Here is a 288,358-nt window from a genome sequence, read left to right on the forward strand (position 1 = left end):
TTATTTGCTCTTGAACATACAAACTGAAAGGACTTCATTGTGTACAAAACTTACAATTTGTGTGACTTGTCTCCATGGAGTTGAGCACCCTTTCTCCTGGCATTGGTATGTTGCCTTATTTTAGAGCAGGCCGTAATAATCTCACTATTTACTACTAACCACATTCTACAGAGTTAAATTCCTTGAAAACCCTGCCCAGCCATGGCAGCGGCTCATGACACCTCTAAATTCCACAGATAGGTATAACCAAGTCAATATTTTTACAATAGCCATTCTCAAATATGCAGTTTACATGCTTGAGGAGTAATTTTAATGAGATATTAAGCCAAATCTTTCCAGTATAGCCCAGCCAAATTTTCTAATGCCTTTATCGTGTGCTTCACTTGCAAATACTTCACTATTCATTTGGTATCCTCTAACTATTTTGTATAATTAAAAGTTTTAAGGTGCAAAGGTATCTGTTCAGTATTCAAAGTCCGTCGCAACTAGAACTTTGTCCATTTTCAGCATATATGTTCTACTTGCTTGACAATTTTGCTCAAGTTACTAGCTCAAATTAAATAGTAAATAATAAATCACAACATTTTTATTTGGATTTGTTTGCCTATGATCTGCTCTTCTACTTGTTACACAGAAAGCACAATAGAAAACTGTGAATGCTTACATTAACAAATTAGAATTAGACATATGAATAATATTAAACCAACACAGAACAGTAAGTTTTAATTCCAAGAATGTCATACTTGAATCATCTGGAATGGCACCATAATGATTATAAAATATCCACTAGATACACATTCTAATCCCACTGTTTGTAACAAAACATGACAACATAACGTTCATATTAACATAACCCAAATTCAATTAAATACAACTTTTCCATCTCCAGTGCAATGTTTTAGAATTGACTTTAAAACACTGGTCTCAATTTACAAAGCAATTCAGAGAAGTTATCTGTCACTGTAGCTGTAAAATCATTAATTCTTCATGGCTTATCTGCACTCAGTGAGATATTTCCATATCACCATATAAATTATCTAATGGTGGTCAATATTTTAATGACGTCAGCCTTTGATAGATTTTCAAGATGTTAAACTTATCTGGAATGTATTCTTCCACACAAAGTAAAAGCATCAAGAATCCAAATTATCACCATCTGGCACATGCTAATCACTGGGTTAGCTTTCTCTGCCTAGGATAAGATTTATTAGAAAGAGTATTAATCTAAATTATTAACTTTGTTTCTCTCTCTACAGATATTATGAGGTCTGCTGAGCATTTCCTGCATTTACCATGTTTAGCTTTGATTTCCAACATACACAACTTTTTACTTTTGTAGTAGTTTTGTTCTTTCTGCTTGTATTTTCCCTGTTCTGTTCTCCTATTCTGTTTTCCTGAGCCTCTTCTTCAACCATTTTCACTTCATCTTTTCTTCAGTTGAATATTACTCATCTTTGGTACTTCTTGTCAAGAGCTATAGTGTATATTCATTAATCTTTCCTTTCAAATTTTTTTACAGGGATTAAGGCTGGTGCCACATTCATCAGCAAATGTCACAGATAGGAAGATTTGAATGCATATAGCTTTCCTCTTAATATCTTTCATTGAAACGGTAATACAAATGTAACTTTTCTTGGATCCACAGATTTCACAAACTAATTGATGATTCAATTAGGTTCTGAAAAGATTTGAAGTTCAGATAAGAATCTAAGTTTGAATTATCTTGCAGACAGATCATGGCAGACTAATTGCTTTAAATTAGGAAATAAAACCTAAGAGAATGTGCTCCCCAAAGAATCACCAAGATGTTCTGCTCCTTCTATTGCCATTCAGGTCTCATGCCATACTCTTCAACTGTAACTTTCAGTTCTGCTGTCAGGGCTTTGTTGCTTACAAAAAGATCAGGCACTAACTTTGTGTTGCCTGGTAGCATGTCTGCATAATGCTCTGCACTATTTCCACTCAGTGCTGACCTTGTTATGAAGATTAGAAAAGGAACAAAGCAACTTCAACTTCTGTAAAGTGTTTTGTGTTGCTGTGATGACTAGCCAAAGAGCTTATGAGTTTTCCATAAACCCTCGAAGTATTCATCATTTCATATGATTAGCTGATTATTGTTCTTGGTTTTCAGATCCCAGCCCCCTCTCTCAATGCTGCATTTTTTATGTTTATGGTTGATTCACTAATTGGAACAATATTTACGATTGGGTAATTTGAAATTTATACACAAGTAATTGCACACCTTCAAATACATCTCTAATCTTGCTTATTAACAGAAAGCCTGTGCCAAAAAGAGATGTTGTGAGTAAATGAAATATGACCTATCACTATAAACCATCTTAAAATGGCAACCACAGTCAGTAATCCTGTTTCACTTGCATACTCAGCAGTTGCTGTGGTCATTGTTTCTGTGAGCAGTAGGAACTAAACAAGAACTATGCATGCCTAATGCTACAAAATAAAAAGGCTGTTTTTTCAGAGTGAAGCCAACAACTCAAGTTCAATTCCTGTATCAGCTGAGGTTACTACGAAGGTCCCATCTTCTCCACCTCTCCTCCTACCTGAGGTGTGGTGACCCTCGGGTTATAAACCATCACCACTCATCTCTCGCTAATGGAAGAGCAGCCCAGTGTCCTTTGGGTCCATGGCGACCTTACTGAAATCTGGGATTGAGTGAGGTGGAAGTAGTTGGCACAGCTGTTTGCTCTAGTACCGGAGGGAGAAACATGGTAAGCTGCCCAAGTAAGTGAGTAAGCAAAGCAGAGTTAGTAGTGTGGGGCTTGCTTGAGTGAGAGCAAGAGAGGAAAGATGGTGCATGTAACATGGCTGACAATTAGTCTTGGTGGAAGTTGGGTGCAGTACAAATGATAATGCACGTGTGAGATGTAGCAGAAAGGAGATGATGGCACATCCTCTTGCAGAGTGGAGGAGGTCATTGACTTACTTCCTGCATGGCTGAGCATTTCTCCAGACCATGGAAACTGCAAAGATCCAGTTGGAAACTTCATCTCAGGATGGCAACCTTTTGGTGGTGGTGCAGCCACCTTTGCTAGTCCTAAGGGAAGGGTACGTCCTTCCTCTGCAACATTCCATCTGCAATGACCTCCAGGCCCCTACTTGCAAAACTAGTTTCAAATTTCCCTTTGTCCAATATGTCTGGGGCAATTGACAGGAGCTGTGTGCAGAGCAGCTCCACGTAGTTCTTGACCATGCGCATGGCTAGATTCTAATTGTGGCTCCAGCACCAATAACCCAGTAGGGCTTGGTAGTGGCAAATAGAAGGAAATGATGAGTAGGGCACCATAAGGGCATTGTGCATAGGTAAAAAGGCTAGTTTGGGAAGACAGTGTAAGAAATTACTATTCCTCAAGGACATAAACCACATCATTAAACAGGCCAGATTTGACATAGTTGATTTCTGGTGAAATTCAGTCTAAGGGGCCGAGAAAACTTGGAGTTACATGTGCATGGGAAGTTGAACACAGCCTTACAGAGCAACTAGCTATATTTTCCATTCGAGTTCAAGAGTTTGAGATGAGATTTTCACGAGGCAATGGAGAGATACCTGTTAAGAAGAGATAATTGCTTGCTGTTGGCCTCATTAACTTTATGTTTCACTTGCAGAAGTTTCAGAAAACTTAAATGCTTGTATCAAAGCAAAAATGAATAAATCTTAGAATTTGTTTCTAAATTAACATGAATACTCAGCTAACATGTATTCTTGTAATGTTGATGCTATGAATCATTTTTAATAAGGTCGGGCTTTTCTCAGTTTGGGAAAGTGCTGGTGAAAATTCTCAGAACAGGAATCTTAGTGTAGATGAACTGTGCTGTAAGATCGCCTCTAAAATGCAGTGTGCCTAATATTTTTGATGAAGCATACATATAATATGAACAAAAAGCTCGAGTAGGAGACAAAGATGTCACAGGATCCAAATTATTTTTGACCTATCAACTGTACTGATGTATTTAACAAGATAAATCATGTAAACCATGATAATGACCAACAACTTCCAAGGATAAAACAAACATAATCTCTAACGATATAAAGAACTCCTGAACATTCCAATATCAACTACAGCGGCTGATACCTGGACAGCATAGCACAGGTATGCAGAGAGACATAGATAAGCTGCAGAGCTGGGCTGAGAGGTGGCAAATGGAGTTTAATGCAGACAAGTGTGAGGTGATGCACTTTGGTAGGAGTAACCAGAAGGCAAAGTACAGGGCTAATGGTAAGATTCTTAGCAGTGTAGATGAGTAGAGAGATCTCTGTGTCCATGTACACAGATCCTTGAAAGTTGCCACCCAGGTTGACAGGGCTGTTAAGAAGGCATACAGTGTTTTTGCTTTTATTAATAGAGGGATCGAGTTCCGGAACCAAGAGGTTATGGTGAAGCTGTACAAAACTCTGGTGCGGCCACACTTGGAGTATTGTGTACAGTTCTGGTCACCGCATTATAAGAAGGATGTGGAAGCTTTGGAAAGTGTGCAGAGGAGATTTACTAGGATGTTGACTGGTATGGAGGGAAGGTCTTACGAGGAAAGGCTGAGGGACTTGAGGCTGTTTTCATTAGAGAGAAGAAGGTTGAGAGGTGACTTAATTGAAACATATAAAATAATCAGAGGGTTAGATAGGGTGGATAGGGAGACCCTTTTTCCTAGGATGGTGACGGCGAGCACGAGGGGGCATAGCTTGAAATTGAGGGGTGAAAGATATAGGACAGATGTCAGAGGTAGTTTCTTTACTCAGAGAGTAGTAAGGGAATGGAACGCTTTGCCTGCAACAGTCGTAGATTCGCCAACTTTAGGTACATTTAAGTCGTCTTCGGACAAGCATATGGACGTACATGGAATAGTGTAGGTTAGATGGGCTTCAGATCGGTATGGCAGGTCGGCACAACATCGAGTGCCGAAGGGCCTGTACTGTGATGTTATGTTCTATGTTCTATGTTCTATGTCCTAGGTGTGCTGTTTCTTCTGTGAAAACTTCTCAGATGTGTCAGCCAATGAATCAGAACACATTTCTCCTAATAAAGAATTATAATATCCTCTAAATATTGAAAAAATGAAAGGGAAAGTTAAAAGCTTTAACTAGTAGCTGTTTAAGGCAGAATGATAGTCTACAAAGGCCAATTTCTGAGAAACAATATAATTATATTGTTAATATGATGCATGTTCTTAATATTATATGTTGACTACTTTTCTCATCAAAAAACCATCGTTAGCAGATTGTGGCTCAAACTGAAGACACATTTTTGTTTGTTTCAATCTCCCAGGAATATACAAAACTGGTTTTGAAAATCAAGTATGGTTAGTTGTGTAGGGTTTGTGTGTGAGAGCAAGAGAGGAAAGATGTTGCATGTAATTGTGAGCATGGCTGATCATTAGGAATTGGGTGCAGTACAAACAGAAGTGTGAGTGTGGGATCAGCATATGCTCACGGTTGATATGCCAGTGCAATCATGCAGTGCTAATTCACATAAATTCGAACTGTTCTTAAACTGCAGTCTTAATTACATTATAATAATTCCTGTCATACATTGATAATATGATACGTAACTTAAGTAAATGTACGCATACTGTTACATTTAAATAGGATTAACAAAACTGTTCAGTAGGAGATAACAAAGTGTGAAGCTGGATGAACACAGCAGGCCAAGCAGCATCTCACGAGCACAAAAGCTGATGTTTCGGGCCTAGAAGGGTCTTGCTGCTTGGCCTGCTGTGTTCATCCAGCTTCACACTTTGTTATCTTGGATTCTCCAGCATCTGCAGTTCCCATTATCTCAGTTCAATAGGAGGTTGGCTTTTATTCAACTGTTTAGCAAGAGGATGGTTTAAGCTTGCACAAGATCGTAGTTCTCTCTCAATCACTTCATTCTACATTTAAATCCTTCGATAATAAAACATTTTTATCGATCGAAATGGTTAAATCAACCATTAATTGCAGTTTTTTATGAAACAAAGGGCATGCGATTAAACAGGTAAAGCTCAACATTTTGGTCTCAAAGGCATAGCATTGAGTGATTGAATTAATTAAGAACACTGATATGTGTTTATTTAGTTCATACACCTGTTTGCCAGTATTTCTATTGGTGCTCTCTGATGTGGATGACATTGTCCCTGGATAGAGAAATTTTTTTTTCATTTACATCATCGAGTACTGTAACCTCAGGCATGGTGCATGTCAACAGAACAGTAAAGTTACTTCGAAAGCTCAAAAGCATAAATCGATGTTGCCCCACACCACTCTATTCCAGTAGCTCCTACCTGCAGCCCCACTGCTGCACTGGAGGTGCATTTCCATGTTCCTTTAGCATATGCAATCTTCCTAAGATCCCTTGATAAAATTCAAAGGCTGCTACATATGGCTGAAATGTTTAAATTTAATGTCATTTTTAGACAGGGACAAGGCATTGGCCAAAGTGAAGTAAATAAAATATATGGAGTAGTTAACAGTGGCGTGGTGGGGTGCTCTCAGTGAAGTGCCCGCATACAGATCTGGAGATCCTACATAATAACTTAGATTCAGACATCAGTATGAACTGATCAAATTTTCAGGTGAAACTTTTTGGGACATATGACCTACATGCCATGCATCACACCAGCTTTGATATTCCTTTTCCTGCATTCATGCTCCTACATAGTTTTGCCCAAGAGACTGCAATATGTCTGGGGAAGACTGGTGACTTTCCATATGACCATAAGATCAATGGAAACTGGAACAGAATTAGACCATTTGGCCCATTGAGACTGCTCCTCCATTTGATCAAGTGCGATATGTTCCTCAATCCCATTCTTCTGCCTTCTCCCTGTAAACCTTGATCCCCTTACAAATCATGAGCCTATCTACCTCTGTCGTAAATACACTCAATGACTTGGTTCCACAGCCTTCTGCAGCAATGAGTTCCACAGATTAGGCACTCTCTGACTGAAGAAATTCCTCTTCATCTCAGTCTTAAAAGGTCATTTCTTCACTCTGACGCTGAGCCATCTAAAAGTGGAAACATCTTCCACATCCATCTTCCATCTATCCAGGCCTCTCGGTATTCTTGAAGTTTCAATGAGATCCCCCTCATCCTTCTAAACTCTATCAAGTAAAGACCCAGAGTCCTCCACTACTCCTCAAATGGCAAACCCTTCATTCCCAAAATCATTCTTGTGAACCTACTCCAGACTCCCTCCAAGGCTAACAATCCTTCCTTTGATACAGGGCCCAAAACTGCTTGCAATATTCCAAATGCAGTTTAGCAGATCCTTATACAGTCTCAACAGTACATCCTGCTCTTGTATTCTAACTCTGTCAAAATGAATGCTAATATTATGTTTGCCTTCTTAATTGAACCTACATGACAACCTTTTGAGAATCCTGAACTAGAACTCTTAATCAATTTGTGCTTCAGATTTCTGCAGCCATTCTCCATTTAGAAAATAATCTGTGCCTGTATGCTTCCTACCAAAGTGCATGACCTCGCACTTTCCAACGTTATATTCCATCTGCCATTTATTTGCCTACTCTCCTAGCCTGCTCAAGTCTTTCTGCAGCCTCTCTACTTTGTCAACACTACCTATCCTTCCACCTATCTTTGTGTCATCTGTAAACGTAGTGACAATACCCTCAGTCCCTTTGCACAGCTTGCTAATATATAACTTGAATTGTCATGCTCCCAAAACCAACCCCTATGAAATTCCACTTGTCACTGGCTGCCATCCCGTAAAAGGCCACTTTATCCATACTTTCTATCTTCTGCCAGTCAACCAATCCTCCATTCATGCCAGTACCTTACCCCTAACACTTTGGTCTGTTATCCTATATAGCAGCCTCTTGTGAGGCACCCTGTCAAAAGCCTTCTGGAAATCCAAATAGATCACATTCACTGGCTCACCTTTATCTAACTTACTCATTGTCTCCTCAAAGAATGCTAACAAATTTGTCAAGCACGGCCTCCCCTTGAACCATGCTGACTCAGCCCCATTTTACCATGTACGCCCAAGTATTCCGCAAACTCATCCTTCATGATGGACGCTAGAATTTTGCCAATGACTGAGGTCAGGCTAATGGGTCTATAATTTTATGTTTCTGCCTCTTTCCCTTCTTAAACAGGGTATTACTTTCATCATCTTCCAGTCCTCTGGGACCCTCCCTGACTCCAGTGATTCCTGAAAGACCACCATCAGTGCCTCCGCAATATGCTTAGCTAGTTTCTTCAAAACTCTAGACAGTAGATCATCTCGTCCAGGTGATTTATCCACCTTCAGACCTTTCAGCTTCCCTAGCCCTTCTCCTTAGTGATGGCCACTTGACTCACCTTTGCCCGAATTCGCTTCAAGTTCTGTTGTAATAATGATGTCTTCCACTATGAAGACTGCTGTAAAATACTTGTTCAGTTCCTCTACCATTTCATTCTTCTCTATGATTACTTCTTCAGCCTCATTTTGCAGCTGTCCATTGTCCACTGTTATCTCTTTCTTACCTTTCATATCTCAAAAAACCTCCAGCAATCAACTTTTATATTATTAGCTAGCTTACCCTCATATTGCTTTTGTAGTTATCCTCTGCTGGTTTTTAAAGGCTGCCTAATCCTCTGAGTTCTCACTAATCTTCACCACATTATATGCTTTTTCTTTTGCATTTACGCTGTCCCTGACTTCCCCTGTCAACCGTGGTTACCTCATCCTTGCCTTGGTATATTTCAAGCATCTTCCCTGCTAGATTCCCCTTCTAATGGCCAGCTTTTCCCTCATGTCTTCGTAGCTACCTTTACTCAAATGTAATACCATTACATCTGATTGCAGTTTCTTCCTCTCAAACTTTATACTGTGGTCATTGCCCCCTAAGGGTTCCTTCCATTTAAGCTTAACAATCAAGTCTGTCTCATTACACAGCTCCAAATCCAGAATTATCTGTTCCCTAGTGGATTCTATGACAAGCTGCTTCAAAAAAAACCATCTCATGGATACTTCAGAAATTCCGTTTCTTAGGATCTGCCACCAAGCTGATTTCCTAAGTCCACCTACATATTGAAGCTCCCCCATAATTATTGAATTACCTTTCAGACATGCATTTTTGATCTCCTGATTTATTTGCTGCCACATATCCTGACTACTGCTAGGAAACCTGTACATAACACCCATCAGGGTCTTTTTCCTTTGTATCTCCTGAGCTTTATCCACACACTTTCTCCGCCTCACAACTCTATATTGCTCTTTGCTATCAATTTAATTTAATTTTTTTTATGAGCAAAGCAACCCTGCTCCCTCTGTGCAACTGCCTGTCCTTTCTATAGGACTTCTATCATTAGATATTTAGCTCCTAGTCCTGAAACCTTGCAGCCACGTTTCTGTGATGCCCAGGGGATCCTACCTGCCAATTTCAACCTGTACTTCAGTCTCACTTCCCTTTGTATACTGAGTGTATTTAAATACAAGATCTCCCGTCTTCTCATTGTCCTCTTATCTGCAGTGCCTGAAGGTAGATTCCTGAGCCTTTCAGAGATGGAGACTGCCTTTGACCTTAGAGGATGACCTCAAGCAACTTTAGACCTTTATAAGCCCAGCCAGGACTCCACTGTCTCAGTGTGGACAGCAGCTGGCTGTCAGGAAGGATAGTGGCAGAATAGCAAGAGTGGGGAACTGATGATGTATTCCTGAGATGGGATGACAGATCACACTGTGGAACCACTGCCAATCCCGAGAATGGTGCTCAGAATGCTGAGGCACCATTCATGATCTGTTGGAAGTTGTTGACAATCAGTTGATTAGCAGTCCCCCTATGCCAGATTAATGATAAGACATTGTAATTAGCCTCAATTCATTTGCTGAATAGTGAATTCCTGTCCCCTAGACTGTTTTCTGATTACATCTGGAAAGTACATATAAATCATTTTCTACTCTAATGCAAGACACAATTACAAGATTGTTTACTTCCTCCTGGCATGATTTCCAGTGACTGATGCCCATCTTGTCACTGTGTGGTTTTTATACCCCTCTCAATATCATTACTTACAGCTCCAACCAGACTGTCACAGGGTATTTCCGTACTATCACAAGTTTGTAGTTCTCGCTTGCATCAAGCAGGCAACTAATACCATGTTTGCAAAATTAATTACTTACATCATATTCCCCATAGGCATTCTGAAGCAACAAGTTTGGACTTCATGCTGGCTCAGATTGCTTATTCTAAATCCAGACCCTCACTGACTGTTGCCACAACATCATGGGGACCCCTTATAATCACTTTTTGATGAATGAAAAAGCAGCCTAGAATAATATACATACAGCTCATGTGTGATCATGTACCAACACTGTATCGTGCAAGTCTGTGCCCACTTTTCTGGTACTTGCCACATCTCTCTTACCCTGTACAGTGACAAGAGATCAGTTAAATACAAAGTGATATGCTTAAATCTGAAATGCTACATAACTGGACTATTTTGTTTCAGATCAAAGGTTTGAGAAGAGCCCTGGTCCAACAGAATATTGACACCTTCAAGCAACTGTTCTGCTCCTTGTGCAGGTTTGGTAATTTTCTGCAGTACTGTACAACAATATGATTTCTCTTAATTTATCTTCATTCCATAATGTGCATTAGATATCCACATTTTTTTAATGATTTGACAACAATCTCCACCCATACTCTAATCAACTAAAAATAGAATCGGACCCCATATACAAACCTACATAAGTCAAAACCACAAATGATAGTACTCACTGTAATGGACTGCATAGTATAAATTCCAAGCGGAGTAGAATAACATCATTTCATCAGAGGCTCCACTGATGATGCCACCTAGCATGGTGACAAAACAAGCCAGCTCGGTGAGCAAGTCAACAACCTCATCCACAAGCTAAGTTACAGATCTTTGCCAAAACTTTAAACAATAATCTCCATTTTGATTTAACCCCAGATCTCTGTAACCTATTCATACTCCATTGCTAATGTTATATGCTACCTTACTTAATAAATGTCTCCTTTCCTCCAGTCATCCAGTCAGTCTACATTATTTCTCATGCTATCTTTGAAGGGTTTGTGTAAAGTGATTTCTAGTAGTTGAACAAAGCTGGTTGGTCCAGCAGAAATCATTGCAATATAATTGTTTTACAATGGATTTCAGTAATATTATCATTAACAGGGTGCAGTCTGGACATGTCCCAGATAAGAACACTTCTTTCTCCATATAAAGCTCCAAGTTGGAAACTTTAAAATTTCTTCATCCATATTTTCAAACCAGCTTCATCCATGCATTTGTTATGAATGTGGATGACTGCTCCTTTAAAGAATTCCTGTTTTGGGATGGTTTTCTTCTTGACTACCACCATGGGCTCAAGCTTTGTCTCATTGGACATACACAAGGGCACAACAGTAAGTCAATTATTTGCATGGCCAGTTGCGTCCACTAACATTGCTTTTTCTTCAACTTGGCTCACTGTTTGAGTGATTGGTGTGGGAATGTTATGATCTCTGCTAATGGAACCAAAGACTAAGTCTGCTGGATCACCCTCCTTTTTATTTTTGCAAACATGATGATCAATTACTGAAACATAGTCACATGAGACTGCAGACTTTAACAGTAAAACAAAGTTTGTTAAACAAAAGATGAAAACAAAAATAAAAGCTACTTAGATGTAGAAAAATCTTAAAACATGTATCTAAACAAAGATTGAATCTATTACTAGTAGGTACTAGTGATGTAAGAGATGTGGGGATGGAGGTGAGAGCGAGTGAGAAAAGATGTTGCATGCAACAATGAGATTAGAAGAGCATTAGCTTTGGTGGGAAATGGAAACAGTTGTGACAATAAAGTGAACAGGTTCTGACACTTCCCCTAGTGGAGCAGAGAAGGTCATTGATCATGTAGCACTGCTGGTCATTCCTCTCCACAGTGGAGATGGTACTGAGCCGAGTGATGCCCTCGGGCTAGGCTAGCAGACTCTGATGGAGCAACCTCTTCTGCCAGTCCACTAGGAAGATATCCTCTCTCTTCTGGACCATATCAGCCAGCAGGACCCTGTCAGAGAATTGTGGTGGCATTTCCTGCTTCTTCACCACATTCCCACACTGTCCTTGACAAAGCAGGGCAGATTCGAAATGTCAGTGTTCATCTTAGTACCCAGCAACCTTTTAAAAATACTGCAAGCAATGTTTGTCTTTTGGCAGAAATCTACTGAGCGTGAATTGTTGTGAGAATGGCAGATGGTAGGATGAGGTGTAAATAAGATGGGAAAGATGCCATGGAGGGGTGGTAGATAACATGTGGGCGAGTTTGCTAAGATACAGTGAGAAGGTTTATTGGGCCTTGCTGAGAAAAACCCTGCCAAAACACTAGCCACAACTCAGATGTAAAGTTCAGCCCAAAGAATTTGGATATTTTGGCCATGTCATGGTGACTTGTATGTGATGAATTTTAATTCTAGGTGTATCCCAATGTTGATTATGCTATTCATATTGACTGCCATAGGCAAAGGGAAGTTACTATAGAATAGTATATATATCTAGAGCTTGTTTGATCTTACTTCAAGTTTTCCTGAAAAAAAAGTTCTTTAAATTATACACACTTTCTTGCATTGAAAATGACAAGGAACTGACAAGTTCATCTCTAGTATGGTCTCCTCAGATTATTAATTTGCAGCATATTGTATTCCTGAAATTAGATCCAGTGATCAGGGAGTAATCTGATATGCAAAGTTTGTGGTGTGGATACAATCACAAATCAGGAAATGCTTTGCTGCCAGGTTATCCTTTGTTGATTGTATTGTTCCGCATCTGCTTTATGATGTATTTACAAGATACATAATCTCAAAGTCAGGCTTAATAGTACTAACCTCCCGCACTAACAATATTCAGGTAGTTCTAACAAGACCCGACAGGACAGACCCAGCAAATGAGGCAGCACTGTGACTTACAAACATGAAGGAGTTACCCTCGGAGCCTTCAACATTGACTCTGGATCCAATGAAGTCTCATGGCATCAGGTCAAACGTGGGCAAGGAAACCACCTGCTGATTATCACTTACTGATGTCCCCAACATCCTGTCCCTCAGCTGATGAGTCAACGTTCCTCCATGTTGAACATGGCTTTAAGAAAGCACTGACGGTATTCGGACGTAAAATGTAGTCTAGGTAGGAGACTTCAAAATTAATGGTGGCTTGGCATCACCACTGCTGACCAAGCTGTTCAAATTCGAAAGGACACAGCTGCTGAACTGGATCTGTAACAGATGGTTAAAGAGCCAACAAAAGGGAAAAATGTAATACATCTCCTCACCAATCTGCCTGCTGCAGATAATATGACACTGTTGGTATTAGTGACCACTGCACAGTCCTCACAAAGATGACGTCCAATCTTCACATTGAGGGGATCCTGCATCATTCGGTGGGGTGCTGCCACTGTACTTAGTGGGATAGATTTTGAATAGATTTAATAGCTCAAGACTGGGAATCTTACAAACTATGAGCCATCAGCAGCAATTAATTATTCTTAAATTAGGTGACAATGTATCACGTTGAATAATACAATGTCCTAAATCAGATGGCTCAATGTGTTGACAGTTTCATCAGAGAATAATTGAGAAGCTTAAGAGTCAAAATTGATTGAATTTCAGATAATTTTAATAAATGTTAATCAATAAGAAACCTGGAACAGTACAGTCGAGCACATCATGAAGGATTAGTCAAAATTTATTAAGTGTTACATGTTCAGTAAGATAAACACAGAGGATGGAATTTGATAGAGGGTGTGAGCAAGATGGGTTACAGTGAGATTCATTCTAGAATGGGATGACAAGTCCAGAAAAGCCTATCTCAGTGTCAGGAGCAAATTACATCATTCACACATTTGCCAAGTGACGAGGAGAGATTCTCAGTAGGCAGTGGAGAGTTGCTGATTAAGGAGGATTCTTGCTTGCCAAACGCCTTATTAACACCTCTGCTCCTATCATCAAAATTCATCTTTCTATCTTATCAAATATATTGAATAAGTGAGATGTCAAGACATTTTAAAATAGAAGAGCAGGTATCTGGCAATTTCAGCTGACGTAGAGAAGCCTCCATGGTTCTCAATCTCAAATTGCATCACAGAGCATGACCCATGTCCACCAGAAATATGCACTACTTCGCTGTGGGCATGGCATCCAACATTTGCCAGCCTCATTTGGCCATCACAGCAGCTCTTCAATCTACTTGCAGGCTGCTTAAGAAACACAATATCAAGGTATATCAAGGTGGACCAGAACAGCATTGCAAGGTCTCTACAATGATACTTTGCAGGTAGTAATGGGCACTCAATTGACAGACTGGATCAGCCTGCATTTCAGGGCTACTTGCTTGCTGTCTTAACACTCACTCATTCAGTGCTGATCTCCATGCTCTCAACATCCATGCTTTGCCTAGCCCTGCTTGCTGTGCTATGCCTGATAACTCATTGGTACTTAAGTCAAAAGCCATAGGCTGTCAGTACTACTATATCGATGTGCTCAAAGTTAACTCATGGACAAACTGCCTGTACGTTTGTCATTGGGAATCAGCCTTGCAGGTTCATTTTTATGAACGGCACACCATGAGATCAATCTAACAGCTACAGCATGTACCAGGTGCCAATGCAGCAAACACACTGTAAGTTTATTCAACCAAATGGTTATGTTAAAAACCAGTTGGGAGTAAGTCACCAATCCAGTCAAGGATAGTGCTTCTGTCTGCCAGGGGCTCCCAAGTCCATCAGTCACAGGCACAGTCTGGGGTTGACCATGGGAGTCAGAAGCATGTGCAGAGGTGGGGCAAGGACAGTGACAGGGAAACTCAAGTGTATTGAGAAGGAATGCTGAACAGGATCAGCGGCATGGTAGGCTACAGAATAGGGAAGTTATTGGCAGTGACCATGACTGTGGCCTCTGCAGAGGGAGCATGGACGAGCATGGTGACATCATTAGGGTGTAATGTCAGGGTTCAGGAGATAAGGAGGACAATTGGAGGTCATGTTCAATGAGAGGACTCTCCATATGGGGATGGTGGATGGAAATAGGCTTTTGGGTAAAGAAGATATGTAAAGTAAAAGTAAAAGAGGACATGGAGGGTCTTGGGTAGTGCCCAGTTCTCTTGCTATCACTGCCAGCAGTTTTCCTACCATCACATGCCATTCTCTAGATGCAAAATGCAACTGGAAATGGCTGGGAAAATGCCCAGTGTTGGCAGAGTTAGTGCCACTTCAATGAACAAAAACATAGGAACCACATCTACTGGACTCTAGGACATTGAAGAATCAAATACATGGAGCATGCATTAAAAACCTGCAGCTACATTTCATTTGTAGTCATTTCTTCATCATTTGCAATGAGGGCATATTCAATGTGCTCAGTCATCAAATGCTGGTTAAAGGCAGAATGCACCATGCCATTGGTGCTGCAAATCAAACATAATCATCTCAATGTGCAGATGTTATCAGCAATGACTTGAAAGGAGGTGAATACTGGCTAACAGCATCTGAACATGTGTGATACTGCCAAGGGTGATGAGAGATGAGAGAAACATCACTGCATCATTTGTTATGCAACTATGATGACGGGCTGCACTAAAATCCATGACTATTGTTATGGTTGATGTGGTCTGAGATGGGCAGGGGTGAACACAACTGGGACTCACTTTTTGATGTAATGTGTTGGTCACCAATCTGGCATTGCAACTGTTATCAAGTTGATGCGTACGCTGGGACCAGGGCCACGATGCAGTACACAACAAATTGCTAAAGATGCAGTGGCCCCACTGTGGGGTCATTCTAATACACTGTACTCTGCACAATTGGAGCAGGTAATAATGTGATGTGACAGATCCTGAGGAACTGGGAGCTGCCTTCTGAGGAGGAGGACTGGACAAAGGGGAGGAAGAAGCTCTTTTTCTACAAAACGGAGCTCAGCTGCATCGAAAATTACAAACCAGATAGGGCCTGATTGACACCCATTTCCAGCAGATGAGAGCTGGGTGCAGCAGAACATCATTGACTGTAGAATAGTCATTGGTCATAATGCCAGCACTTGGCTAACATTGTGGGGCAAACTGTAGTCTCTTTGCTGACTGTAAATAAAAGCTTCTGTCTGGAATTGTCCAACTGCCTGCATGCGATTCTCCCCAGTTGGACAATGACAAGATGAGGCAGATAGCGACAAGTAAACTGTGTGTCCTGGTGGTTTAAATAGTGACAAAGATGAGAGTTCATATCAATCATGATGGCTATGTGCCCTGAACAGTGTGGCTGCAGAACCATTACGTTGCCAGTGAGGGGCACTGCCAGATTGCCAATGCATGGACAATTGGACAATATTGAGTTAAAAATCATGCATTGAGAATTAAGATTATCAATTGGGCTCATCGTGTGATTGATTTGCATATGCAAGAAGCTACAGACACTCACTACAGCAGATGATTACATTGTGGTAGTGTAACTAGACTTGTAATTCAGAGGCTCAGGCTGGGAACAGTGACTTTTAAAGGTGTCATGGCAGCAAGGGATGCTGGAACAACATATGGTAACATGGGGATATAATCAGAGGGACATAATAAGGATGGTGTAGGTGATTAATGAGTTTGGAAAGATAGGGAGATCTTATTAGGCCTTGCAGTGATAAACCTTGATGCAACTTGCTATTATCCAAAAAAATGTAAGATTAAGCCACCGGTGTATAATAACTGGTCTGGATGGAAGGTTATGGCCTCAGTGAGAGATTATCTGTTTCTATAAGTTATGAGGTTACTTGCTGTACACAAATAATTGCTTGGCAGTAGAGAACTTGAAAATGACTACAAACAGACATGAAATGTAAACTTGTCACAGAGATAGTAGGAACTGCCGACGCTGGAGAATCTGAAATAACACAGTGTGAAGCTGGATGAACACAGCGGGCCAAGGAGCAGGAAAGCTTGACGTTTCGGGTCGGGACCCTTCTTGTTTTCTGCTCCTCTGATGCTGCTTGGCCGGCTGTGTTCATCCAGCTTCACACCGTGTTATCTGAAATGTAAACTTTTTGACTTGCTCTCATCAGGATTGAAATGCACGAAAAAGCTAATTTAGACAGGAAACGACCACATAAACTACATGAGAAGAGGATGATGATTCATTTTGCTATGGTTGGTATGGAGATGCAGCAGGAACTGTCAACCATCAATCCTCACTCATTGATTACGTTTAAACCAGACAAGTCAACTCTGATTGATCAAGGCATTACCATAGGGATGTAAGAGGGTTTGACTGTCTTTAATAACTGTTTACTCATTCAAAAAGTTACAACACATGAGCATATTCTTTTGCCCACAAAACTCAGGCCTTGTTTCTTTTTCTTTCATAGGACATGGACATTGTTGATAGGGCCAGCGTTTATTGTCAATCCCTAGGTATAATTTAGCTGCATGGCTTGTGAGACCATTTCAGAGGGCATTGAGAATCATCCATATTAATGTGAGTCTGGAGGCACATGTAGGTTGAACTAGATAAGGGGAACAAACTTGCTTCAGACAAGGACATTAGTGAACCAAGTGGGTTTTTATAACTTCAAGTTGTTTTGCTTGGAGGAGAAGAGGCTGATCAGGGTTAAGATTGAAATTTATAAAATTTCAACGGGTATACAAAGAGTAGACATGAAGGAACATTTCTCTTTGCTGGAGGCGGCATGGAATTAGTTAAGGGCCAAAAGGTTTAGAGGGGATATGAGGAATTTCTTTTCACTCAGAAGGTAGTGGGAGTCTGGAACTCACTGCGTGTGAACATGGTAGCGCTCTCATAACATTTAAGTGTTTAGATATACATTTGCAATGTCAAGGCATTCAAGGCTGTGGGCTAAGTGCTGGAAAATGGGATTGAATTGTTAGATTAGACCTGACCAGCCCCCTCCACTGACACCCTCAACCGCTTATCCGACCTCATCCTCACCCTCAATAACTTCTCCTTTAATTCCTCCCACTTCCTACAGACATAGGGGGTGGCCGTGGGTACCCGCATGGGCCCAAGCTATGCCTGCCTCTTTGTAGGGTATGTGGAACAATCCCTCTTCCAAAGCTACACTGGCCCTAAGCCACATCTCTTCCTCTGTTACATTGATGGCTGTTTTGGCGCCGCCTCGTGTTCCCACGAGGAGCTCGAACAGTTCATCCACTTCATTAACACCTTCCACCCCAACCTTAAGTTTACCTGGACCACCCCTGACACCTCTCTCTCCTTCCTGGACCTCTCTGTCTCCATCTCTGGCATCCACCTGGAAACCGATATCCATTTTAAACCTACCGACTCCCACAGCTACCTGGAATAGTCCTCCTCTCACCCACCTTCCTGTAAAGATGCCATCCCCTATTCCCAATTCCTTCACCTCCGCCGTATCTGCTCCTGAGATGAGGCATTCCACTCCCGAATATCCCAGCTGTCCTCTTTTTTCAAAAACCACAACTTCCCTCCACAGTGATCAAAAATGCCTTTGACCGTGTCTCCCGCATTTCCCACAACTCATCCCTCACACCCTATCCGCAACAATAATCAAAACAGAATTACCCTTGTCCTCATGTACCACCCGACCAAACTCCAAATCCAACGCATCATCCTCCGACATTTCCGCCATCTGCAATCTGACCCCACCATCAAAGACATTTTTCCCTCCCCACCCTAATGTGCTTTCTGGAGGGACCACTCTCTCCGCGACTCCTTTGTCCGCTCCACGCTCTCCTCCAACCCCACCACCCCCGGCAATTTTTCCTGCAACTGAAGCAAGTGCCACACCTGCACCTACACCTGCCCCTTCACCCCAATCCCAGGCCCAAGGAAGACTTTTCACATCAAACAGATGTTCACCTGCACATTTGTCAATGTTATATACTGCATCTGCTGTTCCCGTTGTGGCATCCTCTACATCAGGGAAACCAAATGGAGGCTTGGGGACCGCTTTGCAGAACACCTAAGCTCTGTTCGCAACAAACAACTACACCTCCCAGTCGCGAACCATTTCAATTTCCCCCCACCCCCCACTCCTCGGAAAACATGTCCATCCTGGGCATCCTGCATTGCCACAATGATGCCACCTGAAAGATGCAGAAACAGCATCTCATATTTGGCTTGGAAACTCTGCAGCCCAAGGATATCAATGTGGATTTCACAAGCTTCAAAATCTCCCCTCCCTCAACCACATGCCAAAACCAGCCTAGCTAGTCCCCGCTTCCATAGCCATTCCTCTCACCTCAAGCCCCACCCCTATCCCCTACCTACTAACCTCATCCCGCCCCCCTGACCTGCCCGTCCTCCCTGGACTGACCTATCCCCACCTAATTCCCCAACTACATTCACCTTCACTGGCTCTAACCCTGCCTCTTTGACCTGTTTGTCTCCTCTCACCGTATCTTCTCCTTTATCCATCTTCTATCCGCCTCCCCCGTCTCCCTATTTATTTCAGAATCCCCTTCCCTTCCCCCATTTCTGAAGAAGGGTCCCAACCCGAAACATCAAGCTTTCCTGCTCCTCTGATGCTGCCTGGCCCGCTGTGTTCATCCAGTTCACACCGTGTTATCTTGAATTGTTAGGTGGCTGTTTCTGACAAGCACAGACCCAATGGGCCAAAAGGCCTTGCTCTGAACTGTAGAGATCTATGACTTTATGACTAACAATGCTGTCCGTCATGGTTATTGTTACTGATACCAGCTTTACATTTTAGATTAGAGATAATGGGAACTGCAGATGCTGGAGAATCCAAGATAATAAAGTGTGAAGCTTGATGAGCACAGCAGGCCAAGCAGCATCTTAGGAGCATAAAAGCTGACGTTTCGGGCCATCAGAGAGGGTCATCTGATGAAGGGTCTAGGCCCGAAACGTCAGCTTTTGTGCTCCTGAGATGCTGCTTGGCCTGCTGTGTTCATCCAGCTTCACACTTTATTATCTTACATTTTAGATTACGTTGATTTGAAATTCTATTAGCTTCCATAATGAGATTTGAACTTCTGTTCCCAGATCAATTAGTCTGAGCTTCTGGATTACAAGTCTACTTATATTACCACAACGTAATCATCCGTAGCTTCTTGCACACGCAAATCAATCATATGATGAGCCCAATTGATAATCTTAATTCTTAATGTGTGATTATTTACTAAATATTGTCCAATAGCAAAATCGCATCTAATTTTGGACATAATCATTTGAATTTTTCAAGCACAGGCTAACTGAACCCACAAATTCAAGCAGAATTAGATGGTGATCTTTAGATTAATCAGGACCCATTAATTGTCCAGATATTCCAAAATAATTCAAACCATTGACGTACAATTAAAATAACTTCCAAACCTTTTTGTTTGTCGTATAATCACAATTTTTTTTATTGTAAGATTACATTATCAAAAGATGCAATTGGTTTATACAGATAGCATAGTATTACGAATTAAGCAAATATAAAGAATGAATATATTTTCAAAAGTTAAACATGATCAGTTGTGTTATTGAATAGGGTCATTGAATTCATCCTCCACTGCACTAAATTATTGGTGTTAAGTGGATGCTAACTCAGCTTTTACAAAAAATTACAGAGACAGAGAGAAAAGTCACAAAGTTGCAAGCCTACATTTCCAACAGGTTGTTGCAGAGCAACTTTAGCAGAGGTAGAAAATAAGTCATGAACATACTCTCGGTTGGAGATAATGGGAACTGCAGATGCTGGAGACTCCAAGATAATAAAATGTGAGGCTGGATGAACACAGCAGGCCAAGCAGCATCCCAGGAGCACAAAAGCTGACGTTTCGGGCCTAGACCCTTCATCAGAGAGGGGGATGGGGGGAGGGAACTGGAATAAATACAGGTTAGGGAAGGGGGAAACTTTTTTTAACTGCCATTCTCAATTAATCAAGAGTCTGTAGGAATATTTAAATAATTGGGAATGGAAAGAAAATAAAGCAAATAAATTACTAATTTTAAATTAACTCTCTACATAACATAGGCATGTGATTCCAAGTGGATAAAACTCATTCTGTAAAAGCTAAGCCTTTGGTGAGGCTGGTAGGTGGTATCAATTTATATTCAATTTCATTATGACACTAGAAATAAATTTTCCCTCAGATGTAGTATCACAATTTTCCCTTAAACTAAAACCTTAGCTTGGCAATTGTAATGAACATTTAAATGTGTTTATTTTATATATTTTCCCCACCATTTTAACACAGAATTTTCCATTTATTTAACAGCAAATTAAGTTTGTTATGAAATGAAAAATATGATCTTTTCAATCATTAGAGGTGGCAACAACATTTTTAAGCTTATTTGTGTTAAATAAGCAAAACATGAAACAAATAAAGCTACACAGGAATTATAAACATGTGGAACAAGTGAATCTGAGTTTATCCAATCCTCTGAAGCACATAGCATTGTATTTTACTTTAGCCATGTATGCAGCATATAAACCTCAGCTTCCATTTAGGATGTGATTATAAAATAGGGGACTTTAAACCCAGAATTTGTTTTTCACTGAGAATGGAATTTTTTCAATGAACAATAGCAAAATCTCCACCCACAATGACTTTTAATTTTTTTTTCTAGTCATATTTTGTACTCCACCAGTAAACAGTTTGTTCATGACATTGTTAGCCCTCTTCCTGAATTTTGCTGCTTCCCTTTTAGTTTCTGAATTTGTATGTGACAGTGTTTGGCGGTAAAATGCATGAGCAGAACACATTTGCACCTTCAGAATTTGGTCATGTATTAAATATAATCTGGAAAGTATCTTCAAGATATTATGCTTGTAAAACAAAATGACTTATTTATTTTCTCAAAAATGCAATATGGTTCAGGCCCTGCAGACTTTGATTTGCTCCTTCACGTTGTTTATACTATTGTAGATTTGCAAACAGAGAATTGATCAGGAGATAGACAAGAACAGACAAAAATACATTCTACAAATTCTGACATTAAAATAGAACCATCAGCATATTACATCTCTGATATACAAACTATAGCTTCTTTAAACGTTTGTTCAGTTTAATTCATACTCAAGCAATGAAAATAATGATAATATTACTTATAATTTATTATTTAAAATGTTAACTGTTATATATAAGCAACTTTATTAATTGAGTGTTACCGATGAACAAGCAGTGCTTATTCCTGAGGTGGTCAATGACTGTGAGGTTGGTGGTGCACTCTTGTCATTTGTATCAGTTTTGCCGCTAACTAATTCCTCTGTGTTCCTTTCCGGCTTCAATAAGATAATATAACATTTGGGAACAAAAAGACATGCAACCAAGCCAAAACTAGATGCCAAAATGGCAAACATTTCAACAGCAACCATATATTTTCCCCGAGTGCTTAAATAGGCTGGGATAAAAGAAATCCAAACAATAAAAAAGACAAGCAAGGCAAAAGTCATAAACTTAGCTTCATTAAAGTTATCAGGTAATTTCCGAGCAATGAATGCAAAAACAAAGCAAATAGCAGCCAATAATGCATCGTACCCTAACACACAACACAGAAATACTACAGACCCTTCATTGCATTCCATAATTATTTTGATATTTTGAGACTGTGTATTCTTGACAGGGTAAGGGGGGAGAATTATTAACCAAGCTGCACAGAGACAAGCATGGCATGAGACAAAGATCAATGCAATAATTCTTTGCTGCAAAGGGCTGAAAAGTTTTTTTGTTGTGCCTTCGGGTGACTTTGCTTTGGCTTCTCTGGCTTTCAGCATCAGATTAACAGCCTTTGATAACATGCATGAAAGGCAAGTAGCAAAACTAATAGCAAGAAGAACCTGTCGTGTCATACAGGACCATGCCACTGGTTCACCAACAAAGACAACTGAGCTGAGAAAACATATCACTAATGAAAGCAACAGCACAAAGCTTAGTCCACGATTGTTAGCTTTTACAAGGGCAGTATCCTTTCGAACCAAGTAAGCTACGGCAATAGCTGCAGCAACGCAAGCTCCAAATATTGATAGTGCTATCAATGCCATTCCCAACGCATCATTGTAACCAAGATATTCGACCACTTTATGCACACACTCATCTCTGTTTGCATTGGACCAGTAATCTTCAGGACACTGAATGCATTCTCTTGAATCTGTTAAACAGACATGAAAATTTTGTTATTTTGTTGACAGAGATATGTACTATTTAGGCCTGCAAATAAATATCAAATTACTGTATCTTATTTGAAAAGAATCTCATATCTCATTAATAGGACAGAATGTAATGCTCGCTCCTGTGGTGATGTGATGCAGAGGAGCATTTATTCTTGTGGTAAGGTAGGGGCCATATCACTTTTCTACCATTGTTCAGGGTAGGACGGTCTCATCCCTCCACCAATGGTAATCACCCAGCAGTGGGTGGGGGATTGTTACATTCAAAGACCAAAAAGCAAACTTTGTTGGGATCGCTTAAAGGCTTCCAGTGGGTATTGCTAACAAGACGTGCCTCTCTTCAAAGCATTCAGTATATGATCAAGGGACCCAGTCATGGCAAAGTAGTGGGGAAGGCTGCTGAAAGTAATCACCTGCCCTTGCTGCCATCCCTACCCCATCCAAGAATCTTCCCCCCACCCCCATCACTCATTCTGTCTAGAGATTCTGGGTATTAGGTGGGGATGGGCCCATTCTGACACCCGTCCGGTGACAATGCTGAGCAAAGTGCTGCCAGCCTTTGCTTCTGGGAAAACATGCCAAAGTCCATTTAGTAGGCTTTCATACAAAGAGATGATGCAGGCCTCTACTCTTGTGGCCTGCATTGAATAGAGCCGTTGGCATTTGTTCTCATTGGGAAAAGCGAGTGAATTGATCTCATCCAATCCCATGATGACTTTTGTATCACAACGAAGAATTGCATCTATACATCCATACCTTTCAGCCTCATGACTAGCCATTCCTAAATGGATTGTATGGACGTCGGCAAGTTTACAAATGCCTCCCTAAATAAGATGTATAGTTGTTTATGTTGTTTTGTTATTTTATCATTCAGAATACCATGGGGTGAATCTTGCATGCTCCCCCATCCCTAGCAACATATTAAAAAAATCAGTCAGCAGTTCGCCAACTTTATAGATGGCTGCCCACAGTGATACTTACTGGGGGAAAACTTCACGTATTGCAACAGAAAGTTCCATCCCTCGGCAAGGCCAGGCCAATTCTCAAAAGCTGCATGCCAATTTGATTGGCTAGCAGCTGAGGAGCTTCAGCAGTGTTTGAACACAGTAGGGATGGCTGCTGAGACTACAAGCAAATCCTGAGAGAAAGATCATGGATGTCAGCTGGAAAGCTGTGTCAGCAGCTTTTAGCCAGGGAGGGTTTGCAAACATTAGCAAGAGGAGGATGGAAGTTACATTTGAGTGACATGGGGCAGAGGCACAAAGGTGAGGTGCCATCTTCACAGAGGATGCCCGAAAGCAACTACTCCAACCCCATACTTCCCATCTTATTGGGAAAATAGCCGACTAGCCATTTTCCTTCCATCTTCCCCAGCCAACCATATTGCAGCATCAGACTGGAAATGAGGCCTTAAGTAGCTTTTCATGAGCTACGTAAGGGCTGTACTGGGCCTAACGTCATCTTACCTGCCAGCTGTAATATCAGAGACAGCTCAGTGTTGGGAATGAAGGTGGTGTACTAGCCATCTGTTTTATTTTACATGCAAATCCCACCTGCAAGTTCTCAAGAAAGAAAGCCATAAAAATATACATCCCCACTTCATTGGTGATGGCACAGTGGCTCAGTGGTTAGCACTGCTGCCTCACAGCACCAGGGACCTGGGTTTGATTCCACCCTCAGGCAACTGACTATGTGGAGTTTGCAAATTCTCCCATGTCCGCGTGGGTTTTCTCTGGGTGCTCTGGTTTCCTCCTACAGTCCAAAGATGTGCAGGCTAGATGGATTGGTCATACACAATTGCCCATAGTGCTCAGGAATTGGATGGGTCTGGGTAGGATGCTCTGAAGGTCGGTGTGCACTTGTTAGGCCGAAGGGCCTGTTTCCACGCTGTAGGGATTTTACCACAAGGGTTTTATTTCTTAATATAATTGGCACACCTTACCACTGGTTCTCTGTTTTTAAGCTGTTTACTTGCAATTTTATCTTCCAAATTCTAAACGCCTTTTCAAAATGTCTTATCAATCTTCTTTCCTTATTTACTGCCTAGAAATGCTATGCTAACATATTAAAGGGATGTGATAAGGATAATGATGAGAATATTGCAAGTGGTATGCTGGATATCTGACACTGTGCATCATGCAACAGTCACACTTAGGTGCACACCAGGAATTTCTTCCACTCCAATTCCCTGAAATAAGGTATGTGAAGTGGAGATCAAGGATCTTCTTCATCAAGGATAAAAAGTCTGGACCATGTACCACTATACTTATACAGCTTCCATCCAACTTGTACTAACTGATGACTATGTAGTACTAGTTGCTTATGAAGCAGGTTTTAGAAATTATCTGAGAGTCTTTTGTTTTTACCGCAACCTTAAACATACCACCTCGCGTCCCCTGAGAGAATCACTCAGTATAACGTGAACTAAGAGAAAGGAAACATTTGTAAAATTGAGAGAATAGAATTAACATAAGATACTAAATTTAAATATCTGTTACTACAGAACTGTGGATTACAGTCTAGATTTTCACCATAATGGAGAGCAGATGAGAATGGAACTTACAAGTCTCATCCCCAAATTCAGTACTTTCCAGTTTCACAGGACAGGAATGGGGTTGGATTAGAATTTATGCATGTGCAATTCATGGAAGCCTTTTAAATCATTAGCTGCCTCTCCAAGGGTGGGATTTTGGTAGCTTCAGAGTGTGAAACAAAAATATGCAGAGTAGACTCAGGTAAGGCAGATCTGAACCTTGTTATCACTTTAATGATAACAAGGATCCCTTTTGGAGAGGTAAGATATCCCTCCAGATACCCCAGGACACCTTAGATGGAGATAAAGTACCCTTTGTTGGATGTCAGATGCTCTTTGGAGGAAATCAGTTGCTCTCCAGAGAAGATCAGATGCACTTTGGAATTGTTTAAAGTAGACATAAATGTGCATTAAAAGTGCATAAGCTCCTTGTCATCAAGTTAAGTGGAACTGTCCACAGACTGTCAAAGGAGCCTGTCAAAAATATCAAGCGAACCTGAAAAAGGGATTGATAGAGCAGCTGTCAAATGAATCAAGAGAACCTATTAAAGGGACATACCAAAAGCATCAAGAGGATTCATCAGAGGATGCTGTCAAACTTTAAAGGCTTTTAAATGACATGCCTTTTTAGTATTTTGTTAAGCATACCTAGAGTGTTAAAAATGTATGCTCATTATTTCACTCAGTCTGGTGAGATAGGCCCGAGGGTTTCCATTACTGGATTATTGTAGTTTGACTAATTTTCTAACCAGTAATTATCGGAGTAGATTTCCTTTCACTTCACAGTTTGATTGAAGTTGTAGACTGTTTGATGTGTAACTTTGAATTCCAATGCCTGCTGTTATAAGTGATCTGCACTTGCATGAAATACTTGTTAAAATGTTTTATTTAATTGATGGGCTGTAGATATAATAAATGGATTTTTATGGGTGAGAGAGTGAACTTTTCAATATACTGAAATCAGCAATAAACACTTAAAAATGTATTGCATCTCAAGTCTGCTTTGATTCTGAATTCCACTTATGTTCAAAACTAAATGAGTTGGCATGGTATGTGTAAAGTCACAAGGTAATGACAGGATGGGCTTGGGTTGGCATGAGTTTGTGCTAAGTTGGAAGAAAGGCTCTAAAGGACCATAGAGGTGTAGAGGTCACACCAAGATATAGAGTCAATAAGATGTTATGGAGGATGGATAAAGGACACATCCTGGCATGGAGGCCATAGAAGCTGTTTAGAGGAACCACACACTGACATAGGGAGGGCACGAGAGGACATAGCGTTTGATTGAGAGTGCAAATAGTGGAACTGGGTGCATAAGGAATCATGGGGGCAGGTGAGAGACATGTAATGGCATGAATGGGAGGGATAGAGGGATGAGAGCTGAAGAGATGTTTCTTTAGTTTTAAACTTCAGCCGTGCTGGATCCGAGTCATGTCTTCAGTCCAGGTCTAGAGTCCAGGTCATCTTCACACCCAACAGCCTCCTCTATCTTTCTGGAGCTGACCACTCCAACTTCAAATATAGCCTGCCAGACTGAGGTGAGTTTAGGGTAATCACACAAGAAACCTCACTGGGCCTTGTGGATAGAAAATTTGCATGGAATTTGACAAAAATGATACTTAGCCAATTTCTGGTAAAATACAGCTCTATTTTTCTGTGCGCCACAGGTTTTCCAATATAGTTTCCCTCAAAGTTGCCACCCAGGTGGATAAGGTTGTTAAGAAAGCATATAGTGTTTTGGCTTTCATTAACAGGGGGATCGAGTTTAAGAGCCGCAAGGTTATGCTGCAGCTCTACAAAACCTTGTTGAGACCGCACTTGGAATATTGTGTCCAGTTCTGGTCGCTCTATTATAGGAAAGATGTGGAGGCTTTGGAGAGGGTGCAAAGGAGGTTTACCAGGATGCTGCCTGGACTGGAGGGCTTGTCTTACGAGGAGAGGTTGACTGAGCTCGGACTTTTCTCTCCGGAGAGAAGGAGGAAGAGAGGTGACCTGATCGAGGTGTACAAGGTAATGAGAGGCATGGATGGAGTCGATAGCCAGAGACTTTTCCCCAGGGCAGGATTGACTGCCGTGAGGGTTCATAGTTTTAAGGTGTTAGGAGGAAGGTATAGAGGAGACGTCAGAGGGAGGTTCTTCACCCAGGGAGTTGTGAGCGCATGGAATAGTTTGCCAGTCGTATTCGTGGAAGTGGGGTCATTAGTGACATTTAAGCGACTGCTGGACATGCACATGGGCAGCAGTGAATTGAGGGGAATATAGGTTAGGTTATTTTATTTTTGGATTAGGATTAATCCACGGCACAACATCGTGGGCCGAAGGGCCTGTACTGTGCCATACTTTTCTATGTTCTATGTTCTATGTTTGATGTAGATATGTCACTGCAAATTTATTTTACTAATTGTTTATATTAACATTGAATTGCCAGTTATTCAAGTAAATCAGTTATTAAGTTTGTGCTGATTACACACCGACACACCATTCTGGAGTTTTGTTTGCAGCTGCAGAAATGACTGTCTGGTCCCCTAACTAATTAATCCCTTCTCAATGTCACTTGTATTTTCCTCCTCCTCCCCTCCTGGAGAGTTAGACCACTTGTGGTGCCAGGAGCTTGGCTCTGTAGAATTGCCTTGAGCAACCAGCACCCTCTTCAGCTTCAAAATGGAAATCCAGTTTGTGAGTGGAACCCCAGGGGACTCCTACACTATCTGCCTGATTCTCTATGACTGTCTGGAGGCTGCCCATTCTTTTCTTTCCTCCAGTAGCGTGATCTGTGGCGTGATACATTCTACGGTATTTAAATGTTAATCTTTCGATCTTCTTCAAGAATAGTAACACATCTTAATCAAATTTGTAGTTGAACTGTATTATTTTAACACATGCATTAATAGGAAAACTATGTATTATTGTATGTGAAAGTATAGTGTAAACATTTGGGGTAATGTTACAAAATTAGCTTCATAACAGGCAGCATTATTTACACTAGGATTTTAGATTTGTAATCCCCAATAGTTTCCATCCATTAGTTATAAAATATGATTTCATTTTGTTTTTATTATTTCAATATTATATTTCATTTTAAATGATTTCACTAACCTGTCTCATTGGTTATCTCTCCATCAGCACATGGAATGCAGTCAAAGCAGCAAACCGGTTCTCCTTGGCGAATTCCCTTCCTGGTACCAGGCTGACAGCTCTCACTACATACAGAAAATGGAGGCTGCCCAAATGAAATAGTGATACAGATTAAGTAGGATTTTCTAAATTGTAGAACATAGAACAGTACAGCACAGTACAGGGCCTTCAGCCCACAATGTTGCGCCGAACTTTTACCCAAAATTTAAAGTCTATCTAATCTCCAACCTACCTTATACTATCATCCATGTGCCAGTCTAATATCCGCTTAAATGCCCCTAATGAGGCCGACTTCACTACCCTCTCCGGCAATGCATTCCACGCCCCTACCACTCTCTGAGTAAAGAAACTACCTCTGACGTCTCCACTATATCTACCTCTACTCACTTTAAAAGTATGCCCCCTTGTAATAGCTATCTCCACTCTAGGAAAAAGTCTCTGGCTCTCCACTCTGTCTATGCCTCTGACCATTTTGTACACTTCTATCAAGTCAGCTCTCATCCTTTGTCATTTTAAAGAGAAAAGCCCTAGCTCTCTCAGTATTTTCTCATAAAGCTTTCCCTCCGTTCCAGGCAACATCCTGGTAAATCTCCTCTGCATCTTTTCTAACGCTTCCACATCTTTACTATAATGAGGCGCCCAGAACTGGACACAATACTCCAACTGTAGCCGAACCAGGCTTTTGTATAGCTGGAGCATAATATCACAGCTCTTGAAACCAATTCCTCTATTAATGAAAGCTAACACACCATATGTAATTTACAAAAAAAAGCCACAAAATAATCTGATATTTTTCTCGTGTACCAGTAAATTACAAGTTAGGAAAGCTGCTTACTTATAACTAGCAGATAGTAAAACCTATTTATGTCAATAGTAGTATGCATTTTATGACATCTATGACCAGGCTAATGTCCTTTTGAATACATAAAATGATAACAACTCTTCAATGAACTGGTGAGACCACATCTAGAGTACTGTGTATGGTGCTGCTTACCATACTTACAGAAGCATGTGAATGCATTAAAAGCAGATCAGAGAAGATTTTCTCTAGTAATAGATTGCCTTATGAGGAGTGACGAGACAGAGAGCGCTCTAGAGTGTAGAAGAGGCAGAGGTGACATAACTGAACCATATAAAATTCTGAGGGGACTTTACTGGATAGATTCTTCATAACCAAGGGGTTGAAAAATTAACAGGGGTATGCAGGAGTGTAGAATTGGACATTAATCCAGGTGTCATGGAAGTCTACAGACAGCAAAAGGCCTAGCGAATCTGTACCAGTTGAAAACAGCCACCTAACTATTCTAATCCCATTTTCCAGCACTGGGTTCATAGCCTTGTATGCCTAAGCATCACAAGTGTACATCTAAATACTTCCTAATGGTATGGGGGGTTCTGGCTCTACCATCCTTACAAGCGGGGAGTTCCAAATTGACAGCACTCTCTGGATGTAAAGATTTCTCTTTATATTCCCTCTAAACATCCCGGCCCTTCCCTTATACCTATAGCCCTTGGTCATATTTCCCTCCACCAAGGGGAAAAGTTCCTTCCTGTCTACCCTACCTATGCCCCTCATAACATTATGCATTTCAATCATCTCCCACGTCAGTCTCTTCTACTCCAAGGAAAACAACCCCGTGACTAACAAATCTCACTTCATAAATAAAACTCTCAACTCCAAGCAACATCCAGGTAAATCTTTTCTGCATTCTCTCCAGTGCATTCACATTCCTCCTGGGGACTCTCAGTTTTGAAGCCATATTGACTGGAAAGAAATTAAGTTACTGGCAACATATGTGTGTGCAGTACCACTTTTGTGTAGAGGCTGATCTAAGAATTTGTAGTCCTGTATCAACTATATAAAGTGAAATGTGCCTTTTTTTATTTCAAGAATCATTTGTCTATTAGTTTAAGTGTAATTTGTATTGGTTCTGATTTGTGTTAAAGTAAAAGCTACGAATTGTGGAACGTTTTTGACATTTTCTTCATTTGGGGATCATGCAGTAAATTTGATTATTTTGGTTACAGTTCCCCCATGGGATCATAACAATTGAAATAACTCCTTCAAATGATAAATCAATGATGTATTAATACACAGGTTCAGGACCTACTATGCAAAACTATTGCATACCCAAGTGACAAATCTGAGAATGGTAATTTTTTTCAGGTTTAGCAGCCATCACCAATTTGAGAGAAAGAAGATGTTCCTTCTGCCCTTATCGCTTGAATAGAATCTCTACTAGGAAGCATCAGTGAAACTTACAGCTTCCCCCTGACTAATTTTCTAGTTTGCAATTACAGTCACACATTAAATGCAAATCTCTTTGTCTCTACTAGCACCACCATTCCATCCCCACAATTCTCCCTAATAACCGCTCCACACTCCCTCCACCAGTCTCACCCACCTTCCACCTCAATCAATACAAGCACACGTGCAAGTGAACATGTACAAACAAACACATTTCTAGAAGTTGTTATAGAGATAGTAGGAACTGCCGATGTTGGAGAATCTGAGATAACACAGTGTGAAGCTGGATGAACACAGCAGGCCAAGCAGCATCAGAGGAGCAGGAAGGAAAAGTCAGCTTTCCTGCTCCTCAAATGCTGCTTGGCCTGCTGTGTTCATCCAGCTCCACACCTTGTTATCTCACGTTTCTAGAAGTACTTTGGAATTTTTTTAAAAATTACATCCAAAACTAACAATCAAGTCAAATGTTGTCCAATAAAATGTAAATTAATGACAGTAGTGCTTGAAATTCATTCCAGGTTAATAGTTAATTTTTGACACAATTTAACACACTGAATTTTTGAAAAGGGCAAATTATTTACCACTTCACAAACTTAAAGTGCTATTACTTTGATTTCATGTCGAAAGGTAATTAACAGTTATATTAATCCATGTTTGACTTACCCTCCTTCACTAACAAACACACACAATAATTACACAAGCCATCTGTTTTAAGAGAAACATATGCGCCATTTCTTACATACCGTAACCTGGTCATCATTCCAAATTATAGAGTCATTTTGGATGATCATCTTTTGCCCTGAGGGTGCAGTCGCATTATAACTGCCAACTACCTTAAAAGAGATATACCCATCGGAGGTTCTCTGCCAGTTAATGATATCATATATTGCATCGATATCACCATTTTGATCAAAATATATTTCTTCCCCTAGAAGGCTCTTAAACCGAACATTTTTCAGGTAATACATGAGCTAAAAACAACAAAGAAAAAATTAACAGGACATGTGATTTGTGAACATAAAACAGCAATGCAAATGGATCTTCAACAAACTCTCAATCATACTTTCAATTGTCTACATACTCTTCAGTGTACATTGTCAGATTCATTGAGCAAACAATGATTTCTCCAGATGTTAAAAAAAGCTTATTTGTCCATAACTGCTGTTTAAAACATTTAAATCATAAATGCAGTCAATAATTCACAGGTGACACACTATTACTGAGCATAGCATGCTTACAAAATAAGTTTGATTTCTGTGAAAAGTAGGAAGACAATAATACACCTTTGAAACAGTCTGGTTCAATATTTCAAGGTTCCTGAAATTAAGAACAACTTTGAAAACTACTTGTGTTTCACTTGCCCTTTATTAAGTATTTGTTCACATTTCAGAAACATAAATATTGATGAGCATCACATTATTTTTAACAACTTTTTCAGCAATGAGACCTTTAATTAGATTCTAATCAGTTTTAGGGGCAATTGCTAAGAAAGCCAAAGCTGGTATAAGAAAGGTTAAAAGTTTGTAAAGTCTCGCGATCTGATTACTCTGCCTAAAAGGATGGTGAGAGCAAATTCAAAAGTAATTTTGAAAAGGGAACCAGATAAAATCCTGCAGTAGACTTGCACGACTCTGGAGAAAGAGCAAGAGAACATAGAACAGTACAGCACAGCACAGGCCCTTCAGCCTACAATGTTGTGCCGAACTTTTCCCCTAAACCTAAGATCTATCTAACCTCCACCCATACCTTATACTATCATCCATATGCCTATCTAATAGCCGCTTATATGCCTTTAATGAGGCCGACTCCACTACCCTCTCCGGCAATGCATTCCATGCGCCTACCACTCTCTGAGTAAAGAACCTACCTCTAATGACTCCCCGGTATCTACCTCCTTTCACTTTAAAACTATGTCCCCTCGTAAAAGCTACATCCACCCTAGGAAAAAACCTTCTGGCTGTCTACTCTATCTATACCTCTGATCATTTTGTATACCTCTCTCAAGTCAGCTCTCATCCTTCGTCGTTCTAAAGAGAAAAGTCTGAGCTGTCTCAACCTTTCCTTATAAGACCTTCCCTCCATTCCAGACAACATCCTGGTAAATCTCCTCTGCACCTTTTCTAACGTTTCCACATCTTTCCTGTAATGAGGTGACCAGAACTGGAGACAATGCTCCAGATGTGGCCAAACCAGGCTTTCGTATGGCTGGAGCAAAAGTACATGGCTCTCAAACTCGATCCCTCTATTAATGAAAGCTAACACACCATACATCTTCTTAACAACTCTATCCACCTGGGTAGCAGCTTTCAGGGAACTGTAAACATGAACCCCTAGGTCCGTCTGCTCCTTCACACTGCCAAGAATCTTTCCATTAACCCTGTATTCTGCTTTCAAGTTTGTCCTTCCAAAATGATTCACCTCACACTTTTGAGGGTTAAATACCATCTGCCAGTTCTCAGCCCAGCTCTGCATTCTATCAATGTCCCTTAGTAACCTAGAACAGCCCTCCGCACTGTCCACAATGCGACCAACCTTCATATCGTTCGTGAACTTGCTAATCCACCCTTCTTCTCCTTCATCCAAATCATTTACAAAAATCACAAGTTGAAGAGGACCCAGAACAGATCCTTGTGGTACACCACTTTTAACTGAGCACCACGCTGAATATTTTCCATAATAGAGAGTGGAAGTAAATAAGGTAGTACTTTTAAAGAGTTGTTTAAAGCACCAAAAAACAAATGACCTTTGTTGTACTGCATTATTCTAGATAAAACAGGGCAAGAGCTCAAGTTGCAAGAGTGTTGGATGGAACATTTAGAAAGAATTAGATTTCCTCTCTTTAATTTTCTTCTATGTGAAAGTATATTTTACTAGTATGTGTGGTTCACTGAAAAGCAGCACATTGTTACAAACTAGAAACTCAGTAAAATAAATCCTATAGTTCTATGAACCATTGAAACATACCTGCCAAGGCTGAAAATCTGAGATGTTTGCACATGTTCCATTAACAAATGGACCCTCCCCAGTCTTACATGTGTGCATATTGTGAAGGGCATTTGCCACAGTGTATACAGATTTGTACACACTGTATGTCAGTCTCAGCTGAGATACATCAGTATATGTGTTCTCGATTTCATTCAAATTCTCCTTTCCTGTGCAGAGCCGCTGAGAAAGTGGGGGAATAATGTGGATTCTGTTATTTACATCTGTTCCGTTATACTCAGTTGTTTTTAGGTCAAGTGTTCGACTGGTGTCCACCCCATGTTCAGGCCACATGCAATCAAAGGCTCGCTCCCAGAACTCAGTGATCAGCTTTTCTCCAGAATTTCTTGGATCTAATTGAATGAGGTGATCACGTAGGCCACTAATATCTGCTCGTTGAATTGCAAGTCCAATAGTTCCACCTAAAAGTGAGGAATAGTCTGGTTTGGAAATCAATGCAGAGTTAATCCAAGCCTCACTAGCTATCCATGTTCTTCCTGAAATATTGCGTTGCATTACTTCTTCTATTAAAGAGCTAAAATCAATATCAGCAGAAAAGACTGCAATGATTTTGGCAGTTGATTGCTCAATTGTATCTACAATTCGAACTATTTTCTCTCTTGCATAAACTTTGGGGATAGTTTCGGAGAAAGAGATGCATACGCCAACCTTTTCTAACTCCTCTTTAAAGTTTTTAATTCCATATTTCCCATAGTCATCATCTGATGCAATTGTCCCCACCCATGTCCATCCAAAGTGTATCACAAGCTTTGCCATTGCTCTGGATTGGAAAACATCACTTGGTATGGTCCGGATAAAGGATGGAAACTGAAATTTATCACTGAGAACTGAGCAAGATGCTGAGTAATCCACCTGCAAAACAGTAGTCAAACAAATTTAAGAATTCACCAAAAACAATTCAATATCATGTCAACAACATAAGCTAGTTACTGCTTTTCTCTGAAGTTGTTAGAAAGTTTTGTTGTCCACATGGACACTTACTGTTTGCCTTCACTTTGTTTTATAGTTTCTAAACTTCCATAACATCATAAGATGTAGGAGCAGAAGTAGACCATTTGGCCCATCAAGCCTCATTCAACATTCAATAAGATCATGGCTGATCCGATCATCCTTGACTTCACTTTTCTGCCTTGCTCCCATACCCTTTATTCCCTTACAAATTACAAATCTGTACATGATGAAACATTTTTTGGCCATTCAACCCACAGAGTTTCCCTTTAAATCACCATGGATTACACGCTAACTCTTAAAATGAATACTTTATGCACTTTTGTTAATTTTCTCCATACTTCTCTATAATTCCTCTTGATCTAATCACTTTGGCTTCTGAACTATTGAAACAGCCCTTTGACCCACCCTCTGATTTCACTAAGGTCAGCATTATTTACATAAACAAGATTTGGCTATGTACGTGTGTGGGATTATGGCCATGAGCCAAAATCCTCACATTCCACCACGTAATTTGTTGGCAAAACAATACACTGTACCATTTCAGCTGTTTTTTTCATTTTCTGCAAACAGAATATAGTTTCTGGCAATTAATGTTCTGGACACCAGACAGCCAATACTTATTTCACCAAAGTTTTAACAAGCAAAATTTGACAGTTGACCAAAGATACGTAGTAATGAGGCTTAAAGGCGGAAGGCAAGTTAGAGAAACAGAGATTTACTGTTCAGTAAGGAAGACAATGCCAAATGTAATGCAGTTTCTATTACAAAACAAGGCAAAGTAAAATCAAGGATTAATCAGAAACATTTTATTTTAATAAAAAAATGTCTGTGTTCCTCATCTTTGCATTTTAGTTTGGAAAAGTTAAATAAAAGACAAGATATAAATACAACAAATTAAGATCAAATTAATTGTCTTGTACAACTAAAATGAACATTTTGCATTAACTTGTATTTTTTTCATATTCCAGGTTCAGATTTCCATTTTCTTTTAGGTAGCCTGAACATTCAACATCATTTCACATTTTGCTTTGCAAGTGATGTAAACCCCAGAGCTGAGTCAGCAATTTCAAAAGTTTCTGTAGGAAGAATAATGGCTTTCTATCCAAATGTACACAAACTTTAATGTCTTAATGACAATTATCTTCAGCTGAAAAGCACAACTAAGGATCAATCTGTTTTTACTGTCTGAGTTTGAAATAACTTTAGTACCATTCATTCTTGAAGCACAACTTCTGTTTGTAAGGTAATCTTAAGTAAGATATTTCAATTTCAATTGCAATTTCAAACAATTGCCCAACAAGTCATTTCACTTAATTTTACCATTTGGTATCTTAAAAATCTACATTCTGAAATACTTAATTAAAGTAAATACACTAGTTGGGTAATTTGTCAAATTAATGCAATACTCCCCAAACTGATGTTCATCTTCTTATGGCATTATAAGAAAACAAAGATTTTATCATTACAGCATTTCAATTCTGTTACCTGAGGAAAATAATACAGTCCCAGGATTCTGGCAGTTGCAATAGAGAGAGCTGACCCACCAGCTCCTATCAGCACTGCCAAAGGAGCTCCATTGCCACACCGGTAGTTGGGTACAGCTTCATCCTGTCCGGTCAGATAAGTCAATGTTCCTTCAACAGCTTTGGAAATAGTAAAACAAGAGTCATAGATTGTGTACCCAAGCTGTACATCTGGTAAAATTGAATCATTCTGGTTGACTTCATTAATCGCATGGATCATTGTTCTGGCCCAGCGGAAAGCTCTGAAATTGAATCTGTTAAACAATTGAAACAAAGGTTAGGAGAAAAGTCCATCTTACACTCACAAAACCACACATTGAGCGGAGAAAATATAGTTATCAAAGATATCGAAAACGAAATCTTTCTGGAATCTTTATAGGAATTTAACAGGTAATGCAATATTAACCTGTACTTGTGTAAAATATGTTCACCATCATGAAACTTCCCAAGGTGATTCACCAGAGTTTTAACAAGCAAAATTTGACAGTTGACCAAAGGTACATAGTAATGAGGCTTAAAGGCGGAAGGCAAGTTAGAGAAGCAGAGATAACGTAGGAGGGAATACCAGAACTTCAGCCTCAGGCAGCTGAATGGATATTAATGATGGTGAAGTTAAATTCAAGGGAAGGCACAAAGCCAAAATGGAAGAAGTGAGACACCTTGAGGGATTGTAGTTGTGGAGGGGATTGTAGTTGTGGAGGAGATTACAGAGGGAGGGTAGCCATGAAAGCATTTGAAAATAAGTTTTGTTTTTAAAAAAATTAAGCCATTGCTTAATCAAGAGCCAATGTCGGTCAATGTGCAGAAGGAGAATGCATTTTGTAGCAAGGTAGGATATGCAAAGCAGAGTTTTGGATGACCATATGTTCATGGAGGGTAGAAGATGAGAAATCATCTGGGAACATATTAAAATAATCGATTCTAGAGGTAACAAAGCCACTTTTGGAGAGTTTCAGCAGCTAATGAGCTGAGGAATCACTTACTCGTGCAGCAAGGTCACATTTATTTAGACTAGCATGGCTGCAGTTATTATCCTTATCTGCTTGTCTGAAGCATGTCCTTTTTGCTTAAAGTATTACTTTCACAAGGACTTGCGGTGTATATAATAGCTGCAGTACTGAATAGCAGCCTTATTTTACTTAATGATTTTCCTGCCACAGTGCCATAATTTATTCAAATATTTTCACATTGGCCTAGTAAATTCTTTTGTATGAGCAAGAACTTTCTTTTCCCTTTTTTGTTCTCACTATATAATCATTGCTTATTTATTAGCCATTGCCTTACTATTCCACCTCATAACGCAGTAAGAGAAAGCCAGACTGCAGTTAAGTATCGGCCACACCAAGTGGTTTCTTGTCATGATGCACATTACTGGACTTTCTGAAGTAGCATTCATTGCCATTTTCTTGAACGAGTCACAAAGGCCCGATTTATTGAATTAAAGTTGACAATTTTTCATGTAGGAGATCTGAACTCCCAACCTATAGACTTGTGGTTCTGGTCCAGAACCATTAACTACTATACCTTGTCAATGGCAAGAAGCCCCAAATGACAATCTAAAACCATATTTCAGAGTAGAACATTTCTCCAAGATATTTTACTGAAATGGGAAGAAACAGATATATAGCTGTGGGAGGAGGGGAGTGCCGAGTCGGTGTGAAATTTAAAGGCATAGCTGAAAAAATTGTGAAATGGATGAGTTTTGATTTCTAAGAATGAAGAAAGACAAGAGAGGAGAGAGGGAGATGTTGCAGAGAGTAGAACTTAAAGCATTTACAGGACTTAAGAAAATTGAAAAAATGAAAACTGTAAATTACAAACCTTAAATGAAGCTCATAAGTACACAACAGTGGTCAGAAAATACTTTATGATTGAAATGCTACTGGATAAATAGACAAGATGGTGTTGGAGCTATGCTGCCGCAATCTATGTTTACAGACACTGTCCAGCAAATAATTAGTGACAAATTGTTTTGCGAGCGTCAGATTATCATATATCCAATGTATAACTCCAACCTAGGGCCTCATGATCCAAACATGATCATAAAGCTTTGATTGACTCCCATTCAAGAAGTGCAGTACTCAGATTCCCAGGCTGGTGTGTCTCACACAGACGAACTGAAGTGCATCAAAGCAGGTCAAAAACAAGTCTAGATAGCCACCCCTTTCTCACCTCGAACAGTCACATGATCCATTTAGACACTTTGATCACTAAATAAAGATGTTTTATATGGCTTTTTCAAGACAATAATATACATTGCATTAAAATTTTAAAACGTTTTCTTTCAGACATTATTTACTAAAAATCTAATAAAGTGCTAAAAGCACTCCCTTTCTATCCTTACCAAGTAAATACAAGTTTTATTGAAATGTATATATTAAATGCTTTACTTTTACTTTACTTGTAAACAAAATGAATTCAGTTCAAAGAATTTGCCCAGGTATATTTCCCCAATTATTTGAGGGAGGTCGTTAAAAATGAAGAGAACCCAAGAAAATAGATGTCAAAAGAGAAAAATAAAGCAGTAGTAAAATGACGACCAAAGGTTGACAGTTATTTCACTGTCATGAAGGAAGGACTTATACTCAAGAGAACCAGCGAGGCCTAAAGCAAACACAAGCATCCACTTCTCCCACTAGAACACATGGCACAGTATGAAAGTGACTACTGCACCTGAGAATGTCACAGGGCCTGAAATCCCTGCCAAAGAAAATAGGTACACAAAGTCCAATGATCTCTGGAGTATATTGATTAAGAATGATATTTCATTCTGGACACAGAAAGGTCCTCAGTGTGTCAACATGGAATAGCAAATTTGTGAAAATGAAGTGAATCATTCAAAAATCAAATTATATTTTGTTTCATCAATGAAAATTAATGATTAAAAAAAGTACAGTCAGGATTAAGCAGTATTGTCTCCAACAGCTGGTTGTGTTCACTGTTTTGTCTATGCACTCTTCTCAATACTGGTGGCAACACTGACCAATGATGACTGGTGAAGCCCTGTTAGAGTTCAAAATCATGTACTTTCTGAGATTCTAGAAAAGCTTTGCTTACTTATTTGATGAGGCAATTCAAGTTAACCTTGGAGAAAATCAAAATCAAATCAAATAACCTTGGATTCAAACCTACAGGAACAGATGAAAAAGGAGCAAATATATTGGACACATGTACTCGAACATGTTATTACAATTACATGGACATTGGAAGAATGTTTACTAGCTTTAAGAGAATAACAGGACCTTTCTTGTCTTGAAAGGACTTTGCTAAACTTTGATCCATTTCTTGCCAATCATATAAAAATTGAGGAAGCCATTGGCGTAGGACAAATATCAAGTGTACCAATGTTACTAATGGCCTCAGACCTTGTATCTGTCTCCCTACCGAGTAAAGCGATCCTTTTCCTGACTCAAGTACAGCAGCCCTGGTCCTGACACCAGCACTGAAGCCTTACCAGTAATCCAAGAACAAGCAGGGACCCCAAACAGACCAAGGCCCTGATAATGGGCCCCAAAGTACAAGACCCTGAAAGTTTTGGCTCAGGGTTTACGTTACAGTTGATTGTTGCTTAGTTACTGTAATTTTATTTACTGTTATGAAACAGACAGACAATTTTTCTCCATTTCTACAAAACACTGGGCAGTATTCAAATCAGTTTTCAATCCCAGTTCACTGAACTAAAATATCTTTCTGACACTAGGTGGGAAGCACATGCATAGGCAACACTGGCCGTAGCTATGTATAATGGTTTAATTATTGACGCACTTACTCATCTTCACACAGATGACAGTGAAAAAGGAGACAAGCTGGCATTCTGCAGTTAAAAATATAGGAAGGACAGTTTGTTGTGCTAATCGCTAAGTCACCATGCCATGTCAGAAGATATCCTTAAATAATAATCACCATATTCATCACTTTCAGTGCACATAATGTTTAAGGCAAGCAGCTTTTCTTGCAGTATTGTTGACTGCAATTCATTTTTTTATATTTTCCAAACTTGAAACTGACCTTCGTCCTGAACCGATTGTTGCCAATAGACTCAAAATAAAGCCTCGGTGTTGCCTTCATGTTCAAGTTGTAGAATTGTTTGTCAGATCAGTTCCGCCGAATAACAAGACTCAATAGGATGAATAGACGGTCCTTCGTGCATGTTCAAAGCTTAACATGTCACTCCTACAGTTCTTGACATGACCCCAAGAAAGTTTTGACAGAATTGCCACCTAAGCAAAAGAAAACCTGCTTAATGTAGAATCCAAGTGTATGAATAAAGGAAAAGAATGGGGGGGAAATGTGTCCAAGAATCGACTTTACAGTGACTCAGTCTCTTCCTTTGATAGGTGTACTTGAAACCAACTTGAAGCAAAGAGCACTCATTCTTGAAAATGTTGTAAAAAACGTTTCATTTTTGGTTGATTCAGATGCATCAGATATTTGCCATGTGAAGATATAAAAGTTCTGTAGAAAGATTATCTTGACAATGTGACTGTGACTCATTGGAGAAATAAGGTACTTACAAGCTTATAACAAAGAAAGTTATACGGATAAAGGACACTTATGCCACCTGGACCTCTACTGAGTCATCATCCAAGTTCAAAATCAATTATTTTTCATAGAACATAGAAAATAGGAGCAGGAATGAGTCCAAGAATTATATCTAACTCTTTCTTGAAAACCTTTGATGTTTTGGTCTCAACCACTTCCTATGGCTATTTCCCTTACATGAAGGCAATACCAAGGCTTTATTTTGAGCCCATTGGCAATAATCAGCTCAGAGAAAGGTCAGTTTCAAGTCTGGAAACTATAAAAAAAATGAATTGCAGTTAACAATACTGCAAGAAAAGCTGTCTGCATTAAGCATTATGTGCACAGAAAGTGATAAATGTGGTGATTATCATTTAAGGGTATCATTTTGCATGGCATGGTGACTCAGTGACGAGCACTGTCACCTCACAGCGCCAGGGACATCAGTTCAATTCCACCCTGAGGTGAGTGTCTGTGTGGAGTTTGTACATTCTCCCTGTGTCTGTGTGGGTTTCTTCTGGGTGTTCCGGTTTCCTCCCACAGTCTGAAGATGGATTAGGTGGCCATGTTAAATTGCTCGCAGTGTCCTGGGATGCACAGTCTAGATGGATTAAGCCATGGGAAAAGCAGGGTTACAGGCAGAGGGTGAGCCTGGGTGGGATGCTCTTCAGAGAGTTGATGTGGACTTTATGGGCCAAACGGCCTGTTTCCATGCTGTAAGAATTCTATGATCAGTGAGTTTAATGTCCAAAAGTCAAGAAAGAGAACATTTTACATTTGATACAGGTTGTCTTGCTGCTTCCGTTTAGTAAATTCTGTTCTGTCTAATTGTTGTTGTGCTGTGGTAGATTGAAAGATTTCATAGATGTTCATCAAGAAATCATAAAATCATAGAATTATAGAGTTAGGCAGCATGGAAACAGACCCTTCGGTCCAACTGACCCATGCCGATGGGATATCCTAAACTGATTGAGTCCCATTTGCCAGCATTTGGCCCATATCCCTCGAAACCCTTCCTATTCATATACCCATCCAGTCACCTTTTCAATGTTATAATAGTTCCTGCCTCCACCACTTCCTCTGGCAGCTCATTCCATACATGTACAACCCTCTGATGAAAAGGTCACCCCACACATCCCTTTGAAATCTTTTCCCTCTCACCTTAAGCCTATGCCCTCTAGTTCTGAACTCCCCCACCCTGGGAAAAAGACCTTGGCTGTTCACCTTATCTATGCCCCACACAATTTTATAAACCTCTATAAATCTCAGCACCTGATGCTCCAGTAAAAAAAAGCCACAGCCTATTCAGTCTCTCTCTCAAACCCACCAGTCACGGCAACATCCCTGTAACTTTAGTGTGGAGCTGGAGGAACACAGCGGGTCGGGCATCAGAGGAGCAGGAAACATGACGTTTCAGGCCAGGACCCTTCTTCAGAAATGTGGTAGAGGCAAGGGAGCTCTGAAATAAATAGAGAGGAGGGGTGGGACTGGGGAAGGTAGGTGGGATGGTGATAGGTGAGTGCAGGTAGGCATTGGTGGGGATTGGTCACTGCGGTGAGAGGAGTGGATAGGTGGGACAGAAGTTAGACAGGTTGTGTCAGTTCAAGGAGGAAGGGATTAGAGGGAGAGTCGGTCATGGGATGAGGCTGGGGGTGGGGAGATTTTGAAACTAGTAAAGCCCACATTGAGACCATTGAGTTGTAGGCTCCCAAGGTAGAAATATGACGTGCTGCTCCTCCAGTTTCCAGGTGGTGTCATTGTGACACTGGAGGAGGCCCAGGATGGATATGTCACCCAGGGAGTTGGAGGCGGATGTGTAGTGGCATGCAACTGGGAGGTGTTGTCGTTTGTCGTGAACTGAGCACAGGTGCTCTACAAAGTGATCTCCGAGCCTCCGCTTGGTATTGGCGATGTAGAGAAAGCCACATCAGGAGCAGCGGATGCAATGGAACACATTAGCAGATGTGCAGATGAACATCTGTCTGACGTGGAAGGTTTTTTTGGGTCCTTGAGTGGAGGTGAGGTAGGAGGTGTAGGGGCAGGTGTAGCACATCCTGCAATTGTGGGGAAAGGTGCTGGGGGTGGTGGGGCTGGTGAGGAGGGTGGAGTGGATGAGGGAATCGTGGTGAGAGCTAACAAGTTGCCATTTTCTACCTTCCTTTTTAAACAATGGTGTTACTTTTGGAACATTCCAATCTGCAGGTACGTTGCAGAATTAATAGGATGACCAATTTACTGTAATGCCACTTAGATCACTCTCAAAACGAAAGGGACCTGGGTTTGATTCCACCCTCGAGAGACTGCCTGTGTGGAGTTTGCACATTCTCCCCATGTCTGCATGGGTTTCCTTGGGGTGCTCCGGTTTCCACCTGCAATCCAAAAATGTGTAGGTTAGGTGGATTGGCCATGCTAAATTGCCCACCATGTTCAGGGATGTGTAGATTAGAGGGATGGTTCTGGGTGGGATGCTCTGAGTGTGGGTGTGGACTTGTTGGGCCAAACGGCCTGTTTCCACACTGTAGGGATTCTATGAAAAAATGCTACAGATACATTTAAAAAGAAAATATATAAATACATGTGGGAAAGGAGTAAAATTTTGGAAGGGTTAATAGTGAGATAAAGAGTTTACAGGAAACATTAATAACATATGGACTGCAGGATTGCAAAAAGGCAAGTTACCATTGCCTGCTTTCGGTAAAGTGGGAATGGTTATTAAATGCTGACTTGGCAATGATGCTTACATGATATGAATGTACATAAAAAAGCCTCTATAAAAATTATTTTAATTGACAGCAAATTGATGCATTTTACTTCCTGGTTTACAACCTATGAGCTCATAATGGGTTATTGTCTTTGCTTGATGGCATCACAGATAACTGGCAACAGGAGATTCCTTTAATATGGAATGGAGAAATCCAGAAGCCACTAGTTCTTTTTTGTCTGGTTTTTTGAAGTCACTTTGCTACCAACTGTAAAATGTATATTGTTATTATATTTTCCTCATCCTTTGAACAGCTGCAGTCTTGTTTGAAGACTTGGGATCAACATAACATTTCCTCCACCGACTACCAGAAGTACAATAACACGCAGAGCTCCTGACTGTGTTGTACACAGATGATGCAGTTGGAACCTTTACTTGGAGACACAATTGCTCCATCCACTGAAACATATTAACATTGGTGCGGGTGCAGGCAATTCAGCCCATCAAGACTGCTCTGCCATCCTCGATCCTGGCTGATCATCCAGCTCAACAACATTTCCCTGTGCTATCCCCATATCATTTGATGTAATTAGTAATTGGAAATTCATCAGTCTCTCTCTTGCATTTACTTAAAGATTGAACAACCACTGTCCTATGGGGTAGAGAATTCCAAAGATTCACCACCGTCTGATTAAAGAACTGTTCTCCCATCTCAATGGCTTGAGATTGTGTCCAGGTTTCTAGACCATAAGTCCAGGGAAAACATGGTTCCTTTTTTCTAAATCTATTCTATCAGTTTAAGCACTTTGTAGGTAATGAGATAGTGTCTCAGCTCCTAAATGCCACATAATTCAGGACTAGTCACCTCAATCTCTTCTCATTGGATGGTCTGGCCATCTCAGGTTATGCTCCCTCTCCTTTCAGCAAAGAGACCGCAGTACTCTAGGTTTCACCGTTGTTGTATGTAATTGAAGTTAGACTTCTTTGTTCATATATACAAATCCTCTCATGATAAAAGCTATTATACCCATTTGACTTTTAAATATCTTGATGCACCTGCATGCTAAGTTTGTCTGTTCGGACATCAACACTTTCCAATCTCTCGCCTCTTAAGAAATACGCTCTACCTTCATTCCTTCTATCATTATGGATAACCTCACACTTATCCACATTGTATTCCATCTTCCGTGCTCTTGTTCATTCACTCAGTTTGTCTAAATCACCCTGAAGCATCTTTACATCCTCATCACAATTCACTTTGCCACCATATTTTGTACCATCTGCAAATTTGCAAGTGATATAATTGGTCCTCCAAATCTACTTCATTGATATAGAATGTGAAGGGCATTAAACATTAGCAGTAATCTACTAATCCTGGTTGATAACCTGAAAATGACACATTACTCTGACTTTCTGTATTATGTCTGCTAGCCAAGTTTTAATCCATACTAATATATTGACCCCAATCCCATGCACTTTATTTTTATTCAGCAACTATTTGGGTCTTTACCAAACGTCTTCTGAAAATGCAAATACACTACATCCAGCTGCTAGTAACATTCTCTAAATAATCTATATCACATTTGTTAAACATGATTCTTTTTCATAAATGTCTGCTGGCTCTGTCCATCAGTTACTTTCGAAAGTATCAATACACTGAAGTTTTCTGCCTTCCTTTTTAAACAATGGCGTTACGTTTGCAACATTCCAATCTGCAGGTACGTTGCAGAATTAATAGAATGACCGATTGACTATAATGCCGCTTAGACCATTCTCAGAACGAAAAAGAAGATGCGAGAATGTGCAAATATACTCGAGAAAATGTTTGTCTTTTGGTCACGACTGGCGATTTAAATCGTTGTTGAGACATCGTTGAGAAAGCAACGGACATTTAGCCCAGCAGCCCTTAATAAAATCGTGAAATTCAATACGGGTGTTTATAATTAATTTGTTTTTACTGAAACTTTCAACATGGTTTGCGTTAAAATGTATTGATTTGAACAGTGTTTCATGCTGGTTCCATATTGATTACTTATATCAGCGGATGGACAAATATTAAATACATCTCAAATGCAAACGTTCATACAATGACAATAGGCAAACAATGCCACTACACAACTCCAATAACAAATAACTAAAGCAAAGATTTGCGGATACTGGAGATCCGAAGCACACAAAAACAGAAATTCTGAAGAATACTGACTTCGAAACGTGAATTCTTGTGTTCGTACACTGATGCTGTTAGGGCTGTTGAGTTTCTCCAGCAATTTCTTTTTCGTACTCCAGTGATAGATTAGTTTACTTTCCAACAGAACTGGGTCAGGAACCATCTCCACTCCAAAGGATACATTGGTTTCACATACTCAACTAAAGTGCGCTTTACGTTCTTTTCGCTTTAATAATACATTGCATTACGGAATTAAACCATTCAATAAGGCAGCAAGCAAACTGATTTAGCATGAAACCCACTTGACAAGCTTTCTATTGCTATTTTCTGAAGTTCTGATCAATTTAAAAGCTGAAAACAAATTGAAATTTTAGTTCAAGGAGGGACAATTCTATTGCTCCTTTAGCTGCTCCATTTTTGTTCCTTATAGAACATGTTTTAATTCAAGAATTCACTGTGGATTTACCCAGTTTCACAATAACCCGATAATGATTTATTCACAACTGAACGCTTACCCTTCACACCCCGAAGACTGCGGTGATGTGCTGGACGAAGAATTTGAGGATACGACTCTGTAATGAATAGGAAACATCCCTCCAATTATCACATCACCCGGCATTTTAAAACTATTTAAATTAAACTTTCCTTTCAGTTTGCATATTGATTTCCCAGAGACAGCCACGGAAATTGTGAAGGACACCAAAAAAATTAAATAAATTCGTAGCTCCATTTGGGGGTTGGCAAGACATGAGAGAAAAGTTGGGTTGTCAGTTGGCCTTCGGCTTTTATGGGTTTTTGAGGCACCAACTAAAGCCCTATTGGTTAAACCCATGAAATGGGCCGAAGAAAGGCACAGATATGGTCTCAGGAGGACCAAGAATCGGAGCTCTGTATCTCTCCCAGCAAAAACAATTACTAAAGACATAAACAGGCATTTCACTGGTCTTGGCTGTCGTTCTGTGGTGAACAATTGTCTTTGGCTAACGCTACAAATAAACAGGCTGACTAAATTTATATTTCCAAGGTGATTTCAAAAAGTTGCAAAAAGCCCGCAATATTTAGTTCAGTCCTTAATAATATGCCACACCGAGTTTGGGCTATTTGGCTGCTTGACTCTTACGAAGCAAGATAACTGTGATGAACACAGGCTCACAAAGTGCCACACGCTAAGAAACTATGCACTACCAATTCACCTTCAAATAACGCTACAAAAGAAACGAGCGCCATTTAAACGAGGCCAAATCTTAACAGAACATTCATTTCTTAACGGCAAAAGCATAGAGGATTGGTTACATAGGTGTTTAAATGTATCCAGCCCAAGGGCGGATGGAAATCTCTTTTCGCAAACGTTGGCATTGCAAAGAGTCCCCTGCTAATTAATTACAGTAACAACATCATGGAGAGCAGCTGATTAATTTTCTTCGAAACCATTGGGATGGATCACAATCAAGACCTAGGGCCGGTCTGGGTTTCTAACAAACATGTATCAAGCCACCATGGACCTCAGTACCAGCTGATGGAGTCTTCTGATCTCAAACCTCCATGGGCTTTATGATAAGTCTTGATCAATTTGTCACATGCCCCAGGGATCGAGGCTCCTTTGTCGTTGAAGTGAACGTTTTGAAGTAGTGGCCATCGTTGGATCTGTTTCCTCACGCCGCGCTCAAAGGACGGGCTCTCGTTCCACTGCATATTCTCTGGTCTTTCAGATTAGAGCGTCATTATGGCAGAGCTCATTGCAGCAAGGCAAAAGTAGAGGAAAACTCACTATTTCCCAATTATTTCAATGCTACCTGCAGCGAGGCAGAAAAGCCTCGTGTTCTCATTGTTTGACAGATGCAAATGGCATTCAATGTAACTTCTTAGTGCAAAACTCCGGACTATAGTATTGTTTTCGAAGAAAATACGCGGGTTAAGAAAACGGTTCCAATGCTCAATTCGTAAACAAGTGCTATTTACATGCACCAATAGCAAACCTGTTCCAAATTAATGAAGTTATTGTCCTATTCCCTCTGCTACAATGTTATAATGAACATGCCCTTGAGCTTGAATTAAACAAATTAACTGTACCGAACTGTTTACTAACAAAACAAAACTGTTCCGCGAATTAACAGTTGCCAATTGCCATGAAGTCATAATAATCTGAACCAATGGTTTAATGACTCGTGATTTTCGGAATTAGTCCCAGCGACAGGCCTTCGTAACATCTCCAAGCATTCCACAAAGTATATTTCACAGGAATCCGACAGTTACTGGCTTCCACATATCACGTCACTGGATGACTTTGGGAGTCTTAAATTTTACACATATTTTATCCATTTACTAATGGACACTGGGCGATTACTTCTCTGCAGCCTAAACAAGGATAAAAACTGGATAAAATTGTTTCTCTATAAAAAGAGGATAAACTGTTCCAGATAGATTTCAATGCAAGGAAAAAAGAAAGACGTCCACTCGTGCCATCCAAAGAGAAAGTTAAGGGACACAACCCTTGGCATTACACCCAGGCCATTCAGGACGGGAGGCAAGTCAAGCAGCATCATCCAATGGCTAGTAGAACCTCGCTGCCATAAAAACAAACAAGAAATACCAGCTCAATTTTTACTAATTTTTACTTAGCGATTATGGGGCCAACGCAGGAGGAGTAAGATGGAGTATAGATCAGTTATCACCTTGTTGACTGGAGAAACAGACTCTAGGGCCTGAATGGCCTGTTCATACCCGTGTTCTGAGCAGGATGCGAGGAGCAACAGCATCCAGATCGGGTCCCTGAGCGCTAAAGCACGTCCTTCTTATTAAGGTTCCATTCAGACTGTATGCAACAAATGCAGCCTCATTTGCAGTGACTGTTGAAGTGCAGAAATAGTTTCATTTCTACCTTGTCTTTATTTTTCATAGGCATCGAACATATTATTAACAGAAATTGAATCTAATTGTTGTCATAAACTGCTGTCCCAAGATTGGGGTAGCAGAAATCATGATTGCATCCAAGTACCAGAACCGGAAGCGGAAAGTGAGGATTTCTTCAACAGAATATTATACCTGGAAAATAACCACGATAAGATCACAGCAATCCAGCCTCTGACGGACTGCAGAAGAATAACATTATTACACAGATTGTATATAATTTCTTTAGCATTATTCCTTTCCCTACTTCCCAACTAGGTCTGCATCAACTGAAAGTGTTCCTCAGTGGAAAGCCACTGTTCACACACCACCAAAACGATTTTTTTCAACGGACGAATAAGTTTAATTAGCAGTCATTAGCCGATCTTTTGTGCCAGAAGAAAAAGTAGACGTCTGTTAATGCAAATCCAATTACTGATCAGACGACAAATATTACAAGCCGGCAAAATGGTGCATTGAAATTTATAGTTGCATCATTGGACAACTAGATTCTTTGTAGTATTTTATCATTAAAGCTGGAAATAGGCATGGGAGGCTTAAAACGGAAACAAGTGTGTTTCAAAGAACAGAATTAACGTTTCAAGCCTGGTAGACTTCTTCGCAACTGGAACAGTTCATCCGTCCGTACAATATAAAGCTTATTCGACGGCAAACTAACTAAGAAAGTAATTGAAGAACTGCACCTGGGTGTCTGCATGACACAGGGGTGAGCTTATTTCCTTCCCTGGTGAATATAGCTAATATAATTTTTCATTTTGCTTTATCTCTTCCGACCCCCTTCCAGACAATCAGCATCCAGAGATCACAGTCCTCAGTAGCTATCTCCCAGATGTCAACATCCATAATCTTTATATGTCAGTTGATAAGAGCTCATCATTCAGAGGTCTGTCACATATTGAAGTTCTTTGTGTACACGGCCATTCTGTCATTCATGGCAGGACCAGAGTAGACTTTGTTCATTCAGTAATGAATGTATGTCAGAATCAGCTTACTCCAAGATCTTAGATCTGCTGATCATACAGAGGATTGGTCTGAAACAACAGAGATAGAAACTCTTCAGCTTTTTCACATGCCTAGCACATGTTGTCAATGTCTCACCAATGTACTGGAGTACAATGTGGATATCAGTTTGCTAGATTCTTTCTTATAACAGCAGTGGGAGATCAGTGAAATCCCAGGGAAATTATGCAGATAATGGAAATGTCCAGTTAATTTATTTCACAGAGTTTGGTCAAGTGTGTGCTGAAGTCACAGTAGAGCTCTGGTAAGTCCCAGTGGAAATTCTGTGTCACTGTTATTAAAGATGATATGAAAAGGAAATGAAAGCAGAATTCTGAGGAGAAACAACACATTGGTTAAGTTCTCTTGGGGCTTTTTATCTTTTATAATAGCCTAGTTCTGCATATTCTCCCTTGCCTACAATAGCCTGGGTGAATGCTAGTCCCTCAAATTGGACCAGTCTAGGATCATAAGCATGGGGCTGGAGATCACTTTGTTATCCATTAAGTTTGCTTTCCTTCCTCCCTACATTTCCACTACAAAGACAAAAACATGAGTGACAAATACAAATTTCAAAAGGGGACAGAGAATGTCGAGAAAGAGACAAATAAAGATCAGTACAGAGGCAAAAAGGAGCACAGCCCAAGAATATCAAATGAGAAAAGCAAAAAGGATAGATCAGAAAAGGACAGAGAACAAACAAGAAGGTAGTTTGTTATAATTCGTAAGGGGAAAGAGAGAAAGAAAGAGAAACCTCAGTGATGTCAATATGTTTCTCTTCTGCACTAGTCTTTTTACATCTGGATTCCCCACATAACAACCTTCTTCAATGTCTCCCTGCAATCTTTCAACTCCTTTGGTTCCCACAAACTTCATGTACCAAACATATATCCACAAAGCCATTAGGGAGGAAGTTCAAGGATCTTGACCCCAAAGACAATGCATTTCCAAGTTAGGATGGTGAGTGGCTTGGAGGGGATCTTGCAAGTGGTAGTGTCCTCATGTAGCTGCTGACCATGTCCTCCTAAATGATATCAGTTGTGCTTTTGCAAGGTGCTGTCTAAGGAATTTTGATAAATTTATGCAGTGCATCTTGTAGGTGGTACATACTGAATATCGGTGGTGAAGGGAAAAAAAACTTTGTGGATGTGTACCAGTCAAGTGGTATCCTTTACTCTGGATGGAGTCAAGCCTCTTAAGTGCCATTGGAGCAGCACTCATCCAGGCCAGTGGAGAATATTCTGTCACACTTTTGACTTGTGCCAGTAGGTGATGGACGGACTTGGGGAGTTAGAAGGTGATGTACCCACTGCAGGATTCATAGCTTATGACCTGCTCTTGTAGCTTAGTCCCGTTCAGTTTCTGGTTAATGGTAAGATTAAGATCTTAACCTTAAACCTTAACTTTGAATAATAACCTTATCTTTAACCACCTACAACTTTCTATAAACTCCAATCCTTTCTGTTTAAACCCTGTAAAAATCTCATTTAAAAATGCAATGTGTCCAGACTCTGGATTTCTATTGAGTTACAGTATCACAATAGATGCTGATTTCTTCAAACATATCTAATGACGTAGAACATAGGATTTATCATTTTATTGCAAATTTGTGTTTCTGGATTTGAGTTTGTAATGTATGGGTTTTCTATGTGTTTGAAGTTAAAAACTAACTTGTGAGTATTGCCATGGTGAATTATTTTAAAACAATTTAGTCAAATGGAGATGGATTGGTAGGTGAAGTTTAATGTGGGTAAGTGTGAGGTTATTCATTTTGGTCAGAAGGATAAATAGGCAACTTATCTAGTTGGAGAGAAACTTCAGAATGCTTCTGGACAGAGGGATTTGTTTGTCCCCATACATGAATCACAGAATGCAAATATGCAACTACAGCAAGTAATAGTGAGGGCAAATGGAATTTTGGCATTTATTATGAAGGGAGTGGAGCATAAAAGTTGTAACTGTACTAGGTATTGCTGAGACCATACCTGGAGTACTGCATAGAATTTTGGTCCCCTCATTTGAGAAGGGATATAATTGCATTGGAGATAGCTCTGAGAAACAAAAACTGAAGTTGCTGGTAAAGCTCAGCAGGTCTGGCAGCATCGGTAAAGAGAAAATCAGAGTTAACGCTTCGGTTCCGGTGACCCTTCCTTAGAGCTGATGGTAGCTGGGAAAACATCGGTTTATAGGCAGAAAATAGCGAGGGTGTTGGGACAACGAGTAAACATAGGACTGAGCCCAAAGAGAGAGAAGACCAGTTGGATAGATAAAGGAGTTGATTATGATGATTCTGAGAAAGCTCGCTAGGTTAATTCAGAAATGAAAGATTTGTCTTGTAAGTAGAGATTGAGTAAATGATGATCTGACACTCAAGTAGAACAGATATTTCCCCTGTGGAGCAATCTAAAATGACAAGTTATAGTTTAAGAGTAAGGTGTGGCAAATTTAAATCAGAGATGAAAAGGACTTGCTTCTCTCAAAGAGGTGAAGCCAGTACTCAGAGTACGGTGAACACCAACACTCTAAATAAATTTAAGGAGGAGAAATGCCGATTTTTAATTAATAATTGGTTAAAAGATTGCAGGGAGCAAACAATAAAGTGGAGTTAAGGCTGTGATGAATTCACCATGATTGTATTAAATGGCAGAGCAGGCTCAAGATGCTGAATTGCCTACTCCTGTTCTTAGTTCTTGTGTGTTCAGCCGTCTTCAGAAAAGGAACCATTAGGAAAAGTATAAGTAGTACAAAGGGAAATTTTTCACTTGGAATACACTAAAAAGGGGAAAGGTGCCTCAGGACAATCATGAAAGTTTAATTTTTAAACATTGACAAGCAAAATCAGACCACTGGATGCTTTGAATATTTTATCTCCAAAGGGGAGGTATTTCCTTATGCTTCAAATCAAGGAAGTAAACCAATAAAAATATTGAAAGACACTGGAGCAAGTCAGACATTGATGCTAGCTGATGATACTGGTCTTCCAGATGGGTTGATGAAGTTCAAAATATCAGTTGGAGGTATTCGTGGAGGTTACATAACAGTTTTATTATAAAGAGTTAGATTAAACAGTGACTTATAAATGGAGATGTGTAGGGAAACAAACTCTTATAGAGGGAATTCATTATATTTTGAGAAATGACTCGGCAGATTCAAAACTATTGGCTTCACCAAGGGTGGGAGACAATTAAAAGAGGTAAAAGGAACTGGAATGTTTTCTTACTTCCTGGTTGTGTTGTGACTAAATCTCAGGCCCATAAAACAAATATGAAGGCAAGGAGTCTATGAATTGATTTGGAAATCCAGTTATCAGATGCAGTTTTTTTGCAAGTTTAACAAAAAAGAATGAAGTCAAAGAAAATCAGGCTGATAAGTTTAGACCATCTTCTGTCATAAAAGTGTGAACAGATTTGAAGTTGGAACTCATATAAAACAACCTATGCAGAAACAAAATTAAAAACAATGCCTAAGAGTTATTATTTGTAAAATTAATGACTAATAAATGACTAATGAAGAAATGGAGATTGCCTCAAATGCCAGCTAATGAGCAACAAGCAGTGTTTCATCAGGTAGGAGACTCATCTAGGTATTATATAAAATTTTGACGTTAGTTCATTTGACTATATGGCTGGTTTGCAATGTAGATTGGTGGCTGCACATGCCAGTACCACTGAGCAGTGAAAGATATAGTGAAACTAGATTACCTTAGGGTAAAGAGTTCGCGATAGTCTTACACCAGAAATTTTAGGATAAAACCTTGAAGAGATTACTTAAAGCTGGGTATGTTTAAGTTGAGATGTATAATAGCTCCAAAAATAAGTTATCTGCAGTTCCAGTCTATAGCTAAAAATCACAGTTAAACCTTTCAAGGTGTTAGAGACAGGACTTCCCATTAATATGTTGTGCGTGATATCTTAGTTACGATACAAGGTGTGTTTTTGGAACTGTACCATCGTGCATTTTGGATACCACCAAAAGCTGTTGTTCTACTTTCAATTTATAAAAGAGTATTTGGAATTAATGGGATTATACCTGACTGTGTGATTAAAATCTTTGAATTCATATTATAAGGAGATAGTTTGGTTTATTCAATGTAATCTTAATTTCTTGTGCTAACAAACTTCTATTTTATTGTTAATATAAAATCTAGTGTCTTGTGCTTATATTTTAGTGAGGGTTTGTTAAATGCAAAACAAAACAAAATATGATCTATTGATAATAAAATGTGAGGCTGGATGAACACAGCAGGCCAAGCGGCATCTCAGGAGCACAAAAGCTGACGTTTCGGGCCTAGGCCCTTCATCAGAGAGGGGGATGGGTGAGGGTTCTGGAATAAATAGGGAGAGAGGGGGAGGTGGACCGAAGATGGGGAGAAAAGAAGATAGGTGGAGAGACCGCACCCCCATCTCCTACCTACTAACCTCATCCCACCTCCTTGACCTGTCCGTCTTCTCTGGACTGACCTATCCCCTCCCTACCTCCCCACCTATACTGTCTCCACCTATCTTCTTTTCTCTCCATCTTTGGACTGGGATGAATCATGTCAAAAGTCACATAATACCAGTTTATAGCCCAACAGGTTTATTTGAAATCACAGCTCTCAGAGCACTGCTGCTTTGTCAAGTAAAGTGAAATATAACGTCCATGAACTGCAGATGTTGGAAATTTAAAACAAAAACAGAAATTGCTAGAGAAACCCAGCAGGTATGGTGAATCTGTGGAGACAAAGCAGAGTTAACATTTCAAATCCAGTGGCCCTTCTTCAGAACTGAATGTAGCTAAAAAAAATGATAATACATATGCTGGGGCGTTGGGGCTAGGGGTAAAGGAGTGAATAGATAGGCAGAGGTGGGCCCAGAGGGAGAGTGCAACAACTAAATCCAGACAAAAGGATGGATGATAGTATGCCAGGGAGAAAGAGAAACTGATAATGGGGATGGAATAGGTAGGTGAAAATGACTTGGGTTTGCTGAAAGCAGCCCATGACATTACAGGGTGTGGAGTGGGTAAAGGACATAGAAGAAGATGTTTAGGTTCTCAAATTATTGAACTTGACATTGAGTCCTGAAGGTTGCAGTGTCCCCAAGTGGAAAATGAGATGCTGTTCTTCGAGCTTGAGGTGAGTCTTGCTGGAGCACTGCAAAATGTTGGTCAGGGAAAACATTGATGTGTTGAAGGTTGCAGGCAACTAGAAGATCAGGGTCATTTTGGAGGGAGAACATACATACCCCGTAATGCAGTTTTCTAGTCTGTGTTGCAACTCACTAATACAGAGGTTAGATAGAGAGTAGACATTTGGTAGACAGTTACTCTGTGCAAAGATTGAGGTGGGTGTGTGGATGATGTGGTGATTAATTTCATTTGATTCCTTTACATAGCTAATAGATTTACTTTGACAATTATTGTTTTTTAAACCATAAATATCTTTGCTTAAAATTAACTTCCAATCTTGATAGGAATGGTAAAATTTCAGCACTGACTTTCTGATGGCTTTCTACCCATGATAGGAATGGTAAAATTTCAGCACTGACTTTCTGATGGCTTTCTACCCAGATATAAAATGGATTTGCTGCCAATGGGAGCAGAATATTTGTCAGTTGCATGCTATTGGGATTTTCTGAGATTTTCTTTCTTGAGTGATAGTGACCTTGAGTGCATCTGCCCAATGTAGTTAAATGCAGTCAATGATGAAGAAACAGCAAGCATTACATTTAACAACATTGCCACCCTTGCAATGCTGAATGTAAGGAATACCAACTGCTGTGAAGTTGTGTGGAGTTGTTGTGAATTGGAACACAGGAAGTTAGAATTTGTTTGTAAAGATGATAGGGGAAGAGAGCATAGTCCCTTAAGGAGTGATGTGTTTTTCTAAGCTTGGAGATACAAAAATTTCTGTAAGCAGCTGCAGATGTACAGACAGTTCTGAAATTGAAATATATATATCTGTTGGCAATATGGATGGAAACTAGGCTTGTTTTGATGTTAAGGCAACTAGCTTGAATATCAGCCAATTAATTTAAACCAGGCACTTAGACACTAAAAACGAATTGAATTTAAATCTGATGGTGTTAACAACCTAGGAACAATCCTATTATAAGAAAGTTGACAGGTCATCAAGGGTATATAAGAAGAGTTTTTTTGACAATCAGGGTGGGAGTAAACTGCCATCAGAAGAGTAGAACTCTGGCTTTCACACAACTATTTAAGCAGTCTGATTAAGCAGCATCGAAAAGGTACATGGCACTGTTAGCTAATATTCCTCTTATCAGAATTTGAAAGAGAGAGGTTTTGAACACCCGAATTTGATGGAGAAAAGTGTTTCTGGCTGAGGATCAATGGAGAGAGTGTGGACCATTCTCTAAGACACATTCTGACTGTAGTTTAGAGAGTCTAAGTTTTAATTTTTTTAATTATTTTAGTTTATATCATTGGGACTTATATTTATTGGAACAGTATACCATTAGAATTTTAGCTTATTTGGGAATTGTTAGTAGCTTGAGGGAATTGCTCAGTTTGTTAGTAGGTCTGTTAATTTGTTCACTTTTAGAGTTAGATAAATAAATTATTATTTGTTGATTATAGAGTGAGTGAAAGGATTTCGATTCATTTAATCCCTCCTTTATAACAGATTGGGGTGTGAAAGGCAGGTTACATCATTTTTTCCATTTCCTTTAGCAGATTATGAGGCAAGGCGAGCTTCTCTGGGTGTTTTGGTTTTAATTATCAGAGGGGTTCAAACTCCTCTCTATAATGCCAACAAAATTCCCACATTAAAACATTCCTAACCAAATAGAACAACTGATTAAATGCATTATTTGTATAAAAATTGGCCTTCCCCTCCAATTGCCTCTGGGTGTCTTGCAATATTACAAGCACCTTTCGGGCTGGCACGCAGGGCTCAGCTGACAACACAGTTAGGTGGCTCCAGAAAATTTGCTAGGGTCAGTGATGGACAAAAAAGCCAGACAGACCTTTATATCAAACTCACATCAAATCCTAAAATCATAAAAAGAACTTTTTATCTTGTTACAATACTACTCGTTCCTTGTAACCAGAGAAAATCTTAAACCTTTAAAGCTTGCTTAATTCCAGCTGAAGAAAGTACTCTTGAGTATCAATTCTGAATTTCCCAAATGGAGTCACATGAATAAATAGATTCGAGATTCTGTTTTCCTACTTTGTGATCCTCTAATAATGATCTACTTTGATTCTGTGGATAATGTAATGACACAACATAAGCATTAGATGATACTAGTGTGCCGATCAAATGGGCTCATGCAAGTGAGGCATATAACTGCAGTATTTATATTCAGGGTTTAATACATTAATAGAAATAATTTTACATCCATTACTTTTCATTGTTGGAGTTTATACTCAACTATGATAAACATTGTTAATTAGATGATTTCAAGAATAGGGAAACTAGTTATTATAAAATTAAGGAAGAAATTATAGCTACACAAGAACATATCATTAGATATTTTGGTTGACAATCTCAGCAGTTCAGTCTGGATAACATATTTCTTTAAAAATTTTACACAATGCAAAATGTAAAAAAAAAGATTTTACAGTCATACTTTGATAATTGAAATGCTATTTCTCATAATGTGCTATTAAATCACAGTACAACACATTAAAACTGATTAAGTCATCTAGATGAAGTAAGCCACCCTGTCCAGACCTCTCCACCATTTCCACACAAAAATATTCAACAACTACAAAACATTATGGTTTGCAATATTCTTTTATTTTTCAAACTATTTGTTTTTTTTTTCTCGAGGGAAGTGGTATACTCCAGGTTTAGGCAATGAAATTAATTGACATGTGAGAACCAAGTGGAGAAAAATTAGAGTCAAATTTAATAATAAGTATCAAAACTTATTGGCTCTATACGTAAAGTCAGGGGACCTAAAATTTGGTAACATTGCTTCATATTTTCATCACTTCTTAGCCTCTATTTGGGCACAGCACCTCAACAATTCTAGCACTGGGTCAGAAAAAAATTCATAGAATATTCATAGAATTCCTACAGTGTGAAAGCAGGTTCTTCGGCCCAACAAGTCCGCACCGACCCTCAGAGTATCCCACCCAGACCATCCCCCTATATCCCACCTAATGTATGCATCCCTGAACACGACGGGCAATTTAGCATGGCCAATCCACCCAACCTGCGCATCTTTTGACTGTGGGAGGAAACCGGAGCACCCAGAGGAAACCCACACAGACACAGGGAGAACGTGCAAACTCCGCACAGACAGTTGCCCGAGGGTGGAATCGAACCCAGATCCCTGGCACCGTGAGGCAGCAGTACTAACCATTGAGTCACTGTCCTGCCCTAAAATATTCTATTAAAAAGAAATGATGCATTCTTTGAAGATATGTTTCTTCAGCCATGATTTTGCTCATAATTCGTATTTATATATAATAATGTAAATCTAAATTTTAAGAATGACTGTAACAGCAGAACATACAGTTGAATAATGTATTGGATCACCTGCTCTGAAAGCAGGACAATGTGTTGAGAGATGATATAGTCTACATGAAGCTCCCTTAAAAGACCATCCTATGTCCTCAGACTCAAAGGGGAAGGGATGTAGTGATCGTAACAAGGTCAGCCAGATAAACCTCACAGAATATGAGTTCCCTGATTGAGGCTATCAATCTGGTCCAATCAGGGAGCCCTTGCTGACAGAGAAGAACAGGAGTGTCAGACATAACAAAGTGTGGAACTGGATGAACACAGCAGGCCAAGCAGCATCATAGGAGCACAAAAGCTGACATTTCGGGCCAAGACCTTCATCAGAAAAGGGGGATGGGGAGAGGATTCTGAAATAAATAGGGAGAGCGAGGGAGGCGGTCCGAAGATGGATAGAGGAGAAGATAGGTGGAGAGGAGCGTATAGGTGGGGAGTTAGGGAGGGGATAGGTCAGTCCGGGAGGATGGACAGGTCAAGGGGGCAGAACGAGGTTAGTAGGTAGGAAATGGAGGTGCGGCTTGAGGTGGGAGGAGGGGATAGGTGAGAGGAAGAACAGGTTAGGGAGGCAGGGGTGAGCAGGGCTGGTTTTGGGATGCAGTGGGGGGAGGGGAGATTTTGAAGCTGGTGTAATCCACATTGATACCATTGGGCTGCAGGGTTCCCAAGCGAAATATGGGTTGCTATTCCTGCAACCTACGGGTGGCATCATTATGGCACTGCAAGAGGCCCAGGATGGACATGTTGTTTAAGGAATGGGAGGGGGAGTTAAAATGGTTTGTGACTAGTGTCAGACATCCTGTCAATCGGAGAGCTGGCTCTGGGGAGGCTGGATCAATGTCAAGGACTCTCCACATGTAAATAAAGAGTTATCTGCTGATGGGATACCAGACTCTGCAGTTATTTTAGGTGTGTTGTAGTTAGAAGTAGTTGAAAAAAACAATGTCAAATCAGCAAACAAAAGGGACGGGATTATGGCTTTATTATTTTCCCATATTTTTTATTCAAAGAAGTGATATTGATTTAATCAGGCTTATTTTGTTTGTGCTGTTTCACTTGCAGTCTGTAAACAGAACAGCTTTTCTGACATAGGGTCTAGGCCCGAAACGTAAGCTTTTGTCCTCCTCAGATGCTGCTTGGCCTGCTGTGTTCATCCAGCTCCACACTTTGTTATCTAGCATTACACTTATACCTGGCCTCTTCTTAACAAGCAATCAGTTTTTGAAACCATTGGAAAAGTGTATTTGAGGGCAAATACAATTCTCATTTTAAATAACAATGTTTCCTACTGTTATGCATCTCATTTGTACTGCCATGTAAGTGGAAACATACCCCAAAACATAAGATTCTCAGACATCCTAAGGGAAAGAAACAGGGCCTCTGCAGTAGTGGAAGTATTCAAAAGTAGACACTAAACATATAATAAAGGCTAAGAATCTTCAGATTTGTAACAATGGGGATTCAAATCTTTTTCAGATGTGGGCCATATCAGGCAGGAGAAGATTAGAGTTTCTAAAGTAAAGAAATCACCCGTGCAATTTGAAAATACTGTTGAATATTCTGGAATGTGAATAATTGGGATAATTATGCTGCATAAGAGAAAAACATTGGTATGCTTCTGAACCATGTTAGTTGACCATGACATTCTTGATTTATTTGTAAGAATTTTACAAAATCCATGGTAGAGTTGGCCAGATTATCAAAACACAGTCAACATTGTTCATAAGTTATTTCATTAAGCTGGATAGATCCTATGACTCTTAATAAACCTGCTCTTGTGACACACAACAGACAGCCTTTTCATTGTTCGTCATATGCTTTCAGTCAGCCAAGTTAAAGATGTTTAGTTTATTTTTGCTATAAATAACAGTTCAGTGGGAAAAGGCTAGCATTGAACAAATAATTTCATGAAAGACAGCCTTATCAAATTTAAACTTCAGGCTGAAATGTGTTTGAAAGAGTCTTTAATTTGTTATGAGGCAGAACAAAATAAAAATAAAGTGAGAGCTGTGTTTGAGAGTTAAATGTTGTTTGGAGTAAAATGCCTGCTAAAATCTTGTTCATGTTTCACCAATCCAAGCTTCCCAAGTGTGCTCAAATAGTATCAGAGATAATGGGAACTGCAGATGCTGGAGAATTCCAAGATAATAAAATGTGAGGCTGGATGAACACAGCAGGCCAAGCAGCATCTCAGGAGCACAAAAGCTGACGTTTCGGTAAGAGGCTAGTTCACTGCGTTGACAACCTGCAGTCAATAATAGAGAATGTGGATACCACAAGGAATGCTAAAACAATAGGAGTGATCCTCCAAGGAGGGGTTGGTTTACTCATAGTAGTATTTCTCAATTATATGCATTCTTAGGTGATGAAGCCTTGTGGCTCCTTGGGCTGGCTGAGAAAGAGCTTCAATTGGACCGTTCACCATTTGCTTTCCTCTAAATCGATGGTGGCTCTTTTGCAGGAAGTAAATTGTCATCAGTCAGAATGACTGCACCAGGATCCTAGTTACTTCATAAGCCAAAGAAAATTACTGAGATACAATTGCAGAGGTGAGGTGAAAATGATTGTCTTTGATAGCATTGGACTGAGGCAGCAAAGAGGTGGAGCAAAACTGGAGTCAATGGGAAGGAGAAAAAGTTTTATTGGTTGGAGTCATATCTCACACATAAGAAAATGGTTGTGGTTTTTGGAAATCAGTTATCTCTGCTTGAGGAAATCTCTGCCAGGAGTTCCCCAAGGTAGTATCCTAGCCCAATCATCTTCAGCTACTTCATCAATGTCCTTCCTTCATAAGGTCATAAGTGAGGCTATTCACTGATGATTGTTCAACAACTATTGAACCGGCCTGCATGGATTTTAAGGTAAATATTTTTAGAATTCTTTTAGTTATGCCACTGACCATAAGTCTTAGAATAGATTCAAAGAAGATGAATCTTTCATTTCAAAAGAGGCAAAACCTCTGCTAATTTAGCCAGTAAAACATCTGAATCCAAAGAGTTAAAAGTAAGAACTGGCTTTGGATTTTAATGGACAGGAGATGCTGCTTACTCCTTACTTGAATGTCACATCTGCAGAGAGAAGTTAGCAAACACTACACTGGTACCAAGTAAGTTAAGACACCTTTGAAAGATCACACAGCCCAGACCATCACAAAAGCCAACTCCCATCCATGGACTGTATTTACATGTCCCATTGTTGTGGAAAGGCTGCCAACATCAACAAAGACCCATCCCACCCCGGTAATGCTCTCCTAAAACCTCTTCAGTCAGGCGGAAGATACAGAAGCTTGAACACACGCAACAGTAGGTTCAAGAACAGCTTCTTCTCTGCCATTATTAGTCTGCTGAATGGACTATCGAACTTCAAATACTGTTGATCTTTTTAATGTTGATCTTGCTTTGTGCACTCCATGTGGAGTGTAACCTGTTTGCCTCAGTCTGTCCATGATGTGGAGGTACCGATGATGGACTGGGTTGGAAAAGGTCAGAAATACATGACACCAGGTTATAGTCCAACAGGTTAATTTGAAAACACAAGCTTTTGGAGCCTCACCCCTTCTTCAGGTGTTAGTGAGAGAGGTGGCAGCGGACACACTTGTATGTGCGGTGGGGGAGAGGGTGGTTTGTGTGGGAAGGGAGAAGGGACTGAGTGTATGTGTGGGAGGTGGGTGGAGAGAGAATGTGTGTGTGTGTGTGTGTGTGCACATACTCATACACACACACTCTCACTCTCTCTCTCCCTCACACATACACACACAAGGCACAAACACACATAAATCTATGGGTGAATTTGTATTTGCAGATACATTCTATTTTTTTCAAAAAGCACGCAATGTATAAACCGTCAGTCAATGTGGCATTTTACATATTCCTACTTTAGAAATAAAACCAATCTGACTCCAAACTAAAACACGAACAAATTCTAACAAAGCCTCACAGCTAACATGCATTGTCTGACCTAAAATGTCACCTCGTCTTTGCACTAGTAAAATCTTAGTTCACGCAGGTCAGTGACTTGAAAGAAATTTGGGTTTTACATATACATGTTAATCAATTAAACCCTTCTAACTGGTTAAAGATTTAACAGCATCTTAGGTTTGTTTAATATATCCTCATCAGTTGTGTGACCCTTTGATCTTTTGCTTATAAATCTTGGGTCTGATGCCATCTCTCTCACTAACACCTGAAGAAGGAGCAAGGTTCCAGAAGCTTGTGTTTTCAAATAACCCTGTTGGACTATAATCTGGTATTGTGTGATTTCTCATCTTGTCACTCTTTTCAAGCAACCTATGATTTGTATGTTCTTGCTTATTATGATTTCCCTGTACTGCTTGTGAACAAAGATTTTTACTGTACTTAGGTACATGTGACAATAAATCAAATTAATCAATCAATCAATCAAAACCTCAATCATGCGTGCATGTAAAAATAATGTAGGTGTGATGGCGGAGCTGATGGACACAATTCCAGTCTCTGATAATGCAGTTAAACAGTAATTCAACATGTCAGCTGATATCAAGGAGGTGCTGCAAGAGATGTTAACTACTACTGGGAAGTTATCTTTGCAGATTCAGAAGTCCACCAATGTAAGTGGGCACTGCCAGCTGCTCGCTAACATTTGATATGTTGATGGGAGTTCCACTCATGAGGATGTTTTCTTTTGAAAGGAGTTACCAAGTTGTGCGACTAGCAAAGAAATATTTTGGATAACGTACAAGTACTTAAGGGAAAACAAACTTACCTGGGCCATGTAATGGAGCAATGCACTGATAGAACAGGCTCCACACCAGGAAAAGTCAAAGGATTTGTCAGTAAAGTGAAAGATGTGAAATATCCTGACATTCAGATCATCCATTACGTCCACAGCCATAAAGCTCTTGTAGCCCAAACAAGGCTACCAGAGTTAGTTGCAGCATTAAAGAACTGTATGTTATATAAAAGCATGAGCAATGAAACCACATTTGTTCACTATTTTGTGTGCAGAGATGGGAGCCAAATGTCAAAGTTTATTGCTACACACCGAGGCATGATGGTTATCACGGGGGAAGGATCTCTTTCCTGTTTTTGGGCTCTGGAGAGAACTGACAGTGTTTTCAACAGTGCAACGAAGAGTTTCTACCTGATAGTTACTGATGGGCTAAGGTGACATATCATGCAAACATTTTCAGCCATCTGAATGAACTCATTACTAAAGTGCAGGAGAAGAATGAAACCATCCTGACCACCATAGATTAACTTCAAGATTTCAGGTCAAAACTGGGTCTTAGCAAGAGACAGTGACAGGGGGTTCACTTGAAGTGTTTCCTCTAGCATAGTCAGTGGCGAATGCATCTGTCAAGATGCACAGTCTCATATTCAAACATCTCAAAGCACAGTAAAAGAAACTTGAGTGCTACTTCCTCTCAACAAATGTAGACGTCTATGACTGGATCCATTTAATTCAATATCCTCTGATTCATCACAGAAGCTGACATTAAAAGGGAAAGTGGAATACGCAGAACTATAGATGGACCTCACAATAAAGCTGAAGTATAGCAATTTGTCTTTGTATGTGGTTTGGTTCACTGCAGTATGTGAACACTGGATGATCTCTGACCTTGCTTATTACTGTGCTTTTGCCATTTGCGACAACAGACCCCTGCAAGCTGGCATCTTCAACACAGGTATGTATGAGAAACAATATAGGGAGCATTTGGCAGTGGAGCAAGGTTTTTGGCAAGACTCTCATCAAGTCTTCCTCTCATCAAAAGCCACAGTGCACAATAGCAACCCAGGATTCCCTGTTAAATTGCAGTTTACTTTGTGTTTTACTCTGATTCATTGCTCATGAATAGTTAAAAATAGTTTGAGTTGAGCAGATTTTGAAAATACATCTGTTCTCACAATTAAAGGAAGTGTATTTTTTTTTCTGGTGGGTTTAAAGCACTAATGTTTTGATCCCTTTTTAGCTTGTCGAATGCACTATGTTGCAAACTCTCCAGTAAAGCTGTAAACATAGTAAATGCAAATAAATGTGACATTTATGAGCAATAAAATCAGCTGAAAAAAGTGGATGTGGCATGAAATTTCTGTCTCATTGAAGTATGTCTTGATCGTGAAAAGGTTGGAAACCACTGCTTCAGTACATTCCAAATCTATGACCAATATCATCTAGATGGACAAGCGCAGCTGATACATGGGGACCCGCAAGTTCCCTTCCTAGCCATCCTGACTTGCAAATATATCACTGTTCCTTCAGCGTCACTGAGTTCAAATCCTGAAACATCTGCCTTAATGATGTGGTGGGTCTGCTTACAGTATATAGACTGCAGTGGTTCAAGAAGGCAGCAAACCACCACCTTCTTGAGGGCAACCAGGGATGGGAAATAAATTCTGGCCTAGTCAGCGACAACCACATCCTATGAGTGAATAAAAAAAATAGCCTGGTCAGACTAAATTTTCCCCCAGTTGCTACAGCGTATGGCTTGAAACTGCCAAGCCTTTACTCCTAGAGTTACTGACCACAAAGTTCAAGAATCCTTAGCTGAGCTACATCTTTCCACCTCCCACAATGGCAGCCCAGTAGCACAGTGGTTATCACTTCTGCCTCAGAGTGCCAGAGGCCTGAATTTGATTTCAGCCTTGGGTGACTGTCTGTGTGAAGATTGAATGTTCTCTCTGTTCCCACTGGGCACTTCAGCTTCCTTCTACAGTCCAAAGATGAGTGGGTTAGGTGGATTGGCCATGCTAAATTGCCCGACAATGTTGAGGGTTGTGCAGGCTAGGTGATAAACCATAGGGAAGGCAGGGTTACAGGTTTAGGGGAGAGTGTGGGTCTGGGTGGGATACTTTTAGAAAGGTTGGTGTAGATGCAATAGATCAAATGGCCTTTATTTGCACTGTTGTGATTCTCTGATAAAGTCACTGAACTACTTCTTGAATAAAGGAACATTCAATCCATCAAGCACCCTCCTCCATAACCTTAATGTCGTCAGTCTCCAGGCACCTATTAATGTTTGTTTTGAATCTGCTTAATGATTGAGTTTCCACAGATCTTTGGGGCAGAGAATTCCAAAAACTCACCACCCTTTGAATGAAAAAATTGAGTGAAACAGTGTCTGGAATCACCAGCTACAGAAAACATCCTATCTATATCAACTCTGAAGTGACCTGGAAGAATTTTATAAGTTTCAATGAAATCACTTCTCATTCCTCAGAACTGTGGGGAAAACAGATCCAGTCTCCTCAATCTGTCCTTGTGAAACAATCCTTCCATTTTATGGATTAATTTGGCCAACTGTGTTTACCTCCTTCCACAGCAAGTATATCCGTCCTTAGGTCAAAATTCTACACAATGCTGCTGGTGAGATCTCACCAATGTTCTATACAATAGCAGCAAGGCATCTTCTGTACACAAATCCTCTCAAAATGATTGCCAACATACAGATACCTTCTTACGTGATTGCTGCATTTGCACACCAGCTTTTAGTGACTCATGACAAAAATACTTAGATTCCATTAGACATGAACACTTCTTATCATGTTTTTTTTCTCTACTGGATTGAATAATTTCACGTTTATTCACACTATATTCCATCTTTCTTGCCCTAGCCCATATTTCATAGCCTGTCCAAGTCCTCGTCAAGCCTCCTTGCACCCTCTCACAAATTATGTGACCAGTCAATTTGGTGTCATTAGCAAATTTGGAAATATTACTGATGGTCCCTATTTATTTAGATTGTGAACTGTTGTGGACTTAGCGCGGTCCCTTGAAGTACCTTACTAATAATAACCTGCCATACTAAGAATGATCTGTTTATCCCTGTTGTTTCTTTTCTGTCTTTTAATCAATTCTGAATCCACTTATTACAGAATAAGAGGACCCCCATTTAAGGAGATGAGAAGTAATTTCTTCTGTCAGAGGCTAGTGAATGTGTGGAATGTCACAGCAGAGGGCTCTCAAGCCTGGGTCACTGAGTACATTCAAGGCTGAAATATACAGATTTTTAATCAGTATATAGAAAAAAGGAGTTGAGGATTATCAGGTCAGTCCTGATCTCAACGAATGGTGGAGCAGACTTGATGGGCTGAATGGCCTACTGCAGCTTTGGTCTTTATGGTCTTGTGGTTGGGCAGATTTCTCTGATTTGTAGTGTGTAGAATCATAGTCACACTCTCAGGATACAGTGTAGCCCATTATTAGGCAGCATAGTCGCTCAGTGGTTAGCACTGTTGCCTCACGGCACCAGGAACCCGTTTGATTCCTAACCTCAGGCAACAGTCTGTGTGGAGTTTGCACAAATTCCCCTGTGCCTGCAATGGTTTCTGCTAGGTGCTCTGGTTTCCTCCCACAGGTTAGGTGTGTTGACTATGCTAAATTGCTCCATAGAGCGGTAATTGGATGTGCTGGCTATGTTAGCCATTGTAAATGCCGGGTTATGGAGATGGTTGGGGTTGGATCTGGGTGGGATGCTCTTTGGAGGGTTAGTGCAGACTTGATGGGTTGAATGGCCTTTGTCTGCGCCATGATATTCCAAGGCTGCAATGAGGAAAATTTTCTTCACTCAAAGTTTAGTGAATCAGTGGAATTCTCTACCATGGAGAGTCGAGAAGGCCAAATTAGTGAATATATTCAAAAAAGAGATGTATAATGTTTTAGATTTTTAAGACATTGAGGGATAGGAGCAGAAAGCAAGAATATGACATTCAGTCAGAGAATCAGCCACGGTCATATTGAATGTCACACCAGACTCAAAGGGCCAAATAGCCTACTCCTGCTCCTAGTTCCTATGTTATAATAAATTCTAACATTCTCTCTTCTATACATGGCAAGCCAACAGAGTTGTAGTTTTCTACTCTCCCTCATCTTCCCTTCTTAAATTAAAGTGGGAATTTCATTTGCTGTTTTACAATCATTGAAATCAATAGAGAGAAGTAAAGTGACTCACCAACATACATTTTCTACCATTGTATAAAATTGTGAGAAGAATTTTTTGACAAACCAAAAATTTATTGTTGTCTGGCTCCTCCTTAAAACAATTTTAACAATGATTAGTAATAGAGAAAAATAGTGAAACAATTCCCAGTTCAGAATATGCATTTTGTTTTCAAAAGTCTCAAATGGACAAATGGAAAGCATTGTGATAAAAATAGTTCAAGAACATTATCACTTCTGAAGTGCTGACAAACTAAAGAAGTGCCACTGTTGAATTTGCCTATATTCTATTTCTGAATGAATAATTCAATTATAATAACATAGCACAATTGTTTGAATTCTAACTTTCAATTTATTTCAGTGCTCAAGAATTTTTTAAAATAGAAAACCAACTACATGCAGACCAGTCCCCCTCCACCGACACCCTCATCCGCCTAGCTGAACTCGTCCTCACCCTCAACTTCTCTTTTGACTCCTCCCACTTCCTACAGACTAAGGGGGTGGCCACGGGCACCCGCATGGGCCCCAGCTATGCCTGCCTCTTTGTAGGTTACGTGGAACAGTCCCTCTTCCGCACCTACACAGGCTCCAAACCCCACCTCTTCCTCCGATACATTGATGACTGTATCGGCGCCGCCTCTTGCTCCCCAGAGGAGCTCGAACAGTTCATCCACTTCACCAACACCTTCCACCCCAACCTTCAGTTCACCTGGGCCATCTCCAGCACATCCCTCACCTTCCTGGACCTCTCAGTCTCCATCTCAGGCAACCAGCTTGTAACTGATGTCCATTTCAAGCCCACCGACTCCCACAGTTACCTAGAATACACCTCCTCCCACCCACCCTCCTGCAAAAATTCCATCCCCTATTCCCAATTCCTCCGCCTCCGCCGCATCTGCTCCCACGATAAGACATTCCACTCCCGCACATCCCAGATGTCCAAGTTCTTCAAGGACCGCAACTTTCCCCCCACAGTGATTGAGAACGCCCTTGACCGCGTCTCCCGTATTTCCCACAACACATCCCTCACACCTCGCCCCCGCCACAACCGCCCAAAGAGGATCCCCCTCGTTCTCACACACCACCCTACCAACCTCCGGATACAACGCATCATCCTCCGTCACTTCCGCCATTTACAATCCGACCCCACCACCCAAAACATTTTTCCATCCCACCCCTGTCTGCTTTCCGGAGAGACCACTCTCTCCGTGACTCCCTTGTTCGCTCCACACTGCCCTCCAACCCCACCACACCCGGCACCTTCCCCTGCAACCGCAGGAAATGCTACACTTGCCCCCACACCTCCTCCCTCACCCCTATCCCAGGCCCCAAGATGACATTCCACATTAAGCAGAGGCTCACCTGCACATCTGCCAATGTGGTATACTGCATCCACTGTACCCGGTGTGACTTCCTCTACATTGGGGAAACCAAGCGGAGGCTTGGAGACCGCTTTGCAGAACACCTCCGCTCAGTTCGCAACAAACAACTGCACCTCCCAGTCGCAAACCATTTCCACTCCCCCTCCCATTCTCTAGATGACATGTCCATCATGGGCCCCCTGCAGTGCCACAATGATGCCACCCGAAGGTTGCAGGAACAGCAACTCATATTCCGCCTGGGAAACCTGCAGCCTAATGGTATCAATGTGGACTTCACCAGTTTCAAAATCTCCCCTTCCCCAACTGCATCCCTAAACCAGCCCAGTTCGTCCCCTCCCCCCACTGCACCACACAACCAGCCCAGCTCTTCCCCCCCACCCACTGCATCCCAAAACCAGTCCAACCTGTCTCTGCCTCCCTAACCGGTTCTTCCTCTCACCCATCCCTTCTTCCCACCCCAAGCCGCACCCCCATCTACCTACTAACCTCATCCCACCTCCTTGACCTGTCCGTCTTCCCTGGACTGACCTATCCCCTCCCTACCTCCCCACCTATACTCTCTCCACCTATCTTCTTTACTCTCCATCTTTGGTCCGCCTCCCCCTCTCTCCCTATTTATTCCAGTTCCCTCTCCCCATCCCCCTCTCTGATGAAGGGTCTAGGCCCGAAACGTCAGCTTTTGTGCTCCTGAGATGCTGCTTGGCCTGCTGTGTTCATCCAGCCTCACATTTTATTACCAACTAAATGCATATGTGTTAACAAGGTGTAGAGCTGGATGAACACAGCAGGCCAAGAGCATCAGAGGAGCAGGAATGCTGACGTTTCACGTCGAGATCCTTCTTCAGAAAAAATGTATTCATCCAGCTCTACACCATGTTATCTCAGACTCTTCAGCATCGGCAGTTCCTACTATAACATGCGTGGTGTGTTTTACTTTCAAAACAGGCCAAAACTGTTCTTGGATCTATAATCAGATGAAAAATGACACTAAACCAAAGAAGATATTATGAGGGTAACTGAAATCAAGTTCAAAGCAGTAAATTTTAAGGAATTTTATGTTTTCGAGGTAGATTTTGCAGCTAAATGTGGATGGCCCATCAAACCACGCTTTGTATTCAATTCAGGCCGCAGTAAAAGAACGTAGCATTTAGGAAAGAAGATGCAAGCAAGAAGGCCAAAACTTGAGGATAGGATACCAAATATTTCTATTGCAACTAAATATTTTCCTTTACTACTGAAATAAGCTGGTAGGAAGGATACCCATACAGCAAAAAAGATAAATAGGCTAAAAGAGATAAATTTTGCCTCATTGAAGTTGTTAGGCAATTTTCGGGCCAGAAATGCCAAAACGAAACAGAGAACAGCTAGGAATCCAACATATCCCAAACTGCCAAATAATGCATATTCAGATCCTTTGCTGCATTCTAGAATGATTTTTCCAACTACAGCCTTTGTGTTTTTCTCCACAGCAACTGGTAGTGATAACAAAAACCCAATACAGATACATATCTGAATGAGTGTTGTGGCTACAACAACCAAACGGTGGTGCATGGGCTGGAAGCGTTTTAATATATTTTGGTTGGGTGTTGTCATTGTAAAAGCCAGGACTACCACTACAGTTTTAACAAGGATACATGACAGGCACAATGAAAAGCTGATGCCAAATCCTATTTGACGGAGGACACAAAATTTAACTGAAGGCTTGCCAATGAATGCAAGAGAAGTCAGGAAACACAACATTAAAGAAAATAGGAGGAGGAAACTAAGCTCATAGTTATTAGCTCGTACAATGGGTGTATTCATGAACTTTACAAATATTAGAATAATAGCTGCAGAGATAGTACCCCCTAATATTGAAAATAATGTCAAAACACTCCCCAGTGGTTCATAAAACGATAGGAACTCCACCTCCTTTGGTACACACCAATCTTTCCTTTCATTTGACCAGTAATCTTCAGGACACTGGAAACATTCTGTGAAACATGAGGAAGAAATTCAATATTTCAAGTAAATCTAAAATTATTATTCAACTTGTGTTATAGCTTTTAAAAGGAATAACAGAATTGACATCATATGGTACAAACATATTCTTCACAAAATCAGAAAATAGATAATTTCTCTAAATTGGCCTTCATTATTCTTTTCAATGTTGTGATCTTGTTACAATGCCAAAACTATGGAGAAGATCTCTGATGTAGACACAACCAGCAGAATATCATGTCCTCACCGAAACATATTTGGAGGTGGGGCTGTTAAATCAGGCAGGAGTGGCTGAATGGGAACTTTGCCACTTCCTTGCCTCTGCCCCAGTAAGGCTGTCTATAAACCTTCCCACCACACTGCTCTTGAGGCCCTGAGGAGAATCCTCTGAACATAAAATAGAAAAAAAGAGTTAAAACAGACACTGTTCACAGCTACAGATCATCCTCATCAGGGGGAAACTCTTCTGCCTGCAGCCAGGTTCAGAATCAAGAAGAGATGATGCTAATGAACAAATAACTAGGATATAAAACATGTGACTGGCAGACATAGTCAGTTTGGGTCACAGCATACATGTAAAAGGATGTGTCAAGCTTCCAGTTCAAATTTAATTCATTTATATGTAAGTTTACCCGTGCCATTCGATATCTCTCCATCAGCACATGGAATGCAATCAAAGCAGCAGACTGGTTGTCCTTGCTGAGCTCTTTTACGAGTTCCTGGTTTGCAATTTTCACTGCATACGGATTGGGGAACCTTGGCACAGAAAAAGACAATAACACACAATAAAATGAAGCTGAAATAATGTTTGGGGAAGTGTATCATGTTTTTTACAGTGTTAGTAAGCACAGTTTTAGTTAGCATCTCATTTCAGACCTGTTATACAGAATATAATGTTACAGAAGGTGCAGAGTAAGATCAACACTAACATATGAGCGGTACATTCGTAAGTCTGATAATAGTGGGGAAGAAGCTGTTCTGAAACTCTTTGTATGTGGTTCAAGAGGTTAGTAATGGTACACATTGATTTCTGCCTCCCAGATTGCCTAGATCCACTATAATTAGCCTACCATCACAATAGGTCCACGCCTGACGCCATCTCCCTGGATCTGCACTCATCATTGTGATATCAGCAACAATGATGCTTACATCACAGACGCCTTTTTATTGGCTTTAGTTCCACCTTCAGCACAATAATTCCGATAATATTCTTCTCCAAATTCCAAGATCCAGGTCTCTGCTACCCACTGTGCAACTGGATTCTCAACTTTCTGACCCACAGACCCACCTACTAGTAAGGATAGGTGATAACACCTCCTTCGCAATAATCCTCAACATCAGTGCGCTGCAAGACTGTGTACTCAGCCCCTTACTACACTCTTTATACATTCACGACTGTGGCCAAATTCAGCTCTAACTCATTTTACAAGTTTGATTATGACACCACTGTTGGAAGTCAGATCAAAACAGTGGTGTGACTGAGCACAGTAAGGAGAAAGACCACTTAGTGGCATGGTGCAAAGGCAACAATCTCTCCCTTAATGTCAGAAAAATGAAAGATCTTGCCATTGACTCCCTGTCTGTATCAAGGCTGCTAAGGTACAGGCGGCCGACAGCTTCAAGTTCCTATCAGTAAATATCACTAATGATCTGTCCTGGTCTATCCACATCAATGATACAGTGAAGAAAGCACACCAATGCCTCTATTTCCTCAGAAGGCTAAGGAAACTCAACATGTCCAAAATGATTTACCAATTTTTATAGATGCATATAGAAAGTATCCTATCCAAATGTATCACAGTTTTGTATGGCAACTGCTTTGCCCGAGACCACAAGAAATTACAGAGAGTTGTGAGCAGAGTCCAATGCACCATGAAAACCAGCTGACATAATTTAACATCCCTCCCACCCTGGTTATAGTTGTTCCACCCTTTTCAGTGAGGAGAAGATACAAAAGTTTGAAAACACATACAAACAGATTTAAGAACAGCTTCTTCCCCACTTATCAGACTTACGAATGTACCTTCATATGTTAGAGTTGATCTTACTCTGCACCTTCTGTAACATTATATTCTGTATTCTATTCTATTACTCTGATATATTTATACAAGGTATGATCGATCTGGTTATCATGCAAAACAATACTTTTCACAGTATCTCAATACATGTGACAGTAATAAATCAAATAAAATCAAATCAGTATTTACATTGTTCAAATGAAATCTAAAGAGAGTGTTTAATTTTCAGAGTTAAGGTTGATGGGTGTTTGACTGGTTATCAGTGTAAGTACTGAGTATGTCTTACCAACACCAGGATAGCTACTGCCTGCGTGTATGTGTGCAATTAGTAGTGATAATGTCGATATGCCATGATAAAACTTTCTGGCTAACTGCTTGGCTGTCCTCTAGGCTGTTGCCCCTCCTGGCTGCTGGCCATTGACCACTAACCAATTCAGTTGTTACCAACCAGAGGACCCCACACTTGCTACTGGCTGCATCCCTGTCTGCATGACTTGCCACTTCACGGAGAGAGTAGGGCAATGAGATTTCTCAGTCAAAGTGGAAATGATGATATTCACCTGAAACTTCAAAAAAATACTGCCTGAAAGATTGAACAATCTCTGTCCTGTGGACTTCTCTTTTTCCAACCTTACTTTGAATCTGCTGCCAAGTCAAGAGGATTTCCAGATGTTCAGCAACAGATTTTCATCAAGTAGGGGTATGGCCATCATGATGAAATATTCTCCCAGATAGCAAATTAAGAACTAAATTTCACTGATATTTTTCATCTTTAATACATTTTCAGAGAAAATAAAATCAATAATTGGGCTATACATGTAAGGGAAAGAAGTTGAAATGTTATTAACAATTTCTAAAATTTATTTTTAAAAGATTTTTTTTATCAGAATGGCAAAGTTTGACATTCACAAATATAAACTTGGTCATAAAGACTTTTCAAACTTAGAACACTTGAAAATCCAATTTATCACATTCAATATGATGTAACTTTGCCAAGATAGGCTGAGACTAAAAGCTTAAAAATCCAAGTTCTAGTTAGTGTAATAATTTTTATATGATTACTATCTCAGGGTAGTTCAATAGGACACCATGAGAGGGCATGAAGAATCTGAATTTCAATGTGTAACTGCACATAGTTGGACACCAGACATTGTTGTCAGTTTCAAAGGGGTTATAACAAAAACGCTGACAGCTTCATCAATCCCCATGCAAAACCTGGTATCACGTAAATAAACATACCTCTAATTCACCAGTATTCCAGATGAGATCCTTCTCCCTAATGGTGAGCTCATGTCCTGGAGGTGCTTTGGCATCATATCGCCCAACTTTCACAAATTTAATTATGCCATCATTGGTTACTTGCCAGTTTATTATGTCATATACGGCTGAAACATCACCATTTTTATCAAAATATCGTTCATTTCCTGATTGGTCAATGAACCTGACTTTCTTTATATAATGTACGAGCTATAAGGCAAATGTACATTAATAAACATTTTTAAACCCAATCACAGCTCATAAAGAATAATCAATACAACAACACACATAATATATATATAACAATATCAACTGGTTTTGCCCATCAAATAGATAATTTTTTCTAAAAAGGATTACCAAAATTATCAATTAAAAGGAGATCATTTTGATCTCAATGTTGTGATAGCTGGCATAGATTTCATTAAAAGTCTTGGATTTGACCTTTTTTTAATAAACCCTTCTGTTGAACATATTAATTTAAAAGAAAACATTATGACGTGATTTATAGAACATAGAACATAGAACAGTACAGCACAGAACAGGCCCTTCAGCCCACAGTGTTGTGCCGACCATTGATCCTCATGTATGCACCCTCAAATTTCTGTGACCATATACATGTCCAGCAGTCTCTTAAATGACCCCAATGACCTTGCTTCCACAACTGCTGCTGGCAACGCATTCCATGCTCTCACAACTCTCTGCATAAAGAACCTGCCTCTGACATCCCCTCTATACTTTCCACCAACCAGCTTAAAACTATGACCCCTCGTGCTAGCCATTTCTGCCCTGGGAAATCGTCTCTGGCTATCAAATCTATCTATGCCTCTCATTATCTTGTATACCTCAATTAGGTCCCCTCTCCTCCTCCTTTTCTCCAATGAAAAGAGACCGAGCTCAGTCAACCTCTCTTCATAAGATAAGCCCTCCAGTCCAGGCAGCATCCTGGTAAACCTCCTCTGAACCCTCTCCAAAGCATCCACATCTTTCCTATAATACGGCGACCAGAACTGGACGCAGTATTCCAAGTGCAGTCTAACCAAAGTTTTATAGAGCTGCAACAAGATCTCACGACTCTTAAACTCAATCCCCCTGTTAATGAAAGCCAAAACACCATATGCTTTCTTAACAACCCTGACCACTTGGTTGGCCATTTTAAGGGATCTATGTATCTGCACACCAAAATCCCTCTGTTCCTCCACGCTGCCAAGAATCCTATCCTTAATCCTGTACTCAGCTTTCAACTTCGACCTTCCAAAATGCATCACCTCGCATTTATCCAGGTTGAACTCCATCTGCCACCTCTCAGCCCATCTCTGCATCCTGTCAATGTCCTGCTGCAGCCTACAACAGCCCTCTACACTGTCAACGACACCTCCGACCTTTGTGTCGTCTGCAAACCTGCTGACCCATCCTTCAATCCCCTCATCCAAGTCATTAATAAAAAATTACAAACAGTAGAGGCCCAAGGACAGAGCCCTGTGGAACCCCACTCACCACTGACTTCCAGGCAGAATATTTTCCTCTACTACCACTCGCTGTCTTCTGTTGGCCAGTTTATGCAAGCAATCGTTTCATCAATGTTTGTTTAAGAAGTTATAAGTTTTTTTGTTAACTGAATTCTGCCTGAGCAAAAACTTAGAATCAGGTTTGAAAACTGTCACATCAGTTTCTCACTCAATCAATATCCTTGCAACTTTCTGTAGGGATTTTCTGCCATCAGTAGTATCTGCTATTTTTAAAAGCTTCTTTGTATTATTTTCATCTATATGTTTTGATGCCATTTATACAATTATCCAGTGTTCTGTCAGGTAGTTATTGTTTCCAAAATATGTCAATTTAAATTATTTAGCATGTTTCTTTACAAAATGATCCTAATGATTGCAAGAATACACTTAACCCAATTTGTTAACTTTTCAAGATAACGAAGTGTGGAGCTGGATGAACACAGCAGGCCAAGCAGCATCTCAGGAGCACAAAAGCTGACGTTTCGGGCCTAGACGCTTCATCAGAGAGCTGATGATGAAGGGTCTAGGCCCAAAACGTCAGCTTTTGTGCTCCTGAGATGCTGCTTGGCCTGCTGTATTCATCCAGCTCCACACCTTGCTATCTTGGATTCTCCAGCATCTGCAGTTCCCATTATCACTGATACAGTTGTTAACTTTTCATTTTCTTTTAGATGTTGAATTTATTTTGGTAAGTAATGTTTTACTAAAGCTCACTAATAGCACCACAATGGGTTTCACCATGTGAATGCAGGAGCAAACTACTGCAGATTCTGGAATCTAAAACCCAAAAATTGAAACCAAAAAATGCTGGAAATCACAGCAGACCAGACAGCATCCATGGAGAATGTGAATGCCTGGAATTTCAACTTACTTAAAGAACAAAAAAGATGAACAGAAGTGCGCAAAGCGAGGGAGTCATATTAGAGATTCCCTGGAGTCACCATTCACTGCCCTTAGACCTGTATGCTTTGACAAAGAAGAAAAATCAAACCTGATAAAGGAGCATTTCTTTCATACTGCATCAATATAAACTGGCATGTTGTAGATGGTAGTTTCTGGCCAACTTCCAGCAATCCCTTGAAGTACTGGATAAGTCAAAATTTTCTCTAAATGAATATTGAAAAGACTGAAGCAATTGTGTTCAATCGCAACAATGAACTTTGCTTCCTCACCAATGGCCCTTCCTTTGACACCTGTTTGAGGCTAAACAAGGCTGTTCCCAATTTTGATGCAATATTTGATCCAGAGAGGAAATTTTAACCCTATGTCAGTAATGTCATTCAGGCCTCTAACTTGCCTGACTTCACCTCATCTCAGCTGCTGCTGAAACTTTCCTCTGGGCCTTGTGCTAATCAAATTCACTCTTGACCAGCCTCTCATATTCTGTTTTCCTTGGTGACTACGTCTTCAGTTGTTTAGGCCCTAAGCTCAGGAATTCCCTCCCTCTGCATCTCAACTCACTTTTTATCTGAATTTCTTTTTATGTGGCTCAGTTTCATATATAGTATCATATTAATGGAGTTATCTAAACACAAGTTAAGACCATAAGACCATGTCACTTAGGAGCATATGTACATCATTCAGACCATTGTGCCTGATTTGCCATTCAATGAGATCATGGCTGATCTTTAACCCCAGTTCTACTTTCCTGCTTTGTCTCCATAACCCTGATTCCCTTATTGATTACAAATCTGTTGAATATACCTAATAACGCAATGTCTAACGCCCTTTACAGTCAGTAATTCCTTAGAATGACTACTTTCTGAGAGAAGAAATTTCTCGTCATCTTTATTTTAATTGGTGGTTTGTTGTTCTGAGATTATGCCTTTGGTCCTAGACTTGCCTTCCCACCTATTTTTATGTCATCTGCAAATGTGGCTATTGTATATTCACTTTCCTCATCCAAGTCATTCAGATATATAGAAACAATTGTGGCCCCAGCACTAATCCCTGTGGTACTCAACCATTAACAGGTCAACATCCAGAAGATACGCCTCTCCATTCCAACCTCTCTGTCTTCTATTATTTAGTGACTTCTTTATCCATGCTGATATGCATTACTTCCAATACCACGGGCTCGTGTCTTAGCCTAACGCAGTAGCCTAATATATGGTACCTTATCAACTGTCTTCTGAAAATCCAAATATATTATATCACTTGCTTCTCCTTTATGTATCTTGCTTGCTATCTCCTCAAAAGGACTTTAATAAATTTGTCAGTTATGAGCTCCCCTCACGAAGCCATGCTGACTCTGTTTGATAATGATATTTATAAAGTGGTCTCTTGTTGCATCATTTATGAAGGGCTCTAACATTTTTGACAGTAGAATTGGAAAACTGAGAAGAATGTGCTTTTGCTGTTTCGGGAGTAGTGTCTTAAAACAAGCATCAAGGCTTTGTTTATCAACATGCACCATTTGTTTAGATGAAGGCTGTAGACACTTGGAAATAGCCAACATCCAATCAAGCAGCCAAAACACTTCTAGGAGGGTTCAGGCAGAGGAGGCTGCTCCTTGAAAATCATTCTCCAAATCTTCATTTCCATCCACAGAACAGATAATTTATGCCCCTTAAAGATTAAAAGTCTGACGCCAAGACTTTAAAACTCTAACTGATAAAATTACAAGAGTAGATGATAAGAGAAACTGTTACAGAACGAAACCTGAACGAACCTGCCAAGGCTTAAAATCACGTATATTTGCACAGGTTCCATTTTCAAAAGGCCCTTTTCCATTTTCACAGGTCTGCAAATCATGCAGGGCATAAGCAACTGCATGAACAGCATTGTTCACATTGCAGGACACTCTGAAGTTACTGTCATCTGTATAGGAGTGATTAGCAGTCCTCATATCTTCCAGCCCAGTGCAGATTTCCTTCAGAGCAAACTGACTCATGTTTGAATGCAGTTTATTATCTTCCTGTACCACAGGTGACCATAAACAATCGAATACCTCTTCCCAGAGTTCAGTTATAAACGTATCATGTACAGCATTTATTGGATTCATTTGAAAAAGAAATTCCTGCAGCCCTTCAATGTCACACAAAGGGAGCGTAAGTCCCAATGTTCCAGTCCAGTATTTAGTGTGTTCTTTTTTTATAATAAATAGTGGACCTGATGTACTCCAACCTTCACTTGCTAGCCATGTTCTGTTTGTTATATTTTGTCTAACAACTTCTTCAAGTAAAGGAACTATATTAGTGTCACAAGAGAAAGCAACTATAACCCTTGCAGTTGACATTCTTATTATGTCAACAACTTGAAGATACTTCTCCCTGGACTTGACCATTGGAATTGTCTCAGAAAAAGCAATACACACACCAAGACTTTCTACATCTTTTTTAAACATCTGAGCTGCTTGTATGCCATAATCAATGTCATCTGCTAATATTCCCACCCACTTCCAACCAAAGTGCTTAACCAGAAGGACAAAAACCTTGGACTGAAACATATCACTTGGCATTGTGCGAAAAAAGGATGGGAATTCTTCTTTATTGCTGAGAACTGGAATAGATGAAAAGTAACTAATCTGTGGAAAACAAAAAAAGTAATTAATAACAATATTCTTAAACTAATGCAGATCTTATTTCTAACATGATACAGTTCCCAACTTATGAAATTCTGGTGTTGCATAAATTGAGTTCAGATACAAAATGATTCCAGTCATTGGGTGATTCAGATTAAGATCTACTCAGGTCCATGAAAACATATGTGTCACAGAAACATATATTGCTACAAATGCTGAGTATAAATTTGGCAATGGGTTTTCTTCTAATTAGGTAGCTCATTATACGGTATTAATTCTACAACAGTAAATTCTTGCCAATTTGAACCCGATGAAAAAGAGGGGAAAAGATTTGAATTTGCTAAAGGATCCAAATACAATGATATTGGACATGGATCCACTTTTGATAATTTAAGAATTAAACTATATTGACATCTTACCAAGTCTGTTTTTACATATTGCAAGCATATTGCATCTTACAGAGTAGAAATCGGCAAATGTCTCAAAAGACCATTGCAATTAATAACTTCTTGTTAGAATAGTTCATTTGAATGTCACTCTTCACATTGAGACAGTGGAGCTACACATTGTCCTTTACTAGTTTAAATTAGACACACACTCACCACTCCCTCCTCCAGTTCATTTAAGCTTTTAGAGACAGCAGATTTGCACTCGAAAATAGGTAAATAGTAAGTGAATGTCCTGGCTAAAAACTACAAGGAAGCCACTACAAAGGAAAGCTGAAAGTGAGGCAACCCAGCTCAACGAACCCCAGAGTTTAAAAACCAGGTGGGAAAACACACCAACACTTCATCAGAGGCTGCACTGAGGATGTTACCAAGCATGGTAAGGAAACATCTCTGAAACAACAAACCAGCTCGGTTAGCTAACCAACCTCAACACCCACAATCTGAGCTACAGATCTACTCCAAAACCTCAGAAATTAGTTTGTTTATTGAAGTATTTACATTGTTGAATTAAAGAAGAAAACAATTAGAATAATAATGAAGAAATTTTCTTTTGTTTATGTTTAATATTTGATTTTGGAATCTGCCTTTGCAGCCTAGTTTGACATTTTTCTGCACCTTGATTATACTAGGACTGTTAAAATCTTATCTCCAATCCCTGCAGGGATCATATTTTCCTGGTTTTTGCATCAGCTAAGTGAATGTTTATAACTGGAATGAGAATAAAACATTAATAAATAGATATTTTGAAGACTAGGAAGTGGAATAAACTTTGATTATGTCCCTTACTTAGCAATGTATGAACAACAATTCATCCAGGCCAGATTTCTCATATAGAAATCACACCTGCTGCCATTTCATGTACGTGGTAAATCTGGCATGATGACATTGGGTCACAAAACTGACAATAACTCACCAAATAAAAACAGAAACTTTATACTCTGTGGAGAAAAAGCAGAGATAATATTTTGAGTCCAGTGACCCTTCTGCAGAAATAGAACTCATTAATTTCCCATAGTCTGGCAGTTGGATGAGCAACGAAACTGACAGTTCATTCACCACTTTTAAAAACCAATTGACTCATATATTACATTACTCATTCTATAGTACAGTTGGATGTGTAGGGTGGGTAAGAGTGGGCAGGCCCATGATTTTGGAGAGGGTAACTCATGGGGAGGTCTCCCTGTTCACAATGGGGAACATCCTCACCTTACAAGATGGCACCCCCTTTTTGCCTTTCCTCCCAAATTCCGAAACTTGACTCACCTCCCACAACTCCCTAAAGTGCCAATCCCTTCTTGCCAAATTGGCCAGACTCACCAGTAAATCATGCTATTTTCTTTGTGGGAGTTCTGATGCTGCAGGGACACCAAAATATGTCAGCCAATCATATTGGTCAGCAGCTCTCTAGGATGGGGTTTCCTTCCATGAGCTCATTAATGCCTCCCACAGCATAATTTGTGGCAGCACAGTGGCTCAGTGGTTAGCACTGCAGCCTCACAGCGCCAGGGACCTGGGCAACTGTCTGTGTGAAGTTTGCACATTCTCTCCGTGTCTGCATGGGTTTCCTCTGGGTGCTCCGGTTTCCTCCCATGGTCCAAAGATGTGCAGGCTAGGTGGATTGGCCATGCTAAATTGCCCGTAGTGTTCAGGGATGTGTGGGTTATGGGGGGATGGGTCTGGATGGGATGCTGCAAAGGGTGGTGTGGACTTGTTAGACCGAAGGGCCTGTTTCCACACTGTAGGGAATCTAATCTAATATCAACGTGGGGCAGCCTTTGTAAGGAGGAGTGAGCATTATGGCCTGCCCCAACCTGGTAAAAATCAACGCTCTTCTCTATGAATTGTAAGACTGCAAGCACTCAGGCAAAAGTTCTTTTGTTTAATATTTCTGGTGAACCTAGGAGCTGACATGAAGAATTTGCTGGCATGGAAGTACAGTTACTGCTGGAAGCAGCCCAGTCATTCTAATTTATTCACATTGTGATCCCATGACATCAATGGGACTCTGACCAGATATTAACTTGAGTCTGAGTGAAAAGAATACTAGCTTTCCTTCCAGATGAAGGTAAGAGCACATCTCCCCTAAGCCCAACAAAGCTTCCCTCAATGTTATATGAAGATACTGGTGTTGGACTGGGGTGGACAAAGTAAGAAGTCACATGACAGTAGGTTATAGTCCAACGGGTTTATTTAAAGTCACAGATTTTTGGAGCTCTGCTCCTTCATCAGATGAAGGATGTGCACTTCAAGAGCTTGTGATTTTAAATAAATCTTTTGGACTGTAACCTGGTGTTGTGTGACTTTTGACCTTGCCCCTTGACATACCCTTTTCTTCTTCCCTCTTGTTAAATTGGTCCGAAAAAATCCTTCCTTTGCTACTGATGGGGACATCTGATTCCTGAACTCAAATGCACCTGCATGGGTTCATGCCCATTTCAGGAAGGAAACAGATCGGTGCACAGAGATGCCTCACTTAAAACCCACAAGGAGTTAAATTTGACCCAGCTCATTTCAAATGTGTTGACAATCTAATCAAAAACAATGAACAGAGGAAAGCATTGTGCCTACACTTACCTTAACAATGACAACAACTTATATTTATTAAACCTTTTTACTGTAATAAAATGTCCCAAGACAATTCATGGGAGCATTAGGAAATAATATATGATACTGACCAAATTACAGAGATAGATAGAGAAGAAGCCAGGACAAATTTAAAACTGCGGTTACAAATTTTAAAATCAAAATGTTGCTTAAGCTTAAACGAATATAAATCAGACAGTATTGGGATAATGGATGAATGGGATTTGCTGAAATTAAAGGCAAAGTTGGCAAGAGTTTTAGTGATCTCAACTTTAAGTTCACAGCAATAAATTGACTCAATTGATCCTATCACTCCCACCTAATAACCACCAGACATTTGTCTTTGATTAGGTCGATTAGGGATGTTGTAACAGCCACTTCTTAGTTTGTTATTTATTTAGATATCACTGTACAAAATCAGTAGAGCTGAAGTTTTAATCAGTTTATCTCTTTCATGTACAATTATTGAAGCACAGTTCCTTTACTTAAACATGATTCACTCACCTGTGGAAATTGATAGATCCCAAGTATTGATGCCATTGCTATTGAGATTGTTGATGTTGAGGCACCTATTACAGCAGCTAAGGAAGAATTTAACTGGCACTGGTAATTTGGTGTGAATTTCTGCTGCCCAGATATCAGGGCAAATGTATCCTCTATAGCTGTAGGAATATTATAGCAAGTATCGTAGATGGCATAGCCCAGAGTTATATTTGGCAAGAGTGTTCGATTTTTATTTATTTCATTAATTGCGAAGATCATTCCTTGCATCCATCGATATGTCCTAATATTGAAGCTTGAAAGCAGAAATTAACAGTAACTGTAATTAACATAATCTTAAAAATTCAAACTTTAGCATAAAATGCTCAACATGGAAGCAACATATAAAATCTTGCTTGTGGAATTCATTGCCACAGAGTGCATTGGAGGCCGGGACGTTGGGTGCCTTCAAGGCAGAGATTGACAAATTCTTGATCTCAAAAGGAATCAAGGGCTATGGGGAGAGTGCAGGGAAGTAGTGTTGAAATGCCCATCAGCCATGATTTAAATGGCAGAGTGGACTTGATGGGCCGAATGGCCTTACTTCCACTCCTATGTCTTATGGTCTTAAAATGAACTGAAGAAGAACTTGGCATGGTATCAAAGAGTGTCAGATAGAAATGTAATGGACCCCTCACTTCCTCCACTTTAAAGAGGAGGTACTGTTGGATGGAGTCGTCCAGAAGAGAGATGTCCTTCCACTGAAGGATTGCCAGAGGAGGCGGCACCTCCAGAATCTGTCAGCCTGGTCTGCTATCACCAGCTAGGTCAGTGCCATCTCCAGGGTGTGGAGGAATGGCCAGCAGTGCTACAAGAAGGTCATGCAAAGAGCAAAGCCAAAGCCAAAGTAAATGAGCATGTTGCGTGGGTTAACATTAAATAACCTGGATTCTCTAGAAAGGTTGGAAGAAATTTGAGTGGATACCTGTCCCAATGGGGTTAATAAGACAAGTAAGGTTAGCAATCGTGGATGATTATTCTTAATGTTGCAATCTTTTTAAATATGGGGTTGATGCCAGAAGACTGGAGGAGTACAAATGTTAAAGCCTTGTTGAACAAGGAACAGAGGAGATTTATTTAAATGGCCAGAGATGAGGGAATACAACCATTTGGATTGACTTAAGGTGCTGGGATGATTCCCCTTAAAGTAGAGAAGGCTAAAAAGAAATACGATGGATATATTGAAAATTCAGAAATATTTAGATAGAATATTGGAGAGAAATTGTTTTCTGCAGATGAAAGACTGAATGTGATAGGACACAGCTTTAGGAAAATTGGCAACCAAAAACAGAGGCAACATGGGGAGCTTTTTAATACCATTGGTGGTTATGATTTTCAATTACTCTGTCCACTACGGTGGTGGCTGTAAATAGAATAGTAGCCTTCCAACAAGAATCAAAGGGAAAAATACTGTGGGGAGTATAGGATTGAACTGGGGTGTGGGACCAAATGGAGTCAAAAAGCTAGTGCAGGCTGAATGGATTAGTGGTCTTCTTTTGTGCTGTATCATTCTATGATTTTATAATTTGTATGAATGTTGACAGTGCCTCGAAAGTCATTTTTTATGCTAAGAAAATTTACTATTCACCGACCCATCAAGATTTGATATCTATAACCTCCATCATAGATCAATCATAGAACCATAGAATCGTTACAGTGTGGAAGCAGGCCATTTGGCCCATCGAGTCACACCGATCCATTGAAGAGCAACCCACCCAAGCCCAGTAACCCTGCATTTCCCATGACCAATCCAGCTAACTTGCACTCTTTGGACTGTAGGACGAAATAAGAGCACCCAAAGGAAACCCACACAGAAATGTGGAGAATGTGCAAACTCTGCACAGTGAACCCGGGTTGCTGGCACTGTGAGGCATTAGTGCTAACCACTGAGCCACATGCTGCTCCTTATCATCTCCTCAATGCCTGAATAGCAATTGAAAATTAATACAGTCACTGTACTAAGATAGCCACCCACTTCTTCCTCACCTGGTTGGAAAAAATTGTACTTTACATCTTAGATGCATCACAGAACACAGCTGTCACATTACTCAATGCATCATAACCCCATTAGTTACCTAGCACGGCATCCTGACAGTGGTTCAGTGGTTAGAAAAGCTTCCTCAGAATGCCAGGAACCTGGGTTTGATTTCAGACTCAGGCAGCTGCCTGTGTGGAGTCTATATGTTCTCTCCATGTCTACGTGAATTTACTTCTGGTGCTCCAGTTTCCTCCAACTGTCCAAAGATATGCAGATGAGGTGGATTGGTCATGCTAAATTGTCCATACTGTCCAAAGATGTGCAGGCTGGGTGGTTTAGCCATGGGAAATGTAGGGTTTCAGGGATAGGGTAGATGGCTAGATCTGGGTGGATGCTCTTCAGAGGGTCAGTGTGGAATGGATGGGCCAAATGGCCAGCTTCCACGCTACAGGGATTCTATGATTGTGACTCACAACAGACAGGAAAGTTAAATGATCAATGGAGAGCTACCGAGGATCTATTCTTACAGCATTTTCGAAAACAAGATCCAGGAGGATTATGGGAACCAGAACAATGGACACAGTGCACAGGGTGCTACCCAAGGCCAACTGCATGATGATAGGTTGGTGCCTATGGGTCCTTCTCTAATTTATTCCTCACCTTCATCCTGAAAGTTGTCACCAGTTGGAAACTGTTGAAGTTTGGACCTTCTGTTTTCCTCCTCAAACACTTTGCATACCACTCATACCCACTACACTTACTGTTCCCAGATTACCAAAAGGTGCTGATAGCCAGGCCCTGCAGCCTCAGATGGTTAAGTGAAAGGAAAGATAGAGCTCCGAGGAAGAAGTACCATTATTTAACCTCTCACTCACAGGTACTCACTCTTTCAATGGCACTGGATGTGTACTGGAGGTCAGAGGCAATGGTCAGCTTGTATGTAAATCATCCAGAGGACAAGGTTGCACATAAATTCTGCTGCAGGAGTTTCATATGGGCTAAGTTGGGATGGACAATAGGAAAGTGATGGTTGGCAACATTTTCATGTAGCCTGTCATTAGCTAGTAGCATTGAAGAATTTTCATCCTCTGTGGCAAAGGGCATATCACAGAGTTTGAAGACTATCCTTACCATCATTGATGGCAGCAAGGATATCCATAGCAGCACTGTCAGATCAACAGGTAATGGAGCGACTGCTGCCCGTTATTTCAGCTTCCATTGCAGCACGGTTTGGGTCCTGACTGTAAACTCAGTCAGAGGTCATGAATTCCCTCATTTCTAACATTCAATCTCAAGTCTGCGCCTGCAAGTCTGCAGAGCTGTGGATTGATATACTGGGCGTGGGTCTCAGTGACCAGCAGATCACAAAAATTGCTGAATTGCTACTTTTTGAAGTGATAGTGGACCTATGGGACAGGAACAAGGTGTCCCTTCTTAAGAGGACAACAGTCATGATTCAACCCCTCCCAATCTACTGCTGTCCTCACTGATGCGTCTCTGCCAGCCAGTTGGCACCCATAATGAGGTGATGAAGTCTGAAATATATCAGGATTCAAAGATAACATATCAGAGCAAAATTTTGAACATTTATCAAAGCTCTGATATTTACGTACTGATGACCTGAGTAACATGCAAGTCATATTACAGCTTGAATAAAACACCATGTTATTCTGCACCTACCGGTCATTGCACATTCTATCATCTGGCTCAGATGTGAAGGACAAATTGAATACATCAGTGGCATCATGAAGAGGAAACACTCCACCAATAATGATATCACCACCCTGAAGTACGCCATTGGCTGTATATTCCTGAAGTTTACAGCCTGATGGAGCAGCTTCAAATTTTGAAATCTTACAAGCGAACAACAGAAAACATAACCTGAAATAAAAACCCATTTTGACAAGACTTGATACCTGTAGCAGAATGACTTCCTCCACACATATATAGAGCTTTTTAACAATTACCTGTTATTACTTCTGCGGATATAATTATCTGCAGATTCCTACTGAGAATTATTATGATTACAACCATGAGATCACATAAATTGGTCCTGGGATCTCAAATTATGGAGAAATCAAACGAAAATATATTTAGTGTTTCAGGTAAACAACATTCAGCGATATGTTAAAAGCATATACTTTCAATTTATCATAGATTTATAGTTGTAAGGTAAAAAGTGAGATTCAGTCAGCTCAACAACTCTTGTGAAAAATGTGCAAGAGAGTTAGCATTGTCTCATTGTAAGTGTGAAGAGTAAAAACCTGTCAGCTTAAGAAAAAACATATATTATGAATACAACTTTTTGTGAGAGTTTCTTGTTTCAACGAAGATCGGTAGTTCGGGTTTTGTTTGGAGTTGTTGGTTGGTTTGCTGAACTGACTGGTTTGCACGCAAAGTTACATATGTGTATATAACAAAAATTGTGTACACAAACACTAAAACGAGAATTGTAAAGAATGACTTACAAAGGGATCTTTGTTTCATTTAGGAATTTAGGTATGCTCAAATGTTGAGTGGAAAACAAAGCTGCACTTTGCTGGGAGGGTGGACAAGATGGTGGGAAGGGACTTTTAGTAAAATGGTAATTAAGCCACCCTTCTTCCCTCCAACATCCTGGCTCTGACGCCATTGAGAAGTTCCTCACCCAGGAGTCAACTTGATTGACTGCTTTGGGTTTCATTTGGAAAGGAACTGCCTAGTAGCATCTGTAGTTAATTTCATTCTATAAGGATGTAGGGGAGCTCAGGCTGTGGGTACAATGTAGGAGATAATTTTGTATTAGGGTCACAAGCTGAGTTCCCATCAGAGGCTTGATGGTGGGGACATAGGATGGGTTGAGGCCGAAGGTTATTGAGGAAGTTGGTAGTTGCAAATCTAATGTGGACACAGTGGTAAGTGGGAACTCAGGGAAACAGACTGCAACCACAGAGCTTGTGGACCTCAGCTGGAATACAAGCCAAGGGGTGGTGGGGAGGGGAGGCGGGGAGGGGAGGCTGGATATATCAAGGGAGGTTAGAAGGCACAGATGCTTTGGTAGGGGGGGTGAGGGTGGTAGGTGAAAGTGAAGGTATACCAGAGGCGAAGAAGAAGAATAAAGTGTTCAGAAATAGCTGATCATGGGGTGAGTGACTTGGATAGAAAAGTAACTAATGAATCCAACCATTATAACAAGAATTTAGCTGCCTGGTTTCCGCTACATGGGAAGCTATCCATAGTTAAATTTGAAGCAGTGACCTCAAACAAAGTGGCCAACCTCATTTAATATTCAGTGTAAACTTTGCATAATCTGCTAGGTGAGCTTGCAGCATGCATAGGTACCTGGGACTTCGATGATGTGGCCATTTCGGAGACATGGATAGAGCAGGGTCAGGAATGGATGTTCCAGGTTCCAGGGTTTAGATATTTCATTAAGATCAGGGAAGGTGGTAAAAGAGGGGGAGGTGTCGCTTTGTTAGTCAAGGACAGTATAGCGGTGGCTGAGAGAACTTTTGACGAGGACTCGTCTACTGAGGTGGTATGGGCTGAGGTCAGAAACGGGAGAGGAGAGGTAACACTGCTGGGAGTTTTTTATAGGCCTTCACAAAGTTCCAGGGACGTGGAGGAGAGGATTGGCAAAACGATTCTGGGCAGGAGTGAAAGGAACCGGATGGTCATTATGGGAGACTTTAATTTCCCTAACATTGACTGGAATTGCTATAACTCTAGTACGTCAGATGGAACAGTTTTTGTGCAACACGTGCAGGACGGTTTCCTGACACAGTATGTCGAAGGGCCGACAAGAGGGAGGCCACACTGGATCTTGTACTTGGTAATGAACCAGGCCAAGTGTTTGATTTAGTGGTAGGTGAGCACTTTGGAGATAGTGGCCATAATTCGGTTATGTTTAGTTTAGCGGTGGAAAGGAATAGGAACATGCCACAGGGCAAGATTTATAGATGGGGGAGGGGGGCGATTATAATGTGATTAGGCAAGACTTAGGAAGCATAGAATGGGGTAGCAAAATGCAGGGGATGGGGCCAATCGAAATGTGGAGCTGGTTTAAGGAACAGATATTGTGTGTCCTTGATAGGTATGTCCCTGTCAGGCAGGGAGGAAGTGCTAAGCTAAGGGAACCATGGTTTACTAAAGAAATTGTGTCTCTTGTTAAGCAGAAGAGGAAGGCTTGTGTGACAATGAGATGAGATTGCTCAGATGAGGCGATGGAGAATTACAGATTAGCTAGGAAGGATTTAAAGAGAGAGTTAAGAAGAGCAAGGAGGGGACATGAGCAGACATTAACAGGTAGAAAAAAGGAGAACTCTAAAGCTTTCTATATGTATGTGAGGAATAAGAGGATGACTAGGGTAGGAATAGGGCCGGTCAAAGACAGAAATGGGAAGTTGTGTGTGGACCCTGTAGAGATCGGAGAGGTGCTAAACGAATATATCTCATCTGTTTTCACTCAGGAAAAGGAAAATATTGTAGAGGAGAAGACTGAGTTACGGGCTACTAGAATTGAAAAGATTGACATTAGTAAGGAGGAGGTGTTATCAATTCTAGAAGTGGTTAAGGTAGATAAATCCCTTGGGCCAGATGGGATTTTTCTGAGCAGGTTGAAATTAAAACTTACCAATAAATTCAATTAGATAACAAACCTGGAACTGAAAGTTAGTCTTAGTAATGAAGCCCATGAAACTATTTACTGTTGCATTTCAAAACAACCCTTCTGTTTTATCAATACCTTTAGAGAAGTAGATCTGTCCTCCTTCTCTGACTTACATCTGACTCTGGGCCCACAGTAATGTGTTTGACTCTTAATTGCTTTTGGAAATATCCTGGCAAGTCACTCAGTCGTACTAATCCATTGCAAAAAAGCGGTATCAAAGAGACTGCAGTGATTCACCCCAATTTCTCAAGGGATTTTAGTACTGGGTATAAAAGATCTTCCCTGTGATGCCCAAATTGTATAAAGAATATTGGATCCAATAAATCAGCTGATTTCCCAAGTACACATCTAGAAATTTGACATTCATGCTCTGCTGGCACCATAGCAATATCATGGAAGATTCAGCTATTTATTAATAATTACAATACCAAAAGTATTCAGTCACAATGTCTAGAATATGAAAATATGCAGAACATGTTAATTATTACCATGAGAGACAGGACATCAAGTATTGATTGCAAAATATTAATCTCAGCGTTCTCAACCTGGTTTTACTTCCATTGGACATGCACTAAATGTAGAAGTACAAAGAAGGAATGTTGTCTCATTATATGAATAAGAAACACACATTACTTCAATTATTACTTACACAACATCTTCACAGACTTATGATTGGACAGTAAATACTTTTAATGCTGCACAGTGAAATTCTATTGTAATGTCTGATATTGTGGAGCATAGTCCACAGAAAGTTCTTTGTATAAATTGTATTTAAAATTAAAATTAAATCCATCTCCTGGGAGACGTTACTTACAACAGCAGCCAAAGGAGAAGGTGTGTGTACTCAAATTAGGTAGATGAGTTGTGGGATGCTGGTCCTCAAATACCACTTCACAATAAGACAACAAGCATCACATATTATTTACTGTCCCACCGTGCTTATTGTATGAATTAACACATGCTTGTACTCGAAAAGTGACTGAATTGATTTTGTTTTAAAAGATAGTTAAGAGAGCTGGTGTCTCAGGAATATCGGATCTTTTCAGGTCCTGTAAAAAGCGAAAGGAGAAATGAAGAAAAATAACCACACATCAACAAGATTCTTCTTTTAACTGGGAACACATAGCATGTTAATTTACCCAGTGTCAAGAGCAGTATATATTAGAAGCAGAAATTTAGTACTCTTCATTTTAAAGAATTTTCCAAAGAAAATTGGCTTTTCACACAGTTGTCTTTACAGGGCCTAAAAGGTTTCAAAATTAATCAGCAACCACAGGCAGACGTCCTATTTAAAGATATGCTGGCTTGTTCGAGCACTGACATGTTCATTATAATTTTATTACAGACTTTTTCTTTGATTCAGTTAGGTTGTTAAGTAATTAAATGTTTAGCAATGACACATATCGAAAGATCTACTATTTAAAAAATGTTGTGCATTTTCATCTGTATCCTTGTAATGATATAATAATTGGATAACTCATCAATTGTTTCTCTGCTTAGTCATCATCCACACCTGTGTAGTGCAATCATGGAATATTATTTGACTAAAACCCAGAAGACACTTAAAATAATTGCACCAGAGCATGATTCCATGAAGCAACAAATGAGTTTTCCAGCTCAAAGAAATCTAAATGAATGTAATCCAAAAACAAACTTAATTTTATGAACTTCTGAATTTCAAAATGTTTTGCGTATGAGATATATGTGCAATACAATATGTTACAACTCATAAAGATAACTCCACCAGTAACTAACAAGTTAGGTCAGTGGGCATCATAGAAAATAATATGAAATGTAACCATTATATATATAATTTCATTCCAATGATTCCTAGTACCAGATCAGTGTAAATTTGGAACAGATTCCGTGTAGAATGACAGTAAAATATAGTCCTGCAGCAGAACCTGCCCACTGACATCTGTCACTTGATCTGGCTTATGATGGAACAATCAATGATATCAACTCTCATTGAGATCAGAAGAAAAATCAGAAGAAGTCATTAAGTTTTGTTCCACCAAAGGACCACACAACTGGAGTTCTTCTGTTATTTAGCTGAGATAAAATAATAAATAAATCTTGCATTTACATTGTGCTTCTCATGGCCGCCATGAAATTTCAAAATGCTTTGAGCCAATAGGTCCTTTAAGAGCAGAATCACTGTCTACTGTAGGAAACATGCCAAGCAATCGCTGCACAGCAGTTTCTCATGAACAGCAATGTCATAACGACCAAAGAATGGGCCGAATTTTCTGATGAGTCGTAAATTCACACAAATTTCCACACTGCTTTATTTATACAAAATGAAAACACTGCATTTCAGACAGGAGATTCCAATTAGGGCAGTGCATAACAATTGTGGGGAGGCAAAGCACACCTGTGTTTTCACAGAAATATTCTGTAATGTAAAGGTTCAGCACCACAGACTGCTACTTTGACAAGTCCTGCAAAAGGGCTAGGAAGTAAGGTAAGTGTGGGGTTAGGGAGCCAGGACAGTAGATGCAAGGCAGCATGGGTGTAAGATGCAGGTGATAGGTGTAGGGTGCCAAGTAGCTACAATAGCAAGTGGGGGTAGGGGTTAGGGTGCCACCTGAGTGGGATGAGAGATGAGTAGGATGTCAGATGGCTTGGTTTCCAGGGTATAAAATGGCAAGGTGTCCAGGCAAGTTGTTCAGGAACAAAAACAAAAGTTGCTGGAAAAGCTTAGCAGGTCTGACAGCATCTGTGAAAAAAAAGAATCAGAACTAACGTTTCGGGTCCCATTACCCTTCCTCAGAACTTCCGGCAGTGAGGGAAGGGTGGGGGTGTTCAGCCTCAGCAACAGAAGCTGTCTGGTTCAGAGCAGGTGCAGGGTGTAGGTTTAGGGATATGTCAGTCAGGAATGGCGGCAAAGATGAGAAAGGATGTCAAGTCTGGAAGAAGTTTGGGGAGGTCAGGGTGGTAGGCTGAGGGATGGAGAAGTCAGGTCAAAAGTAAGGTCCCTGTGGCAAATCAGATCATGCTCAGGTGGTTATTGGGGATCTAAAGAAGTGAAGTGCGAGGTTAATTGAGGTTTAGCTGAATACTTACAAATAAGTTAGGTTACGTATTTAATAATGGAACTAACCCCAATTAACTTTTTATTTAACTGCAATGGAACCCTCTGAACCCTCCAATTTAAATGAAGCCTTTCAAAGGGTTCTAGGCACCAAGAAATTGCCCGATGGAATCTTCAATTTCCAGAGCAATTCTTTCAGAGCTTGCTGCAAACAGAGTGCCCAGGTGCAACTCTCATCAACATTTCATAAACAACGATCTGACCATCAGAAAATTTGATCTAATACATTACATGACATTCACTGAGGGATAAATAAAGAAGATAATGCCTGATTCTCCTTTGAAAAAGCAGCTTGGGATCTTTTACTTTTCAGGCTGCTAGGCATTTTAACCTCTCATCCTGCATATGGCACCACCAGAGTGTAGCAATCCAATCCCCAAAGTTGCATCAACCTCGATTTCTGTATTTTTAATGATGGCTAATATCAGGAATTGTCAACTTTCCCAGCACAGTAGGATTTGTTGAAGGTTTTGAGACATAAAGCATTGCCTTTTCAAGCCAATTCAGTGCGGAGCTGAAGGAACACAGCAGGTCAGGCAGCATCAGAGGAGCAGGAAAGTCAATGATTCGGGACGGACCATTCTTCAGAACTAGGGAGCTGGGAAATGAATAGAGGGAGAAAGGTTGGGCTGGGGGAAGGTAGGTGGGATCGTGATAGGTGGATGCAGGTAGGAGGTAATGGGGATTGGTTGATGGCAAGAGTGGGGTCCATTAGACGGGAGAGAAAATGGACAGGTTGTGTCAGGTCAAGGAAGCTGGGATGAGAGAGAGGACGGATGTGAGATGAGACCAGGGGTGGGAAGATTTTAAAACTGGTGAATTCTCTGTTTAGGTCATTGGGCTGTAGGCTCCCAAGGCTGAATAAGAGGTGCCGTTCCTCCAGTTTGCGGGTGGTGTCATTGTGACACTGGAGGAGGCCCAGGATGGACATGTCACCCAGGGAGTGGGAGGGGCAGTTAAAATTGTTAATGACTGGAAGGTGTTGTCGATTATCGCGTACAGAGCACAGATGGTCATGATACGATCCCCAAGTCTGCGCTTGGTCACACCGACATGGAGGAGATCACATCAGGAACAGCGAGTGGATACAGTAGATCAGATTAGATGATATACAAGTGAACCCATGTCGGATATGGAAAGTTTGTTGTGGGCCTTGGTTGGAGATGAAAGGAGAGGTGTAGGGGCAGGTGCAGCATTTCCTGCGGTTGCAAGGAAAGGTGCCGAGTGTGGTAGGGTTAGTAGGGAATGTGGAGTGGATGAGAGAGTTGTGGAGTGAGTGGTCCCTACAAAAGGCAGATAGGAGTGGGAGGGAATAACCTCTTTGAATAAAAATTGAAAGAACTGCGGATGCTGTAAATCAGGAACAAAAACATAAGTTGTTGGAAAAGCTCAGTTGGTCTGGCAGCATCAATGAAGAAGAAATCAGAGTTAACATTCAGATCCACTGACCCTTCCTCAGAACTGATGGTAGTTGGGAAAATGTTTTATATGCAGGAAATAGTGAGGGGGATGGGGTTAGGTGTAAATGATAGGCTCGAGTCCAAAGAGACGGAAGAGCAGTTGGATAAACAAAGGGGTTAATAACAGTGATAATGGGAACTGCAGATGCTGGAGAATCCAAGATAATAAAATGTGAGGCTGGATGAACACAGCAGACCCAGCAGCATCTCAGGAGGTTAGGAGGGTGAATAGTTGTTAATGGGGGCTGTTAGTGACGAACAATAGGTAGTATGTAATGGCAGCCTATGTAAAATCAAGGCCTGGTGTGTGGGCTCGGGGGCTAGGACATTGGAGAGGATAGGCCCTAAAATTATTGAGCTCGATATTGAGTCCGGAGGAATGCAGGGTCCACAAGTGGAAAATGAGGTGTTGTTCCTCCAGCTTGCGTTGAACTTCACTAAAACACCGCAACAAGCCAGATTCAGAGATGTTGGCCAGGGAGCAGGATGGAGTGTTAAAGTGACAGGCAACAGATAGCTCAGGGTCTTTTTTTGCCAGCTGAACTTAGATGCCCTGCAAAGTAGTCACCCAATCAACGCTTCATTTCCCCAGTGTAGAGAAGAGAACATTGTGAGCAGCGAATGCAGTAGCTTAGATTCTGGGAAGTGCAGGTGAAAGTGTTGCTTCATCTGGAAGGTATGTTTGGGCCCTTGGGCACTGGAGAGGGAGGAGGTAAATGGGCAGGTGTTACATCTTTGCAAGTTGCAGCAGAGGTGCCATGGGGCTGATGGTGGGTGGTGGGGGTGGGGAGTGTGGGAAAAGTGGACCAGTGTGTCTGGGAGGGAATGGTCCCTGTGGAAGGCAGACAAGGGAGGGGAGGGAAATATGTATCCAGAGGTGACATCTCACCGGAGGTGGCGGAAATGGCTTCTGGTGATCCTCTGGATATGGATGCTGGTGGGATGGTAGGTAAGGACAAGGGAAATCCTATCACTGTTGCAGGAGGAAAGAGAAGGGATGAGGGCAGACATGTGGGAGATGGGTTGGACCTGGTTGAGGGCCCTGTTGATAATGGTGCTGGGGAATCCTCGGTTGAGGTAGAAGGTTGGCATTTTGGAGGCTCCCTTGTCAAAGTTGGCCTCAGTAGAACATATGCGACGGAGACAGAGGAACTGAGAGGGTGTGAGGATGAATAGTCCAGGTAGCTGTGGGAGTCAGTGCATTTGAAATAGATGTCAGTGTTGAGGCGGTTACCAGAGATGGAGACAGAGAGGTCCAAGTAGGGGAACAGAGGTATCGGAGATGGTCCAGATGAATTTAAGGTTGGGGTGAAAGGTGTTAGTAAGGTTGTTGAACTGTTCAAGCTACTCATGAGAGCACACGGCAGCACCAATACAGTCATCGATGTTGCAGAGGAACAGGTTGGGGATAATGCCAATGTAATAGCAGAAAAGGGACTGTTCCACGTATCTACGTTCCACACATTGCCTTTGCAAACTCTTGGGCATACCTCCCCTTATCATGTTTCTTGATCCATGTAACTAAATCTTTTCTAATCTCCTATTATTTTGCTTTTTAATGATAGGATTAAGTATATATTCTGTATTATCATGTTGAGGACAATATCTACAATTTTATCTTGAGCACAGAGACAAATAACAGAGACAAAAATGGAAACAATGTGGGCATCAATGGAAATAATAAAAAGAATGGAAGGGATTTTTGGCAAAGTGCAATGCTGCAGAGTATGCTTGTAACACAGGCTATAAGTAATTTTGTATCTAGTGGAGGATACTATATCCTTCATTGAGTCATGCGGCATGACCACCATGCTGAATGTGATAGATTTTAAACTAGGCTAGCAACTCAAAATTGAGCAACCATGAAGCACTGTGAGTTGTAATAGAACTGTTTTATATCACAATCTGCAATCTCATAATCCAGCATATTCCTCACTCTGTGATTATCACAAATTCAGGGAATCAACTTGGTTTGATGAAGAGTACTGGAGAGGGTGCCAGGAACAGCACAAGGCATATTTTTCACACTTTAATTTAGACTCATTTCACATCTCTTTTCTCTTTCTCCACCAGTAACAACTGCTTTGACTATTACACTGGATCTCTGCCTCTGTCAAAAGTACAAAACAAAAACATTTTCCATCACCTTTCAGTTTTGAAGAAGTCACATTGGATTTGAAATATTAACTTTGTTTTACTCTCTGAGATCTGCCAGATCTGCTGAGTTTCTCAAGTATTCCCTGTGTTTGCCCCCTCATTCAACCAAGTCCCATCTTCTCACTCATATTGAAGAATTTTCTAAAACATAGGTTTTATTATTGATTTCTCCCTGATAATAATTCAACTGTGTGTCCAGTATCTTACTCATTTTGTTTTTTAAATTTGTGAACTACATCTTAGCATTAGCATCTTCAAAGCGGGATTCAGGATTCAAAAATCTACTTAATATCAAAACAGAATTGCACATTCTTTAATTTTATGCATTGTAGTTAGGAAAACATTTGGGTATATGCAGCAGATATAAAGGAAATGAGTCTAAATTGCAGGAAGAAACCAGATCGTGCTTTAGGCTACAGCAAGTGATGTTATAATAGTCACATGTTACTAAATAAGTTAATGATATTGTTAATGGGAAAGAGTAATCCAGAGGGAAACCACCAACTCTGCTTTTCTGTTATTTTTAACAGGAATAATAATGCTTATTTGCATTATCTTTACAAGGGTTTATTAATGATTTTAGTTCTTTCTTTGCTGGCATTTCAAGAATATTCTTATTTTCATGCATTCAGAAGGAGCTGTATTGAGACTTGCCATATTTATTTCCGAACACCACCTTATTTTCACCAAAAAGGGTTTAAATCTTATCGCTTTGAGATAGATCTGAGTTCAGTACCTAAAAGTGAAAAACATGTTTAAACTATGTGGCCACTTTATATCACCTTGAACACTTGTTAAAGGAGCTCTGCGTCCTTTTGATTTCCTGAATAACACTTCTAATGAGCATATCCAAATAATCCCTGACATGGGACGTTGCTCCCTCTTTAACTTCCAGCAATTTGAGCTTCACTATATTCATCAACAATTGAAAAGGAATCTTTATGGACCACAACAATTACTTGAAGACTGCTCAATTTGTATTATTTATAGGTAACGTTCAAGGAGATCTAGTTGTGAGAGCTCTCGAATTTCCAATGTAAAGATCTTGCTTTATATGATAAAAGAAAAAATTGATTTATATAGCAGCTTTCATTGTTTCAAAATGCTTGACTCCAAACAAGCCCATAAAAAGGGTTTTTTTTTACAAGCTATTAACGCTTTCATTTTCTGGGTCTGTATGTAATTCTGTAATGATGGCCATTGAACTGTCCAGAGACTGTATGTCTCAGAACCAGCTCAAAGGTATAAGATGGTGGTGGAGGATTGCTTGCAGACTGGAAGCACGTGACCAGCAGTGTGCCACAAGGAACGGTGCTGGGTCCACTGCTTTTTGTCATTTAAATTAATGATTTGGATGTGAGCATGTGAGGTATGGGTAGTATATTTGCAGATGACACTAAAAATGAAGGTGCGGTGGACAGCAAAGAACATTTTCTCAGAATACAATGAGGCCTCAATCAGATGGGTTGATGGACCGAGGAATGGCAGATGGAGTTTAATTTCGATAAATGAGGCAATAAATGGGGAAAGGCAAATTAGGGCAGGACTTATACACTTAATGGTAAGGTCCTGGGGAACGTTCCTGAACAAGGGGACCTTGGAGTGCAGGTTTATTGTTCCACAAAAGTGCAGTTGCAGGTAGACAAGATTGTGAAGAAGGTATTTGGTATCCTTGCCTTTATTGATCAGTACATTGACTGTGGGAGGTCATGTTGCAGCTGACAGGACATTGGTTAAGCTACATTTAGAAAACTGCATGTAATTCTGGTCTCCCTGTTTTAGAAAGGAAATTGTGAAACTTGAAAGGGCTCAGAAAAGATTAACAAAGATGTTGCTAAGGTTGGACCGCTTGAGCTATTGGGAGAGGCTGAATAAACTGGGGCTATTTTCCCTGGAGCATTGGAGGCTGAGGGGTGACCTTATAGGGGTTTATAAAATCATGACGGGCATGGATAGGGTGAATAGGCGAGGTCTTTTCCCCATGGTGGGGCAAATCCACAACTAGAGGGCATAGTTTAAGGTGAGAGGGAAAAAGATTTAAAAGGGACCTAAGGTGCAACTTTTTCACACAGAGGGTGGTGTGTGTAAGAACTGAGCTGCCAGAGGAAGTGGTACGGGCTGGTACAATTAAAACATTTAAAAAGTATCTTGTCTATACTGAGATAATAGATTACAGGTAATTGGGCCCCTTAGCAACTTGGCAGTGATACATCTTGATGGGATAATAAATCAATCCTGCTGATTGCCCAGTGACTAATCTTGCAAAGTGCCAACTACTGAACAGATATTCAAGAAGAATTCATATTTCTTACAAAAACCTCCATGATTAAGTTGCCTCGCTGCATTCAAAGATGGGAATGACAAATTCTGATGTTCATCTGTAGACATTCTGGGGTGACTAAGCCAGTGTGTCTTAGGAGCAATCAAAAATGGAGAATGTTTTCCTTTTTTGGTTTTTATATTATGTACCAAGGGCTGAATTTTACAAGAAGTTTTGCTATGTGTCTGTTCTGAGAGTTCCTTGATATGACCCTGATAAATTATGAGGATCTCTGCAGCTTGCCTCATTAGGTATGCACCGTGTATCTATGGCTCCCCAGTTGCACCAAGCTCCTCTTGGCAGTGGTGGAGGTTTATACCACTGCTAGGACTCCAGGATTCCTGACACTGGTGCCATTTTAAAGCAAAACTGTGCTACCAGTCAGAAGATCCCCTTCACCATGTACATAATGAGAAGGTAATAAGAAAGAAACTACCGAAGGGCACACTTGCAGCACAGGTGGTGGTTTATTGCAAATAAAAGCTCACAATTGTCAATGGATTGCTATATTATATCATTGTCAATCAGACAGAGAGTCATGTAACTGCAGCTTTAAGAGTCAAGTCACACAGATTAACCATCCTCAGCATCACACCATTGTAGAACCCTGTCTAGGGAAATGTTATTCTTACTTTAACACCCAATATAGTCTAAAATCTTCTCATTGTCTAATTTGAAAGCAGCACATAATGGAAAACTTTAAAACAGTTGAAAATATTCACTTTTTTCTGCATCATCAAAAACAAACAAAAATTGCATTTGTCTCTGGGAACAAACTGCTTGCTCGTTAAGCACCAACACATGAAAAGTCTGCCAGTGATCATTGCACCTAGCTCTCATCTACTGGAACTAGGTATCAACTCAGTCCTGTCTGACTACTTGAGCTTGTCACTGTAACACTCTCTCATGCGGAAAGTAATATACCTCAGACTCAACATCTTCACCTTCATCCATGGGAGACTGTAGTTGCTCTCCAAGCTACTCATTGTCTATCATATTCCCATGTCCTGTAATGCTCTGTCAATTCCCACCCTTTTACATAGAATTAGTATTCACCACAATTATTCTCTCTTTTGCACCCCCATGTCCATCCCCTTGACTGATGATGGTTGACAATCATGACAAACTGCCTGACTTTGTTTCTGCAAAGCAAGACAGAAGTACCCTGTATTTCTAAGCTCTGGCAGTTAGAGAAAAGGTAAGGCAAAGGCAAAGCAGAGATGCAGGGATCAGCCCTGAGATGCAACCTGGTCTTCACGGTGATGAGGGGTGCTTGTCCCTGTGCAAAAGAACATCCTGGCAGCAGCATCACAATGAAGGGTGCCAGTGTAGTACAAACAGCAGCACTGAAGTAGAAAACCGGATTGGTGATGCGTTATGATGAACTGATGAGTCTGGTACATATGCTATGCTAAACATCATGGAGAGAATAAGAAGAAATGTGGGCAGATGCTGCCTATGTGGTGTGCCCTGAGATGTTGGTGACTGCAGTCCAAGTTGGAGGCCTGAAGGAGCAAATGGCAAATCGGAGTTACCAGATATCCACACCGGCCTCCCGCTCATAAATGTGGTGTGCACCTAGTATTTGGAGAATGGGAAAGTGCAGGTATATCAGGCAAGATTGGGTCTTAATGAGATGCAAATAGGCCTCTTATTATCGAAGATTATTTAAGGTTATCTAAGATTACAAAGGTATCTTGATCAACTCGGTCAATGGGCTGAGGAGTGGTAGAGTTTAATTTTGATAAATGCGAGGTATTACATTTTGGTAAAAGAAACAAGAGCAGGACTTACACTTGGACCTTGGGTAGTGTCATAAAACTGACAGACCTAAGGGTTCAGGTATATAATCCTTTGAAATTTGTGTCACACATAGATAGGGTGGTTCAGAAGACGTGTAGCGTACTTACCTTCATTGCTCAGACATTTGAGTATAGAAGTTGGGGCATCATGTTGAAGTTGTATCAAGTCACTATGGATCTCATGCATCTTAATCTTCTTAATGAGCCTACCATGAGGGATCTTGTCAAAAGACTTACTAAGACCTATGTAAACAACATCCACTACTCTACCCTCATTGATCATCTTCCTTACTTCCTCAAAAAATTTAATCAAGTTAGTAAGACATGACCTGCCCTGCACAAAGCCATGCTGACTGTCCCTAATTAGGGAATGGTTTCCCAAGTGTGTGTAATTCCTATCCTGAAGAATTCTCTCCAATAGTTTCCCAACCACCATCAGACTCACAGGTCTGTAGTTTCCTGGATTATCATTATTTCCCTCCTTGAACAGAGGAACAACATTTGCTACTCACCAGTCCTCCAGGACCTTCCAATGGCTAGTGAGTACACAACAATCTTGGCCAAGGCCCCAGCAACCTCCTCTCTTGCCTCTCTCAGAACCTGGGGTAGATACCAACGGGCCCTGGAAACTTATTCACCTTAATATTTTTCAAGAGATCCAAAACCACTTCTTTCTTGATCTGAAAATTCTCTAGCATGTAGCATGTTTCACACAAATCTCGCTATCCTCCATATCCTTTTCCTGGGTGAATGCTGATGCAAAGTACTCATTTAGGATCTCATTCACCTTGCCTGCTTCTGAGCACAAGCTTTATGGTAGCTCATTTGAACAATTCTCCATTTTGTAACATGCCCAATTATCTGATTTGTAAAGTTGTATTTTCAGGAGATCTAGTTCCTCATCATTTAATGTATTGAATTTTTCAACTCTCTATTTTGCATGCGATTTACTAACTTACAGCCACGTTCTTTGAAAAATGAAAAAACTAACATTTCCAGTTTGTCCTCATACATCAGCCCTGTGACAATCAGGATCAGACATGTTTATTCACCAAATTGCCTTCAGACATCAAATACTGTTTTGCACAGTGCTTGATGTTTGCGAATGGCTTCCTCTGACTCGTATTATTCTCCTTTTGCTGATTATTATCCCAACATAATTGGATATGCCGAATGCAGTTTGCTGAAATCTAGATCTTTTTCAGTTCCACTGTTACCCATTTCAAAATCAGTGATGCAATATGCATGTTTGCCCATGTTTCCTTTCTAATGCAGTACTTTACAAGTATTGCATCTATCACTGTTTCACCTGAAAATGTTATGAATCCCACAGAGACAAATAATTTTAACAGTATCTGCATTTCTAGTGACTGGAAAGATCACAAGTCAAGACTTCAAGGTTTAGAATATTATCTACAATGAACAAAACTAGGAGCAACATTGTCTGAACATTGTTCAGTTGGCAACTTCAGTAGAAATCAGTCTCAAGCTACCCTCTGCTCCCTTCGTTACTTTGCCCTTTCATAGCTTCACAGTGAGGATTATACCAGAAATTCTTCCCTGTAGCCAAACTAGGTGAATTATCCAGCTTCACTTTGATCCTCACAAACTTTATTTTTCATTCTGAAGCAAGAGCCTTCTATCTGTTGAATAACAAAGACAGTATTTTCTCTACTTTGGTGCAGAATGGGCAGCATCCACCTCACTGCTTTAAGATTCTCGCAGACTGAACTATCTGAGGTTCAGTGATACTACAGGAAATATACACTGCAAACTGACAGCACAATTGTTTGTTATGGAGTTTCCCCTCTCAAATCTTGTTCCATGTCTCTAAGACAAACGACTGCACCTCCCAAACACGTACAACTTCAACTCCACTCCCACCCCTTAGACGTGTCAATCCTGGACCTCCTCCAGTGCCACAATGATGCCACCCGAAGGCTGCAGGTACAGCATCTCATATTTTGCTTGGGAACCGTGCACCCAGTGGTCTGAATGCAGACTTTACAAGCTTCAAAATCTCCTCAACCCCGACCTCATCCCAAAACCAGGCCAGCCCATCCCTGACTCATTGACCTGTCAGTTTTTTCTCCCACTTATCAGCTCCTCCCACCTCACTGACCTACCCCACCCCCTACTTAACCTGTCTTACCTTGCCTGACAAACCCCCATCCTAACTTCCTACCTACACTCAACTTTACTGGCTCCATCCCTGCCTCCTTGACCTGTCCATCTCCTCTCCACCTATCTGCTCCTTTATCTACCCTCCACCCACCTCACCCTCTCTATTTATTTCAGAATCCCCTTCCCATTCCCCATTTCTGAAGAAGGGTCCAGACCCAAAACATCAGCTTTCCTGCTCCTCTGATGACGCATGGCCTGCTGTGTTCATCCACCTTGTTGTCTGACATTCTCCAATATTGGCAGTTCCTAATATCTCGAATTTTAATCTCAGGTTGTTTGTGTTGTATTCCGACAGAAATGATGATGATGAACTCTTTTCTAAATCAACAGCACCATTTCATCTTGGAATAAAATAGATAGCTTATAATATACACATATATGTAAATAAATTAATAAATATGTTTAAAATATGTTATAACACATCTCTGTGGCATATGGAACACAGACATAGGGACACTATTACTGCAACTCAAGACAATGTGCAGCTTAGCATACATTTATAAAGCCTGATATTCTCAACACTTGTTTGTGACTCTTGGAGACTAAAGTCTACTCCGTGCCATTGTCTTATTTTAAGTCATTTAGCTTCAGAACTTCAGTTCAGTTTTGGACTCGAAACATTAACTGTTTCTTTCTCCACAGATGCTGCCTGACCAGCTGAGTTTCACCAGCATTTTCTGTGTTTGTTTCAGATTTTTAGCATCCACAGTATTTTCCTTTTATCACAGAATATCATAGAATCCCGACAGTGTGGATACAGGCCCTTCAGCCCAACAAGTCCACACTGACACCTGGAGCATCCCACTCAGACCCATCCCCATAGAACTCACCTAAGCTACATATCCCTGAACACCACAGGCAATTTAGCATGTCCAATCCACCCAACTTTTATTTGAATCATTTCCTAATTTGATAGCATCTTTAAGTTCGATCATCTTACTTTGTGCTTAGGTACTCAAAATAGTAAGTGTCAAACATGATCTGATCTGAAAACAAAGTTCTGAACTCTACCATCAACTTTAAATATTTGCTGTGTGAAGCAGTAAATATTATGCACTCTAATAATGCCAGCCAAAGAATTTCACTTTCTTTATAACACATACTACAAGAATAGTTATCTAAAACTCAGGATGATCAGGTAGTATAATCTTGCTTTGTCATATTACCCACCACTGCTCACCATAAACAAAATATCCTGATTCTGACGCATATACTATTACACTCATAGGTGCAATTGTGCCAACAGATCCATGCTAAGTTACCAAAAAGTTTTCACGTGAAAAATTTATAAAATGCATAAATAATAGTAAAAAGGGAAAAATTAAGTTATTAAAAGAGGCATAGAAAAGTTCAGTATTGTCTAGAGTAGATAATATTGTAATGTGAATTGGATAGAAGTCACAAATAGTTTGTTGAAAGGTTGATCTTGTGTCTTTGATTTGGAGATCATACAAAGAAACTCATTCAGTCAAGTAAAGCTAGATTAGAATGAATGTATTTAGTTGGAATAACGATGAAAAATCTCTTCAGAAATTAAAGGCTGTAAATCATAACTCTGATATTCACAATAAAAGAATTAATCATTAATCATTGTCATTAAATACCATACATTAAAACTTATAACCTAATTGAGCCATTGACTTTTCAGAAAAACTGTGGTATAGTATCATTCAGTAGTTAATTAATCTGCTAAAAATCATGCTGTAATAATTGTCAATGGTGTTCAATTACATGGTCAGACCTAAATGTGAATAATACCAAAACAAAAAACGAGAAACTACCTACCCTGCATATAAACTGATTTCATTACAAACTTTTACCTCTATCCCGTCAAATGCAATCTTTCTATATATTAATTATAACAAATGAAATAAGGACCTAATTTAGAGATTAGATGCTTCAATCATTTAAAGATTTATATTTTCTTACACACTAAGCACAGAACTCCAAGATTCATATCATTAAAAAATTTAATTTGGAATAGCTTCCCATCAGTCATTTGGAATTTCAATATTTAGTTTATTTTATGCAAGTGTTAATGTAGAAACCACCAACTTTGGTCAACTTAAATTCCTTCAAACAAATATTTATATTGGAAGATTGTAACATTAAAATTTATTTGTCATAGACAATAATATATAATGCACAGAAAAGTTTGAACAAATAACACCATTAATTTCTACAGGAATTCTCACATTCATCTGCCCAACTTTGGCAACAATGGGGAGCACTGCCAGGTAAACTCATTGTAGTCCTGCCAGATTCACAGCAGAAGATTCCACAGAAATTGTTTTGTCGGGTTATCTATCGTGTTGTCTTAAACATTGACTAAGAAGGGATTAGTTGATAGAGAAGGCAAGAAAAACAACAGGAAAGCACAGAATGCAATATTGTGTGAATTGGAAACTAAAGTAGCGTTTAGGACGGCCTATTCTGGTAGGACCTATACCTGGAATTTCATCTCACAACTTCTCACTTCTAACTCCTCAACTCAATCAATCAATTTTCTACCCAATTATTTTTATAGATAAAGTCAGGAAAGTAACATTTGAGAGTAACAGGATGGCATCAAAGAGCCAAATGTGTTGTACACCTTGAGGTACGTGTAAAGTTATGCTCATACCACGCATTCCAGATGAATATATCTGCCGGAAGTGCCGGCAATTGCACAAGCTACAGATCCAGTTTCATATCTTGAATAGTGGCTGGAGTCCCTACTTACAAATACAAAGCAGAGGATAATGTGGATAGGGTACATTAATGATACCAAGCAGAAGATAATGTGAATAGTGCATATTAATGAAATGATCACACCTCCCAGTAGAAGTGCACTGGCAATGAAGAAATGGGTGAGTACCAGATGGATTAATAAAACCATGCAAGTATTGCAGGAGACATCTGAATCTATGCTCCTTGCTAATCAGTATTCCATTTTGGAAACTCATGAAGGGGCTGATTACTCAGTGGAATGCAGACAGCACCATGCCTATGGGCATCCTAGCAGTAGAGGAGGAAGAACACTTACAGGGAATTCTGTAGTCAGGTGATCTGATGTGTTCTATTGTGTGAAATATGACTCCAGGATAGTGCGTTGTCTCCCTGGTGCCAGAGTGAATGATATTACTAAGTAACTGCAGGGCATGCTTCTGAGGAAGCAGATCAGCCAAAATTTATGGTCCACAGTGGTCGCAATAACATAGGTAGAAAGAGGGATGAGATCTTAAAGACAGGTTTATGGGAGTTAGGAAAAGAAATTAAAAAGCAGGGTGTCAGAAGCAGTAATCTCAGGACTACTCCCAGAATCATATGCCACTAAGTATAAGAGAATAAGATTGATTGATAGAATAGGAAAGCTGACATTTCAGGCCTAGACCCTTCATTTCTGACGAAGGGTCTAGGCCTGAAACGTCAGCTTTCCTGCTCCTAAGATGCTCCTTGGACTGCTGTGTTCATCCAGCTCCATATCTTGTTATCTTGGATCCTCCAGCATCTGCAGTTCTTATTATCTCTAACTGATGGAATACATAGCTGAAGAACTGGCTGGTTGGAAGAGTATCAGACTTCTGAGGAAGTGGGACTGGTCCTGCGACCGGTGTCATTTGTACATGCAGGACAAGTTACACTTTAAGAGGACTGATATCTTCAGAGATTTGCTAGTGCTGTTGGAGTGGGTTTAAATTAACTTGTCAGTCAACTGGGGGAAAAAAAAGTTGGTAACAAGAAGTTGAAAAGATGCAAGGGAGACCAGAGGACAACAGAAACAAACCCAAGCAGTGACTATGTGTTGAAAGCAGGATAATGTCCAAAGAAACAAAAAGTTAAAGCCATTCTGCATGAATGCACACAACATTTGCAACAAGGTAGATGATCAAATGGAGTTATACGGGTATGACCCAATTTCCTTCACAAAAACATATCTGTATGGTGACCACAACTGGAAAATAAACAACAAGTATTAGGAAATACAGACAGGAAGGAAAACAAGGTGGAGTTATGCTAATAATAAATAAAACAATCAATACTTTAGAAAGGGAAAAATCTCAGATTGGAAGAACATTGTACATTGTGTGGAATCTGTTTGTGCAGACAGCAAGGGGCTGCAGAAATTGGTTGGAGTTATTTATAGGCCACCACCTTTAGTGGTAAAGTAGGGTGCCATATTACTCAGATGAGAAAAGAATGCAGCATGGGCAACACAGTTATTATGGGTGACGTTAATCTGCATAAAGACTGAGTAAACGAACACTACAGCTGTAGAGGACAAGTTTCTGGAATGTTAGGGATGATTTTCTAGGGCAATATGTTGCGGAGTCAACTAGAAAGCATTGCTATTTTAGATTGAGTGTGAAGCAATGAAAAAAGAACTAGTGAGCAATCTTGGTAAACCAGAGTCAGGGTAAATGGGTCTTTCTCTGGTTGGCAAGATGTAACTCGTGGGGTGCTATAGACTTTGGTCTTTGGGTACGAACGATTTGCAACCTATATTCGTGATGGGAATGTGGGGTGAGAAAGTGCTATAGTCAAATTGTTGATGATGCTAAAATACGTGGAAATTTACAAGAAGATATTAATAACTTAGGTGAATGAGCCAAAATTTGGCAGATGGAATTTAAACATGGATAAGTGTAAGTTATCCAATTTGACTTCAGAAATAGAGGCAACTTACTATCTAAATAGAGAAGTGCTTTGGTACAGAGGGATTGGGGTGCCCTCACACATGAATCATATAAATAAAGTATACAGGTACAGCAGGTAATAGGGAAGGCAACTGGAATTTTGGCATTTATTGCAAAAGAGAGAGAGCATAAAGGAAGGAAGTTTTGCTCCAACTGTACAGACATTGTAAAACACCACCAGGAATATTGTGCAGTTTTGGCACCCTTACTTGAGGAGGGATGTCATTGCATTAGAGGAGGTTCAGTAGATTGATTCCAGAGAATGAGGGGTTTGTCCTATGAGGCTAGCTTGAGCAGTTTTAGTCCCATAAACACTGAAGTTTAGATGAATGAAAGGGAATCTAATTGAGATATACAAGATGCTGAAGGAGGTTGACAAGTTGACACAAAGAATATTTCCTTGTGGGGCAATCTAGAGCAAGACATCATTGATTTAAATCTGCCATTTCTTATCCTGAAACTAAGTAACTTCTCTCAGAGTTGGGAATCTGCAGAATTCACTATCCGAGAGTGTGATGGATGCTTGACTACTAATTTAAATTTAAAGAGGGGATGATTTTTAATCAATTGAAAGATTACAGAGAGCAGGCAGGAAAACAGAGTTGAAGCTCAGATGAGATAAGCTACAATTGTACTGAATGGCAGAGCAAGCCCGAGGCAGATTGGTCTATTCCTGTTCTTATTTTGTGGAAGAAATTTCGGGTTCAGTGACCATAATTTTATGTTATGATTGAAAGGGAGACAGTTCTTTTTGAAATAAGGTTGTTAAATATGAAGGGGAGAAATTATGAAGGCATAACTCAAATTGACTGAGGTGGATTAGGAAACATCTTAAGAGGGATGACTGTACTCAGGCAATGGATAGTCTTTAAAAATCTAATTACATAACAACAGCAACTATACATTCCTTCAAAAGCACAAAAACCCAAAAAGCCTGTCAGCCATGGCTGACAAAGGAAGTTAAGGATTGTATAAGGCTAAAAGATAAAGTCTATAAACTTGCTAGAAATAGCGGCATTTTTGGGGACTGAAAGGTTTTTAAGAATGCAGCAAAAGGACAGATGAGAGAATAGATTATCAATACAATCTAGTAAAACAAAAGAAAAAAAGTCATAATAGCTTCTAAAAGCTTGAGAAAAAGTAAATGTTTCCCCAAAATGAATAGGCAGAGTCAGGAGTATTTGTAGCAGGGAATAGAGAAATAGCAGTGAAGCAAAAATGGTTCTTTTGTATGTTTTATCTGAGAAACATATAATAAATCTCCTTGAGATCCAAATGGCTACAGAGAATGACGGATTGAAGTAAATTAACATTAGAAGGAAGATTGTACTGGGGAAATTAATAGGGCTGAGGTGACACATCACCAGGACCTGACACCCACATCCCAGCAGGTTTCTGTATGGACAGTAGACGCATTGGTGATTATTCTAAAATCCTACAGATTTTAGAAGGATTCCTTCAGAATAGAAGGTAGCAAATTTCATCCCACTACTTAAGGGAGTGCAAGGGAACACAGGAAACTACCGACATATTAAACCTTGCATCAGTAGTAGAGAAACTCAACCCCATATATACTCCACTACGAAGGAAAATCAGAAGTGAGGCAATCCAGATCAACGGATTCCAGAGTTCAAAAACCAAGTGGAAAAAAACACTAATGCTTCATCAGAGGCTGCACTGAGGACGTTACCCAGCATGGTAATGAAACATCTGCAAAACAACCAGCTCAGCCAGCCAACCAACCTCAACTTGAGCATTCAGTTTCCAACCTTTAGCCATGTCGGAAATGTCTTTTAGGTCATATCTGCTTCTTCCTTTGCCATCAATTCTTCCAACCTTGTGCTTCTAATTGTCTTTTTCAAAAATTATTTTTGCAAGCTCTAGCCTTATTTGTTTACAGATAAAATTATAATGCTCTGTCCCTTCCTAACGCATACTAGTTGCCATTATTGCTGCCTTTTTCTCTTGCATTGGTATCTCTTTGACATCCTATCTCTCGTGAACCATCACCCCACTAATTCATCGAAAGCCTTCTCTGCCATGATAGTTATACAACTTGCAAGAGCACTGATCACAGAATGGCTCAGATAATCCCAACAGTACATCTCTATGACTCCCCACTACTGGTGTCAATGACCCCCAAATCAAAAGCCATTTCTTCCACACCAAACTTTGAATAATATATTTACTTATATTATTTACATTGTGCTATTTGCTTAGGATTCAAGAAACAATCCTGATATTAACTTTTAAGTTTTGCTTCATAATTTAAGCTCTAGCAATTCAGATTCCCTCAGCAGCCTCTTTCCTACTCCAACCTAGGTCACTGGTATGTGCATGGACCATGACAACTACATCCTGCCCCTCAAACTATAAGGCCCTCTCCAACACAAAGTAGAGATCCACTTTTGAGACCAGAAGGGCAACAGATTTCCGGACTTTGGCTGTTGGCTACAGAAAACTGTCCTATTGCCCTGACTATCCTGTTCTCAACTATCACAATGCTGACATTAGCTCTACTAAATTTAATGGCTTCCTGTACCACAGCATCTCCCTACTCACCAAATTCTCAACCTCTGAGGAACTGCTACCTTGATCCTTGATTGTGTGGTTAACGAGCTCAGTTGTATGAGTTGACATTTTAGAAAGATGCATCATCACAGATTGAACTGGTTTTTCTAGCCAGCTAACTACCTATTTAACTGCAATAGCCTCTCCAACAAGGAATGTTTTTGTCAAAAACCCTAAGTGCTGTACGAAATCCTTCTGAGCCAAGGAGATCAGAGTTCAAATCCAATCCTACTGAATAAGTAGGTAGTAACCTCTCTGAACAGGTTGATTAGAAAATATATATGCCTAAAACTAGGGAAGACAGTAGCACAATGGCAATGTTACTGGACTAGTAATCCATAACTCCAGAATGGTTCATGCTGGGCCAGGTTCAAAATGTGCCTGAACAGGTTGATTAAAAATATGTTCTTGCAACTAGCTGTAAATGTCAAATGCAGACTAGATTACAATAATGGACTAATCCTTAAAATCCTTTCATTCACAAAATCCAATTTCCCCCCCCCCCACCCCCATTTTCTTGACATAGAGGAGGGGAAACAATTATCAAGCCCCTCCCACTTGGGAGGCAATGGCCTAGTGGTATTGTTGCTGTACTGTTAATCCAGAGACCCAGTAATGTTTGGGGGCGGGGGGGAATGTATTTTGAAATCCAAGAGGGTTGGCAAAGATATTAGCAAAAACCAGAGCTGAATCAGAATACAGATTAGGATTGGTTTCTGGTTTCTCAATTTGATATTAAACAAGATCTTCCGTGAGCTGAAGACTGTGAAAAGGAAATCCCAGGGTTAAAGCTGATGGGAGCACTTCTAATTTGCTAAATACATAATGAGGCACGGCTTCATTTACTTAGCTGAGGAAGCCAAGAAAGCAGTTTCATTGAACATATGGCGACCAGAAGAAACCCTGGAGAAAATCAAGCTCATTGGCCATTTCTATGCATTCAGTAGGACATTTCAATGGTGGTTGTTCACATTAAATACGTTTCCTCCAGCTACACCGAGTTATGATAGTGACATTGCTGCTTCAAGGGAGGTGAATTGTTACGTTAACATCTTCATTCAAAAGAACTAATAATCCACAGTAATAGCCAAAGGAATGAAGGATCCAAGCACCTGAATGAGGGGTTACTTCTGCGAAAAGTTGAGAAATACAAACAAAATGAGATCAACTAAAACAAAAGAATTGCCGGTGTGGAGATATGAAGAAGAGAAAACACTAGCAAAACTCAGCAGGTCTGGCAGCCTCTACAGGAAGAATGGAGAGCTAGCGTTGAGTCCAGTCACACTCCAAAAAAAAAGAGACTTTTTTGTGCAGTGAAAATTCTATAAATGCATCTCCCAAACTGTAAACCTTATTATCATGTCCTCTGAAAGTTGATCAAAAACCTTTTGACGTTTACTTGCTGCCATTTCTTTCCTTAATTGGTGCATTGAAAACTGCCAGTTCTTACCTGGTGGTCTGAATGTGGTATTGGTTTAGACTTAATTTAATGAACAAAAGAACATGATGGGGGGGGTGGGGGGGTGGTGGTGGTGAAGAGATGGAGACAAGAAACTTAAAATGAGAATGAAACAGGGTTAAATAAATATTTGGCATGGATGAGAGAACTAGTGAAAAAAGTGAAAACAAAACTGATTTCCTAAATTTTACGCGCTTGCAATTTTAGTTCTGTACAAGGGTTTGCTACCTTGTCAAGTGAAACATTTAAAAAACACTGATGTTGGACAATAAACAAAACAAAAAATCCCTGTAGATTCTAGTAGTTAAAGAGCTGAAATCACAGGTTTAACACTTCAGTACAACTTATCAAATGAACTGCAGGTCTTAAAATGAAAAGTCATAGGGAATTTAATTCCATACTTTATTGAGGCCCAACAATAAACAGAGATAGGAAACGTGCATGCAAGAAAATGAATTACTAAAAAAATTTACAGCAGTATCTATGTATATATTTATACATCGACTGAAGTCGCTTAAATGACTTGAATGCTGATATCAAGATTTGTTACCAGCAAAGGTGTGGAAAGGAAATTAAAAAACTGATGCATCTTCCACTAATATTTCAAAAATACCAATTCCACTTTCAAAAATACTCATTTTCTTGGTCTGTACCTATAAGGGTTCTTGAAAAGGAGACAGAGTCTGTTCCAGTTAATAATTTTAACAAGGAGATCACAGAATGAACGGCAATGTTCATGTATTTCAATTTCAAATTTCACATTTTTTCTCAACATCAGTACCATGAAACTTGAAAGTTTAAAAAAAATCTTACTTTATGCCAAGCATAAATTGTAAACAAGGGGCTTTACTTTACCCGAAAAAATTCCGTACCAATCTGACAAAATGTAATTTAGGCATTTGTTTTTGTATAGAGGAGCAATGTACCATAAATTTCACTGAAGGACTTTTGGCTCTAATTTTTTTTCAGCAATGTTGAAAACGATGTTTCAAATAAAAATTTATCAACTGCTGTATCTAATGCATAATACATAACCAAGTTGTTTGGAATTTCAATTCCAAAATGGCAATATAGTAAACACATCGTTCAGGCATCAGGTATTGATAATGAAGTCTTTTAATGGCATAAAAAGTTCCTGCAAGTAGCTACAAAGTGAAGCAAGAAAATACCTTTCAAACGAAAACGATGTTAGGTCCGCTAGCTGCACTTTGTTAAACCACTCAAGTGAAGTGATCTGGTCATCCAATGTGCCACAGAGTCTGCATCTTCACTGAAACATTTGTTTCCAACACTCAGAAATTAGGATGTTTAAGATGAGATGCAAAGAAGAAAGTGTTTATTTCTATACATACAATTTGGATAAATTAGATATACAAGCATTAAAGTAGTTGGACTGAGCTCAGCTTGCAAAAATTCTGAATGACTGATTGGGATTAATGAAAAAAGTTGGAAAAAAATATTGTCAGACTAGACTTTCATGAATGCATCTGTAGTAAGCTCAAAACCCAAAATTTCTTACATTGCACCACTGACAAGTTACTCCTGCATGGAAATTTCAGAACTTGAGGTATGTCTTATCAATTTATTATTTTGACAAAAGTATACAATTATAAATTACATTTTCTGAACGTGTGGGATAGAGGTGATCAAATTAAGGCAACAATTAATAACCATACATTGTATTGATAAACTGATAGCTAGGTAAATAGCAAAGTGAAAATATTTCACAATGAAATTATGGTAGTCAGTTAATAAAATAGATATATAAAATTATCAAATGATACATTAAAAATGCTGCCTTTGGAAAACCCTAGTCCTCTTATCCTTCAAATAAAATTTTGGCTCACATGCAAATTAGGAAATATGTACAGTACACAGTTGGCTGCTAATATCCAAAAGCATATATATGATCAAGATTTTTGGCAGAACTAAAACCCTTTGAGTGTTCTTTTGGCCATGACAATCACTACTGCATTCATTCTAATCATTTTGTACAGTCTCCAAGACTGATGTGATAAAGCCAAACTGCTGGTAATTTGTTCATTCAGAACAATACAATTATAAACTGTCACAAAAAACTTTAAACATACTGAAATACATCGAAACTTGCCAACAGAGTTCGATACAACCTATCCATTTGGCAAAATATTTGTAAGATCTCTTTTAAAAAAAAAAAGTTGGTCACATCAATAATTGAGCTTTACAATGACATACTGGTAATGGCTTAGTTAATGTACTGCAAATGAACTGTCTTAGAAAGTACAAAACACCAGACGAATTGAACTATAAAGGGCATTAAAAAAAATTGGCAAAGGCTTCACAATTTTACCAGGACAACCTAATGATGAATCCCTTACCCGTACTTTTTTTAACCCATTAAAATATATCCTTGCCAAATACTGAATTACACAGTAGGCTCTGGGGACGGCAAAGGAAAGGATGACAAAAAAAAAAGGTGCAAAGTAACAGCTCCAGTCACACTTCCACTTTACTGTTAACATTGGGAATGTTTTCACAAAAAAAAATTTCATTCACTCCCATTCCGTAGTTCCAGGTGGTTTTGAAGTCAAGTCATACATGACACGGGAAATTCCAGGTATCTTCTTGATTTCTCTCACCATTTTTAAAATGACCTGACAAGGAAAAACAGGGTTCTCATTCATACTTAAATAAAAGTAAAGCACTACAAATGCTGGCGATCTTAAATACATTGAGGAGCTCAACAGATCCGGCAGTAACAGTGGACTGACAGAAACAGAGTCAACATTTCAAATTTAATTTGATTTCTTTGGAACTTAAAGATGCTGCCAGACCCAAGTTTATCCACCACTTTATGGTGTATTTCATTCATACCAAAAATATCCACAGTGGAGAAAAGTGATCTTGTCATTAAATAACCTAGGTTTGAAATGATTTTTTAGGACAGCAGCAAAAATGTTAACTGTTCCCTATGCAGAACTGGAGTAGTCTACCAATACTCCTAGAATAGTTCACTAACTGAAAATGCACAGTGTAGGGCACAAACAAAATTACACTCATTAATGATGTCCTCTATGATGCCCACACGCAGAAGAATAGTCATCTCAAAGAACAAACCAGTTTCTGAAAGAAAAAGAAAGTGTCCTAAAAATTTTATCCCAGGAACATTTAAGTTCTGGGGGAGATAAACCTAAAGAAAATTTAAACAAAATACACTATGTATACCTGCATCCTAACATAATTTCAAGACCAAGTGAATGATAAAAATGTTTTAAAATCAATAACAAATTGCTGCATTATCCTCTAAATTGTTGTTGAAAAAGCTGGCACATTTTCCTATTGGTACAAAATTCAAATCTCACCTCTTCAGGAATGTGATTGCCAGGAGTTGCTGAGATGCCAGTCATGAAATCATTTGTAATGAAGGTTCGAATTACCACAGATCTCTGACAAGAGGGCTGCTTCTGCAGTGGGTCACGGTCAAAATGCAGCGGTGTTAAAACAATTGGCATCTGACTAATTTTCGCAGAGTAACCTGTAAAGGCATATACACACACCATACAGTTAATTTTAAAAAAGTTGACATTGTATATGGAGATTTGTTCAAGTCAAAGTAATTTCAGATCGTGTTAATTTAATTTCTATCTCCTGAAAAAAGAACACGAAAAATTGATATGAAATTTATATGGAAGCACCTAGAAATATCTTAGCTGAAAAACACAATAGTGCAGCAGTTTGACTGAACACATTGTACCTGAGGATGGAAGTATGCAACTAAGATCTCAGCAAGGTGACAGCAACTAGGTCTGAGCAAAAGATGTTGAAATACTGCAAGTTAATGGAACTGTTTCCCAAGAATATCATCCCAACGGGAACCAGCAAACGGTACCTTCTTGACCACTCCACTAATACATGAAAGAAAAGATTGGTGGTGTGGAGAACCAGTTTCCCTGCAACATCAAATTTCAGGAAATCAAAGTATGATTGTATCAGTCTAATTTGTGGAAAGGAGAACACTACCTAATGCCACATACAAGACGACTAACTATATTCCTACCAGACTCTCTCAGAATGTTATGCGCCTCAAAGTCAGCTTGCCGGAGCGTACTAAGCACTCCTGTTGTTAGGAAAGTTGGTGTTACATCTGTTATAGGTTCTCGAATCTGTGGTCCAAAAATATACACAACCCTGAAACACAAACATTTTCATTAGTACAGGACAAATTTATTATGGCTTGCAATAGTGAAAAGATTATTCATACTTATCAATGGTACTAATTTTCACTTGTATTTTAAGCTATTTAATATAAAAGAACAAAAACACAAACCTGTTAATATTATGACACATTCGTGGGATAAGTCGGGCTAGGAACATGAAGGAATCCCAGTGCGGTTGATCTTTACTAGATAAGCCACAAACATAACTATACGTCCTACAGTCACCCTTCAAAAGATAAAAATATATTTTTCAGGAAAGCAAAAAGGTAATTTGATTTGAGGTAGATTTCAGATTTCATTTGAATAAATACACTTAGAATTTAATAAGATGAAAATATTAAAATACACTTCATATTTTCTATAAAATAGAAATGAAGAATTACCAGGACGTCAAACTCTGAGCTGTCATGGTGAAAACATTTACATATTAACTGTTCCAACTCAGTACAGTTGAGTTCACACAGAAACAAAATACCCAGTTACAGGAAGAATAATTTGCATCATCCAGTGTCAACTCACACCCAAGATGCACATTACTTCCCATGGAATGGGTGATAAATTTCCATATTATCCAATTTATTGTGAAAAGCAGTTAAATTCAGATTTCCTCAAGTACAATGAGATACTTAAAACAATGTACAATAAACTGAGTATTCCATAAAATGCCAAGTACACTAAATTCAATGATCTACACCAATCCATTTTGATTTCCAGGCCACAATACTTTGAACATTCAATTTTATCCAAAAAGAATAATACAAACTATATGGCATTCAGCTTTTGTAATATTGACAATGCAACACTAACCTGTACGCCAACAGTTTTAATTGGCAGAAGAAAAGCACTAAGTGAATGCAGGCTTGTAATTTGCATCAACTTTTCTTGTTCTTCATCACTTGTACAGGACTTGACCCTTTGCAATAGTGTGTGTGGCTGCAGAACAACATAACATCATCACTTCCCAACATCTTTAGATTCATATTTTCTGTTGAAAACTAGCATAAATGCTTAGGTATATCAACATGTACAGCTGATCAATCTCAAGTACCCAAACAATTCTGTTAAAATTTATGGATTTGAGCCCATTGTTTGCGTCAATATTTCTATTCATCTACCATTTAGAATTGCCACTAATTATTCTGAATCTTTGGCCTCCAGTTAATGACTTGCTAAATTAACAGTTCTTCCTCTATCTAATCTTTCAAAATCTTTCTTGAAAACATTTAATAGACTATTTCTCTCTTGGAAACAGACAAGATTAATAAGCTTTAACATTCTCCAACTCTTTATGAAGTTTCTCATTCCCTGCAAACTTGACTCCTTTAAAGGGCCTTGACAACATTCCTGAAATGTTGTGTCCAGAAGTGCCCAGATGGCACCTCCAACATTATTTGCTCCACTTCCACAATCTGCACTTTCTTTAAAAAAAACAAATGCAAGTCAACCACATTCTATAACTATCTTATTTGTCCCACTTTTAGAATTTGAGCTTCTGGAACCAGTGTCAGTGTCAGTATTTCATAAACAAAAGATGACCAATGAATTTTAAAGTGTACTGTTTTTCATATTAGCCCACTCAAAATGCATCAGTGTCAGCAAAGCTTTGAGTAGCTAGCACAAATTTTTTTAAAAATGTTCATATATGTATATCCATCTGCATCACTGTTTATGACATGGCGACTTTTAATCCATAACAGCTCAAATGTGCTTATCAGAATTTCATAGTAAAATTACTCAAAATTATGCTATTATTGAAAAATAAGTTACAATGTCTCTCTTTGGATTGTAGACGTTGAGGAAACTTCTGAAACCTTGTGTCACAATAGCATTCTTGTAATCTGTTGCTCACATGAATTGGATTTGCTAAAACTCCAAAAGCACCATGACAGGTTTACTTATGGCGTTATCTAAATGAATTCATAATTTGTCAGGACTTCTGTATTATACCAAAGACCTTCACCGAAAGAAATCAATGGAGAATTATTATGCCTCTAACCACAGCCTGTCAATGATGTTGGAGTTCACCAAGTAAACAGGACTGATTGCCAGTGCTTTGAAACTACAAGACCACAAGACATAGGAGCAGAAAAAAGGACATTTGGACCAATGAGACTGCCTGCCATTTTTTGAAATCATAGTTGATCTGATAATCCTCAACTGCACTTTCCTGCCTGATCCACACGATCATTGATTTCTAATCAGTAGTCTTTCACTATTGAACATACATAATGACAGCCTCCTGCAGTAAAAGAATTCCACAGATCCACATTCCACAGGGAAATTATTTCGAACAGTCTGAAATGAGAACCCTTACTGGGAGTATGCCCCTGGTTTCCTTTTGTAGGAGCTATGTCTAGAATCAATCTCTTCATGTCTACTCTGTCAAATCCCCCAAGAATCTTGCAGGTTCCAATTAGGTTGGCTCTCATTCTTCTAAACTCAAATACAAGCTGTTCAGCCTCTGCTCATAAGACGGTCCCTTCATGCCTGCAGTCAGAGATGTCTAAGGTTTTGGAGTAGATTTGTAGCTCGGGTTGTGGTTGGTTGGCTCGCTGAACTGTTTCATTGTTCCACAGATGTTTCATTACCCTGCTGGTTAACATTAGTGCAGCCTCCAATGAAGCACCGGCGTGTTTTCCCACCTGGTCTTTAAACCGTAGAGTCCATGGAGCTGGATTGCCTCACTTCCAGTTTTCCTTCATAGTGCAGTGTGCATGGAGTCAAGTTCTATGTATTTATTGATGGCTTTCTTCGTAGAAGCCTGGCATGCTAGGAATTCTCATGCCTGTCTCTGCTTAGCAAATCCCAGGATTTTGGTCTTGTCCCAGTCGAACTGGTGGTTCTCCTTATCCATGTGGATAAAGATGAATGAGTATTGGTCATGTCTGTTTGTAGACAGTTGGCGTTAGTGTGCCCTTGTTGTTAGTTTCCTTCCTGTTTGTCCGAAAGAAGTGTTTCTCTCGGTCTCTGCAGGGAAACTTACAGATGACACTGGTTCTGTCCAAAGTGGGGAATGGGTCACCCAAACCAAAGACCCACTCCGGACAGAACCAATGTCATCTGTAAGACTCCCTGAATAGACAATGAGAAACATGACTTGAACAACTTCCAAATTTTTGTCCACTAAACAAACTATACACCCACTGGTCACAAGCTGTCAACCCGAAAGAAATCCTTATCTCTGTTGTTTCCTGACCATTAGCTGATTCCGTAGCTATGCTAATATAATCACCTTCAACACTATGTGCCTTTGTCATACGATGTAGTCTTGTGTGAGGTACTTTGTCAAATTCTTTCTGGAAGTCCAAATACAACAAAATGTTCCAGTGCCCATCTATCCAGAACAATTGAGACTTCTTCAAAAAATTCTATTAGTTAGATACAATTTCCCTTTAATGAGCCACACTAACTGTTCTTGATTAGATTATGATTTTTCAAATGTCCAGCTATTACTTCCTTAATTGATTCCAATACTTTTCCAAAAATAGATTTTAGGCTAATCAGTCTACAGTAAGCAGCTTCCTAACTCCCTCCCTCAGTTCTATGTAATTACTCTCATTTAAATTTAGCACAGTTGTTTCCAACTAAAGTTTCTCACTCTCCAACTGAATGCTAAACACTACCATATTATGGTCTCTGCTCACTCGAGGATTTTTTTTTATTCTGAACTCATTTATTAAACCTGCTTCATTAAATATTACCAGATCCAAAACAGGCTAACTCCCAGTTGGATACACAACATACAGTTTTAGGAAACTACGTACGCATTCTTTGAATTATTTCCTGTGGTTACATTTGCCAATTGGTTTTCCCAATCTACATGGATAAGTTTTTTAATTTCCATGATAAATGTACTACCTTGTTTTGAGCTATAGGAAGATGCTGAATAGGCTGGCACTTTTTCCCCTGGAGTGTCCTTACCGAGGTTTATAAAATCATGAAGGGCACAGACAGGGTGAATAGCAAAAGGTCTTTTCCCTAGGGCAGGGGACTCCAAAACTAAAAGATACAGATTTAAAGTCAGAGGGGAAAAATTTACAAAGGCACCTCAGAGGCAGCTTTTTCACGCACAGGGTGGTGCACATTTGGAACAAGCTGCCAGACATGGTGGTAGAGGCAGGTATAATTACAACATTTAAATGACATCCAGATGAGTTCATGAATAAGCAGTATTTAGAGGGATATGGGCTAAGCAATGGCAAATGGGGCTAGATAAGTTTAGAATACACAATCATACTGTTAGACAGCACAGAAACAGACCCTTTGGTCCAATTCATCCATACCGATCAGATATCAGCCGCACAAAACAGCCCAATTCCTACACAATGCACTGAACAATGAAGGCAAGAAAACCAAACCCTTTCTTCACTACCTTGTCAAACTGTGACTCTGCTTTCAAAGAACTATCTAGATCTTTGTCCAGCAACACATCCCCAAGGCCTCACCATTAACTATACAAGTCTTGCCCTGGTTTGCCTTACCAAAATGCAACACCTCACATTTATCCAAATTAAACTCCGTCTGTCACTCCTCAGTCCATTGGCCCATTTGATCAAGGTTCCATTGTACCCCCGATAACCTTCTTCACTGTCCACCACACCACCAATTTTGATGTCATCCGCAAATTTAACAACCATGACTACTTTATTTGCATCCAAATCTTTATCTGGTTGGTGTGGACGAGTTTGACCAAATGGATTTTCTCCCCCCCACCATGCTATATGACTATGACTCTTAGTTACACAGCCTATTGTTACACTATGGGTTTAGAATGATGGAAATACGTAAATGCACAGCAGGATTGATACTGTTTAGGTCAAGTTCCCACTAACTCAACTCCATGCATTTGAAAAATTTGCAGTGTTAGAATCAAATGCAACTAATTTGGAACAATTTCTTTCCAGTCACTTTTGCACAAAAAGTGTTAAGATTGCATGGAAATAACAGCTTCAGCCTGATTATCAGATCAGCCAGGCTTTAATTTTATAGCTTTGTTAAAATAAAGCAGAGATCCAAATCAACCACACACCAGAATGTGTAAAATCATTAGGCAGTCAGTGTAAACTGATGCTCTTTCACATTGTAACAATTGTTCATTGTTGAAAATTGGAACAGAATAAAATCTAACTCCATTACAATCAAATCTGAAATTTAAGAAAGGGAAACATAGATCATTGAACATATACAAAATAACAGTTAATTCTGTTTCATGCCCTTGAGCATGTACAAAATACTAATTGCTCCAGATAAGCTCTACATTCATTATAGCATGTCCTAACATATTTTCACAGCAAATTATGGAGAGCCTACCACAAGATGATCAGGGAGCACAATGATCAAAGTATGGCCTTTGTTGTTAACAGAGACTTTGCAGTAAGTGATTTGGCTTTTGAAAGTTAGGATACTCTAAGTTATCTGTATGAGGCAATGAGGCAAAAATGTGTGACAAGTGTTTTATACAGGTGAGACCAATTATCTTGCATTGTGCATAAATGAAACTAATTTTGAGGAAGGGTCACCAGACTCAAAACATTAATTCTGATTTCTCTTCAGATGTTGCCGGACCTACTGAGCTTTTGTAGCAACTTCTGTTTTTGTTCCTGACTTAGAGCATCCACAGTTTTTATTTTTTTTATTGCATTTCATATAAGCTGGTCATATTAAGACTGAAATGATAAATGCTGTTGAATTTAAGAATAAAACATCCACAAATAATTTTATGCAAAGTGGCAAGGAATATTCATCATAACTTACCTTTTTTACACTTGCAGAGAAATCAGCAACTATTTTCAAAATGTTATTAGTTTCCGCAAAGTCTTTGCAAATGTAAGGCTCATCAGCACAGATTATTCTAATAGCAAGACCAGGTCCTTTAAAAAAAATGTAAACCATAAATTTATTTATGAAACAAGGCAAATTCAGAATGGAATGACTTCTTGTTTAATAAAAGCAGGAATATGTATTAAAGTTCACCTGGGAACGGGTGCCTCAAAACTACATCTTCAGGAAGACCCAGCTCTCTGCCTAATGCTCTCACTTCATCCTTGTGAAAGTCTTTTAGGGGCTCAATCACTTTACCCTGCAGAATAAAAGATCCACACAATTGTATTCAAACTGTAAGATGTACTTACTAGATAACTGAGATAAAGGAGGTCTGACTTCATGGGACACTTAAATACGCAACAGCTTACTCATGTAAGCTTGAGTACTAGGAAACAGAATACCACTTTTAAAAATTTTTTAAATGTCAATTGAAGCTGCAGAATTAGCTCATCCCTGTGAGCTAAACTTTAGAGAGACCTTGAAAGACATCACTGACCTCTTCCCTCAATTTTCTTATCAGTTCTGTATCGTTGTGATGAGTTTTGATGACATCAGCTTTCCCACTCGCCTCTAAGGAAGCACTTTCAATTAAATCTGGCCTCAAAGTACCTTGAGCAAGATACACTTCTTCAGGCTTCAGGTTCATTTCTCCAATTACCTCATTTGCAATCTAGAATAAAGAGAAAGTAAATGCGTACTTTTCATTTTTCATTGAAATATGTGCAAAGTACAATCAAAACATCTGAGCATGGAGACAGAACTAATTTTGTTAATTCTAAATATACCTTCACAAAAGTATCTCCTATTATTTTTCTTTTTTCTTCAGGATTTGTCGTCATATTCAGGGTCTTACTTATTCTCTTTCTGGGAGTTCTGTCTTCTTCTGAAATTGGCAGAGTTGTTGTACCATTGTAGAATGCATGTGCTGCATTGACCACTGCAAATTTTAAAAGAAAAATTTATTGTAACAACTTAGACCAGTATTTTGCTTGTTGTACTAATGATTGGCAATACCTTTAGATTGCCACTTAGCCAAATAACAATCCAGGATAGCAGGGCAAGTGGTATATACAAATACTGATACAAGAAAGGACTGCAAACAAATTTTGTTTCAGATGTGGCAGAAAAAAGCAATACTGGGGAATTTTATGAAAGCCTGCTGGTGTTACATGAGTTTACTACAAACATCAATTGGCTGTACTCAAAGGGAATTAAGTATGGAACATTTCTATGTCAGAACTACCAGTTTTATTGCTTCTCATTTCCACATAGCAATTGAAAATTGGCTCTGAACTTGATATTGGTCACAGATTCATAGAAACTTACAGGACAAAAGAAAGCCTTTTCTGCATTAGCCAATAAAAAACCTAACCTGTATGCCCTGATCATTTAAGCTGCCAGGCTACTTTTGGGATCTATTGGAAAGCATGACAAAAACCCTGTGTCCCTTTACAATTCTCAATAACTGCCATTTAATTGCTACCCTTGTATGCTTTTCCGAAATTCATTACCTTACAATTCTCGGGTTCGAATTCATCTGACGCTTTCCTGTCTTCCTGATCAGATTACAGGTAGCTTCCTACAATCTACTGCCTTCCTGCTCACTATCAACCATACAATCAATGTCCCACAACCTGCAAACTTATCTATCATATTTCATACATTTAAATCTAAAGCAATGGATTCACGGACAGCAGGGTACCTTACACTAAGCCCTACAGAACTCAGTTTTCAGACTGTTTGCAATCGTCAGTTGATCAATATCCTCTGGTTCAGTGCCTGGAAGCAATCTTGGTTTTTTTCTTACCACTCTCCCTTAAATCCTATGGGTTCTTTCTTTCCACTACACTATTTTCCTATTTATTTTACCATAATCTACCAAAACTAAGTTATATCACTTAAATTACATCTGCAATGGAAACAGACCTAGCACTCAAATCTTTATTCAATAAAAACTTCCTTTCCCTGTTGTCACCCTTGTGAATCTAAACTATACTCTGTGGCTTTAATACCCTTTCTAAATTTGTGCACTATGCTCTACTATACAGTTGGGTCCATAAACATTCCTAATAGACATACTCCGTCTATCTGAACAATTTTATGGTTTTATTGATCATTGATTTCAATTAGATTTTGTTTTGCATCTTTACCTTTGACTTTAATACCAAGTTTCTTCAAGGCTTCCTCAACAGATTGGCTCTCTCTTTTTCGCATGAAACCATTGTCTATGTGAACAGCTATTACTTGATCTTGGTTCAAAGCCTTATTCAATAAAGCTGTACACACTGTAGAATCTACTCCACCACTTAGTAGTACCTATGGATCAAACGACAACTGTTACAATTTCTAAGCAAGGAAACCCAATACTGCTTAACACAAATATGTTCAGTGTCGCGAAGAGAACATTTTCAGCCGAATTTTACACTATTAATAAATAAAGCTTACCAGAACTTTGGAATGTCCTACTTTCTTTTGTATTTCTCTGATGCATTCTACTTCTCTGCTCTGGACTGTGAATGTCCCACTGCATCCAGCAATATCAAACAAGAAATTCTTCAAAATATCTCTCCCATGCTCTGTCAAATCCACTTCTGGGTGGAACTGAACACCATAGAGTTTCTTGGATTCATTCGCAATTGCTGTTAACAGAGAAACCAACATTTGCATTTTTTGAAATATTCTTTTGCACAGTATTCTTCTAATACTCCATATTCTCATTTGCTTTTACTTCCATAAACTAAACAGTTCAAAGCATGCCACTTAAAAAAAGAGGGAACATTACAAAAACAGAAATATATTTGTGTTATTCAGTGGTAGGAGATGGGTTTGCACCAGTCAGCCTCTATGCTTTTAAGTTCACATGTCTCTATGGGGAAACCACATTGACTAGTCAATCTCACACAGCTCTTTACTGCTGGGTAGCAGAGTGGAGCACCTGATGACTTAAAAAACAGAAACTAGCATGGAGCAAAGGTTAGAAAGGTGAGACTTTTTTTTAAAAAGCTGTAGCTCACACAACAGGCTCTGCTGGTCCGAAACCAACCATTAGATACGTGCAACATCTTCAAATTTACTCTCATTTTACCTTCTTGTGCACAACACTCATTGTTGTACAGCACCTACCAAAGACAGCAGTTTCTTGTACTTGAAATTCTACTTCTTTGTCAAAGGTAATTACAGTTCACTGCCTACAAACATGCTTACATATTTCACTTTAGAATGAACAGACTGCATTGTAAATTCAAATACTCCATTATGGATTATAGATTGGTCAGCTAATTACCTCAATCTGTAAAGGAAATTTTAAAGCAATTTCAAGATGGAAGGTAATGTTTGAAATCACTTAGTTGATGTAATTTTATTGAATGTTAATAAAACAAACAGTCAAACAAAAAGCCCAACTGGCCAGAGCTTGATCAGGTGGCAGAAAACATTTACAAAATTAGTTTGCTCATGCCTCCATTCAAAGTTCACAGGAGAAAGGTAGAATTTGACTAAGGCAGGAGGAAATACACAGTCTTCCTTTCCACACAAGACTTCTTTCCCACCCAAAATAACACTCCTCCCAACTCCAGATATTCCAAACATTGCAAGACAACTTAGAGTTCCAGAATGCATTAGGATTCCATTGTAGTTCTCATGTCTCAGGTGAAAAAATTCATTAGCAACAGGTTACTGCAATGTACAAAAAGAAATTGCAACACCAAAAAGAAAAATAAAACCCTGCTTATAATAACAGCATGGATAAAGTGCTGACTTTCCATTCTAATACAATGGATCTGTCACATTACATTTAAATCATAGATTTAATACGTTAAGCTGGGATTCACAAGCTATTTACTACAAAATATACCTGCTGCAATGTTTCCAGATTGTGCAACAACTTTGAATCCTTCTGCCACCTTGTCCACACTGTCACCATGAGTGAGCAAAACAAGTTCATCTTTCTGGAGACCTCTAACCAAAAGGAAAAATAAAAGAAATACAGAAGACTAAATAATATGTCACAAATTACACAAGAAGATTTTGCTCATTAAATGACAAAGCCAATATGAAATTCGTGATTCTATTGGAAATTACTTTTAAACTCCTTTTAAGACAAACAAGAAGAAATGTAAACAATTTAGCTACAAAAGCATAGACTAAGTGATTGGTAGTTTGAGTATTCAAAAGAGTCACAGAGTGGCAAAAGAATCTAAGTGCCAATCATGACAAAACCTCTGCAATAATCAGACAGGCACAAATAAGGTTTAACATAGAAAAACCAAATGAAGATTCAAGTAGTACTTGTCTCCAGTTTTCCTTTCCAAATGTTTTACTGGTTTAATTAGCATAGAAGAGGAATATATCAGACAGACAGTGAATTCCAGACTCTGCAATAAGCAGTGTGCCATTCTTGATGAACAGATTCAGTTGTTAATTTCCCCATTTACCTAGAAAATGTGTGTGTATGTCCCACAGTATCCATTCACACTGCATAGCTCAGAGAGTGTGTCTCTGACTGCCACTAAACCCCTTCACAACGTATAACAGAGGGAGCAGTGAACCATTTCACAGTATTTAACACCGAGAGTTAGTGTCTTTCGGTGTCACTAAAGATGCTCACAGTGGTATACGAAGTGTGTTGGTCTGTGTCCCGCTAAATCCCTTCATACTGTATTACCCAAGGCATGAATGCTTGTTAAAAACATGCAAATTGGAATAAATCATCAGTACCTGAACAGTGAACAGCTATTGTCCACATTTACTGTGAACAGGCCATCTTCTCTCACGTTCTTTCTGTGTACTGTACCTCCAAAAACTTTATTCATCATCTGTGAGTGCAAATGAAAGGTAGCTTGTTATGCTTAAATTTTCCTCCTGCATAAACTTTGAAGTTTTGCCCACTGCTGAGCAGATAACAAGCCCAAAGCACCAAATTAAAACCACGCTACACGATAGTGAAAAGTCACTACTACGTGACTTAGCTCAAAACAGGTTTAAGTAATGTTACATGATAATACCCTGACAAAAAAAAAAGTGCAGGTAAAAGTAAAATGCTTTGGTCAGCCTTAAATCTTTATCAAACACGTATTAATGATGATCTGAATCTGTCCATAGTACCTGCATTCCATAGCAGATTCCAAGGACTGGCTTGCCAATTGTAAATATTGCTGGATCAAACCACGGAGCATCCTCTGCATACACAGAACTTGGCCCCCCAGATATGATGATAGCTCTGTAACAGAAACCATATTTAAAAAAGAACAAGTCACTTGCATTAAGATAAGCTAGTAACCAAATTCAGCAACGAAAATAAAGAAAAAAATTACAAGGCAATTTTAAGTGAAATATAAAAATAAGTAAAACAAGAACTGCCAGTAGAACTGCAATTTAGTATAGAAAGAAACTGTACAACAGAATTACTATACATAGCAAGGAGTACCAAAGTTAATGTCTGTTTGATTTTTATAAAGTCAATATCAATAACATAATTGGGATAATTTATAGAATCTAACAGTTTAAAAGCAACTGAATTCAAAGTGACTGAAGAAACGTGCTCATGATCATTGATTTTAATAATGAATATGTATCGTTTGGATCTCTTTACCCAAGTAATGGCTGAGGGCTTCAAATAAAAAAAAATTAACTTAATTGTGGGAGAAAAGACGGACAACTTGGAATAGTAATCTCAATGTGCCATAAATCAAAGCACCAAAAACTAAGCACATAAAAAGTTTAAAAGCTCTAAGACGAGAGCCTACCTTTTCGATGCAGTGCCCCTCACTTATGAAAATACAGAAGTGTGTCAGATTTACACCTCCGGCCATCTTTTTTGTTCTATTTGCCCTTTCTAATCACGTCAGCATAAATAACAGAATGGCTAAATACTATTAGACAAAAAATGAACAACATATGCATAAAGTTTCAAAGGCTATAATTTGAAGGTATTTGGATCTGACACTTAAAACAATAAACATATCCCAGCAGCTCCAGTTGATTCTGTAGGATTTCAGTCATTCCAACAGGATTTTCAGCCAAGAGGATGGAGGAGGAGTACAATACGTGCTGTTTATACGTGGGATGTAGGCATTTCTGGCTGGGTCAGCATTTACTGTCCATTTCTAGGTGCGCTGTCAGCTGACCTGTTGTGGTCCTTTTTGTGTAAGCAGATCCACCATGACGTTAAAGGAACTGGTTCCAGGATTTTAACTCAGGGACATTGCAGGAAAAGCAATATATTTCCAAGACAGGATAGTGAGTGAGTTGGGGAGTAGCCTACGGATGGTTATTTTCCCACGTATCTGTTTTTCTTGTCCTTCAAAATGGAATATGCCTCAGGTTTGGAAAAATGCTGTCTAAGAAGCCTTGGTGAATTTCCAGAGCTGCTGCTACTGGGTATTAGTGGTGGAGGAAATGATGTTTGTGGATGTGATGCCAAAAAAGCAGGCTGCTTTGCCATGGATGCTGTCAAGCTTGAGTGTTGTGGAACTTTATTCAACCAGACAAGTTGGGAGCATTCCATCACACTCCTGACTTGTGTCTAAGTAGTGGGCATGTTTTGCAAAGTCAAATGGTGAATTACTGCTAAGGGTACCTAGCCTATGACACCCTGTTGAACACCCCTATAAATATTATGGGCACAAGTTCAACTTCTGACCAAAGCTAATCTCATAACATTGATGGTAGGGAATTCAGTGATAATAATGTCACTGAATATCAAAGGACAATAGCTAGATTGACTCTTGGTGGAGATGGTAATTGCCTGATATTTGTATGATACAAATGTCACTTGCTAATTGTCTAGGTTTGGTTGACAGTGTCCAAGTCTTGCTGCATTTTGACAGACTGCTTCAGTATCTGAGGAGTCACAAATGGTGAAGACAGCAATCATCAGCACATATCCCCACTTCTGATCTATGATCTGGGTGGGGGGGGGGCAGGGGTCACTGAAGCAGCACCAGAAGGTAGTTGGGCCTAAGTCATGACCCTGAGAAACATCTGCAGAAACGTCATGAAGTTAAGATGACTGATTTCCAACAATTATAACCATGTTCCTTCATGTCAGGTATGACGCCAACAAGCAAAACATCTTCCCCTTGATTCGCGCTGACACAAGTTTTGCAATGGCTGCTTAATGCCCTCAGTTAAAACGTAATCTCTATGTTCAGGGCAGTTACTCTCACCACACTTCTGGAATTCAACTGCTTTGTCCATGATTGAACCAATCACATTAGGAGCTGAATAACCCTGACAGAGCTCAAATTAAGTACCAGTGAGCAGGTAAGCAAGTGCTGCAATGACAGCACTGTTGAAGAGACTGATAAATGACAGGATTGGACTTCTCCAGCACTGTGTACAGGACATATTTTATTGTCAATTTGATGTTGCAACTGTACTAGAATAACTTAGCTAGGGGCGCAGAAGTTCCACAGCAAATCTTCAGAACTATTGCTGCAGTGTTGTCAGGGCCCTCAGAGGGTGCCGTACAAAGTGCTTTGATTCCACATGATAATCAAGAAATGCCTGAAGTAAACTGACTAAAAGATTAGCATCAAGGCACTAGGGTCCTTGGAAGAAGGCAGAAATGGACCAATCAGTATTTCTGGCTGAAGATTACTGCAAATGTTTTCGCCTTGTCTTTTGCACTGACATGTGGGGTTCCCACTACGATGAAGGATAGGGATCTTGTGGCCAGTGAATTATCTGATTATCTATTACATGACTGGATGTGGTAGAATTGCAGAGAGCAGATATAAACCATTAGTTGTGGAATCACAATTATCGCTTGCTGCTAATACTGTTTGGCGTGCTACTGGTCCTGTTTTGTAGCTTCACTAGGTTGATACCTCATTTTATGTATGCCCAGTGCTGCTGTTGATATGCCCTCCTGCAGACTACATTAAGGCAGGTTTGACTCCCTGGGGATAATGATAGAGAGGGGAATAAGTTGCAGAGTATAATATTGTCACTGCTGATGGCTCAATTTTCTATTCGATGCATAAACAATTATAAATTCTAAATACTTACATTAAAAATCATTCTGAATAATGTCAAAAAACTAAAAAAACTTACTAACTCAAACATACATACACTCATTTAGTTAAAGTGCACCAAATAAAAAAGTTATTTCTTACCGAAAACCATTCTCTTTGATTGCAAACGCAGGTGTCTCAAGTGGCAGGATTTCTGACTGTACAGAAAGTTCTCTAACACGCCTGTCAATTACTTTTCCATACTGTGCTCCTGCATCAAGAATCACTACGGCTCCTTCATACTGATGTCTGGCATCCTTAATGTCTCCTCCAGCAGTCTCCTATTCAAGGACGAGAAGACAGCAAATCAAAACCTGATCACAATACATTTCTATCTGATTTAAAACACAAATTTTGAACAAGATATGGAATATAACTCATCAATTAAAATTATACCAGTATCAAGTCACAATATATGATTCATTAAACCAACTGACCTTCACAAGGCACAATTTCAGGCACTGGTAAACGACAACACAATACACATTAGAAAAGTATACAAGTCAAACTTATGCATTTTTAAAGACAAAAATGCTGAATCACAACACTGTCAATCCCTGAACTCCACACTGAATATACCTGAACCACATGATTACTGTGGTTTTCATTGGCTCAAGTGATACCAAAATAAACATTTGTGCCAAAATATTGACAAGTTAATTTTCAAAGGTTCACATAGTTTCTAGGAAAATACATCAGATAAGGCAAGAGATGGCAATGAGTCACAATATCAAAATAATTGTGCAGCAAACGATTGAGCTCATGATCCAAAGCATACCTTTAAGAGCAATAAGGAATAAGCAATAAATATTCACCTAGCCGAGGATGAAATTAATTAAAGACAGCACTCAGCACAGCCTGCTTCAACAAACCACATTATTAGGGTAACATTTCAGCACTGCTTCGCAATCACATTACAATTTCAGATTTGCCACAAATCAGCTGAATTGTTGAACCAAAGCCTATCTGTTCCAGCAATTCAGATTGGAAGACAGCATCCCATAGCAATATTTGAAGAGGAGAGTTGGAATAACTTCCTGTTCAACATTCTTCCCTCAATCATCAAACGCACATTAGTCCCTGCTTTTAATCTGAATGACTGAATATACTACAGAGCAAAGTAACATCATTAGCAAAGTTTTACAATGTCCTGAATATCATGCCAATGCAAAACCATTTGAACATTCGGTAATTCTTACTTCAGAAGTTTGAACAAAGCACATTTCCGGATCAGTCCAGTTGCATAAACAGGACAGGCAGAATTCAAAGTACTATATTACTTGTATATTCCAAGATCATACAAGTAAAGATGATTACTCAGATCACATACTTTGAATTTACACAAAACAGATGACCTCAACAATTGAAACAAATGAAGAGAATATTCAATTGAACACATACTTTTGCCATGCTGTATTGATTCAACGTTACAATTTATCAACTCTAACCAGAGGCTTTTTTCCTGCTTGATATCAGGATATTTTTAAATTAAAAATTAAGAGCTTCCGTCTCAGTGGAAGTGGCTTCTGGCCAATCCACATTCAACAACCTGGTCTGAAAACTCTACTCATGACATCTGTTGAAGCAATCCACAACATTCTAAAATAAAAAGTCAATTCACCCAAATTCCACTGCAAACAAATGGATCCTTAAAAAGATCCTAGGATTACAAGCTAGATGTTCAACAATCAGTTTCTTTTTCCCCCCAGTGTGAAATTACATAGATCAAGTTTTGTTGAAAGTTACCCATTTGATTTGGAAATATATTGCTCACAAATGAGCGAGACAAAAACATTTTTTGTCACAATCATGAGATGTATTAGATTTTGTTTCGACACTGTTTCCAAATTAGGGTAAAATGAACGTGGTCCTGTGACCTGCTCTGAAGTCTGCCTGACAGTGAGCTGAGTGGTTTCATGAGATTCAAGGGAGTCCATATTGTTTTGCTGGGAAGAAAGTGAAAGGTGTTTGCACTTGGAGCAGCCAGTGTATTGGATGAGAGCCTCCAAATTTCAGTAAAGTGTTCAAAAATATCAGGTTGTGAACAGCTGAGCTTCAAGCTGTCCAGTTACTGACAAGATAAGAGAGATTTGAGATTTGAAGGATAGCTAGCATATTTGTTTGGATTCAAGGCCAATGTAACACAACAGTGATGGGTTTTGGCAGGGAATGAGTAGAGGAAGCACTAAAATAACAGTGTATATCAGTTAGCCCATCAAGGGTGTAGAAGAAAGCAGCAAGGAGCTCTATGATTCACTGCACAGGAAGTCCATTATAGTTTGAATAAACCTGGGCAACATCAAGTTTTTGGGGGCATTAAAATAAGGCTAGAAGATGTGCCTAGCTCTAGGTATGGAGAGAGGTTTCTAGGCAAGACAGCTCTAGTATTAAAAACCCGAGGAAGCAAAACATCTGTAATTGCTGAGGAGCCGAGAAAGACTTTGTGCCAAGTCTGGGAAAAGTTAATGCTTACTTAAATAACATGCCAGCAGTTATTTCGCTCTGTCTTTCAAGTAAAGGTTCAATTCCCCGAGATTCAGCCATTTCCTGGAGACGTCTCCCCATAGTTAAAATCTTTTTGTTAGAATAAGCTTTATAAAAGCAATACCTTTGGCGATTAACTGCAAATTAATATTTAAAGAAGAAATCCTATGACCTTGTCCAGAGACTGCAGCATTAACACACTCACTGAAGATAGTCAGTGCTAATCAGGATAGCATCATCTAAAAGAGCACCAGGTTGAGAGGTGACCAAAGAGGCTAGGTGTATGGAGTCTGATGTGGAGAATGTCAAACATGGAACAAACTGCCAGACAGTAGTACAGGAAAATTAGATACACTCAAGGTGGAGCTGAAGAAGAGAGAAATAAAGAAAATAAGCCATCCGAGGAGAGTTAGATGAAGAGGAGTGGGAGGAGACCTGTGTTCAGCAGAAACAATAACATTGATGATTTGGTCCTCTGGCTACAGGCTTTATGGCCTGAACATCACTGGCAAGAACCAGCACTTGCCACTCAGTACGTTGACTACTGCTTGAAGAGTTTCCATCGGTGTTTGGATGGAGGTCAGCTGTCACTGAGCATCTGATCCTAACATGCCTCGAATCAGATTGCAGTGTTTTCACTGAAAGTGCATAACAGGAAGCACAAAGTCTACTGAAATCATGAACAGGAAACAATTACGGGAAAAAGGAGGCTAAAATTAAGGCAAAAAAGTACAGAAAATGAGAACAAAATTAAATTCTGAATGCTTGATATTCTATATTTGTAAAGTTAAATTCAGAGCAAGAGGGTGCTTAACAGAAATTGTGGCTTATTACACCACTAAAAAACACTTACACCTGAATGCGCAGCTCCTAGTTCCTAGACAGCAATGGTCACCTTCCACCTCTGACCAAGTTTTAACAGCTGTACTTAGTTTCTAACAGAATTCTCCACTTCCCAAATCTCAGTTCTTATTGATGAATCACAATAAGTTTTCAAACCTTGAAATGGGGTCCTAGTAGGAAAAGGTTTGAAGAGAAACAGCAGTTGATCTCTCATGAATTATTCTCCAAGTTGCCTCCAAGATGTTTGTTCAAATAATCTAAAGCTTCTGCGGCTTGTACCTAGTTAGAAGTTATGTAAGGAACTTACAGGCATCCAATCTCTATATCATATGTTAGTTAATTTGGATTTATAAATTTGTTCTGCATCTTTTCTGATCACATAACTCAACTGGCTTTCCTCCATACATTGCATTTGAGAGAAATGCAGAACTGTGTCAATCTATGCTTCTGAGGTTGTGGACTTGCTCACCGAGCCAGTGTGTTTGTGTCTATAGTCACCCTACCGTAAATCAGATGACCACAAGACTACTTAACACCTCCAGATATCAGGGTAGCCCACAAACCAACATCCCCCAGACAGCTAGGCAAACATAAAGATTCCCATTTCCACAACCATTAAAATTAATGTAATATACAAAATACCATGCAACGGCTGTGAAAATCATTATAAAAGGAGAAAGTGAAAAAAAAACTGACAATAAGGATACAAGAACACCAACTTGCCATGAAGTGACACGACTAACACTTAGTGGTCTCGATACATATGGAGAAAGGAGGACACTAATTTGACTGGGACAACACATCCATTAAAGCACAAGCAAAGAGACATGCAAGAGGGGCATTCCAACCAGAACCGCACCAACAAACACATGGTATATTGAATTGGATCAAAACCACTGAATAAGAGAACCAGAAATAATGCCAATCACCCCAGCAAACCAAGGCATATAAACAACAGGAAGGCTCAACAGACCCAAAATGTTGACTCTGATTTTTCCTTCACAGATGTGCCAGACCTGCCGAGCTTTTCCAGTAATTTCTGTTTTGTTTTCTGATTCACAGCATCCGCAGTTCTTTTGTTAATCGTATAAATAAAAAGCAGGATAGAACTCAACACTTCTCCGGAGGTGCTCTGATGATGCTAACTAGCAGGGTGACGAAACTTCTGTAACTAAATACACCGGCTCAGCGTGCAAGTCTACAACCTCACCACAACCCAAACTACAAATCTTCTCAAAAACTTTAACCTAAGCTTCTGTTATACAGGGCATCAGAGCGACCATTACTTGAATATTGTGTACAGTTTTGCTGTCCTTATTTATGGAAAGATATGAATGCAATGGAGATATTTGGAGAAGGTATACCAGATTAGTATTTGGAACAAGTGGGTTGATTTTGAAATACTTCAGATGACAGACTTCTTTCCACTGAAGTTTAAAACAGGGGGGGATAACTTAAGCGAAATAAGATCCTGAGGGTCTTGAAGTGAATGCGCAAAAGATGTTTCTTGCTATGGATGCGTCCAGACATAAAGTGCACTCTCTCTAAATGGCACCTTCTTTGGAGCCATGAGAATATTTTTCTTAGGAAGTACCAAACTGTTGGCGAGGTATCACTTCTCTGGCCAAAAACAAAGCCATCTATTCTGAGCAATAACGGTAAAATCCCACGTTAACAGAATAACTAATTTCAACGAAAAATAACTTGTGAATGTTAAACTAGTGAAAACATTTACTCCACTGTTGTAGATAATACAGGGAAGAATGCTATCCCTTTACAAAATAATTTACTGAGTTACCACCTTAATAATCAACTGCTCTCTCTACAGGTTGCTTTTGAGGGCAAGGGGCATTTTACAACCGCTGATATTAACAAGACATAAACCCGCTGCCACACAAACCTCCCCGATTCGTGGTACAACTTGACAAAATGTTGCGGGCGGGGAGTTGAGAGGATGCGCCACTGCACTTCAGAGTTTAATGCAGTGGAAACTGGCAATGTAACTTCAGAAGCTCTGCGCCGATCTTTCCATTCCCTTCCTCCCTCCGGACAGCAGGCCCCGCCTGACTCTCCAACCTACACTGCTGAAATAAACAGACCCGAACAAACAGCACCACTTTCTTTTTTACCCACGGTGACGACAGCGGCTCCGAGTCCAATACCCACAGAAGGAAGTGCACTCAATCAACCACAGCTGAGCGCCCGAATCCCAGGCCGCAGCCTCGACTTCTCCTACCGCTCACAGCACTTGGGGGGCCCAGCACTGCAGCTCCCTGGCCTACTCTTCTGTCCTCTCCCCTTCCCGCGAATGGATACTACGGGACCGATCGACAAGAAGCTGCGAGTCATTCCCCAGCCGGCGAAACTAACCTTCGAGTCGCCGTTACATAGCGCCATCGCCGCACCCCTATTGCAACCACGAGCTCCGACTTTACCGCCGACAATGCGAGAGCAGCCCACACTCCCCCGCGCCAGCCCGGCCTGGCCCAGCCCCTCCCCTCTCCCGGACAGCGCACAGTGTCACCCCTGCGCCACTAGGCCGCCCTATTCAGCATCCAGGCATAAGCGATTTTGTCTTACACAAATTCACAGCTTCCACATTTCTATTATCCCTTAGTTCGTGCATGAGGTATTCCTGTTCGTCAACAACGACGTATGTTGCACCTTTAACAGAATAAAGCATCTTAACAATAGTACAATAGAGAGAAACAGGGAGCCACGTGATGTATTGGGACACATGGCCCAAAACTTGATACAGAGGTGGGATTTAGGGAGCGTCTTGAAGCAGCAAAGAGAACTGGAAATCTTTGAATAGGGGATTCCCAAGCAGCTGAAGGCATCACATCCAATAGTGCATAATGGGAGTTCTGAAGAAGGCAATGGACTGGAAATATTAACTCTGTTTACAGTCATGCTGTCAGACTTGCTGAGTTTTACAGCAATTTCTTTTTATTCAGATTTCCAGTATCCTAGATTCTTTGTTTTATTTGTTTTGTACATGGTTGATGTATAGCCTAACTCCATATGCCAGCATTTGGCCCATAATCCTTAATATCTTTGCTGAACAAAAAAACTATCTCAGATTTAAAATTAACAACTGATACAGCTTCCAGTACTGTTTCAGGAAGATGTTCCAAACTCTACCACCGTTTGTACTGAGGTTGCCGAACATCTCTCCTGAATGGCCTGCCCTAATTCTCAGACTATGCCCCCTAGTTACAGAATTCCCAAACGCTGAAAATAGCTTATGTTTTTCTACCCTTAATATCTTAAAGACTTTGATCTGATCACCCTTTATGTTCTAAATTCTAGAGAAAACAGGTATAATTTGTGTAATCTTTCCTTATAACTTAACTTCTGAAGTCCAGGTACAAATCTTGGAAACATACCTTGTCCTCCCTCCATGACCAATGTCTCCTGCTTAAGTTGTGGTGCACAGATATGCTCACAGTACTTCAAGTGTTTTAATAACTTAGCATAATTTCTGTACCCTCATTCTCCAATCCTCTAGATATTAAGTCCAGCATTCCATCAGCTTTCCTGATTATTTTCTGCACCTTTTTAAATATTTTAAAGATTATTCACTTGAACCCCAAATCTCTTTGGACATCCACTGTATTTAACTTCAAACCATTTAGAAAGTACCTTGATCTATCCTTTATTTGGTCCAAAAAGGGGAACCTCACACTTGCTTTCATTTACATCTATCTGCCACAGTTTTGCCCATTTGTTTAGTCTGTTGATATTACTTGTAAATTTTATACTATCATCTACAATATTTCCACTTTTAACTGACTTAGTGTCATCAGCAAATTTGGAAAATGACTTTCTATGCCATTATCCAAGTCATTAATAAATAATGTGAATAATTGCTGACACCCTGTTAATTTGAGTACCTAACCATGGTCCCTATCTTCTGTCAGCAGCCACTCCAACAATTTCCCAGCCATAGAAGTAATCTGCCTCAGTTCCATAGGCTTTCAATTTAGTAAACAATCTCTTGTGTGGTACTATCAAATGCCTTCTGTGGGAAATCTATGTTAACAACACCTATTGACATTGCCCTGTCCACTACCTTAGTCACATCTTCAAAAAATTAAATGAGGTTTGTCAGACATGACGTACCTATCGTGAATCCATGTTGGTTCTCCCTGACTAACTGAAAAGTTTCAAGGTGTTCCATTACCTTATCCTTGATTAAAGACGCCCAACAATTTGCCCACCACAAATGTTAGGCTAACTGGTCAGTAATTCCCTGGTTTGCTTCTTTCAATCTTCTTTAAAAGCAAGTAGCATGCAATTTTCAAATCCAGAGGGATGACTCCTGTATATAGGGAACTCTGAAAGATTATAAAAAATGAAAGAACTGCAAATGCTGTAAATCAGGAAGAAAAACAAAAGTTTTTGGAAAATGTCAGCAGATCTGGTAGCATCTGTGAAGAGAAACCAGAGTTAATGTTTCGAGTCCGGTGATCCCTCCTCAGACCAATCCCAGTCACTGAACCTGAAACTTTAACTCTGATTTCTCTGAAAGATTATAGTCAGGCATCTACAATGCGCTCCCCTATTTTCTTTAATATCTCAGATGGAAACTGTCGGGTCCAGGGGATTTGAAATTCTTTAATTCTATTAAATTACTCATGTTTTACTAAAGTTGGGGCATTACATTCCTGCACATTTCAGATGCCCTCCTATTCCAAGGACTGTAACTTCCTCCCTCCAGTGATCAGAAATTACCCTCAACCGCATCTCTTGCAATTCCCGCACTTCTGCCCTCACGTCCCCTTCCCCCAACAAAAATATAGACAGGTTCCCGCTTGTCCTCACATATTACCCCACCAACCTCTGCATCCAACTATCTCTCCCCGCCACTTCTACCACCTACAATCCAACCCCATAACCAAAGAGATATTTCCCTCCCCATGCCTATCTGCCTTTTGTAGGGACTGCTTTCTCTGTGACTCCTTCATCTGCTCTGCACTCCCCAGTAACCCCACCAATCCTGGCACCTTTCCCTGCAACCACAGGAACTGCAACACTTGCCCTTACACGTTCCCTCTGATCTCCATTCAAGGCACAAAACAAACCTTTCATATCAGATAGAGGTTCACCTGCACATCCGTCAACTTGGTCTATGGTATCTGCTGCTCCCGATATGGCCTCTTCTATATCGGTGAATCCAAGCACAGACTCGGAGATCGTTTTGTAGAGGATCTGCACTCTGTATGTGACAAACAACACCTTTCTTGTCGCCAACCATTTTTACTCCCCCACCCACTCCCATGTCCATCCTGCGCCTCCTCCAGTGTCACAATGACACATCTGCAAACTGGAGGAGCAACACCTCACATTCCGCCTCGGGAGCCTATATCTTGATGGCCTAAACATGGGAATTCACCAGTTTGAAAATCTCCCCACCTCCGGCCTCATCCCATGTCCAACCCACTGTCTCATCCCTGCCCTCTTGACGTGACACAACCTGTCCTTCTTCTTTCCCAAATATCCACCCCACCCATCCAACTGACCAATCCCCACCACTCCCTACCAGCATTCACCTATCACCATCCCACCTACCTTCCCTAGCCCCAACCCTCCTCTCTTCATTTATTTCCCAGCTCCATTCCCCCACCCCATTTCTGAAGAAGGGTCTCGATTCAAAACATCAATTTTCCTGTTCCTTTGATGCCGCCTGGCCTGCTGTGTTCCTCCAGCTCCAAAATGTTTTGTTTCTGACTCCAGCATCTGCAGTTCTTGCTATCTCTAATTTTAGTCAACCCTATTCCCAATCCATTATTGAATTCCTCCGAACTTCCGACAAACTATTCTACTTTTCTACTGTAAATACGTCAAAAAGTAATTATTAAACATGCCTGCCATTTCCCTATAGTTGTTGGCAGTATTGCCACTTTCAGATTTTAGAGAGCCAACATTGCTCCTGACCATGCACTTTCTCTTTATCTAACTGTAACATTTCTTCTTACTGATTTTTATGGCTCTTTCAATTCATTTTAGTAGCTTTCATAAGCTGCTTTTTGGTCTTTGCATCTTTTGATTTTGCAGAAGTGTGCTATTTTTTGCATTTTTCTAACTCCTTTCTTGTAATTTTATGATGTCATAGAATCCCTACAGTGAGGATACTGGCCCTTTGACCCAACAAGTCCACACAGATCCTTGGAGCATCCCACCCAGACCCAGTCTCCTATAACCCACCTAATCTACCCACCTAATCTACACATCCCTGAACTCTACGGGCAATTTAGCATGGTCAATCCACCCAGCCTGCACATCTTTGGACTGTAGGAGAAAACTAGAGGATCCAAAGGAAACCCACGCAGACACGAGGAGAATGTGCAAACTCCACACAGACAGTCACCAAAGGGTGGAACCAAACCCAAATCCCTGCTGCTGTGAAACAGCAGTGCTAACCACCAAGCCACCATGCCACCCTTACGCCCCTGTTCTCTTTAACTGTCCATGACTTTTTCTTTGGAGATTTCCCCTATGGGGTATTAGCTAGTTTTGTATTGCGTTAAATGTTCCTCTAAACATCCTCCCCCGTTCTTAAAGTTATTTTACCCATTTGCAGATTTTCCCAGTTTTATGATCTAAAACTCTACTAGCTGATCATGCTTTTCGCTTTCACACGCTGCATCGAACTCAAATCTTGTTATTATCAATGTTTGATAAATGTTCACATACAAATAGATTACTAATCAAATCCAGTTCATTACTCATTACTAAATCCAATATTGCTTGTCCACTTGTTGCATCTAGGACATATTGTCATAGGAAACTATCCAGGACACATTGTCATAGAAAACTATCCAGGACACATTCCAGAAATTCATTACCTTTCTGACAGGTTTTTGTCTGCCTCTCCCAATCTATTAAAGTTAAAATCCCCCCTTTAATACTACTCTGGCTTTGCTACATATTTGCCTAATTTCTGCATTTATACAATCCAGCACTTCTGTGCTGCTACCAGGGGTTTGTACACAACACCTACTACAGTTTCAGATGCCTTACTGTTACTCAATTCCACCCATATGGTATCCACTGAATGTTTTCCCCTCATTATATCGTCTTTACCATTCAAGTAATTTGGTTTCTAATCAGTGAGGCTATTCCACCTCCTCTGCAATTTTCCCTGCCCATTTTATAAACCTTATAGCTTGGTATATTCAATTTCCTATCTTGACCACCCTGCAGCCATGTCTCAGTGATGACTACTATATCATAATCTCCAATTTGAATTTGTAGCTGCAGTTCATTTAATTTATTTCTCATGCTCGAAGTATTCATATACAGAACTCTTATTTGGAACATACACTGTAACCTGTCCCTCAGCACTGGTGCTTTATTCACCTGTTCATTATTTCTACCTTCTGGTTAAATCGTTAAATTAATCACTGTACCTGAGTAGGCTTCCTGACTGTTTATTTACTGATATCTTAGAGGGTTTTGTGGGTTGGAAGAAATTACAGAGAAAGGGCGAGGCAAGGACATGCAGGGCTTGAAAACAAGGACAAGAATAACTTTTTTCAGAAGATTTGTAGATCAGGTTGTGAACGATGTTGTAGCCTTGCTCACTGAGCAAGTGTGTTTGATTGCAAATGTTTTGTCACCCTGCTTGGTAACATCATCAGCGAGCCTCCACTGAAGCTTCAGATCCCAGAGCAAAAGGATAGCCTGAATTTAGTGAAAGTGTGCACATTATGATGGTGTAGATGTTCCAGGATATTATGATGCATGTTATTTATATCATTATACTTACTGAAGCTATTGCATCACTGCACAAGACCCTTGCATGAAAAGTTGAAGTGCTATTTACAGAGCTTGGACCTCCACTAAAATCAAGCCACTGAATATTCTGATGGACAGAGTCGTTGGAACATTCCAGACTGACGTTGCACATTGGGAGAATGTGGAAACTGAGGCAACAGATTGAGAGAAATGCCCGGAAATGGAATCTTCCAACAGGCAATTCCTCTGCATCTGGAAACCCTTGGAAAAGCCTATTAAAGTCAAAAAATTGACTGTTCTTACTCAGTTAAGCTTAAAACTGTAGTTTTCCAGAACAAGTGTCCTAGGCCCAAACATCTTGGCAATGACCATCTCCAACAAAAGAGGATCTAACCATTGCTCCTTGACATTCAATGGCATGACCATCAGTGAATCCCACATCATTACCATTGACCAGAAACTAAACTGTACTAGCTATTTAAATGCTGCTGCTACAACTGCAGGTCAGAGGATAGGAATTCTGCAGCAAGTAACTCACATCCTAACTTCCTGAAATCGGACCACAAGTCAGGAGCATGATGAAGTACTTCCCATTTGCCTAGATGAATGCAGCTCCGACTACATTCAAGAACCCCAATGCCATCCAGAACAAAGCAAGCACTTAATTGGCACCACATTCACAAACATTCATTACCTCCACTAGTAACACACAGTGGCAACAGCATGTACAAAAGGGACTGCAGAAATTCACCAAGACAGCCTTAGACTGCACCTTCCAAACCTGCAGCCACTACCTTCCTAAACAGCAAGGGGATTACATGCAATTACATGCACTATTACATGCAAGATACTCTCCAATCCAATTACCATCCCTGATCAAATGTTAAAGTTTTCTTTTATGAAAAGGTATGCAGCCCAATTAAGTTGACTTTCAGATTAAAGTTGATTGAGAGGTTTCTGTACTAAACACAAAGTATTATTTATAATCAGGAATTAGACTATAGCTACAAGTAAATAGACAGAAAGTATTGGCATATAACTACTAACAAAAACTCTATTCGCCTAGGGCTCCTGATCCAGGGCTCCTCTGCTCCACGAGACCATAAGATTTGGAGCAACAGCTTTTCTTTTCTTTCTTTTTACTTACCTCTTGTCCTGAGCTCAAACGGCATTGGTAACAGCAACAAACTACAGCACAGATGTGACTGGGCCCAGTACGGACCTTGTGGCAGCAGGGAGGGAACCCAGTATAGAGCTCATGGTGGTGGCAAGTGAGCCCCTACTTACTTTTCCGGAGCAAGCATGGGACCTGGGATCAGAATTGGCAGCTGCTACATCAGCAAGGTTGGCCCAGCAGCGAAAGAAGGCTCCTGAGGATCAGTGACTTCATTGTTGATTGGGTCCAGCACTGGTGGTAGCAGAAGGCATAAAAGCAATATTGACAAGGTGGGTCCAGTGGCAAGAGATTCTAACCTAACATTTATGGGTCCGGCGCAAGTGAGGCGGTGGCAGAAGAAACTCAGGCAAGCAGTGAAAGATGGCAACTGAAGAGTGGCAACTTCAATGTTGGTTGGATCTGGTGTAGATGGCAGTGAGGCAGTGCAGGAGGGACGGCAGTGCAAGCGTTATCAATGATGGGATGGCTCAGGACTGACAGACTCTCCTTAAGTTATGTATTTCTATTTTTTTCTTATTCTTAAATCTATTCAAAATGGCACCAGATTGTGGTAACAGCGAAAAAGCTTTTCACTCTATTTTCCTGTCTTTCTCACTGTTAAATACATGTGACAAAATATCATTCATTCATTCAAAATCGTTTATTCATTTATTTCTACCTGCTCATGCACAAACAAATTGCCAAATAGATTACTAGCGGAGATAGAAAAATCCGTTCACTGGACTTTGCTCCCCGATTCCGATGTTGAGACAATCTTACTCCAATTAGCCAGGCCCTGGTGTTCAGTCGTCTTTCTTTGGAAGCTTCCACTCATTTGTTAGAAGTACAGAGCATCTAATTTACTCAGAAAATGTCTGTGATTTATCAGTTCAAAAGTAACTTCTGCAGAAAATATAATTGGTTTCTTCAAGTTTAAAACTGAGATTTTTTTTACTACAGAGAATAGTCAGTTTCTGCTGGGGAGATTAATAGCATGCCCTTCTGTGTTCTTCCTTTTCTATTTGTCTTTATCTTTATACCATGGATTCCGTCACAATAAATAAAAAACTGAGTGCTGGAACATGAATGGAACTAAGTGGTAATAAATGCCCTGGACCTAATAATCTGCTTCCAAGAATTTCAAAAATAATAGAGATAGTGACAGTGCAGAAATAGTGGATGATGCCTTGGTTTTGATCTTCTAGATGTCCTTAAAATATAGAACTGTTTCCAAGGATGAGAGGTAGCAGACAGAATTCCATGATATAAGTGGAAGAGTCAAAACTGTCAAGCATTTTTTGAGAATGTAACTAGTGGCATAGATTGGGGAACTGACAGAAATAATATATTGGACTTTCAAAAGCATCCAATAAGATAACAATAGGTTATTACACAAAATTAGGACTCACAGAATTGGGCAAATATTTTGGAGTGAATTGAAGATAATTTTGAGATGATTTTGTTAAAGGGACAGAGTTTGGCCTATCCAAATTTTCTAATGATACAAAGTCAGGTAGGAAAGCAAGCAGTGGGGAGTTTACAAAGAAGCTGTAAGGGGATATAGGGTGACTGAGCAAGAACATGTGATTGTACAAAATGTGGTGAACGATGAAGGTAACACTTTGGTAGGAAAAGTAAGAAATAAGATGTTTTTGTTAAATGGTGAGAGACTGGGAAATTCAGAATGAGCATTTAAAAGGACCCGAGTATCCTTGCACGTGAATCACAGGAAGTTAACATATAGATTAATAAGTAATTGGAAGTGAAGTGGCATGGTAGTTTTTGTTCAAGGCATTAGGGTTGGAATAAAAAGCTCAAAATGTAGGGAGCATTTGTGAGATCACACCTGGAGTGCTGTCAAAAAAGAAGAGATCACCCATTAACAGTTTGGATGGTGAGGAATTCATTCACTCATAGAGTTGCGTAGGTTTATACACTGTGTAGCTATACACTAGACAGCTCTGGGTGCTCAGTTATTGAATTTCTTAAAAACAGATATAGATAGAGTTTTGGCTAAAGATGTGCTGTGTTGCCAGGGGAACAGCGTCATGGAGGAAGTATGAGAAGTGGAGGATACACAGTTGATAAACATCACATCAGGACTCAATTCGCGGAACCAGAATCTCATCAAATTTTGAACATGGGAGTGAGTAGTGCAGTTTGAGGAGAAATCATGGGATAATAATGTATGTGGAAAGAAATTCAAGACCTCACATCGGCTGGTAACTCACCACTGCACTCACTTGCTCTGAGTCTAGGGAAGGATTCACTGATTCTTCTAACCTGTTGCAACACCAGTGAACTCATGCTAATGAGAGACTGATTAAGTGCTCAGATTAATTATGTCACCGTTGATTATCTCAGTGATCAGAGATAATGGGAACTGCGGATTCTGGATAATCCGAGATGACAAAGTGTGGAGCTGGATGAACACAGCAGGCCATGCAGCATCTTAGAAGCACAAAAGCTGACGTTTCGGGCCTAGACCTTTGTGAACTCAGTGACTTCTTTTTAAAACCACTGTTAAGGAGCAAATGTTGTCCTTACCTGCTCTGCCCAGAACACTCATGTTGTGAACTCCTCAATCAAATGTCCCTCAAACATCCCATCTCTAAAGAGAAAAATTCTAGCATTTCTAATCTATTGTACTTTCATGTTGCTGTTATATAAATCATGATTTTACTCTGTATCTGAACATCCCTAATTTATTAATGTATATTCTGTTCTTCACCTATCAGTTGCTGTCAGGTGAGTATTGGTTTCCCCTTGTTTCCACCAATGTTTGGTATTTGAGTGTGGGTTTCCCCCTGTACCAGGCAATTTCTGTAAAAGGAATGAAGCTTCAGTGTCTGTCAGTTCATCCTATTACAATGTGGCTTTTTTCTTCATCTTGCAAGCTGCAGAATGTGGATGTGTATTTCAATGTGAACACTGAATTTCAGTAATTTGAGTGAAAGATGTAACCTGTTTCGATCTGTTGATTAGTACAGGAATATGTGATTTACTCTGTTCTTTTCAGCAGGGAGATTGTTTTCCTTGTTTGAGGAGTCTAGAACCAGAGGACACAGTTTCAGGATATGGGGTAAACCATGTTTGACTGAAATGAGGAAACATTTCTTCACTCAGGGTAGTGAACCTTGGAATTCACAGGAGACTATGGAGGCCAAGTCATTGAATATATAAAAGAATGAGATTGACGGACTTGTAGATTTTTATGGACATTGACAGGTATTGGGAGAAAGCAGAAAAATGGCATGAAGATAGTGGATCTGCCACTATGACATTGAATGGTGGAGGAACATGAAGGGCCAAATAGCCTATTCCTGCTCCGAGTTTCTTCCGTGAAAAAGATCTGCAATTATGCAGTGCCTTTCATGGCCACCAGATGTATTATCACTGTTTCAGAGATAGTAGGAACTGCAAATGCTGGAGAATCTGAGATAACAAGTCTAGAGCTGGATGAACACAGCAGGCCAAGCAGCATCAGAGGAGCAGGAAAGGTGATGTTTTGGGCCTAGACCCTTCTTCAGAAAAAGGATTTGTGCTTGGAGGCAGATGATATAGGTGAGATCCTAATGAGTAATTTGCATCAGTATTCATCCAGGAGAAGGAATATGGAGGACAGTGAGATTTGTGTGGACCATGCTAACACGCGAGAATTTTGAGATCAATAATGAAGTGGTGTTGGGTTTCATGAGAATATTAAGGCGGGTAAGTCCCCTGGGCCTGACTGTATTTACCCCAGGTTAGTAAGGCATGCAAATGAAGAGATTGCAGGGGCCTTGGCCAAGATCTTTTTATCTTCATTAGCCACTAGAGAGGTCCTGGAAGACTGGTGAGTAGCTAATGTTGTTTGTCTATTCAGTAAGGGAAAGAGAGATAATCCAGGAAAATATAGGCTGATGGGCCTCACATCAGTGGTTGAAAAACTTTTGGAGAGAATTGTTATGGATAGCATTTACATGCATTTCAAAAAGCAAGGCCTATTTAGGGACAATCAGCATGGCTTTGTGCAGGCAGGTCATGTTTACAACTTGATTCAATTTTTCGAGGAGGTGGCAAAGGTGATCAATGAGGATAGTGCAGGAGATGTTGTCTACATGGATTTTAGTAGACTTTCGACAAGGGCCTTCATGGTAGGTGCATTCAGAAGATTAGGATGCATGGGATCCATGGTGACTTGGCCGCATGAATTCAGAAGTGGCTTGCATATAGAGTTAATGTTGAGAACTTCCAGGGTAACTCCTGGCTGCATACTACTGTGTCACCACTATGATGAGTAAGTCCTGCAAATGTAGACATGGCTAGGTGTCACAAAATTATAGAGATCTACAGCATGGAAAAAGCACCAATGGGCCACTGAGTTTGCACTAGTCAGAAGTAAGCACTTAGCAGTTCAAATCTCATTTTCCAGCACTTGGCCCATGGCCAATGCGTTGGCATCTAAATGTGCACATTTAAATACATATTAAATATTATGAGGGTTTCTGCTTGTGCCATTCTTATGGGGACTGACTTCCAGGTTCCCATCATCTTCTGGATGAAAAATTGTTTGCTCGCATCCCCTTTAAATCTCCTGCCCCTTACCATAAATCTATGCCCCAGTCATTGATCCCTCCACCAAGAGGAAAAGTTCCTTTCTGTCTATCCTATCTGGATCTCTCAATTGTATGCATTTCAATCATTCCCCCCACCACAACCCCCAAGTCTCTTCTGCTCCAGTGTGAACAACTCCAGTCTAGCCAATCTCTCCTCGTAACTCAAATTCTCCAGACCAGGCAACATCATGGTAGATCTCTGCTGCACCCTCTCCACTGCAATCACACCCCTCCGACAATGTGGATTCCCAAACTGCACACTATATTCTAGCTGTGGCCTAACCAACCTTTTATACTGTTCCAACATAATCTTCCTGTTAAACTCAATTCCTCATCCAATAAAGGCAAGTATCCTGTATGTTCTCTTAACTGTTTCATTTATCTGTCCCTCTCGTGGCCAGTGGTTATGCACATCAAGTTCTGACTGATCTCAGGGCTCCTCAGTCATGTTTATCAAAGATTCCAACTGTATCACCTCACACTTATCTAGATTAAATTCCAGTTGCCACAGGTACACCGTCTGACTAGCACAAGTATGTGCTCGTGTAATCTCAGGCTACCTTCCATTATTTACAAGCCCACAAATTTTCATTTAATCTACAAATTTACTGATCAACCTCCTACATTCAAGTCTAAATTATTTATACATTTTTACACGTATCATTGTCATTCCTGGTGCCTAGGTTGTTATAAAGTGATCTTTCCAGTTTCTGTAGTTGTTTAATAAAACTGAACAGTATTCAAACTATTCTGAAGAATATTTAGGAATTACCTATATTGCTCTGGGTCTAGAGTCCCATATAGGCTGGACCAGTTAAGGACTGCAAATAAGGATACTTCCCTAAAGAACACCGGCCACAGATGGTTTTTTCAAAAAAACCATGACGACTACAATGACTAACATTTGATTCCAGATTTATTGAATTAAAATTCCGGCAGAAATAATGGGGGTTGGTTTTGAAACTGTGACCCCAGATTTTTAGCCAAGGCTTCTAGATTGCTAGTCCCATGATTTTACCTCACTCTTAGTGTGTGAGGGCTGGTATGTCACCAGTGAGCTATGGGTGAGGTTTCTGTATCACCACCAGGTTGTGGGTGAGGATCCCCAGGCTCCAGCAGATTGTGTGTGGGGTTCTCCAGGATGCAACAGCTGGAGTGATGCTCACCTGTCTCAGGCAGATTTTGGGTAATATTTCCCAACCCAGTAGCCTGTGAAGAGAGGTGACATTCCTTATCTCCAGCAGTTTGTGGGTGAGGTTCCTTGTCTTCGGCAACTTATGGGGGAAGTTTCTCTTGTCTCTAGCAGATGGTGGTGGGAAGTTCCTCTGTCTCCAACCTACCTTGGTGGGAAGTTCCTCAGGCTTCAACAGCCTAATGGCAAGGTTCCCCAAGCTCCAACGTTCTACAGGTGAAGTTTCCCCAGGTTCCAGTAACCTATAGGTGAGGTTTTCCTGATTCCAGGAATATGTGGGTGAAGTTCTGATGTCTCCAACAGGCTGGGACTGAAGTACCTAAGGCTCCAGAAGTCTGTGGGTGAGGTTCTATCATCTCCAGCATCCTATTGGTGGGGTCCACTTGTCTCCAGCAGCTTATGGGTGAAGTTGCCCCGTCTCCAGCAGTCTGTTGTTGAGGTTCCACTGTCTCCAGCCAACTGTGGGAAAGGTTCTGCTATCTTCAGCAGCCTGGAGTTGAAGGTGCATTATCCCCTGCAGCCTGGGGATGATGTTCTGCTGTTTTTAGCAGCTTGTCAATTAGAATCCCATATAGTCAAGTGCAGGTGAGTTCCCAAAGCTTCAGCAGCCTGTGCGTGAGGTTCCCATGTCAACAGCAGTCTGTGGGGAAGATCCCTCTCTCTCCAGCAGACCGAGGGTGAGTTTCCCCTGGTTCCAACAGCATGTTGGTGAGGTTCCCGAGGATCCTGCTGCAAGCGAATGAGGTTCTCCAGACTCCAGCAGAATGTGATAACAAAGCGTGGAGCTGGATGAATACAGCAGGCCAAACTGCATCTTAGGAGTACAAAAGCTGACGTTTCGGGCCTAGGCCCTTCATCAGTAAAGGGGGATGAGGAGAGGGTTCTGAAATAAATGGGGATAGAGGGGGAGGGGGACCGAAGATGGATAGAGGAGAAGATATGTGGAGAGGAGACAGACAAGTTAAAGAGGCGGGGATGGAGCCAGTAGAGGTGCGTGTAGGTGGGGAGGTCAAGTTGTCTCCTCTCCACCTATCTTCTCTATCCATCTTCGATCCGCCTCCCCCTTTCTCCCTATTTATTTCAGAGCCCTCTCCCCCACCCCCTTCTCTGGTGAAGGGTCTAGGTCTGAAACGTCAGCTTTTGTGTTCCTAAGATGCTGCTTGGTCTGCTGTGTTCATTCAGCTCCACACTTTGTTATCTCAGATTGTCCAGCATTTGCAGTTCCAAAGGCAAGGTCACAGTGATCATGGAGGACTTCAATATGCAGGTGGACTGGGTGAATAATGTTGCCATTGGATCCAAAGAAAGGGAATTCATAGAATGTTTACAGGATGGCTTTTTGGAACAGCTTGTGATGGAGCCCACAAGGGAGCAGGCTATTCTGGACTTCGTGCTATGTAATGAGCCTGACTTTATAAAAGATCTTAAAGTAAGGGAACACTTAGGAGTCAGCGATCATAATATGGTAGATTTCAGTCTGCAGTTTGAAAGAGAGGAAGCAAAATTGGATGTAATGGTGTTACAGTTAAATAAAGGTAATTACAGGGGCTTGAGAGAGGAACTGACGAAAATTGACTGGAAGCAGATCCTGGTGGGGAAGACGGTGGAGCAGCAGTGGCAGGAGTTTCTGGGTGTAAATCTCCTGGCCCCAATGGGCTACATCCTAGAATTCTGAGGGAGGTGGCTGAGGAAATAGCGGAGGTTTTGGTTGTGATCTTTCAAAAGTCACTGGAGTCAGGGAAAGTCCCAGATGATTGGAAAATTGCTGTTGTAACTGCTTGTTTAAAAAGGATCAAGACAAAAGATGGAAAATTATAGGCCAATTAGTCTAACCTCAGTTGTTGGTAAAATTCTAGAATCCATTGTTAAGGATGAGATTTCTAAATTCTTGGAAGTGCAGGGTCGGGCTAGAACAAGTCAGCATGGAATTAGTGAGGGGAGGCCATGCCGGACAAACCTGTTAGAATTCTTTGAAGAGGTAACAAGTAGGTTAGACCAGGGAAACCCAGTGGATGTTATCTATCTAGACTTCCAAAAGGCCTTTGATAAGGTGCCTCACGGGAGGCTGCTGAGCAAGGTGAGGGCCCATGGTGTTCGAGGTGAGCTACTGGCTTGGATTGAGGATTGGCTTTCTGACACAAGGCAGAAAGTTGGGATAAAAGGATCTTTTTTAGTGACAAGTGGTGTCCCGCAGGGTTCAGTGTTGGAGCCGCAGCTGTTCACTTTATATATTAATGATCTGGATGAAGGGACTGGGGGCATTCTGGCGAAGTTTGCCGACGATACGAAAGACAGGTGGACAAGCAGATAGTACTGAGGAGGTGGAGAGGCTGCAGAAAGATTTAGACAGTTTAGGAGAGTGGGGGTCCAGGAAATGGCTGATGAAATTCAATGTGAGCAAATGCGAGGTTTTGCACTTTAGAAAAAAAGTACAGGCATGGACTATTTTCTAAATGGTGAGAAAATTTGTAAAGCAGAAGTACAAAGAGATCTGGAAGCGTTGGTCCAGGATTCTCTAAAGGTTAACTTGCAGGTAGAGTCTGTGATTAAGAAAGCGAATGTAATGTTGTCGTTTATCTCAAGAGGGTTGGAATATAAAAGTAGAGATGTGCTTCTGAGACTTTATAAAGCTCTAGTTAGGCCCCATTTAGAATACTGTGTCCAATTTTAGGCCCCACATCTCCAGAAGGACATACTGGTGCCGGAGCATGCCCAGCAGAGATTCACATGGATGATCCCTGGAATGGTAGGTTTAATATACGATGAACAGCTGAGAATCCTGGGATTGTATTCATTAGAGTTTATAAGGTTGAGGGGAGATCTAACAAAAACTTACAAGATAATGTAAGGCATGGAAAGGTGGGTGCTGGGAAGTTGTTTCCGTTAGGTGGGGAGACTAGGACCCGTGGGCACAGCCTTAGAATTAGAGGGGGTAAATTTAGAATGGAAATGAGGAGACATTTATTCAGCCAGAGAGGTGGTGGGCCTGTGGAATTCATTGCCACGGAGCGCAGTGGAGGCCAGGATGTTAAATGTCTTCAAGGCGGAGATCGATAAATTCTTGATCTCACAAAGAATCAAGGGCTATGGGGAGAGTGCAGGGAAGTGGAGTTGAAATACCCACCAGCCATGATTTAAATGGTGGAGTGGACTTGATGGGCCGAATGGCCTTACGTCCACTCCTATGTCTTATGGTCTTAATTATCTCTCTCCAGCAGTCTGTTGTTGAGGTTCCCGCTATTCCAATAGCCTATGGGTGAGGTTCTTCTGGTTCCAGTAGCCCTGGAGTAATTTCCGAGGCTCCAGTAGCCAAGGGATGAGGTTCTCGGAACTTCAACAGTTCATTGAAGTTCCCAGCAATCTATGACTCGTGTTCTGCAGTAACCTGGAGAGTGACGTTCATAAAGCTCCAGTTCCCTGTGGGTCGTAAGCCCGTTAGAATCATCCACGTCAGAACTGCGTCGCCGCCGCTTGTGGGAGGAGCTTGTTGCTAGTATCTGACATCGATTAGGAACCAGACAGCGGCAGGTGAGGGTAATTTTGTTTTGGAGTTGTCGGTAGTCGGGGTTTATTGATGGAGTATGACGTGGCTTTGTGTGGAAGTTTACCGCTTTTCTCAGAGAAATGTGAACAGTGCGGCCGGTGTGCAAGCAACTCCGTGCAGTCGATTGAGACTGAGTTTGGCCTGGTAACCAGGCGGCAGCTTGTGTTCACGAGGACCTGATGCTAAAGTCCGTTTTTTGCCCCATAAAGGGGACTGATTCTGGCAGTTAAACCGCTGCCAGCCGCCGAGGAGTTTGGGCCTTGCTTTGGCTCTTAATCCGCTAAGGCTGTCGAGTATCTCTTTTTCAGAAAGAATTGCGTTTACACAAAATTTGTTCGACCTTGCGTTATAGATGTTGCCAAAGAAAGGCCTGGTATATTGTATTTTCATTCGTCACTGCTTTGCACTAAACTGTCTCAAGTTCTTTCTGTATTATTTACAAACATTTTACACTACGAAAGTGAATTTTTGTAACATAATCCAGAAATTTGGCTGCCTAAATGTTCTAATCACATTATACTGCTTGATTTTTGAGATTAAATTACAATTCCATTGACATTGCATTTTCTTCAACTAACGTAATGCTTATAGTAATAGGCTGACATAATTGAATGTGAGATGCTCAAAAGCATGTAAAATTACTGCATGTACATACATGCTAGTAAGGTAAATTCACAAGGGTCATAGGGCTAGTTTCTCATTAGGGACTAATGAGTAGTTTAAATCTGAGGGGCACCATGCTTCAGGTGGGTGGTGAGGTTGAGAATGAGGGACCTTCATGGTAATGTGTCTGTTGTACTTCGAGGCCTAGCCATCTGAGTTAACTGTTTATCAAACATGCTAGTATTAGCAGTATAAAATATGTTGACATTATGTTCTGAAGTTCATCATTTATAGCTCATTGCGTAAAGAACTGACTGCTCAAACATAACTGGAGATAGGATATTGTGATTGCTCAATTTATTGCAATTTAGTATAATTGAATGTTTCAGTGAAGCTTTAAAATAAGTTGCTGCTTATTGCATACTGATACTGTGTTATGTATATTTACTTAAAATAGTTTTAGTTGACGATTTGGTTGGCATAATTCCTCATTACGTGTAATTAGTCTGTGGTACTGTTCTATCTGCACTACTGGGCAAATTTTTCAGTTTTTCATCTAATTTCCTTTTCAGAGTTATTGGGAATTTGCCTCAACTTCAGCATCCTCCCTTTTAATGAAGTGTATTCCATGATTATTTCAATTTGTGTATTTTTCAATGTATCTTCTGGTTCTTTTACTAATTACCTTCAACTATGACCCTTGGCCTTCTGCCACTGGGATGTTTTCCTTAGCAAAACTTGAATATTGCTGAAGAAAAGCATGCTGTTGAAGTTATTAATCTTGCATTCATCTTAACAGAAATGCAAATACAGTATGAAGTTTGCATATGGTGATGAATGCAAGATGATTTTTTTTTTAGTATGGCACTTGTGTTGCTATCAAGTGGTTATTTATCAAAACACTTGAAAATTTTGATCAGCTTCATCAGAACCTTCTTTGACGTGCTCATTTGAAAATAGCTCTAATTTCTGAGATCTATCTGCCCATAACTGGATTTTCATCCTTGATGCTATCTGTATTCTAGTAAGTAGCCTCTCATGGCTTTGAAATCCTTTAAATGCCCAGATTTTGCCACAGTATTACATGTGGGATCTAACTGGTAATCTATGGGAAGAACGTCCTTGTTTTATGCCTCTTTTAATAAGATCATAAGACATAGGAGTGGAAGTGGGGCCATTCGGCCCATCAAGTCCACTCCGCCATTTAAATCGTGGCTGATGGGCATTTCAACTCCACTTCCCTGCACTCTCCCCGTAGCCCTTGATTCCTTCTGAGATCAAGAATTTGTCGATCTCTGCCTTGAAGGCATCCAATGTTCCGGCCTCCACTGCACTCAGTGGCAATGAATTCCACAAGCCCACCACTTTCTGGCTGAAGAAATGTCGTCTCATTTCAGTTTTAAATTTACCCCCTCTAATTTTAAGGCTGTGCCCGTGGGTCCGAATCTCCCTGCCTAATGGAAACAACTTCCTAGCATCCACACCTTCTAAACCATACATTATCTTGTAAGATTCTATTAGATCTCCCCTCAACCTTCTAAACTCTAATGAGTACAATCCCAGGATCCTTAGCCGTTCATCATATTGTTAAACCCAACATTTCAGGGATCATCCGTGTGAATCTCTGCTGGACATGCTCCAGGGCTAGTATGACGTTCCTGAGGTGTGGGGCCCAAAATTGGACACAGTATTCTAAATGGGGCCTAACTAGAGCTTTATAACACCTCAGAAGCACATCGCTGCTTTTATATTCCAACCCTCGAGATAAACGACAACATTACATTTGCTTTCTTAATTATGGACTCTACACCTATTGTAATATTAATATTAATATTATAATAATATTATTGTAGCTTCTCTGCTGCCACCTTCAAATAAACAGCATATGTAACACATCCTGTCCCATCTGTTTCTGTACATCTTTTAAAGGGATATCATTTACTTCGTATTGCCTTTGCTTATTCTTCCTGCCTAAACAAATTACTTTGCATGCTTTGCTTTGAATTTCATCTGCTCATTTCATCAATTTGTCCCAAGTCCTCCCGAAATCTGTAAATTATCCTTTATAGTTTACATTTAGGTACATGACCTCTGCAAACCTTGAAATTATGTCATCTGTGTCTAAATCGAGGTCAATAATACATATCAGAAAGTGTAGCATTTCCAGCACAACCGCCAGCAACATATTGCGCACTTTCCTTAAATCTGATGAAGAATTTGATATCCCTCTTTGTGTTCATTAAAATAATGTTGTATCCACCCAATAATTGGTCCTTATATCTAATGGGCTTGAATTTTGCTAACAAAATGATGTACTTTATCAAATCTCTTTTGAGAGTCTATTCCTTTTAACAATAATCCCACTTCTCTTGTCTCTTTCCCCCAAAAGATTCTATAGACTTAATCAAACATGATTTGCCTCTAACAAATTCTTTTAGGCTTTCATTTTATGAATCTGGTTCTCTCTCTTCTCCCCCCCCCCCCCCCCCCCCCCCGTCTCAAGTTTCTCTATCACTGTTGCAAGGTGATTGCCCTATAATTACTGAGTTTACTACCTGTTCCCCCCCACTTTTTTTTCCTCAACAAATAGTAACATTAGGGCGACGCAGTAGCTCAGTGGTTAGCATTGCTGCCTCATAGTGCTACAGACATGGGTTCAATTCCACCCTCAGGCAGCTGTCTGTGTGGAATTTGCACGTTTTCTCCAGGCACTTCAATTTCCTCCCACAGTCCAAACATGTGCACATTAAGTGGAAAGGCCATGTTAAATTGTCCATAGTGTCCAGGGATGTGTAGGCTAAGTGGATTAGCCGTGGGAAATTCAGGGCTACGTGGAGAGGATAAGTGGTGAATCTGGGTGGGATGCTCTTCGGAATCTTGTTGTGGACTTAATGGGCTGAATGGCCTGCTTCCGCAATGTAGGGATTCTGTGATTTGCAAGCTAGCAGACCTTAGGTCTGCTCCCATTATCATGGAAGATTTACAGTGCCCAACTCTGTCCGCCTTGATTTCTCTCAGCAATGATGCTAGCCTTTAAGCATCTCCACTGTGTATTCTTATTTTATTGATTTTTTTTTCCCCCTATATCTACTCCTTTACTGTGATGTTGGAAGCATCCTCTTTCAGTGAAAGACAAATGCAAAATATTCAGTCTCAGCCATGCCCTGTATCTCTGCAGAAAGATCTTTGGTTCTTTACTGGTCACCTTGTCTATTTAACTATCTTCTTACTGTTGGTAAGTTTTTTTCATTTCATGTTTTATGTCTTCTGCATTGCACTCCAAATTTCAATCATTTAAAACAATTCTGTTGTGTTCAGTTCAGAAGAAATTTGAATTTTGTATTAATTTTATGATCTGAGAAATTTTTTAGGGCAGTACAAATTTGAGTTTGCAAAAGAAGAGGAAAGAATAAATCATTTAAAATCTAGTTGAGTGGAGCAGGCAATACCTAACTTATTTTGGAAAACTGATAAACAATTTAAAGGATCCTTGATACTTTATAGAATAAAACCTGGGGTCTCTGCCATTTGTTTCTATTTGTAGGAGGAATCATTGAGAATGAAACTCAAATTTGTCACTTTGCCCTTTTGAACCATCAGAACTCCTATACCTTCCTACAGTTCCTCACACAGCCCATCTTAAGCCTGCAGATACACATTACCATTTTCCATATTCATAGCTTGCTCCTTTCTTTATGCTCTGGACATATTAAAAATTTTATTCTTACAATTATGGTGTAGAGAGGCTATTGTGTGCTAATTGCAGGTACCAAATATTTGGATCCAAACGTTACACAATTTATGACTCCAGTGATGTTTGCAAAGTTAGTTCAGTCTGATTTTTTTTTTAAAAGTCCACTAACAAACAATTACTTCATCATTATTTACAAGATTTACAGTTTCTACTATTCAAAAGATTTTTAAGTAATGAGGGAAGTTTTTAATCTTAAAAATGCAGCTAAAGACATTTGAGTTAAATTGTTTAAGTTAACAGAAGCAACTCTTTGGTAGTGCCACCTAACTCAATAAAGAAATCAGGATCACAGGTACTGTAGTCCATAAATATGATCTGGTCTGAACAAGTCATGATAACAAGTATGTGTTAAAAAATTTTAAATACCAGTGTTGAATAACTTTGTTCTGATTTTTTCTCTTCTTGAGACATGGATTCAAAATCAGTTCTGGTGGAAATGTGTTCAGCGGAGTTGATAGTTGATTCTTCCTGGTTATTGAGAATTCTGAATAAAATGAGTTTGATCATTTGTGCTTTCTGTGCATTTCAATTTAGAAACAGCTTAATTCAGCAATTAAGATTACTGTAGTGGGGCTTCAATTCAAATAGCATACAGAAATCAAAACAATACACAAAGGCTGCAGGAATGTTTTCCTGAGACTCAGGCTGTTAAGTATTGTTGAGGGAAATTCTTATGATGTCATTTAGAACATCTTAATTAAAATAGAAATTGCTCTTTAACGTGCAGAAAATCTGAGATCTAAGTAAGTGTGTCCAGAAATATTTAACTGCTCATTATGGACAACATTTTTGGCTGAAATTTTATAACATTTTCCTGACTCTCTTTGTTTTTAGGCTCCTCATGTGATGTATTGATTGAAGAGCTGAGCTAAGTCTTCTGGTCTGACATGCCGTCATCGGATATACCCAAAGAACGCAGTAGGCAACGTGTTCAGAATCCTGTTGAAGTGTGGCATGCACAAAATGATGTGTGGAACCATGAAACCAATTTGGAAATGGATGAAAACAAAAGCCTTTTAGAAAACCATGACAGTGGATTATCGGAACCTGATCATAAAATAGTTCTTTCAAATGATTTCAATAACATTTTATTGCTCTTATTCCTTTATGTCCTGCAAGGAATTCCACTTGGTTTGGCTGGGAGCATCCCACTTATACTACAAAGCAAAAATGTTAGTTATTCGGACCAAGCTATGTATAGCTTTGTGTTTTGGCCTTTCAGTTTAAAACTACTATGGGCGCCCTTAGTGGATGCTGCTTATTTTCCAACCTTTGGGCGGCGGAAATCTTGGTTGGTGCCAACTCAGTATTTTTTGGGTCTTTTTATGCTTTGTCTGTCATTTGAAGTGGATGCATTACTGAAGAGTGATGAACACACTAGCCCCGATATTGTTAAACTTACTGTTGTGTTTTTTATATTTGGATTTCTGGCTGCCACTCAGGATATAGCAGTGGATGGCTGGGCACTCACTATGCTATCCAAAGAAAATGTAGGACTTGCTTCTACTTGCAATTCAGTTGGACAGACAGCAGGATACTTTCTTGGTAATGTACTTTTCTTGGCATTGGAATCAGCAGAGTTCTGCAACACATATCTACGTTCTCAATCTCAACCAACTGGAATTGTCACTCTCTCAGGTAAAGTTTTGAAGATTTGATTTTAAAATTGTTCAGCTTTAAATCTTAAATTTCTTCAGAGCTTCTGAAAAGCTCTTGAGCGAAAATAAAGGAATTAGAATAAGCTAGTGGAAGTGCATTGAAAATTATTGTCTTTAACAAAATTTGTTTTATCAAATTTAGCATGTTACCTGCAGTGCCAGTTATGTTTTCAAGTGTGTCTGGTGACTTTTGGTGTCTATGGTGTTATCACTGTTCACTTCCATGCATTTCCAAGTCTTAGAATCTGTGTGCAGTTTCAGTGCAAAGCCTCTGGATGGCAACAGTTGTTGAGGACAAACGTAGGACTGAACAGCAAGAAAAAGTTATTTGAGTCTGTTCGGCTTTCCAAAAAGATCAAGATGTGAAGGTGCTCTTGTTTGACTGAGGTGGAAAAAGTTGAAAGTTACATGATACTCTGGTTATAGTCCAACAGGTTTACTTGAAATCAAAGCTTTCAGAGCTTAGCCCCTTCATAGCACTTCACCTGACGAAGGAACTACACTCCAAAAACTTGTGATTTCAAGTAAACCTGTTGACCTATAAACTGGTGTTATGTGATTTCAAAAAGACCTTGTCATCTCAATGCCATGTTCCTGTCATAGCTCAGTTGGCTGGATGGTTGGTTTGCAATGTAGAGGGATGCCAACTGCACAGTTTCAATTTCCATACTGCTGAAGTCACCACGAAGGCTCTGCTTTCTCAACCTTGTCCGTTGCCTGAGGTGTGTTGACTCTCCAGTTAAACTTGCCATTCACCTCTGATGGGAGAACAGCCTATTGTTCTCTGGAACCATGGTGACTTTCATTTCCTGTCTGCAACCCGTAACCCATAACCCTTGATTTTCGAAAGGCAGGGGAATCTTTTTAACTGTGCCCTGAATAAATTCAATATCCCAGTTTCCACTGCTTTTCAGGAAAAGAATTCTACGTATTAATACCCTTGAAAAAGAGAGAATCTTCTCTCAAGTAATTATGAACAATAAGTGTTTCTTTAAATGAAACAGGAGAGGGGCCAAAGTGAATGTAGGCTCTTTGGATCATGAAACTGGGGAAACAATAATGGAACCAGGATATGACAAGTTGAAAAAATACTTTGCATTAGCCATTATGGTGGAGGATACTTAACAAACAACACTCCAAAAAATACTATATCAAGGGAAAAAGGTGGGTGAAAAGTACAGTATTTATCGCTAGGGAAACTAATGGGGTCAAAGATAATGGGAACTGCAGATGCTGGAGAATTCCAAGAGAATAAAATGTGAGGCTGGATGAACACAGCAGGCCAAGCAGCATCTCAGGAGCACAAAAGCTGACGTTTTGGGCCTAGACCCTTCATCAGGGAGGGGGATGGGGAGAGGGGGGAGGCGGACCGAAGATGGCGAGTAAAGAAGATAGGTGGAGAGAGTATAGGTGGGGAGGGGATAGGTCAGTCCAGGGAAGACGGACAGGTCAAGGAGGTGGGATGAGGTTAGTAGGTAGATGGGGGTGCAGCTTGGGGTGGGAGGAAGGGATGGGTGAGAGGAAGAACAGGTTAGAGAGGCAGAGACAGGTTGGACTGGTTTTGGGATGCAGTGGGTGGGGGGGGGGGAAGAGCTGGGCTGGTTGTGTGGTGCAGTGGGGGGAGGGGACGAACTGGGCTGGTTTAGGGATGCAGTTGGGGAAGGGGAGATCTTGAAACTGGTGAAGTCCACATTGATACCATTAGGCTGCAGGGTTCCCAGGCGGAATATGAGTTGCTGTTCCTGCAACCTTTGGGTGGCATCGTTGTGGCACTGCAGGAGGCCCATGATGGACATGTCATCTAAAGAATGGGAGGGGGAGTGGAAATGGTTTGCGACTGGGAGGTGCAGTTGCTTGTTGCGAACTGAGCGGCGGTGTTCTGCAAAGCGGTCTCCAAGCCTCCGCTTGGTTTCCCCAATGTAGAGGGAGCCACACCGGGTACAGTGGATGCAGTATACCACATTGGCAGATGTGCAGGTGAACCTCTGCTTAATGTGGTATACTGCATCCACTGTACCCGGTGTGGCTCCCTCTACATTGGGGAAACCAAGCGGAGGCTTGGAGACCGCTTTGCAGAACACCTCCGCTCAGTTCGCAACAAACAACTGCACCTCCCAGTCGCAAACCATTTCCACTCCCCCTCCCATTCTTAAGATGACATGTCCATCATGGGCCTCCTGCAGTGCCACAACGATGCCACCCAAAGGTTGCAGGAACAGCAACTCATATTCCGCCTGGGAACCCTGCAGCCTAATGGTATCAATGTGGACTTCACCAGTTTCAAGATCTCCCCTTCCCCAACTGCATCCCTAAACCAGCCCAGTTCGTCCCCTCCCCCCACTGCACCACACAACCAGCCCAGCTCTTCTCCCCCCCCCCCCCCCCCCCCCCACCCACCCACTGCATCCCAAAACCAGTCCAACCTGTCTCTGCCTCCCTAACCGGTTCTTCCTCTCACCCCATCCCTTCATCCCACCCCAAGCCACACCTCCATTTCCCACCTACCACCACATCCCACCTCCTTGACCTGTCCATCTTCCCTGGACTAACCTATCCCCTCCCTACCTCCTCACCTATACTCTCCTCTCTACTTAGCTTGTTTTCTCTCCATCTTTGGTCCGCCTCCCCCTCTCTCCCTATTTATTCCAGTTCCCTCTCCCCATCCCCCTCTCTGATGAAGGGTCTAGGCCCGAAACGTCAGCTTTTGTGCTCCTGAGATGCTGCTTGGCCTGCTGTGTTCATCCAGCCTCACGTTTTATTATAATGGGGTCAAAGGTCATTAGTCTCCTGGATCTAATGGGTTGCATCCTGGGGTATTAAAGGAAGTAGGCACAGAGAAAGTGACACAGGTAGTAATCTCCAAAGAATCCTTACATTCTAGAAAAGTCCCAGGGATTTGAAGAACTGTCAAATTCAAAAAGGGAACGATTAAAAAAAAATGCCAGTTAGCTTCACATCTGCCATTTGGATAATTTAGAATCTATTATAAAGGATGCAGTAGCAGTGCATTTAGAAATAGTGATCAAGCAGAGTCGGTATGACTATGGATGGCTGTATGTCAACTGGCTATATTAGAATACAGAGAATTGGAAATGAAGGGGTCACTTTTAGTCTGACAAAATAAAACTAGAGTACCACAGGGATCAGTGCTAGGAAAATTATTTACAAATTACATAATTGATTTGGATGAGGGAGGTAAATCTATTATCATGAACTATGTGGATCTCATAAATAGGTAGGAAGGAGAATGATGAGGATGACAGTCTGCAAAGAGATCTTTATACAGAGAGTGGTGAGTGCATGGAATGTGCTGCCAGAGGTGGTCATGGAGCCAGATACATTCGGGACATTGAAGCGACTCTCGGATAGGCACATGGATGAGAGTAAAACGTAGGGCATGCAGGATAGTTTGATCTTACAGTAGGATAATAGGTCAGCACATCATTGTGGGCTGAAGGACCTATACTGTGCTTTACTGTTCTATGTTCTAAAGGGATATAAACAGTTTAAGCAAATGACAGGTTGTGAACTTTGACTGAATGAATAGAGGACCTGAGTGTTATTTAAATACAAAAAGACTGCAGCAAGCTTTGGCACAGAAGGATTTTCTGATCCTTCTGCATGAGTCACAAAAAGCAAGCATTCAAGTTTAGCAGGGAAGGCAAATGGAATGTTGACCTCCTAAAATAAAGGGAACGGAGTATAAAACTAGGAGTCTTGCTAAAACTGTATAAAATGTGATCCTGGGCATGGAAGGATTTTCAGATTGGGATGGGTGAGTAGGTTGGGCCTGTATTCACTGGCGATCAGAAGAATGAGAGGCAACCTTAATGAAACATTCAAGATTCTTTTGGGGGCTGGGCAGGTTAGATGAGGACAGGTTGTTTTCCCAAGTTGAGTTTTGGACTCGAGGGAATAATTGGGGTAACGTAATTTAGGATGAGATGAGGAATTTATTCATGTAGTGACTCTGTGAATGTCTTTACCACAGAGAGCTGTTGAGGCTTGGTCATTAGGAATACACAATGCGCAGACAGACAGATTTTTAATAGGTAAGGGAATAAGGGCAAATGGGAGAAAGGCAGGAAAGTGGAATTGTCAATGATTTGATCAACAATGACCTCATTAAATGGCAGAACAGACAGATGGTGTGAATGGCCTGTTTCTACTCCTATATCTAATGATTTTAGACAAGATCTATTTATTCTTAAACTGTGTTTAGTTTTAGTTTTCCCACTACAAGATAAAAGATGTTCTCAATATCCACCCTAGTGAGTACTCTTATATTTCAATAAGATGCAGCATGGTGGCTTAGTGGTTAGCACCGGTGCCTCATAGCACCACAGACCCAGGTTCAATTCCAGGCTCGGGTGACTGGCTGTGAGGAGTTTGCACATACACTCTGGATGCTCTGGTTTCCTCCCACAGTCCAGAGATGAGCAAATTAAGTGGATTGGCCCTGCTAAATTGCCCATAGTGTCAGGGGGGAATGCAGAAATAGGAATGGGGGTGGGGTGGGTCTGGGTGGACTTGATGGGCCGAATGGCCTGCTTCCATGATGATCACCTTATTTTTCTAAACCCCAGTAGATATAGGCATAACATATTCAATCTACCTTCATAAGTCTTTTATCCCAGGAATGAGTCACATGAATCTTCTCTGAATTGCTTCTAAGACAACTAGATATTTTGTTCAAATAAGGAGACAAACTGTAGAAAATTTTTTTTTTTAGTATTTTTGTTTGAAAATATATTGTATCTTTTGGAATGCCAACCATTGCCACCTTGTGATTGGTAAGGTTGCTGCCACCAATTGAGACTTGCTGAAAATAGGCTCTTATCTTAAAAATGTTGTTTATGGCACAACATTAATTGAGTACAAATTACATTAGTAAGATTGACATTGTTACTAAGACAACCAGGAAACCAAGAAAATAGATCTTTGCTCTATAAGAGTGAAGGTGTAACATCCGGGTGGGCAGAGTTTAGCAGAGTCTTCAGCATTAACAGTTTCAGAAATATAATCTCCTACCAAGCCCCTTTTCCCCCAATTGTTAACATTTATATGTTTATGTACATCATAGTGACAATGGCCAACCTTCAATTTCATAATTCTTCAGAACATGCTCTTTTTGGACTTTGAAGATTAGTAGGTCTTTTGCTTTAGGACTGTTTAATCTTGGTTTTGTCTTGAGCCTGTGTGATCTGTAAAGTACCTCTACACAGGAAAATTGTTTAATCTCTTGGAAGCCTTCCCTGACACCGTTTTTCCTACTAAATGGGATAGTCAGTCTGGAAGCTTAACTGGAGAACTCTTGTCTCCTGAATTTCTTTCACAGGAGAACTATTTCTTTCAGGCCGTGGCCCTTCAATATCTGGGGGACTGTTAATCTCCTGAAGACGGATGTTGAAACGTGCACTTTCATTTTTGTAATACTTGGATTTCTTCATGACAGCATTTTTGGACCAAGTAGTTTCTTCTTGACCGTATCCTCAATTCCAGTCAGTTAGTTTCTACTTCATTGTATCTTTAATCTGTAGCTGTCTGTCGTTCCACCTCAGTTTTAGCAATTATGGAATCATTTTCATCCCATCTTTAGTCTGTGTAGCAAACAAAAACTGAAATTGCTGGCAAAATTACTGGCCTACCAGCATCTACAGTTCTGTTTTATTTGAAGAATGTAAACTTTTTACTTGATGTGTAGGTTTAATTGAACACGTTCATTCTCCCTCTGGAGATTGTATTACAGGTGAAAACAAGAAGTTCACATCCTCAATCATCTTCGTTGAGAAGTGTCTTAAATCTTATCTGTATTGATGAATCTGTGGAACCTGAAGAACTGAAATATTCCTCCTGACTTAGTGGTTTAATCATCATCAAATTCTGATGTGATTCTACAATTTGTTCAACAAGCTATGTTGATGCTTGAACAATTTTAGAAGATTTGAGTGGGCTCAGGTATCAAAAGACCTTGCCATTGACCATGCACTTGTCTTGACTTCATCTTGGAGGAGTTCAGCTAGCTACAATGAACAATGATACATCAAGCGAGACCAAGTTATTAGTGAGTCTGTGCAAAGACATGCCTATCTGAGAGAGAGGGGAGAAAGAATAAAGAGATCAAGGGATGGGAAGTAGAGAATGTCATTCAGCTTCCTAAATTCATCTTGGAATCCAAAATGACAATTCATTGAGACTATTTTACACTGGCATGACAATTTTTTAATACTGTCAACAGAATAGAAATCTGCAATTATACATGGTTGACATGAAGGTTTTCTATTCCAATCTTTACTGAAGAAAATTCCGATGACAGACCAAAGTTTGTGAGAAGGTACAGACAGCAAAACAAAAGGGCAGAACTCTTGGGTTCCACCATTACATAATTTTTTTTTTGTTGTAGTGTTGCTTGTTGCATACTTTCAAATTTGTTTTATATCTATAGGCTGCAACGTCAGTCTGTTCACCCATGATAAATGATCTTATAGTCACATTATCCCTCTGTCACATGTAAAACTGAGATGTCACCAACATCAACAGGTTATGTAAAACTTAAGTTGGTTGACTTATCAATTTCCCCTAGGAACGCATTGTGCATCTTTTCTAATAACACTAACTTCATTGCATTAGTACCTTGTGTGAATAGCTGTTTGAAATTTTTCAGTTCTGTAACTGCGGTCTTACTTTGTAGACATGTTTTGGAAATGAGCTATAGTTTTACAAGGCCAGCTTTTTTATTAAAAATAGCTGTGTGTTGCTCTTGCCTGAGACTTTGTTGAACACTGCATTGACACCGAAAGTGAGTAGGCCAAGCAGCAGACGGCTTGTCTCACGTTTTATAAATTCAATAGATTCTGTCACTGTCCTATGATAAGGTTGTCCTTATTTCTCTGTGACTAGCTACGTACAGCACAATCCGAATAGTATTCTCCAAAATCAGATCTTCTGTTGATTTATAATGAATTTGACAAAAACTCATTGGTAATTCCAAAAGTAATCGTGTTGTTTTACTGGAACTGTGAAATCAGAATTTTATAGTCATGTTTTCCATTAATTTATTGATCAGTGATTATCTGTGGACTCCCTGGATGCTGAACTCTTCTGTAAAATCTTGTTTTTAAGAAATTTATGTTCTCAGGTGACAGTAATTGAGGAAACTTACAGAACTTCATCAAAAGTATTTATGCTTATTATGTTTAGAGAAGCCATAACATCAGCTGTCGGTCCTGTTGATAAAATAATGTATTTGCTTGTTTGCCTGTAAAATATTGTGTAGTTTGGAAGCAGGATCTTTAAGAATAGTTTACTCCAAAGCAATGAATCATTTCTCTGAAATTAAATCTGCTAGACAGTATTATTTCTGCAATTTTTTAATGTTTCTTCTTTTGAAGCTTTTCAATTCTGCAGCATCTCGATGCTTTATTTTCTTGGCTTGGTAGGCCGTTAAATCCGCTGCAAAAACAAAGTTGCTGGAAAATCTCAGGTCTGGCAGCATCTGTGAAGAAAAATTGAGAGCTAATATTTCAGGTCTGGTGACCCTTCCTGAGAACTGGAAGGGTCAATGGATCCAAACATTAGCTCTGATTTTTTTTTTTCTTCACAGATGCTGCCAGACCTGCTGGGATTTTCTAGCAACTTTGTTTTTGTTCCCGATTTACAGCATCCGCACTTCTTTGGTTTTCATTAAATCTGCTGTATAGCAATAAGGTCTGAGAAAATGTCCCAACTCAAAACATCAACTTGCCTGCCCCTTAATGTTGCTTGGCTTGTAGTGATTCTCCAGCTCCATACTGTTGTTTCTGTATAGCAATGCTGTTTTATTTTCCTTCTCTTAAAACTTTAAATTCTGTAAGAAAGCAATGTTGTATCTCTGTGCTGTTTCTTGGGGATTTTCCTGCCATTCTTTCTTGCAACCAAAATGGAGGTTTCCACTTCCTTTCACATGCAAAATTAATGATTTCCTTCCATTTGTGACCTAAGTAATAACTCTTTTTGGAATTTCCTGCAGCCTTAGTTTCTTCTTGCCTGAACTGCAGTTTAAGTTACATATTCTTTGTTCTTACTTCAGCCTCCATAAATCTTGCTATCTTCTTCAGTTAGAGACTTTGGTCTTTCAAATTCTCCTGTTGATGTCTTACTTCTGGTTTTGCAATGTAACTGATGCTGTGACCTTAGTTTAAATGACTATGGCCTTTGATTTCCCTGCTGTAGCTGTGCTTTGTGTTCACTTGCTATGGCAACAACTTTGATTATGATCTTTAAGTACTCCTATCCCCCTGTATCCAACCTGCACAGTTAATTTAGCATTATCCCTATACCCAACAGGAACTTCTACTGTCACTCCTGGACCTCCAATGCTTATTTCCTTCCAGGATGAGTTTCTGAATTGGGACGGGTCCTACACATTTTTCACTTACAAATTTCTAGCAGATCTGTTAAGCTTCTAGCAAACACTTAATTTATACCAGGTATAAATAAAAGGGTTTACAATTAAGCGCTGCTTCTCCATTGATAGTCTCTCAGTTCAGCCACTGCATCTACCGACTGTGAGTAGTTCTTTAAATTATAGCTTTTAAAGCTGTAAACATACAGTACTAGTCCTGTATCTATTAGAGTTCTCACCATTCTAATGTATTAAACAGTAGCAGCATGCACTGTTAACATATATGTTTTGGGGTGCTGACTTCTGACTGCTATTAATTGAGTCTTAACAAGAAGAGACTGCCTTAAACAGGATGGTGTTACTTTATAATAGCAATTGGATATGTTAGTTTTACATAAGATCTTATAAATAAGATTGTTGGGACACCTAAGGCATGAGTCCTCACTCTACAAAGTGATTACTTTACTTTAAACAGCAATATGTAGTTTAGAAGGGGAAACATGTGTACAGCTACGTATTACTAAAATTCTTTTTTTTAATATAAAATCAGTTTATACTCAGGGTCAGCTTTGCAAAGTTTGCACCTATGCTACTCAAACAGCACACAAAAAGAACTCTGCTAACCAAGTTTTAGAATGATTTCAATATAGCCCATTTGAACAAATGCCACTGGAATGGCTCAGCCTGCTATGCAAAAATTATTGCACTCCCAGCTGACTAAAATATCATATATGTAACAACTATCAACCCATTAATAGCTTCTGAAAACCGAACAGACTTATTTTCCAGGTTTGGCAGCATTCAGCTTTTGTCAAGTTCCTCACCTTTGTTATTTCTGATACATCACATGTCAGAGTGTCACTCCTGATCTGATAATGGAGACTGATGAGAAAATATTTGCTGATTTGCAGATATTCAACATTGGTATTTCACAAGGTCACCGTTATAAATGTATGTTCTGTCCTTCAGGGTTGCTTGTAGGGCTTTAGAAACAGGAGCTCTTCGATCAAACATAGGTGGCACTGGACTACAGAGCTCATTAATGGAGGAGCAGCAAGAATGGAAGAGATAGAAATGTTCCTCCATTCATAGATGTTTGTCTTCAACACTTTGTTCCACCCCTTTCAAGCAAGGATTCCTTCCCTACCCTTTGTTTCACTAAGCTTTGATTGGAGCAGCAGCACAGGTGGGAGAGAGGAACTGAACATTGCAAGTATTCAAATTGCAAATGTGGGAAAGACAGAATCTATGTTTTGAGAAGAAGCTCCATCTCTCTCATGTTTGCTGCTCCTCCAGTCACAACTCCAGCTGGTGCTGATAGACTCAGTTGACCACTCCCAATACAGCTACTGATGGAGCTAGCTAAAACAGAAACATTGCCTGATTGCACCCTTGCTCCTTGGGCACCATGCTTCTGTATGCACCTCTAGCAGCACATGGTACCAGCTTTCCTGCTTGCTCTCACAGTTGATATCTGCAACAAAGATCTTTTTTTGAGTGTAAAGGGCAACCTAGGTGTTTGTTCTTGGAGTGGGCCCTCCTGTTGATATGGAAGCAGCTGTCCATGTGAACCAAGATCGTGGGAATGCTCAGTGTCCATTTCTTCTTGTGCTACTTGAGCTGGACCATCCCAGCTTGCTTTGAACTAACAGTTAATAAGTAACGTGTGTGATGTTGGTCATGAGTCTCATTACTGTTTAGATTTTGGCTGTACTTTTGTTCTGCTAATAGGGATAAGAAAGCTAGTTTACAGGTGACACTGAAAATAAAGGTACCTAGACTAAATGAACTGCATTGGTTCAAGAAGGCAGCTCACCTTTTGAGTGCAACTAGGATGGGCAATGAATGCCTACCCAACCGAATGCAATCCAAAACCATTATGAGTAAAGACATTTATTCACATTTAGTGTGTTTAAATTGCTTTTAGGTTTTAAAATGGGGGATCTTGTTTTGGGAGTTTACAGTACTAGCACAATATAAAGTTGGATTCAAAATGTGAATCAATAAGTATGTTCCACTTAGTTTCCAGTGAAGTTTAACAGCTTATTTCATCAATATGTTATGTGCTTGTCCTTTTATTTGCTGGTCTGTGATTCCTTTTGTTTTGTGGATTTGCTTCATACTATAATTATGAGGGAAAAAAAAAGTTCCTTGATTGCAAGTGCAGCTGCTGTGCCATTTATTTAAAAAATTACAAGAATTAATTTTTTTGTTTGTTAATGCAAAATTGCTCATGTCTACCTAGTCAAGTCTTCATGGAGCACTTGCGTACAAATTTGAGTGAACAAAATATTAAATGTAGTAGAATCCTTGGTCAATGGAAAATACTTAAGTTATTGCTGTTTGGATAGCTGGTATGGTATTTGACAGGCAAATCTATATCCCTAAATATATCTGAATTCATTGAGGACATGAATTTGAAAGGAATTGAAATTAAGGAGTGGCTACTGCATGCAGCTAGAATACTATATTGTTACATTGTATCTTCAAAATACTTATCTCGTTTTCTTTCTTTACTCCTCCTTCACCTTTGCAATTTCTCATAACGGATAAAATATTTGTCTTAAAATTATGCGTGAATATAATATTAAGCTGAAATCTCAGTGCAAGCATGAATCTCTAACCTTCAATGACTTCAAACTTCAAGACTTAGTCAAATTTGAGAGATGTTAGCAATTGCTCATTCATTTGTACTTTTACAATTCTACACATCTGAAGTAACTTGGCATTTACATTTTCTTCATGGATTAATAAAAAGTGCAACAATTTTTTTTAGTCCCTCATCTTGCAATGTCTTGCCACTTTGTACTATAATAGTTCAGATCTTCTAATCAAGGTCAGATGCTTGGGCTAGGAGCCTTTCACCTTAAGTAATCTAGTCCAGGAAAGGAACTGATGCGGCTAGCAGCAGAATGGACTGGTGTTGAAACCACGCTTCTTTTTTGACACCAGCTGTTTTAAAGATTTGTAGGTCCTGAAGGCACTTTAATAGATGCTTAGAGAAGGTTTAAAGGCAAGTGGGAGAGGGTAGAAGGTGCCAGATGGGTGAGGAAGTTGGGGTGTTGGAATCAGATCTAGTTGAAAGTAGGTAGGGATTGGGTCTGGGGTTTGGAAAGACCATCTCTTCTTAGTTTTTTGATTGTGAAACAAAATGGGGAAAATAACTGGGGGGGAAAAATAGACTGTTGAAAAGATTGGTTACCAATGCCTATTGTATGTACTGTTTATGCTACTGTTTGTTCAAGCACTAGGGGAGGTTTCAACTGCAGATGAGCTGGAGTCGGGCAGCAATTACAAATTAGATTCAGCTGGCAACCAGTCTCTGATCTGTGGGAAAATGACCAGTTGTTGATGACAAAGAACTGCCTGCCAACAACTGTGATATCCAGCTCTACACTTTGTCGAACAGAGCAGGCCAAGCAGCATCTTAAGGGTGCAAAAGCTGCCGTCAAGATGCTGCTTGGCCTGCTCTGTTCATCCAGCTCTACACTTTTTGTTATCTTGGATTCTCCAGCATCTGCAGTTCCCATTATCTCTGCCAACAATTGTGATTGGCTCCCAGGTAGCTGAACAGTTTGTGGGTGTGAACATTTAGTCAGAAACCATCAGACCTCTGGAAGAGAGGGTGCTGGCTTTTGTATCTTTACGGTAAAAATACACTTAAAGCCTAAAGGCAGCCAGTTTATTTCCCCTCATCAGTTGCTGTAAGCTTTGGCTTTTAATTAGTAGGTCAAAGACTTTATAAGTATGAACAAGTTATTTGGTGTCTCTTGCAAACAAGTGAAAGTATCTGGAGAAGGAAGAATGAGGAACAGCAAGTGCTGATGAGCCAAAAGGATCATCTGTGAAATCTGTCAACAGGGACCTTCAAACTGCCTCCCAAGGCTTTCCCTCCCCATAACTTCTTTTTTCCCTATTCTCCATATTTGTGTGTAGAGGCAGTTTTTAAAGGGGTTTTAGAGTATCAACTAGTACAGTTTGTTTTTGTTGACAGTTCATGCTCCTTTACTAGTAGCCAAAATCTATTTATTTGTAATGAATTGTACTTCTCGTTAAGAATCAAAACCTGATCAATGCTTTCTATTAACCTGGGACCAAAAGACAGGCAAATTGGTGAATTTTGTGTACTTTGATAAAATCTTCAACCTTTGTGATGTCTGTAGGAATGGTGGGCCTTAATTTCCAGCATTCTACCCCAGCAAAGTGTAACAGGTCAGTTTCATGATGAGCCAGGATTTGGAGGTTTGATTTAAATAAATTGCAACCCTCTGAAGTCTCAGCTTTGACTTGGAATTGGGAGACTTTCTCTGAGGGTCTCGGATGCGCACAAGTAACTTGATCAAAAGTTACAACCTCTCTGGCAATGACCACGTAGGGAGTGCATCAGGACTGCTTTGTTGTCCGAGTGTGCATCAGGTGGGATATGTCTGATCACCAACTATTCAGTGACTGGAGGGTCTGCACCATTACGTTGAGTTCTAATAAAAGAAAAATCTAAAGGATGACCATAAAACAGTTGCTAATTGTCAGAGAAACCCATCTGAGTCACTGATGTCCTAGAGGGAAGGAAACGGCCATCCTTGCCTGGTCTGGCCTATATGTGACTCCAGACCCACAACACTGGTTGACTCAGTTAAGGATGGGCAATAAATGCTGGCTTAGCCAGTGATGCTCATATCCTGTGGATTTTTTTTAAAAAAACCTTGTCACAAAAATACAGATTTTTTTTGGCTTTTGGCTAATCGTAACATGCTCTATGGCTCCTAAATAAAAACCAAAAGAACTGCAGATGCTGTTAATCAGGAACAAAAACAAAGTTCTGAGTAAGGGTCACCAGATCCAAAACATTAACTTTTTTTCTTCACAGATGCTGTCAGACCTGCTGAGCTTCTCCAACTTTGCTTTTGTTATGACAAGCTACTGCTTTGTTCATTTTGCTGCCAACTTGCTACTATCTAAACTGCAATGAATAGAGATTCTTCCCACGAGGTACCCTGGGTGCAATATCCAAATAAATTTGGGATGTTGTGTGCAAGCTGGATAGTTTATTGGTGCACCCAAATGCAATTGATAATGTTCCCAATTTTGAAAGAAACTTCTAATTAATGTGTTTTTGGCTGCTTGCTGCTTCCCTTTTTTCCTTTCTACTTCCTTGTGCTCCAGTAAACTAATAAAATAATTTATATCTGTATTTTGAATGAGTAAGAAGAATTTTTCTGCTAAATATCCATTCTAATAATTTTAGAATATTAGTATGATGCAAATAGAAATATTAAGCTGCCAAAATGTGTGTTCCTTGAAGGCCAAACAGGAAGTGTGACCTGCTCTTAATCTATTAGATGTACAGAGGACTTTTTTTTTTGGCTGCAGAGAGAGAGAGAGAGAAAGAATGTCCTTGAGCAGTTGAAGACCGAAGCTATGTGATTGGAGTCAAGAAACAATAAAGAAAATCTTAGATGAGTTGATGAACTTGGGTCATTAGTGGAGAGGAGATAGGAGCAGATTTTAAAAATGAGTTAGTGTTTTGCGAGAACTGCATGGTGATAATGCTTCAACTGCTTTGTTCAATACTGGATGCAGTTATTCTGTTAAGAGAAAAAGGGTGGAATTTCTCAAGTACGTTCAAGTGAATATTATTGATCAGTTTGGTTCCTTCCGAAGGAGGAAAAAGACACTGCTGCATTTAATCCTGTGAAATGAACTTGGGTTAAGTGGCAAATGTCAAAATGGGGAAGCACCTTTGCAAAATTGAGAACAATTATCAAGGAAACGGACCTATCTGCAATAAAACACCTAACCGTTGATAGTCTTATGATGCAGTGGTAGTGTCCCTAATTCTGGGCCAGAAAGCCCAAATTGAAATCCCATCTGCTCAAACGACATCATAGCATTTCCCTTCAGGTCGAGTAAAAATAGTATTAAAATACCTAACCTAATGAGTGTCAATTTTAGCAAGCTGTGAAAGGATCTGGTCTGCATGTTGGAGTCAAAAATTGGTAGGCAGCAATGTATTAGAGAAATGGGTAGAGTTTAGAGAGCAGTTGGTTTGGGTACAGTCTAGATATATTCCAAGCAAGGGTAAAAGAAATGACAACAAAACCAGAGGTCCCTGGATACAAAGGAGTTGAAAAATTGGACAAAAGGGGTGTGTGACAAACTTCAACTTATTAACATGAGAGAATCATGGAGCGTATAAAAGGAATTCTGATACATAAAGAGACAGCCTAAGAATAGATGGGCAGCTAAAGCTAAAAATAATCCAAAAGTCATCTATAGTTCAATAAAAGTAAAAAGGTTCTTGGAGGAATAGTGGAGGTGATTGCTGACTAGAGTAAGGATCTGTAGGTGGGGACATATTTAGGAAGAGGACTTTGTCAAAACTCTGGCACAGGAGAAATTTGGTTGCTTTGCGAAATTCAGTCCAGTTGCAAAACAGTATGCTAATGCATGTTCTGGATGATAATGTTCTGACTCAGTTCCAGTCATGAATGAAGTTAAATATGGGTACATGCCAGCACCAATTCTCCATCTCTTTCTGCCTTGCTGTCCAAATTGTTGTGGTTGTAGCATTGATGTTAGATAGTACATAGACGGGAAGCTGCTCAATCTGAGATGATTCTGGGCAAGGACCAAGGTCTCCAAGTATGTCCTTCCCAATTTCCTGTCTGCCAACGATTTTGCACTAGCTACTGTTGTGTTGGTATTCATCAGACTTTAAACATCTAAGAATGAAGAAGAGTAAATCTGCCTACCAGACTGAACATTTATAGAGCAATGGTCCGAATCACATTGCTCTACACATGAGAGACTTGGATCCGTCTTGCTAAGATCAACCACCTCATTTCAGCTGCCTTTAGAAACTTGCAATGATTGGATGGCAGGAGAAAATAGCAGATAGTGAGGTTCTCATGTAAGCTGATGTGCCAGTCACAAATGAGTTGGTTTGGTTCGGTTCATGTACCCAGAAAGACTGATATTTGCTTCCAAAGTGAATGTGCTGTGGAGAGCTTGTGTGTGCTGTTGTGGTACTCAAAGGAAATACCACAAGGACACATTGCAGGTTTCACTTGAGTCCTGGAAGATGCGCACCCAGAACAAAGACCAAAAATGGTGTGTCCCCCTTTGAAAGCAAGTTTAAAACAAAGGTAGAGAGGAAATGAAAGAAAATCCTGAATCCGTAACTCCTCCATTTGAATCTACACTATCCTATCCAATTTGAAGAACCTTTAAGTATAGTGTGGTCTTGGCGATCTCATACATATCCACCCTAACCCCTTAAAACACCCCAGGTAATGAACATTGTCACTTCAAAGGACAAACAACAAAATGAATATTCTGACTTACAAATTATGTAAATAAACTTTGACATAGAGGGATTATAAAGATAAACAATACCTGAAGTCGTTCAATCTAGGTTACAGAAGGAAATAGGGGTAGAAGTTGCAGAGGTTATAGCTAAAGTTTTTTTGATACTTAAAAATCCTGGTGATGCACTAGGTGTGGAGAATTGGAAAACAAACTTTTTTCAAAAAATGGCAAGTAAAACCTGGTGATTACAGCCAGTCAATTTAATATTCATGGTGGACAAACCTCTAGAAACAATTCAAGAAAGAAATAATAGACACATTAGACAGGGTAGTTTTGAAGAAAAGTTAGCAAGGATTTGTTGTGGAAATATTTTGTTTGTCTAACTTAATTTTATTTTCATTTTTGATGAGGTAACAGTGTGGTTAAGTACAGGGCAGTTGATGTTGATCTTTATTAAGTGGTAAGAGATTGCAGAATTCTGTGGTGCAGAGAGATCTGGGTGTCTTGAATCACACAAGGTTAGTATGCAAGTAGAAAATTTATTAGGAAGATGAATGTAATGTTCAAGGGAAATACAACATAAAAATGGGGAAGTTTCACTGCAGCTGTACAAGACATTAAGACCACATCTAGGGTAATCTGCACAGTGTTGGTCTCCTAATTGTGAAAAAAAACATTAGAAACAGTTCAGAGAAGGTTAATTTGGCTATTCTTGAGATGATGGGTGTACCTTATGAGCTAAGACTGAATAGGTAAGGCCTGTACCTAGTGGAATTTAGAAGGATGAAAGGTAATCTTGTTCAAACATTGAAGATCTTGTGTCACAATAGCGTAGATACATAGAGGCTTTTTACTTCTGTGAGACAAACTTAAAACTATGGGACATTGTTTAAGAATAAAAGATCCTCCTTTTGAGGAAGGGCTAAGAAGTATTTTTGAGGGTGCTAGAATGCAGCGGTAGGGGAGACTGTGTCTCTAAATTTATACATGGCTGATTTATTTAGATCACTGCCACACTCCTGTCTGTATCCCATAACTGTGATCTCATTTTCTGTCAATGAAAATACAACCAGATCACGCATGACCTTATTAAATGGTTGAATAGCCAAATGGTCAACTCCTAAGACTAGGTCGCTGTGCCCCTATACAGGTATATAAATGTTCAAAGGGTTTCTTTTTATTAAGTACAGAATGTTGGGTTACTAGCAAAAGTGAAGTTCTGGATATAAAAGTAATAGTAGCAGCATGGATGATAAAATTGGCTCAGATAGAAAATTACTGTAATGAATGTGTTTTTTTTTAACTGAAGAGGAAAAAATTGGAGTTCTCCAAGGTTCAGTTCTGTAATCGTTGGGGATCCAGAGCAGAGTTTCGAAGTTCACACACCAGACAAAATTGCAAGTGTAAAAAGTAAAGAGCAAGATAGTAAGTAAACTTTGAGATCATAGTCAGGCTAGTGGAATGCCTGGACATTTAGTACATTGAATACAAGAAAACTTGTGGCTGTAAAATTTAAGATGAATGCGAAGAGATAATACAACCTAAAATGGTATGTGGGTTCCAGAATACTTAGGGGTGTTTGTGCTCAATCTGAGGTTGCCGAACTCAGAGACACACACAAAATGCAGATATATAGTATAAAAGCAAGGAAATTGTGGTAAACCTAGTTAATTTACCAGTTCGACACCAGTTGAGGAACTGTCCAATTTAGGGCTTTAGCAAGGATTATAACATAGAACATTACAGTACAGGCCCTTGGTCCCCCGATGTTGTGCCAACCTGTCATACCGATCTCAAGCCCATCTAACCTACACTATTCCATGTACGTCCATATGCTTATCCAATGACTACTTAAATGTACCTAAAGTTGGCAAATCTACTACCGTTGCAGGCAAAGCGTTCCATTCCCTTACTACTCCTGAGTAAAGAAACTACCTCTGACATCTGTCCTATATCTTTCACCCCTCAATTTAAAGCTGTGCTTGCCGTCACCATCCTAGGAAAAAGGGTCTCCCTATCCACCCTATCAAACCCTCTGATTATTTTAATTTCAATTAAGTCGCCTCTCTACCTTCTTCTCTCGAATGAAAACAGCCTCAAATCCCTCAGCCTTTCCTCATAAGACCTTCCCTCCATACCAGGCAACATCCTAGTAAATCTCCTCTGCACCCTTTCCAAAGCTTCCACATCCTTTTTATAATGCGGTGACCAGAACTGTACACAATACTCCAAGTGCGGCCGCACCAGAGTTTTGTACAGCTTCACCATAACCTCTTGGTTCCGGAACTCGATCCCTCTATTAATAAAAGCTAAAACACTGTATGCCTTCTAAACAGCCCTGTCAACCTGGGTGGCAACTTTCAAGGATCTGTGTCCATGGACACAGAGATCTCTCTACTCATCTACACTACTAAGAATCTTACCATTAGCCCTGTACTTTGCCTTCTGGTTACTCCTACCAAAGTGCATCACCTCACATTTGTCTGCATTAAACTCCATTTGCCACCTCTCAGCCCAGCTCTGCAGCTTATCTATGTCTCTCTGCAACCTACAGCATCCTTCGTCACTATCCACAACTCCACCGACCTTAGTGTCGTCTGCAAATTTACTAACCCATCCTTCTATGCCCTCATCCAGGTCATTTATAAAAATGACAAACAGCAGTGGACCCAACACCGACCCTTGCGGTACACCACTAGTAACTGGTCTCCAGGATGAACATTTCCCAACAACTACCACCCTCTGTCATCTTTCAGCAAGCCAATTTCCGATCCAAACTGCTATATCTCCCACAATTCCATTCCTCCGCATTTTGTACAATAGCCTATTGTGGGGAACCTTATCGAACGCCTTGCTGAAATCCATATACACCACATCAACTGGTTTTCTCTCATCTCCCTGTTTGGTCACCTTCTCAAAGAACTCAATAAGGTTTGTGAGGCACGACCTTCCCTTCACAAAACTGTGCTGACTGTCCCTAATCAATTTATTCTTTTCTAGATAATTATAAATCCTATCCCTTATAACCTTTTCCAACAGTTTACCAACAACTGAGGTAAGGCTCACTGGTCTATAATTACTGGGGTTGTCTCTCCTCCCCTTCTTGAACAGGGTAACCACATTTGCTATCCTCCAGTCATCTGGCACTATTCCTGTAGACAATGATGAGTTAAAGATCAATGCCAAAGGCTCGGCAATCTCCTCCCTGGCTTCCCAGAGGACCCGAGGATAAATCCCATCCGGCCCAGGGGGCTTATCTATCTTCACCCTCTGTAGGATTTCTAATACCTCTTCCTTGTGAACCTCAGTCCCACCTAGTCTAGTAGCCTGTATCTCAGTATTCTCCTCAAACAGTCATTTTCTAGAGTGAATACTGTTGAAAAATATTCATTTAGCGCTTCCCCTATCTCATCTGACTCCACACACAACTTAGCACTACTATCCTTGATTGGGCCTAATCTTAGGTGGAATCTCTGATCAAGACAAAGAAGGCGGCTTATGTTAGGATGAGAAGAAAACATAGAAAATGGAGCAAGAGCAGGCTGTTCAACCATTTGCCATTCAATATGATCATGGCTTAAAGAACGATATTTAACTCCTCCAAAACATTCAACATTTTTGTCTCAACTGCTTTCTGTGGCAGAGAATTCCACAGATTCACTACTGTTTGGGGGAATACATTTCTCCTCATCTCTGATCTAAATGGCTTATCCTGTATCCTTAGACCATTCCCTGGTCTGGGACTTTCTGGTCTTCAGGCACATTATTCTTATATTCACCCTGTCTAGTCCTATTGTAATTTCAGAGGTTTCTAAGAGATTTCCCCTCATTCTGCTAAACTTTAATCAGTCTCTCTTCTTGCATCAGTTGTGCTATCCAAGAATCAAGCTGGTAATTTTTCATTCCACTCCCTCTGTGTAGCCAGAATATCCTTCCTCAGAAAAGGAGACTAAAACTGCACACAGTGCTCCAGGTATGGTCTCACAAAGGCCCTGTACAATTGCATCATAACGACCCTGCATCCCCGCATGTGTATTCAAATCTTTGTGCTATGAAGGCCACCGTCCTATTGGCCACTCTCTCCTTGTGCACCTCTATACATACTTGCAGCACTGATGTTCAAGAATACCTAGGTTATTGCAGCTCCCCATTTCCCAATCTATTGACTTTCTGATAATAAAATGCCTTCCTGCTTTTGCTTCCATAGTGGATCATCTCACATTTATCTACGATACTTCATCTGCCACGCATTTGTTCACTTAATTTGATCAAATCACATTGAAGCATCTCTGCATCCTCCATAGTTCATCCTCTCCCCATCTTTTGTGTTGGCTGCAAACCTGGATGTATTTATTTCATTCCTTCATCCAAAATTATTCTCTACATTGTGAATAGATTGGGTCCATGACTGACAACTGCAGAATTCCAATAGTCACTGAAAAAGACCCATTTGTTTCCTGTCTGCCAACCAGTTCTCAATCCATGTCAGTGTACTACCCCACTCTCTGCTTTACATGCTAGTGTCTTAAATTGGATTTTATCAAAAGCCTTCTCCAAATCCAAATAAACCATATCCATTGGCTCCTGCTTATCAAATCTATTAGTTATCAACTCCACTAATTATCCTTGAAAAATTCTATTACGATTTGTCAAATATGATTTTCCTTTTGTAAATTCATGCTGAGTCTCAGATCCCGTCACTCTAATCTAAGTGCTCTGCCATTTGTAATGCAGTCCAGCATTTTCCCTACTATTGATGTCAGCGGGTAACTGTCTATTTTCTGTCGACGTTAGCCACCCTCCGAATCATAAAAGCTGTTCCAGAGTCTATAGGGTCTTAAAAGATAACCACCAATGCAATTATTATTTTGAGAGACACTTGAAGTCCTGCGGGATGCAGGTGATCAGGTCCTGAGTATTTAAAGACCATCAATTATCCCACTCCATATCCTTACTAATACTGATTTTTTTTTTCCTTCAGTTTCTCCCTCTTACTGGACTCTGTATTGCCCAACATTTTTGGAACATTGTGTTGTCCTTTTGTGAAGACTGAACCAGTATGTATTTAAATGGTTGCCATCTCTTTTGTTCCCCACTATAATGTCCCCATTTCTAATTGTGAAGGATCTCCATTTGTCTTCATTAATCTTTTCATATGTCCAGTTCTGGTCGCCCTATTATAGGAAAGATGTGGATGCTTTGGAGAGGGTTCAGAGGAGGTTTACCAGGATGCTGCCTGGACTGGAGGGCTTATGAAGAGAGGTTGACTGAGCTCGGTCTCTTTTCATTGGAGAAAAGGAGGAGGAGAGGGGACCTAATTGAGGTATACAAGATAATGAGAGGCATAGATAGAGTTGATAGCCAGAGACTATTTCCCAGGGCAGAAATGGCTAGCATGAGGGGTCATAGTTTTAAGCTTGTTGGTGGAAAGTATAGAGGGGATGTCAGAGGCGGGTTCTTTACACAGAGAGTTGTGAGAGCATGGAATGCGTTGCCAGCAGCAGTTGTGGAAGCAAGGTCATTGGGGTCATTTAAGAGACTGCTGGACATGCATATGGTCTTAGAAATTTGAGGGTGCATACATGAGGATCAATGGTCGGCACAACATTGTGGGCTGAAGGGCCTGTTCTGTGCTGTACTGTTCTATGTTCTATGTCTATAGAAATCATTTCAGTACTTCTCCTTCCTTCTCTCTCTCCTCCCCACCACCACCAGTGTCCATCATCTTAGGAACAAGACTGCTGGAGGAGACAGATATCATGGCTGAGGCATTGAAGTGTGGAGTCAGAGCTCCTGTTGCAGCCACATACCCTTAGCTGGAAAGAGGTCAGCATCCTGGGAGAGCTCCAAAATGAAACAGTAGTGAGTGTTCAAAAAAAAAATAACACGTCCTACCTACTGTTGACTGTTGGAAAAGTCACTGCCAAGGTCCTTTGCCCTGTGGTTGAGGAAATCCTCCCAGAATCACAGCATGGCTTTTGGCCACTGAGGGGGGCACGATGGACATGATTTTCACCATGCGACAGCTGCAGGAGAAATACAGAGCAAGGAACCTACCCCTATATAAGGTCATCTTCAACCTCACAAAGACCTCTGACACCAATCAGGAAGTATATGGAACTTCTTTCCACGCTTTGGTTGCACCATGAAGTCTGTCACCATTCTTTGCCTGTTGTATGACAACGTGGAAATCGTGGTGATGACACATGGCTCCATCATCGACCCATTCCCTGTTCAGACCAGTGTCATAGAATCATAGTGTGGAAAGAGGCCATTTGGCCTATTGAGTCCATACCGACCCTTTGAAAACCATCCCACCCAAACTTCAAGCAAGGCTGCGTCATTCCCCCAACACACTTCTTGATCTACCTTGCTGTATTGCTCTACCTCGTCACCGACAAGCTCCCTATTAGGGCGGAACTCTTTAAAGGACCAGCGGGAAATTATTCAACATGCGCTGCCTTCCAGATGAAACCACAATCACACCAACCAGTGTCATCGAGCTGCAGTACACAGATAATGCTCACTTATGTGCTTTCTCAGAGGACGTACTCCAGACCATCGTAAGCACTTTTACGGAAGCAAATGAGAGAGTATAGGTTGCACCCTGAACATCCACAAGATAAAGGTCCTCCACCAACCTGGCTAGGCATTGTGAAATGAACACCTATTTATCAAGGTCCACAGTGAGGCCTTAGAGAACGTTGATCATGTTCAATACTTTGAATGTTCTGTTGACCAAAACAGCTATTGAAGAAGAGATCCAATACCACCACCAGTGTGCTAGCACTGCCATCAGCTGCCTAAAGAGAAGGGTGTTTGTTTGAGGACACCAACATCAGATTCCACACAAAGCTCATGGTTTTCAAAGCTGTGGTGGTTCCCACCCTCATTCATTGGCACTGAGATGTGGACTGTTCACAGCAGGCAGCTCACAGCACTGGAGCTATACCACCAATGCTGCCTGTACAAGATCCAAGCAATTGGGTGGGCACATCATCCACACAACCAACATGAGACTGCCCAGCTGTACTCCCAGCTCTGAAATGTCAGGCAAACCCCAGCTGGACAGAGGAATTGGTTCTGTGATACTCAAGGCCTCACTTGTGAAGTGCGACATTCCCATAGACACCTGGGAATCACCGGCTCAATGCCATCCAAAGTGGAGGAGGAGCATCAGGAAGGTGTTCAGTACCTTGATGTGCTGTCAGAAAAAATGTCTCTTCCCCACTCCCCCCGACCATCATCTGCCCCAAGTGAAACAGAGCCTGTGGAAGTCACCTGTGGACTCGCCCTGAGAGTGGAAGAGAGTCATCCTTGTCTGTGAGGGACTGCCAGTAACAACGATAATGATTCTAGTATTTTTCCCCTCTTTATCAATCCCTTTGTTCTCGTTTGCTGAAATCTAAACTGCTTCCAATCCTCAGACCTGCAGTTTTTTGGCAAATTTACATAGTATTAGAGACAAAGAAATTGTATCTCCAATTTTCCTTGTAGCCACTGTTGAGCCAACGTTTACATTTATCTTTGTGTCAGACAGAAATGAACAGAAGTAGTTCCTCCATGCACTTTTTAAAAAAAAATTGCCCTTGCCAATTTCCCGTAATGTCTTTAAGTAAATTTCCCTAATTTATCACAGACAGCTCAGACCTTGTGTCATTTGTAGTTTTGTTTATATTGATTCAGGATTCTGATCTCAGAATCAGTTATATCACTTCATTTTAGAATTCTGCCATGTTTTAGTTACTTTAAACAGCAGTTTGAGAAAACAACTTTTTTTTAACGCAATGTGTTATTAGGATTCAAATTGCATTGTCAATAGGTAGTGAATGCAGATTCAATAGTACTCTTAAAGTAATTGTATAAATACTTAGCAGAAAAGGTGCAGGAATATAGGGAAAGAGTGGGTGTGAGGAACTTGCTGGATTGCTCTTCAAAAGAATCAGGTGATAAAACTTGATATTGATAAAATCTGATAAAACTTGAATTGGCTGAAGTTCCTTGGTAGATCGGTTTTCTTTAACCGGTGAGGTAGGACCTGACAACCTACTTTTAAAGTGGAAACAATAACTCTCCAGATTTAATCATCTAATTCACATATTCTGCATAGAAATTTTAGACTTTTCACATTTTTATCTTAATTGCTTTTAGGTTTTCTGTTCTTCTGGGGAATAATTTTCTTGGTGACAACAACCTTGGTTACAGTGTTTAAAAAGGAAAACTTGAGACAAACATCATTGCAAGATGGCCCTCAGCAAGGAATCAAGGAAACCTACAAATCACTCATATGTATAGTAAAGATGCCTGCCATCTTAAATTTCTGCATCATGCTGCTAACGGCAAAAGTAAGCTGATTTATCTTAAATGTTTTAAGCATTTTGGAAGTTTTATGATGCAAATATTTCTTGATTTATTTGAGTGGTAACTTGGTGCAGTTTGGTAAATCTATTTTTTGCTGTATTAATCCTAAAAATAAACATTTTTAATCATTTCATTGATGTGTATATATATCAATTACTCTTATTTATGAATTACGTTTGCTTTAAACTTATGGGTAACCCGAATGAATTTAAAATTGCTATGCTCTAATTTTGAGTGAGATTAGTTTTTGCTTTTGGTAAGATGTGTGTAAGCTGACATTGATTTGTTGCTATACAGAACCATCTTGTTGCATTAGTGAACAGCAATCAGCTGCTTAATCTTTAAAAAAACAAAACAAAACAAAAACAAGGCTATTAATACCCTTGCATTCAAAGAAACCATCTTAATTTGAAACAGAGGCAGACAATGCTGGAGAAACTCTGCAGATCTGCAGCATCTATGGAGAACGGAATCAAGTTAATGTTTTGAGGCTGGTATGACATTTCAGAATGGAAAAGGATGAAGAGTCATATTGGACTCAATGTTAATTCTGTTTCTCTCTCTACAGATGCTGCCAGAGCTGGTGAATTTTGGCAGTATTTTCTACTTTTGTTTCAGACTTAAATATCCACAGGATTCTGCCTTTGATAGTTTAATTTGAAGCCTGCAAATGGATGATGTTAACAACAGCAACTTGTATCAATGAATTCACCCGAGATTTGTGAATAGGCAACTTTTAGCAAATATGTTGAAGTAGTGCAAAAGATTGCAACAACTGGATTTCCACTGAACGAGTTTAAAATTTTGTAATTTTTTTATGGTTTTGAGTGATTTGCTGCACAAAACAACTGTACAGAAACTCCAAGCCAGTGTCTATAGTGAGAAACAAAAGTTTATACCTTTTTCAAATATTTGTTTCAGATGATGTTGGCACGAGTGGGGTGCACAATGCCGTTAAATATTTTGTATATACGTAGTGAACTGAGAAAATTCATTTGAGGGCAGTTAAAATATAACTGTCGGAAATTTTCTTAAGGGTTCTCCTGATCATCCTTTGTAGTTCTGGCAAATAACTTGATAACTGGGGAAAAATACAATGGTTGATCATCAAAACTCTCAGAAAAAAATCTTGGCAAACTATTTTAGTGGAGTTATAGTTGGCAAGAGAGAAGTGAACTCACTGGTAAATCCTCTAAACACCCCGTCTGCTTATTTGTACAAGTTCCTCTTATTTCTGACCAGAACATTGTGCTTCACCAGGACTACACACTTCTTGAATTCCAGGTAAATATCTCTGCTTGGATCAATTTTAACTTTTTTACAGTTTTCATGGCGCACTCATAATGGTGTTTATTGGAAACGGGCTTAATATATCAAGTGTTTTCTGTATCATATGTAATATTTTAAATATAATTGACACCTTTTGTTGAACTATTATATAATTCACAATTTCTGAATTTTTTTAGATATTTTATGTGCCACACTGCTCCAATTAAGTACATTTTATAAGCTTTACACTAAAAGAATGAACAGCTAAATAGACAGCGTGAACAAAATTGACTCACATCTTAAGTAAATGTTAATTCGTATCGAAAAGAGGCTTTAATGGTTTGGGACTCCAAATTTTCTATTTCTTTTCTAGATTCTTATTTGCTATTTTCTGATATAAACTATTTATGTGGCTGATCCAGTGAAACTTGTGGTTACCGATGACCCTGTGGAAGTTAATGGTGAAGGAATCAGCAATGGTAATATGAATGAATGGCAGAAGCGAGATGGTGCGTTTTTTTTAGGAGATGGCCATTGCTTGCACATGTATGGTGCAGATATTACTTAACACATCAACCCAAGTCTGAGCAAGAATGGACTGCTCCAGAACATGAAGATTTACATGAATGCACCGACTAGAGGTTGATAGACACATGAGGGAGGAAAGAACAAGATGTGTTACTGGGGTCAGCTGAAGAGTGGTTGGAGGAGATTCTTAGAAGCAGCAACACAGAATAGCCTGTTTCTGTTTAGTAAGTTCTATTTATGACTATGCATAGTGCAACTCTTTAAAACTCCCAAATAATCAACCATAATTAACCAAATTTCTCAATCCTCTGTCAGATGTCTTGTTAGCAATGTGGCAAGCAGGAACAGAATTTTTACTGTCACCTTCACCATCTGCATATACTTGTATGCAAAGAGTGTATTCCAGATTGGTTCCATTGTGTCTATGGGCCTGTGATTTCAAAACTGTTTAAAGCTGTTCCACAGCTATCTGCCTCGAGGATTAATGTCATATGTCACCAGAAGCCTACAAAAACAGGGATCTTATTTGATGGCAATAACACAAGCATAGGAAGCGAGTAGGTTATTTTAGCTCGAGTCTGTTCTACCATTCAGTGAAATTGTGGCTGATTTACAATTTAACCCTGTATGTGCAAACTTGCTGTGTATCCTTTATCTTTCTTAAATCTATAAAATGCTACGCTTTGTGTGTAGAAGTGCCTCCTACTTTATGCCTGAAAGGCCTGTATGTGACTTTTAGACTATGCCTCTAATCTTAAAGTGCATAAATAAGTGTTTTCTTCTAACTTATCTATCCTCTTAATGTTCTTAAACAGTGATGATGTTACCCCTTAATGTTCTAAATTGCAGGCAACACATTGCTTTGAGTAATCTCTAATCCCTATAGTTAAGGTATGATGAAAGTATTGGTCTGGTAAATATATGCTGCAGTGCGTCCAAAACCAATAAATCCTTTCTAGGATATTATTCCCATAAGTACACCCAAATAAAATGTCTTGCTGGGATTATATAGAGTCTTGACCAGACCGCCTCCGGAGTACTAAGTACAGTATTTTAGGAGGCATATACATGCCACAGAGCAACTGCAACAGACATTCATCAGGCTAATTCTTGAAATTATTTAATGAGGAGAGATTGAGACAACTGGGTCTATATCTTTAGAGTTTCAAAGAATGAAGAAGTAATCTTATTGAAACTTATAATATTCTTAAATGGCATATTTGGGTGAATGGAGATAAGATGTAGCCCGGGTAGTGAGTCTAAAATTAGGGGACATAATTTCAGAATACGAGGTAGGTCATTAAGACCGAGAATGAGGAGGAGGAATTTCTTCACTCAGTGGTAAATTTTCAGAATTCTCTACTCGAGGACTTGGGGGCACTCAACCATTGACTGGATTCAATACAAGAATCAATAGCTTTTACGGAGAATAATTACATTGAGGGAAATAGATGGTCATGAAAAAGTGGCATTGAGATAATCTAATTTATAATCTAACAACGATCTCAATGGGCTGAATACTCCTCATCCAGGTGTCACCTAACCAGAACTTTGTTGAGTCAAAACATGACTGCTACCTCACAGTATTGCACTCCTCTAGGTATAAACACTTTTCTTTGTCTATACATAAAATATTAATGATCTATGTATCTGATCTCAAGGTCTTAATCATAATTTATCTCCGTATACTCTATTATTGGAATTATGTTGGGATGATAAACTGTAATGAATGTTTGTGTGAAATTCATTCTATCTGCAGTTTTAAATAATTTTACCAAGGAGCAAATTTAATTATGTAATAATTGCATTATGAATGACCAGTGATCTGTGGTAAATTTATTGGTATCATTAGACAGGTGTCTAAATTTTCTAAAAAGTTGGACAAAACATGAGCAATAACTAATTTTAAATATTTTGCAGAGACGTAGTGTCTGAGTGTGGTCTGCTGTAATCAAGTTTTTAGATTGTGCCTCTAAAAAATTTCACACATTGCTTAATTTGGGAAATTTCACTTTCATTTGGAATGTATTGCAAGTTGAAAAATGATATCTTAAATCTGCAGAAATATTTTGTAAATTTCTGAAGTTATCCTGTTTTCAATTAATGTATATTTACAGATTGGATTTGCAGCTGCTGATGGAGTAACTGGATTGAAGTTGGTTGAATTGGGTGTGCCCAAAGAGCAGTTGGCTCTACTTGCAGTGCCTATGGTTCCTCTGCAAATATTATTACCATTTGTGATAAGCAAATACACAGCAGGTCGAAAACCGCTAAATGTTTTTTACTGGACAATGCCGTTTAGGTAATGTATTTGTTTTGTTTGAAAGAAGAGGGATCAGATGTATTTTTTTTTGTTCTGCTGCACATTGTTCCCATGTACAGAACCATAGTAGATGTTTCTTTTTACACCTCAGTGGCAACTCTTGCATTTTTGTATCTGCATTTGATGCCAAAATTGTCATAGTTCTTGCATTATACATTTCTGTATCTGCATTTGATGCCACCATAGTCATAGTAGTTGCTTAACTTTGTCAGCCTCCGCAGGTATTAGAAATCATTCTAATTTCACAGTCTGTACTCTCAATCCCATTTCCCAGGTTAAATCACTATCATTTCATAATAAACTATAATATTTTTCTTTAGCTCCAAGCATTTTATGTTCCTTTTTTAAACATTGTTTGAAGAAATGCCAAAGGACAAATTTCATAGAATTCAGATGCAAAACTTATTAATTGGCCAAGGAGGAAAATATGTTAACGACATGTCCCATTTTGTTGTCTGTATTCTAAAAATTTTAGAAATTACTTCATTGAGAGGGGCAGTGGGCAAGCTTCCTAAATGTGGTGTGAGGACTCCTGGTGAAGGGAGTAAACCTGAAACGTTGACTTTCCTGTTCCTCTGCTGCCTACACCTGCTGTGTTCCTCCAGCTCCACACTGCATACTTTTACATTGGTTTACCAATACTTTAAGCACCCATGAAGTGTGTCTTTACTTACCCAATACAGTTCTGTAATTGCAGAAAGGGTTACAGTAACCAGAATAAATTGTAACTGCCGACTTAGCTAGCTGTACATAAATTGTAGAAGAAATGCTACAACACTTAATGCATAACTGGATCTGAATTATGATCCTTGGCAACAACCTCACCCTGCCCAGTCTCCTGTCTCTCAGAACGATTACTGACTTGAAGATCAGTCCAAGGCACAGTTTTAGAATCCTTTAAAGACGGACAGAACAATAAAAAAAATCTTAGAACCAGAATTTCTAATGAAAGGTGTGTTTCTTTTTTGAAAACAAGTGATCTGTTTCAGACATCTTCCTTAACCATGAAGAATTCTCATCAAATGGCTACTGAAGCAATCGTACTATTGTTAAAAAGTAACAACCTTTTAGTATAGTAAACAAGACATTAAATGCATCTTGTAATTTAATTTTTAAAATTTACACCAGTGGGAGAACATGTACTGATCTGGAATTCCTGTTGTTATTTGCTTTATATTCTTCAGTAGTATCGGCAGAAATGGTATGAATGAATACTTTTGATAGATGAATTGATGAAATTTATGATAAGAGATAGGGAAAGTACTTAATCCATCGTCTGGTTTAGCTTTTTGCATCAAATCTTTCTGGAAGTGAACCATTATGTATTGTATAAAATAAATTAATAAAGTATCACCATATAAAAATGAATATTCCATGTCTACGTAAATTTAAATTTACATTTCTAGCATATTTACCTGAACACGTTTTTGCATTTGAAATTGATTTTCAAGTGGTATGCGTGTTAGGCTTTCACTCACGTGAACCATTACAGTAGAAATACAAGCTTATTAATATTTTTATACTTGCTGCAAAGATTACATTGTATTCAATATTTTATGATTTAATTAAAATAGTATTTGACTTAATTTCTCCTTTTGTAGGTTATTTATGGGCATGATATTTGCTTTGCTGGTTTTTTGGACTCCTACAGTGAAACAAGGCACAGAGTTTCCTGTTTATTATTATGGAGTACTGCTGTTCAGTTATGCCTTGCATCAGGTGAGTAAGTGCATTCAGTATAACTACAAGTATCTGAACCTTAGAGCAGTCCCCGTTGCCATCTTTCTCGAAAGTGGTTGCTAACATCCAGTTAACATTTAAAAATAAATAAATGTGTTGAAATAGAAAATTAGGACTGAAGATTATGGTTCTAGTATAGTTCTCTTGCTCTCCTAACATGCAAGATTTAACTGCAATTGGTAGTCAGAACTCTATGTACAGAGTTTGGTTATCATTTGTCAGCTGATATAAAAGAGGTTACTTGCCCTAATAGTTTCATTAGTGAGGCCTGGTTCAAAATGCAGTTGAATTGACATTTCAATCCAGGCAAAGGTAACTCATAGGTAGACATAGATTTAATACCCAGTGTTTGTACATTAATCAGTCAGTATAATTCTAGTGCACGTTATGACTTCTGCTCTGCATTTCATTAGAGAGATATGCGTGAATGTAAATCATCTTGACCTTATCCCAAGGAAGACGGCAAATTAGTAGTTATTGCCCTGCTCATGCATCGTGTCATCCAGTTAAGCTGCATTATATGCAACTTGAAGTCAGTTACTGCTTACTTAACTTAAAATGGGGAATTCAGATTAGAAAACTTCGCAAATGAGTGTTGAAAAGATAGATGGCAACCAAAGTAATATGTTCATTAGAAATATTTGTGGCCTATTTTAATTATTATATAAAGTACAATGTTTCATATAAACATACAAGTTAGGAGCAGGAGTAATCAGTCTTCCCCACCCTTCAAATAAGATTGTGGCCGATTTGATCCTAACCTTAAAACCGCATTCCTGCATATCCCCGAACGTTTCACTTCTTGCTTAACAAAGATCTAACTCTCACTACCTCTAAAAATATTCAAGGATCCTGCTTCCACTACTTTTTCAGGAGGAGGTTTCTAAAGACACCCAACTCTCTGAAAGGAAAGTCGCCTCATCTAAATTTCAAATTGGCAAGCCCTGATTTTTAAATAGTGAGCCGTATTTCTAGAGCTATCCATAAACGTCTCTGCACCCTCCCACCCAGCTTTCAGCATCTGCAAACGTGAAGATATTATATTTTAATCATTAGTTTATATTGTAAAAAGCTGGGCTCCAAGAATTGATCCATGCAACATCAAACTAATCACTGACAGGCACTCGGAGAAAGACCTGTTTATTTCTGCTTTTTGTTTCCTGTCAATCAAACAGTTCTCCATGTCAGTATACTACCTCTATCCCGTGTGCTTTAATTTTTTTTGTGGGACCTTATTGAAAGCCTTCTGGAAGCTCAAGTAAAGCATACCCTCTGTCAACTCTACTAAATACATCCTTGAAAAACTGTAGATTTAGTAAGCATAATTTTCCTTTTGTAAATCAATGCCAACTGTCCAATCCTACCACTCTTTTCCAGTTCCCTGCTTTTATAAATTGTCTAGAATTGAGTGTAGCATTTTCCCTGTCACTGATGTCAGATTGTTTGGTCTGTAATTCCCTGTTTTCTCCCTTTGTCCTCCCTGTCGTCTTTTTAAAATAGTGGGGTTATATTAGTTACCTTCCAATCCATATGAATTCATCCAGCAAGATGATAACATTTGCATCCACTGTTTCTAAAGCCACATCCCCAAGTACTCTGGAATCCCTAATGATTTATCAACCTTTAATCGCATCAATTTCCCCAACACCGAAAAAGAAGAAAGAGGTTCTTCTGAGCGAATGAGCAGGTAGTGGCTAAATTAAAACGCAGAATAATAAAAAGGTAGTAATCTTTAGATTTCTGCCTGAGCCACAAGCTTAATTGGCATGGGGTCAAAAAAAACTGAAGTAGTAAGTGCATGGCTTAAAAGTTGTGGGAGAAACATGTTTGAATTTGTTTGTGTGATATAGGCACCAATACTAGCGAAGAAGGGAGCTGTACTGATGCGTTGGGCACCTAAATTATGTCGGAACCAGGGTCCTGGCGAATTGCATGACTAGGGCCATGGATAGGGCTTTAAACTAAATATTGGGCAGGTTGATTCAGTTGCATGGAAAATAGAAGAAATGTTAAAGGAAGGGATGGATGAGCAGTAGTTATTAATTTTCCAGAATAGGAGTCACAGCTCATTGGTTAGCAGTGCTGCTTCTCAGCACTGGGAACTCTTCTTGATTCCCACCTTGGGCGACTGTAAAATTTGCATGTTGGCTTTTCTCTTGGCGCTACGGTTTCCTCCCACAGCCCAAAGATGTGTAGCTTAGATGGATTAGCCATTTGGCCATGGCGAATTGCCCTGTAGTGTCCAGGTACGTGCAGCCTAGGTGGATTAGCCATGGTAAATGATGGGTTATGACGATAGGGTCAGGGGCTAGGTCTGGGTAGTATGCTGTTCGGAGGTTCGGTGCCGACTCTCTTTCGAGAACAGAGTATGGAAAAGGTCAGGAATCTAACTTTAGGCACAGCACACAAGGGGACAACTGAGAAGGGAGGCAGTCAATGCAGTACTGAGGGTGCTATATTTAAGTGCACACAATACATGAAATAAGGCAATGAGTTTGTTACGCAGGTTGAAATTAGCGGGAATGATGTTGTAAGGATCAGAGATGTGGCTGCAAGGGGAATCAAGGTTGGGACCCAAATATCCAGGGATACGTGATCTATTGAAACAAGGGGCAGATTTGGGGTGTGGGGGTGTTGCCTTGTTAGTAAGACGTGAAATTAAATCGATACCAAGGAATTATATAAAGTCAGAAGGTGGTGATTTGGTGTGGGTAGAGTTGAAGAACCGTGAAGAAAAAAAAAATCCTGATAGGAGTTATGTACCAGCAACTTGGCAGTAGTCACAATGTTGGGAAGAAAATAAATCAGGAGATAGAAAAAGCATGCAAGAAAGAGGCTAGTACAATAATCATGGGGGCTTCAATGTGCAGATGGACTGAGAAAATGAGGTTTGTAGCAGATCTCAAGAAAACAAATTCATGGAGTGTCTCCAAGATGGATTATTAGAGCAGAACCCCTAGGGAACAGGCAGTTCTGGATTTAGTAATGTGTAGTGAGGCATACTTGATTACGGAGCTTAAAGTGAAGGAAACCTTTGGGGCTCAGTGACCATAATATGATAGCATTCACCCTGTAATTTGAGAAGTAGAAGCTGAAATCCGAGGTAATGGTATTATAATTGAATAAAGGTAACTACAGCAACATGGAGGAGCTGACCAGTTGATTGGAAGGTGAGTCTAGCAGGGAAGGCAGTGGGGCGGCAGCGTCAAGTGTTTCTGGGGGAAATTTGGGATGCACAGCAGAAATTCAGCCCAAAGAAGAACAACGAAGTGGAGAATGAGGCAACCATGGCTGACAAGGGAAGTCATAAAAGCAAAAGAAAAAGTGTACATTGTGGTGAAGAATAGTGGGAAGCCAGAGGATTAGGAAGCCTTGAAAACCAGCAGAGGATAACTACAAAAACAACCGGGTGGTGGAGGAAGTTGAAACATGAGAGTAAGCTAGCTACTCGTTTGAAAGAAGTTTGCAAGAGTTTTTTTAGACATCTAGAAGATGAGAGAGGCAAGAGTAAACATTGGAAAATGAGGCTGGAGAAGTGCTAATGGGGAACAAAGGAATGGCGGAGGAACTAAATAGGTACTTTTCATCAGTCAGTGGCAGTACGTTTAGAGATTCAGAAGAGTCAGGGGCAGAGGTGAGTGTACTGCTCTTCACGAAGAAGGTGCTGTGAAAGCTAAAAGGTGTGAGGGTGGATAAATAACCTGGATGAGATAGACCATACCCCAGACTTTTGAAGGAGATAGTAGAGGTGATCATTCAAGAATCATTGCAGTCACTAGAGAGAAGTGAAAATTGCCAAAAGTAACACTCCTGCCTAAGAAGGGAAGGAGCCAGAAGGCAGGAAGCTATAGGCCAGTTAGCCTGACCACAGTTGTTAGTGAGATTTGAGCCCATTGTTAAGGATGAGATTGCAGAGTGCACAGTAAAACAGGACTGAGTCAGCAAGATGTGTCAAGATGGGGTTGGGGGCGGGGGGTCATGCCTGACAAATCTGTTGGAATTCTTTGAGAAGGCAATAAGCAGGTTAGACAAAGGACAGCCAGTGGATGTGGTCATTTGGATTTTCAGAAGGCCTTTGTCAAGGTGCCACACAAGAGGCTGCAAAGTAAAATAAGAGCCAGTGGTGTTAGGGACAGGGTAGAGGACATGGATAGAGGATTGGCTGATGGGAGAAAGCAGAGAATAGGGATAAAGGGCTCTTTTTCAGGAAAGTAGATGGTGACCAATAGAGTGCTGCAGGGTTAACTGTTGGGATCTCAACAATTCATGCTATGTCTTTAACCATCTCGACAAAGGAACGGAAGGCATTGTTGCAGGTTTGCAGATTAAACACAGACAGCGGGAGGAGTAGGTAGTGTTGCAGGAGTAGGTAGTGTTGCGCAAGTAGGGAGGCTGTACAAGGACTTGGACTGGCTAGGATAATGGACAAGGAAATGGCAGATGGAATACAGTGTGGCGAAGTGTGAGGTTATGCACTTTGGTAGAAAGAATAGAGGCTTTGACTATTTTCTAAACAGGAAAAGGCTTTGGAAATCTGAAGCACAAAGGGACATGGGAATCCTAGTCCAGGATTCATTTCAGGTTTAGTTGGCAGTTAGGACGGGAAATGCAATGTCAGCATTTCAAGAGGGCTAGAATACAAGTGGAGATGTACTCCTTGGGCTACATAAGGATCTGGTCAGACTGTATTTGGAATATTATGAGCAGCTTTGGGCACCATATGTAAGGACTGGTGTGCTGGCATTGAAGAGGGTCCACAGCAGACTTACAAGAATGATCCCAAGGATGAAAAGCTTGTCATAGCAGCAGTTGAAAACTCTGGGTCTATACTGGATGGAGTTTCGAAGGATAAAGAGAGGATCTGATTGAAACACTCAGAATACTGAGAGTCCTGGATAAAGTGGACATGGAGAAGATATTTCCACTAGTAGGAGAAATTAGGACCTGAAGGTACTGCCTCTGTGAAGAAATGACCCTTTAGAAGTGAGGTGAGAAATTTCTTCACCCAGCGTGGTTAATCTGTGGAAGTTATTGCTACAGAGGGATGGAGTCTAATTCATTGAAGGTATTTAAAACAGATATTTTCTTGATTGGTAAAGGGATCGTAGGTTACAGAGAGAAGGCAGGAGAATGGGTAAACTCTACTCCTGTATTTTATGGTATGAAAACAATTTCTCTATTAAAACTGATTTCCTTCAGTTCCTCTCTCTCACTGGATCCTGAGTTTCCCCCAATGGTTTTGGGACATTGTGTACTTCCTTGTGAAGACAAAACAAAATATGTATTTAATACTTGATTTAGCAGATCTTCCCAGATTTAATGACTTGCCCCCACTATTGAGTTTAAAATCCCCTCCACTTCCCTATTTGTGATCTATAGTAATGCTGAATCTAGCATGGTACAGGTCGAGACAGTACCACTGGTAAAGATACTACTCTCCCCTGTATTGTTGCAAGTGGCCCATGAACTAGAACACACATCTCCCACAGCAGTCTTTGAGCGTCCATTCATCTACATGATCTAACTTGCCCTGTTCTAGTTTGCACACAACTTGGGTAATAAACCAGAGATCATGACCTTTGAGCTTCTGTTTCTTAATTTGGCACCTGGCTCCTTCATCCTGCCTATATTGCTGGTACCTATACAGACAAAGAAGACTGGATCCTCCCACTTCCACAGCAAATTCCTCTCCACTCATGCCCAGATGTCCTGATCCCTGGCACCAGGCATGTAACAGTCATCTGAACTTGTGCACTTTATTGCAGCGAATGGTGTCAATTTCCCCCATGCTGTACTGTTCCCTATGACCACATTATTTCTTCCTACTCCTCTGTCACACTCAAATAGAATTTTGTTCCATGGTGTGATGATCTGTTAGCAGACCCATCCTACAGCCCACAATCTCATTCAAACAAGCTGAATGAAACTCAAACCTGTTGGACACTTGCAAAGGCTGAGGTTCCTGCACTGCGCTCTTGATGCCTTTATCTGCCCAACTCAGTCACACCATTCTGCTCCTGAGCACTAACCAAATCAGCAGACAGAATCTTTAACCTGTGAGTGCCTCCTCTAAGAAAGAATCTAAGTTGCTCCACAATGTGTTGCATTGTCTGTAGCTGAGTGTCCTAATTGAAATTCAAATACTTGCCTCAGATTGGGAATAATTTGACCCCTGGTGTGAATCACTGTCTGCGTGTCCCACTTCCATACTTTTTGAAGATAACCTGGAGTAACTTTTTCCATGCTGTTCATCAAATTTTATATGTTTCGCACCATTTGAGGGAACAAAGGTGTAGGTGTTCTTACTTTTTCCTCTTTCTGTGCAATCCTTCACAGTATGCAATAAATCTTATCTATTATTGTTAGGCTCTCAATTTATTTAGGTCATTCTGTATCATCTAATTGGTCTTGATTTTTGTGAATATCCCCGGAGTTTCATTTTTTTTTACAATTTTTGATCAGGTTGAATTGAGTTTGTGAATTTAAGTTATTGATGACAATTAGAAATAATTGTGATTCCAAGGTTTGCATCAAAGCCGTGGATGTATTGTTGATGCTTTTTACAAAGTTCCAGTTAAGAGATGTTTAATGTGTTACTGAGATTTTTAAATGCTTTCTTTCTTTAGGTGACAGTTTATAGCATGTATGTTGCAATCATGGCATTTAATGCTAAAATTAGTGACCCTTCAATTGGAGGAACATACATGACTTTATTGAATACTGTTTCCAATCTTGCTGGAAACTGGCCTGCTACGTTGGCTCTTTGGCTGGTGGACCGACTTACAGTCAAGAAGTGCATTGGTGCGCCTGAACAAAATTGTGGATCTGCAATTGATTCTGAAGTGAGCTTTCATTTTCTACGTTAGAAATGCTTAATCTATTGTATGGTATATACGTTTTTCACCCCATTTGATCAACCTAAAAAAAAAGTTTTCTTCTGGTAGAATTTGAACATTAATGTTCGAATTTTCTTTTGTCCCTTTACAGCTTTGCGCAAAGTTTGGTGGTTCCTGTTCAACTGCAACTGATGGCTACTATGTAGAATCTATATTGTGCGTTGTTATTGGGTTCACGTGGTGGCTTTACTTTGGAAACAAGTTCAGAAATCTGCAGGATGAGCACCCATCCACATGGCAATGCAAGAGGAATAACTGAGGTCTTGATGATTGGAACTTTTGGAATTTAATAAAATTTAGATTTTTTTGACCAATTTTCAAGGGAACAATACAGAATAAGGGATTTTATTCAGTTTTACAAATGCTGTTTTGACTACAGTTGTCACAAGCTGATTCTATAAAAAGTACTAATTTTGATCAGGGTTTTTGTTTACTTTGGTCAGAATAAAACCTATCTATGCGATAGTAACATAGGTAGAGAAAAAATGTATTGTTGCAGGTGCCATATAAATTTAAAGTAGATAACTAAACGAATATATGTAGACAAAAATAATTATTTTTGTGAGATGCAGATAACTCAGTCCTGTTTTTCATTCAGTTTATGCTACCTTTGCTTTGTTTGTGACATCTGTAAGTTAGACATTGTTTATTGGTAATTGCAACTCTTTGAATTCTTCACTGTTTTGTTAATCGAGAGTTGTATTTTAAATGGCCCATGCCTTTTTCATAGTAAAACTACAGAACGTTTTCTGTGGAGCTGGATGAACACAGCAGGCCAAGCAGCATCTCAGGAGCACAAAAGCTGACGTTTCGGGCCTAGACCCTTCTTCAGATGGTGCTGCTTGGCCTGCTGTGTTCATCCAGCTCCACATTTTGTTATCTTGGATTCTCCAGGATCTGCAATTCCCATTATCACAGAACCTTTTCTGTGGTACTTTAGCTCAGAGTGATGCTCATGGCCCTTGTTCAAATTCCTACAACTCATGGAGGTAACCATTAAATTCTTTTTCATCTCAATCTTGTTCATCACCTGAGGTGTAGTGACCCTTGGATTAAACTCCCCAAATTTCTTTCCTTAATGAGATAGTAGCTCCTTTGTCCTCTTGGACAAAGATGACTTTACCTGCTTTTGGATACTGTGTGTAATCATTACACTCTTTATTGAAAGAGTTGGTTGATGTTTCTGCTATGAAAGTTCAGAAGAGGATTAGGTCACTTTAAAACATAAATTAGACTGTACAGAGTTTGAATTACCAGTAGGTGGTGGCCTATTATAACTACCAAAAAAAATTCAGCTATTGTTTTGCTGAACATCTATGTTTCACGAGTGTATCACTTAATGTATTGTGTCGGTCAGAGGGCACCATTTCTTGTAAATGCAGTACATAATCAGGATCAAAATGATGAACTGAATTGATTGGACTTAAAAGTAAATTATCAATGCACACAGTACAGCTGATTACATTCATGTGTGAATAATCTTTGTTGATACTATTGCAAGATTGTTAATCTGATTTTACCAAAGCACTACGGTACAGGCTTTTATAAGTTTAATTAGACTTGTAAATTTTCTTTTTAAAAACAAGGGTCATGTTTAAAACAGTGACTGAAATTTCAAAGTATACTTAACAATTAATTGCTTGGGTGGGCACACTGGAAGTGATCATGGAGCTTTTGATGTTTAGTTTTAATGTTCCTGTTTCTATTTTCTATGTTTCAAACATAGAAATAGGAGTAGGTCATTCAGCCCTTTGGAAGTACTCCAAAATACAATATGATCATCACTGATCAATAAACAACAGGTGGAAGAGTAGGCCATTTGGCCCTTCGAGCTAGCACCACCGTTCATTATGATCATCCACAATCAGTATTGTGTTCCTGCCTCGTCCCCCTAACCCTTGATTCCACTATCTTTAAGAGCTCTATCCATCTCTTTCTTGAAGTATCCAGAGATTTGGCCTCCAGTGCCTTCTGGGGCAGAGCATTCCATATATCTACCACTGTCTGGGTGAAGAAGTTTTCCTCAACTCTGTTCAAAAGGCTTACCCCTGATTTTTAAACTGTGTCCTCTGGTTCATTCTGATTAGTTTTCTGTTCCCACTTTCACCTCATATCCTTCGATCCCTTTAGCACTTAAAAGCGAATTTCTCCATTTTGAAAATATTCAGTGTTTTGACCTTAATTACTTTTTGGTCCAGAGAATTCCACATGCCCATCTCACTCTGGATGAAAATGTTTATCATCCTCCTCAGTCCTAAATGGCCTATCCCATGTCCTTAGACTGAGCCCTGGTTCTGGACTCCCAGTCATCAGGAATGTCTTGCATTTATCCTGTCTTCGACACTCAGTTGAATATAGCCCTGATCAGTGTCTCTCCATACGTCAGTCCTGGCATCCCAGAAATCAGTCTGATTATTCTTCATTCCACTTCTTCTCATAGCCAGACATCCTTCTTCAGAGTCCAAAATGGCAGATAGTACTCCAGATGTGGACTCAGCAAGGCCCTGCACAGGTCATTCATTGCTCCTGTACTCTAATCCTCTCACTACGCAAGCCATATTATTTCCTTTGTCACACACTGTACCTATGTGCTTGCTGGTGGAAAGCAGAAACAGTAATAGTACAGCACAGGCACTCTGACCCATGATGTTACATTGAACATAACACCAAATTAAACTTATCCCTTTTGCCTGCCCTTGGTCCATATCTTTCCATTACTTGCATGTTCATTTGCTTATCTAAAAGTCACTTAAATGCCCCATCACATCTTGCCTCCACCACTAACCCTGGCAGTGTGTTTCAGACTCACGCACTGTTCCTTTTATTAAAAACAAAAATGCTCCTCATCTCTTTTAAACTCCCCACCACCCCCACCTCACCTTGGTCATTTCAACTCTAGGGAACATTATTCTAACTGTCAAATTATATCTATGCACCGCATAATTTTATAGACTTCTATCAAGTCTCCCTTCAGCATCAGCCACAACCTGAGTTTTTCTAGCCTCTCCTTACAGCTTGTACCCTCTAATCCAGGCAGCATCCTGGTAAGCCTCTTCTACAACCTCTCCAAAGCCTCCTTATTCTTCTGGTAATGTGGCAACCAGAGTTGCATGTAATACTCAGTGTGGCCTTTACAGAAGTCTTATAGAGCTGCAACATGACATCCTGACTCTTGTAGTAAATTCCCTGACCAATAAAGGCAAGCATAACTTATGCCTTTACCACCCCATCTACTCGCATGACTATTTTCAGGGAGTTATGGACGTGAACCCCAGATTCCTCTGTACACCAATGCTGTTCAGGGTTCTATCATTAACTGTATACTTTCCTTAACATTTGATCTTCCAAAGTGCAGCATCCCACATTTAAACAGATTAAACTCCATCTGCCATTTTTCTGCCCATGACTGCAACTGATCTGTATTTCACTGTCCTTTGACAACCGTCTACAGTATCCATAACTCCAATGTTTGTATCGTCTGCAAACGTACTAACCTACCCATCTCTCTTTTCATCCAAGTTATTTACATATATCACAAACAGCAGAGGTCCCAGTACAGATCCCTACGGAATACCACTAGTCATGGACCTCCAACCAGAAAAAAAACACTTCCACCTAAACCTCTGCCTTCTATGGGCAAGCCAAATCTGAATCCAAGTCGTGCAAATCACAGTGGATCCCAATCATCTTAATGTTCTGAATCAGCCTATGATAGACGTAACTTTTTATTTCATTTTTTGGGTGGTTAAGAAACAACAGTGTCTGCTATGGAAACTGGATGTGTTCTTTAACAAACAGGCAATGTGCTCTGCCACTTTACTCCCTGAACTGTAAAGGTGAAAATAATCCCCAGTGTTTCATTTCTGTTGTATCATATTATGAGAATGTATACTGATTGTTACAAGAGTCAAACTTTGAAATGCAGCTCCACTCAGCACTTCAAAAGGATAAAACAATTACACTGTGCTTAACAGCAAAATTATCTAGTGCTCTTTGCAGATTGCATTATTGTGCAAATAAAGCCTTGGCCTGAAATCTGGGCCTGAGTTGATGTGCAGTGAAGTGCAGATGTATAAGCACATGCACATATATAAGGAGCAGGAAAAGGCCATTTTAGCCAATTTTATCAAATGGCGCAGCAGGCAAAAGTATCTCTTCCACTCTTAAGTCCTCTATTAGTTAAGAGTAAATCTAACTCTGCTTTTAAAATTTTCAATGACCTCCTCCAGTCTGGAGGGGAGGGAGAGGAGAGAAGAGAATTCCATAGATTTATGACTTACAAAAGATTTCTTATTTCTGTTTTAAGTGGAATACCAGTTATTTTTAATGTATCATCTAGCCTCTATCGTAGGCTGGAACATTTGCTTAACATCTAGTCCCTTCAGAATTTTGTAAGTTTCAGTAAGAATTGCTTCATTCTCCTGAACCTCACTGGATATAATCCCACCATTTTTAAATTCTCTTTCCACTTAAAAGTTAATTTAGTGAGTTATGGTAATGTCAATATTTCACCAAACAAACTTTACATTGGGTTCCGAAAATACATTTACATTTATTCCATACAATATATTGTGACAAAGTTGTATCAAATTAGACTATAGATTCATAATTGTACTTGATTCAGTAAGGTGAAAATTTACAACCAGCACAAGAGGATGACATTTAATATAAGCAAATCTGTCCCTTCAGTGTAATTCAAATGCTTAAAACTTTGAATTATATGACTTGAATACATAACCTAGAGTGATGTTTTATTGCAGCAATGGAGATGTCAGCTTTTGAATAAGTAGATCAACCAAGACCCCATCTCCCTGTTCAGGTGGATGTGAAAAATACTGTGGCATGACCTGAAGAAGAGATGTGTTTTCCAGTGTTCTGACCAACTTTCTTCCATTAACCAAGACTACCAACATCTGCTGTTTGTTCACCTTATTAGTAGTTTATTGGATATTGCTGTGTGCTAATTAGCTGCTACATTTGTCTGTGTAACGATGGTAAAAATTTATTGACATTCATTGGTGGCATTCTGATTTGAGGCTTTATATAATTATTTTTGAAAATGGTTTGGTTAAAGTTGTTTGTGAAGTTTATTTATTTAGCAAATTCCTTTCTGTACTTAATGACTATTTTGCACAATTTATATTCCTTTTTACATTTGATTTTTCAGTTTATTTAGACCTGTTCAATCTTAAATCATAAAGATAAATTTTAAGAACCATTCAAATGAATTATCCAATTTACTATTCGTTATTTGTGCTGTATCCTAATTGAGGCCAATGTACCTTCAGTACCTAGTTCTCATTTCTTGCATAAGCTGTATTTTCCCACAAACTCCTCAGCAAGCTTTTCCTATTGGATTTTTAAAACTGACTGACTAACCTGTAGCATTTTTCTGTGGCATGATTCAGCAATTTAGTGGCAATTTGTGCTTAATGATACTAATCTGTAACTGTTAACTAACATGTACTTTTTAAAAAGTACTTAAAATGCTTAAAAATCCTCTGAATTTGGATGTGACAAATTTTAGCAACACAAAGCCAGACTTCAGTGATTGCATGGTCTTAGTTAAAACGTTGTTGCATGAAGGGTTCAGCTTCTCTGCAAGGTCTTATATTGTCCAAACTATGTGCTCAGAGCTAACTGAAGTATGAGCAAAGTCAATTTGTTACCTCAGGGGCATTAGTACTTTTAAAATCTTTTGAATTATAATATCTTCTTTTCTTTTGGCAGCCTGGCCATATGTTTTGAAAATACAATTTTTAAGAAACACAAATGTTAAAAGCTTTATCATGTGAAATGTTTGTTTTTCAGATGGAGCATTCTGTGTTAACAGAATTTGTTTAGAATGAATATGACCAAGACTGACTGACAGTTAGGAAGTAATTATAAATTAAATATAATGTTTAGACATTAATTGGAATGTAAAACCTGCTACAGACAGAGATGTAAACTACTGACACCGGTGTTTTGTTCGCTACACTTTCTCCCCATCAATACTGCAAGGTATTTGGAAAACACTCAGCAACCAAAAGCCATATAACCTGTCTCCTCCTCAATGATGTTAAATGAAAAGAACTTACTGTTACCTTTCTGTGAAACTCCACAATTCCACCGCGATAGTGCCAAGTGCATGACCCCCACTGTGGCTTCCCAAACTGTAGAACCAATAATGCATTACGACTTTGTTAAATGCAAAATATTTTGTTGAGTACAATTCAAATTTCTCCACTACTCCAGCCATTGCTCCTTGTCTTATTGCATTCCTCTACTCAGTCATTGAGTTGTACAGCACAGAAACAGACCCTGTGGTCCAACTTGTCCTTGTCAACCAGATATCCTAAATTTATCTGTTCCCATTTGTCAGCAGTTGGACCATAACCCTCTTAAACCCTTCCTATTCATCTACCTATATAGATGCCTTTTACATGTTGTGATTGTACCAGTCTCCTCCACTTCCTCTGGCTGGCAGCTCATTCCACCCAAGCACCACCTTCTGTGTGAAAATATTGTCCCTTAGATCCCTTTTAAATCTTTCCCCCCTCACCTTAAACCTATGCCATCTAGATTTAGACATCCCCACCCTGGAGGAAGAAAGACCATGGCTATTCACTCTATCCATATCCCTCATGGTATTAAAAACTTCTAAGATCACAGCTCTGATGCTCTGGGGAAAATAGCTCCAGCCTATTCTGCCTTTTCCTGTAGCTCGAACCCCTTGTAAGTCTTTTCTGCACCCTTTCAAGTTTAATAATGCCTTTCCAATAGAAGGAAGATCAGAATTAAATGCATTATTCCAAAAAATGGCCTAACCAATGTCCTGTACAGCCACAATATGACATCCCAACTCCTATACTCAGTGCACTAACCAATAAAGGTAAGTATACCAAATACCTTTGTTATTACCCTGTCTACTGTGATTCCACCTTCAATGAACTTGAACCTGCACCCCAAGGTCACTTTGGCAACACTCCCTTGGGTGGACTGTACCATTAAGTGTTATGAGTCCCAGCCTGGTTTGCCTTACCAAAATGCAACAGCTCCCATTTATCTAAATTAAGCTCCATCTTCCATTCATCGACCCATCTGATCAAGATCCTGATGTTCTCTAAACCACCAATTTTGGTGTCATCTGCAAACTTACTCACCATTCCTCCTCTATTCACATCCAAAAAAAAGCAGTGGACCCAGAATCGACCCTTGCAGCACACTGCTGGTCATAGGCTTCCAGTTTGAAAAACAACTCTCCACAACCACCACCCTCTGTCTCCTACCTTCAAGCCAATTTTGTATCCAAATAGCCAATCCACATGTGGTCTAGCCTTGCTGACCAGTCTAGAATGCAGAACCTTATCAAATGCCTTGTTGAAGTCCAAATAGAAGCCATCCACTGTTCTACCTTCGACAAACTTCTTTGTCACTTCTTCAAAAACGTCAATCAAGTTAGTTGGACACAATTTTCCGCAAACAGAGTCATGTTGAATATACATAATCAGTCCTTGCCTTTTGAAATACATGTAAATTCTGCAGTTCACAATCCCCTCCAACGTATCTGGGATACATCTGATCAGGTCCTAGGGATTTATCCACCTTTATGTGTTTAAGGACGTCCAACACTTCCTCTGTAATATGGACACTTTAAGATATCACTATTTATTCCTCCAAGTTCTCTAGCTTCCATATCCTTCTCCACAGCAAATAATGACAAAATAAGTTTGTTTAGTATCTCATCCATCTCCTATGGTTCCACATATAGATGGTCTTGTTGATCTTCAAGGGACCCTATTCTCTCCCTAGTTACTCTTTTGCCCTTAATGTATTTGTAGAATTTCTTCAGATTCTCCTTAACTCTATGTGCCAAAGCTACATCTTACCCTCCTGATTTCCCTCAAATATACTCCTACTGTCCTTGCACTCCTCCAGGGATTCACTTGATACCAGCAGTCTAGACTTGCCATATGCCTCTCTTTTTGACCCGAGCCTCAATTTCTGTAGTCACCCAGCATTCCCTATACCTACCAGCCTTACCTTTCACTCACTCTTCATTTTTAAAGGCCTCTCATTTTCCATCTGACCCTTTACCTGCATATAGCGTCCCCCAAACTTCTGAACGTCCTCACCTGATATCATCAAAATTGGCCTTACTCCAATTTAGAACTTTAACTTAGATTATACTTTTCCATAACTATAGTAGAACTATTAGAATTATGATCGCTGGCCCCAAATTGCGGCCCCACTGACATCTCTATCACTTGCCCTGCCTTATTTCCCAAGAGAAGGTCAAGTTTTGCTCCATCTGTTGTAAGTATATCCACATACTGAATAAGAAAAATTTCTTGTACACAACTTAACCAAGACCTTAACCATGTTAGTCCCAATCTATGTTTAGAAAGTTAAAACCCCCCACCATTACAAATCTATCATTCTTGCAGATATGAGATCTCCTTACAAATTCTCAATTTCCCACTGACGACTGGGGCCTATCATAAAATCCCAATAAAGTTGTCATCCCTTTCTTATTTCTCAGCTCCATCCAAATTACTTCGAATACTTTTGGGAGTAAGTCCATTAAGTACAGCTGTAATATTATCCCTAACCAACAATGCCACTCTCCCTCCTTTCTATCCTTCCTGTAGTATCTATACACTGGAACATTAAGCCACCAGTCCTGCCTCCATGAGCCATGTTTCTATAATAGCGACGATATCTCAGTCCCACACTTCTAACCATGCCCTGAGTTCATCTGCCTCACCGGTCATGCTTCTTACATCGAACTAAATGCATTTTAATTTATCAGTCTTACCTTGTTCTCTGCCTTGCTTTTGACTCCCTATACTATTTGACTTGCTCCTCTTCTCAACCATACCAGCCTCAAACTTATCTCTTTTCCTACTACCTCTTTTTGGGTAATATCTCCATATTTCTAACCCTCTTTAGTGCAGTTACTGGACAGATTTTTTTGTGGTTTAAATTAGATCTTTGTTCGTGAGCAGTAGGAAGAATGTTGAAAGGCGTCAGGCTTTTGTGTGCACATACAAATTTACAATTGGTCATGACTCACAGCAATTGATCAGATGCCTCAATACCCTACACGTATATAGAAGCCAGAGTGTACTCGGCTTCTTCTACGTTTAATAGTTGTATTGTTATTAATTAACTGGCATTTTCATTATTCCACACATTGTTTACTGGTACATGCCAATATATATGTCTCATCAGTTTGCAGTTGCTATTGCTCCATTTCTTTGATTTACTCAAGACTGCTTCTACATTAAGATATTGGTTTGCTGTGCTTTATTCACTTACTCAATGGAGCTATGAGACTGATTAAAATGAAAGTTTACTAGTTATTGTTGTGGAATTGACTTATTAATTTACTGATGCCTGCTGCTATGTTAATTTATTCATTAGTGAGTTTGCTTTTCTATTAATTCACTGCCTATTATATAATTCATTAATTGTAACTCACCTGTATTTCTCAGTCACTTAGTCATACAGCACAGAACAGACCCTTTGGACCAGCCAGACCATGTCAAACATAATCGCAAACTAAACTAATCCCACGTGCCTGCCATATCCTTCCAAACTTCTCCTATTCACATACTTATCTAACAGTCTTTTAAACATTGTAACTGTGCCCACATCCACCACTTCCTCACGAACTTCATTCCACACGTGAACCGTTCTGTGTTTTAAAAAAAATTTGCCTCTTTGTGTCTTTTTAAAATCTCTTTCCTGTCACCTTAAAAGTGTGTCCCCTAGTCTTGAAATCCGCCATTCTAGGGTAAAGACACCTACCACTAACGCTATCAATATCCCTTCATGATTTTAAAAACCTGTAAGGTCACCTCTCGGCCTTCTGTGCTCCAGTGAAAAAAGTTCCAGCCTTCCTTTACAACTCAGACCTTGCGTATCTGGTAACATCTTGGTAAATCTGTTCTGAACCCTCTCTAGTTTAAATAATAACATTCTTCTAACAAGGGTGACCAGAACTAGACAGTGTACTCCAGAGATAATTGGAACTGCAGATGCTGGAGAATCTGAGATAATAAAGTGTGGAGCTGGATGAACACAACAGGCTAAGCAGCATCTTAGGAGCACAAAAGCTGACGCTTTTCAGAAAGGGTCCAGACCTGAAACACCAGCTTTTGTGCTCCTAAGATGCTGTTTGGCCTGCTGTGTTCATCTACCTCCACGCTTTGCTATCTAGAGTACTCCAAAAGAGGCCTCACCAATTTCCCATACATCCTCAACATGACTCCCCAGCTCCTACATTCAAAAGGAGTTAGCAATTAAGGCAAATTTGATAAATATCTTTTTAACCATCCTGTCTATGTGACACAAACTTCAAAGAATTACTTACCTGAATCCCTTGGTCCCTCTGTTCCTACAAAACCATCCAAGGCCCTACCATTAATTATAGGTCTTGTGCTCATTTCCACTATTACTTCATTATCACTGGTGCCTGCTTTCATTCAGTCATTTACTGGTTCCTGCACTATTAATTGCAGCATCTGAATCAGAAGATTGGGGTCCACTGAAGGATTTGATTACAAAAATGTAGGGTGGCAATCTAGCAATGTACTGAGAAAATCTGGAAGTTTTCAAAATTGATTTGTGGGTTGTGGGTGTCACTGGTCAGCCAGCATTTATTGCCCATAGCTAATTGCCCTTGAGAAGATGATGGTGAGCTGCCTTCCTGAGCCTCTGCAGTTCACCTGCTATGTGTTGACCCACAATGCTCCCAAGGAGGGAATTCCATAATTTTGATCCAGTGACAAGTCAGGATGGTGATGGGCTAGGAGGGGAGCTTGAAGATGGTAGTATTCTTGTGTGTCTACTGCCCTTGTCCCTCTAGATGAAAGTGAAAGGTGCTATGAGGATCTTTGGTGAACTTCTGCAATGCATCTTGTAGATAGTACAAACTACTGCAACTGAGTATGGGTGATGGACAGTAGATGTTTGTGAACGTGGTGCCAATCAAACAGGCTGCTTTGACCCAGATAACATCAAGCTTCTTCAGTGTGTTGGAGCTGCACTTATCGAAGAAAGTGGACAGTATACTATCAGAAACCTGTTTTGTGCCTTGTAGATGATGAACAAGCTCTGGAAAGTAAGGAGATGAGTTACTTAATACAGTATTCCTAGCCTCTGACCTGCTGTTGTAGCCATTGCATTTATGTGGCAAATCCAGTTGGGTATCTGATTAATGGTAACACTGAGGATATTGTTCGTGGGGTATTCAGTGATGGTAACACCATCAAATATCAAGAGATGGTAGTTAGATTGTTTCTTGCTAATGGTGCAAATGTTACTTGTCACTTGTCACCCCATGCCTAGATATTGGCCAGATGCTGTTGCATTTGAACATGGACTCCTTCAGTATCTGATTGGTCAGTACCAATTGCAGCCATCACACAGTCAATGGAGAACATCCCTACTTCTGACCTTACAGTGGAGGGAAGGTTGTTGATGAAAGCAGCTGAAGATGGTTGAGCCTAGGTCACTATCCTGAGGAACTCCTGCAGGGACTGACCTCCAATAACCAGGTATGACTCCATCCAGAGAGTTTGCCCGTGATATCCATTAATTCCCATTTTGCTAGGGCTCCTTAATGCTGAACCTGGTCAAATGCAGTCTCAGTGTCAAGGACTGTCACTTTCACTTAACCTCTGGAATTCAACTTTTTGTCCTTTTTAAAAAAAACTATGGCTGCAATGAGGTCAGGAGCAGGAGTGGCCCTGGCAGAACCCAAACTGGCTGTAACCGAGAGGTTACTAGAGCAGGTGCTGCTTGTTAGCAATATTGATGATACTTTCCATCACATTACTGATGATCGAGTGTACTCCGGGGCAGTAATTGGCTGCATTGGTTTTATCCTGCTTTTTAAGTAAGCTCATACTTGGGCAATTTTCCACATTGTCAGGTATATACTAGTGTTGTAACTACTGGAAGAGCTTGGCTAGGTGAGCGACAAGGTCTCAAGCACGAGTTTTCAGTACTGTTGTTCAACTGTTGTCAGGGCCATAGACTTTGCAGTATCTAGTGTCTCCAACTGTTTCTTGACTTCACATTGGAGTAAATCAAATTGGCTGAAGAAGACTGGTACCTGTAATGTTATGGACCACTGGAGGGGGCCGAGATTAATAATTCACTTGATGATTCTGGCTGAAGATTGTTGCAAATGTTTCAGTCTTATCTTTTGCGCTGATGTGCTGGACTCTTTGATTATTGAGTATGGGGATATTTCTATAGCTTGTTTCTCTAGTGAATTAGTTAATTATCCACCACTATTCACAACTGGATGTGGGAGCACAAATTTGGAGGTGCCATTATTTGGATGGTACACTGAACGCAAGTCTAATTTCCCATTAAACCATTTTGAGAACAGGAGAGTTTTCCTGTATCTTGGCTAAAACTAAATCTTCAATCATATCACAAAATTATTATCTGGCATTAATTACACTGCTGTTGTGGAAGCTTGCTGTGTGCAAAATGGCTTCTGTGCTCCTACATTAAAAGTACTTTTAAAACGTGGTAACTGTTGCTGACAGTGAAGTGTTTCTGGATATGTATGTTTGTTAATTATTGTTTTCCAAATCTGAAAAATTATTTCAAAACTTTAACAATTTCACCATTAGTTTGACTACATAAATCTCTATTCACAATTCTTTCGAATAGCTGTGCTATTCTTCAACCTATATTTGAAAATAAACATTTTGTCTAGTCATGCCTCCAACTCCCTTCACCTTCTCACCTCTGTATCCTTCTTTAATATGCTCCTTAAAACCTACACTTCTGAGCAAGTTTTTGGTCATCTACCTAATATGGTTTTATGGCTCTGTATCCAATTTCCCATCATTAAATGTTGAACTGAGTTAGGAAACATTATTTAGGACTAGATTTTACTGCAGCACGGCATCTTGTGAACTCTGTTTGGCTATTAAACTTTTTGATCGTAATGTTACTGCAAGTATTTGTTGATGAGTGCAATGACACCTATATTGCTGAATAACTGGATTTTTGTTAAACATGAGGTTCAACCTGGATCCAAAACGTTAACTATGATTTCTCTTCACCGGTCTATAGTCCCCTGTAACCGTGGTAGAGTGGTTAGGGCGATGGATTAGGAAATCCATTGGAGATTCCCCACACAGGCTCAAATCCTGCCGACTACACGTTTTGAGGATGGCACAGTGGCTCAGTGGTTAGCATTGCTGGCTCATGGCGCCAGTGACCCAGGTTCAATTCCACCCTCAAGCATCTGTCAGTGTGGAGTTTGCACATTCTCCCCATGTCTGCATGAGCTTCCTCCCACAGTCCAGAGACGTGCAGGTTAGGTGGATGGGCCATGCTAAATTGCCCGTAATGTTCAGGGATGTGTAGCTTAGGTGCATTATAGGGGGATGGGTCTGGGAGGGATGATCCAAGGGTGGATGCAGACTTGTTGGGCTGAGGGGCCTGTTTGCACACTGTAGGAGTTGTCTGATCTCTGACAGACCTGCTGACCTTTACCAACAAAATCTGTTTTTATTTCTCATTAGCTTTGCTAACTGTTTACTGCACCCTGCATGCCTACTTTCAGTAAACTCTGTACAAGGATACTGTGGTCCCTTTGTACATCTACATTTCCCAGTCTCTCACCATTTAAATAACACCCTGCTATTCATTTCTTTTGACAACTTCAAACCGATCTATTTTCTACTACATCTGCCATGCATTTGCCTACCTAGTCAACTTTTCTAAATCACTCTGAAGCCTCAATATGTCCTCCTTAACACTCACACTTCCACTTCGTTTTGTACTGTCAGCAAACTTAAAAGCTGGGTTCGAAGTATTGATCACTATAGTACAGACTTGTCGCACCTTTCACTCTGCAAATGACCTATTTATTCCTACGCTATTTCTTGGCTGCAGACTAATTCTCAATCCATGCCAGTACATTATCATCAATCCATGTGCTTTGATTTTGCATGAAAACCTCTTATTTTGGAATTTTAAAAACTTTGAAAATCTTCTTAAAACACATCTTCTGATTGTCCTCCTAATTTATTCTTTGAATGCTGAAAATACAAAGCTTGCCTGGCATCATTTGAAGAAAGAGAAATATAGTCAAGGTTTTGAGTTGAATGTGAGTTCTTAAAAATGGATAACAAAGTGTGGAGCTGGATGGCACACAGCTCTTGTGCTCCTGAGATGCTGCTTGGCCTGCTGTGTTCATCCAGTTCCACACTTTGTTATCTTGGATCTGCAGTTCCCATTATCTCTGATCACATTCTTAAGAATGGAAGCATATTTTGTGGAAGGAGGAAGGGTGAGGAAGAATAAAAGGGAATATCTGGGATATGTTGGAGATTCAATGAGAAAGATCGCTCAGAAACAAGTCATCCCACTTAATGCTGACATGGGCAAATTTGATGATTCTTTCTTTGCGGTTGAAAACCCTGAAATTCCCACAGAATACAATGGGGTACTTTTGCCTCAGGACTAGGAACTAAAGAGACAGGCTTAATACCACTAAACTAAAACAAAGAATGATGGATCCTGAAGATTTTATTGCAAAGTTGAATACAGTACTTGCAGATTGGAAAGCAGGATGTTAGACTTTGATGTTTGTAAAGTATTAATGTTTATGGAATGATACAGGGGCAAGCACTGCATTGTCCCTCTAAAAGATGATAGGCTTCCTCTAGGCTTGGGGATTAAAAAAATGTCAGAGTAACCTTGTGGGTTTGCAGTTGCACAGAGCACCTGAATTGTAACATTTGTATCAAAAGGATAGATGTTTTGTTATCAAGACAAGAAGTTTGAAATCTAGCCAATTATTTTAAATGAGGCACTTAGATACTAAAAACCAATTCAATTTGAATCTGATTGTTTTCACAACTAATTGGACCAATGCTATTGTAAGAAATGTCATCAAGGGTATGAAAGATGGGGACAATTGCAAAATCGGCAGAGAACCAACCGCCATCTGACAAGAGATCAGCTCTTAGAGAAAGCATCATCTAATTAAAAATGGTACCGTGATAATCTTAGCTAATATTCTAGACAGAAGAATTTAGAGAGAACATTCCTGACAGAAGATCAGCAGAGAAGGCACAGAATGTTTCAAAAGACATAACACAGATGTTATGAAAGGCTAAGTTCTGTTTTTTCAAATTTGGTTTATACAAGTGAGCTTTGTATTTATTAAAACAGCATACCGTTACAATTTTGTTTTATCCAGGAATAGTTATTCGTTAGAGGGGAATTGTTCAGTTTATTACTAGTTCATTTAATTTGTTCACTATTAGAGTCAGATAAATAAATTGTAACTTGTTGATTATAGACAGAGTGTTGGGCATTTATATCATTTAACCACTTCTTTATAACAGACAGGGGGCTCTTCTAAAAGATTATAAGGCGAGGTGCTCCTTTCTGCATGTTTCGGTTGTCGACATCTGCTCCATAACAGATGGGGGGCTCGGGTTCAGGATCTGGATAGCTCAGGTCCGGGATTTACACAAGTTAGAACAGATCAGGACGGTGATTTGAACCGTTATGGATGAATCTGAACTGATCTGGACAAATTTAGGGTATGAAAGGTCCCAGCAGATTTAAACAGACTTGGAGATTAGTGTCCTAGATCTTAAGTTTTATTTAAATTGAGAAGTGGAAAATCTGTTTAATTTTGGTTGCTTATTGTTGGTTAAATCAAGATTGAGGAACTGGCTCTTAACATTGCTAAAAAAGGTTCTGGGGGTTGAAGATACTTTCAAAATTTGCTAAGAAAGGTTAGAACAACAGAAGAAGGAAAAACTTGTAGAATTAGCAGAAAAGCTAGAATTGGGCTTAACTAGGGATAAAAAGAAAGCTGTTTGAACTTTGGAAGTTGCAAACTAGACAGGTTAGCCAACTTAAAATTATGGAAATAAAGGTAGAAGATGGGCAAACCCAACATATCAAAGACCTGGTAGGGATATATATAAATATGTCAAAACATTACCAAAACTCAATGAAAAAATTGCAGAAGCCTTTTCATTTCCTTTGAGAAATTGTCTAAACAGATCAACTAGCCAGAGGCTACATGGGTAATGCTAATTCAGACCAAGTTGGTGGGTAGAGATAGTAAGGTAGTTTCAGAGGTGTCAGGAGAATGTGAAGGATTAGAACAGGCTATTTTGAGTACCTTTGAGTTGGTACCAGAAGCGCATAAACAACAGTTCAGAAATGCAAGAAAGCAACCAACTCAGGCTTATACCTAGTTTGAAAGAATTAAACAGAGCAACTTCAATAAATGAATGATCGCATTCAAGATAGAAAAGACATATGAGTATCTTAGAGAAGCTATTCTGTTGGAGTTTAAAAACTCACTGCCAGAAGTGATAAGAACTCATGTTGAGGAACAGAAAGTTAAAAAAGTGAAGGCAGCTGCAGAGATGGCTGATGAATATGCATTAGTGCAGAAATCGAAATTTTGCTTCTGACAGCAATTTCATTCCACGAGGAATAGAAAATGGGGGAAAAAGGGAGAACCTTCAATGAGAAACAAAAAGTAGATTACATGGGAACAGTTTATTTCATGTGAATAAAGAAACCCACCGGTGGAAAAGTGGTGAAAGACTTCGAGTGTTTTCATTGCAGTAAGGTGGAATATACAAAGTCACAATGCTGGTGGTTTAGGAGAGGTACTGGGGAAAAAGTGTGGTTGAAGAGGCTAAACCAGTAGGATTAGTTAAGGTAGAGAAGGAAAACCTGAGAGAAGTCGAGGAGCTGCAGAAGAGTGCACCTCCTAGTCACAGGCTAGCAAACAAAATAGTGCCAAATCTCTTTAAAGACTTCACCTCTTTGGGTAAGATTTGCTCAGGTAGAACGGGGGAGAAGGTAAAGGAAATTACAATATTCAGTGATATGGGAGCTGGTCATTCTTTAATAGTAGTGGATGAAAATATTTGCACTCCTTCTGAAATGTTGCCTGAGACAGTGATAATCTGTGGAATAAATGAAGAGAGAATTCATATTCCCTTGTGTAAGATGAGGCTAGAAAATCCAATCAAGACTGGGGAAGTGATTGATAGAGTGGGTATTCCAGGAATACAGTTTGTTCTTGGAAATTACCCAGCCAGATCAAAAGTGGGAGTAATGTCCATTGTAGTGGAGTTAAAAGGAAAACACCTCTAGACTGTGTGGTGACAAGATTGCACAGCCATAAGCTAAAACAAGAAGAGAAAACAAAACAGAGAGATGAAGGAGTTATGGTCAAGTTAGCTGCATCCTGTTTGACGAAATGGTAAAAGGAAAAACCCAAACAGGTAGAGGATCAGGCAGAGGTGTTTAGTTCTTAATGGAGTTACAACAAAAAGAGGAGATGCTAAAGAATTTATATCATAAAGCCTACACAGAAAAGGAATCAGAATGTTATTACCTTAAGGATAAAATCTTAAGGTGGAAATGGAGACCTCGAAAGATTAGTGCAGAGGAGAAATGGGAGGAAGTTCACCAAATTGTGTTGCCAGTAGAATACAGACAGGAAGTATTGTGATTAGCATACAAATTACCTGTAGGAAGTCATCTAGGAATGACAAAGACTCAGGCTAAGATCCATAAGCATTTCTATTGACCTGGATTGCATAAAGATGTACTTCAATTTTGCCACAACTGTCATACATGTCGGATGATAGGAAAACCACAGGCAATAGTAAAACAAGCACCTTTGATTCCAAATCCCGCATTTGAAAAACTTTTCATGCCGGTTTTGATTGGTTTTAGGCAAGAGACCTACATAAACAAAAATGGGAACCAGTATTTGCTAATTATAATGGTCGTGTCTACCAGACTTCTGGAGGCTATTCCATTATAGAATATTAAGGCAAAAATGGTAATGGAAGAGTTGCTTGCTGTCTTTAGCCGTTATTGTCCAATTTCACTGCCAAATTATTTGAGGTGGTCATGGATAGTTTAGGCATCTAACAATAAATCCAGTGAGTACCATCCTGAAATCCAGGGAGCATTGTTTTTAGGCTGTTTATGTGAGTTTTTCAATATTGAGGGCTTATTGTCAGGATTACTCAAATGATTGGGATAAAGGTATCCCATTTATATTATTTGCTTTTAAGAGATGCTCCAAATGAATCAACCAAGTTTACTCCATTTGAAATGATATTCAGACACAAAGTAAGAGGGCCTTCAAAAATTAATTAAGGAAACGTTGATTGGAACAAAGTCAGAGATTTCACAATTTGATTATCTGAGGTAAGAAATACATGAAAAAGAATGGGTGAATTAGCTAAACAACATTTGAAGGTGGCACAGAACATAACGAAACAAGAAGCAGATAGAAATCTAAAATTTGTACATTTGCCTGTGAGGATAAAGCATTGGGGCTGTTGTGGTAGGAGGTCCCTTCAAAGCAACGTATGGTGGTCCCTATCAGATTGAGAAGATGTTAAGTCAAGTGAATTATATGGTAAAAATGCCAGATAGGAAGAAAAATTCAGATATGTCATGTTCACACGTTGAAACCTTTCTACACCAGGGAAAGTGAACCAGAGACACAGGTATTAGTAACTGCCACTCAGAACGAGGAATCAAATCCAGAAGATGTGGATTTTGATTAACTCAGAATAAACTGAATAATGAGAAAGTTCTTAAAGAATGGGATACGGTAATGAGCTATCTGTCCCAGAAATGGAGGACTGAATTGAAAGACTTATTACAATGCTGTGAGGAAATAAGTAGAAATAGAAGGCGGAGGACTAATACCATATCCATGAGATTGATATAGGGAATGCTGTTCCGATAAAACAATACCCCTACAGGCTTAATCCTCTCAAAACCAGGCAGGTTCAGGAGAAGTGGAAGTGATGCCCAAAGAAGATATCATTGGGCTAAGTCAAAGCAAGTGGAGTTTGCCAATCATGTTGGTTCCCAAACCTGGAGGTTCTCAATGATTTTGTATACATGATTGAAGATCAATGATGTGAAAAAATATGACTCATACCCAATTCCAAGACTGGAGGATTGCAACGAAAAAGTAGGACATGTCATTGCATCACAAAGTTGGACTTACTTTTCAGTTACAAGCAAGTACCTTTGTCAGAGAGAGTGAAAGATGTGCTGGCGAGGTGGATTGGCCATGCTAAATTGCCTGTAGTGTTCAGGGATGTGTAGATTAGGTGGTGAAAGGGGGATGGATCTGTGCGGGTCAGTGTTGACTTGGGCCGAAGGGCCAGTTTTCCACACTGTAGGGAAGTTTCTGCTTTTGTAACCCAAAATGGACTACATCAATTCGGAATGAAAAACCCACCAGCCACTTTTCAAAGGCTTCTGAACAGAGTTGTGGCAGGACTAATTTTTGCCAACTGCATGGATGACTTAGTGACCTTTAGCCATTCACGGAAAGATCACATGGCACATTTGACAGAGTTCTTCATGATACAACAGAAGGTGGAAGTGACACTCAAGGCACAAATATCAGACATGGATGGATAACACTGAGAAACGAGAAGATGAAGGCCATCAAGGAATTTCCTAGATCATCCTCATAGAAGGAAGTGCTACGATTTTTAGGATTGGGCAAATTCTACAGGAAATTTGGACCAAACTTTAATAGTGTGGTGGCAGTGCTGCCGGATTTGTTTTTTAAAAAAACACAAAATGTTGGTAGACAGAACAATGCCTGGAGGTATGTGGGAATTTAAAAGCAGTATTGACCATAGCACCAGTTTTATCCATGCCAAATTTATTGAAATCCTTCAAAGTCACCGTCAACGCAAGCAATGTAAAGGTTGGAGGATGACTGTGGAACTGAAAAGCCAACTGGTTATTTAAAAAAAAAACTCCACATCCACCAGAAAAATGATTCAACCATTGAAAAAGAGATATTGAGTTTGGTACTGGCCTTGCAACATTTTAATGTCTACATTGCAAACACTGCATCAGAGATGGTTGTGTATTTGATTGCAATCCTTTGACATTTTTTGTCAAGATTTAAGGACAAGAACAGTAGATTATTTCATTGCAGTCTAATGTTACAAGCATTTAATTTATAGATTGTACACGTTGTGGGGCATGAAACTATTTTTGCGGATGTGTTATCATGGATTCAAAAAAAATGTATATAAGATAGAGTTCAATGTTACATGTATATAGAATTAGTGTGAAGTATGTAACTATAGATTAATGAACGATGGATCTAGTAACATAATGGTGTTAAGGTTTAGAAACAAGTAGGGAATTTTTTTCATAATGATGGATTTTTTTCTTGGGGGGGTATGGGTTACAAAGGTGGGTAGAGTATTTGTTGATTAAGGTAGGACATTAGAATTTACTATCTGTAAAATACTGATATTTATAAAATGACAGCGAGGGGTCAGCAGTGTGTGGTCTCTTTAAAAGATCACGTGCTTCTTCTAGTCTTGGAGATTAAAAAAGTGTCTCAGTAGCTTGTGGGTTTGCAGTTGCACAGAGCATATGATTTGTAACATCTGTATCAAAAGGCTGGACCGTTAGCAGGCCAAGCCACAGTTTTTGATTTGTTATCAAGAAATGAAGCTAATTAATTTAAACCAGGCACTTAGATACTAAAAGCGAATTAAATTTAAATCTGATGGTTTTGACAACATTGGACCAATGCTGTTGTAAGAAATTGATACGTCATCAAGAGTATAAAAGACAGGGACAGTTGCAAAATTGGCGGAGAAGCAGCTGCCATCTGACAAGATCAGTTCTCTTAGCTCTTAGAAAAAGCATCATTAATTAACAATGGTACTGCAAATTCTGCACTAATATTCCAGACAGAAGAATTCACAGAGAGAACATTCCTGGCATTGAACATTGAGAGATCAATGGAGAAGGCACAGTACATTCCAAAAGATGTAACATGGATGTAATTTTGAAAGACTGAGTTCTAATTTTTTGAAACATTTTGGTTTATATAAGTGGATCTTTTATTTATTGGAACAATATTCCATTAAAATTTTGTTTTATTTGGGAATAGTTAGTAGTTGAGGGAAAGCCTTCTGTTTGTTAATAGTTCAATTAATTTGTTCACTGTTAGATAAATAAATTGTTACTAGTTGAAGATAGTGTGTGTGTCAGGAGTTTATTTCATTTAACCACTCCCTTCTAACACATCGGGGTGACAAGATTATTATACCACTTTTCACACAGATTATAGGGTGAGGCAAGCCTGGCTGGGTATTTCTATTTTAGTTATGGGGAAGGGGCGGGGTCGACCACTGCTTTAAAACCATTCTAAACAAAAAGTTACATTGTTAGAGAAATGCAGCGGATCTGGCAGTATCTGTGGGCAGCAAGTAAAGTTAAGGTTTCTAGTCATTTGACACTTGTTCAGAAAAAGGGTCACAAGAAAAAGGTGGAAAAGCTCGGCAGGTGGGGCAGTATCTGTGGAGAGAATGAGTGTTAAACGGTGCGGGTCGAGTGACCCTTCTTCATTTCTGAGGAACGCTGCCTAACCCTCTGTGACCTGCAGTATTTTTTGTTTTCAACATAGAACCATAAAACTGTTTCACAAAACAGTAACTACCATGTTTCTCCTGCAGCTTCTTAATTGGTGCGTCTTGGTAATATTCTATACGGCAGCTAACAATATACACAACATACAAATTACTATTTCAGCACAGCCCAACACTTACTTCGTTGCCTGTTTTCTTTCAAAGTGTCCCCCGCCCCCGGCAAGAAGTCGACGATATAAACAACGGATTGGTTCCGAGGTCTGCAAGAAGAGCTCTGGTACTAAGTGCGGACGAGCGCCTGAGAAGAGGGGGAATGTTTTCAGTGACGCACCAATAATTCGGTCGCGTGCGGTTTCGGTTACTTCGGAATCATTTGGTGTCGTCACTTTGAGTGTGATGTCAGAGAGTGAGCGGGCGAGAGACGGGGGTGATGCCTGACCGAGACCGGAATGTGCTGGGCAGTTACCTCAGTCGCCTGGTGGAGATTGCAGACGAGCATCTTAATGTGGTTCGGGTATGGGGGAAACATTTCGGTATTTGCACTCAGATGGCAAAAGTCATGTAGTCATCATCAACAAGCGCGTTTCTCGAATAGCTATTATGAAAATGGCCTATGCCAGCCAGTAGGCTGATATCGGCTTGAAAGGGAATTTGTGCCTCAAGGATTGTGAACGTGGGAAGGTTGACAGGTTCTTGCCCCTCTGTATATTTTGTAAACATGAGGAAATTGATCACCATTCTTTTTATTTTGCAGCATGTTAGTACAGGCCTGGCAGTGGCCGGATTTGTGATGCTTGCCAGAAGCGTTAGACTAGTAAGTGTGATTTTGGAGTTTGACGGGGCTATTTATTTCAGCAAGCGATCTTTCTCTCTGAACTTTGCTTATGCGCCATAAAACGTTTTGTTTACAGAGAGAACGAGACAAATTTGAGACATCTTGAAAGGCGGGGAAATTATCTTTGCAGATACTGCGAGAATTAATAACTGTCCAGCTTAAAAACTTATTCGCAAATCTGGGAATTTGATGTCAAAATTATGTTTTGTATTTGTCAACAGAAAAGCTAGCCTTTCGAGTCTTAAGACTTGCCCGAAATAAAATTGAATGTCAAAAACAACTGTCCAACATTTTAAAAAAAACCTCCAGTGAGGATAAACCTCTTCATGACTTAAAAAGCTTTACAGTTATTTTCTTCGGCCGGAGGGTGGTGAAGCATTAGAAATCTTTGCTATAAAAAGCTGTGGAGTCCACGTGGTCCATAGAATCCCTACAGTGTGGAAACAAGCCCTTCGGCCCATCAAGTCCACATGGACCCTCAGAGCACCCACACAAATCCATTCCCTTATAACCCACCTAATGTGCAAATCCCTGAACACTGTGAGCAATTTAGCATGACCAATCCACCTAGCCTGCACGTCTTTGGACTAGGAGGAAACCGGAGCGCGCAGAGGAAACCCACACAGACACGGAGAGAATGTGCAAACTCCACACAGACAGTCACCTGAGGGCGGAACTGAACCCGGATCCGTAGAGCTGTGAGGCAGCAGTGCTAATCACTGTGCCATTGTACCACCAATGTTGTTGAATGTTGTAAAGTAGAAACACACATCGTAGAAGTAGAAGGAGACCATTTGGCCCTTCGAGCCTGCTCTGCCATTCATTACAATCATGGCTGTTTGTCTAATCTGATAGCCTAATCCTGCTTTCTTCCCTTAAGCTTTGCTCCCATTTGCCCCAAGTGCCTTATTTAGCTGCTTTTTTGAATACATTGAATGTTTTGGCATCAACTACTTCCTGTGGTAATGAATTCCACTCACCACTCTTTGGGTAAAGAAATTTCTCCTCATCGCCATCCTAAATGGTCTATCCAAATCCTCGGACTGAGAGTTACATCTTCATAGAATTCTAACAAATTTGGCATGACTTCCCCTTAATAAATTTATGCTGACTCTGTCTGATCCTGCCACTGCTTTTTAAATGCTCTGCTGTAAAGTCCTTTATAATGGATTTGAGAATTTTCCCCACTAATAATGTTAGGCTTACTGGTGTTTAATTCTCTGTTTTCTCTCTACCTCCCTTTTTGAGTATTGGAGTGACATTAACTATTCTCCAATCTGCAGTGTCTGATACAGAGTCTATAGAATCCTGGAAGATGACCACCAATGCATCCATTATTTCTTGAGCCACTTCCTTAAGTACTCTGGGATGTAGATTGTCAGGCCTTGGAGATTTATCTGCTAGCGAGTTTTGAGAAGTTTTTATCTGCCTCCAATCCCATTAATTTTCCCAGCACCACTTCTCTACTAATATCGATGTCCCTCAATTCTTCCCTTTCAATAAATCTTGCATTCTCCAACATTTCTGAAATATGATTTGTGTCTTCTTTTGTGAAGACAGGACCAAAGTATGTATTCAGTTGCTCAGCAATTTCTTTGTCTCCCAGTCAACATTCCCCCCATCCCTGTCTGTAGGAGACATACATTTGTCTTCACCAATCTCTTTCTGTTCACATACCGATAGCAACACTTAGTGTCAATCTTTATGTTACCTGTAAGCTTTCGTACCGTATTTTTCTCTTCTTAATCAATCAGTTGCAGGACAGACATAGATAAGTTGTTGATCAGTAAGGGGACCAAATGTTACAGGGAGAATGCAAGATACTGGGTTGAGATTTATATCAGCCGTGATTGAATGGTGGTGTTTTGGACGTTGAATGGCGGTGAGGTGAGGGGGCAGGTGTAGCATTTCCTGTGGTTGAAGGGAAAGGTGCCGGGCATGGTGGGGTTAGTGGAGTGTGGAGTGGATGAGGGAATTGCTTAGGGCGCTGTCCCTGCAAAAGACAGATACAGGTGGGGAGGGGAATATCTCTTTCATTGTGGGGTCGGATTGCAGGTGACGGAAGTGGTGGAGAGTGATGTGCTGGATGTGGAAGTTGGTGGGGTGGTATGTGAGGACAAGAGGGGGTTAGGGGGTTTGAGGTCAGGAGTGTGGGAAACGCAGGAGATGCAGTTCAGAGCATTTTCAATCACTGGGGTGGATGTTACAGACATCTGGGATGTGCAGGAGTGGAACACATTTTTTTGGAACAGCTGGAAGTGGAACCCAGACCTCCTGGTCCAAACATATGGAGATTATCACAGTGCCACAAGAGTCTTCTCACATGAATATTATTGCAATGAACATGAATGTCTGTTTAGCAACAGATACCAAAAACAAACCAGCCATTTCAGAACTCAGAGCTGTAGTGGAAGGAAGTCCTTCCTTAACCTGAAGAACTGCCCAAGACAGATTGATATTGTTACCCAACTTGAAATAGTGCAAGTCTCACATTTAGTAATTATTTTACTTTGTTTATTCTTACATGAATGCAGTCCTGCATATGTATGATAGGATTTGTTAACTTGTACAGAGTTCTGTCAGAAATGACTTGCTTGGAAAGACCAACTCCAGCTTTAAAATTGATTCCCATGTAAACCCATGACTCACTTGAAGTTGTTCTGTTCAAAGTTGTGATTTTTTTGCTAAGGCAACTGCAACATTATATAAGGCTCACTGCATTTGAATTCCATAATATTAATTTGTTCTAATCTATCAACAAATGTTCCACAAGAGAAAACAAATTTCTGCAAGGAAAGTAAAATAATACCTGCCACATTTTACATGATTTTCACAAAGAAGATACCCACTATCATGTTTTGTGGCACATCAGTCTGCTAAATGGGACAGATTTCAAGCAGATCTAACAACTCAGCTTGAGATGTGGAAGTGCCAATGTTGGACTGGGGTGGACAAGATCAGAAATCACACGACATCAGATTATAGACCAACAAGTTTATTTGAAAGTGCAAGCTTTCGGAGTTTTATTCCTCCAAAAGCTTGTGTTTTCAAATGGGCCTGTTGGTCTATAATTGGTATCATGTAATTTATGAATTCAACAGTGCATTAACATCAGAACTATGTTCAACCTCAATCTGTAGCTTATGCCCTGGCAAATCCCCACTCTGCCATTGTTATTGGGCCAGGATATCAACTGGAATTTAACAAAAGAATGAAGGAATGCCAAAAGGAGCTCAAGCCAAATTAGAAAAATGGGTATCAACTTCAACAAGTTAAAACACAGGATTTCTTGGCTGCCAAATAACAGAAGCAGAGTGCAACAAACAAGGCTAAGCAATTCTAAAATGGAACAGATATACGTTCTGCAGTATTCTATATCTAGTCCTGACAGGTGATGGGCAATTGAACCACAAAATATAGAGGCTTAACAAATATTAGCAATGATGTGGGAGACTAGCCATAAGTGCAAAAGACAAGGTTAAATCATCTTCAACTAGAAATGCCAACGAACAATTTATTTTAGTGTTTCACATGCCCAGTACCACTGGTCTCAGTCTTCAAGCAATGCAATTCACTCTTTATGATATCAAGAGCCAGCTGAGGATGAATGATATTGCAAAGGCTATGGGTCCTGACAACATTCTGTCAATAGTACTCAGCCCATGCTCCAAAACCGCCTTGAGCATCACTATGCTGTTCAAGGACAACTACAATACTGGCATCTATCCAACAATGTGAAAAGTTGCCCAGCTGTGTACCAAGTGCAAAACCAAGACAATCCCAACCTGACCAATCACCATTCTATCAGTTTAATCTCGAGCATCAGTTTAATTTCAAGGATCAGTGAAGTATTTAAATAAGGCATTGACATGCCTTTGACAAGGATCACCTACTCACTGACATTGCATTTGAGAGCCCCCCCCCCCCCCCCCCCCCCGTCCGACCTCAGTATAGTTTTCGTCCAAACATAGTCAAAAAGAGCAAAATTCAAATGGTGAAGTGAAAGTGACTGCCGTTGATATCAAAGCATCATTCAACAGATTATGGTATCAAGGAACACTAGCCAAACTGGAGTAAGTGGAATCAAAAGGGGTGGCACGGTGGCTCCGTGGTTAGCACTGCAGCCTCACAGCACCAGGAATCCAGCCTCGGGTAACTCTGTGTGTGGTGTTTGCACATTCTCCCCGTGTCTGCGTGGGTTTCCTCCAGTTGCTCCGGTTTCCTCCCACAGTCCAAAGATGTGCAGGTTAGTTGGATTGGCCATGCTAAATTGCCCATAGTGTTCAGGGGTGTGTGGGTTATAAATGGATGGGTTTGGGTGGGATGCTCCAAGGGTTGGTGTGAACTTGTTGGGCCGAAGGGCCTGTTTCCCCACTGTAAGGAATCTAATCTAAAAAGGAAAATCTGCTGCTGGCTGGAATTCTACCCTATAAAAAATGAAGTTGGTAGTGTATTTTGGGAGATCAATCATCTTAGAGCCAGGACATCTCAGCAGGATGGCCACCCCCTTGGTCTGTAGGAAGTGGGAGGAGTTAATGGAGTAACCGGAAGGCAAAGTACAGGGCTAATGGTAAGATTCTTAGCAGTGTAGATGAGCAGAGAGATCTCGGTGTCCATGGACACAGACACTTGAAAGTTGCCACCCAGGCTGACAGGGCTGTTAAGAAGGCATACAGTGTTTTAGCTTTTATTAATAGAGGGATCGAGTTCCGGAACCAAGAGGTTATGGTGAAGCTGTACAAAACTCTGGTGCGGCCGCATTTGGAGTATTGTGTACAGTTCTGGTCACCACATTATAAGAAGGATGTGGAAGCTATGGAAAGGGTGCAGAAGAGATTTACTAGGATGTTGCCTGGTATGGAGGGAAGGCCTTACGAAGAAAGGCTGAGGGACTTGAGGCTGTTTTCATTAGAGAGAAGAAGGTTGAGAGGTGACTTAATTGAAACCTACAAAATAATCAGAGGGTTAGATAGGGTGGAGAGGGAGAGCCTTCTTCCTTGGATGGTGACGGCGAGCACGAGGGGGAAAAGCTTTAAATTGAGGGGTGAAAGATATAGGACAGATGTCAGAGATTGTTTCTTTACTCAGAGAGTAGTAAGGGAATGGAATGCTTTGCCTGCAACGGTAGTAGATTCGCCACCTTTAGATACATTTAAGTCGTCATTGGACAAGCATATGGACGTACATGGAATAGTGCAGTTTAGATGGGCTTGAGATCGGTATGACAGGTCGGCACAACATTGAGGGCTGAAGGGCCTGTACTGTGCTGTTATGTTCTATGTTGTTAAGGGTATGTACAAGTTCTGTTATGCAGATGAGGGTGTTGATGGAGTGGGACTGGTTGGCCTGCAGGAGATAAAGTTGCGGAGGGTTTTTAGGCCATCTGTGTGGGTGATGCAAGTGTACAGGGATTGACTGTCCATTGCGAAGATGAGGTGTTGGGGGAAGGGAATTGGAAGTCTCAGTGGAGTTGGAGGGTGTCCCACATGTAGGTGGGTAGTTCCTGGACCAGGTGGACTAAACAGGGTCAAGGTAAGCGGAGATGAGGTCAGTGGGGAAGGGGCAGACAGAGATGATGGGTCAGCTGGGGCAGTCAGGTTTGTGAATTTTGGGAAGGTAATAGAAAGTGGTGCTGCAGGGTTGGGGAACATAACCCAAGATGGGGCACTCCACTCCCAAACATCCCAGATGTCGCCTATTTCAAGGACCGTAACTTACCCCATCTAGTGATTGAAAATGCTCTCAACTACATCTGTTGCATTTCTCACACTTCTGCCCTCAAACCTCCTACCCCTAACTAAAATGAAGACAGAATCCCCCTCGTCCTCACATATCACCCCATGAACCTCCTCATCCAGCGTATCGTTCTCTGCCACCTACAGTCCGACCCTACAACCAGAGATATACTTCTTCCCCATCCCTGTGTGCTTTTCACAGGGACTGCTCTCTCCACAATTCCCTCGTCCACTCTACACTCCCCTCTAATCCCACCACATCTGGCACCTTTTCTGCAGTCACAAGATTTGCTACACCTCCCCTCTCACGTCCATTCAGCGCTCAAAACAATCCTTTCAACTTGGTGGACTGTATCTGCTGTTTCCAGTGAGACCTCCTCTACTTTGGTGAGACCAAGCATAGTCTCGGGAGACAGTTTCTTAGAGCATCTGCACTCTGTACACGACAAACAGCTACCCTTTCTGATTGCCAAAGATTTTAATTCACCCTCCCACTCCCTGGGTGATATGTCCGTCCTGGGCCTCCTCTGGTGTCACAATGATACCACCCGCAAACTGGTGGAGCAACACCTCAACTTCTGCCTCAGGAACCTACAGCCTGATGGCCTAAACATGGAATTCACCAGTTTTAAAATGATCCCACTCCCGGCCTCATCCTATGTCCAACTTTTTCCCCTTCATCCCCACCTCCTTGACCTGACAAAACCTGTCCATCTTCTCTCCCACCTAACTGCCCCACCCATCCCACTGACCAATCCCGACCAATCCCAACCACTCCCTACTTGCACTCACCTATTACTATCCCACCTACCTTGCCCACCCCTACCCCTATTCTCTATTTATTTTCCAACTCCCTTCCCCCTGCCTATTTCTGTAGGAGGACCCTGACCTGAAACGTCAACTTTTGTGCTCCTCTGATGCTGCCTGGCCTGCTTTGTTCCTCCAGCTCCGTACTCTGTTGTCTCTAAAATCAATTATGTGCAAGATACCAGAACTGAAGTATGGAGATCTTTGACCATTGTACGGTAAGAGGAGTTTAGATATGAGAGGAAATGCTGTGAGTCGATTTGGAAAAAATGAGAATTTTGAAATCTAGGCGTTCTTGGCTAGAAGTAATATGGGTCATTGAGCATGGGGATGAAAGATGAATAGGACTTGATGTGATACATGCGTGCTGAGTTTTGGATAACCTCCAGTGTGGAGGATAGAATTCAGGAGACAAGGCAGGAATTTCTGATTGAACTTTTGTGTTGGATGACGACATGGTCGTCATGACTTGCAGATACAATATAATGTTATTTACTAAAATTTTTATTTGCTGTTTCAAGTCTGATGTCACTTCCTCAGAACTGAAAGAGTTTGATTGTTAGTTTATTTTATAGTTTTGACAGAGATGGAGGAAGAGCCAGGGACAAATGATGTGATGGAGGTCCAATGCGAAAGACAAAGGAGTTGCTAATTGGGGTGAAAGAGAAGCAGACATAAAATAGGTGTAAATTAAAGTGTGGAAGGATGCAACTAACTTCTGTCAGCTGACAGCAAAGTAAACAAGACGCAAGTAAGACAACCAAGCCGGGCGAGTTGGGGAGAGAGGAACAGAAGAGAAACGGAAGGTAGAGAGAGATCTTGTGGTCAGGCTCTGAAGGTGTGAAATTCGATATTGAGTCCTGTTGGCTGTAAAATGCTTGATATGAAAATAAGATGTTCCTCAAACTTGTGATTTTTTTGGAACATTGCAGAAGTCCCAGTGCAGAAATGTTAGTATGAGAGCAGGGTGGCTACTTTCAAACCCTTGCCATTCTGAAGAAGTCATATCAAGCTTTAAATGTTAACTCTGGTTTTCCCTCTGCAGATGCTACTAAAACTGCTGAGTTTCTCCAGCATTAAAATAAAAGGAAAAATTGATAATGTTTATGAACCCTTGTCATTATAGAAAATAAAACATATTTTCAGCCACTGTCAGTAGAGCAATATCATGCTAGAAAGTGAAAAATATCATTTAAGTTTGTCAGATTGTCTCATTGAAGTTGAGGTAGGATTGTTGTATTATTTGAACTGGAACCTAAATATAGATTATTAGTTGACTTTCCAAAAATAGGACCAAAGTTCTGATCTGTATCAACAAAAACAGAAACTGCTGGAGAAGCTCAGCAGACCTGGCAGCATTACCATTTAAGCTAAGTTCCAAAGAAGGGTCACCGGACTCAAAACATTAACTCTGTCTTTTATTTGTTTTAGATCTCCAGCATCTGCAGTTCTTTGTTTTATTCTGATCTCCGTTCTGAACTCCATGTAACAAAGCAATTATAGATGTTGGGGTTTATGTTTTTGCAGCTTAGCAGAATGCTCTTTGCATGTAGTTCCTGCACATAAGTTTACTTATTGAAGTTGAATGTTTTTAACCTTGGCAGCAAAATGAAGTGCTCAAATTCATTTGATGCTTCCATTAATAAGAAACCATATATGATTGGGCATAAGCAAAATAATTGGAGATGTAATAAATTCATAAAATTAAGTTTGTTAGGTTCTGTAATTTAATTATTGTATATATACAAAAAAGCTCTAGAGTACCTGTCAATATCAAATAATATGCATTGATCAATAATGAAAGTTTTGTAACTTTTTTTCTCTTCTTTGCAGTTTACTAAATTTAATAATGCTCTAGAGATACCTGATAGCTTTATTGAAAAACGTGTTAAACTTCGAGGGAGAGTGCACCATGTAACAAAATACGGTCTAGAAGTAGAGCATGTTCCTATTACACTTCCTATTGTTTCAATTCTACAAAGAAGTAAGTAAATGCTTGGTAATGGAAGATAATATATATGTGAACTGCAGAATTGACTTTGTCTTAAAAGTCTCGGGGACCCTCTTGTAATGCATTAGTAGCCCGTGGATTGGGAGGCCAGGGTTCAATCACTACTGCTCCAGAGGTGTGTAATAACATCTCTGAACTGGTTGATTAGAAAAATGGATTAACTTGGTATTTACAGCAAATGCGCAGTCATCGTGATTAAGTGAACTATTTAAATTCAAATATTGTAACATTTTACAACCCAAATATGGTACACTTGAGTGAAAATGTTGATAGTAATATTTAGTCCTGTTGGCAAGTTTTCATTGAGGTTTGTGTGCTTGAAAAAGTGACAGTGTCTTGCTCTTTACAACGCAAATGCAGAATTTTGTCAATTTTAAGCAGTAGATTTTCAAATGAAGCTCTTGGATTTCCTGCTGGAACCACGCAGTGTGTGTATAATGTCTTGTTCTTAAGTATTTGCCATAGTGTTCTGTGTTTGACACTTGAGTTAATTGTTTACACAATTTGAAGTTTTTGTATTAAAATTTAATGTATATAGCCCACAAACTGTTCAGAAGAAGTTTTCTGGATACTGTGCACTGCAACATTATTAATGTATCTGGGGCATTGATAACGTAAGCCTCCAAAACTGTTGTGTTTTTGTATATTTTGTATATTTTATTGAAAGCTCCACAATTAACTTAGTAGGCTTTTTTTGGATGTGCATTGGGAGTGCTTTCTATGTGTTTCAACACTCACTTTAGCATTTGTTTTGTGTAATTATTCTTTTGTTACACTTAGGTGTAATACTTAACATGCAGGAAACAATGCGTATGTATACTTGCTGTGATAATGGGGACTGCAGATGCTGGAGAATCCAAGATAATAAAATGTGAGGCTGGATGAACACAGCAGGCCCAGCAGCATCTCAGGAGCACAAAAGCTGACGTTTCGGGCCTAGACCCTTCATCAGAGAGGGGGATGGGGTGAGGGTTCTGGAATAAATAGGGACAGAGGGGGAGGCGGACCGAAGATGGAGAGAAAAGAAGATAGGTGGAGAGGAGAGTATAGGTGGGGAGGTAGGGAGGGGATAGGTCAGCCCAGGGAAGACGGACAGGTCAAGGAGGTGGGATGAGGTTAGTAGGTAGGAGATGGAGGTGCGGCTTGGGGTGGGAGGAAGGGATGGGTGAAAGGAAGAACAGGTTAGGGAGGCAGAGACAGGTTGGACTGGTTTTGGGCCCCTCCCATTCTTTAGACGACATGTCCATCATGGGCCTCCTGCAGTGCCACAATGATGCCACCCGAAGGTTGCAGGAACAGCAACTCATATTCCGCTTGGGAACCCTGCAGCCCAATGGTAGAAGTGTGGACTTCACCAGCTTCAAAATCTCCCCTTCCCCACCGCATCCCAAAACCAGCCCAGTTCGTCCCCTCCCCCCACTGCACCACACAACCAGCCCAGCTCTTCCCCTCCACCCACTGCATCCCAAAACCAGTCCAACCTGTCTCTGCCTCCCTAACGTGTTCTTCCTCTCACCCATCCCTTCCTCCCACCCCAAGCCGCACCTCCATCTCCTACCTACTAACCTCATCCCACCTCCTTGACCTGTCCGTCTTCCCTGGACTGACCTATCCCCTCCCTACCTCCCCACCTATACTCTCTCCACCTATCTTCTTTTCTGTCCATCTTCAGTCCGCCTCCCCCTCTGTCCCTATTTATTCCAGAACCCTCACCCCATCCCCCTCTCTGATGAAGGGTCTAGGCCCAAAACGTCAGCTTTTGTGCTCCTGAGATGATGCTGGGCCTGCTGTGTTCATCCAGCCTCACATTTTATTATCTTGTATACTTGCTGTGTTCAGTCTTACTAGTGTTGGAGCTGTGACTTCTAAATCAGTATCTGAGATCTCTTCTGGATTGCTCAGCTCCAAATCATTGCAAAAACAATTAATTTATCCAATTTGCTGTTTTTCCTAATCTACCTACATGGTAATTGGCTGGTTGATTTGCCTGCATGACAAAAATGACAGGATTTCAAATGAGTCATTCACTGAAGTGAAGCTTTTTGAGATATCCCAGTGTTTTCATATGTTTAAATGCATTATAATCTGTGATCCAGTAGCCACTACAGGAATCTTATGACATGATATCCTGTCTTATGTTAACTTGCTTCCTGTATCTGATTGTTTAATGATGTATACTTTAGTACAAATTAACTTGAAGCAAGATCAAGAATGTACATTTTATATAGTTCCATGAAATGTATGTGAGGTGGTCATTGTTTTTAAGAAATTGTCCATTACTGAAAGAGGTTTTGGAATGATTCTCAGGTGACTGGAAATTTTGACATTTCCTGCACAAGTTGTTGTCTTTTTTCTTTTGATTCCTATTTTGTTCATACTATCTGCTTCCTTGTGTACAGTGTCAATCGAATGTTGAACATCACCATTTTAAGGTCATGGTGGTGCTACGAGTAGATCATTTAAGATCCATGAGCTGGCATTTTATTAGCACCTGCCTAATCTGTGTATTACCTCCAGTTTCATGCGTTTAGTTTTTATTTGCTTTTGGGATTTGGACATGTCTCTGGCCAGGTCAGCATTTATTGCCTATGCCTAATTTCTCTGGAGGAGGCAATATAGAGCTGCACCCTTGAGATGTGACTGCCCTTGTGGTGTCGAGTCACCTAAGCTACTGTTAGGGTGTTCCAAGATTTTGAACCAGTGACAATGAAGGGCAGGTAATATAGTTCCAAGTCAGGATGATGTGTCGTTTGGAGAGAAATTTTCAGGTGATGTTCACATGCATCTGTTGCCCTTGTCCTTCTAGGTGATAGAGATCATGGGTCTGGAAGATGCTTTCAATGGATCCTTGATGAATTCATGATAGTTTCAGTATATACACTACAACCACTGCGTCAGTGATGAAGAGAGTGCATGTTGAAGACACTGAATGCCATCTGTACCTTGGATGGTATCAAGCTTTTTGAGTGTTGAGATGGACTCATCAAGGAAGAAGAGAATATTCCATCACATGCTTGAATAATTGCTTTCAGATGGTGGACAGGCACTGAACTGACAGAAGGTGATGTACTCACTGCAGAATTTCTAATTTTTGATTTGCTTTTGCAGTGAAAGTATTTTGTATAGCGGTCCAGTTCAGTTTCTGGTCAGTTGAAATCACAGGATCCTAATATTGATGGATTCAGCAATGATGCTGCAATTGCGCTGTAAATATTAATGATCATTTTTTTGGCACTTGTATAGTGTGTCATTTGCCACTCATCTTCCCAACCCTGAATGTTGCCCAGATCTTGCTGCATTTGGCTACAGACTGCTTTATTATCTAAGGAGTCACGGATGATGATGAATACTGTGCAATCATCAGGAAATATCACAACTTCTGACATTATGATGGAGAAAAGATCATTGATAAAGAAGCTAAATCTCATCAAGCTTAGACCACAACCCTGAGGACCATGTGCAGAGACGTCCTGTGGCTAAGGTGATTGATCTCCCAAAAAACGCTACTAACTTCATTTTTTATAGAGTAGGACTCCAGCCAGCAGCATGTTTTCCTTCTGATTCCTGTTGACTACGGTTTTTCTCAGGTTCCTTGGTACCATAATGTGTTGAATGATGCTTTGATGCCAATGGCAGTCACTTTCACCTCACCATTTGAATTTTGCTCTTTTTTGCTATGTTTGGACGAAGAATATACTGAGATTGGAGCCAACTCTCCTGGGGAACTCAAATGCAATGTCAGTGAGTAGGTGATCCTTTTCAAATGCACGTCAATGACTTATTTAGATACTTTACTGATGCTCGAGATTAAACTGATAGAATGGTGATTGGTCAGATTGGAATTATCGTGGTTTTGTGCTTGGTACACAGCTGGGCAACTTTTCACATTGTTGGATAAAAACCAGTGTTGTAGTTGTCCTTAAACAGCATAGTGATGCTCAAGGTGATTTTGGAGCATGGGTTTGAGTACTATTGACAGAATATTGCCAGGACACATAGTATTTACAATTTCATTCATCTTCAGCTGGCTCTTGATATCACAAAGAGCGAATTGCATTGGTTGAAGACTGACCCCTGTGATGCTGGGCATGTCAAACACTAAAATAGATTGTCTGTTGGCATTTCTGGCTGAAAATGGTTCCAACTGCTTTAACCTTGTCTTTTGCACTGATGGCTAGGCTCCCACATCATTGAGAATTTTTTAAATAATTAATTGCCCATCACCTGTCAGGACTAGATGTAGAATACTGCAGACCTTAAAGCTGATCCATTATGGGATTGCTTAGCCTTGTTGCACACTGCTTCCGTTACTTGAAAGCCACGTAGCCCTGTGTTTCATAATGTTGATGCTCAATTTCTAAATTTGGCTTGAGCTCCTCCTGGCATTCCCATATTCTTTTCTTAAAGTCTGGTTGATATCCTGGCCTGATAACAATGACAGGGTGGGGATATACCAGGGCATAAGTTACAGATTGTTGAACACAGTTCTGATGCTGATGGCATCCATGACGCACTGTGGACCCAGTTTTTGAATTGAGTTCATAAATCACATGATACCAGGTTATAGACCAACAGGCTTATTTGAAAACATAAGCTTTCAGATTCGGTAAAGCTCCGATAGCATGCGTTTTCAAATAAACCTGTTGGACTATAAACTGATGTTGTGTGATTTCTGAGCTTGTCCAACTCAGTCCAACATCGGCACTTCCACATCTCAAGCTGAGTTGTTAGATCAGTTTGAAACCTATTCCATTTAGCAGACTGATGTGCCACAAAACATGATGCTGGATATCTTCTTTGTGAAGATCATGTAAAATGAGGCATGTACTATTTTTCCTTGCAGAAATTCCTTTTCTCTTCTGGAACATTTGTTGATAGATTAGAACAAATTAATGACTGTGAAATTCAAATGCAGTGAGCCTTCATATAATGTTGCAGTTGCCTAAGTAAAAATCACAACTTTGAACAGAACAACTTCAAGTGAGTCATAGGTTTACGTGGGAATCAATTTTAAAGCTGGAATTGGCCTTTCCAAGCAAGTCATTTCTGACAGAACTCAATGTATAAGTTAATAAATTGTATCATACATATGCAGGACTTCATTCGTTGCTGTAAGAAGTAAATAAACAACAATATAATAATTACTAAATGTAAGACATACACTATTTCAAGTTGGGTAACAATTGCCAATCTGTCTTGGGGAGTTCTTCAGGTTCAGAAAGGACTTTCTTCCACAACAGCTGTAAGCTCTGAAGTGGCTGGTTTGTTTTTGGCATCTGTTGCTAAACAGATATAGCCACTCATTATCATTGCAATAATATTCTTGTGGGAAGTGCGTTGTGGCACAGTGATAATTTCCCTATGTCTGGACCAGGAGGCCTGAGTTCCACTTTCAGCGCTCCAAAAACATGTAATAACATGTTTGAGATGACACGGTGTGAGGCTGGATGAACACAGCGGGTGAAGCAGCATCAGAGGAGCAGAAAAGCTTGACATTTCGGATCGGGACCCTTCTTGAGACATCTGTTTTGTTGCAGTGGAAATGTCGTTACGTCTGGACCAAAAAGCCTGGATGCAAGTGACCTTTGACCTGAAAGTGTGTTGTAACCTCCCTGAACAGGTTAATTGAAAAATACCTGATATTCCTGTGCTGGAGCTCTTAAGTGCAGTGATAGTGTCCCCACCTATGAGCGAGGAAACTCACATTCAAGCCCCACCTGTTCCAGAGGTTTGTAATAACATGTCTCTGAACAGGCTGATTGCATGTTGTCTCAAAGTAGTGAACATGAGGTATATTGGTTTCATTTACTAGAACTCTGGGTTATTTGCATTTGAACTAATTTCTCGTGTTGAGTTTTATCATTTCTAAGATGCTTTGAGGACATACCTAAAATGTTTGTGATTATGATTTAGTGCCTTGATACTGGGCATATTGGCTGAGGGGAAAGTAACATTTATATTTCTTACTTCTGCATTTGGAGAATCTTTTAAGTGATGAATTCTGGTGTCTGATCCCATGCTCTCGTGTTTGAAAGCCTAGTCATTGTCTTTTGGTAATTTACTTTTTCCAGTAAGATGGCAGTAGAGTTAGGGCCTCTGAGCCCGGGGCTTGTCTGCTCTGTCTGGACTTTTTCTCTCACTTTCTTCTCTCCCATTTTTTCCCCCCTTCTCTTTTTTTAAAAATTTTATTTATCTTCCTGTGAAGAGCTCAGTCACTGCTTTAACACTGGTTGCAGTGAGTGGACGCAGCAACACAGATGCATGGCAATAAAGTCTGGTGCATTCGAGCAGCTTCTGCATTGTTAATGCACTACTAACACTGACTTGATGTCAAGTTCATCATACCTTTTCTAGGCTGCTTTGGGTGAGGAAGAAGGTTCTGGGAGTCCACTGCAGCGGAGAGTGCCTTGTAGATCCAGCCGCTCCTCTAGGCTGCATCCTGGTGAGTCCTTTGACTAGGCCGCTTCAGTGATGACTGAAGACAAGGTGGGTCAGTGCCTAAGTTTACCAATGGCCCAGGCTTCCTTGAGGCTTCTGTCAGGCAGGCATAGTCAGTCTGGTCTGGCCTGAGACTCCTTTCAGCAGTTTTGGCGGTGGCCTGGAAGTCCTGTCAGCAGCTTCAATGGCTGTTTTTGTTGGCTTTGATCTTTGTCCATTTGTGGCAGCTTCAGTCAGTCTGTGACTCTCTGCAGCTTTCTCTTAGGCATCGTGGCAGGTTCTACCTGGATTCCAATGGAGCGGTCGTCAAGTTCTCAAACCCAGAGTCGTGAAATGAACTAAGCCGACTATGTCTTAAATTTCTTTTGTAATTTTTTTTCCCCTTTTTTACTGCGGGAAGGCTGTTTTTCTGAACTTATTATTTCTTTATTTTTTCTGGTTTATGACTATAAATTTGTACTTTTGAAGATCTGTAATGTTGGACTTCTTATTTCTTTATTTTTCTGCATTTTTCCCCAAAGAATTTGTACTTAAAAATCTGTACTGGGTACCTTTGTACCTAAGATTGTGCCGTAAATGGCGATGTGTAATCTTTTCACTGTATTCATGTGAGTACATGTGACAGTAAAGCTAATTCAATTCAGTTTAGAAAAATTCAATGGCTTACATTGGCATAACTATTAGTTTTGAAGGCAGTGTGCAAAAGTTCTGTTCTGGTGGCATTAATAGGCTGAAGGTTCAGGATCATCTACAACTATTTGGGTAGTTTTCTTTCACTTCTTCTAATAGATCTTTCCATGCTACTTAATGCCATCATTGATCATACTGTTCACATTGGCACTCTGTTTCTATTTGGGTCATCCTTGGTGAGTATTGTTTCTGTGTTTTGAAATCTTTCAACAGATATGCCATTGGGAAAATTCACTTTTTTCAGCATATGTCTCTGTTCAGCTTGTTGACTGACCCAGCAACATTAAAACTTGATTGGACAGATAGTCTGTGTGGAATGCAAGCTGCACTATCATTTCAGCTTAATCCAACTCATTAAAGCAAGCCTTCTTCATCAAGTTGATGATTTTATTTTGCATTGTGAAACTTAGTGGTCACTGACCTACTTGAGCCACAGTTTCCACTGTTAACCATTGAGACGTGACATGGCTTCAATCCATGAATCAGGGACATTGCCCTTGAAATGATATAGTCATGTTGAAATGCCCTGATTGCCACATTCTTGCCATCTGATGCCTTGATTTGTGAGAAGGTAGTATACACTGAAATTTGCTATTGCTCCTTCATCCACAGTTTATGTCGATATGTGGGAAAATCATGTTCATATTTTCTGACCATTTAGTCAAAGTTGGTAGGAAAGTTAGGTCAATTATTCAGTATTTTGTAGGCAATACTTCTGTAGTGTAGTGTGCTTTCCAGGGAAGAATGGCATTCATAAAGAGTGATTTTTGAACACTAGTGTCATCTAGGATTTATTATTTAAACACAAAATGATACACATGTTTTCTTGGAATAACCCCTCAATACCCACTGTGTCTTGGACTGGTATACCACTAAATAAATAAAAGAATAAATGCAAAATCTTTTCATGCTTCCAACAAGCAGAACAGTCACGTGATATTTGGCAGATTTCAATGTTGGTGCTGTTTTCTCCTTCATGGACATTTACAATTTCTGTGGCTTCTACTTGAGCCCAGCCTCATCAACAGATTTGTTTTAGTGAATACCCATCTTCAGTGACTGCCTTCAGATGGACGTATTTCATCAGCTGTTTCTGCATAAACAATAACTGGTTTACTGCTTATTTTTAAGTGTGCAAGATAACAATGTTACTTGAAATGGTCAAATCATTCACAATCAATGTTTAAAACTATCTGACTGAACATACTTGCCCTGCTTCTTTTATAAACCTTTATATATGCTAGTTGTTTTTACTCAGATGACCATCTCACTAAGAAGCTAGTTTTGGTCTTTTATCTAAACAGCAGAGCCTTTTTCATCTTCTCCATTATGCTGCTTCTGGCCTGACTTTCCCCGCTAGCATTTAAAAACAAAGTACTCAAAGTGGTAACACTTCGTCAGTGGTACTACAGACTCTTCTCATCAGGAAGTAACGCAAGTAATATCTGCTTGTTCTCCATCCTTTATAACATTTTTAACTCATCTAATTTCTCTGAGTGTGTTTTTTTAAAATTGAATTCTTAGCTGCAGCAGACTCATTAGCATCATCTGCTGGATAGTTCTGATTTGTGCTTGAGTGAGTGCATTGTAACACAGCATATTGTTTTGAGTGCAGATAAACCTGTCAATTTCAAGCTGGTTCAAGGAAGCTCCAAATGTAAAATTTTGGAGCAGGAGCAGACTCTTTATTTCTCACCGTGACCCCATTTGCTGTATCATTAATTTTGATAATCTCTGATCTGTTTATGTTTCGAATTCTCTCCCACCCCTAATAACCTTCGATTTTTCTTCAGTAATTAAATAAATTTGCCTCCACTTCCACAATATTCAGGCACTCTACCTCCACCACCTGCTGAAGCAGAGAGTTCTGAAATTAAACTGCAGCTGAGATGAGACATTCTCCTCTCTGCCCTAAAACAGTGCCCCCTAGTGCTGGACTCATCCAAATTGTCCTTGCCAAGACCAGTCAGGACTTCTTTATACTTTAGTGAAGACACCCCTCATTCTTCTAACAGCAGTGGGAATAGGTTCATTTTGTCCAACCTTTTCCTCATAAGCACGCTTATAACAAGTAACAATCTCGGAAATCTACTCAGAACTATCTCTAATGCATTTACATCCTTTCTTCAGATCAGGAGGCAAAAACTGCCTCTAATGAGCACAAAATCTGACGTTTCAGGCCTACACCCTTCTTCAGAGACGGGGATGGGGAGAGGGTTCTGAAATAAATAGAGAGAGAGTGAGAGACAGGACGAATGGGGTAGAGGAGAAGATAGGTGGAGAGGAGAGTATAGGTGGGGAGGGGATAGGTAAATCCGGGGAGGTCGGACAGGTCGAGGAGGTGGGATGAGGTTAGTAGGTGGGAAATGGAGGTGCAGCTTGAGTTGGGCGGAGGGGATAGGTGAGAGGAAGAACAGGTTAGGGAGGCGGGGACGAGCTGGGCTGGTTTTGGACTGCAGTGGGGGGAGGGGTGTCTCCCGCATTTCCCGCAACACATCCCTCACACCCCGCACCTGCAATAACCGCCCAAAGAGAATCCCCCTAGTCCTCACATACCACCCCACCAACCTCCTGTTACAACACATCATTCTCCGACACGTCCACCATCTACAATCTGACCCCACCACCCAAGCTATTTTTCCATCCCCACCCTTGTCTGCCTTCCGGAGAGACCACTCTCTCTGTGACTCCCTTGTCCGCTCCACACTCCCCTCCAACCCTACCACATCTGGCGCCTTCCCCTGCAACCGCAGGAGGTGCTACACCTGCCCCCACACCACCTCCCTCACCCCATCCCTGGCCCCAAGATGACTTCCCATATCAAGCAGATGTTCACCTGCACATCTGCCAATGTGGTATACTGCACCCATTGTACCTGTTGTGGCTCCCTCTACATTGGGGAAACCAAGCGGAGGCTTGGGGACCGCTTTGCAGAACACCTCCGCTCGGTTCGCAATAAACAACTGCACCTCCCAGTCGCGAACCATTTTAACTCCCCCTCCCATTCCTTAGATGACATGTCCATCCTGGGCCTCCTGCAGTGCCACAATGATGCCACCGGAAGGTTGCAGGAACAGCAACTCATATTGCACTTGGGAACCCTGCAGCCCAACGTTATCAATGTGGACTTCACAAGCTTCAAAATCTCCCCTTCCCCCACTGTATCCCAAAACCAGCCCAGCTCATCCCCGCCTCCCTAACCTATTTTTCCTCTCACCTATCCCCTCCTCCCACCTTAAGGTGCACCTCCATTTCCCACCTACTAACCTCATCCTGCCTCCTCGACCTGTCCGTCCTCCCCGGACTGACCTATCCCCTCCCTACCTCCCCACCTATACTCTCCTCTCCACCTATCTTCTCCTCTATCCATCTTCAGTCCGCCTCCCCCCCTCCCTATAAATTTCAGAACCCTCTCCCCATCCCCCTCTCTGATGAAGGGTGTCGACCTGAAACGTCAGCTTTTGTGCTCCTAAAATGCTGCTTGGCCTGCTGTGTTCATCCAGCTTCATACTTTGTTATCTTGGATTTTTCAGCATCTGCAGTTCCCATTATCTCCGATCACAAACTGCCTCTATTGTATGGCCATAGAATCTGATGTGAGATCACATAAGATCAAATGAACCATTAGTATGACCTATGACAATTGTGCATAAAGAATGTCTTAAGAATGTGTATGGTGATGTAAATCAAGGAGGGTGGGGTGTTGGGGAGTGGAGGGGAGGAGATGGAGGAGAAAAATACAGGCCTAAAATTTAAGTGACTTTAAAGCAAAACCATGTTAAGCTGTGCAACTTTACGAAAACCTACTATAGTAATCTTTGTTTAAGCTATCACCTTATGACCTGGCAGTCCAGATAAACTGGGAAAATTATAAGCCTGAAATACTGGAAGCTTACTGTATTATCATGATCTTCGCGATAGCTGAGTAATCAATTGAGGGTGCGAGTGAGAACCCTTTCCTGCTGTTTGTCTTAAATAAACATAAGTTGCTTTATCATTTCAGTGACTCACGCTGTAAATCAAGTATAACAGTGATGTCTACACCTCCTGTATTACATTTCTATTAATTAGTGTATGATTTTATGTTAATAATGTGGATTGCTTGATGAACCAGAATAGTTAATCAACCAGTACATGCCTGGTCCCATAGGTGCTGGTTAATAAAAAGTTTGCTACATTATAGTTTTAAATCTTAATTCAGCTATTTTGTGGTATTGTCTTCAAGCATGATCCTGGCTTAACAAGCACAGCGCTATACTTTGTACTGAAATATTGTTTTTTTCAGCTTTTGCTCTGCAAAGCTAATGTCCCAGAGTCTATTAGCTTCAGGCTTCCTTGACAAGAAGCCGTTTTTTTTTCTGCAAGCCATCCAATGCTTGCACTGATCTTCTGTGTTGAACGATGCCCAAATAGTTTTGGCCATAGCTCTCTTATGTTGTCAGTAAATAAATTGATTACAATATGCTTTAACTTGACTGGCTTTGTTTTGCACTTACATAGATGCTGGCATGATGTTTTGCTGTCACTTGAGTATTCATTGATAATGAATCATGTAAATAGACTAACAGCTGAGGAGCCATTCATTCAAGCTCTACCTGATAGGCTAGATGAATAACTGGAAAAAGGCAAGTTGTTCTGAGAATACCTCTTCTTGTCAACTTTCAGTATACCTTCCTGTAAATTCCCCATTCAAATAATAAGAGGAAAAGAGTTGCCCTAAGGTGATTGAGCCCTGTAATATCTGTTCAAAGTCTCAGATCCTCCACAAAACACAGAATATTCTCCTTCATTCTTGGACTAGGGTACTGTCAAAAGGTTATTACTTGTGGACATCATCCTTTTTGAAGATGTGAAAAGGAAAGTAAAACCCAAAATCGTTTAAAGGGACAAAAGTTATTTTACCTGTTGTTTATGAAGTGCATTTTATTTCATAAGTACATCTGTTTTCCTCAGGACAGTCAAGTGGTCGACTGATGGTTCGATTGGCTGGCTTGCAAATGACTGATGAGGGCAAAGCTTGGTTAAAAGAGCAAATCAAACCTTCTCACATTGTTTGGTTCCAACCTCTGAGGAGGGAGAATTCTTTTATTGATTCTATTGTAAGATTAAACAAAGTAAGTCTATTTTTCAGATGAACAAGTTTATGTTTCTGACTCAACTCGTGGTATTGTTATATTATGCTTGAGAAGACTGAAACCAGCAAACTTTTGTGGTCGGTTAGCTTGAGTTCTGAGAATTGTGCTAGAAGATGACATATTACTACGCAACTGTGTAGTTGCTTTTTCTTTTGATATTAAGAATACGCTACTGAAATAATCTGAGCTTGTGTAATGCTGTAGGATTAATTATGATAAAAAGTAGTCCTCTAAGTGACCTTTAAATTAATTAAATTGATTTATATGAATATTCCTTTCTTACTGTTGTTCATTGTGGATAATTCAAAGGAATTTTGGGTGCAAAAAAAACTTGTCAATGATTTTAAAATTATCCAACATTAATTCAATATGCAGAAAATATACTACCAAAAAATCAATATCGCATGAATTTAAATGTAGAATTTAGAGTAATATATAAACTGTGATATGGAGTTGAAGCAGAGTTGTAGAGTAAAGGGGATTACATTGTGAGCAGCAAAATATTCTTTTTATCACTTAATCTCACCTGTCTTCCATCTTGCATTAGACTTCCCTTTTTTTGTTAAAACCTGTCACCTCCTGTAGCATTTCGCAGTTTTGACGAAGAGCCTGACCTAAAACATTAGTTTCTTACTGTTTGACTTCAGTAATTCTAACATTTTCTGTTGATAGTATAAAAATGATTTCGGCAACAATCCCTGACTGCTTTTCATTCTGATTCTTTTCTAGTTAATATAAATACTTCCAAATTTAGTTTTGGGGGTTTTCTTTTATAATATTTCATTCTAACAGACAGCTAGACTAAGAACCTGAAAACAACAGGCTCACCTTTTAACCAAGATTAATTGTTTGAATTCTGCTAAAAAGTTTATTTCTGGAGCTGTATCTTTTCCAGCTGTTTTATTTTGCCATGTGTTCTTTTAAAATGTAACCTGACCATTCGTAACGTCAACATGCCTCCAGGACACCTGATTCAATTCCTTAATGCATTTCACCTTAATTCCTTTTAACTGCTAGCCTCTCCTTCCTTCTGCTTAAATTTGTTACTTGGAAATATCTTTTTTACCCACTTTTCATTGTTAAAAGAGCCTGATAGCAAAAGATTTTTTGGATGCCATGGTATTAAATGGCTGCAGCTATATTTAATTGCCCAAACTCCTTAAGTTGAGTGCCTTAAATGTGCTATACAGAGGTGCTAAATGTTCTGAGCCTTACAGCAACATATAATTTGAGATGTTCAAGTGAGACACAATACAAATAGCCTTTATCGACACCATTTTTATTACTATCCTTGCACAGTTTTGTAGGTAAATCTTAGGTTTAGCTAAGTGAGAGTTGCTAAAGCTTTTTTGAGAGGTTTTACTTGCTGCAAGACCTAGTGAATCTTTTTGGCATATCTCACCAAATTCACTTCATTAGCTACCTACCCTGTCTCTGTGACATTCCTGTCATCTCATTCTAGCTAGTTTGGCTGCACAATATTGCTTGTCACAGCCAGGATATTGTGAAACAGCATTCCAGGTGCCATGCCATCTTTAAAAGGCCTTTGTTGAAGCCGGATCAGTCCAGCACTGCTCTACATGCTCTTGACATTTGCCCCAGACATGGCTGATGAAGGAAAATTGGCATATTGTTTGCATGCAGGGCCTAGACGGTCCTGCTGAATGGGACTTTGTCTTTGCTCAGCGCCAGCAGAGGAAGCCACAACACCAGATTATGCCAGCCTGGTCTGAGGATTCCACTCTGGTTAGTGCACTTTCAGCTGTCTAGACAAATGTATAGCAATGTAGGAAGAAGGGCAGTTGACCTTCTCCCCTCTTACCAGTGTTTGTGCCATCATCTTTTTTTGAATATGTCTCACTCTATCTTTGCTAATGTATCAACCTCCCGTTGAGGCTCATGCTCCACCACACTCACTGTTGCCTCTTCCCTCATTTGTTTTCAGTGTTACAAACTTGAGCTGCATCTCATACGTTTAATGATTGTTCCCTTATTAATTGCCATTCAGTGTTCTACTGAGAAGTTTCTTATTTATTCCAAAGTCTCAAACTGAGAGAATGTTTGGCATAGTCCCTTGTATTGATTCAATACATGGCAGCTTTTCCAAAGCCACAAGCTCACCCAAAAGAATAAGGGCAGCAGATGCTTCAGAACACCATCGCCTGCAAGTTTCCTTTCAAGTCACAAATTCTTAGTGGAACTATAATACCATTTCCTCACTATTGCTGAATTAAAATCCTGGACTCCCTAACAGCTTTGTGGGATTCCTATACCACAAGGACTGCAATGGTTCAAGAAGGAAGCTCACCACTGCCTTTTCCAGGGTGTTTGGTGATGGGCAATAAAAGCTGGCCTAAACCGCAGTGCCCACATTCCCTTGAGGAAAAATAAATTAAAATTCTCTTTGCCCAATTCAGCAGAGAATTTCATTTTTGTTTCTTCATCATGCCAAATTTACACATGACCACTACTGTGAAGACAAAGTGAAAGTACTGGCAATATAACAAGCTATTTCAAAACTTATAAATGCTAGTTTAAATAGAATTTAATTGCATTTTCTTTACTTTTAGACGAGGTTCTTCTCGGTCTCTCTGAATGAAGAGATTTTAAGGAGAGGCCTAGGGCGAGTTATTAACATTGAGGGTCTACAATCAAATCCTAAACTGTACTGGAGATTGCAGTCAAAGTTGCTTAAAGCAGAACTAAAAGCTCTGAAAAAAGGTAAAGGCATCTGGAAAGAAGCTACTTTATTAGAAACTATCTCGGATAACCTACAGAAGCTCAAGATTTTTCTTAACCTAAATAATCTTAAGTCATGGGTCAACTCTTTCAGAAAAAAATAGTTTAGTCAGTTGTAGCAGAAGCTTGTACAGTTAAATTTTTACAATAAATCCAACTGCTTTGTTATCCTTAAGTATTACAGATATAAGATGTTATCTTTGTTTAAGAAAGAGAGACTCTTTGTAAAATGCAAAGTGTTGCATTTCAGCTTGCTTGTTTGTTTGAAAATTGAATTCCTGTCTCAGATTCTGAACCATGCACTAGTATGTAACAACAGGTAAATTTGACCTGTATATTAGCTCTACTCTTTTCACATTAGTACTTTGACAGATAGAATAATGATCTACTACAGTGAGACAGCTTGAGAATTGGAGCCATGTTGTGCTTTATCTAATGAAGGAATCAATAGAACCAAATTGTTTACTTTTCCCTTCCAACTCATGATCATTAAACATAGGAAGACATATATAAAGGGACTCAAAAAAGAACCAAGTATTGACAGAACTAAGTACCCGAAAACTGGAATTTCCTCTTAATATGTGGTATATAGTACATAGTATGATCTGCCAAATCCCCTCCTGAATTTTTCTATCTGTCCTGAGTCTTATATTTAGGATTTTAAATATATCATACATTCAGTGTATTTTCCCCTTTATTCTCCTGTTTCTGCTGGTAAGTAGAACTGAGAAATGCAGTTTGCTACACTCTGCTTTTGCTGAGAGTGGTTTGAATGTAACAGGTGTTTAGATTGCAGACGTCTTAAGTGACCAGAACTGCATGCTAGTGTATGGGAGAGGGATTTTATAAACAAATAATGGAAGTTGTTAACTGTCAGTAAAATCTGTGGCGGTATGCATTCCTTTCATGCTCTTGAGTGGAGTGCTGGCTATCTCAATTTTGAGAGCACCTGAGAATTTCGTAATGTTCATTTACAGAACAAGAGCCACAGACGCATTGGAAAACAAATGAAAGTCAAAAAGAAATCCAAAAATATATAACATTGCTATATTTCTCGAAACTCTTGAATGCTCTGTCAAATCTAAATTTATCGTACAATTAACTCCTAAATTAAAGACACCTAAAGGATAAGTATTAGGTGTCCATTATTTGCGGGTCTGTGTAGTTTTGAGTCGGTACAGATGAGCTAATTATTGAGATTGGCTATATCTCCTACAGTTGTTTTTTTTCTGTCTCACCCCTGATTGAGATTGTGCCTCGTTCTAAATACCTGCCAGTAAGATACGATTTCTGTTCATTTTCTGTTTGGATTTCTTAGTTCATTGCCATCCCAATATCCTTTGCAATTGAGAGAGAAATAGCATGGTCCTTGTACCTATTGCAGTGGACATCTGAATTGGGCGAGAAGGCTGGTGGAGGAATAGAATGCATGGCTAGTTCCAGCACAGTTTAGAGGAGGATTAATATACTGAAAACCCTTCTCTGAGACTACCTGTCTCTCTTTGCTGCAGTTGGATATATTTGACTAGCTTGATGTGGCTGTTGATACCTGTCAGTAGCTACCATGCTGGTGGCCGCCAACTCTGATTTGAGCCAAACCTGGAAGTTTGATCATGTGGAGTTGGATCATGTGCGATCAGATGAAATTTACAAATGTTGGTTTTACCATCTGTAAACTGTGTGGGCCAATGAAACAGCCAGTATGAAACCACCAGAAGTTCCAAAAACCAGGAGGCCATCCAAAAGCAGGCACAGAGAAAAAATTGAGAATGAAGGAACAAGGGAAACAGTTGTCTCCAATGCTCTTCCTATGCTTCACACACCCCAGTTCCCACCCCCCAACACTCCCAACAACTTCTCAAAAATCTTAATATCAAATTTGTTTCCTTCAATTGCTTCTAATTTCCACCTGCCCTTGTACCTTGTTTAATGTAAAGGAAGCTTGTTTACTTTGGTTGATTTCTCTTATCCTATTTTTGTCTTAAAGCTGTGCAAATAAGAGTTTTCCAGACACTGTACGTGGTGTACTTTCCCCCCCACAACCTTGCATTTACCTTTATGTATCCAGTGTTTAAGGTTGCAAATGGACTTGGTCTATCAAAGTTGCCCATAGTTTGTATTTTTCAAGGGAAAATAGGAACATTGCAACAGGAGTAGACCACTTGGCATCTCAAGCCCGTTGTTCCATTTAACAAGATTGTAGCTGATTTGTGGCCTAATTCCACATACCTACCTTTGACCCATTTCTCCTAACCCCTTTTTTTTGGAAAATTAATTAAAATCTGCCTCAGATTTAAATCTAAGAACTGATCTAGCATCAACTGACATTTGTCGAATATATTGCCAAACCTCTATCACCCATTTTGTATAAGGTGTTTTCTAACATCTCTGCTGAATAGTCTTGCCCAAATTCAATAGCGCAAGTTATCTGGTACTGTTAGTGACTGTGTTTTGGGAGAGTCCAGCTGTACCGGTCTCGCTGTGAAATAGTGTAGTATTGAATGCTTCATTTTAAAAATACGGATGCAACACAGACTTATAAATGTGTCTAATTCAGAGGACTCAAATGAATGTTGTTAAAGTGAGAGTAGCTCCAATATTATAACACATACAGAGCAAAAGAAATGCACACTTTTGGTGTTTCTAACTAGGACTGGAAATGTGAGTAAAGTTATTCAAATGTGAATCTTCCTTGGACTGATTGATCTTTTAATTTTCATTTTAAAATCTGCAGTGTAACATAGAAGATACACTTCATATGATTTTTTTTGTAAGTGTTACGATACCACAATTGTGTGCATAGTAAAAAGCCTGTTTTTTTAAAAAAAAATCAATAAACAGTGCAATTATGTTGTGAAGATTGTTCTTTTTGTATCTTTCTACAAATAGCTTAAGACTCTAAGAGATAAAAAAGCAAGAATGAGAGAGGCCTGCCAGCTCATGAAAGGGTGATTCCTCTTCTGCACAAGCTGCAATACATGTTTCTTTGTTATTTTAGTGGAAGGAACTGAAATACATTTTTATCCACCATAGGATACAGCCTCATTAATTTAGGAAAGATACCAACTAGCCTACCCAAACCAGAATATCTATGTCTTCTTTTGCCACAATTGCTTGTTCCCATCTACTTGGCTTCTAGTGCATATTCCTGTTTTTGAGTATTTTAACCCCCTATTTGGAGCTAATTGGACTATAGCTTTGAAGAAACATAAAATACTGTGGGTGCTGAAATTCTGAAACAAACAAAATGCTGGAGAAACCCAACAGGTTTCGTAGCATCTGTGAAGAGAGTAACAGAATTAAAGTTTCAGACTTGGTATGACTGACTTTGGTTTTTGATCAAGATAGAATTGTACAATGCATCATTAGAATCTGACTCTCCAAAGCATTGGAGTTAATCTTGAGTCCAGTATGACGGTTCTATAGAACAGCCCAATCATTGTCTCTCCAACTCTTCAAGATCTAGCCATGAGGCAAGTGGCCAAATATCTGACTTCATTGCCGTTCTTGGTTGAAGAAGCATTTTCTATGCTTTGTACTCCTTTCAGGCTTGAGGACAAATTGAAGAAAATTTACAATCCCAACTTTCCAATGCTTAGTTTGTAGATGGATGCCAAAGATTGTGCACAGAGTGCATTCCTGTGGCAAAATTTTGATAGCAGTATGTCAAAATGTGATTTAAGCTATTTCAAACACAATGCAGAAAGGGTGTATCATGCTTGGGAGGGACAGCTGGTCCTGTGGTTCCAGAAGATCATAAAATCAACGGGACAAAGAGTATACCATTCAACCCATTCGGCCTGATCCTTTTAATAAAATCCAGACTCGCCTAGTGATCAGCTTTGTTCTACTATCCTGCCTGCACCCCCATCAATAATCCACATAACCCTTGATTGCACTATTTGTCACAAGTCTGCTGAACTCGTTCTTGAGCATATTTAATTACTCGCCCTCCAGATTTTTGGGAATAGAATTTTGATAAACATACCGAAAGAAGACATTTCTTAATTCTATCTTTAACCTTTAGAGTATTGTGGACAGTTCAGGGATGCACACAAAAGGGGGACTATAATAGAACTGGAGATGGTACAGAGGAGATTTGCTATGATGTTGCTTGGACTATTGAGTTTCAGTTATGAAGAGAGATTGGACAGATTGTTCTCCTTTATTGTGGAGAAGATTAAGATGGGGCATAATTGAGATGTATAAAATTATGAGGGGCATAGTAGTTAGGAAGATTCTTTTTTTCCCCCCCCTCGATGTAGGGATCAGTGACCAGCATATAAATTTAAGGTAAGGAAAGAGGGTTTTGAGAAAATGTGTGGAAAAACTTTTTGAGCCAAAGGGGTAGGAATCTGGAACTCATTTCCCGTATGCGTGGTAGAATTAGAAACCCTCATAACGTTTGAGAAAGATTTAGAAATGCATTTGTGATGCCAGGGCAGACAAGATTATGGGCTGAGTGCAGAAAACACACTGTTTTTGACTGGCATGGACACACTGTGCTGAACAGCCTTTTATGGTGCTAAAGATCTCTATAATTCTAAAATTCCCCACAAGGAAAGAAATATCTCAACATCTACCCTATACAGCCCTCTTTGGATTCGTGTTTCAATAAGCATTGCTGCTTACCACTAGGTTTTTGCTTTATGTTTGGGTCCTTTGTAAAATAATTTGTAGAAATTTATTGCTATGATCAGTTACAACTCCACAGTAGACAAGGACCAAAAGGATGAGAGAGGAGAACTAAGTGGACTTTGGGCTTTTTTCATCTAGCAATTTCTAGGTTGGTGTTTTGAAGTGAAGTAAGGTTGAAACAACTCATTAAAGATGTAAAGAGTTACTCAAGGTTTGTAGCTATATCTCAAGGCTCTTTCTTTACTATGATGATCGACTGTCTACAGTTTCACAATGATTTACTTTGAAAGTGTATCTCAGGTGAGTTAAGTAACAGCAACTTAAGTCTTTAAAGTAGCAGTAAACCAAGTATTCATTTAACTGCAAAATGTGAAATATTGTACCTGTTTATAATAGCACAGACCAAAAAAATTTCCTTAACTTGTATGATAATATTAGAACAAGAGCTGACTTTGTGCTACTTATATCCTTATTAATAAATATTTGTTCAGTAATCATTGTTCAGGATCATTCAGAAATTATAGTAAAATTAATGATGAAGTGTTAATCCATTAGGCATATACTAAAGTTGTAAAATGCAGATTTCTCAGTTTGCATTGGCTAATGTTGTTTCCAAAAAATTTGGGCATTTATAACATTTTATTATGCTTCTGAGGTGCAGCTTGTACCAATGGATAAGTTCAAGATTGCATCTTTTGTGAAGCACTTTGCAACATTTTTCTGCATTAAAGACACAACATAAAATTTTCCAGTTTTAAGAACAAGTTTATGGAGAGCTTGCTGCAGACAAGGCAATGTTAATGTAATGGACAGAAGTTCTTGTCGATGTGAAATTTATTCCATCAGGCTTTGAAAGTCAACATGAACCAAAGAATAGTGGAAGAAGACATTTTGCACAATGTTTTGAGTAATTTCTTAGTAACATGGTGTCAGTTAACAAAGCAGCCAGAAAGTGACAAAAAACACCTGAAATTTCTTAACTTTCAGGACAGGTATTTGTAGAAGAAATGTAAACACAGAGAGAAAGACTGCTGGGTGTCCCTGACAGAAAGACTGCTGGGTGTCCCTGACAGAAACCTCTCAAAAATTGTCTTCATAATCACTTTTAGAATGGGATGGCAATGGCAATGATCGTGATCTTCCGTCACCCAAACTGAGAATAGGTCAAGAAAAAAGAATTATCAGGAAAGGGATCTTTCTATTCATCTAGACATCATGGGATTCAATACACTGGTCATCCTTATTTTTTTTGAAGTAAAACTGGTCTTTTGCCCTGTTCCATATTTCAAAGATTTTCTTCTTTACTAACTTGCAATAAACATCGCCATCTTCCTTCACAAACTTTACCACTGCAGCTTTAAAAATGTCACCTATTTCAACAAATTCTCCATCTCCAGGCAACCAGCTAGAAACTGATGTCCATTTCAAACCCACCGACTCCCACAGCGACCGAGAATACACCTCCTCCCACCCACCCTCCTGCAAAAGTTTCATCCCCTATTCCCAATTCATTCGCCTGCGCCGCATCTGCTCCCAGGATGAGGCATTCCACTCCCGCACATCCCAGACGTCCGCGTTCTTCAAGGACCGCAACTTCTCCCCCGCGCAGTGTTCGAGAACACCCTCGAACATGTCTCCCGCATTTCCCGCAACACATCCCTCACACCCCACCCCCGCAATAACCGCCCAAAGAGAATCCCCCTAGTCCTCACATACCACCCCACCAACCTCCGGATACAACACATCATCCTCTGACACTTGGGCCATCTACAAGCCGACCTCACCACCCAAGACATTTTCCCATCCCCACCCTTGATTGCCTTCCGGAGAGACCACTCTGTCCGGGACTCCCTTGTCCGCTCCACACTCCCCTCCAACCCCAACACACCCGGCGCCTTCCCCCGCACCCGCAGGAAGCGTGACACTTGCCCCCACACCTCCTCCTACACCCCCATCCCTGGCCCAAAGATGAATTTCCACATCAAGCTGATGTTCACCTGCACATCTGCCAATGTTGTATAGGGCATCCACTGTACCCGGTGTGGCTACCTCTACATTGGGGAAACCAAATGGAGGCTTGGGGACTGCGTTGCAGAACACCTCCCCTCGGTTCGCAATAAACAACTGCACCTCCCACTCGCAAACTATTTTAATTCCCCCTCCCATTCCTTAGACGACATGTCCATCCTGGGCCACCAGAAGGTTGCAGGAACAGCAACTCATATTCCGCTTGGGAACTCTGCAGCCCAATGTTATCAATGTGGACTTCACAAGCTTCAAAATCTCCCCTTCACCCACTGCATCCCAAAACCAGCCCAGCTCGTCCCAGCTTCCCTAACCTGTTTTTCCTCTCACCTATCCCCTCCTCCCACCTCCATTTCCCACCGACGAACCTCATCCTGCCTCCTTGACCTGTCCGTCCTCCCCGGACTGACCTATCCCCTCCCTACCTCACCACCTATACTCTCCTCTCCGCCTACCCTCTCCTCTATCCATCTTCAGTCCACCTCCCCCTCTCTCCCTATTTATTTCAGAACACTCTCCCCATCCCCCACTCTGATGAAGGGTCTAGTCCCGAAATGTCAGCTTTTGTGCTCCTAAGATGCTGCTTGGCCTGGTGTGTTCATCTAGCTTTACATTTTGCTATCTCGGATTCTCCAGCATCCGTAGTTCCCATTATCTCTAATACCTGAATTCCTATTGATTGAGTTGTCCGAATACCTTCAACTTAAGCATGGATTCACAGAACATAGAACATAGAACATTACAGCACAGTATAGGCCCTTCGGCCCTCGATGTTGTGCCGACCTGTCATACCGATCTCAAGCCCATCTAAACTACACTATTCCATGTACGTCTATATGCTTGTCCAATGACGACTTAAATGTATCTAAAGTTGGCGAATCTACTACCGTTGCAGGCAAAGCATTCCATTCCCTTACTACTCTCTGAGTAAAGAAACTATGTCTGACATCTGTCCTATATCTTTCACCCCTCAATTTAAAGCTGTGCTCGCCGTCACCATCCTAGGAAGAAGGCTGTCTCTATCCACCCTATCTAACCCTCTGATTATTTTGTAGGTTTCAATTAAGTCACCTCTCAACCTTCTTCTCTCGAATGAAAACAGCCTCAAGTCCCTCAGCCTTTCCTCGTAAGACCTTCCCTCCATACCAGGCAACATCCTAGTAAATCTCCTCTGCACACTTTCCAAAGCTTCCACATCCTTCTTATAATGCGGTGACCAGAACTGTATACAATACTCCAAGTGCGGCCGCACCAGAGTTTTGTACAGCTTCACCATAACCTCTTGGTTCCGGAACTCGATCCCTCTATTAATAAAAGCTAAAACACTGTATGCCTTCTTAACAGCCCTGTCAGCCTGGGTGGCAACTTTCAAGGGTCTGTGTCCATGGACACCGAGATCTCTCTGCTCATCTACACTGCTAAGAATCTTACCATTAGCCCTGTACTTTGCCTTCCGGATACTCCATTAACTCCTCCCACTTCCTACAGACCAAGGGGGTGGCCATCCTGCTGAGATGTCCTGGCTCTAAGATGATTGATCTCCCAAAATGCACTACCAACTTCATTTTTTATAGGGTAGAATTCCAGCCAGCAGCAGATTTTCCTTTTTAGATTAGATTCCTTACAGTGGGGAAACAGGCCCTTTGGCCCAACAAGTTCACACCGACCCTTGGAGCATCCCACCCAAACCCATCCATTTATAACCCACACACCCCTGAACACTATGGGCAATTTAGCATGGCCAATCCAACTAACCTGCACATCTTTGGACTGTGGGAGGAAACCGGAGCAACTGGAGGAAACCCACGCAGACACGGGGAGAATGTGCAAACACCACACACAGAGTTACCCGAGGCTGGATTCGAACCTGGGTCCCTGGTGCTGTGAGGCTGCAGTGCTAACCACTGAGCCACCGTGCCACCCCTTTTGATTCCACTTACTCCAGTTTGGCTAGTGTTCCTTGATATCATAATCTGTGGAATGATGCTTTGATATCAACGGCAGTCACTTTCACTTCACCATTTGAATTTTGCTCTTTTTGACTATGTTTGGACGAAGACTATACTGAGATCGGGCGTGGGGGCATCTCAAATGCAATGTCAGTGAGTAGGTGATCCTTGTCAAAGGCATGTCAATGCCTTATTTAAATACTTCACTGATCCTTGAAATTAAACTGATGCTCGAGATTAAACTGATCGAATGGTGATTGGTCAGGCTGGGATTGTCTTGGTTTTGCACTTGGGACACAACTGGGCAACTTTTCACATTGTTGGATAGATGCCAGTATTGTAGTCGTCCTTAAACAGCATAGTGATGCTCAAGGTGGTTTTGGAGCATGGGCTGAGTACTATTGACAGAATGTTGTCAGGACCCATAGCCTTTGCAATATCATTCATCCACAGCTGGCTCTTGATATCATATAGAGTGAATTGCATTGTTTGAAGACTGAGACCAGTGGTACTGGGCATGTGAAACACTAAAATAAATTGTTCTTTGGCATTTCTAGTTGAAGATGATTTAACCTTGTCTTTTGCACTGATGGCTAGTCTCCCACATCATTGATAATATTTGTTAAGCCTCTACATTTTGTGGTTTAATTGCCCATCGCCTGTCAGGACTAGATATAGAATACTGCAGAACGTATATCTGATCCATTATAGGATTGCTTAGCCTTGTCTGTTGCACTCTGCTTCTGTGTTTTAACTTGTTGAAGTTGATACCCATTTTTCTAATTTGGCTTGAGCTCCTTCTGGCATTCCTTCATTCTTTTGTTAAATTCCAGTTGATATCCTGGCCCAATAACAATGGCAGAGTGGGGATTTGCCAGGGCATAAGCTACAGATTGAGGTTGAACATAGTTCTGATGTTGATGCACTGTTGAATTCATAAATTACATGATACCAATTATAGACCAACAGGCCCATTTGAAAACACAAGCTTTTGGAGGAATAAAACTCCGAAAGCTTGCACTTTCAAATAAACTTGTTGGTCTATAATCTGATGTCGTGTGATTTCTGATCTTGTCCACCCCAGTCCAACATTGGCACTTCCACATCTCAAGCTGAGTTGTTAGATCTGCTTGAAATCTGTCCCATTTAGCAGACTGATGTGCCACAAAACATGATAGTGGGTATCTTCTTTGTGAAAATCATGTAAAATGTGGCAGGTATTATTTTACTTTCCTTGCAGAAATTTGTTTTCTCTTGTGGAACATTTGTTGATAGATTAGAACAAATTAATATTATGGAATTCAAATGCAGTGAGCCTTATATAATGTTGCAGTTGCCTTAGCAAAAAAATCACAACTTTGAACAGAACAACTTCAAGTGAGTCATGGGTTTACATGGGAATCAATTTTAAAGCTGGAGTTGGTCTTTCCAAGCAAGTCATTTCTGACAGAACTCTGTACAAGTTAACAAATCCTATCATACATATGCAGGACTGCATTCATGTAAGAATAAACAAAATAAAATAATTACTAAATGTAAGACTTGCACTATTTCAAGTTGGGTAACAATATCAATCTGTCTTGGGCAGTTCTTCAGGTTAAGGAAGGACTTCCTTCCACTACAGCTCTGAGTTCTGAAATGGCTGGTTTGTTTTTGGTATCTGTTGCTAAACAGACATTCATGTTCAGTGCAATAATATTCATGTGAGAAGACTCTTGTGGCACTGTGATAATTTCCTTATGTTTGGACCAGGAGGTCTGGATTCCACTTCCAGCTGTTCCAAAAAAATGTGTTCTACTCCTGCACATCCCAGATGTCTGTAACATCCCCCTCCAGTGATTGAAAATGCTCTGAACTGCATCTCCTGCGTTTCCCACACTCCTGACCTCAAACCCCCTAACCCCCTCTTGTCCTCACATACCACCCCACCAACTTCCACATCCAGCACATCACTCTCCACCACTTCCGTCACCTGCAATCCGACCCCACAATGAAAGAGATATTTCCCTCCCCACCTGTATCTGTCTTTTGCAGGGACAGCGCCCTAAGCAATTCCCTCATCCACTCCACACTCCACTAACCCCACCATGCCCGGCACCTTTCCCTGCAACCACAGGAAATGCTACACCTGCCCCCTCACCTCACCGCCATTCAACGTCCAAAACACCACCATTCAATCACGGCTGATATAAATCTCAACCCAGTATCTTGCATTCTCCCTGTAACATTTGGTCCCCTTACTGATCAACAACTTATCTATGTCTGTCTTGCAACTGATTGATTAAGAAGGGAAAAATACGGTACGAAAGCTTACAGGTTACATAAAGACTGACACTAAGTGTTGCTATCGGTATGTGAACAGAAAGAGATTGGTGAAGACAAATGTATGTCTCCTACAGACAGGGATGGGGGGAATGTTGACTGGGAGACAAAGAAATTGCTGAGCAACTGAATACATACTTTGGTCCTGTCTTCACAAAAGAAGACACAAATCATATTTCAGAAATGTTGGAGAATGCAAGATTTATTGAAAGGGAAGAATTGAGGGACATCGATATTAGTAGAGAAGTGGTGCTGGGAAAATTAATAGGATTGAAGGCAGATAAAAACTTCTCAAAACTCGCTAGCAGATAAATCTCCAAGGCCTGATAATCTACATCTCAGAGTACTTAAGGAAGTGGCTCAAGAAATAATGGATGCATTGGTGGTCATCTTCCAGGATTCTATAGACTCTGTATCAGACACTGCAGATTGGAGAATAGTTAATGTCACTCCAATACTCAAAAAGGGAGGTAGAGAGAAAACAGAGAATTAAACACCAGTAAGCCTAACATTATTAGTGGGGAAAATTCTCAAATCCATTATAAAGGACTTTACAGCAGAGCATTTAAAAAGCAGTGGCAGGATCAGACAGAGTCAGCATAAATTTATTAAGGGGAAGTCATGCCAAATTTGTTAGAATTCTATGAAGATGTAACTCTCAGTCCGAGGATTTGGATAGACCATTTAGGATGGCGATGAGGAGAAATTTCTTTACCCAAAGAGTGGTGAGTGGAATTCATTACCACAGGAAGTAGTTGATGCCAAAACATTCAATGTATTCAAAAAAGCAGCTAAATAAGGCACTTGGGGCAAATGGGAGCAAAGCTTAAGGGAAGAAAGCAGGATTAGGCTATCAGATTAGACAATCAGCCATGATTGTAATGAATGGCAGAGCAGGCTCGAAGGGCCAAATGGTCTCCTTCTACTTCTACGATGTGTGTTTCTACTTTACAACATTCAACAACATTGGTGGTACAATGGCACAGTGATTAGCACTGCTGCCTCACAGCTCTACGGATCCGGGTTCAGTTCCGCCCTCAGGTGACTGTCTGTGTGGAGTTTGCACATTCTCTCCGTGTCTGTGTGGGTTTCCTCTGCGCGCTCCGGTTTCCTCCTAGTCCAAAGACGTGCAGGCTAGGTGGATTGGTCATGCTAAATTGCTCACAGTGTTCAGGAATTTGCACATTAGGTGGGTTATAGGGGAATGGATTTGTGTGGGTGCTCTGAGGGTCCATGTGGACTTGATGGGCCGAAGGGCTTGTTTCCACACTGTAGGGATTCTATGGACCACGTGGACTCCACAGCTTTTTATAGCAAAGATTTCTAATGCTTCACCACCCTCTGGCCGAAGAAAATAACTGTAAAGCTTTTTAAGTCATGAAGAGGTTTATCCTCACTGGAGGTTTTTTTTAAAATGTTGGACAGTTGTTTTTGACATTCAATTTTATTTCGGGCAAGTCTTAAGACTCGAAAGGCTAGCTTTTCTGTTGACAAATACAAAACATAATTTTGACATCAAATTCCCAGATTTGCGAATAAGTTTTTAAGCTGGACAGTTATTAATTCTCGCAGTATCTGCAAAGATAATTTCCCCTCCTTTCAAGATGTCTCAAATTTGTCTCGTTCTCTCTGTAAACAAAACGTTTTATGGCGCATAAGCAAAGTTCAGAGAGAAAGATCGCTTGCTGAAATAAATAGCCCCGTCAAACTCCAAAATCACACTTACTAGTCTAACGCTTCTGGCAAGCATCACAAATCCGGCCACTGCCAGGCCTGTACTAACATGCTGCAAAATAAAAAGAATGGTGATCAATTTCCTCATGTTTACAAAATATACAGACGGGCAAGAACCTGTCAACCTTCCCACGTTCACAATCCTTGAGGCACAAATTCCCTTTCAAGCCGATATCAGCCTACTGGCTGGCATAGGCCATTTTCATAATAGCTATTCGAGAAACGCGCTTGTTGATGATGACTACATGACTTTTGCCATCTGAGTGCAAATACCGAAATGTTTCCCCCATACCCGAACCACATTAAGATGCTCGTCTGCAATCTCCACCAGGCGACTGAGGTAACTGCCCAGCACATTCCGGTCTCGGTCAGGCATCGCCTCCCTCGCTCGCCCGCTCACTCTCTGACATCACATGTTTCCAGTAAATAGATAGGTTCCAATGCTGATATAAAAATGTGACAGGAAGGAGCATTGCAAATTTCTTTTTAAACATAATCTCTAATACTGATTCAATGAGCTCTCGGGGTAACTCTTGGCTCCAGATATAGAAAATGCTTGGACTGGTTGACCTGTGAAAGCTGCAGTTTATAGGTTTCAAATCCTTTAAGTTTCCCCAATCTTCATAACTCATTTCATTACTTTGTATCTAATGCATTTGACGCAAAAGTAATCTGGAGGACAATGGTTGGGATGAGGAGATGGGAAGAAATTATTTTTGTTAAAGATAATGTGCACTATTCTCAATATTATCACATGGGAATCTCTGCAAGTAGTTGAAATACGGAAGTGACACTTCGCAAAAGAAATGAAGCGTGGATAAGTATATGCCTGCATCCCAATAGAAATCATAAATAACACGGTTCTATTCTGAGAATTATTGGACTCTGATATCATGCATCTTGCCTGCAAAGAAGGATGTTTGTGAAATGTCACACTTGCTTGGGACACTGAGCTGAGCCCAAGCGCTAATCATAACCCTAAGTCGAACCCTAAACCTAACACTGTGACAGAAGCAAAGTGGCTGAAACTGATTATGAGAAACAGGATGAAAGGGAGAGTGGCTTAAACAGAGGATGAGAAACATTGAAGTGAAACAGATGTTGAGAAGCAGAGATTGAGAAATATAGGAAGACAAACGAAGGGCTGAAGCAGAAGATGAAATACCGAGGAATACAAACATAGTATGAGAAACGGAGGACAAGAAACAGAGGGGCAGAAAAATGAAGGGGTAGAAATGGAGGATGATAAATGCAGAATGAGAAACAGGGGCGGAAACAGGATGAGAAACAGGATGACATCGAGGATAACAAACAGAGGATGAGAAATGGATGAGAAACAGGGAGAAAGGGAGGGCAAAAAAACAGGCAGAAATGGAGAATGAGAAACGGACAGAAACAGGATGTGCAACAGAAAATGAGAAACAGAGAGGCAGAAGCATGGGATGAGAAACAAAGGGGCAGAAACAAAGGCTGAGAAACAGGCAGACACAGGAGGAGAAACAGGAAGGGAAACAGAAAGGCAGAAACGGAGGATGAGAAGTAGAGGGGCAGAAATAGAGGATGACAAACTGGGCAGAAACAGAGGATGTGAAGCATGGAAAGAAACGGGATGAAAAACAGGCACAGAAGAATAGGATGTGAGAGAGAGGAAGCGAAACAAAATGAGAAGTGGGGTAGACAAAGCAGATGAGAAACAGAGGAGCAGAAACAGGATGAGAAAGAGGATGAAGATACAGATGAGAAACAGAATGAGAATTAGAGGGGCAGAAACAGGATGAGAAACAGAATGAAAAATGGAGGAGCATAAACAGAGAATGAGAAACTGATGGGCAAAGACAGAGGAATGGAAATATTGGGGCAGAAACAAAAAATTCAAAGCAGAAAAATGAAGCCGGGCAGAAACAGAGGATGGTGAATAGACGATGAGAAAGATGATGAGAAACAGGATGAGAAACAGAAGGGCAGAAACAGAGGATGAGAAACAGGGGGGCAGAAACAGAATGGCAGGAACAGTGGATCTGATACAGAAGATGAGAAAAAGACTGGCAGAATCAGAGGATGAGATACCAAAGGTGCAAAACAGGTGCAGAAGCATAGGATGAGAGACAAAGGATAAGAAACAGCAGGGCAGAAATATGGGATGTGAAACCAAGGATGAGAAACAGAGGATGAGAAACAGGGAGCAGAAACTGAGGATGAGATATAGAGGATGAGAAACAGGCAGAAATAAAGAGTGAGAAACAGAAGCAGAAATGGAGGGGCAGAAGCAGAGGATGAGAAAGAGGAAACAGATTCAGAAAGAAGGGGGCAGAAATGGAGTGTAAGAAATGGACCATGAGAAAGATAGGGGCAGAGGTAGAGGATGAGAAACAGAGGAGCAGAAACTGACCGTTCAGAAAATGCAAATGAAAAACAGGATGAGAAACAGACAATGAGAAATGGAGGAGCAGATACAGAGGATGAATAACAGAAGATGAGAAACAGAGGGGCAGAAACAGGGCATCAGAAGGAGAGATGAGAAAAATGAATGAGAAACAGTTGCAGAGACAGGGGATAAGAAAGACAGGATAAGAAAAACAGGATGAGAAGTAGGGGCAGAAGTTAAGGGTGCGAACAGAGGAAGAGAGAGATCTAAGGACATACAAAAGCATAACGACAGGATGAGAAACAGGGGCAGAAACAGAGGATGAAAGACATAGGATGAGAAACGGAGGATGAGAAATAGAGGAGCAGAAATGGAGGATGACAAATGGAGAATGACAGAGGGCAGAAACAAAAGATGAGAAATGAGAGGCAAAAGCATAGGATGAGATGGCACGGATGAAAAACAGAGCGACAATGAGAAGTGGGGTCAGAAACAGAGAATGAGAAACAGAAGGGCAGAAATGAAGGATGAGAAACAGACAGGCAGAAATGTAGGGGCACAAACAGAAGATGAGAAGAGGAGGATGAGAAACAGAAGTTGAGAAATGGAGGTTGATAAACAGAGGGGCAGAAGCAAAGGATGAAAAGCAGTGGTGCAAAGCAGAAGATGAGAAAGGGAGGATGAGAAATGGACATGCAGAAACTGAGGCTCAGAAACAAAGGGGCAGGCACAGAAGAAGAGAATCACAAGAAGGGAAACAGAAGGGCAGAAATAGAGGATGTTAAGCAGAAAGGCAGAAACAAAGGATGGGAAAGAGAGACTAGAAACAAAGGGGCAAAAATAGAGGATGAGAAACAGGCAGGCAGAAATAGAGAATGAGAAAGAGAGGTGCAAAAACAGAGATTGGAAAGCAGAGGAATAGAAACAGGATGAAAAAGAGAGGGGCAGAAGTAGAGGCTGAGAAACAAAAATTGAGAAACAGAGGATGAGAAACAGGAGCAGAAACAGAGGAGGCAAAACGGAGAGGCAGAAACAGCAGATGAGAAACAAAGGTGCAGAAACAGAGGATGTGAAACCGATGGGCAGAATCGGAGAGGAAGAAACAGAGCTTCACAAGCAGAAGTTGAAAAGCAGTGAATGATAAATAGAGGGTGAAAAACATTGTGAGCGAAAAAATATCAGAAACAGAGGCGCAGAAAAAGAGGATGAGAAACAGAGTGGCAGAAACAGAATGAGAAGCAGATAAGACCATAAGACATAGGAGTGGAAGTAAGGCCATTCGACCCATCAAGTCTACTCTGCCGTTTAAATCATGGCTGATGGGCATTTCAACTCCACTTCCCTGCACTCTCCCCATAGCCCTTGATTCCTTCTGAGATCAAGAATTTGTCGATCTCTGCCTTGAAGGCATCCAACGTCCCAGCCTCCACTGCACTCTGTGGCAATGAATTTCACAAGCCCACCACTCTCTGGCTGAAGAAATGTGATCTTATTTCAGTTTTAAATTTACCCCCTCTAATTTTAAGGCTCTGCCCATGGGTCCTACTCTCCCTGCCTAATGGAAACAACTTCCTAGCATCCACCCCTTCTAAACCATACATTATCTTGTAAGATTCTGTTAGATCTCCCCTCAACCTTCTAAACTCTAATGAGTACAATCCCAGGATCCTTAGCCATTCATCATATCTTAAACCTACCATTCCAGGGATCATCCATGTGAATCTCTGCTGGACATGCTCCAGGACTAGTATGTCCTTCCTGAGGTGTGGGTCCCAAAATTGGACACAGTATTCTAAATGGGGCCTAACTAGAGCTTTATAAAGCCTCAGAAGCACATTGCTGCTTTTATATTCCAACCCTCTTGAGATAAACGACAGCATTACATTTGCTTTCTTAATTACGGACTCTACCTGCAAGTTAACCTTTAGAGAATCCTGGACCAACACTCCCAGATCCCTTTGTACTTCTGCTTTGCGAATTTTCTCACCATTTAGAAAATAGTCCATGCCTGTATTCTTTTTTCCAAAGTGCAAAACCTCACATTTACTCACATTGAATTTCATCAGCCATTTCCTGGACCAGTCTCCTAAACTGTCTAAATCTTTCTGCAGCTTCCCCATCTCCTCAGCACTACGTGCCTGTCCACCTATCTTCGTATCATCAGCAAACTTCGCCAGAGTGCCCCCAGTCCCTTCATCCAGTTCATTAATGTATAAGGTGAAGAGCTGCGGCCCCAACACTGAGCCCTGCGGGACACCACTCGTCACCAGTTGCCATTCCGATAAAGAGCCATTTATCCCAATTCTCTGCCTTCTGTCAGACAGCCAATCCTCAGATGATGAGAAATGCATGATATAAGGAGAAAGAAAAAAGAAACAGGAGCAAAGACAGAGGATGAGAAACAAATGATGAGAAATATAGCATGGCAAACAGAGATTTAGAAACCGAGGATGTGAAACAGAGGATGAGATCCAAATGATAAGAAACACAGGATGACCAACAGAGGATGAAAAACGGAAGACAAGAAACAGAGAGATAGAAAGATGACAGGCAACAGAGAATGAGAATCATCTGATGAGAAACTGAGGATGAGAGACAGAGGATGAGAAACAGATACAGAAAAAAGGGGCAGAAGCAGACATTGAGAAACAGAGTATGAGAAATAAAGGATGAGGAACAGAATGTGAGAAAAAGAGTGGTGGAAACAGAGGGACGGAGAATGTGAACATGTGTATGAGAAACAGAGGGTGAAAATCAGAGATGCAGGAAAAGGGGCAGAAACAGGGAATGAAAACCAGATGATGATAAACAGAGGATGAGAAATAGAGGATGAGAAACAGAGTGTGAGAAAGTGTCAGAAACAGAGGTGCAGAAAAGGAGGATTAGAAACAAAGGGGCAGAAACCGAGAATGAGAAACAGAGGATGAGAAATAGATGATGAGAAACACACTATGATATAAAGAAGATGAAAAAGAAAGTAAAAGAAGCAGAGGGACATAGAGGATGGGAACAAAGGATGAGAAACAGATGATGAGAAACTGAGCATGACAAACAGAGATTTAGAGACAGAGGATGAGAAACAGAGGACAGACAACAGAGAATGAGAATCACTGGATGAGAAACTGATGATGGGAGACAGAGGATGAAAATCAGAGATGCAAAAAATAGAGGGGCAGAAACAGAGGGACAGAAAAAGTGGATGTGAGACAGAGAATGAGAAACAAAGCATGGCAAACAGAAATTTAGAAGCAGAGGATGAAAATCAGTGGATGAGAAGCAAATAATAAGAAACATGTGATGACAAAGGATGAGAAACAGAGGATGACAAAGTTGATGAGAAACACAGTATGATATAAAGAGAGTGAGAAACAAAGTAGAAGAAACAGAAAGGCAAAGACAGTGAATGAGAAAAAGAAAATGAGAATCACAGAATAAGAAACAGACAATGAAAAACAGAGCATGACAAACAGGCATTTAGAAACAGCAGATGTAAAACCGAGGATGAGAAACAAATGATAAGAAATGCAGGATGACCAAGAGAGGATGAGAAACAAAGGATAAAAAAGCAGTGACAGAAACAGTGGGCAGGCAACAAAGAATGAAAATCACTGGATGAGAAACTGAGGATGAGAATCAGTGATGCAGAAAAAAGAGGAGCAGATGATGAAAAAAGAGGATGAGAAGTAGAGGATGAGAAACAGAATGTGAGAAAAGGAGTGGCAGAAACAGACAGAAAAAGAGATTGAGAAACAGAGAGCAGAAACAGAGGATGAGGAATAATAGATAAGAGTATGGGAAACAGAGGAATGAGAAACAGAGAATGCAAAACAGAGGATAAGAAACAGAATGAGAATCACAAGATGAGGAACAGAAGATGAGAAAGGACATGAAACAGATGATGAGAAACACAAGATGAAATATAGAGGATGAGAAACAAAGTCGAAAAACAGTGGGATAAAATGGAGGATGAGAATCAGTGAATGAGAATTCAGAGTGTAAGAGCAGACAATATTAGCATATGTATGAAAAACAGGATGAGAATCAGAGATACAGGAAAAGAGGGGCTGAAACAGAGAATGATAAACAGAATGAGAAATAGAGGATGAGAAACAGTGTGAGAAAAGAGTGTCAGAAACAGTGGTGCAGAAAAAGAGGATGAGAAACAGAGGATGAAAAATAGAGGATGAGAAACATTACGATACAAAGAAGATGCAAAAGAAAGTAAAAGAAACAGGGGCGTAGACAAGGGATGAGAAACAGATGATGAAAAATAGTATGAGAAACAGATGAGAAACAAAGTAGAAGAAACAGAAGGATAAAAACAGAGCATGAGAAAAAGAACGAGAATCACAGAATGAAAACAGAGAATGAGAAACTGAGCATGGCAAACAAAGATTTAGAAACAGAGGATGTGAAACAGAAAATGAGCAACAAATGATAAGGACCACAAGAAGGCAAACAGAAGATTAGAATCAGAGGATAATAAACAGAGATGCAGAAACAGAGGACAGGCAACTGGGAATGAGAATCACTGGCTGAAAACTGAGGGTGACAGACAGAGAATGAGAATCAGAGATGCAGAAAAATAGGTGCAGAAATAGAAGATGAGAAACAGAGTATGAGAAAAAGAGTGTCGGAAACAGAGGGGCAGAAAAAGAGGATGAGAAACTGAGGGGAGGAAACAGAGGATGAGAAATAGAGGATGAGAAACTGATGAGAAACAATATTATCCAAAGAAGATGAGAAAGAAAGTAGAAGAAACAGAAGGCAAAGACAGAGGATGAGAAACAGATGGTGAGAAACACAGTATGATATACAGAGGATGAGAAACAAAGTAGAAGAAACAGAAGGGCAAAGACAGAGCATGAGAAACCGAGAATGCGAAACAGGTGATGAGAAACAGCATGACAAACAGAGATTTAGAAACAGAGTATGAGAAACAGAGGATGAGAAACGAATGATAATAAACGCAGGATGAGAAACAGAGTGGCAGAAACAGAGGACAGGAAACAAAGAATGAGAATCACTGGATGAGAAACAGAGGATGAGAGCCAGGGGATGCGAATCAGTGATGCAGAAAAAAAGGACAGAAACAGAGATTGAGAAACAGAGGATGATGAACAGAAGTGAAATAGAGAATGAGAAACCAAATGTGAGAAAAAGAATGGCAGAACAGAGGACAGAAAAAGAGGTTGAGAAACAGAGAGGCAGAAAGAGAGGGTGAAGAATAAAGGATGACAAACAGAGTATGAGAAACAGAGGAGCAGAAGTGCAGAGACAGATACAGTGGACGAGAAACAGCAGATGAAAAATGAAGGATCAGAAACACAGGATGAGAAACAAAGAATGCAAAGCAGAGGATAAGGGGTAGATAATGAGAATCATTGGATGAGAAATAGAGGATGAGAAACAGGATGTGAGAAAAGAGAGTCAGAAACAAAGGTGCAGAAAAAGAGGATGAGAAACAGAAGGGCTGAAACCGAATGAGAAACAGAGTATGAGAAACAGATGGTGAGAAACACTCTATGATATAAAGAAGGTAAGAAACAGAGTGACATAGACAGAGGATGAGAAACAGATGATGAGAGGCTCAGAATGATATACAGGGAATGAGAAACAAAGTAGAAGAAACAGAAGGGCAAAGACAGAGCATGAGAAAAAGAGATTGAGAATCACAGATTGAGAAATGGAGAATGTGAAACAGACAATGAGAAATAGAGCATGACAAACAGAGATTTAGGAACAGAGGATGCAAAGCAGAGGATGAGAAACAAATGATAAGAAACACAGGTTGACAGAGGATGAGAAATAGAGGCCAAAAAACCAGTAGCAGAAACAGAGTACAGGCAACATAGAGTGAGAATCACTGTATGAGAAACAGAGGAAGAGAGACAAGAGGATGAGAATCAGAGATGCAGAAAAAAGTGCAGAAACAGAGATTGAGAGGATGAGAAGCGGAGGATAATATACAGAGAATGAGAAATAGATGATGAGAAACAGAATGTGAGAAAAAGAGTGGCAGAGACAGAGGGACAGAAAAAGAGCATGTGAAACAGAGAGGCAGAACAGAGGATGAGAAAGAGTGTGAGAAAAAGGGTGTCAGAAACAGGGGCAGAAACAGTGGATGAGAAGCAGATAATGAGAAACACACTATGATATAAAGAAGATGAGAATGAAAGGAGAGGAAGCAGAGGGGCAAAACAGAGCATGAGAATGGGAATCATAGAATGAGAAACAGACAAAAAGAAACAGAGCACAACAAACAGAGATTTAGGAAAAGAGGATGCAAAACAGAGAATGAGAAACAAATGATAGCAAACACACGATGACAAGGAGAGGATGAGAAACAAAGTGGCAGAAGCAGACGATGATGAAAAGATGATCAGGTACTGATGACAAAAAGAAGATGAGAAAGAGAGGAACAGAAACAAGGGGAGCAGAAACGGAGCGTGACAAACAGAGGATGACAAACAGAGGATGACAAACACAGGATGAGAAACAGAGGATGGGCAATGGAGGATGGGCAATGGAGGATGAGGAACACAGGTTGAGAAAAAAAGGGGCAGAAACAGGGCGATAACCAGGAGGGCAGAAACAGAGGATGAAAGACAGCGGGCAAAATACAGGGAAGAGAAAAACAGGATGAGAAACAGATGGGTAGAAACAGAAGATGAAAATCAGAGGGGCAGAAACAGATGAGGACGGGCAATGTATGAGAATCAAAGGATTAAAAAACAAGAATGAGAAACAGATGATGAGAAAGAGAATGAGAAAGAGAGGGGCAGAAATAACAGATGAGGAACAGAAGGGCACGAACAGTGGATCAGAAACACAGGCTGACAAGCAGACAATGAGAAAGACCGAATGAGAAACAGAGAGGCAGAAAGAGGATGAGGAACGGGGAACAGAAACAGAGAATGAGATTCAGAGGATGAGAAACAGAAGGACAGAAATAGAAAATGAGAAACAGAGAGGCAGAAGGAGGATGAGAAACGGATGTCAGAAACACAGGATGAGAAACAGAAGAGCACAAACAGAGGATCAGAAACACAGGATGACAAGCTGACGATGAGAAAGAGCGAATGAGAAGCAGAGAGGTAGAAAGAGGATGAGGAACGGTGAGCAGAAGCAGAGGATGAGAGACAGAGGATGAGAAACAGAAGGGCAGAAATAGAGGATAAGAAACAGAGAGGCAAAAATGGAGAAGCAGAACCAGAGGATGAGAAACAGAGTTTGAGAAAAAGACAATGAGAAACAGACGTTGAGATACAGAGGTGACAAACAGAGGGGCATAAAGAATGAAAAACAGAGGGCCAGAAGCAGTTTATGAGAAACACAGTATGATATAAAGAAGATGAGAAACAAAGTAGAAGAAACAGAGGGGCAAAACAGAGGATTAGAAACAGATGATGATAAACAGAGAATGAGAAATAGAGGATGAGAAACAGAGGATGAGAAATAGAGGATGAGAAACAGAGTGTGAGAAAAAGCATGTCAGAAACAGAAGGGCTGAAAAAGAGGATGAGAAACAGAGGGGAGGAAACAGAGAATGAGAAACAGAGGATGAGAAATGGAGAATGAGAAACAGAGGGGCAAAAATAAAGGGACAGAATAGCAGGGTGTGAAGCAGAAGATGAGGGGTAGAAATGGTGGATGACAAATGGAGAATGACAAACAGAGGGCAGAAACAAAGGATGAGAAATGAGGGGCAGAATCATGGGATGAGAATGCGAGAATGAAGAACAGAGAGGCAGAATGAGGATGAGAAACATGAGGATAGAAACAGAGACAGAGAGGCAGAAAGTGAGAGGCAGAAACAGAGGATGAGAATCAGAGGATGAGGAGGAGAGCTTCAGAAACAAAGGATGAGAACAAGAGAATGAAAAACAGAGGGGCCGAAACAGAGGATGAAAAGTAGAGGATAAGAAACAGATGATGAGATACCAAGGATAAGAAACCAAGGACGAGAACAGAGGTTGTGAAGCAGAGGATGAGAAACAGAGAATGAAAAACAGAGGGGCAGAAATAAAGGGACAGAATTATAGGGTATGAAGCAGAAGGTGAGAAACAGAGAGGAAGAATCAACGGAAGAGAAAAACAGAATGGGAAAAAGATGGACTGAAACACAAGATGAAAATCAGAGGGGCAGAAACAGAGACAGGCAGAGGATGAAAAACAGAGGATTAGAAACCAAATATGAGAACCAAAGGATGAGAAAGAGGATGAGAAACAGAGAGGAAACAGAAGATGAGAAACAGAAGAGCACAAACTGAGGATCAGAAACACAGGATGACAAGCAGGGGATGAGAAATAGTGAATGAGAAATAGAGAGGCAGAAATGGAAGGACAGAAACAGAGGATGAGAAGCAAAGGGTGAGAAACAGGGTTTGACAAAAAGAGGATGAAAAACAGACGTTGAGAAACAGAGGATGAGGAACAGAGGAGCAGAAAAACAGAGGGGCAGAAAGGGAGGATGACAAAGGAGAATGACAAACAGAGGGAAGAAACAAAGGATGAGAAATGAGGGGCAGAAACATAGGATGAGATAGCAAGGATGAAAAACAGAGAGAAAGAGGATGAGAAAAATAGGGGTGGAAACAGAGAATGAGAAACAAAGGAAGAGAAATAGACGGGCAGAAGTAGAGGATGAGAAACAGAGAGGTAGAAACTGAGTGACAGAAACAGAGGATGTGAATCTGTGGATGAGAAACAGAGAATGAAATAAATGCCAAAACAGAGGGGCCAAAACAAAGGATGAAAAGCAAAGGATGAAAAATGAAGGATGAGATACCAAGGATAAGAAACAGAGGATAAGAGCAGATGTTATGAAGCAGAGGATTGGAAACAGAAGGTGTGAAACAGAAAGTCAGAAATAAAGGATGTGAAACAGAAAGGCAGAAAGAGAGGGTGGCAAACAGAGGCTAGAAACAGATGGGCAGAAATAGAGAATGAGAATGAGAGAGGCAAAAACGGAGGTTGGAAAGCAGAGGACGAGAAACAGGATGAAAAAGATAGGGGCAGAAGTAAAGGATGAGAAACAAAGGCTGAGAAACTGGGGAAAAAAACGCAGAGTGAGAAACAGGAGCAGAAACGGAGGATGCAAAACAGAGGAGCAGTAACAGCAGATAAGAAAGAGAGGAGAAGAAACAGGTTGATAAAGAGAGAGGCAGAAGCAGAGGATGAAAAATAGAGGGAAAGATACTGATTAGATTGGATTAGATTTCCTACAGTATGGAAACAGGCGCTTTGGCCCAACAAGTCCGCACTGCCCTTTGAAGCATCCCACCCAGACCCATCCCCCTATAACCCACACACCCCTGAACACTATGGGCAATTAGCATTTCCACCTAGCCTGCACATCTTTGGACTGTGGGAGGAAACCGGAGCACCCGGAGGAAACCCACGCAGACACGGGAAGAATGTGCAAACTCCACACAGACAGTCACCCGAGGCTGAAATCGAACCTGGGTCCCTGGTGCTGTGAGGCTGCAGTGCTAACCACTGAGCCACCGTGCCGCCATACTGAGGAAGAGAAAAACAGGATGTGAAACAGAGCGGCAGAAACAGAAGATGAAAATCAGAGAGCAGCAGAAAAACAGAGGGGCAGAAATAGAGGATGACAAATGGAGAATGATAAGCAGAGTGCAGAAACAGGACGAGAAAGCAAGGATAAAAAACAGAGGGGCAGGAAGAGGACAAGAAATAGCAGGGCAGAAACAGAGGATGAGAAACAGAACGACAAACAGAGGGGCTGAAACAGAGAATGAAAAGCAGAGTATGAGAAACAGGATGAGAAACAGAAGGTCAGAAAGAGAGGATCAGAAAAACAGGATGCGAAGCAGAAGATGAGATACAGAGGCTGAGAAACAGAGGATGAGTAACAGAGGAGCAGACACAGAGGAGGAGAAACAGAGGAGGGGAAACAGAAGGGCAGAAATAGAGGGTGGGAAACAGGATAGAAACACTGGGGCAAAAATAGAGGGTGGGAAACGGAGGATGAGAAACAGGTGGGCAGAAATAGAGAATGATAAAGAGAGTTGCAAAAACAGAGTTTGGAAAGCAGAGGTATACAAGCAGGATGAAAATAGAAGCAGAAGCATGGGATGAGAAACAAAGGCTGAAAAACAGAGGAAAAGAATCAGACAATGAGAAACAGGAGCAGAAACAGAGGCTGAGAAACAGAGTGGCCGAAACAGCAGATGAGAAACAGCATGAGGAAACAAGGGGCAGAGACACAGGATGACAAAGAGGATGAGAAACTGAGGGGCAGAAACAGAGCATGAGATTCATAGGGGAAGAAACAGAGGATGAGAAAAAGAGGGGCAGCAACAGACAATGAGAAAGATGCAGAGGATGACAGTCAGAAGATGTGAAACAGAGGAACACACACAAGGGGGGGTGCAGAAACAAAGGACGAGAAACAGAGGAAGAGAAGCAGAGGAAGAGAAGCAGAGGATGAGATACAGAGGACTAAACACAAATGATAAGAAACAGAGCATTGGAAAGAGAAATTCAGAAACAGAGTTGTAGAATCCGAAACAAACGATAAGATACAGAGGTTGACAAACAGAGGATGAGATACAGAGAAGCAGGAACAGATGATGAGAAACATAGGATATGACACAGAGCGAAAGAATCAGAGGATGAGAAATAGAGTGAGAAAATGACACGCAGGAACAGACAATGAGATGCAGTGGGTGAGAAACAGAAGGTGAGAAACAGGAACAGAAACAAGGCCGGCAGGAACAGAGGAAGAGAAGCAGAGGACATGAAGCAGAGGACTAAAAGCAGATGATGAAAAACAGAGAATTGGAAAGAGAACATTAGAAACTGAGGGGTAGAATCAGAGGATGAAAAACAGATGATGAGAAACATAGGATAAGAAACAGAGCAAAGAATCAGAGGTCTTGAAACAGAGTATGGGAAACGGGGGGGGGGGGGTGCAGAAATTGACAATGAGAAACAGATAATGAAATACAAAGGATGACAGACAGAAGATGAGAAGCAGAGAAAAAGAAATAAGGGGTGCAGAAACAGTGATGCAGAATCAGAGGATGAGAAACAGAAGATGACAAATAGCAGGAGAGCAACAAGGGGTGCAGAAACAGAGGATGAGAAACATGGGGTTACAAATGCAGGACGACAAATAGAAGACAAAAACAATGGTGAGAATCAGAGAATGGGAAACAGAGGTTGAGAAACAGAGTAGCAAAATCACATGGGCAGAAACAATGGATGGGAAACAGACAATGAGAAACAGAGGATAAGAAACAAAATGAGAACAGAAGGATGAAAATCACAGGATATCAAACAGAGAGTGAGAAACAGAGAATGAGAAACAGAGGATATGTAACAGATGAAGAGAAAGAGAGGTTCAGAAACAGAGACTGTTAAAGAGAAGATGAGAAACAGAGGTGCATAAACAAAGGCAGAAACAAACATTGAGATGCAGAGTATGACAACAGAGGATGAGAAACATAGGATGAGAAACAGAGGGGCAGAAATAGAGGATGTAAAACAGAATCAGAAACAGAGGATGAGAAACAGAGGCTGGAGAGTTATGGGGCAAAAACAGAGAATGAGAAACAGATGTTGAGAAACATAGGGCAAGAAACAGCATAAAAGAAACAGTGAATAAGCAACAGAGTATGAGAAAAAGAGGGGCAGTAACAGGGTGAAGAACAGACGATGACAAACAACGTGAGAAACAATGAGCGATGGAGGATGTGGAACACAGCTTGCAAAACAAAGGGGCAGAATCAGACAGTCAGTCAGGTCATAAGAAACAAAGGAGCTGAAATAGAGGACATGAAATAGAGGGGTAGAAAATGAGTGGCAGAAATGGAGGGGAAGAACCAAAGAATGAAAATCAAAGAATGAGAAACAGAGGAGCAGAGACAATGAAGGGAAACTGAAATTGGGAAACAGAGGATTTGAAACAGATTAGCAAAACCACATGGCAGAAACAGAGGATGAGAAACTAACAATGAGATAGAGAGGATGAGATACAGAAGAGCAGTAACAGAAGATGATCAACATAGAACAAGAAAGAGAGGGGCAGAAACAGTGAATGAAGAAGAGAGGATGAGATACAAAGGATGACAAAGAGAAAATGAGAAACCGAAGAACAGAAGCAGATTATGATAAGCAGAGGATGAGAAGCAGTGGACTCAAAACAGATGAAGAGAAACAGAGAATTAAAAAGATCAGAAACCAAGGGGTAGAATCAGAGGATGAAAAACAGATGATGATAAACATAGGATAAGAAACAGAGCAAAGATTCTGAGGACGAGAAACAGACTATGAGAAACAGAGAATGAGAATCACAGTGGCAGAAACAGAGGAGCAGAAATAGAGTGTGTCCCTCATTTGCTGTTTGTCATCCTCTGTTTCTCACCCTTTGTTTCTCATCCTGTTTCTGACCCCACGTTTCTTATCCCATGTTTCTCAACCTCTATTTCTGCTCCTCTGGTTCTGCTACTCTGATTCTCATTCTCTGTTTCTTTTATTCTGTGTTTCTCTTCTTCTGGTTCCCATGCTCTGTTTTTCATCCTCTGCATTTGTCTCACCGTTTCTGCCCCTCTGTTTCTCTTCCTCTCTTTCTCATCCTCTGTTTCTCATTTTCTGTTTCTTATCCTCTGTTTGTCACCCATTATTGCTTATCCTCTGTTACAGCCTCTCTGTTTCTCGAGTTCTGTTTCTCACCCTGTGCTTCTCAGCCTCTGTTTCTCATCCTCTGGTTCTGCTGGGTTATTTCTCATTCTGTGATTCTCATTCTCTATTTCTCATACTCTGTTTTGGCCCTCTGTTTCTTCTACTTTCTTTCTCATCCTCCGTGTGTCATCTTGTGTTTTTCAACACCTGTTTCTCATCCTCTGTCTCTCATCCTCTGTTTCTCAACCATTGATTCTCATTCTCTGTTGCCTGTCTTCTGTTTCTGCCACTCTGTTTTTGTCCTCTGTTTCTAAATCTCTGTTTGTCATGCTCAGTTTCTCATTCTCTGTTTCTTCCCCTCTGTTTCTCATCCTCTTTTTCGGCCCTTCTGTTTCTGACACACTTTTTCTCGCACTGATTCTCATCCTCTATTTCACATCCTCTGTTCATTATTATCTGTGTCCAACCCTCCATTCCTCATACTCCATTTTGCCCCTCCGTTTCTTCCACTTTGTTTCTCATCATCTTTATATCATACTGTGATTCTCATCATCTGTTTCTCATCCTCTATTTCCCATCTTCTGTTTTTCATTCTCTGTTTCAGCCCCTCTATTTCTCCATCCCTTTTTCTGTCTCTCAGTTTCTGAAACTCTTTTTCTCACACGCTGCTTCTCATTTTCTATTTCTCATCCTTTGTTTATCATCATCTATTTCATGTTCTCTGTTTCTGATCCTCTTTTATTGCATCTCTGATTCTCATCTGTTTGTCATACACTTGTTCATATTCTCTGTTTCTGCTGCTCGGGTTCGCATTCACTGATTCTCATCCTCCGTTTTGCACCTCTGTTTTTCCTACTTTGTTTCTCGTCCTCTATATGTAAACATGTCTTTTTCATCATTTATTTCTCATCAGCTGTATATCATCCTCTGTTTACAATTATATGATTCTCATCCTCTGCTTCTCATCCTCTTCCTCATTTTCACCTTTTCATACTGTTTATCATCCATTATTCCTCATTCTCTGTTTCTGCCTCTCTGTTTCACATCCCCTATTTCTGCCTCAGACTTTCACATCCTCCGTTTCTGCCTCACTGTATCACATCCCCCATTTCTGCCTCACTGTTTCACATGCCCTTTTTCTGCCTCGTTGTTTCACATCCCCTGTTTCTGCCCCTCTGTTTCACATCCCCAGATTCTGCCTCGTTGTTTCACATCCTCTGTTTCTGCCTCTCTGATTCACATCCCCTATTTCTGCCTCTCTGTTTCACATCCCCTGTTTCTGCCTCTGTTTTTCACATTTCCTGTTTCCGCCTCTGTGTTTCACATCCCCTGTTTCTGCCTCTCTGTTTCACATCCCCTATTTCTGCCACTCTGTTTCACATCCTCTGTTTCTGCGTCTCTGTTTCACCACCCCTATTTCTGCCTCTCTGTTTCACATGCCCTATTTCTGCCTCTTTGTTTCACATCCCCTGTTTCTGCCCCTCTGTTTCACATCCCCAGATTCTGCCTCGTTGTTTCACATCCTCTGTTTCTGCCTCTCTGATTCACATCCCCTATTTCTGCCTCTCTGTTTCACATCCCCTGTTTCTGCCTCTGTTTTTCACATTTCCTGTTTCCGCCTCTGTGTTTCACATCCCGTGTTTCTGCCTGTCTGATTCACATCCCCTATTTCTGCTTCTCTGTGTCATATCCTCTGTTTCTGCCTCTCAGTTTCACATCCCCTATTTCTGCCTCTGTTTCACATCCCCTGTTTCTGCCTCTCTGTTTCAGATCCGCGATTTCTGCATCTCTGTTTCACATCCTCTGTTTCTGCCTCTCCGTTTTACATCCCCAATTCTGCCTCTCTATTTCACATTCTCTCTTACTGCCTCTCTGTTTCACATCCCCTGCTTCTGCCTCACTGTTTCACATCCCCTATTCCTGCCGCTCTGTTTCACATCCCCTGTTTCTTACCTTCTGTTTCACATCCCCAGATTCTGCCTCTCGGTTTCACATCCTCTGTTTCTGCCTCACTGATTCACATCCCCTATTTCTGCCTTTGTGTTTCACATGTCCTGTTTCTGCCTCTGTGTTACACATCACCGGTTTCTGCCTCTCTGTTTCACATCCTTTGTTCGTGCCTCTCTGATACACATCCCCTAATTCTGCTTCTCCGTTTCACATTCCCTATTTCTGACTCTCTGTTTGATATCCTATGTTTGAGCCCCTCGGTTTCACATCCCCTGTTTCTGCCACTATCTTTCACATCATCTGCTTCTGCCTCTCTGTTAAACCACCCCTAATTCTGCCTCTCTGTTTCACATGCCCTATTTCTGCTACTCAGTTTCACATCCTCTGTTTCTGCCTCTGTGTCTCATTCCATATTTCTGCCTCTCTGTTTCAGATCCCCTATTTTTGCCTCTCTCTTTCACATCCCCTAATTCTGACTCTTTGTTTCACATCCTCTGTTTCTGTCTCTCTGTTTCACAATGCCTATTTCTGCCTCTCTCTTTCACATCCCCTGTTTCTGCCTCTGTGTTTCACATGTTCTGTTTCTGACTCTGTGTTTCACATCCCCTGTTTCTGCCTCTCTGTTTCACATCTCCTATTTCTGCCTCTCTGATTCACATCCCCGATTTCTGCCTCTCTGTTTCACATCCTCTCTTTCTGTCTCTCTGTTTCACATCCCCTATTTCGGCCTCTCTGTTTCACATCCCCTGTTTCTGCCAATCTCTTTCACATCCTCTGCTTCTGCCTCTCTGTTACACCATCCCTAATTCTGCCTCTCTGTTTCACATGCCCTATTTCTGCTTCTCACTTTCACATCCTCTGTTTCTGCCTCTGTGTCTCATTCCGTATTTCTGCCTCTCTGTTTCACATCCCCTATTTCAGCCTCTCTTTTTCACATCCTCTGTTTCTGCCTCTCTGTTTCACATCCTATGTTTCTGCCTGGGATTCACATCCCCTATTTCTGCCTCTAGTTTTCACTTCCCCTTTTTCTGCTTCTCTGTTTCACATCCCCTGTTTCTCCCCCTCTGTTTGACATCCCGAGATTCTGCCTCTCTCTTTCACATCCTGTGTTTCTGCCTCTCTGATTCACATTCCCTATTTCTGACTCTCTGTTTGACATCCTCTGTTTGTGCCCCTCGGTTTCACATCCCCTGTTTCTGCCACTCTCTTCTGCCACTCTCTGCTTCTGCCTCTCTGTTACACCATCCCTAATTCTGCCTCTCTGTTTCACATGCCCTATTTCTGCTTCTCAGTTTCACATTCCCTGTTTCTGCCTCTGTGTCACATTCTGTATTTCTGCCTCTCTGTTTCACATCCCCTATTTCTGCCTGTCTTTTTCACATCCCACCTTTCTGCCTCTCTGTTTCACTTCCTCTGTTTCTGCCTGTGCTTCACATCCCCTATTTCTGCCCCTCCTTTTCACATCCCCAGTTTCTTCCTCTCTGTTTCACATCCCGTGTTTCTGCCTCTCTGGTTCACATCCTCTGTTTCACATCCCCTATTTCTGCCTGTCTGATTCACATCCCCTATTTCTGCTTCTCTGTTTCACATCCTCTGTTTCTGCATCTCTGTTTCACATCCCCTATTTCTGCCTCTCTGTTTCACATCTCCGATTTCTGCCTCACTGTTTCACATCCTCTGTTTCCTCTCTCTGTTTCACATCCCCTATTTCTGACTCTCTGTTTCAGATCCCCAAATTCTGCCTCTCTGTTTCACATCCTCTGTTTCAGCCTTACTGTTTCACATACCCTATTTCTGCCTCTCTCTTTCACATCCCCTGTTTCTGCCTCTCTTTTTCACATCCCCTATTTCTGCCTCTTTGTTTCACATCATTTGTTTCTGCCTCTCCATTTCATATCGTCTGTTTCTGCCTGTCTGCTTCACCTCCACTTTTGCTGCCTCTCTGTTTCACATCCCTGATTTTTGCCTCTCTGTTTCACATCCCCTATTTCTGCCTCTCTGTTTCACATCCCCTCTTTCTGCCTCTCTGTTTCACATGCCCTATTTCTGCTTCTCAGTTTCACATCCTCTGTTTTGCCTCTGTGTCACATTCCATATTTCTGCCTCTCTGTTTCACATCCTCTGTTTCTGCTGGGCTTCACATCCCCAATTTCTGCCTCTCGTTTTCACTTCCCCTTTTTCGACTTCTCTGTTTCACATCCCAGTTTCTGCCTCTCTGTTTCACCTCCCCTGTTTCTGCCTCTCTGGTTCACATCCTCTGTTTCACATCCCCTATTTCTGCCTGTCTGATTCACATCCCCAATTTCTGCTTCTCTGCTTCACATCCTCTGTTTCTGCCTCTGTTTCAGACCCCCGATTTCTGCATCTCTGTTTCACATCCTCTGTTTCTGCCTCTCTGTTTCACATGCCCTATTTCTGCCTCTCTGTTTCACATCCTCTGTTTTGCCTCTGTGTCACATTCCATATTTCTGCCTCTCTGTTTCACATCCCCTATTTCGACCTCTCTTTTTCACATCCCCTGTTTCTGCCTCTCTGTTTCACATCCTCTGTTTCTGCTGGGCTTCACATCCCCAATTTCTGCCTCTCGTTTTCACTTCCCCTTTTTCTACTTCTCTGTTTCACATCCCAGTTTCTGCCTCTCTGTTTCACCTCCCCTGTTTCTGCCTCTCTGGTTCACATCCTCTGTTTCACATCCCCTATTTCTGCCTGTCTGATTCACATCCCCAATTTCTGCTTCTCTGCTTCACATCCTCTGTTTCTGCCTCTCTGTTTCAGACCCCCGATTTCTGCATCTCTGTTTCACATCCTCTGTTTCTGCCTCTCTGTTTCACATGCCCTATTTCTGCTTCTCAGTTTCACATCCTCTGTTTTGCCTCTGTGTCACATTCCATATTTCTGCCTCTCTGTTTCACATCCCCTATTTCGACCTCTCTTTTTCACATCCCCTGTTTCTGCCTCTCTGTTTCACATCCTCTGTTTCTGCTGGGCTTCACATCCCCAATTTCTGCCTCTCGTTTTCACTTCCCCTTTTTCTACTTCTCTGTTTCACATCCCAGTTTCTGCCTCTCTGTTTCACCTCCCCTGTTTCTGCCTCTCTGGTTCACATCCTCTGTTTCACATCCCCTATTTCTGCCTGTCTGATTCACATCCCCAATTTCTGCTTCTCTGCTTCACATCCTCTGTTTCTGCCTCTCTGTTTCAGACCCCCGATTTCTGCCTCTCTGTTTCACATCCCGTATTTCTGCCTCTCTGTTTCACATCCCCTGTTTCTGCCCCTCTGGTACACATCCTCTGTTTCACATCCCCTATTTCTGCTTGTCTGATTCACATCCCCGATTTCTGCATCTCTGTTTCACATCCTCTGTTTCTGCTTCTCTGGATCACCTCCCCTCTTTCTGCCTCTCTGATTCACATCCCCTATTTCTGAATCTGTGTTTGACATCCTCTGTTTCTGCCTCTCTGTTTCACATCGCATGTTTCTGCCTTCTGTTTCACATCCTCTGTTACTGCCTCTCTGATACACATCCCCTAATTCTGCTTCTCTGTTTCACATCCTCTTTTTCTGCTTTTCTGTTTGACATCCTTTGTTTCTGCCTCTCTGTTTCACATCCCGTATTTCTGCCTCTCTGTTTCATATCCTCTGTTTCTGCCTCTCTGGTTCACCTCCCCTATTTATGCCTCTCTGATACACATCCTCTATTTCTGCATCTCTGTTTCACATCCTGTGTTTCTGCCTCTGTGTTTCACATCCCCTATTTCTGCCTCTCTGTTTCACATCCCCTGTTTCTGCCTCTGTGTTTCACATCCCCTATTTCTGCCCCTCTGCTTCACATCCTCAGTTTCTGCCTCTTTGTTTCACCACCCCTATTTCTGCCTCTCTGTTTCACATCTCCTATTTCTGCCTCACTGTTTCACATCCTCTGTTTCTGTCTCTCTGTTTCACATTCCTATTTCTGCCTCTCCGTTTCACATCCCCTAATTCTGCCTCACTGTTTTACATCCCCTGTGCCTGCCTCTCCGTTTCACATCCCCTAATTCTGCCTCACTGTTTTACATCCCCTGTTTCTGCCTCTCTGTTTCACATCCTCTGTTTCTGCTGGGCTTCACATCCCCAATTTCTGCCTCTCGTTTTCACTTCCCCTTTTTCTGCCTCTCTGTTTCACATCCCGTATTTCTGCCTCTCTGTTTCACATCCCCGGTTTCTGCCTCTCTGGTTCACTTCCTCTGTTTCTGCTTCTCTGGATCACCTCCACTCTTTCTGCCTCTCTGATTCACATCCCCTATTTCTGAATCTGTGTTTGACATCCTCTGTTTCTGCCTCTCTGTTTCACATCGCATGTTTCTGCCTTCTGTTTCACATCCTCTGTTACTGCCTCTCTGATACACATCCCCTAATTCTGCTTCTCTGTTTCACATCCTCTTTTTCTGCTTTTCTGTTTGACATCCTTTGTTTCTGCCTCTCTGTTTCACATCCCGTATTTCTGCCTCTCTGTTTCATATCCTCTGTTTCTGCCTCTCTGGTTCACCTCCCCTATTTATGCCTCTCTGATACACATCCTCTATTTCTGCATCTCTGTTTCACATCCTGTGTTTCTGCCTCTGTGTTTCACATCCCCTATTTCTGCCTCTCTGTTTCACATCCCCTGTTTCTGCCTCTGTGTTTCACTTCCCCTATTTCTGCCTCTCTCTTTCACATCCTCAGTTTCTGCCTCTTTGTTTCACCACCCCTATTTCTGCCTCTCTGTTTCACATCTCCTATTTCTGCCTCACTGTTTCACATCCTCTGTTTCTGTCTCTCTGTTTCACATTCCTATTTCTGCCTCTCCGTTTCACATCCCCTAATTCTGCCTCACTGTTTTACATCCCCTGTGCCTGCCTCTCTGTTTCACATCCCCTGTTTCTTTCTCTCTGTTTCACTTCCCCTATTTCTGCCTCCTTGTTTCACCATCCTCTGATTCTGACTCTCTGTTTCACAACCTGCATTTCTGCTTCTCTGTTTCACAATGCCTGTTTCTGCCTCTCTGTTTTACATCCCCTGCTTCTGCCTCTCTGTTTCACATCCCCTATTTCTGCCTCTCTGCTTCACATCCCCTCTTTCTGCCTCTCTGTTTCACATGCTCTTTTTCTGCTCTCTTTTTCACATCCCCTGTTTCTGCCCCTCAGTTTCTCATCCTTTGTTTCTGCCTCTCTGTTTCACATCCCCTATTTCTGCCTTTCTGTTTCACATCCCCTGTTTCTGGTTCTCTGTTTCAGATCCCCTATTTTTGCCTCTCTCTTTCACATCCCCTATTTCTGACTCTTTGTTTCACATCCTCTGTTTCTGTCTCTCTGTTTCACAATGCCTATTTCTGCCTCTATGTTTCACATCCCCTGTTTCTGCCTCTGTGTTTCACATGTCCTGTTTATGCCTCTCTGTTTCACATCCCCTGTTTCTGCCTCTCTGTTTCACATCCCCAATTAATGCCTCTCTGATTCACATCCCCTATTTCGGCCTCTCTGTTTCACATCCCCTGTTTCTGCCAATCTCTTTCACATCCTCTGCTTCTGCCTCTCTGTTACACCATCCCTAATTCTGCCTCTCTGTTTCGCATGCCCTATTTCTGCTTCTCACTTTCACATCCTCTGTTTCTGCCTCTGTGTCACATTCCGTATTTCTGCCTCTCTGTTTCACATCCCCTATTTCTGCCTCTCTGTTTCACATCCCCTGTTTCTGCCTCTGTGCTTCACATCCCCTATTTCTGCCCCTCCTTTTCACATCCCCAGTTTCTTCCTCTCTGTTTCACATCCCGTGTTTCTGCCTCTCTGGTTCACATCCTCTGTTTCACATCCCCTATTTCTGCCTGTCTGATTCACATCCCCTATTTCTGCTTCTCTGTTTCACATCCTCTGTTTCTGCATCTCTGTTTCACATCCCCTATTTCTGCCTCTCTGTTTCACATCTCCGATTTCTGCCTCACTGTTTCACATCCTCTGTTTCCTCTCTCTGTTTCACATCCCCTATTTCTGACTCTCTGTTTCAGATCCCCAAATTCTGCCTCTCTGTTTCACATCCTCTGTTTCAGCCTTACTGTTTCACATACCCTATTTCTGCCTCTCTCTTTCACATCCCCTGTTTCTGCCTCTCTTTTTCACATCCCCTATTTCTGCCTCTTTGTTTCACATCATTTGTTTCTGCCTCTCCATTTCATATCGTCTGTTTCTGCCTGTCTGCTTCACCTCCACTTTTGCTGCCTCTCTGTTTCACATCCCTGATTTTTGCCTCTCTGTTTCACATCCCCTATTTCTGCCTCTCTGTTTCACATCCCCTCTTTCTGCCTCTCTGTTTCACATGCCCTATTTCTGCTTCTCAGTTTCACATCCTCTGTTTTGCCTCTGTGTCACATTCCATATTTCTGCCTCTCTGTTTCACATCCTCTGTTTCTGCTGGGCTTCACATCCCCAATTTCTGCCTCTCGTTTTCACTTCCCCTTTTTCGACTTCTCTGTTTCACATCCCAGTTTCTGCCTCTCTGTTTCACCTCCCCTGTTTCTGCCTCTCTGGTTCACATCCTCTGTTTCACATCCCCTATTTCTGCCTGTCTGATTCACATCCCCAATTTCTGCTTCTCTGCTTCACATCCTCTGTTTCTGCCTCTCTGTTTCAGACCCCCGATTTCTGCATCTCTGTTTCACATCCTCTGTTTCTGCCTCTCTGTTTCACATGCCCTATTTCTGCTTCTCAGTTTCACATCCTCTGTTTTGCCTCTGTGTCACATTCCATATTTCTGCCTCTCTGTTTCACATCCCCTATTTCGACCTCTCTTTTTCACATCCCCTGTTTCTGCCTCTCTGTTTCACATCCTCTGTTTCTGCTGGGCTTCACATCCCCAATTTCTGCCTCTCGTTTTCACTTCCCCTTTTTCTACTTCTCTGTTTCACATCCCAGTTTCTGCCTCTCTGTTTCACCTCCCCTGTTTCTGCCTCTCTGGTTCACATCCTCTGTTTCACATCCCCTATTTCTGCCTGTCTGATTCACATCCCCAATTTCTGCTTCTCTGCTTCACATCCTCTGTTTCTGCCTCTCTGTTTCAGACCCCCGATTTCTGCATCTCTGTTTCACATCCTCTGTTTCTGCCTCTCTGTTTCACATGCCCTATTTCTGCTTCTCAGTTTCACATCCTCTGTTTTGCCTCTGTGTCACATTCCATATTTCTGCCTCTCTGTTTCACATCCCCTATTTCGACCTCTCTTTTTCACATCCCCTGTTTCTGCCTCTCTGTTTCACATCCTCTGTTTCTGCTGGGCTTCACATCCCCAATTTCTGCCTCTCGTTTTCACTTCCCCTTTTTCTACTTCTCTGTTTCACATCCCAGATTCTGCCTCTCTGTTTCACCTCCCCTGTTTCTGCCTCTCTGGTTCACATCCTCTGTTTCACATCCCCTATTTCTGCCTGTCTGATTCACATCCCCAATTTCTGCTTCTCTGCTTCACATCCTCTGTTTCTGCCTCTCTGTTTCAGACCCCCGATTTCTGCCTCTCTGTTTCACATCCCGTATTTCTGCCTCTCTGTTTCACATCCCCTGTTTCTGCCTCTCTGGTTCACATCCTCTGTTTCACATCCCCTATTTCTGCTTGTCTGATTCACATCCCCGATTTCTGCATCTCTGTTTCACATCCTCTGTTTCTGCTTCTCTGGATCACCTCCCCTCTTTCTGCCTCTCTGATTCACATCCCCTATTTCTGAATCTGTGTTTGACATCCTCTGTTTCTGCCTCTCTGTTTCACATCGCATGTTTCTGCCTTCTGTTTCACATCCTCTGTTACTGCCTCTCTGATACACATCCCCTAATTCTGCTTCTCTGTTTCACATCCTCTTTTTCTGCTTTTCTGTTTGACATCCTTTGTTTCTGCCTCTCTGTTTCACATCCCGTATTTCTGCCTCTCTGTTTCATATCCTCTGTTTCTGCCTCTCTGGTTCACCTCCCCTATTTATGCCTCTCTGATACACATCCTCTATTTCTGCATCTCTGTTTCACATCCTGTGTTTCTGCCTCTGTGTTTCACATCCCCTATTTCTGCCTCTCTGTTTCACATCCCTTGTTTCTGCCTCTGTGTTTCACATCCCCTATTTCTGCCCCTCTGCTTCACATCCTCAGTTTCTGCCTCTTTGTTTCACCACCCCTATTTCTGCCTCTCTGTTTCACATCTCCTATTTCTGCCTCACTGTTTCACATCCTCTGTTTCTGTCTCTCTGTTTCACATTCCTATTTCTGCCTCTCCGTTTCACATCCCCTAATTCTGCCTCACTGTTTTACATCCCCTGTGCCTGCCTCTCCGTTTCACATCCCCTAATTCTGCCTCACTGTTTTACATCCCCTGTTTCTGCCTCTCTGTTTCACATCCTCTGTTTCTGCTGGGCTTCACATCCCCAATTTCTGCCTCTCGTTTTCACTTCCCCTTTTTCTGCCTCTCTGTTTCACATCCCGTATTTCTGCCTCTCTGTTTCACATCCCCGGTTTCTGCCTCTCTGGTTCACTTCCTCTGTTTCTGCTTCTCTGGATCACCTCCACTCTTTCTGCCTCTCTGATTCACATCCCCTATTTCTGAATCTGTGTTTGACATCCTCTGTTTCTGCCTCTCTGTTTCACATCGCATGTTTCTGCCTTCTGTTTCACATCCTCTGTTACTGCCTCTCTGATACACATCCCCTAATTCTGCTTCTCTGTTTCACATCCTCTTTTTCTGCTTTTCTGTTTGACATCCTTTGTTTCTGCCTCTCTGTTTCACATCCCGTATTTCTGCCTCTCTGTTTCATATCCTCTGTTTCTGCCTCTCTGGTTCACCTCCCCTATTTATGCCTCTCTGATACACATCCTCTATTTCTGCATCTCTGTTTCACATCCTGTGTTTCTGCCTCTGTGTTTCACATCCCCTATTTCTGCCTCTCTGTTTCACATCCCCTGTTTCTGCCTCTGTGTTTCACTTCCCCTATTTCTGCCTCTCTCTTTCACATCCTCAGTTTCTGCCTCTTTGTTTCACCACCCCTATTTCTGCCTCTCTGTTTCACATCTCCTATTTCTGCCTCACTGTTTCACATCCTCTGTTTCTGTCTCTCTGTTTCACATTCCTATTTCTGCCTCTCCGTTTCACATCCCCTAATTCTGCCTCACTGTTTTACATCCCCTGTGCCTGCCTCTCTGTTTCACATCCCCTGTTTCTTTCTCTCTGTTTCACTTCCCCTATTTCTGCCTCCTTGTTTCACCATCCTCTGATTCTGACTCTCTGTTTCACAACCTGCATTTCTGCTTCTCTGTTTCACAATGCCTGTTTCTGCCTCTCTGTTTTACATCCCCTGCTTCTGCCTCTCTGTTTCACATCCCCTATTTCTGCCTCTCTGCTTCACATCCCCTCTTTCTGCCTCTCTGTTTCACATGCTCTTTTTCTGCTCTCTTTTTCACATCCCCTGTTTCTGCCCCTCAGTTTCTCATCCTTTGTTTCTGCCTCTCTGTTTCACATCCCCTATTTCTGCCTTTCTGTTTCACATCCCCTGTTTCTGGTTCTCTGTTTCAGATCCCCTATTTTTGCCTCTCTCTTTCACATCCCCTATTTCTGACTCTTTGTTTCACATCCTCTGTTTCTGTCTCTCTGTTTCACAATGCCTATTTCTGCCTCTATGTTTCACATCCCCTGTTTCTGCCTCTGTGTTTCACATGTCCTGTTTATGCCTCTCTGTTTCACATCCCCTGTTTCTGCCTCTCTGTTTCACATCCCCAATTAATGCCTCTCTGATTCACATCCCCTATTTCGGCCTCTCTGTTTCACATCCCCTGTTTCTGCCAATCTCTTTCACATCCTCTGCTTCTGCCTCTCTGTTACACCATCCCTAATTCTGCCTCTCTGTTTCGCATGCCCTATTTCTGCTTCTCACTTTCACATCCTCTGTTTCTGCCTCTGTGTCACATTCCGTATTTCTGCCTCTCTGTTTCACATCCCCTATTTCTGCCTCTCTGTTTCACATCCCCTGTTTCTGCCTCTGTGCTTCACATCCCCTATTTCTGCCCCTCCTTTTCACATCCCCAGTTTCTTCCTCTCTGTTTCACATCCCGTGTTTCTGCCTCTCTGGTTCACATCCTCTGTTTCACATCCCCTATTTCTGCCTGTCTGATTCACATCCCCTATTTCTGCTTCTCTGTTTCACATCCTCTGTTTCTGCATCTCTGTTTCACATCCCCTATTTCTGCCTCTCTGTTTCACATCTCCGATTTCTGCCTCACTGTTTCACATCCTCTGTTTCCTCTCTCTGTTTCACATCCCCTATTTCTGACTCTCTGTTTCAGATCCCCAAATTCTGCCTCTCTGTTTCACATCCTCTGTTTCAGCCTTACTGTTTCACATACCCTATTTCTGCCTCTCTCTTTCACATCCCCTGTTTCTGCCTCTCTTTTTCACATCCCCTATTTCTGCCTCTTTGTTTCACATCATTTGTTTCTGCCTCTCCATTTCATATCGTCTGTTTCTGCCTGTCTGCTTCACCTCCACTTTTGCTGCCTCTCTGTTTCACATCCCTGATTTTTGCCTCTCTGTTTCACATCCCCTATTTCTGCCTCTCTGTTTCACATCCCCTCTTTCTGCCTCTCTGTTTCACATGCCCTATTTCTGCTTCTCAGTTTCACATCCTCTGTTTTGCCTCTGTGTCACATTCCATATTTCTGCCTCTCTGTTTCACATCCTCTGTTTCTGCTGGGCTTCACATCCCCAATTTCTGCCTCTCGTTTTCACTTCCCCTTTTTCGACTTCTCTGTTTCACATCCCAGTTTCTGCCTCTCTGTTTCACCTCCCCTGTTTCTGCCTCTCTGGTTCACATCCTCTGTTTCACATCCCCTATTTCTGCCTGTCTGATTCACATCCCCAATTTCTGCTTCTCTGCTTCACATCCTCTGTTTCTGCCTCTCTGTTTCAGACCCCCGATTTCTGCATCTCTGTTTCACATCCTCTGTTTCTGCCTCTCTGTTTCACATGCCCTATTTCTGCTTCTCAGTTTCACATCCTCTGTTTTGCCTCTGTGTCACATTCCATATTTCTGCCTCTCTGTTTCACATCCCCTATTTCGACCTCTCTTTTTCACATCCCCTGTTTCTGCCTCTCTGTTTCACATCCTCTGTTTCTGCTGGGCTTCACATCCCCAATTTCTGCCTCTCGTTTTCACTTCCCCTTTTTCTACTTCTCTGTTTCACATCCCAGTTTCTGCCTCTCTGTTTCACCTCCCCTGTTTCTGCCTCTCTGGTTCACATCCTCTGTTTCACATCCCCTATTTCTGCCTGTCTGATTCACATCCCCAATTTCTGCTTCTCTGCTTCACATCCTCTGTTTCTGCCTCTCTGTTTCAGACCCCCGATTTCTGCATCTCTGTTTCACATCCTCTGTTTCTGCCTCTCTGTTTCACATGCCCTATTTCTGCTTCTCAGTTTCACATCCTCTGTTTTGCCTCTGTGTCACATTCCATATTTCTGCCTCTCTGTTTCACATCCCCTATTTCGACCTCTCTTTTTCACATCCCCTGTTTCTGCCTCTCTGTTTCACATCCTCTGTTTCTGCTGGGCTTCACATCCCCAATTTCTGCCTCTCGTTTTCACTTCCCCTTTTTCTACTTCTCTGTTTCACATCCCAGATTCTGCCTCTCTGTTTCACCTCCCCTGTTTCTGCCTCTCTGGTTCACATCCTCTGTTTCACATCCCCTATTTCTGCCTGTCTGATTCACATCCCCAATTTCTGCTTCTCTGCTTCACATCCTCTGTTTCTGCCTCTCTGTTTCAGACCCCCGATTTCTGCCTCTCTGTTTCACATCCCGTATTTCTGCCTCTCTGTTTCACATCCCCTGTTTCTGCCTCTCTGGTTCACATCCTCTGTTTCACATCCCCTATTTCTGCTTGTCTGATTCACATCCCCGATTTCTGCATCTCTGTTTCACATCCTCTGTTTCTGCTTCTCTGGATCACCTCCCCTCTTTCTGCCTCTCTGATTCACATCCCCTATTTCTGAATCTGTGTTTGACATCCTCTGTTTCTGCCTCTCTGTTTCACATCGCATGTTTCTGCCTTCTGTTTCACATCCTCTGTTACTGCCTCTCTGATACACATCCCCTAATTCTGCTTCTCTGTTTCACATCCTCTTTTTCTGCTTTTCTGTTTGACATCCTTTGTTTCTGCCTCTCTGTTTCACATCCCGTATTTCTGCCTCTCTGTTTCATATCCTCTGTTTCTGCCTCTCTGGTTCACCTCCCCTATTTATGCCTCTCTGATACACATCCTCTATTTCTGCATCTCTGTTTCACATCCTGTGTTTCTGCCTCTGTGTTTCACATCCCCTATTTCTGCCTCTCTGTTTCACATCCCTTGTTTCTGCCTCTGTGTTTCACATCCCCTATTTCTGCCCCTCTGCTTCACATCCTCAGTTTCTGCCTCTTTGTTTCACCACCCCTATTTCTGCCTCTCTGTTTCACATCTCCTATTTCTGCCTCACTGTTTCACATCCTCTGTTTCTGTCTCTCTGTTTCACATTCCTATTTCTGCCTCTCCGTTTCACATCCCCTAATTCTGCCTCACTGTTTTACATCCCCTGTGCCTGCCTCTCCGTTTCACATCCCCTAATTCTGCCTCACTGTTTTACATCCCCTGTTTCTGCCTCTCTGTTTCACATCCTCTGTTTCTGCTGGGCTTCACATCCCCAATTTCTGCCTCTCGTTTTCACTTCCCCTTTTTCTGCCTCTCTGTTTCACATCCCGTATTTCTGCCTCTCTGTTTCACATCCCCGGTTTCTGCCTCTCTGGTTCACTTCCTCTGTTTCTGCTTCTCTGGATCACCTCCACTCTTTCTGCCTCTCTGATTCACATCCCCTATTTCTGAATCTGTGTTTGACATCCTCTGTTTCTGCCTCTCTGTTTCACATCGCATGTTTCTGCCTTCTGTTTCACATCCTCTGTTACTGCCTCTCTGATACACATCCCCTAATTCTGCTTCTCTGTTTCACATCCTCTTTTTCTGCTTTTCTGTTTGACATCCTTTGTTTCTGCCTCTCTGTTTCACATCCCGTATTTCTGCCTCTCTGTTTCATATCCTCTGTTTCTGCCTCTCTGGTTCACCTCCCCTATTTATGCCTCTCTGATACACATCCTCTATTTCTGCATCTCTGTTTCACATCCTGTGTTTCTGCCTCTGTGTTTCACATCCCCTATTTCTGCCTCTCTGTTTCACATCCCCTGTTTCTGCCTCTGTGTTTCACATCCCCTATTTCTGCCCCTCTGCTTCACATCCTCAGTTTCTGCCTCTTTGTTTCACCACCCCTATTTCTGCCTCTCTGTTTCACATCTCCTATTTCTGCCTCACTGTTTCACATCCTCTGTTTCTGTCTCTCTGTTTCACATTCCTATTTCTGCCTCTCCGTTTCACATCCCCTAATTCTGCCTCACTGTTTTACATCCCCTGTGCCTGCCTCTCTGTTTCACATCCCCTGTTTCTTTCTCTCTGTTTCACTTCCCCTATTTCTGCCTCCTTGTTTCACCATCCTCTGATTCTGACTCTCTGTTTCACAACCTGCATTTCTGCTTCTCTGTTTCACAATGCCTGTTTCTGCCTCTCTGTTTTACATCCCCTGCTTCTGCCTCTCTGTTTCACATCCCCTATTTCTGCCTCTCTGCTTCACATCCCCTCTTTCTGCCTCTCTGTTTCACATGCTCTTTTTCTGCTCTCTTTTTCACATCCCCTGTTTCTGCCCCTCAGTTTCTCATCCTTTGTTTCTGCCTCTCTGTTTCACATCCCCTATTTCTGCCTTTCTGTTTCACATCCCCTGTTTCTGGTTCTCTGTTTCAGATCCCCTATTTTTGCCTCTCTCTTTCACATCCCCTATTTCTGACTCTTTGTTTCACATCCTCTGTTTCTGTCTCTCTGTTTCACAATGCCTATTTCTGCCTCTCTGTTTCACATCCCCTGTTTCTGCCTCTGTGTTTCACATGTCCTGTTTATGCCTCTCTGTTTCACATCCCCTGTTTCTGCCTCTCTGTTTCACATCCCCAATTAATGCCTCTCTGATTCACATCCCCTATTTCGGCCTCTCTGTTTCACATCCCCTGTTTCTGCCAATCTCTTTCACATCCTCTGCTTCTGCCTCTCTGTTACACCATCCCTAATTCTGCCTCTCTGTTTCGCATGCCCTATTTCTGCTTCTCACTTTCACATCCTCTGTTTCTGCCTCTGTGTCACATTCCGTATTTCTGCCTCTCTGTTTCACATCCCCTATTTCTGCCTCTCTGTTTCACATCCCCTGTTTCTGCCTCTGTGTTTCACATCCCCTATTTCTGCCCCTCTGCTACACATCCTCAGTTTCTGCCTCTTTGTTTCACCACCCCTATTTCTGCCTCTCTGTTTCACATCTCCTATTTCTGCCTCACTGTTTCACATCCTCTGTTTCTGTCTCTCTGTTTCACATTCCTATTTCTGCCTCTCCGTTTCACATCCCCTAATTCTGCCTCACTGTTTTACATCCCCTGTGCCTGCCTCTCTGTTTCACATCCCCTGTTTCTTTCTCTCTGTTTCACTTCTCCTATTTCTGCCTCTCTGTTTCACCATCCTCTGATTCTGACTCTCTGTTTCACAACCTGCATTTCTGCTTCTCTGTTTCACAATGCCTGTTTCTGCCTCTCTGTTTTACATCCTCTGCTTCTGCCTCTCTGTTTCACATCCCCTATTTCTGCCTCTCTGCTTCACATCCCCTCTTTCTGCCTCTCTGTTTCACATGCTCTTTTTCTGCTCTCTTTTTCACATCCCCTGTTTCTGCCCCTCAGTTTCTCATCCTTTGTTTCTGCCTCTCTGTTTCACATCCCCTATTTCTGCCTTTCTGTTTCACATCCCCTGTTTCTGGTTCTCTGTTTCAGATCCTCTATTTTTGCCTCTCTCTTTCACATCCCCTATTTCTGACTCTTTGTTTCACATCCTCTGTTTCTGTCTCTCTGTTTCACAATGCCTATTTCTGACTCTTTGTTTCACATCCTCTGTTTCTGTCTCTCTGTTTCACAATGCCTATTTCTGCCTCTATGTTTCACATCCCCTGTTACTGCCTCTTTGTTTCACATCCCCTATTAATGCCTCTCTGATTCACATCCCCTATTTCAGCCTCTCTTTTTCACATCCCCTGTTTCTGCCTCTCTGTTTCACATCCTCTGTTTCTGCCTGTGCTTCTCATCCCCTATTTCTGCCTCTCGTTTTCACTTCCCCTTTTTCTGCTTCTCTGTTTCACATCCCCAGTTTCTGCCTCTCTGTTTCAGATCCACTGTTTCGGCCTCTCTGGTGCACATCCTCTGTTTCACATCCCCTGTTTCTGGTTCTCTGTTTCAGATCCCCTATTTTTGCCTCTCTCTTTCACATCCCCTATTTCTGACTCTTTGTTTCACATCCTCTGTTTCTGTCTCTCTGTTTCACAATGCCTATTTCTGCCTCTATGTTTCACATCCCCTGTTTCTGCCTCTGTGTTTCACATGTCCTGTTTATGCCTCTCTGTTTCACATCCCCTGTTTCTGCCTCTCTGTTTCACATCCCCAATTAATGCCTCTCTGATTCACATCCCCTATTTCGGCCTCTCTGTTTCACATCCCCTGTTTCTGCCAATCTCTTTCACATCCTCTGCTTCTGCCTCTCTGTTACACCATCCCTAATTCTGCCTCTCTGTTTCGCATGCCCTATTTCTGCTTCTCATTTTCACATCCTCTGTTTCTGCCTCTGTGTCACATTCCGTATTTCTGCCTCTCTGTTTCACATCCCCAGTTTCTGCCTCTCTGTTTCAGATCCACTGTTTCGGCCTCTCTGGTGCACATCCTCTGTTTCACATCCCCTGTTTCTGGTTCTCTGTTTCAGATCCCCTATTTTTGCCTCTCTCTTTCACATCCCCTATTTCTGACTCTTTGTTTCACATCCTCTGTTTCTGTCTCTCTGTTTCACAATGCCTATTTCTGCCTCTATGTTTCACATCCCCTGTTTCTGCCTCTGTGTTTCACATGTCCTGTTTATGCCTCTCTGTTTCACATCCCCTGTTTCTGCCTCTCTGTTTCACATCCCCAATTAATGCCTCTCTGATTCACATCCCCTATTTCGGCCTCTCTGTTTCACATCCCCTGTTTCTGCCAATCTCTTTCACATCCTCTGCTTCTGCCTCTCTGTTACACCATCCCTAATTCTGCCTCTCTGTTTCGCATGCCCTATTTCTGCTTCTCACTTTCACATCCTCTGTTTCTGCCTCTGTGTCACATTCCGTATTTCTGCCTCTCTGTTTCACATCCCCTATTTCTGCCTCTCTGTTTCACATCCCCTGTTTCTGCCTCTGTGTTTCACATCCCCTATTTCTGCCCCTCTGCTACACATCCTCAGTTTCTGCCTCTTTGTTTCACCACCCCTATTTCTGCCTCTCTGTTTCACATCTCCTATTTCTGCCTCACTGTTTCACATCCTCTGTTTCTGTCTCTCTGTTTCACATTCCTATTTCTGCCTCTCCGTTTCACATCCCCTAATTCTGCCTCACTGTTTTACATCCCCTGTGCCTGCCTCTCTGTTTCACATCCCCTGTTTCTTTCTCTCTGTTTCACTTCTCCTATTTCTGCCTCTCTGTTTCACCATCCTCTGATTCTGACTCTCTGTTTCACAACCTGCATTTCTGCTTCTCTGTTTCACAATGCCTGTTTCTGCCTCTCTGTTTTACATCCCCTGCTTCTGCCTCTCTGTTTCACATCCCCTATTTCTGCCTCTCTGCTTCACATCCCCTCTTTCTGCCTCTCTGTTTCACATGCTCTTTTTCTGCTCTCTTTTTCACATCCCCTGTTTCTGCCCCTCAGTTTCTCATCCTTTGTTTCTGCCTCTCTGTTTCACATCCCCTATTTCTGCCTTTCTGTTTCACATCCCCTGTTTCTGGTTCTCTGTTTCAGATCCTCTATTTTTGCCTCTCTCTTTCACATCCCCTATTTCTGACTCTTTGTTTCACATCCTCTGTTTCTGTCTCTCTGTTTCACAATGCCTATTTCTGACTCTTTGTTTCACATCCTCTGTTTCTGTCTCTCTGTTTCACAATGCCTATTTCTGCCTCTATTTTTCACATCCCCTGTTACTGCCTCTTTGTTTCACATCCCCTATTAATGCCTCTCTGATTCACATCCCCTATTTCAGCCTCTCTTTTTCACATCCCCTGTTTCTGCCTCTCTGTTTCACATCCTCTGTTTCTGCCTGTGCTTCTCATCCCCTATTTCTGCCTCTCGTTTTCACTTCCCCTTTTTCTGCTTCTCTGTTTCACATCCCCAGTTTCTGCCTCTCTGTTTCAGATCCACTGTTTCGGCCTCTCTGGTGCACATCCTCTGTTTCACATCCCCTATTTCTGCCTGTCTGATTCACATCCCCTATTTCTGCTTCTCTGTGTCAAATCCTCTGTTTCTGACTCTCTGTTTCACATCCCCTATTTCTGCCTCTCTGTTACACCTCCCCTCTTTCTGCCTCTCTGATTCACATCCCCTATTTCTGAATCTGTGTTTGACATCCTCTGTTTCTGCCTCTCTGTTTCACATCGCATGTTTCTGCCTTCTGTTTCACATCCTCTGTTACTGCCTCTCTGATACACATCCCCTAATTCTGCTTCTCTGTTTCACATCCTCTTTTTCTGCTTTTCTGTTTGACATCCTTTGTTTCTGCCTCTCTGTTTCACATCCCGTATTTCTGCCTCTCTGTTTCATATCCTCTGTTTCTGCCTCTCTGGTTCACCTCCCCTATTTATGCCTCTCTGATACACATCCTCTATTTCTGCATCTCTGTTTCACATCCTGTGTTTCTGCCTCTGTGTTTCACATCCCCTATTTCTGCCTCTCTGTTTCACATCCCCTGTTTCTGCCTCTGTGTTTCACATCCCCTATTTCTGCCCCTCTGCTTCACATCCTCAGTTTCTGCCTCTTTGTTTCACCACCCCTATTTCTGCCTCTCTGTTTCACATCTCCTATTTCTGCCTCACTGTTTCACATCCTCTGTTTCTGTCTCTCTGTTTCACATTCCTATTTCTGCCTCTCCGTTTCACATCCCCTAATTCTGCCTCACTGTTTTACATCCCCTGTGCCTGCCTCTCCGTTTCACATCCCCTAATTCTGCCTCACTGTTTTACATCCCCTGTTTCTGCCTCTCTGTTTCACATCCTCTGTTTCTGCTGGGCTTCACATCCCCAATTTCTGCCTCTCGTTTTCACTTCCCCTTTTTCTGCCTCTCTGTTTCACATCCCGTATTTCTGCCTCTCTGTTTCACATCCCCGGTTTCTGCCTCTCTGGTTCACTTCCTCTGTTTCTGCTTCTCTGGATCACCTCCACTCTTTCTGCCTCTCTGATTCACATCCCCTATTTCTGAATCTGTGTTTGACATCCTCTGTTTCTGCCTCTCTGTTTCACATCGCATGTTTCTGCCTTCTGTTTCACATCCTCTGTTACTGCCTCTCTGATACACATCCCCTAATTCTGCTTCTCTGTTTCACATCCTCTTTTTCTGCTTTTCTGTTTGACATCCTTTGTTTCTGCCTCTCTGTTTCACATCCCGTATTTCTGCCTCTCTGTTTCATATCCTCTGTTTCTGCCTCTCTGGTTCACCTCCCCTATTTATGCCTCTCTGATACACATCCTCTATTTCTGCATCTCTGTTTCACATCCTGTGTTTCTGCCTCTGTGTTTCACATCCCCTATTTCTGCCTCTCTGTTTCACATCCCCTGTTTCTGCCTCTGTGTTTCACTTCCCCTATTTCTGCCTCTCTCTTTCACATCCTCAGTTTCTGCCTCTTTGTTTCACCACCCCTATTTCTGCCTCTCTGTTTCACATCTCCTATTTCTGCCTCACTGTTTCACATCCTCTGTTTCTGTCTCTCTGTTTCACATTCCTATTTCTGCCTCTCCGTTTCACATCCCCTAATTCTGCCTCACTGTTTTACATAGATCCCTTAAAATGGCCACCCAAGTGGACAGGGTTGTTAAGAAAGCATATGGTGTTTTGGCTTTCATTAACAGGGGGATTGAGTTTAAGAGTCGTGAGATCTTGTTGCAGCTCTATAAAACTTTGGTTAGACCGCACTTGGAATACTGCGTCCAGTTCTGGGCGCCCTGTAATAGGAAAGATGTGGCTGCTTTGGAGAGGGTTCAGAGGAGGTTTACCAGGATGCTGCCTGGACTGGAGGGCTTATCTTATGAAGAGAGGTTGACTGAGCTCGGTCTCTTTTCATTGGAGAAAAGGAGGAGGAGAGGGGATCTAATTGAGGTATACAAGATAATGAGAGACATAGATAGAGTCGATAGCCAGAGACTATTTCCCAGGGCAGAAATGGCTAGCACGAGGGGTCATAGTTTTAAGCTGGTTGGTGGAAAGTATAGAGGGGATGTCAGAGGCGGGTTCTTTACACAGAGAGTTGTGAGAGCATGGAATGCGTTGCCAGCAGCAGTTGTGGAAGCAAGGTCATTGGGGTCATTAAAGAGACTGCTGGACATGCATATGGTCACAGAAATTTGAGGGTGCATCCATGAGGATCAATGGTCGGCACAACATTGTGGGCTGAAGGGCCTGTTCTGTGCTGTACTGTTCTATGTTCTATGTTCTATGTTCTATCCCCTGTGCCTGCCTCTCTGTTTCACATCCCCTGTTTCTTTCTCTCTGTTTCACTTCCCCTATTTCTGCCTCCTTGTTTCACCATCCTCT

At 40.6% G+C, this 288,358-nt stretch overlaps 5 protein-coding genes across 8 annotated transcripts; 2 read left to right on the forward strand and 3 right to left on the reverse strand.

The window, feature by feature from the left end:
* Positions 1-20,808: 20,808 nt before the first annotated feature.
* LOC125457851 (vomeronasal type-2 receptor 1) lies at positions 20,809-46,601 on the reverse strand. The gene is made up of 6 exons (XM_048542542.2): positions 46,380-46,601; positions 36,438-36,729; positions 33,963-34,853; positions 31,742-31,969; positions 28,712-28,835; positions 20,809-23,063 (listed from the first exon to the last, which is right to left on the reverse strand). The coding sequence occupies exons 1-6, from the start codon at positions 46,592-46,594 to the stop codon at positions 22,069-22,071; spliced, it is 2,745 nt and encodes a 914-aa protein (XP_048398499.1). The 5' UTR covers positions 46,595-46,601; the 3' UTR covers positions 20,809-22,068.
* Positions 46,602-69,588: 22,987 nt separating this feature from the next.
* Positions 69,589-82,639, reverse strand: LOC125457737 (vomeronasal type-2 receptor 1-like). Its single transcript, XM_048542321.1, has 5 exons — positions 82,355-82,639; positions 77,967-78,821; positions 73,773-74,000; positions 71,148-71,271; positions 69,589-70,508 (listed from the first exon to the last, which is right to left on the reverse strand). The coding sequence occupies exons 1-5, from the start codon at positions 82,619-82,621 to the stop codon at positions 69,589-69,591; spliced, it is 2,394 nt and encodes a 797-aa protein (XP_048398278.1). The 5' UTR covers positions 82,622-82,639.
* A 28,485-nt stretch (positions 82,640-111,124) lies between these two features.
* gmps (guanine monophosphate synthase) lies at positions 111,125-214,947 on the reverse strand. Of its 2 annotated transcripts, XM_048542067.2 has the most exons (17): positions 214,792-214,947; positions 155,057-155,174; positions 128,876-129,054; positions 125,862-125,976; positions 125,475-125,572; positions 124,612-124,715; positions 123,204-123,397; positions 122,909-123,074; positions 121,544-121,695; positions 121,255-121,428; positions 120,909-121,014; positions 120,690-120,805; positions 115,743-115,868; positions 115,046-115,161; positions 114,776-114,906; positions 114,081-114,253; positions 111,125-113,372 (listed from the first exon to the last, which is right to left on the reverse strand). In XM_048542067.2, exons 2-17 carry the CDS (start codon positions 155,099-155,101, stop codon positions 113,271-113,273), a joined length of 2,097 nt encoding a protein of 698 aa, XP_048398024.1. In that variant the 5' UTR covers positions 155,102-155,174; positions 214,792-214,947; the 3' UTR covers positions 111,125-113,270. The 2 variants fall into 2 exon arrangements, with proteins under 2 accessions (XP_048398024.1, XP_048398025.1); XM_048542068.2 differs by lacking the exons at positions 155,057-155,174; positions 214,792-214,947 and adding an exon at positions 134,471-134,581.
* On the forward strand, positions 150,252-202,503 carry slc33a1 (solute carrier family 33 member 1). The gene is made up of 8 exons (XM_048542069.2): positions 150,252-150,317; positions 155,525-156,328; positions 180,191-180,384; positions 184,315-184,499; positions 186,122-186,239; positions 192,887-193,102; positions 193,248-193,416; positions 197,917-202,503. The coding sequence occupies exons 2-7, from the start codon at positions 155,578-155,580 to the stop codon at positions 193,413-193,415; spliced, it is 1,632 nt and encodes a 543-aa protein (XP_048398026.1). The 5' UTR covers positions 150,252-150,317; positions 155,525-155,577; the 3' UTR covers position 193,416; positions 197,917-202,503.
* On the forward strand, positions 214,926-241,809 carry c18h3orf33 (c18h3orf33 homolog (H. sapiens)). 3 transcript variants are annotated; one of them, XM_059651084.1, is made up of 5 exons: positions 214,927-215,125; positions 215,366-215,425; positions 223,822-223,972; positions 236,081-236,241; positions 238,833-241,809. In XM_059651084.1, exons 1-5 carry the CDS (start codon positions 215,042-215,044, stop codon positions 239,103-239,105), a joined length of 729 nt encoding a protein of 242 aa, XP_059507067.1. In that variant the 5' UTR covers positions 214,927-215,041; the 3' UTR covers positions 239,106-241,809. The 3 variants fall into 3 exon arrangements, with proteins under 3 accessions (XP_048398027.1, XP_059507067.1, XP_048398029.1); XM_048542070.2 differs by lacking the exon at positions 215,366-215,425 and having other exon boundaries at positions 214,926-215,125; XM_048542072.2 differs by lacking the exons at positions 214,927-215,125; positions 215,366-215,425 and adding an exon at positions 221,077-222,206.
* The last annotated feature ends 46,549 nt before the right edge of the window (positions 241,810-288,358 follow it).

This window comes from Stegostoma tigrinum, chromosome 14, assembly GCF_030684315.1.
Source record: "Stegostoma tigrinum isolate sSteTig4 chromosome 14, sSteTig4.hap1, whole genome shotgun sequence".
Taxonomy (NCBI): Eukaryota; Metazoa; Chordata; class Chondrichthyes; order Orectolobiformes; family Stegostomatidae; genus Stegostoma; species Stegostoma tigrinum.

What these genes read in the sequence shown, in the direction of transcription:
- slc33a1 (XM_048542069.2), top strand. Translation starts at nt 155,578, where the DNA reads ATGCCGTCATCGGATATACCCAAAGAACGCAGTAGGCAACGTGTTCAG. An exon ending in TACTGGACAATGCCGTTTAG is followed by an intron (nt 184,500 to 186,121) that starts GTAATGTATTTG and finishes CTCCTTTTGTAG; the next exon opens with GTTATTTATGGGCATGATAT. An exon ending in TCAGTTATGCCTTGCATCAG is followed by an intron (nt 186,240 to 192,886) that starts GTGAGTAAGTGC and finishes TTCTTTCTTTAG; the next exon opens with GTGACAGTTTATAGCATGTA.
- gmps (XM_048542067.2), bottom strand. Translation starts at nt 155,101, where the DNA reads ATGTCTCAAGAAGAGAAAAAATCAGAACAAAGTTATTCAACACTG. An exon ending in TAAGAAAATTGAGGGAAGAG is followed by an intron (nt 121,015 to 121,254) that starts GTCAGTGATGTC and finishes TTTATTCTGCAG; the next exon opens with GGTAAAGTGATTGAGCCCCT. An exon ending in GCAATCACATTCCTGAAGAG is followed by an intron (nt 113,373 to 114,080) that starts GTGAGATTTGAA and finishes TTTCCTTGTCAG; the next exon opens with GTCATTTTAAAAATGGTGAG.
- LOC125457737 (XM_048542321.1), bottom strand. Translation starts at nt 82,621, where the DNA reads ATGCAAGGAATGATCTTCGCAATTAATGAAATAAATAAAAATCGAACA. An exon ending in GGATCTATCAATTTCCACAG is followed by an intron (nt 78,822 to 82,354) that starts GTGAGTGAATCA and finishes TGTTTTCCACAG; the next exon opens with ATTAGTTACTTTTCATCTAT. An exon ending in GGAATACTGGTGAATTAGAG is followed by an intron (nt 71,272 to 73,772) that starts GTATGTTTATTT and finishes TTCTGTGCCAAG; the next exon opens with GTTCCCCAATCCGTATGCAG.
- LOC125457851 (XM_048542542.2), bottom strand. Translation starts at nt 46,594, where the DNA reads ATGGAGCTACGAATTTATTTAATTTTTTTGGTGTCCTTCACAATTTCC. An exon ending in CAGTCTTCGGGGTGTGAAGG is followed by an intron (nt 36,730 to 46,379) that starts GTAAGCGTTCAG and finishes ATTGTTTAACAG; the next exon opens with ATTCAATTTCAGAGCTTTCC. An exon ending in AGAGATAACCAATGAGACAG is followed by an intron (nt 23,064 to 28,711) that starts GTTAGTGAAATC and finishes TCTGTTTAACAG; the next exon opens with ATTCAAGAGAATGCATTCAG.
- c18h3orf33 (XM_059651084.1), top strand. Translation starts at nt 215,042, where the DNA reads ATGCCTGACCGAGACCGGAATGTGCTGGGCAGTTACCTCAGTCGCCTG. An exon ending in TGTTTCAATTCTACAAAGAA is followed by an intron (nt 223,973 to 236,080) that starts GTAAGTAAATGC and finishes TGTTTTCCTCAG; the next exon opens with GACAGTCAAGTGGTCGACTG. An exon ending in CTATTGTAAGATTAAACAAA is followed by an intron (nt 236,242 to 238,832) that starts GTAAGTCTATTT and finishes CTTTACTTTTAG; the next exon opens with ACGAGGTTCTTCTCGGTCTC.